Here is a 239,537-nt window from a genome sequence, read left to right on the forward strand (position 1 = left end):
TCCTGGCAGGTTTTCCTGACCAGACCCCATCAGGGGCAGCCTTCGTGATGGGAACATATCCAGGCAGAGCCACCAGAATGGGGAGGGCAATCCCTTGCATTCTAGGTGATAATAGGTAGAAGGAACAGAGATGGATTTAGGCTTGATTTACAAACCAACTTCCTAGCTGTCTTCCCAGCTTCCTGGAGCTGTCCCAAAGTGGCACAGGCTGCCAAGAAGGTGTCCCAAAACACCCTTCTCTGGGTGTCTCAGAGACTGGATGAGGAATATTGTAGAAGAGGGGTCATTATTATTTCAATAAAACTGATCTCCTTTGCAATCCCAAGTATTTTACTTTATGCATTAAAGACATAATTCTGAGAAGGAGCCCATCGGTTTCACCAGATGATCCCAAGACCCCTGGTAAGGATCAGAGTCCTAGAGAGGGAAGGCACACCAGAGGTTCTGGGATCCAGCTCCTACATTCTACAGACGAGGAAACTGAGATCCATTTTTAAAGAAGCTCTTTTCTCAGGGATTAACAAGACAAACACTGAGAACACTAACATCCTATGATTCTATGAATGAAGGTCACCAGTAACTCTTAATGTCATTCCAACCAGAGCTGAGCCCAAGGAGGGAGGAAGGTAGAGAGGGAAAAAGAGAGAGAGAGGGCTTGAAAGTTAGAAAAGGGCTGATGTCGCATTTAATAATTGCTGAGTAGCAGGGAGAATTTTTTTTCTCCCTCTAGACCCCTGCTGGAGCACAAACTGCTGCTTGGCACTCCCCCTACCTCACACCCCTTGACAGATGGGAGAGCTGCATCTGTGACCTCCCAGTTCCTTCTTTCTGTGGTCTAGGGTTTCCCCTGGTGTTGGCAGAGTAAGCTCTGATTGGAATCCAAGAAACCTTTGTTCTCCTCCTGACTCTGCCCCACTAACCCATTGGGCAAGCTCAGGCAAATCACTTAACTTTTCTAGGTCTCTGTAGCCCCTCTTTAATTATTTTTAATTTTTAAAAGTAAATGTGTATTTAGTCTGACTACATAGCATGACTATAGTGAAAATATACTCAATAGGAAAGTATATGTAGAACCTATACAGAATTGTATGCAGTCGTGGGGAGGGAGGGGGGTAGTGGGGGGGGGATAAAATCTCAATTGTATGGCAGTGATTGTTAAACATTAAAAAAAAATAAAAGTAAAAAAATAAATAAAAGTAAATGTGTAATAGTAACTATTATTTCTAGAACACTTTAAGGTTTTCAAAGCACTTTATGAACACTATCTCATTTTATCCTCACGATAATCCTGGGAGATAGACAGGTTATTATAGATTATCCCTATTTTTACAAATGAAGAAACTGAGACAGAGGCTAAGTGATATGCTCAGAGTCACACAGTTAATATGTCTCTGAGTCTGAATTTGAACTCAGGTCTTCCTGACTCCAGGTCCAGCGTTCTATGCACTGTGGCCCTCCTCACTATCCATAATACTGGAGTCACAGAGTCTTAGATTTAGGGCTAGCAGGACTCCCAGAGTCTGCCTCATCCAATCCCCTCATTTTACAGATTAAGAAACTGAGATTTTGGGAGGAAGCATGACTTGCTTTGACTTCCTTTAAGAGTCATGCCTTGGAACATAGACTCACACAGAGTTAAAATAAGGAGTTTAAAAAGAAATATAATATATATTAGCATAAAATGAGTTAAAATAAAATGCTTCAGCTGAACACAAAAAAACAGGAAGAATAATTATTATTTTAGATGAGGAAACAGCAAAAATAAAATTAATTAAAAGAGATAACAGGGGAAACTATACTTTGCTGAAAGATAACCTTTCTGTTGCTAAGTCATTTCAGTCATATCTGACTCTTTGTGACCCATTTGGGATTTTTTTTTGGCAGAGATACTGAAGTGGTTTGCCATTTCCTTCTCCAGCTCATTTGACAGATAAGGAAACTGAGGCAAACAGGGCCAAGTGACTTGCCCAGGGTCACACAGCTAGTAAGTGACTAAGGTCATATCTGAACTCAGGTCTTTCTGACTCAGACCTAGCACTCTAACCACACCACCACCTAACTGCACAAAAGGTAATGTAGAAAATCAATTGATTTCAGCGCTTAACATATAAGGAACCCACAGCATAACCTCTAAATACTTAAAGGAAAAGTTAAATTAATCACAAGGAGAAACTGGCAGCAAAATTGTAATAGGGGAATTCAATTTGCAGTTCTTGCTGAATTCAAATCTGGTCTTAGACACTTACTAACTGTGTGACTCTGGGCAAGTCACTTCACTCTGCCTCAGTTTCCTTATCTGTAAAATGATCTGGAGAAGGAAATGGCCAAGCAGTGCAGTACGTTTGCCAAGAAAACCCCAAATAGGGTCAACAAAGAGTCGGACATGAGAGAAATGATTAAACAACAACATATGTTTCTCAGCTGTGCAAAGTACCTTTACAAAAATTAATTTGTCTTAGGACACAAAAATTTCATAAATAGATGTATCAAGGAGGTGTTACCGGTCCTCCCACCCACCAGTGCCTTTCCCTCTCAGACTCTACTTATGTTTTAAGTATATACTAACTTATACACAAGTTGCCTTCCCCATGAGGGTGCAAGCTTCTTGATAACAAAGACTGTGGTTTTTGAGGGGAAGGAGGGGAGAGTTTGCCTTTTTCTTTGGATCCTGAACACTAGCGAGTGCCCGTCACATACTAAGTGCTTAATAAAGGTATGCTGACATTTAAGGCAAACTATGAACCCTGGTTTTCAGACTCTAGTGTCGATATGCCTTCTACTGTATCACCAAAAGAATTTATTGGTGTCTTTTGTTTGGACATTGACCATTTCTAGACAACTGGGCACTTAGCTCAGGGCCTGGCATATAATATAGTAAGCACTTAACAAATGATTTTCCATTCACTCATATACACTTCTCCTCCTCCTCCCCCAAAAAGTATAATGAAGAAAAATAGTTAAGCAAACTCAGCCAAAGCAGTGACATGTGATAGTGTAGTATCCCACCTTTCTGCTGAAAGGAGGAAAATGCTTCCTCCTCTAACACAGCTAGAGCACCTTGGCCTATAACCTAGTTGTTGATGAATCGAAACCAGCCTCTTCTAGATTCCTTTGGACTCAGTGTTCTAAAGTGAAAAGAGCCCTGACCCTAAAGTCAAAGGACCTGAGTTCAAAACCTCCCTTCATCCTTTGCTATGTATACGATGGTAGACAATTCACTTAAGTTCTCTAGGATTCCGTTTCTTGTCTGTAAAATAAGAGACTTGGACTACATCTATGGTCCCTCCCCATAGAGGTCCTTACCTCCTATTTTGAGAGACAGTGTGGTGTGCTAGATAGGGCATTAGACTGAGAGTTGGAAAGACCTGAGTTCAGATCATGCCCCCAGATACACTCTAACTGTGTGAGCCTGAGGAAGTCATCTAACCTCTCTGTGTCTCACTTTCCTTATCTGTAAAACAAGGAGTTTGGCCTCAGGAGCCTCTAACTGTAATCCTCTGGTCCTATCCCTGCTAGAGTTCTTTTCACTTGCATTAGTAAAAGTCACACGGATGATGTTTTCCTGTTTCTGTCCACTTCTCTCTGAATCTATTCATACAAGTCTTTGCCAACTTCTCTGAGCTCCTTTTCTTCATGTCTTACACATGAGAAGAAAATATTCTACCTTCAAAATGAATGCCCTCATTCTCATACTCTGTACTGCCCAGATATGGTGACAGGCTTTAATCAGGATTGAGTAAATGGGAAAAATACTCCAAAAAGTATCATTTGATGAAGATAAGTTTATCATAGAGTGCAGACCCTCTCTCCAGCATAGTAGCTCTTTTCTCTCTGGCCCTGGGGCTGTTCTTAGTGATCTCAGACTATAATAATAATGGTTAACATTTTTACTATGTGCCAGGTACTGTGCTAAAAAAAATTAATAAGTGATACCTGGGCTTTGGCAATGTCAACTCAGATGGATTTAAGCTCCTTTTCTAGCTCTTCTTGCCTAGAAAAGTCGGCAAGGATAATGATTCACAGAATCAGGGTCACAGAATCCCTCTCCCCCATTTTAGAGCTGAGGTGACTAAGTCAAGGGAAATGAAATGACCTATCTAAAGCTGCAAAGATAATAAATAAGTGGCAGAGTCAAGATGTGAACCCAGGTCCTTGGCATCCTTTGCACAGTCCCACAAACCTAGCATTCTTCTCCATATACCCCAACATCCTTTTATTTTCTGGCAAGGGCTACCTGAACACGTGAGTCTAAGCCATCAGAAGTTTTGTTAAAGGACCTGCTGTGGACCAGTTCCTTTAGAATCGATATTGCCTCTCTTCTGGAGCAAAGGGATCCCACCAATCTGTCCTGTTAGAAATCTGGACCTCTGCATAGTTAGGTGCTGCAGGGAAGTTATGTGAGGGGAAGAGACAAGGCAGTAGAGATGGGAGCTCTCTACAGCCTGCAAACAAGAGCCAAGCAGCTGCCTGGAAACCATCCCTCACCCAGGGATGCAGGAAACTGTCCAGCCCAGAACGTCTTAGAGAGAACAAGACCTCGCCCTTGGTTGTGTTTAATTTTGTTTGGTATTTAAGAATCCCTCTGCTGAGCTAGCAACTTATCCGGAAGATGTTGCAAGTGTCTTCCTCATCTCAGGCCTCCCAGAACCCAGGGGAAAAGAGGAATGGAGTGGAGGGATTTCTTCCCAGAGGCTGCTGGCTAGAGCCCAGGGGAGGAGAGCTTGGGACGGCGACCAGGTGGCTGCAATGGCCCACCTCAGCCACCAGGTGGGGCAGTGACTACACACTCGTCCTGGGGGACTGCTTCATTTGGAGAGGATAGGGATAGAAGGATTGTGAAGGACTCTTCAGATTCTGGGAGACTCTGAAGAGCTTCCTGCGAGTCCAAAGGAAGTTCAAAGCCTCTTAGGATCCCCAACCACCACAAACTGCCTGAGTTTTATTTTGGATAAATGCACACACATTGTTTCCCCAAGTGGAAAGGATGCTCCTGGAGGCAGGGACTGTCTCATTTTTATCTTTACATCCACAGCGCCTAGCACATACTACTCACTTAACCATTTTTTTGATTGATTGATTGACTGAAAAACCCAAATGTTTTCATTCAAATCCTTATGCCAAACAACCACTACCATCACTGCTGTGGGGACAGGGTCATGGGAACATCAGCACACACTTTGGGGACAAGTTCCTTCTTCCTTCTGCTTTAGGTGACTGGGAACAAGGGGTGTGATGGTAAATATTTAACAAGCAGTTCACTAGGGTGGATGGAGGGGGGTGTTCATGCCTGACACACTTTTAAGTTTAATCTGTATTAGTAACATCTTCTCCATCTCTTTTTTAAGTCTAGACAATTAATACCATGCATTCATGGTGTTACTGAACAATGATTAAGTACACTTTGTTAGGTACTGAAGGTACCCACAAATATGAAACAGTTCCTGCTCTTCAAGAGTTTACAATCTGTTGGTGGAGAACATGGACACAGATAAATACAAAACTCATACAAAGAATCGATAAGGAGAGTTTTATATAAATGCTCCAGGCTTGTACCTGGGTTACCAATACAAAGTATAATTAAATACAATTAATAAATAAGTCCAAAGACGTAGCAAGGTACTCTTGGCTCAAAGGACTGAGACTCTCCCAGCTATTGGAGATTAGTTACTCAATGCCCTGCACCTGCCCTAGCGGCTGTGAGAGCCATTGAGAGGAGAGTTCTGATCTTCTGGATTCACACTTGGGGAGAGAAACATGGAGTTCCAGACCCTCTTCCGGGGGAGAAAGACTGAGAAGAAGGTAACAGAGGAACTGGAAACCTCCAGCATGTCCCCATCCCCAGCTGGAAATTTCTGCTTTGCTGAGAGCTGACTCTTTCTCTCTCTTTCTCTCTCTCTCTCTCTCTCTCTCTCTCTGTCTTTGTCTCTCTCCTCTCTCGTCTTGTTGCCAATGGAAGATCTTATTTACTGTGTGTTGCCTGGCATATATTTTCCTGTACATATGTTTCCTCTGATTTTTCTTTTGCTTCAATTTGGGTAAATCAGCTTATTTGCTATTTCCTGTTTTGTTCATTATGGGATTGGTATTTGGTGGGCAAGCCTTGGATCTATAGCTTAGGGCACTTTTTCTCTTTAAGAAATAGTGAGTGACCAGGAATGCAACTTGAATCTAAAACATTATTTCCAATATTCAAAGGAGCTGATAGAGTTTTGGCATGATACCCCCTCTCTCTGAGGAGATGAGAGGGACCAACCTGGGACCTCAACCTCCTCCTTCTTTCCTGGTGAGAAGGGGAGGGGAATGAGACTCTAGAGAGATCTGTCCTTACCCATGTGGATATATGTAACCTACATGGGCAGTTCAACATACAAAACACATACCCTTTACATATATAAATGTTCTGTCTCTTATTGCAGCTTGGTTTTATTGCCATAGGGAACTCCTACCTAAGGAAACTCTTTCTACCATGTAGATTGGCACCTTTGCAGCAGGTCCTAGTCTGAGAGTATAGCCTAGAACACAGTCACCCCTCTTAGAAGCCAGACTTGAATTTGTCTCTGTGTTTTCAACTCAGCCATCCTGACTGTCAGGTATTATATATAGTTCCATATATATGGAACTCCTGGTTAGCTGGACAAAGGCACTTTCCATGGAGCTTCCCCCATTTTAGCCTCTTCCGGTGAGCACCACACTTGAGCCACATCTAGCGACACGTGGGCCCCTTGCTAAAAGGCATCACAAGCAGGGGAACAAGTTGGTCCCTTAGTCCTACAATGGGAGGTGGGACAAAGACAGATATGAGACTTGTGTATGAAAAACACTAAAAAAATAACCCCCAGAAACAACACACTTACCCAGAACAAAGGCTGATCCAGTGTCTTGTTTTCTAACTGCTTGCTTTCCTATGAGCAAGAAGGAGATTTCAGAGCTAAGAGCCAAAGAACTCTGGACTCCCAAACTGTTCAATAATTGACAAATATATGTTTCCTAGTTATGGCTGAGCCATAACTTTGTCCTGTACTGTTAATCAATCCAAGCCTGAGTGAGCAATGAACTAGGAAACTTTGGTCCAAGTAAAGGCTTCAGAGCTACGTGGAAAAGACAATCATTTTCTGCACTGTTACCTGCTGCCTAGAAGATAGACACTCTTTGGAGCACAGTCAAAGGAGTAAAACTAGAGGCTTCGGCAAATCCCAGACTGAGGGTCTCTGGCCTTTCTGAAAGTGCATGGCATCATCCCTGAAGCAGAACAAGCTGCCCTGGCAATGGGTTCCTAGCCCAGGAAGGGAGCAACCATAAAGCAATCTTGGCATGGACCAGTCTAGCTTAACATGAACCTCCTGCCCCATCAGGGACCTTGGTAAGGCCAATCCCAGAGAAAGGGCTCCAAGGCCCAAGGGAGCAGTTTTAGTTTATGCCTATTCTCCCCCTCAGAGGTTGTGTGCATTGGTTAGAGGGTGTGCCTCATGTTTATGGGTAGAATGTTATGTCATTGTTTTTGCTTTATCTTTTGAGTAAATAGGTTTTTATCAGAGTTAATGGAATCAGCTGACTGACTGGTTAATGGGAAGCACACCAGTGGGGGCTCAGGAGTGTTAGTTGAGGCCATAGCTTCCCTACAGCTTCTCCTCTGCCCCAGGGCTACCCCTAGAATGACTGTAGCACACACTCCTCTCCCCTCACCTCCAACCTCAGTCTGCCGGGGTGGCTGCAGGTTGGTGAGGGCTTCCAGAGAAGAATGAAGTTCCTCATCTGCATCTGCATCTCCCAGTTGTAATAACCTCAAACCAAAGACTAGGGAAACCCTTCTCATCATTCATTATCTGTAACTCTGGAGAAATGCAATGCATTTCCATTCTGTTGGGAGGTTGGAAAAACACTACAGTTCGTTTAATTATTTAAAACAATCAGTGAGGTGAAATCAGCTGTAGCTCAATCTCCCCCCCCCCCCCCCCCTTCCTCCCACTCTCTGGACAAAAGGCCAAGCAGGCTTGCGGGTCTGCCAGCTCCCCTGCTAGCATCCTGAGTTGGCTCAGCTCTTCCCTGGGCCTGGCTGTCCCAAAACCTCGGTGCCTTCCTTCCTGTACATCCTACCAACCCCCAGGATTTGCTTTAGTTCCCAGACTTCTGCAATTCTTTGGACTTCCCTACCCTCCCTTAGGGACCTCTCCATCCTGCAAGATCTCCTTTCAGTCCTGGAACTCACACCTCATCAGTATCCTCTGTCCTTGGGGCTCCTCTGATTGGACAGCAGGAGCAGCGAGTGCCTCCCTCCCAGAACTCCCATTTAAGAAGGGAGCCTGGACTAGCCATCATTCCATTTCCTACCCAGCTGTACTCCTTTGGGCTTTTCCATCATTCCCCCCACCCCAAACCCCCAGGGGAAAGGTTTCCTTCGAGAACAAAGGGTCGGCGGTGATAACATCGTCCCCTCCCTCTCCCCCAGGCTTTCCCTGGCTGCGCTGGCCCCTTCAGCTCCTTCTGTGGCTTGTCTTTCCCCATTAGGCAGTAAGCACCTGGAGAGCCGGCACTGTCTTTCTTTTCTCTACTAGTATACCCAGTGCATTGCACAGTACCCAGAACAGGCTCTTCACTAGGCTTGCTGTGACAAATGATGGATCACAGAATGGGATATGATGAAGTGGGTGACTCTAGCCTGGAGTCAGGAGCCCCATCTCTCTCACTTATCAGCTGTGTGACCATGGGCAAGTTATTTAAACTCTGAATCTCAGTTTCCTCTCCTCCCAGGATCATGGTCAGGGAGCCAGTCAATAAAACATCAGTAAATGTTTATTAAGTGCTTGCTTTGCGCCAGGCATTGTGAACAAAGGTTATAAAGGAAGGTGAAGAGAGGCCAGTCAAGTGAGTCCCTAGCCTGGAAGGAAGCTCAACCGCCATGTCGTCCAGCCCCCTCATTTCACAGAGGAAGAAGGTGAAGAAGAGGGATCCCCAAGGTCCCTGGACCCCAAATCCCTCCCACATTCCATTTAATCATAGTCCCAGCTCCCCCAAATGCTTTCCTCCCAACATGCCTTCCAGTTCTCACCATACCCTGGTTCATCCTCCCCTGAGCCCTCTCCAATTTGTCACCAACCTGTAAAATCCAGTGTCCAGAACGCCACACAATCCTCTACTAGTGACCTGAGTAGCCCAGTCTAGGCTTTGGTTTCCCTTGTTTGGGACACTGACTCAATCAATGGAGCCTGAGAGCACATTGGGGTTCCTCAGTTTCCATGTCAGCACACCGACTCCCACTAGGCCTGCGGTTTGCTAAAACCCCTTTATGGTTCTCCAAGAACTTATGGTTCTGCCAAGTCAGGTCTCCCCAGTCTTGTACTCAGTGGGCCAGTTTTCTAAAGCCAACTAAAGGATCCCACATCAACCTTCATGAAATAAATTTGGTCTCTAATCTCAGCATAGGTGAAGGCATGTTCCTATCATTATGGTTATTAAATTATTATATACCATTATATTATAAATGTCATTATAATCAGGCAAACAACACATACTGTGGTAGGTGCTTAATAAAAACTGACTGATTGCTCATTAGCAGTATAATGGATAAAGGGTTGGATATGTAGCCAGAGGCCTTGCATTCTAGTTATTTTCTCTGCTATTTACTACCTGCATGACCTTCAGGGCCCTAGGCCTCAGTTTCCTCATCTGTAAAATGACGATAAGAAAGAAAAGAGTCAAGGAAGCATTTTTAAAATGCATGATGAGGACAGAAGGAAGCCCAGAAGGAAACACAGTCAAAGAAATCAGCTTTGAGGTTAACATGTTGAATTGATTATTTACACAGGACAAAAAAAAACCAACAGGCTCTCAGGACTATGCCTTTAAACCCAAGTCATTCTGGCTCTCACTAATAGGTCCCAGTCCAAGTCCCAGTTGCTCATTGGGTTTTGATCACTCAGAATAAGTATAAATAGCAATCAGTTCTGTTCTGGCCCAAGACTTTGGTAGTCTCCTTCCTGACTCATTCTTTTGTGAAGGCTAAGTACCTCATTTCTTACTTGACCTTTAACTACTGAATGGGTGTTGCCTTGGACAAACTGAGACCTGGAAAAGGTCTAGCTTAAAAAGGCCAAGGTCTTTTACCGCATCCCAGGCCATCACCAGTTGTCCAGAACTATGTCTTGCCACTGAACTTGGAGGATTCTGGAGAAGAGAGTGAGGATGCTTACTTTGCATAGCTCCCTTAAATCCAATTCACTTGCAAATTGAGATATCAACCTGCCGATGCCATCGGTCCTCTTCCAAGAAGGACCACCACCACCATCAAAGGAGGTTCAGCGTTTTACGTTTAATGCTTTTTAAATTCTTCTTTGTATATGGAAGTGTTGTGTTTGTCAAGTTCCACATAACAAAATCATAAAAATTATGGGTATACACACACACACACACACACACACACACAGTGTTCTTTTCATTTCTTTAAGATGAAGAGGTTGGATCCTCAAGGTTTTGGGTCTAACTTTGTGATTTGGTAGAGGGGATGTCCTCAGCATCCTCACCAACTCCTACAGTTTGGGGTCTTCCACAACTTGACCAATGGGGCATCTTGGTCGTTGTTTAGTCTTTTTATACCAATGTGGAGCAGCTCAGGGCTGACCCACGGTTTGCAGTCCAGCCTCTCTCGGGCCTCTCTGCAGTTACAAGTCCATGGTTTGGTATTCCAGGCCCCTGGGGTCTCCTACCTTCTGAAGAATGAACAAATTACATGCCTTACAACAGGCAATCCTTTTGTCCCCCCAAATTTTGATGTCATTGTAAGGAATTACAAAATAATTTGTAGTACAACTATTATCATGTGAGGGGTGGGGGGGGGTCTGTGAAATTAACATTTAAAAGGGGCCCCCAGACTCCAAAAGGCTGAGACCCACAGTTCTAGCGCCAATTTTGCCAATTTTTCCATTTCGTCTATATGGTGTTAATGGGCTATGTTAAAAGAGGCTGGGCTTCCAGGCACAAAGTGCTAATAAGCCCCATGCACTCTATCCTGGTCAGACCCCATCTGGAATATGGTGCTCAGGCCTGGGCCAGTTGGTTTAAGGACAGAGAGAGGTCAAGAGCATCCTGGAGAGGAACACCAAGAGAGTGAAAGGTCAAGTCCCTTCCATTTAAAGGTCAGTTGAAGGAAATGGGGATCCCTGTTTAAAGGGTTCTTGGGTGAAAGAGAGTAGGCTTGTTCTGCATGGCCTCTGAGGGCAGAATCTGGAGCCACTTTAGAGTCTGGGCAGTCTTCAAGTGGCAAGAAAGCCAATATAGAATTGCTGTCACTGTTCCAAAGTAGAATGTGCTGCTGCAAAGAATGAGTTTCCTCTCCTTGGGACTCTTTAAGAAGGGGCTAGAGGAGCACTCATTATAGCGTGTATGGATTGGACCAGAGGACCACCGGGTTCCCTTTTAACTTTCAAATTCCATGACACAGCTTCTTCTTGGTCTACCATTTAGAAAGAAGCTATCATCCAAAAAGAAAATGAGGCCAGTGAGCTCCCTTCTGAAGTACTCACCAACCATCCTGTGAGCAAATCTGTGCTGGTCCCAAGCTCCCCTGCCGCTGGTCTCTTAGGGAGAGGCACAGAAGCCAAAAAGATGAGCTCAGGGGTGCTGATGAAAGGCCTGTGTACGTTGGGATGTAATGGAGAGAATGGATGGGATGGTGATGCTCCTGCTAAGTGGGAGGAGGAGATCTATCCCGAGTCTTTATTCAAGCACTGCCCGGCCTTGCTCCTCTTTGGAGGAACCACAGCAACTGCCTCCTGGGTCAACAAAACCCATTTTGCTTAATCTCTCACCTCTCATGCTTGGCTTAGTCATGGGCAGATCTCCTGGCCCTCTTTTCTGCACCGCACAGAAGAGTCCTTGTCTGGCTTGGCCTCCCACGGCAGATGGATGCGGTGCCACCCAAGACAGAGTCTGGGATCTGAGGTCCGAGGACCTTGACGGGCACCCCCGGGGCTGCCCCTTGCTACCTCGGGGACCCTGCAGAGGTGGTCGCTGGGCTCTAACATCTAACACGTGGAGCGGTGGATGGGACCAGGGCTGGCAGCCTCGAGGTCCATCCACCGCCTCGGCCACTTGCTAGCTGGGTGGCCCTGGCCAAGTCGCTTCACCGGCTTTGCCTCTCCGGGATCAGGGCGCCTCCAGCCCCCTGCTGTGAGGACTCCAGGGGATCCCGTTCGGCTACTCGTGCCTCCAGGAGCCCTCGTGTTGGAGGAGGAAACCCAGGTCCTAGTGGTCACTTTACAGGCCAGGAAACAGGCCCAAGGGAAGGTGGCCCCGGGCGCTGAATCACTTCTTTGGACTCGGTCGGTGCAGACTGACCCCCGGCCAGGTCCAGTCAGTGGGTCAGTGCTTAATAAGCTCCTCCTTCTGGGGGGGCGGACATACGGGGTGGGGGGGCTTTCAGTCCCTGCCCTCTCTGGGAGGGAGCCCCCTTTTCTCGCCTACTCAGCCCTTCCCGCGCCTCGCCCCCTCCCCTCCTGCTCCCATCCCTCGGGTGGTCCTGGTCCTCCCCCCAGGGCCCGCTGCCCTCCTCCCGTGCCCTCCTCCAGGCTTGTCCTCCCCTCCCCCCTCCTCTCCCCCATCACCCCTTCCTCTCCCTCCCCCCCTCCTCCCGGCTCCTCCCCTCCTCCTCCCCCTCCCCTCCGAAGGTCCGCGGTGGCGGAGGGAGGCGGGGCCGGGGGCGGGGCCCAGACGCGGGCGCCGCAGCCTCCGGCGGCCACCAGGCGGCGCCCCTCCCCCCACGGCCCCGCCCCCACGGCCGGGCCGGCCCCCTCCCCCTCCCCTCCGGCCCGGAGGAGGCGGAGGCGGCGCCGCGGGAGCAGCGGCAGCGGGAGCAGCATGGCGGCGGCCCCCGGGCCTCCCCCGCCGCCGCCCCGGCCCCCGGCGGCCCCGCAGGCCCCGGGAGCGCCCGGCCCCAGCTCCGGGCCAGGCCCCGGCTCCGGCCCCGCGGGCCCCGAAGACTCGTCGGACAGCGAGCCCGAGCCCGAGCCGGGGTCCCCGCAGAAGCTGCTGCGCAAGGTGTCCACGTCCGGCCAGATCCGGCACAAGGTGAGGGCCCGGGCGGGGGCTGGGCGCGATCCCCCCACCCCCCGGGGCGCCGGGCCGCCCCTCCCCCCAGGCCGCTGGCCCCCTGCCCCCCTCTGGGAACCAGGGTCTGGAACGGTGCGGGCGCAGCCTCGGGCCCGGGATCCCCTGACCCCGAGCGCCGGCCCCCGGAGCTGGCTGGGGGGGCACAAAGACAAGGCCCCCTGCACCGCCTCCACTCCGCTCTGCAGCCTCCCCCAGAGCCTTCTCCCTGTGCGCCGGCGCCCCTCCTGCTCCCCCGGGCCCCTCCTCCCCCGGACCCCTCCTCCCCCGGACCCCCTCCTCCCCCGAGCCCCCTCCTCCCCCGAGCCCCCTCCTCCCCCGGGCTCCCTCCTCCTCCCCCGGACCCCCTCCTCCCCCGAGCCCCCTCCTCCCCCGGACCCCCTCCTGCTCCCCCGGCCCCCTTCCTCCCCCGGGCCCCCTCCTCCCCCGGACCCCCTCCTCCCCCGAGCCCCCTCCTCCCCCGGACCCCCTCCTCCCCCGAGCCCCCTCCTCCCCCGGGCTCCCTCCTCCTCCCCCGGCCCCCTTCCTCCCCCGGGCCCCCTCCTCCCCCGGACCCCCTCCTGCTCCCCCGGGCCCCTCCTCCCCCAGACCCCCTCCTCCCCCGGACCCCCTCCTCCCCCGGGCTCCCTCTTCCTCCACCGGACCCCCTCCTCCCCCGAGCCCCCTCCTCCCCCGGACCCCCTCCTTCCCCAGATCCCCGCTCCCCCTCCTCCTGCGCCCCCCCCAGGGCTCCCTGCTTCGTAAGCAGAGGTGTTTGGGCCGGACCAGCGAGCCCCCAGGAGGAGCCCTGGCTGCTGGACTGTGCCCGGTAACGACCCTCCCGGAGCAGGCCGAGAGCCGCAGGGCATGGGGGTCTTGGGGAGTCCTGGACTTTCGGAGCTGACCCCCGAGGCCGGCCCCTCCTGTCACTCTCCAGTGGACCCATAGCCCGGGGCCGGCTTGTGCTGAGGAGAGATCCAGCAGTGTCTCCTCCCTGGTGGTCATTCCGCGGTCCATCCCCCAGCCTCATTTAGGAGACGCAAGGATTGTCCCGCTTTCAGGAAAAATAAAAAGGCCACACATAATGACGATGATGATGGTGGTGATAAATCTGTGTGCCATGGGGCTTTACACATATGATCTCATTTGGCGCTGGGCGGAAACCCTGGAAGGTTGGTGCTCATATTATCCCCATTTTACCGAGGAGGAAAGTGAGGCAGACAAGGTCAAGTATCTTGCCTAGGGTCCTATGCCTAGCTGGGAAGGGTCTGAAGTTGGATCTGAACTTGGCTCTTCCTGACTCTAAGCAGTGTGGCACACTTAGCATAACCTTGCGTTGATACCCAGTTGAAGATCTTGAGGGTCTCCAGGGGGTGGCCCAAAGGATTCTGAGGAAAGGTTCCAGGAGGGATTCAAGTGCATTGGGCCACCTCTAAAGCAAGCACCAGCCCTAGGGTTTGTTGGCCTTCCCAGGCCATGGCTGCCTTTTTCCAAGTTCTTGGAAGATTGTGTGCTTTGGTCCCTTTGGATCAGCCTAGGCCCACCAGATCCCACCCATGAGAGCTCTAAGTGCTGTGATGACCTGGAACCCAGAATGATATCACCTTCTGTCCATGTTGCAGGGGTGTTGACTGGAGGCTGAGATGAAGGGGGGGAGATGCCCTCCTGTGGTCAAGGATAGTCTCACAGTGACGAAGGTCCATTTCTTGGCCATGGACCCCTCTTCCAGTTCTCTGTCAGTGGCTGGTAAGAGTGTGATGGCACTTCCCAGGGAGCATCGCTCCTGGGACCACTAGTGCTTTTTTGCACATTCCACCCCATCTTTTTAACTCTGAAAAAAACCTCGTGGTTTAGGTTTATACTGCAGATTTGTTTCTTCCCTCCCTGGGTAACCATTTTCCCCAGGAAGGATTTCTGGAGGCCCTGCATGATCAGAGAGAAAGGGAAGGGCAGGGGAATGGGAATGAGGGTCTGCCTGCTCCCCATGAGCAGAGGCCATTCAGTGTCACCCAGCCACTGGGGTGGGATGAGCAAAACCACTTAAAGGACTAGGAATTATTAGCAGAAATGAAATTCTTCATGCCCTTTCATCTGCAGACCTCAACCGAAATGATTGAGTGTTGATTGATATGACTGACTTGGCCAAACTCTCCAAAGAGACTTTCATGTTACAACCTCATGAGGTGCTAGGAGGTGCAGTGGGCAAGGCATTTCACCTGGAGCTCAGAATGTGTGATTTCACATCAGCCCCAGTGTCCTCAGCTGTAAAATGGGGCTGCATTTGTCTGAGGGCCCTTGCCTCCCATGCTTTGGGGGAGGATTCGGTGAGAAAAAACGCTAGCTCTTATCAAATGTCGGCTTTCCCGCCTTGCCCTCTCCTGTTTCCCCATATCTTATGCACTTCCTTCTTTGTAATGTTTTTAAGGTAGGGTTAAGGCTTTTTAGGGAGAACCTGATGCCCTGGTTATTAAATGAAAGGATGGATGACTCAACAGGCTTGGATGAAGCACTTACTACAACCCACTCATGCGAAAAACACTTGGGTTGTAACCCTGCCTTCAGAGAACTCACTCTCTAACGGGGAGTTCAGTGGCTGGCCAGATGGTAAGACAGGAAGTCCTAAGAGTGGTGTGTTGGTGGCGGTCAGGGCGCTGCTGCTGGCTAGGCCCAGCAGTCTACAGACAGAATCCTGCTGCAGGTTGGAGTAGTCTAGAGAATTTTCATTTCTAGGTGTCTCTCTTGACAGCTGCTCCATCAGCTGCTCAAACTTGGCAGAGCAGCCTGGCAGGGTGTGGCTAATGAGCCCTGAGGATGTGTCTTTGAATCTCACCACACCTGGGCAAGCCTGCACCTTCAGGCTTTCTCCTCTGTTGACTTGTTGGGAGCTGTCAGAGTGTGGGAAGGAGGAGGCTTCTGGATATGTGCGACCCTCCTTTGTCAGCTCTTCTGGTCTATCAGTCCTGGTTAGAGAAATGGTCAAACTGGGGGCAGGGGGAAGGAGGAGGGAATCAGTCATCCGCCCTGCCCCTGGCTTGTTCAGTGTGACAGTCCATAAAAGACCCTGAGGAGACTCAGTTGTTCAGATAAAAATAATCTCTGTAGATCTGCAGAGTTTGGAGAGTACTATATGATTGTTTGGACTGAGTATTAAATGCCCAGGACTTCATGAACATTCAGGATTTTAGTGGCACTTTTTTTTAAGTGTTCTTGGTTGTTTTAACTTCTTAGAACTGGTGGGTTCTTGTTCAGCAAACATATAAACGTTTAAGTGCTTACTGTGTACCAGGTACTGTGCTTACATTGGCAGTAGAAATACAAGCAAAAAGAAAGACAATCCCCATCTTCTAGGAGTTTATAATCTAAAAATGGAATCAGTGAAGAAAAGGAAGCTAAAGAGCAGGAGCCAATGGAGGGTAGGGAGTGGCGCCTGGAGAGGTGAGGAGGAGTGAACTGGGATGACCTGGGCACCTTCTCCCAGTGGAGCTTATGGGAGGGATCATCCAGGAGAAGAAGGCTGCTGGGAAATGTTGATGTCCAAAGCAGACGTGGAAGGAACCCTACAAGTCAGATGCCTCATTTCACGGGTGAAAAAACTGAGGCCAGGCGGGGTGAAGTGAGACTTGACCAAGGTTGTGACAGAGGTGAGTTGGAATTCTAATCCACCCAGTGCTCTTTAGGAAGTAACATGATGGCATCAACTGACTTGCATACAGTTGTCCAGCTTTGTCATGAGGGCCTATCTTTTCAACCCCGGTATTTTTTTGACGATGTCATTAGGCTACAAACCATGGAATATTGTGATCTTTAGAAGAACTGCAATTGTATATTCATCTGTTCAACAAGCAATTTATTAAGTGCCTACTGTGTGCCAGTTTCTGGAGATTCAAAGACAGAGAAGGACTAGTTCCTCCTCACAAGGAGCTTACATTCTATTTAAGGGACCAGTGTGAACATAGACAAGACAGGCATTCTCTGCATGCACACACACACAGTAATTTTGGGAGAGAGTCTATGGGAAGAAAAGTAAGGAGGTCAGAGGCAGAGATGAACTGCCACATACAGGGACAGGCAAGTAGGCCAGTGAGCTGGGAATGTGGGAGCAGGGCCTTGAAAGCATATCTATTAGTAAAGTTTTAGCCAGTGAGCTTATAAGTGAGAAGGGGCGCTCATGGCATCCTTAAGAAGCCTGCTGGATGCCTGGGAAAGGAGGCAGGCCAGTCTCTGAGGGAAAATGAAAGCCCACAGACAAATGGCTGCTTCCCCACCTTCTCCATGGCTTCTGGAAGCTTCTCCACTGGAAATCTCAGGGAACTTAGCTCAGCTTTGCTCCTCAGCACCCTCAGTCTCCTCTTCCTTCTGAGTCCAGGACTGATGGAAGAGGCATCCATAAACTCCTCCCAGGGTCTTCCTTTCCAGAGGTCTCAGAGCTTTCCAGTTAACTCCCCCCTTTCAGCCTTCTTTTTGGGTCACCTTCTGCTAGTAGGTTGTAGGCTGTTTGAAGGCAAAGATTGTCATTTGCTTTTTGCTCAGCACAGTGCCTGGCACATAGTAGGTACTTAATATATATTTATTGACTTTGGCTGGCCTGAATACTACATTAGTGTGCTTGGATATTTGAGAACAGAATGGCTCCTCAGTTGAGTGGGATGGTATGGAGAGAGCGGGAACTCACCTGGAAATTAGAGCTCCGTTTAAGCAAGGATAATTCTGAAATTCCTGCTTACTGTTATTAAAGGGAAGATGCTAAAGCACAGAGCTGCCTTCCAAATTCTCCTCTTGCACAAAGGTTCTCTGCTACTGATGGATGGGGATTCCAGTTGGTCACTTTGTGAACTCAGTTTACTTTATGAGGCTGGATAGCCATTTGTGCGGTGCGGTGTAGTTGGCGGTTGTTTTGGTGTGTGACCACCGAGGGCCCTCCCAGCCCACTCCCGTTAGGAGCTCCTGGGAGCCCAGCAAACAACAGGCCTGCACAGGAAAGCAAATTGGATTAAGAGTTTTAAATATGAAAGTCCCTAATGCTTCACTGTTTGGTCCTTGGATGGTTGAAAAGGTCGTAGAGTTCAGACATGCTTCTAAGAAGTCAGAATGCCCTTTATTCTTTGAAAGATTTAGGGGTTGAGCCTGAAGCACCTGTCCTAGGTGGACTTTTATTCTTGATTAGAAAATTAAAACAGCATTTTTCAGGTGTAAGATGTAGAAATTAGGCAAGGGTTCTAAATTATAAATGGTTTCCTGCTTCCAGTCGATCAAATAGTATTCATTTTCCTCTGGCCCTGTCTGACTTTTCCGAGTCAGGCCCAGGCCAGCCAGCCCTGCTCCTGCCTTCCTCCTTAACACCCTTTTCTCCGCTTCTTTGTGTCTTCTTTCCTATTAGAATGAAAGCTCTCTGAGGAACCGGGCAAGCTGTTTGCTTGTGTTTGTATTCTCAGCACTTGGCCCTGGGACACAGAGTATGCCCATAAAATCTTCCCTCTCTCCTCCTCCCCTTCCCACTGTATGATTCAGATAAGGCTAAAAAACCCTTTGAGGGAACTAGGGGCCTCTCAGTGTGTCCTCACTGTGCACATGCAGAGTACTGTGCTCATAGCTGGGAGAGATACAAAGTTAGGTAAAAAAATGGATACTCTGTCAGGGCATTGGAGGGCGGCCCATCAAGTGTTGCATTGGGACCTTTTCAGCATCTACAGGTTCCCTCCTGCCTTAGCCTTTTAATCTTAGCTTTTTCATCTATTCTTTGAAGTCATATTTATCAGATGCTTTCAGGTACCTGCAGGACTAAATCCTTCCCACCCAACTGTACACAGGCACAAACACGGATAGCAGTATGCACTTATGTATAGATGGATACACACATACACAACTGGACACTGAGAGAGGGCAAGGGATACATTCCTTGTGAGATACTGCATACCAGGGGCAGCTAGGTGGTGCAGTGGATAGAGCACCAGTGCAGGAGTCAGGAGGACCTGAGTTCAAATCTCACCTCAACAATTGATACTCACTAGCTGTGTGACCTTGAGCAAGTCACTTAGCCCCAATTGCCTCAACCTAGGTCATCTTCACTCATCCTGATGAATATCTGGTCACTGGATTCAGATGGCTTTAGAAGAGAAGTGAGGCTGGTGACCTGCACAGCCCTTCCTCACTCAAAACAAAGTCAAGTGCAAGTCATGTCATTATTTCTCTGATGGCATGGTCTTCTTTGGCAATGAAGGACAAACACACACACTGAATACCTAGAGGAAGGCTCAGAGGACATATTAAAGGACAGAGCCAGGAATCTTGCATCTGTGTGGTATGAGTGAGGACCTACACCAGCACTCAGGACAATCCCCAGTACATAAGCATGCACTTAATAAATGCTTGCTGACTAACTGACAAAACTCTCTGTGGTAAGTAGGGATAGTCATCTGTAACACCTTCTTCACAGGTATGAGAGGATCCAAGAGGAGATGTCTATAAAATGCTTGACAAACCTCTCAGGATCACGTAACTATGACTGTCACTGCTCACAGTAGGAGGGCTCCCCAGGCCTGCAGCCATCTGCCTCCTGGAGCAAACACAGGCCTTGGGACCATAGCTTGGCGATGGAACATTTGGGGTGTTAGGCTGGAAAAAAGCAGCCCCTGATATGAACTTGCGTCCAAGACTTGGACAAAAAGCAAGAAAAACCCCACATCAAGACAGTTTCACTTGGGACATCTGGAGAACCAGCATAAAGCTTTATCATTTGAGGCCACAGATTTGTTCAATCCTATTTCCAAAGATTAAACTTGGAACTGCTAAAACTAGGAAGGCCGGTGGAGCTAAGTGCTCCGGCACAAACACGTTCATCACAGAACTTCTTGATCACCCTGATTTTACACTGTAACATCAAGAGCATCTTCTGGGCCTTCCTTTTGTTGCCACTAACTGATCATCACAGAAGCCATGGAATGAAAACTAGCTGAGAAGTGCATCTTGTTGACTTGGACAGCCCAAGGACATTTCAAAGTCAGCACGTCCAGAGCAGGACTCATCCTCTCTGCAGGATTCCCTCTTCTTCCTTGCTTCCTTATTTCTGTCCAGGACTGCCTTGACTTCTCTAGCTCAAAGATGCAAGACCTCATGGTCATCCTTGACTCTTCACCCTCCTTAGCCAAGGTCTGATGAGTAGGACTCCCCAGCGTCTCTCACATCCTTCAGCACTTAACCTCTTCATTAGAGTATGGTCTCTCTTTGTTCCAGTCCATCCCCAGTGTAGCTGTCAGATTGCTGTTACTGAATCACAGATCTGATGGTCACTCCCCTGCTTAGAAAGGTTTCATGGCTCCCTATTGCCTCTTTAATAGAATATGGACTCAGGCTCACAGTTCTGGGAGCTGCTGAGCACTGCGGAGGCCACCCCAGCCCAACCCCACTTTTTGGCTGGCAGAGAAACTTGGGCTACCCCCAAGAGTCCAGAGCTGAGGTGGTCACAGTCCTCTCTTTGGCTCCAGCCTGTCTTCTAGACCAGAGACTCCCTTGTCCTGCCCAGATTAAAATGGAGTTGGGAAGTTTTTAGCATAATAAATAAAAGTACAATAAGATATAGACAATGACATGTGGTTTTCTAAGTCAGTCTGCAGGCAGCAGGCATCTTTTACATTGGTGTTCTGTTCTGAGCGGATTCCCCCATTACTCGCCATCCAATGATCTGTGGTCCCTGGCATACTCGTTGGTCCAGCTCTGAGCTTTTTCTGATGCCTTCTGTGCTTTCCCTCCTCCTCCCCCTCTCTGCTTCCTGCTCACCAGCTGTTTTCTGCCGTATGGCCTTACTCAACTCCCCAGTACTGTTCCCATCACCTCCCAAAATGATCCCCAGTGCCAATCAGTGCACCAGGCTCATAGGAGGCAGTTAATAAATGCTTGTTTAATTGAATTGAATTAACATAAAAATACTTTTTTTATCTTTCTTGAGTACAGGTATTAATATAATAAAATCTGGTATATCTACAGTGTATTATGGTTTACCAAGTGCTTTGGCTGCATTGTCTCTTTCCATCCTCTTGACTACCCTGGGCAGTGGATTTTGACTGTTACTGTCAGGAGAGGCAGGGTGCCCTACTAGAAAGAGAGGCAACCTCCAAGCCAGGGAGACTTGGATTCAAGTCTGGCTTCTTACCTCCTCCTAGCTCAGTGACCCTGGGTTGAACTAGGCTATAGACCAGTGGTGTTGAACTGAATGAGCTTGCTACCAGCATGTTGACTTAGAAGACCACAGATTAACATTATCTATGTTGCATTGTATTTTTACTTTTAGTAAATATTTCCCAGTGTTCTAATATGGTTGGAGTTTCTAGATTTGGTACGTCTATAGGCAATCCTCTCAGACTGGAGGGTGGCAGAGAAGGTGGCAGCCTTGTATAAGCAGAGAGAGGTCAAAGACCCATGAAGCTCCAGGTCTGGTCTCTGTCCTGGTCCTGCTACTGTGATGTGAAGAGCAGAGAGAAGGATGGGCTACAGGTCCACTTCCATTCCTCAGAGTTCCCATGGTCTGGGGCATCCTTTAAAAAAAAAAATCTTATTTCCTCCCAATTACATGTGTAAACAATTGTTAACACTTTTTGAAGTTTTGAATTCCAAATTCTGACCCTTCCTCCCCTCCCCCCTCCCTGAGACAGTAATTAATCTGAAATAGGCTGTACATGGGTAATCCTGTCAAACATTTCCATCTTAGTGTTTGAGAAGACTCAACAACAACCAAAAACAATGAAAGAAAGAGAAAGTGAAAATAGAGTGCTTCAGTGTGTATTCAGACAGTATCAGTCTTCCTCTGGAGATGAGGCAGAGAAGATGTTTCTTCATGAGCCCTTTGGGATGGTCTTGGAGCACCGTACTGCTGAGGAGAGCTCGGTCTCTCACAGTTCTTCATATACAATGTTGCTATTACTGTGTACAAGGTTCTAGTTCTGTCCACTTCACTGTGCATCAGTTCATGTAAGTCTTTCCAGTCTGGAATTATCCTGCTCATCATTTCTTGTAGCACAATAGTATTCCTTCACAATGTTATACCAAAACTTGTTCAGCCATTCTCCAAGTGATGGGCATCCCATTAACTTCCAAATCTTTGCCACCACAAAAAAGAGAAGCTATAAATATTTTTGTGTATGTTGGTCCTTTTCCCTTTTTTTATCATCTCTTTAGGATACAGCCCTGGCAGTGGTACTGCTGAATCAAAAGGTACACGCAGTTTGATAGCCCTTTGGGCATTGTTTTGGGGAGCATTTGTACAAACAGCAAAAAGACTTGGGCATTCTCTTACAGTCACAGGTTGGTTTTTTTTTTCTTCTTTTCAGATTAGCTACATGGACTGCCTGTCCTATCACCCCTGGTTCCAATTGAACTTGTAGTCCTCTAAAACCCCCAAATCTTTTTCAGAACAACTGCCTCCCCCAACCAGCCTCCTTCATGTTGTATTTGTAAAGTTAACTTTTTTATGGCCTTGTGAAAGGCTTGATGTTTTTCCTTTTGAGTTTCATCTTGTCCTACATCCAGCCCAGAGCTGGAATCTGGTAGAGGCACAGACAGAAGAAGTGCCTTGACCATAGCCTGGAGATCGGCAGTGTCTGAGGTGGGCACGTGGGCACTTGACTCCTGTCTCCTGATTCAGATCAAATGTTCTTTGCCTTATAACCTAGTGTTCTCCTTCCATGTGGAAATGACCTCTTCCCTGACCTAGACCTGTACCTTCTTCCTTGCCTTAGATTTCACACTGTTCTTTTATTCTGTGTCTTCATCCTGTTCTTTGGGGTATTAAAGTTAGCTGGTTGTGTCTGTGGTGTGTCCACCTGTAAGTCCTTGAAGTCAGGGGCCAGGCCCTAAGCTATATTGTGTACTGCTCTTCTTGTGTTTGTCCTTCGTTCTCAAAGGGGACCATGACATCAAGATGATGACTTGACTTGCAGTTGACTTTGAGTGAGAGAGAGCAATGCAAGGTCACCAACCTCACTTTCTTCTCCTGAGCCATCTGGGTCCAGTGGCCTGATATTCATCAGGATGACTGGAGATGGCCCAGGATGCAATGAGAGACCCTGGCCCTTTCAGGCTGAGGTCTTATCACAATCTTACTTTGAGTGAGATACACCCATTCAATGAATAGGCTTCTTTAAGATACTCAAATGATTATCCATTTAATAAATAGCTTTCAGGGAATCATAAAAGTGTTTTGGATTGTTACTATCAGCATAAAACTGAATTTCATCTGCCTTCTTACTGAGCCAGGAATCCTGCATCTCTCTAAGCTTTGCTTGTACTTTGCTCTGGTTGGAATTAAATATTTAATTATATTTAATATATATTTAAATAAACATATATTATAATATGCATACAAAATAACGGCCAGCATTTGTAAAATGCCTTCAGATTTGCAGATTGCTTTACAAATATTTTTATCCTCACAACAACCTTGAGAGCTATAAGTGCGATTAATTTCTTCAGTTTGGAGAGAAGGAAACTGAGGCAGAGGTTAAGTGACTTGAATAGGGTCACACAGCTGGTAAATGTTAGACAATGGATGACTTCAGTAGAGATGCAAACTCTAATTAGTGGGACTCACCCCTGGGAAGACCATTCAGGAACTTAATATAGTTGCCAGGGCCCAAATCTAAATCCATTAAAAATTGCCTGATTCTGGAAAGCCCTTCTTTTGCCTCTCTTGAAGATTGTCCAGACCATTGAGTAGATCTTCAGTAAAGAATGATGTTCTGTTCTAGCAATCATAGTATGGTCCTGTAGGTGTTAAGCATAGTGCAGGGTTTCTTCCACCTTGGTATTTCTGCAATGTCAGGTGTCATCCCTTTGAGTATTCCAAGGTTCTGATAACTCATGCTGGAGTAATCCAGTTGCTCAAGGAGCCTAGGGAGAGTGTGGCCATTTTGTTTTCAGATAGCTTCTGCTGGTGTAATTGTAATTGTTACTCCTTTACTTAGGAACTCTGAGGGTCTTCCCTCCCAGTCTGACTCCTCTGCTCACAATAGGTGTTTCATGAGTGTGTTTTGAGTTGAATCTACATCCTTATCCGTACACTCAGCCCCAAGGAAATGGGATGAGGTCTTTGGGCTGGAGTTGAATCCAGAAACCTTTTAGCATTTAAAGAAATTTCCATTTCTCTGTGGAATTTGAAAAGCATCTGGTCTGTCAGCCATCCAGCAGTAAGAGAATTGCTAATTAAGTTTGAGGAACATTCCAGCACAGGACAGTTCAGCATTGCGTGTCCACATCAGAAAAGGTGCTCTGCTCTATGATCAAAGCAGAATTAAGACAGCACAAAGTAAACGTAGGATGTGCAAATTTGGGATATCCACCCCAAATATCCACACAGACTATCTGTGCCCAACCTGTGGTAGAGCACTCCAAGCTTGTATTGGTCTAGTCAGCCACAGTCGGACACACTGAAACTTCACTTTTTCATGGTGATGTCATTTTGGTCCTCTTCAAGAACGAAGGACAACAACCAACCAACCAAGGGCCACTGGGCACTCTCAGGGCCTGGCTCACACTCCAAAAGATTTAGGCTCTGGATTTTCAGGGCCAGTTCTGGACTCCTGGGCTCACTTGACAAGAAAAAGGGAATTCTTGGCAGTGGGGCTAGGGATGATCCAAGGTGCTCAGCCTTCCCTTTGTGAAACCCTTAGGTCAGCTGGTCAGTTAGGGCACTGCTTCTATGTGACACCAGAATGAGTCCAGATCTTAAGGGAAGTGGCTTTTAGTGTAACTCACTGGAAGAAGATTGGTTTTCCATGTCCCTCCCTTGTTCTGCCCTATATCCCGGTTGTTTTGGGAGTGAGTAGGTGGGTGATCAGTATGAGCCCCTCATCTCTTGCTGGAAGTAATAGGGGAGGAATGAGCATTTCCAAGAAGAGTGTGTCTCAGCAGAAACAGATGGTGTTGTCAACCCGTGATGGAGATGGAGTAACCAAGGGCAGGGAATTTGGGGGTTGAGATTTGAACGGGAAGCTCCCAGACCATGCTCTCCTTGTAAAGTGAACTTGACTGTGCTCCTGGACTGGTAGATCAGGGGAATACCAAAGATTTTAGCAAAGCATTTGACCAAAGCTCTCTGCTGTGTTTATAGGAAGGAAAGAGATGTGGACAGGGCGACCATTCAGTTGGGTAATTTGGGAGAGGATAGACTCCCAGGATCCAAAGAAGAGCGGTTATTCATGGACTGGACAGCTGTCAGTTTCCAAGGAGGTGGTAGGGTGGGCCATGGGGCTCTCCTTGGCCCCATGCTGGTGAGTGAGGTTTCACTGATGACTCAGATAAAGGCCTTGATGACAGGAACAGCAAATTTGCCAGTGACATGAAGCCAGGAGGGATAGCTGATCTCCAGGAGGACAGGTGAAGTACCCAGAGATCTTGACAGCCTAGATCATTGGGCCCAGCCAAGTCTGAGGAAATATAGTAAGGACAGATGGGTTAAAACCTCCATTTTTCCAGGCCAGCTGGGAGTAGTCAGGGCAGTTTGTCAGAGTGGAGGTGGGGAGGGGGCCACTAATGGTCAGGACTGGGCCTCAGTGGGAGCAGTAAATGTGCCCTCAGAGAAAGCTCCACCCACTGTCCTCTGCCTGCTTAGAGCACGTCTGGACTATGAGTTGATTCTCTGTGGCACATTTTGGGAAGGGCATGGATAAACTGGAGAGTATCCAGAGCAGGAAAAGCTCATGTCCTGCCAGGGCTAGCTGACAGAAATGGGGGTATTTAACCTGGGCAATCCAGCCCAATTCACGTTTATGAAGTGCCAGGAACTGTGCTGAGTGCTGGGAGTACAATTAATAAGAGTCACAGTCTGATTGGAGGGAGGGCAGACATGACCCAGGTGGGATCCAGGTGAAACCAGGGCCTAATAGTGGGGGTGGGGTGTTTATCTGTCTACCAAGCATGGGAAGGGCCATTTGTATAAGAGGGAATATATGTGTTGCTCTTGACCTTGGAGGACCAAAAGAGCAACCCTGGAGAGAAATGGCCCCACGCAACTGACCTCTTGGACTTCATAATCTCTAGAAACTCATCCTTCTGCCCGAAGAAATCAGCTCTGAGACTCACATTTCCTCAGTCTCCCCTGCCCTGGGGCCCCACCCTCCAGCCCTCCATCTGTTGGGAGAGAGGTGGAGGTGGGACCATGGAGAGCTCCTCCTTAATCCTTTACCTTTAGGGAAAACACTCAGGGAATTCACCATCATTTCCCAGCTAACTACTTTCCTGTATTTCAGATCACCAGAAACTCATCAATGAAATCATCTCTAAAACCTCCTCAGATCATTTCCCACTCCCCTTTTATGTGTTGTCCTCCCTTGTTCCAGAATGTTTTAAACCTTTCTTTCTATCACCAGGGTTTAGCCCAGAGCCTGGCTCTAGTAGGCATTTAATACATATTTGTTACTGAGTATTGAAAGTCAGAGACAGGCTTGGGCTTGATGCTAGAACCTGCTAATAGTTGGGGTTCTGCCCAAGGAGCCCGGCCTGGTCATGCGTCCATGAAGACACTTCTGTGAGCCAAACTTGGAGGGATGAGCTCAGGGACAGTGGGTCTGTAACTGCTTGGTCGGATTCTCTTTTTTTCTACGAATATAAATTTGGGAGCAGGAATTGTTTCATTCTGGGCCCTCCCAGCGCCTGAACCATAGCAAGCACTTAATAAATGCTTGTTGATTCATTGATGTAGTTGGTTAATTGATTGATGACAAAGAGATGGTAAATAAGGTGCAAAATCCCTGCAAGGAAATGGAAGCCCAGGACAGGAGAGGGTTCACAGCCACCTTCAATGCACGCAAAGAGCAGTCTGGGGCAAACTAGAGCCTGGCCACCAAACCCCATAAACAGGGGGAAGAGCCCTGCCTCTGACAGCGGAGACTGACGGCCCAGCCTTTGACTGTGGAGCTTGAAGGAGGGCCTCGGTCTCCCCATCTGTAAAATGGAGAGGTGAGCCCAGGTGATCTCTCAGGTCCCCTGTCCTGAAGAGACTCTGTGAGCCTGTGATGTCCCAGATCTGCCGATAGCTCCCTTGAGTGTGGCTTATATCTCATTAGGATACCTCCTGGGGGTCATGAAGAAAGCATCGTTGGTAACACTAGTTCCTACTTCTCCAGCCTGTAAGGTAACACCTCTGGGAGACTATATTGGAGAGCATGTGATTTAGCCCTGGTCATATAACCAGCAGTACCTGAGATAAGACTTGAACCCAGGTCTCCTGACGCCAGGTCCAGGGCTGTGTGTGCTCTGTCACAATCTAGGGGAGTTTGATGATGTGAATGCTGAATCATTTCGTGCCAGTGACCTCTGGAAGGAGGGCTGGATGTGTGAAAAGTCCTGCTTTTGTGAGAGATCCTTCCCATGATAAGCCCATGGCCTTGGGATGCACAATGAAAAGGACCCTGGATGAGCAGGGCTGGAAAGGACCTCAGGAGCCATCTAGCCAAGCCTCCCATTTTGTAGATAAGGAGATTGAGGCCCAAGGTCCTTGTGGACCAAGAGGAGCATTATGAGCCCAGCCAGGGCCATCTGAGACAAGCCCCTTGATGCAGACTGAACTTGTTTACTTCTCTATTAAGTCTGGAGGCTGATAGATTAAGGCAACAGAATGTGGTCTGGGATTGTGGTAGTGTGTCCAGTAAAGCAGCTCCAGAGGTCTTGTGCACAGGGTGGCCTTAGTACAAATCAGGGCTGGTTATGCCGGCCCCCCTGCCCCCAGATTGTCTCAGGGGCTTTGTTAATAGGAGCACCCTGTCCAAAAGGAGGCAAATAATGGTTCCACCTAATTTGCTTTGGTCACACCACATTTGGAATATTTTATTTAGTTCTAGAGGCAGCTACACCATAGGATACTGGGAAGTCAGGAAGTCCTGAGTTCAAATCCAGCCTCAGATACTAACAGTGTGACCCTGCAAGTCGCTTAACAGATGTCTGCCTCAATTCCCTCCACCATAAAATGTGGATAATAATAACACTGACCTCACAGGGTTGTTGTAAGTATCAAATGGAATATTACTAGGCACAGAGTAGGTACTTAATACATGTTTATTCCCTCTTCTTCTGGGTACCACATATTAAGAAGAACGTTGACAAACACCCAAAGGAAAGTGACCAAGACATTGAGGGGTAGGGAACTGAACCCCAGAAGGATCAATTGAAGCAATTGGGAATGTGGACGGGGAAAGAGAAGGCTTGGGGGAGCTGGGGAGCCACTTCCCTTGTTCCAGGGAGTGATGGCTGCTAGCGAGGGAGGCTTGCCACCAGGGCACATTGGCTAACTGCTGTAGCTGGCCCAGGTGCAGGTCTGAGGCTGCTGATCTCACCTCTCCAGTGGAGGGGGCCACCATGTTACAGGGCCCAGGTCTGCTGCCTCCTCTCACTTATCAGAGTGAGGAAGTGGCTGAACCTCTCAGCCTTCTAGAGTCGCCCTCTGAACATCCCTCTCCTTTCCTCTACTCACTTTGTGACCCCAGGCTCTGTCCTCCTCAACCTGCCCCCTGACCACCATTTCATAGCTTCCCACTCAGCCCCTGCCTCATGGGTCTGCTTCCCAATCCATTCTCCACACTGGTGAGCCCCTTGAGAGCAGCACAGACTCTCCTTTCTGTTGCATAGCACACAGTGGGCGCTGAAGATGCTTCTTCATCTCTAAAGCACAGCTGACAAGGTTACTCTTGCTTAAGAAACTTCTGTGGTTTCTGTAAGATAAAACACAGATTCCTTTCTTTGCCATGAAACCCTTTCCAAGGCCGGCCTCAGGGCCCTCTTCCAGGCCTGGTGCACCTGCCTCCCTTGGGTGCTTGAAAATGACTGAATGATGAAAATGACCCAATGAATTCATATATTTAACTGATTTTACACTCTCTTAATAAACAGACATTTGGAAGATAATAACGCATCTGTGTAAACTATCATTTGCTGAGTGTAAATGGACTGCTGACCCTTTGCAGGAATCCCTCTCAGTGTCCCAAGGTTGACAGCTGTTTTCCAGGTCATTCTGACCCCGGGTGCTGGATGTGAGTGCTTCGCCTCCTGGGTGCTTCACACCCATCCCCTCCCTCCTCCCTCAACAATGTATGCAGGTGGGGATGCCAGAGGCCATGTGGAGGTCTCTGGTCAGAATGCAGCCAGGCCAAGGAACCTTAGACTGGACACACTGCCAGCCTCTGGACTTTGGTTCTCCTGACTGTACTTAGCTCATTCCCTGGGGGTCTTTGTTAAGAAATGACCCAGGCTCCTCCTCCTAAATTGAGTCTTTCCACTTACTCTAATAAATCTAGGGGGTGAATTGAGAGAAACTTAAATTTGTCTGTGAGAAGAATGCTGCAGAAAACGGCTGGTTATGTTCTCCCTGGCCTTTGCGGCCCAAACCGCCGGACACTGCTCAGAGACCGGGGCGGCTAAAAATAGAATAGCTGCTCGCTTTAGGCAGCCCTGGGGTTGGGCTCTCTCTCAGTCACTGTCTGGGGGTGGGGGTGGGGGCAAGAGAAAGACAGGAGGAGGAGGGAGAGACAGAGGGAGGGGAAGGAGAGAGAAGTGGGGTAGAGAGAGAAAAGGAGCAAGGGAAAAAGGGGAGGGAGGGAAAGAGAAGAGTGGGGGGACAGAGAGAGAGAGGAATTCCTTTGGGTTGATTTTTCAATTTGCTTTTCTTTTCTGTCTGAAATGTGTATCTTGGAGACAGATGGGAGCATGCTAGAAGGGTTTCTTCCTGCGGAGAGGTTTTCTTTTTAGTGTTTTGGGGGAGGGCAGGAGGGGTTTTTTTGTTGTTGTTTTAAAAAACATTTTGCTTTAAAGAAGGAAGTTGCATGTGTGTGTGTATATGTGTGCATGCGTGTGCCTCAGGGGAGTTGGTCCTGCAGAATTCAGGAGCCATTGCCCTGTTAGGAGGCCGCTGGAGAGGAGGGAGCTCACCAGACTGCCCTGGGAAGAAGAAGAAGGAAGATGCCCAAGTGTTGCGCCTGTGTGTGGTTCCCACTGAGAGGGCCAGCCGTCCTTTCCCAGCCTGTGCTTATCCAGCCTGGGGCTCGTGGGATCCGAGCCCAGCACTTCCTGTCTGCCTTTGCCAGGCCTGTTGTCCACAGCTTGTTTCCCAGGCTTGCTCCTTCCTTGCTCATTGGATGAGCTCCCTCCAGCCTCTTGTTTCCTGGCCTTGGGAAGGGCCTGCAAGACTGGCAACCCAAGCTGCCAGGGGGAAGGAGAGGATTCCTCATTGGCCTCATCCTGGCCTAGTCTTGGGGGAGTTTCCCTTTTGACTTAGAATAGGGTCATGCTCACAGACATCCCTAACTCCATGTTTTTTGGTCCCATCTGGAACCCTAAGTCCCCCCCCTCTGACTTTTAAGGAGTGTTGATGCTCGCTTGGGGAGGGGGGACTGGCAGCATCCCCAGTGAGAGGGCCCCTAGTAGGATTAGGGGATGCCCCATGCTTGGATCCAGAAAGGGGGGAGGGATGCCAGTGTTGTCAGAAGAGATGATGGACTGAAGGCTTTGCTTTGGGTGGAACACCAGACAGGATGAGGCCCAGATTGTGGTTGTGAAAGGACAGATCTTCAGGCAGGAGAGGAGAAGCAGACCCCGCCCCCCCCTCCTTCCTGCTGCAGATTAGTAACTTGAGAATGAAGGGGTCCTGAGCAGGAGCTGGTCCCTCTGAGGCAGCTCCAAACAGTGAAAACCTTTGAAAAGAAACATTTTCAAGTTGGTAGTGACACCAAGACTACAATTAGAGAAATACACCCTGCTTATTTAGTGGTGAGGGGGCATGGTAGAGTGCAGAAAGACCTGAGTTCAAATCCTCAGATGCTTGCTAACTGTGTGACCCTAGATAAGTCACTTGGCCTATTTTACCCTATTTCCTCCTCTGTAAAATGAGGATAAAATTTGCATTCATATCCCAAGGATTGTTGGGAAGTTGATAATGGAAGGTGCTTTGTAGACATTAAAACCTTAGAGGGAAGTTAGCTCTTACTGCCTTGGATCTCCAGCTGTTGGATGATGGGACCCTTTCTGATGTGAGCTTTTCCAGTGGGTTGTTTCTGGGTTTTTTCCATGTCCAGGACAGTAGCCCCCCTGAATCAGTGTGAAGGACAAGCTGCCATTCCTGCCCATAGTATGAGGATGTTTTGGTTCTGTTGGAGGCTGTGCGTGGTTCTCACATAGCACTTTTTAAAATCCCAGGGCTCCTTGAGCACCATTAGCCCAGCCTTTTGTTTATTGGTTGATGAAGTCAGGGTTCTGCTGAGCCTGGGGCTGGGACTAGAATCCTTGGTCATGGTCCTCTGGCCATTTGTGGTGGTTCTTTTGAACCAGCTCCTGGTACTGGATGTCTACCTTTGTTGGGTCTGATTGTGGACAGGCCTAAACATGGTTCTTCTTCCTGTGCCATGTATCTAGCATGTGAAGGAGTGTTGGGGAGGAGGGTGAGGAAGGGCATTTAATCTGGTCCGGAGCAGTGAACGGAGCATAGCCCAGGATGTGGCACCCAGCCAGAGATGGGCCTGGGCAGAGCTGGAAAACCCCAAATGCTGGCTGCCTGTGGGGGTCAGAGGGCAGGATGCATCCTTCAGGGTAGGGATGGGAGCCACAGACAGAGGGGCAGCACTCAGATCCCTCAACCAGACCTCAGGCCTTGAGCTTGCCACCAGACTGCATGTTATCACCCCAGGGATGTTGGATGTGAGGTTCTTGGCCAGCCCTTCTTCCACCAGGTGTCTTGGCAAAGCTGTAGCAGCAGCAGAGAGTCTACCTGGGCTCTGCCTCCAATGGGGCAGGTTTCTTCTGTCCTGGCCCTAGGATGAAGGAAGGGGAAAGAGGGTCCCCAGTTCTCCTTGGAACCAAACCCTCTTCCCTCTTTGATGTTCCATCGGCTGGGCTACGGAGGGAAAGAGTTAACAGGGTCCTTGGTAACGGCTGTTTGTTTTCTCTGCTTCTAGACAATCATAAGAGAGGGGATGTTGATGAAGCAGACGAGTTCCTTCCAGCGCTGGAAGAGAAGGTACTTCAAACTTCGAGGACGGACCCTGTATTACGCAAAAACCGCCAAGGTGAGGAGGCGGTGGGGCAGAATGGGCATGGGGCTGAGCCTGCATACGACGTGAGGCAGGGGGAGTCCCCTCAGCTCTCCCCTGCAGCAGATAGCATCCAACAGAAGGGCCGGTGATCCCAATGGAGCCTTGAGCCGTGAGCTCAAGGTGGGGTTGCAAATTCTTGTTACAAAATGGCTTGTTACTCATTTAAACATTATTTTCAATGTCGTATCTTTTTTTTTTAAGGAGAAAATAGTGTTATGGAATCACCAAGCAATGGGATATTTAGCATTTGTAAAAAAAAAAAAAAATGCTGAGGATTATCAGCTTTTTGTAGGTTCTTTCCTCTGGCATTTGTGGTTCAGTGGGCCCTCAGCATTTATTATGGGGCTTTGGTCATTGCCCAGCTGTGAGACTCCCTTCTTTAGGTCTTGGGGCTCATGGACCACAGTGCCCATCTCTGGGCAGGCCATCTTTTCAGAAGGAGCCAGGGCAGGCACTGGATTTACAAAATTTTCACGTAGAAATAATAATAGACATTTGTGATGAATGAGATATTATTAGAGTGTGTGTATGTGTGTGTTTGAATGTGTGCATGTGGGTGCACGTATGTGTGTGCATGCGTGTGTGCATATGCATGTGTGTGTGTGTGTGTGTGTGTGTGTGTGTGTGTGTGTGTGTGCTGGTAGATGGGTAGGTGGGTGTATTAGAAGGGGCTCTCTCTGCCTCAGGTTCCAGCAGCTGCCTGGAATGGGAGAGGAGAGGCATATTCAGCCCCCTATTCCCCCCTCCCTTGCTAAAGGGCCTTGAACTAGAAGAAGGAAGAAATGAGAAAAGCTGACCAAGTCTCTGTCGACATTGAGCAAGGCTCTTGTAAGGGCCTTCTTCCTTCCTCTCCTGGGCCTCTGCCATACTTTATTTTCTGTCCTAATGATGTGCAGCCGGTTTCTCTCCCAGAGCAGACTGTGAGGTCTTTGGCCACAGGGACCTGTTCCCACAGGGCCTGCCTAGCCCAGCAATGCAGGAAGGGCTGAAATCACAAAGGTGTGGAGTACCCTAGAGGCCACACCCAAACCAGGATCTCTCCTGCCACACACCTGACCAGAGGTCCTCCTGCCTGAAGACTCCAGGGAGGGGGAGCTCATTCCACTTTCACTACCAAGCTTTTCCTTCCATGGAAGCTAAAAGTGCCTCTTTGCAGCATCCTCCCATTGCTCCTAGTTCCAACCCCTGGGGCCAGGCAGAACCAGTCTCCTCCCTCTTCCAAGTGGCACCCCTCAGACACTTAAAATGGCTGTCCTGTCCCCCTGAACCTCCTCTTCTCCTGGTTCAACATACCCCATTCCTTCAACAGTCTTCATGTGGCAGGATCTCAGGGGCCTTGCATCCCGGCTGCCAGGCTGGATGCCAGGCTGCGGATGCACTTCAGATGAGAATAGTGGTAGTCATAGTCATCACCATAAGCAGTGAAGTTTGTGTGGTGCCTTAGGATATGCAGAGGGTCTTCTTAGTTGCCTTGGCCAGAATCAAGTACAGTCTTCTGACAAAAGGAGAATCTGGCAGGACTTTGACTCATTGTCTTGGCCTCTGCACCACTCAATGCAGTAGCTCATAGCAAGCTTAAAGGACCCAGCAACCCTCCACCCTCTGGCCATGACTCTGCCCTCCTTCTGGACTGGTGAATCCCAGCCTGGGCCTTTCCATTTGTTCCTAGCCAATTCCACCTTATTAGATTCCAGTAACTGTTCTGGCTGGTTAATACTATTTCAGTTGGGCTCCCTGTGATGCTTGACATCCTTTTTGCAAATTGATTGTCTGCATATTCTGTTGTGGGCTAAATCACAGCACGGAGTAGTGGTCCCGGGACATTTCACTATGAAGCCTTGTTTTTGATGGAAGCTGGTGGGGTGTTTTTGCCTCAGAGTGACTGGTGGGGATTTCTGAGGGAGAAGAACTGAAGGAGTTTGAGGGTTACTGATGTTTAATAATTGAACTGAGAAAGAGCTGGGCTGCAATTAGATACCACGCTGCTTATCTTCACGTCCACCTTCTCAGGCTCAGATGTCCCTGAATTGAGTGGAGGGACCTTTGAAGCGCTGGGTCTGTTTTATAAATCAGAACCTAAAATTCACATCATGAATTTAAAGCTGGAAGGAACCCATGACGTTATCTATACCAGAGGTGCCAAGCTCATGGCGGCATGCTCAGCCAGATCGAAATGTCATTGGGAAAGGCTTAACAAAATAGCTAATAATACAGTACTCCATAGAGAATGTTAATTGCTAAGTCAGCCTGTGGCCCAGCAGGATCCCTTTGTCTTTTTTTGAGGCACATTTAGAAAATAGTGGAGAATTTCCTTGGCCGCCACTGCTCTCAGCTGGATCCCCAGTTTTCTCCATGACAAGCCTAGTGACTTGTCCTTGTTTGGGTTGGCTGTTAGTAGCCCCTGAGAGGGAAGTGCCTCAGTGGTCCCAGGGCATTTCTTACACCATTCTTGTGAGTTGTGTCCTTTTGAGGAGAAAAGCATAGGGCACACCTGGCTTGTTGGGCATCAGAACTCAGGATTTCCATCTCCTTTTCTTTCCAGTCGATCATTTTTGATGAAGTGGATCTAACTGATGCAAGTGTGGCCGAATCTAGTACCAAAAATGTCAACAACAGTTTCACGGTAAGCTTCCCTGTCCACCTTCTTCCTTGTGTCTTCCGTCACCTCTGATCAGCCTTTGGAGTCACCGTGTTTCAGGCTCTGCTTTCTGGTGGAAGGATCAGTGGTAAATTGTGGTGGATTCTCAAAATAAATCTATGGCTGCCACATGGTAAGGAAGCAACAGAATGCCAGAGGAGGACAAAGGAGACCAGTTGAGTGTCAGACAGCAGGTTGCTGCTCTGAAGTTTGGCTGGTGTTTGTAATGTGTATAGTAGAGGCAGTATGGCAGCAGCAGACTCACAGGACAGGGCTGTGTGTCCCTTGCCTTGACCTTGGGTCACTGCCTTGGCTAATAATCCCTTAGCTCTGATCTCCCAAGCCCTCAATTTGCTCTTCACTTAATCGCTTCCCTGGGGAGTTCTCTCCTTTCAGGGTCCCCATCCTGATGAAGTAATAAATGAAATTTGATGCTTCCTTTGATCTTCACATTTTCTTCTTTTATTCTTGTTTTGGAATTGTCAGTTTGTTCATTGCCTAGTCTCTAAAAATGCATGCAGGCTTGGTTTGTGAGTCCTCTATTTTTTAACATATGTTTAACATAGGGAGAGAAATGTTCCTCAGAGAGCTGCCGTGGCTGCGTGCTGTGTCCGGTGGTGTGTAGCGTGCTTGGTTTTACTTTGTTTAACAACAATTACTTGTCATTCCTCTGCCTTGTTTTTTGATCCACTCACTTCTTTGCCTTTTGTTCACATTTCCTTTACTGATGACTGTTCTCCCGGCGTTATGGCCTATAGAAGACCTGTTGTTGTTCTTGCCCTCCTTTGAGTTCTTTATTCCTCAGTGTGGTGTCTTTGTTAGTAAAGGTAACTGGCAATACTGAAGAATCCTGACCTTGGGAACCTACCTGGGGCCCCGGCCCGGGCTCCTCCAGCCCTCCTCAGATCTCCAGTTCTCTTGATTGGTTTCTGAAAGATAGATGTAAAAGCTGCCTCTGGTTATTGGCTACTCTGTTTTTACATTTTGCTTTTCCATTGCCCCACTCTGTTGCACAGACATAGTTAAATACTGATAGGATTTCATTATCTGTGGTGCCTTAAAGCACCATGTGGTTTTCCTGTTGTCTCTCTTGACCTTATGTGTATTTATGGAAACCTTCTGTGAAATGATGGTGGCAACTCTTGCTTTTTTTTTTTAATTTGCTTGAAACATGATCCTCTTTGGAAGGGACCTTAGAGGGCGTCTGGCCCAATCCCTGCATTTCACAGGTGAAGGAACTGAGGCTCAGGGAAGTTATGACAAGACTCAGGTTGTCAGTGGCTGAGGTGAGATTTGAACCCAAGGCCTCTGACTCTCCATCTCATGTTCCACCCTGGATCCTGCAGCTTGTCTTAGGCAGTGTGTTTCTCATGTGCAGCAAAGTGTTGGCCTCCGTTCGCTAATCTGTTCTGCTTTTCACTTTGGTGTTGTTGGCAAGGTTAGTCAGTTAGCATTCACGGTTATAATTAAATCTGTTTCCCTCCACCACATTCATTTCTATTTTTTTGATGCATCCCAGGTTCTCAGAGTTGTTTTGCCTGGCTACGGGCCCTAGTTACAGGCCCCTCCCAGAGACAGCCCACTCCCTCTGTCTTCAGCTGCTCAGCCCAAGCCCAGATGCCTTGGTCCAGTTTGTGTTCCTCCTTTCTTTTTTTAAAATGCTTCCCTTGCCCATCATAGAAAAGCCCCTCACTGCTTCAGCCCCTTCCATCATTTCGCTCCTTTGTTTGAATGGCCTTCATCAGTGGCAGCCCTTTCTAAGAGATAATCGTTCCATTTTTTCTCTTTCCTCATACTTTCCTCCTGTATCCTGAGATCCAGTCCCTTTCTTGGATTTTGCCCCTAAATATCCTCTCTTTGTTCGTTTAGTGCCCAGCACACGCAGTAAGATTTCTAGAAGGCTAACCTTTTCCCCTCCTTTACTCAGTTTCAATTGGAGCATGGTTTGGACAACTGCCTTCTCCACCTCTTTGTTTTGAAATTAATTTTTTTAATTGTTCAACCTGGATTTTCTCTCCCACCACTAAGAAAAAAAGAAAGAAAAACAAAACGCTTGAAAAACAAATTCTCACATTGGCCATCTCATCTGCGTTCTAAGTTCATCACACCATTGTCGGGATGTGGGGAGCATTTTCCATTCATTCTCTGGAATCAGAGCTGATATTGTGTTGAGCGGAATTCTTAAATCTTTCAAAGTCATTTGTCTTTATTGCATTGTTATATAAATAATTCCCCAGGTTCCTCTCACTTCACTCTGCATCAGTTTATTCCCAGGTTCCTCTGATGCCGTGCTTTCTGTCTTTTCTTAGAGTACAATGCTATTCTAGTCCATTGATATTCCATAATTTGTTTCTGTATTCTCCAGTTGACTGGTGGACCAGTTTATAGCCCCCCCAACCATGTATTCTTGTACCTGTTTCCCACAATCCCTCCAATACCGGTCATTTTCCTTTTCTGTCGATGAACAATCTCTAGATACGGGGTGGAATTCCAGAGCAGCCCAAAATTGTAGTTTTCTGATTACCAGTGATTTGGGGCACATGGTCCCTGGCACCCAGGAGCTTTCTTCCAGAGATAGCTTGGCCATGTTCTTTGAACATTTCCCAGTTATTCGCCCCTACTGATGCAGAAGTCGTTTGTTTGTGCAGGGAGAAGAGAGCAGCCTGGTTAGTGGAGGGGAAGGATGCTGACTCAGTGGTCAGAGAGCCCACCTGCATTACACAAGCTCCCCAGGACCCCAGTGTCCCAGCTGAAAAGTCAGAGACTGCTTTTCTCTCCTGGTTCCTTCGAGCCTCTAGAATAATTCCTATGTATGAGTTTTTCCTATTAGTGTTTTCTTTGTTTTCCTCTGAATAACCATCAGACAAAGGGAAATTCTCTTTCTCTTTCTGTCTCTTTCTACACACACACACACACACACACACACACACGTCAATTATTTTTGTTTTATTTTCAAATTAATAGGCGTTTATTTTCTCTTTCATCTCCTGCTTTCCTTTCCTTCAAGTTTAAAAGACAACAATAGCCTCCTTGTTGATGAGTCTCACGTAGATTGAAGTCCCAGCATCCTTATCCAGGTCCCCATCACTCTGTGGACAGACAGTACTGCAGTTTTCCACATAGGGTACAAGGGAGCCAGAAATGTGACTGGACACACAGGAAAACATCCGATTGAATGTTTCCTGACTGACCTTGCTGCTAGGGCTGCTCCCCATATGACCAGCACACCACAGGACTCAGGTGCCCATGATCAGGAGCAGTAGGTTTGGGAGGAGGGTGGTTCTGTTTGATCGCATGACAGAAGAATCCCAGCAAGGCTTCAGAGAACAAAGTTTGTGATTAATTTCAGAGGTTTTTGTTTTATTTGGAGTTTGTAGGTCATAGTGTTTTTTAGAAAGAGGCCTGGCCTTTTAAGGCACTGTGAGAATGTGCCTCTATCAGAGGCAGATTTCATCATGTCTGAGTGACCGGGCTGGGCCTGCCCCTCCTGGAGCCCCCTGCTGCTTTCCCCTCCAACATGCGTGCTGCTCACCTGTCATTCCACTTGTCCAAGAACTACCTGTGTTGCTTCCTTTCAGACCCTTCAGTGATGGCACATCCACTTCCATGCTGCAGCCTCTCACTTGCTGTGCCCTCCTCCACACACAGGGGGGATCCACAGGAGTTGGGAGAGGGGACATACATACAGGAAGCAGACAAAAGGCGAGGGCTAGGCCTGGTGTAGACAGACAGCGGCTGCTGTTAGCAAGCTCTTCTGACATTTCTGGTGCCATCTTTTAATGATCATTAATCACCAAAGCTGGAGGATGTCTGCTAGTTTCCTCTCCTATGGGGCAGAAAGCCTGCTCTGTGAACTTGAGTTGGTTTTCACGTTTTGCCTTCAAGAAGTTCATCTTTGTGCCCATGAGAAAAGATTCTTTTGGCATGAAAGGAGGGAGCATGACCTTCTGCTCGTGGGGCCAGCGGAGAAGTGGTGAGGTTAGTTAGTTTGTCCCCGGCTTTGCAGTCAGTCCTGTTAGTGGCAGCTTCGTACTGAACCTTCTGATTTTCTTCCCCTCTCTGAAGAGGATGCAGGTCTCTCTCTTGGCATGTCAAATGACTGTCAGACTCTTCAGCCACCATTGGTGTTTGGCGGACAATGTCCCCGTTTCATCATCGTTGCCAGGCTTGCTGCTGAGGACGTGGGAGAGAGCTGTGGGGTGCATTTGGTTTTGGGGGCAACCACATTCCCCCCTGGGAACTCAGTAAGCTTGTGATCAGCCAAGTCCCCCCAGTAAGGCATAGATGCCTAATGTACTCTATTGAATGCATCATTAATATATCACACCTCCTTCCTTAACCAGCTAGGTTGCTCTCCTGGCTATACAGAAATTGTGACAAGTGAGAGAGTGAAATTTCCATTCAGAAGGAAACACTATTACTGGACTTCTGTGTTTGTGCCTTGAGGGATTAGGAAAGAGCAAAATGGATTGCCTGAATTTCTCCTATTTTTCTACCCCTCTCCCCTCCCAGAGAATTAGCCTATAGAACAAAAAATATTTTTAAAGAAAAAGAGGAAGAGTTTTTTAAAAAATCAGCAAAATGAAAAAAGTCAGAAAGTGTCTGCAGTGGCCCAGGCCCAGGCCCTTGTACACCAGGGTCCTCCACGTTGGGGAGAAATGGGGGTCAGGTCTCTTCTCTGAGTCCTTATGGCCAGACTCATTTTTTGCCATTCTATAACATTCACTTTAAAAGAAGATGGTTTTTCTGATGTTTTCAGGAGTTTCTTCCACCCCATAGTTTTCCTCGATGTCTCTCCTTCTCTTCCGCTAGAGAGCCATCTCCTATGACAAATGAAAGAAAAAAAAAGAAGAGGGGAAAACTAGCAGAACTGATGAATACATTGTCAGAGTCTGAAAATGTGTGCCATGGGAACACCTGTGGACTTCTGACCTCTGCCAGAGATGGGGTGGGGACCTCTTCTTTATAATTTGTACCATTCCCTTCTCCGGGGTGGGGGGTCTTTCCATTTGCATGGTTGTAGCTATGGAATCAAGGGTATCATCCAGCCAAAAGTCCAGAGTCCCTGGAGCAGAACCTGGAGAGGAGCCCTGGGGTTGATCAAGGAGGGGATGAGCTGCACTTTAGGATGGTCTCTGAGCAGCCTTGTCACTACCTGTCTCTGTCCAGGAAAGGGGGCCCACACAGCTCTCTTCCTCTGCCCACCCATAGGTGGCCACCTTGCCCCCTCACTGGACCCGAGGCCTCATCCTGCCTGGGGTGGCCACTCGTCACCAGGTGTGTCTCTGCCTCCTACAAAGGACAAGATAGGACACTTGGTGTCTTTGGTAACCCAGTCCCTTGAGCTGCCAGACATCTCACACTTCTCAGGGGACGTTGAGGCCCCCAGAGTTTTTGTCGGGGTCAGAATAGGAAGGAGGGCAGTAGGAAGACCTCTGGATGCTTCTAAAAGGGAGTCCAGGACGGGGAATAACCCAGGAGAGTTGAGGTATGGGGAAAGGGAAGCTGCTGAGCACAGTAGACATCAGAGAGAAAGAAGAGTAGTAAATGGAAGAAAAGAGATCTGGATGGTAAAGGGGACCGGGGGTATAGTGCGAACCCTAATTCTGCAGTCAGGTGGTTGTTCAATTGTGTCCAACTCTTCATGACCCCATTTGGGATTTTTTGGGCAAAGATCCTGGAGTGCTTTGCCATTTCTTCCTCCAGCTCATTTGCCAGACAAGGAAACTGAGGCAAACAGGGTGAAGTGACTTACCCAGGGTCATGCACCTAGTAAATGTCTGAGACTGGATTTGAATTCAGGAAGATGAGTGTTCCCGACCCCAGTCGTTGCTCTGTCTCCATTGTGCCACATAGCTGCCCTGGAATCAGTACCTGGGTTCAGATCCTGCCTTTGACCCTACCTATGTGACCACATGTAAATCCTATAACCTCCTTGGGTCTCCATTTCTTCTTCTGTAAAACTGAGGGTGTTGAGGGATGGCTTCTGGGGTCTTTTCCAGCCTCTAAGTGTTCAGTCCTTTGATGATAAGAAGAGAATTTAAATTTGATCGACTTCCCTGTTTCTGATCTCTTGGAGCTGGGGAGGTGGGGGGGCGGGTAACTTCTCACGGTGCTCAGTCTTTGGCCTCATCTTGCTGTGGGAGCTGTCCTCCTGTGGTTCCTGTACACACACATCTAATGATGTTCCTTCAAGTCTTCTCATTTTCACATCCTCTTTGGCAAAGGCCTGAACATGGAGAGCCAGAGAGAGTCAGGAGAGAGGGGAGGGGGAGAAGGAGGAGGAGAAGGGGAAGCGGGAAGAGGAGGCCTTAAGCTTGCCCTGTGTATTCACCAAAGGACCATGGCTAGCTCGAATGGGGGGGCCAGGCTCAGGGTTTGGAGGTACAGAAGAAGGATTTCCATTTTGAATAGTCAGAAATGGTGAAACTGAGCTGGCAGAGGCCCTGGGAGGGCAGTAGCTACCTGAGGCTGGGGGCCTTGCCAGGGCTTCTCCCTCTAATCTCTCCCTTCCTGGAGCAGGGGCTGTGGGCTCTGAGTGATGGAGCCCCTTCTGAGGGGAGCCTTGAATCATGTCCATGGTCACTGCCCTTCAGGAGGGGCTGGCAGAACTGGAGCTGGTGTGGCTGAGCATGCTGTAGTGAAGGGGAGTTACTGAGTGCTTGAGAAGATCCCAGAAGGGGAGAGGAGGATTTTAGCCTGCCAGCTCCCAGCAGGTAGAGAGAAGCGCCAGTCCCTGAGACTTTTATTCACTGAGGCTACCTAGTGCCTTCCTAGGGGAATATTCCCCGGATTGGAGGTCATGCCTTCAAACCTCTGAGGCTTCTTAAGTGGGTGATCTGGGGCCAGGGCTGGGCCCTTACCTGGTGACCTGGGGCAGAGCTACACCTCCCTGGCCCCTCCCCACTCCCTAGGCCCTCACACCTCTCTTCCTGCCCTAGATCTAGAAGCATTTGAATTCACTTTATAACCACATGTGTTATTTGAAATTCTTTTTTTAGAGATCATTGTCACTTCCCCCTCCCCCTTGTAACAAGCAATGACAAAATCAGCTCCGACTGTGGTCACTCGCGGCCTCCAGCCCAACTGCCCTCACATTGATCACGTTTTGTCCCTAGTTCTCAGTACTTGTCATTTCTTTTGGTGGAGGAATGTTTCCTTTTGTATTCTGCCATCCGCTGACTGGGCAGAGGCCTGGGGCCATCGTGACAGGACTGCTCTTGGTCTCTACTCGTGTGGGCCCTGTGCCCTCGCTTTTGTCTCCCTATGGCCACGGGTGACTTGTGGGGACGTTTTGGAATGGAATTCCTGGCCATTTGCAGAAGAGCTCACCCAGTTGCTGTGGACATCCACGGTGCTTCCTGTGCCTCTTTGTTCTGCCTGTGCAGCATTCATCATTTCTTGTCCTTTGGGTGGAATTCAGAGCTCAGCTCTTCCAATTTGTATTTCTCTAATTCTCTGCTGACATGCTGTAGGCTCTCAGAAGGACTGACAGGGAGGATTCTGACAGAGCCGAGTGGTGGCGGGCAGACTGCAGTCCAGCCTGGGAGAGGTGGGCTGGGCGTGCAGGACTAGGGAGGGGGCTGTCTGGACCGACAGTCTCCCACCTGCCGTCTCCCTGAGGTGGGGCCTGAGCTGCCCCCACCGTGCCCCCATTACCCTCTGGCAGCCTTAGTTCCCCCCAGCTCTGCTTCAGCTCTTTGGACTTGGCTCTGATCCTGGCATCTGGCATCCTCCCTACCTAATTGCTGCCCCTCCTACTTCTCTGCAGATCTTGGTGCATCCTCTTTCCCCGTTAGCATGCCAGCTCTTTGAGCGCAGGGTCTATCTTTCTTTCTGCTTGGACTTCTTTCCCCAGCAGGCACTTAGTGCTAAGTGCTTCCTAGATGCTGGAGCCCATGCACCTTCCTCCACTGACATCCTGGCACTATCAGGAGAGAGTGAGGGACACATGCTGGTGCTCTCATGGGCACCATCGAAGGGCACATTGGAATGTCTGCTCTCTCAATATCAGTGACCTGGAGCCTTTTCTACTTCCATGAGAAAAACAACCTCCGCCACCAAAAAAAAAGGCCCCAGAGCTCCTCTTACCTTGGTAGAGCACAGAGATGTGGTGCAGGGTGAGGCAACCATTCCTCATTTGTAGCAGCTCTTGAGGATTCCAGCTGAGACCGGGTGACCGTTGACTGGTCTTGCTGGTGGTGGGATCCTGCCGGCACTCTGCATCAGAAGCTGGAGAGACCACGGGATTGGAGTGATGGTCTCCGAGAACTCGTCAACCCCTGGACTGTGCACAAGCTCAGAATGAGCCGGAGATGAAATCTGAGGCTATGAGCCTGGGGGACCCCAAGGTACGGAGCTGGAGGCCCAGAAGGGACCACCATGGTAACATTGGATCACAGCTCACATTCAGATATTGTCTCACCAATGTGCCTCAGGTCGATTCTGAGTCTCCAGATGAACCACACCTCCATTCTGTGTGGACTGAAGTGGCTGTCTTCCTCCCCAGATGCTCAGTTTAGAACAGCCTTCCCATCTGACAACCCGAGGATACAAGGCCTGACTGTCCTGGAGAATTGCATAGGATGAGAATTCAGCTTGCGGTTCTCCAGCTGTTTGTAATAGAAATTTGTCTGTGGAAGTGATCTGGGCTGCCATTTGTCTCTGGCTTCACTGAGTGACCTTCACTCAGATTTCAACATCAGTTTTCCTGCCCAGATTGTTTTGGGCGCCAGGATTTCATACAAGAAGACTTCCCATCTGTCCCTTTGGACTCTCTGAGAATGGTGCCTGCCTGATTCCCAGGGACCACCAAGACTGGGCCCTGGGGAACACCCTTGGAAGTCTTGGGACTTCTTGGGCTGTTGATAGCTTCTGAGATTCCTCTGGCACTGCCAAGTGTGAACTCAAGGAGAGCCGGCTGGAGGACTTGTGGGCAAAACCTCCTCAGTTAGGAAGTGCCTCCCGGCAGACACATACAGGAAGCCCCATGTTGTTGCAGCTGTCACCCACCTCCAGGAGAAGGGAGATGGTCTGGTGGTCAGCTGAGGAATGCAGCTGCCCTGAGCAAGCCATTCATGCCCTCCAGGCTTCCCAGTGTGACCCTCTCCGAGAACTTGTCAACTCCTGGACTGTGCACAAGTACAGAATGAGCCGGAGATGAAATCTGAGGCTATCAGGCCGGGGAACCCCAAGGTATGGAGCTGGAGGCCCAGAAGGGACCATCGTGGTAACATTGGAGGTGTAGGAGGGCAGCTGGGAGCCAGAGCTATTGAGTGCTGCCTGAGTGCCACCAGTTGCTTGCCCTATTGTGAAGGCGTGCTCTGCTGGGCAGAGTCCGCCAGGGTTTGAAGGCCCAAGATGGAAGCAGAGTCATCCAGGGCTCTCTTACTCTGCTAAACTGGCAGGTGAGTGATGGATGACTAGGGCTCCTCACCTGTGCAGCTGCAGATGGGTTGGGTTCTCCTCTAGATCTCCCCAAGCTGCGATTACTGGGGGAGAGAAGGAAAGAGTGAGTGACACTTGTCCCATCCAAGTCTGCTGGTTTGTTTTTTTGTCCTTTGAATCCTGGGGAGGAGAAAAGGAGCTGTAAAGTGGTTAAGGAAAAGCTGTCTTCTTTCCATTTTTTGCTGTAGGAGGGCAAAGGCCCTCGAGGGCTATGTGACTGCTGAGACTCCCAGGACTTCAGCTTTTCTTTCTATAAAAACCATTTTTCTTCTAACTTTAAATATCAAATAAAATGAGCCTTTCCACCCACCCTCCTCACAAAGCCATGACTGCCCTGTGTGTCCTCTCTCTTCTTTTGGCATCTACACTAAATTGCAGGTGGGATTTTGAGAGCTGCTGGGCTTGTCTGGCTTTCCTTGTGCCCTCCCATCTCAGCCTGAGTGTCATTGCTTCCTCGTTGCTGGAGGCCAGAGGGTGCCACCTCCCCTCCGGTCAGAAAACTATCCTTGATGAGCCCTTTGGAGAGAAAGAACTCCGTGTGCCCCTTGGGAGCAGCTTCGGGGTATAGTGTGGCAGGGTGGAGGAGTCCCTGGGAGAAGAGCCAGTGCCTCTTGGTTGTCTGAAGCTGTTAGAGAATCTGTTGGCAGGAAACCAAGCCGTGGCCCTCAGGGCGGAGGCAGCCACTGGCAGGACCTGAGTCTGGGCTCCTTCGGAATGTTTGCTCCAGGAGGAACATGTGATTCTCTTTATTGAGAGGACGAATACAGAAGCTTTTGTTACTCGTCTTTGCAGGAAGTAGAGTTCAGTCCTGGAGCCTGGGGACTGCTGGGACTGCGTCCAGAGAGGGCCGGCGAGAATTCTGAGTCCTTGGTAGCCCCCAGGGGAGCAAACAGAATCTCAGAGAGAAGGATGGCGTGTCCGAACTCCTCTCTAGAGTCTGTCTCTTCATCTCAGTGGCTGGAGCAGGGGGTAAGCTTCATGGAGGCAGGGAGGCCTCCTGGTTTGTTCTCTGCCCGGCCAGAGCTGCCTTCCCCTCTGAACTGTGTGGCATAGTCTGTATTTTGGGCACTGAGCTTGGATTGGGCCAGATTGGATTATGTGGCCCCAGGGCTGTCCTGAGGATACAGGGGCCTAGCTCACAGTAGATGCCATAGAAATGCCGGCTGTCATCATTACTGCTTCTCCCCAGCCAGTCTCTAGCTCCCTTTGATCATACTGGCCTTCAGGGGCTTGGCATTTCTCTGCTGGAGGGAGACATTGCCACCTTTTTCTGTTGCGCTTTGACATGAAGGGATGTCTTACCCAAATGGCAGGTGGGGGGGTGACACTATGGGGGGGTTCCCTTGGAGAAGCTCCCTTCGGAGCTCAGCCTCCTCCACCAAAACATGGAAGCAGCATCGCCAGACCTCCCTGTGGCTGCCCCATATCACTTCAGTACTTTGCACAGTGAACCCTGGGTAAATACAACCCTGGGCCAATGTACACAGTGTCTTTAGAAACAATCCTTTTCCTGCTGAGAATTCCAGGACTTTAAACCAGCCTTTGTCATTACTGGTTCACCTTTGCACACACCTGGGGTGGAGGAGGAAAGGAAGGAGCTGAGATCAGCCTCCTGGCTCTCCCTGAGACCTGGTGCTGGCAGCTTTGGAAGCACAATCTGGAGGCTGGAGAAGGAACACACTTGGTGGTCCCAGGGTCTGCGCCTGCGCTGGCTGAGTCCCCTTCACACTAGAAGCCCTTGGGCGGCAATCTTGTTGCTTCGGTAACCATAGTACCCTATTAGCACATACAGCTGGGTGGGGGCCACCCTGGGGACAGCCATGGGCCTCTGCAAGCTGGGATCTTGGCTGGAGAAACCCGACTTGGGGGCACCAGCGGAAGCTGGATCTGCAGGCCAGCCTTGCCTTGGCTCTGCCGCTCTGTACCCTGGACAGAACTGGGCCAGGATTCCCAGGGAGCTGGGACAAGCCCACACGGAACCTTGGCAAGGTTGGTTTATATGAGGCTCACCCCATTTTCCCTTGCCTACCTCTTGCAGTGGTGGGGAGGGGAGGAAGAAGCCAAAGGTCTCAGTTCTTCCTGTGAGTTCTGACCCAGGTCAGCTCTTCTACGGCACAGCCCTGAGGGAACCTGGTTCCCTCAGCCTCAACTCCCTCTTACAGTCTCTCCATCTCAGATGGTCCAGCTTTGGAAGCATATGAATGCCTCCATTTCACAGGTAGAGCCACTGAGGCTCAGGATGGCCTGCCCTAGATCAGGGGCTGAGGGCCTGGAGTACAAAGCTTTGGTCCTGGAGCATCATTTATGCAGAGCCAGAAATAGGGATGAGGAAACTGAGACCCTGAGAATTTATGTAAACAAGGGATAAGTGGGAGACTTGGGATTTGAACCCAAGGCCTTTGGTTCCAGATCTAGCTCCCCCTCTGCCGTAGTCTCTGCCCTTTCTCTGTAAGGTGGATGTGTCCTGGGAGTGGTATGTCTTAGGGCCTATGGATGGTGTGGCTTGCCTTTGGCCATCTGGACTTTGGCTGCTACACCTCTAAAGCATGCTCTCTGGCTAGGACTTCTCACACTGGAAGCATTCTGAGCTCTGTGGGGCCTCATCCTCTCCTCATCCGCCTCCTTCTAGGACTCTGTGTCAGAAATCTTTGCTCCTGGCTTGCTGAAGGACTTTCTCCACCCTCTCTGCATGCTCCCTTCTGGCTTTCTTCTGTGTCTTACTTTCCCCCATTCACATAGAAACTTCTTGAGAGGAGGGACTGTCTTTCTTTGTACTCGTATCCCCAGAGTCCAGCACAGGGCTAGACATATAGGAGGTACTTTATAAATGCTTACTTGATTCATTAAGAGTGGCAAGAATCTCTAGGTGGAAGGATCCAAGTTTATTATCCAGCAGCAAACTAAAAAGTCAAGAATAGACATCTGTTATATGCCTACTGTATGCATGGCCCAGTGCTAGGTGCTAGGATATATACAGGTGTGCACCAATCACATCCACAGAAGCAGCACAAAGGAACCGTACCGAGGGAGGCTGGGCTAGTGGGGGAAAGGGAAGCCCTGTTGGTGGTACCCGAGGTGAGGGAGAGGGGAGCAGCGAAAGCTGCCCGGCAGGCCTGTGATTGGGATGGGAGAGTTCTCCAAACTGAGTGTGAACTGTGTGAAGGTGGTAGATGAGCATGGGGGAGCATGGGGGCCAGGACAAGTCTGACTGGACTGTGTGTGCAGGAGATGAGGAAGGGGCAGCAGACCTAGGCAGTAAAAAGCTCTAAGGCCACACAGGTTATGTTTGATCCCAGAGAGAACAGGGAGCCATTGTGTAGCCAGCCCGGGGCTGTCACAAAGTCACCTTGGAAGCATATAAAGGATCAGTTGACTTGGGGAGGGACTGGAGGCCTGGACACCAGTTCAGAGTTCAAACCTTTCCTCAGACCATGGCCTTTGAGCAAGTCACTTCATTGCTTTCTGCCTCAGTTTACTCATCCATAAAATGGGGTTAATAATAGTGCCTGTAACTCAGGATTGTGAGATTAAATGAAATTATATTTGTGAAGTTGAATGAGTGTTGCATTGTTATTATCCAAGCGAGAACAAGTTGGCAGTTGTGTGAGTAGAGACGAGACATCATGAAATACAAATGACGAGATTTGAAAACCAATGAGATATGTGTGGTGGTCTGGGATGCTGAGGTTGAGCCGAGGGTGCCTGGAGGTGGGGGAGCTGCGGGAGGCAGGGTTTTAAGTCGCCTCTTCAGAATGCGCCTGTTGGAAACGTCCCAAGGACTGGGGGAAGGGCTACATGGGCCTGCACCTGTGGCCCAGGGTGCTAGAGCTGGGTGTGCATTCCCTCCACTTGGGCCAGGGCCCAACTGTTCTGAGAAGCACAGCCGGAGGGGCTGATTCTCTCTTTCTCACCTGTGGCCACGCCAGGGGAGTGACTGTCTGTGTTTGTCTGCACCTTCTGCCTTGGGTCAGGCACCGCTGGCTCTGGCTCTCCACTTGGGAAGGTTACAGGGACCCACATACTCTGGGGTCTCCCCATCTCACTGGCTGCCAGGGCCCAAGGGACAGAGCATCCCAGCTGGTACATGAAGGAATGTGACCCCAGGAGGAGAAGCGGTCATTTTCCCAGAGTTCAGAGCCAGCGGGGCTGGGGACCATGGGAACACTCAGAGACATGGTTCCCAAGAGGAGCTGTGCACCAGGGGAACTCTTTAATCTTCCTCCCTGGCCTGGTAAACTCGGGCTATTCCTGTGGGGCAGGGCCTGGAAAATCTCAGGAGCTCCATTTGGGGAGCAAACACCTTTCTTCAAACAGAAAATTCTGTTCAGTCCTGAACCAAATGAGCAAGGTCTCACTTTTTCTTTATGCCTTTGGCAGAGAAACAAAATCATATACTTGAGGTAGTTCTTATCTTCGGTATGTGGGAGACCCCAGCCTTCTGGAAGGCTTCACCTCCAGCCACGTTTGGGAACCTCAGTGTTAGTAAGGAGGTCCTTCCAGGTGTTCTGCCTCCTAGTGCCCCAGTTAGCCGAGGAAATGGATCTGGCCTGCGGAAATGCCACCCGTGGGGAGCAGGGGAGACTCTCTTCATCTCCAGATTTGAATTTCTTCTGGGGGGGACCCGAGACGTTGGACAGTAGCTCCCCAGGTTGGGGGGGCGCACCTCATGTCAGGATCTTATGGTGGACCAGGTGTTGCCCCCACCTTAGTGCTTGACCTTTCAGTCCAGTTGTAGCCCATGTGCTTCTCTCCTGGTTCTGCTGTTTATGGAGAAGGAAACCAAGAGGCAGACTATGGGAAAGATATGGTCTTGTCTGGGTGGGCAAAGCTCCGGGATCTGATGGTGGTTCTTGAGCCTTCTTGGGATTGAGAGCAGCAGAGACGCTGAGCTGGCCAAGGCTCAGCCCAGGAGCTGGACAGGGGCAAGGCCTTTGGCGCAGCCACTTGGGTCATTGAGAAGTACCCAGCCAGGAGGTGAGGCCAGCTTTTGAAAGTGACTCCAGCTCCAGGGGTGTGCCCTCAGGCCTTGTGATTAGGGAGCTAGCCTCCTTCTCAGGCCTTTGCACAGATGAACAGTTATTCAACTGAACTGAATTGCATTAGCCTATCTCTGAGCATATACACTGGGTCTATTCCCTTTAGAAAATCTGGGTGTGCTACAGGAGGGGATGCATTTTGTTTTCAAGTTATGGAAGAATAGACAATAACACTGATTTTCAAAAGGCATCTCTAGAGTTTTCCTACTTTCCAGAAATTATCTGTAGTTAAGAAAGTGGCTGGCTGCTTCATCCCTGTTTGTTTTTAACACACATTTCCCACCCCACCCCCAAATTTATTAATTTATTTGTTTTCAGTTTTTAACAATCAATTCTATAACTTTTAAATTTTCTCCCCCTCCCCAAGACAGCACGCAATCTTACATGGGCTCTACACATACATTCCTATTAAACATTTTCACATTAGGCATTTTGCAATAGAAAAATTATAATGAGTGGGAGAAAGCATGAAGAAAACAAAACATAACAAAAGAGAAAATAGTCTGCTTCATTCTGCGTACCGATTCTATAGTTCTTTCTCTGGATGTGGATGGCATTTTGCATCATGAGTACTTTGGAAATGTTTTAGGTCCTTGAATTGCTGAAAAGGGTTAAGTCTATCAAAATCAGTCCTCGCGCACTGTGGTTGTTACTTTGTACAATATTCTCCTGGTTCTGCTTGCTTCACTCAGCATCAGTTCATATAAGTCTTTCCTCCTGAAGTCTGCCTATTCATCATTTCTTATAGCTCAATGGTATTCTATTACATTATCACAGCTTGTTCAGCCATTCCCCAATTGATGAGCATCCCCTTGATTTCCAGTTCTTGGCCACCACAAAAGAGCTGCTATAAATATTTTTGTACACATGGATCTTTTTCCCATTTTTATGATCTCTTGGGGATACAGCTCTAGAAGGAGTATTGCTGGGTCAAAGGGTACACACATTTTTATAGCCCTTTGGGCATAGTTCAAAACTGCTCTCAGCTCACAGCTCCACCAACAATGAATTAGTGTTCCAACTCTCCCATATCTTCTCCAGCATTTATTGTTTTACTGTTTTGTCATGTTAGCCAATCTAATAAGTGATTAAGAGGATTTTTTCATATGACTATTGATAGCTTTAATTTCTTCCTCCGAAAACTGCCTGTTCATATCCTTTAATGATTTATCAATTGGAGAGTGACTTGTATTCTTGTAAATTTGACTCAGTTCTCTATATATTTTAGAAATGAGGCCTTTACCAATCACCTCCTGAAAGAGATCTGAAAAGAGAAACTCCTAGGAACACTGTAGCCAAATTCCAAAGTTACCAGGTCAAGGAGAAAATATTGCAAGCAGCTAGAAAGAAACAATTTGAGTATTGTGGAAATACAATCAGGATAACACAAGATCTAGAGCTTCTCCATTAAGAGATCGAAGGGCATGGAATATGATATTCCAGAAATTAAAGGAATTAGGACTAAAACCAAGAATCACCTACCCAGCAAAATGGAGTATAATACTTCAGGGGGAAAATGGTCTTTCAATGAAATAGAGGACTTTCAAGCATTCTTGATGAAAAGACCAGAGCTAAAAAGAAAATTTGACTTTCAAACACAAGAATCAAGAGAAGCGTGAAAAGGTAAACAGGAAAGAGAAGTCATAAGGGACTTACTAAAATTGAACTGTTTACATTCCTACATGGAAAGACAATATTTGTAACTCTTGAAACTTTTTTCAGTATCTGGGTAGTTGGTGGGATTATACACACACACACAGACAAACACAGAGAGAGAGAGACGGAGAGAGAGAGAGACAGAGAGCAGAGGGTGAGTTGAATAGGAAAAGGTCATATCTAAAAAAATGAAATTAAGGGGTGAGAGAGGAATATGTTGGGAGGAGAAAGGGAGAAATGGAATGGGGCAAATTATCTCTCATAAAAGAGGCAAGAAAAAGACTTTTCAATGGAGGGAAAAAGGGGGAAGGTGAGAGGGAAATCATGAAACTTACTCTCATCACATTTGACTCAAGGAAGGGATAAAATGCACACTCATTTTGTTATGAAAGCCTATCTTACAATACAAGAAAGCAGGGGAGAAGGGGATAAGCAGGGTGGGGGGATGATGGAAGGAGAGTCAGTGGGAGGAGGGAGCAGTTAGAAGTCAACACTCTTGGGGAGGGACAAGGTCAAAAGAGAGAATAGAAGAAATGGGGGGCAGGATAGGATGGAGGGAACTATAGTTAGTCTTATACAACATGACTATTATGGAAGTCATTTGCAAAACTACACAGATATGGCCTATATTGAATTGCTTGCCTTCCCAATGGGGATGGGTGGGGAGGGAGGAAGGAAGAGAAGTTGGAACTCAAAGTTTTAGGAACAGCTGTTGAATATTGTTCTTGCATACAACTGGGAAATATGAAATAGAGGTAATGGGATATAGAAATTTATGTTGCCCTACAGGACAGAAGAGAAGATGGAGATAAGGGAAGGGAGGGATGTTAGAAGGGAGGACAGATTGGTGGTAGGGGTAATTAGAATGCTTGGCATTTTGGGGTGAGGGGAGGGGAGAGATGGGGAGAAAATTCGGAACTCAAAACTGGAAATGAATGTTGTAAACTTAAATAAATAAATTTTTTTAAAAAAAGAAAAAATTTAAAAAAAAGAAATGAGGTAAATCAGAGATACTAGTTGTAAAATTTCTTTCCCAGTTTTCTGCTTCCCTCCTAATCTTGGTTGCATTGACTTTGTTTGTGCAAAACTTTTCAATTTAATGTGATCAAAATTATCCGTTTTGCATTTCATAATGTATCTCTATCGCTTGTTTGATCATAAATTTCTTCATTCTCTATAAATCTGACAAATAAACTATTCCTTGCTCCCCTAATTTGTTTGTAGTATCAGCCTTTACACCTAGCTCATGTACATATTTGAACTTTATTTTGGTATACAGGGTCAAGCATTGGTCTATGCCCAGTTTCCTCCACACTGTTATCTAGTTTTCCCAGCAGTTTTTGTCAGACAGTGAGTTCTTATCCCAGAATCTGGAGTCCTTGAGTTTATTAAAGAGTAGACTACTATATTCATTAACTACTGTTTCTTGAGTACTTAACCTATTCCTTTGATTTACCCCTCTATTTCTTAGCCAGTACCTAGTGGTTTTGATAATTGCTGCTTTATAATACAATTTTAGATCTGGTATGGCTAGGTCACCTTCCCTAGCATTTCTTTTCATTAATTTCCTTGATATTTTGTATCTTTTGTTCTTCCAGATAAATTTGGATAATATTTTTTCTAGCTCTGTAAAATAATATTTGGTAGTTTGATTGGTATGGCACTGAATAAGTAAATTAATTTAGGTAGAATTGTCATTTTTATTATATTAGCTTGACCCACCCACCAGCAACTGATGTTTTTCCAGTTACTTAGATCTGACTTTATTTGTGTGAAAAGTTTTTATAATTGTAGATTCTCAAATATTTTATAGTGTCTACAGTAACTTTCAGTGGGCTTTCTCTTTCCATCTCTTGCTGTTGGACTTTGTTAGTAATATATAGAAATGCAGATGATTTATGTGGGTTTGTTTTATATCCTGAAACTTTGCTAAAGTTTATTATTTCAAGTAGTTTTTTACTTGATTCTCTAGGATTCTCTAAGTATATCATCATATCATCTGCAAAGACTGAAAACTTAGCTTCTTCTTTGCCTATTATAGTTCCTTCAATTTCTTTTTCTTTTCTTATTGCCATAGCTAGCATTTCTAGTATACAGTACTGTATAATAGTAGTGACAGTGGGCATCCTTGCTTCACCTCTTATCAGGGAGGCTTCTAGCTTATCCCCATTACAGATAATGCTTGATGATGGTTTTAAGTAGATGCTACTTATTTTGAGGGAGGCTGCATTTATTCCCATGCTCTCCGGTGTTTTCAGTAGGAATGGCTGTGGCATTTTGTCAAAACCTTTTTCTGCATCTATCAAGATAATCATGTGGTTTCTGTTAGTTTTGTTGTTGATATGATCAGTTATGCTGATACTTTTCCTAATATTGAATCAGTTCTGCATTCCTGGTATAAATCCTACCTGATCATAATGTGTTATTCTTGTGATAAATTGCTATAATCTTTTTGCTAATATCTTATTTAAAATTTTTGCATCTATATTCATTGGGAAAATTGGTCTATAATTTTCTTTCTCTGTTTTGGCTCTTTCCTGTTTAGGTATCAGCACCATATTTGTATCAGAAAAAGAATTTGGTAGGATTCCACATTTATGTTTTCCTTGCCATCTTGGGGCCTGGGAGCCAGGCGATCTAGTTAGAGCTGTGCTTTGACTGCTAAGTGATTGGGGCACATTTCTCCAACCCCCCATGGCTTCAGTTTTCCTCTTTTGTTCATCAGGGCTGTTGAGACCTACTTTCTACCTGATTGAATGTTCTGAGAATAAACAATTGAATGTCAGGAAAGTGGGATCATCGTGGCAGGACTTTCTGATGGGTTTTCCAGTATCTTTGCAGTTTATCCGAAATGCAGGGGCAAGTTTTGCATCGTAATCTTCAGAGCCACAAACTGACTGCAGCTGTTTGTTCTGCTTGAGTTGGTGCACGCTCAGCCCAGTGTCCTAGCCTGTCCTCCTCTGCCTCTGCTTACTGTAGGTACAGGGTTGGCAGATGATCATTAATTAGGGCCCCCAGGAGCTCCTCTTGAGTGTTCCCCACTTGGGAGGTCCTGAGCGCCAGTTTACTACAGGGCACATCCCACAACAGCTCTGCCTCCTCTTCTTGGGCAGCTCACATCCTGTCCTCCCCCAGAGCCTTTCCAGAGGGTGGATCCAGCCACCGTGTCCCCAAGTCCCTCTGCTTGGCCTTGAGATGTTTGCTTGGGGGATGCTGTATCTCTCTGTCTTGCTACACATCCATCCTCTTCCTTTCCCATTCATATGTTCCAATTTATAGGTCAGCTCCTGCACTGAAATGTTGTAGTTTCATTTTTATCAAAAGCTGAGCAGCATTAGGTGACTCAAAGGGCACTGAGGGCTACCTGATGGGTTTAAGTAGGCTTCTGCAGATCACAGTGATGACTTGAATGCAAGAAGTAACATGAGCAGCTTCACCAACTGGATGTCCTGTTGACATCTCAAATTCAGCATGTCCAAAACAAAACTTATCTCCCCCCAAACCCTCCCTTCTCCCAAATTTCTCAGTTTTTGTCAGGGTTGGTATAGTCCTTCCCTGTCACCTGTTTAATAAATACCAATGGTTCCCTGTTACTTCTACAGTCAAAATTCCTCTGCCAGGCATTATAGAAGTACCCCAGCCCACCCTCTTTTGGAAATATTAGCAAATAATGGTTTCCTCAGTGTGTCTAATTAAAGTCTTTGGTCTCATTGGAAAAGAGAACCTTAACTATACTTAATCACTATCTTTCAGTCAGAGCATCCTGTCCAGCCCCTCCTGCCACACTTCCCTTTTTTAAAAATTTATTTATTTATTTTTAGTTTTTAACATTCATTTCCACAAAATTTTGAGTTCCAAATTTTCTCCCCATCTCTCCCCTCCCTCCACCCCAAGACACTGTGCATTCTGATTACCCCTCCCCCCAATCTGCCCTCTCTTCTATCACACTCCTCCCTTCCCTTAACCCCATCTTTTCTCTTGTAGGGAAAGATAGATTTCTGTACCCCATTACCTGTATTTCTTATTTCCTAGTTGCATGCAAAAACAATTTTCAACCTTCGTCCCTAAATCTTTGAGTTCCAACTTCTTTCCTTTCCTCCCTCCCCACACATCACCACTGTGAAGGCAAGCAATTCAATATAGGTTATACATGTGTAGTTATGCAAAAGACTTCCATAAAAGTCATGTTGTAAAAGACTAACTATATTTCCCTCCATCCTATCCTGTCCCCCGTTTATTCTGTTCTCTCTTTTGTCCTTGTCCCTCCGCAAAAGTGTTTACTTCTAATTACTCCCTCCTCCCATTTGCCCTCCCTTCTGTCATATCCTCCCCTGCTTTCTTGTAGTGTAAGATAGATTTTCATGCCAAATTAAGTGTGCATGTTATTTCCTCCTTAAGCCAAATGTGATGAGAGTAAGCTTCACTTTTTCCCCCTCACTTCCCCCCTTTTCCCCTCCATTGAAAAAGCTTTTTCTTGCCTCTTTTATGGAGATAATTTGCCTTATTCCATTCCTACCTTTCTCCTCCCAATATATTCCTCTCTCACCCCTTAATTTTATTTTTTTAGATATCATCCCTTCCTATTCAACTCACCCTGTGCTCTCTGTCTATATGTATATAATCCCTCCAACTACCCAAATACTGAGAAAAGTCTCAAGAGTTACAAATATTGTCTTTCCATGTAGGAATGTAAACAGTTCAACTTTACTAAGTCCCTATGATTTCTCTTTCCTGTTTACCTTTTCACCCTGAAGCCTGCTCCAGTCCTGTCTGTGCTGTGCAGCCAAGGCTGGGCTGCACTCACTCTGAACCCGGTGCATGGGCTGGAGATCTCTTTCACTCTGTCATTTTGTGGCTTCTACTGCTCTAGAATTTGTTTAGAGTCATTGTTACTCTACAGCAGGTCTGTCCTTCTACTCCACTATCTTGGCTCCACCCTCCCTGCCACACTTTGAGAGGCCATGCAGGGCCATGCAGGGTCATGCAGATCAACAGCAGGGACTGCTTCCTCTGGCTATCTCTCTCCCTCTCCAGTGGCTCCTGTCCTGTCCATCTTTTCCACTTCATCCTCTGTGAATCCAGGGCCCCAGATCTAGAGTTGGGAGGGATTCCAGAAACTATGGAGCCCAATCCCCTCATTTTATAGAGGAAGATGCCAAATTCCCAAGAAGAGGGATATGCCCAAGAACTCATAAATATTGAATGACAGAGCCAACATTTAAACCCAAATCCCACATCATCCTGTGTTCTGGGGTGAGTTAGAGGTCCTGAGTTCTAATTCTCACTCTGCTGCTTCCTTCCTATGCACCCTTCTGGGCCTCACTTTCCTCCTCTGCCAAAGGAGGAAGTTGGACTAGATGACTCCAGAGACCCTTCTTCTGCCATCTGGCCTTAGTTTTCCTCAGATGTCTTCCCTGATTGGGGCTTCCTAAAATCTGGTTTTCTCCAAAGAACCCTGCCTCTCCCCAAAGCCTTGGCAGGGCTATCTGCTCCTTCCTCACTCACAGCCTGACAAATGGGGCCAGGAGGAGGATCTTACCTACTCTCATCACTCAGGGCCTCTGTTTTGTAAATCATGCAAAATATTTCCACATTAGTCATGTTGCAAAGAGAAAATCAAGAAAAATCAAGTGAAAAAAGTCTGCTTCAATCTGTACTCTGTTCATTAGTTCTCTCTGGAGGTGGAGAGCATTTTTCATCAAGAAAACTTGGATTTGTCTTGGATCAATGCATTGATCAGAGCAACTAGCGTTTCACAGGTGATCCTCTCTACAGTGTTGCTGGTACAGTGTTGTTCTGGTTCTATTCGCTTCACTCTGCATCACTTCATGTAAGTCTTAAGTTTTTCTGAAGCCACGCTCCCTCATCATTCCTTATAGTACAATCATACTCCATCTCAATCATATGCCACAGCATGTTTAGCCCTTTCCAGGTTGAAGAACATCCCTTCAATTTCTAATTCTTTGCCATCACAGATAGAACTGCTATAAATATTTTTGTACATATAGGTCTTTTTCCTTTTAAAAAAAATTCTCTTTGAGATACAGACCTAGGAGTGATATTGCTGGGTCAAAGACAGGCAGTTTTATAGCCCTTTGGGCTTAGTTCCATATTGTTCTCCAGAATGGTTGGACCAGTTTACAAACCTATCAACAATGCATTAGTGTTGCAACTTTTCCACATTGTCATTTCTGATAGGTGGTACCACAGAGTTGTTTAATTTGCATTTCTCTAGTCAGTCATGATTTAGAGTATTTCTTTCTTATTACTATAAAATGCTTTGTTTTCTACTTCTCAAAACTACCTATTCATATCCTTTGATTATTTATCAGTTGGGTATTGGCTCTGATGTTTATAACTTTGACCCAGTGATCTACTTATTTGAGAAATGAGACCTTTATCAGAAAAACTTGCTATAAACATTTTTCCCCCACTTTCCTGCTTTTCTTCTAATTTTGGCTTTATTGATTTTTATTTGTGCAAACCCTTTTTAATTTCGTGTAACCAAAATTATCTATTGTATTTCCTGCGATCCTCTCTATCTTTTGTTTGGTTGTAAATTCTTCACTTGCCCATAGACTTGACAGGTAAAATTTTCCATGCTCATCTAGAGTGCGTATGATGTCATCCTTCATGTTTAAATCATGTACCCATTTTGACCATATATTGATAAATGATGTGAGATATTGGTCTGTACCTGAGTTCTGCCAAATTGCAATAGTTTTTGTCAAACAGTGAGCTCTTGTCCTAAAAGCCTGGGTATTTGGGTTTATCATATATAGATTACTGTGGTCATTTATTATAATGTAATTTGTACCTAATCTATTCCACTGATCCACCACTCTGTTTCTTGGCCCATACGAGATTGTTTTGGTGATCACCACTTTATAATACAGTTTGAGGTCTGATACTGGTAGGCTACCTTCCTTCACATTTTCTTTCATTGTTTCCCATGATGTTTCTGACCTTTTGTTCTTCCCGATGAGCCTCTTTTAAAACTCTTCCCAACCACCACCACTCTGAAATCCGTTCCATCTGAAGTCGGGAAGACCTGAGTTCACATCAGCTTTCAGATACTTACCAGCTTTATGATTCTGGGCAGATCACTTGACTTCTGTGTGCCTCAGTTTCCTCAGCTGTACAATGAGGATAATAAGAATACCTTCCTCACATGTTTGCCATGAGGATCAGTGAGATGATATTTGTAAAAAGCACTTCGCACCTGGTCCTTAATATAGATTTATTCTGTGCCCCTTCCTTCTCCCAGACCTCCAGATCTCTCACTCCCTGCTCCCCAACAAGTTCAGGACCTGGCTTACTGTCTCTCTTCACCTCACCCTCTCCCCCTTTCAGACTCCTCAGTTCCCACGATTCCTGTCTCTAGCTTAGATATCAACCATGCACTGGAGCAATTGAGCCATCGACCCTGCCTCGTACTCCTTCCCTTCCTTAGCCCCTGACTAAGCTTCATTTGCCCCAGGTGTCAGGATGCCCAGTTAACCTCTCTGTCTGGAATGGATTGAATTTTGGGGGCATCTGGATTTTGAGCTGTATCAGACCTTCAGGGCCTTCTGGTCCACCTTGTCGTCCCCTTCTCCCCCCATGTTATAAGTGAGGAAATGGAGGCCCTCAGAGGTGCTGGGATCTAGTTCAGCCTCATCGTTTCACAGATGCAGGGCTAAGCTTATGGGTGTGGGTCATTCAAGGGCCTTTGTCCCACTCTTACTAAAATGAACTGGCAGGGGGAGGCAGGTAAATGGAGAGGACTTGGACACGAGCCAGATTGCAGTGGGGAGCCTCATTGTTCAGGAGACTGCCAGTGTGCTGGCTGCTTGGGCCACTGGAGGCGATCTTTGCCTAGTAGTCAGTTCATGTTTTTACCCCAGAGAGAAATTGTTGTCCGTGTGCATTCTGGTCTCCAGGCTGGAGATGGGGGTTGCAGAGTAAGAGATGTATTTAGTGGGTCTCTGTAGCATCAGGATGTGAGTAATAGGAAGTGACTGAATTTATCAGATCCCATCCCACACCCACTCTTAGCCACCTTCAGAAAATAGCAAACCAGAGGAGCTATATTTAGCAAAAATAACTCGGGACTCCTTAATCTCTTTCCCTGACCCCGTCTTTTGCTCCTGCCTTGATCAGGGATAGCACCACATGACAGCAACCTGGATTTTTTTCTGGCGACCCCTCAGATTTACCAGACATCGTTAGGACGCTGCCTAGGCTTTATCAGCTGTGCAGGTAAGGAGGATTCTGGAGAGGATGATGGGTGACAGCAGGCTCTTGAAGCCCCCCACAGCAGGCGAGGTACCAACTCAAAAACCAAAAGATTCTTAAAGGAGGTCTATGGGAAGGAGGGCAAGTGTGGGCCTGGGACTTTGGTGTGCCGTCTCAGGAGCTGACCCAGCGTGGATTCATTTGGGGTTAACAGCTGGCATGTTTCAATCTTTCAAACTGTTTATGGAACTTCATCCAAGTGCTGAGAAGTTACTATTTTTTCTCCACCAGGCAGACTCCAAACTCTCAGATCAGTTAAGATTACTGTGGTTTTCTTTGAAGAATTTGTGCTGTTTGAGCTTTGCCACTGGAGGAACCAGTTTCCTGCTTCCTTCAAATGAATAATGTGTCATGTGTCTGCGATAGGTCAGGAAAGTGGTCCAGGAGGGATCTCATTCTTCATTAGAATTTCAAGAAACAGATGTGTTTCTTCCAGGAGGGTTTCGGTCCCAGCTTCTGATTAACTCTATGACCCTGGACAAGGTACTCATCATCTTTGGGCCTCAGTTTCCAGCCCATTAAGGGGGATGGGCCAGGTGACTCTTCAGACTCTTTCTGGCTCTGATGTTCCATGAATCTATATTCCTGTAATTTGGGAATTCTCAATCCCATGGGGACAGGGAGGATATGGGACAAGACATCTTTATTTTTGACCTTATATGGCTGTTTCCAAGCCTAATAATGCTCCCAAATACCCTGATTCTTCAGCTGGTTGAGCAGCATCCTTGTCATTACTAACAAACTTGGGTCTGTCAATCAAACAGGGAGCATGCTCTGAATTAACTGCAGTGGCTTAGGACATGATCCTTGCCTCCGTTTCACGTTACCTAACTAGAATGACCATGATGCCTACTTGCCCTGGGGGAACCGATTCCCAGGAACACGTCAGCAGCACTGTGCTCCCGTCAGGCATGCCCAAACAGGAAGGGTCAGTTTTACTTTCAAAGACACAGGGCTTGGGGGAGGGCAGAAGGTCAGGGGAAACCTCCATCTGGAAACTTTGGTCTTGGGGTTGTAGCCTTGCCCTTCCTTGTATCTCAGCACACCCTTTCTTAGCGAGTCTCCCCATACAGTTGGAGGTTGGCCAGCCTGTCAGGGGACAGGGACTGCTTTTGCTACAGCTTGAGTGATCAGAGGACAGATAGGAGCATCTTGATAGAGGGGACAGGGTTCCTTCCCCCATCCTCACTCTCCTGGACGTCAGGAGAGCCAACTTGGGGCGTTTGCTGTACCATTAACAGCCTGGCTGCCCTTGGCTGCCCCCCTGCTGGGCCTTCATTTCTTGGGTCTCTGCTTCCTCATCTGTAAAATGAGGGACTGGGGCTATATAGCAAGGAGGATTCTCAATCAGCCTTTTGTGTACCTTGGGTCCTGCAGGCAGCCTGGGGAATCTTATGGGCCCCTTCCCAGGATCATGTTTTTATAACTGAGATTTTTGGAGTCATTTTTTCAGTTGTGTCCAACTCTCCATGACCCCAGTTGGAGTTTTCTTGGCAAAGATCCTGGAGTAGTTTGTCATTTCCTTCTCCAGCTCATTTTACAAATGAGGAAACTGAGGCAAATAGCTTCACACACTAGTGTCTGAGGCCAGATTTGAATTCAGGTCTTCCTGACCCCAGGCCTGGTGCTCTATCCACTGTGCTACATCACTGCCTTTTATAACTGAAGAAGGTGCTAAATTTCAGTAAGAGGCTGGTAAAAATAAAGAGATGATTTTCTTTTTCCCCATCCAAGCACATGGAGCCCCTGAAGTTTTTCCAGACACCAGGTTAAAAACTTTGGACTGGAGGACCTTTCAGGGCCTTCCTGCTCCTCTCTGTAGATGAATGAGTCCTTTTTCATGCCTTGTTACAAAGCACGCCTGGCTGGCCCCCTCCAGGGGCTGTCCCACGCAGCCCTGGGACTGTGTGAGTCAGTGCAGAGTCTCTGTGGGTATCCACTGTGCGTGCCGAGACTGGAGCTTAGAGAGGAAGGGAAGTGAGGTGGACACACCGAGAGCAGATGCATAGCAGTACACTACAGATCCATCAGAGGGATAAAAAACAGTTTGCTTTGCAAACAAACAGGGGAGAGTCTGGGTTGTTATACCTTTCTGGTTCCCAGAACCTCTTAAAAGAAGATCCCTGTCTAGACATTTGGCCTATGTCCACTCACCTCAGCTGCCCGTTTGGCTCCTCCTCTGGATTCTTATCAGCCTTTTCCTCTTTCTTTTTTTTTAAAATATAAATTATTATTATTACTCTCATATATAAATCTCACATTTTCTTTTTTAAAATAATATTTTTACGTTCATTATTATATTTTACATTCAATACAATAATATTTTTTTAACATTCATTTAAAAAAATTTTTGAGTTCCAAATTTTCTCTCTCCCTCCCTCAACTGCTCCCTCCCTGAAAGTGTAAGCAATTTGATATAGGTTATACATGTTCAATCATGTGAAGCATACTAGTCATGTTGTAAAAGAAAACATAGACCCAAAGGAAAATAAAAACAAAAAAATACATAGATTAAAAAAATATTATGCTTCAACTTTCATTGAGACTCCATCAGTTCTTTCTCTGGAGGCAGGTAGCATTTTTCGTCTTGAGTCCTTTGGAATTGTCTCAAATCATTACAATGCAGGGAAGAGCCAAGTCCATTAAAGCTGTTCATCGAACAATGGTGCTGTTACTGTGTACGGTGTTCTCCTGGTTCTGCTCGCTTCACTTTGCATCAGTTCGTACAAGTCTTTTCAAGTTTTTCTGACATCACTCTGCTCATCATTTCTTATAGCACAGTAATGTTGCATTGCAATCGTATATCACAGTTTGTTCAGCCATTCCCCAGTGGATGGGCATCCCCTCAGTTTTCAGTGTTTTGCCACCACAGAAAAAGCTGCTATAAATATTTTTGCACATGTAGGTCCTTTTCCTTTTTTTATGATCTCTTTGGGATATAAACCTACTTGTGATATTGGTGGATCAAAAGATATGTACAGTTTGGTTGCCTTTTGGGTATAGTTCCAAATTGTTCTACAGAATGAGTTCACAACTCTACCAGTGATACATTAGTGCCCCAATTTTCCCACATTTCCTCTAACACTTATTATTTTCTTTTTCTGTCATATTAGCCAACCTGAGGTATGAAGTGGTACCTCAGTTGTTTTAATTTGTACTTTTCTTCTCAATAGTGAGTTAGAGCATTTTTTCATATGATTATAGATAACTTTGCTTTCTTCACCTGAAAACTACCTGTTCATATCATTTTACTATTTATTAACTTGTATTCATATAAATTTGACTCATTTCTCTCTAATATTTGAGAAATAAGGTCTTTATCAGAGAAATTTGCTGTAAAAATTATTTCCCACCTTTCTGCTTTCCTTCTAATCTCAATTGCATTGGTTTTGTTTATACAAACCCTTTTTAATTTAATATAATAGAAATTGTCCATTTAATATTTCGTAATGTTATGTCTTGTTTTGTCCTAAATTTTTCCTTTCTCCATAGATCTGACAGGTAAACTATTCCATGCTCTCCTAATTTGCTTATGGTATCCCCCTTTACGTATAAATCATGTTCCTATTTTGACCTTATCTTGCATTACAGTTGGAGATGTTGGTTTATACCTAGTTTCTGCCATACTCTTTTCTTGGCAGGTTTTGTCAGATATTGAGTTTTTGTCCCAAAATCTTGGATTCTGGGGTTTATCAAACCCTAGGTTATTATGGTCCTTTACTACTGTGTCTTGTGTACCTAATCTATTCCACTGATCTACCACTCTGTTTCTTAGGCAATACCAGATAGTTCTGAGCACTACTTTATAATATAGTTTGAGATCTGAAACTGTTAGGCCACCTTCTTTCAAAGTGTTTTTTCATTAATTCCCTTGATACTCTTGATCTTTTGTTCTTCCAGATGAATTTTGTAATTTTTTTTTAGCTCTATAAAAATCATTTTTTGGTAGTTTGGTATGGCACTGAATAAGTAAATTAATTTAGGTGGAATTGTCATTGGTTTGGCCTATTCATGTGCAATTGATGGTTTTCCAGTTGTTAGATCTGACTTTATTTGTGTGAAAAGTATTTTGTAATTGTGTTCATATAGTTGCTGAGTTTGTCTTGGCAAGTAGACTCCCAAGTATTTTATATTGTTGACAATTATTTTAAATGGAATTTCTTTTTCTGTCTCTTGCTGCGAACTTTGTTGGCGATATTTAGAAATGCTAATGATTTGGGTGGATTTATTTTCTATCCTGCACCTTTACTAGAGTTGTTAATTATTTCAAGTAGTTTTTTAGTTAATTCTCTAGGGTTCTTTAGTATACCATCATATTATTTGCAAAGAGAGTTTTGTTTCCTTATTGCCTATTTCTGTTCCTTCAATTTCTTTTTTCTTCTCCTATTGCTATAGCTAGTATTTCTAGCACAATACTGTGTAATAGTAGTGACAGTGGGCATCCTTGCTTCACCTCTTATCAGGAAGGCTTCTCGCTTATCCCCATTACAGATAATGCTTGCTGATGGCTTTAAATAGATGCCACTTATCATTTTAAGGAAAGTTCCACTTATTCCTGTGTTCTCTAATGTTTTTAAAAGTAATGGATATTGTACTTTGTCAAAAGCTTTTTCTGCTTCTATTGAGATAATCGGATGATTTTTCTTGGTTTTCTTATTGATGTGGTCAATTATGCTGATAGTTTTCCTAATATTGAACCAACCCTGCATTCCTGGTATAAATCCCACCTGTCATATGTATGATCCCTGTGATATATTGCTTCATTTCCTTGATAGTATTTTATTAACAATTTTTGTATCCACGTTCATTAGGGAAATGAGTTTGTAGTTTTCTTCCTGTTCTTGCTTCTCCTGGTTTAGGCGTCAGCACCATATTTATGTCATGAAAGGGATGTGGTAGGATCCTTCTTTGTCAGCTTTTCCAAATAATGTAGTATTGGAGTTAATTGTTCTTTAAATCTTTGGTAGAATTCACTTGTGTTATCTGTTTGGGCCCTGAGGGTTTTTTCTTAAGGGGTTCATTTAAGTTTTTCTATTTCCTTTTCTGTTCTGGGCAATTTATTTTTATAAATGTTTATATTTTTGTAAATGTTAGATTATCAGCTTTATTGGCATACAGTTAGGCAAATTAGCTCCTAATTATTTCTTTAATTTCCTCTTCATTGGTGGTAGATTTACCCTTTTCATTTTTGATACTGGTAATTAGGTTTTCTTTTTTTTTTTATTACCCAATAGTTTACCTATTTTATTATTTTTTTTCATAAAACCAATTCCTATTATTATTTCAACAGTTTTCTTTCAATTTTATTAATCTCTCCTTTGATTTTCAGTACTTCCAATTTGTTGTTTAATTGGGGGTTTTAAATTTATTCTTTTTCCAATTTTTTTTCATTGCATGCTCAATTCGTTGATTTTGCTCTTTCTCTTTTTTTAATTGGTACACACTTTTAGAGATATAAATTTCCCCAAAGTACTGCTTTGCCTACATCCCATAAATTTTGGTATGCTGTCTAATCATCATTTTTTTTAATGAAGTTATTGATTATTTTTATGATTTGTTCTTTGGACCATTCATTCTGTTAGGATTAGATTATTTAGTTTCCAATTAATTGGAAATTAGTTAATCCAATTAAAGATAGATTAAATATCTCTCCATGGCCCTTTATTAAATGTAATTTTTATTGCATTGTGATCTGAAAAGGATGCATTTAAAATGTCTCCCTTTCAGCATTTGATTGTGAGGTTTTTATGCCTTTGTCAGTTTTTGTGTAGGTACCACATACTACTGGGGAAATATATATATTCAGTTTTCACCAGAGGTCTATCATAACTAACTTTTTCTAAAATTCTATTCACCTCCTCAATTTCTTGCTTATTTTGTGGTTAGATTTATCTAGGTCTGAGAGGGGAAAGCTGATTTATTATCTGTTTCCTCTTGTAACTCGTTTAACTTTAGGAATTTGGATGCTATACAAGTTCATGCATATATATTTAGTATTGCTATTACTCCATTGTCTATGGTACCTTTTAGTAAGATGTAGTTTCCTTCCTTATCTTTTAGTTACTTCTATTTTTGCTTTGTCTGAGATCATGATTGCTACCCCTACCTTTTTTTTACTTCAGCTGAAGCATGATGTATTCTGCTCCAACCTTTTACCTTTATTTGGTATGTGTGTATGTCTGCTTCAAATGCGTTTCTTGTAAACAACATACTGTAGAATTCTGGTTTTTAATCCAGTCTACTATCGTCTTCAGTTTTATGGGAGAGTTCATCCCAGTCATGTTCACAGTTATGATTACTGTGTATTTCCCTCTATCCTATTTTCTCCCTTTTTCTACTTCTCTCTCTCTCTCTCTCCTTTCACCCTGACCCTCCTCATCAGTATTTTGCTTCTGACCACTGCCTCCTTTAATTTACCCTCCTTTCTATCTGCTCCCCTCTCCTGTTTTTGTCCACCTCCCCTCTTACTTCCATATAGGGAAAGATAGATTTCTATATCCAACTAAATGTATATGTTACTCCCTCTTTGAGCCAAATTCAATGAGAGTAAGGTTCAAGTGATATTCACTCCCCTCTTATTTCCCTCCACTGTAATAGGTCTTTCACATCTCTTCATGTGAGATAATTTACTCCACTCTATCTCTCCCTTCCCTCTTTTCTCAGTGCAATCCTCTCTCATCTCTTCTTATGTGTGTGTGTATGTGTGTGTGTGTGTGTGTATCTATGTATAATCCTATTAATGTCAGCTATACTTGCATTCTCTATCTTTGTATACTCCTTTGTATATCGTTCTTAAGAGATATCATTCTTAAGTATTACAAATATCATCATCCAATGTAGGGATGTAAACAGTTTAACCTTATTGAACGACTTATGTTTTCTCTTTTCTGTTTACTGTTTTATGCTTCTCTTGAGACTTATATTTGAAAATTGAATTTTCTGTTTAGCGCTAGTCTTTTCATAAGGAATATTTGAATGTCTCCTATTTCACTGAATGTCAGTTTTTTGCCCTGAAGAATTATGCTTAGTTTTGCTGGATAGGTGATTCTTGATTGTAATCCAAGCTCCTTTGCTTTCTAGAATATCATATTCCAAGCCCTCTGGTCCTTTAATGTAGAAACTGATAAATCCTATATAATTCTGATTGTGGTTTCTCAAAATTTAAATCTTTTCCTTCTGGTTACTTGCAGTATTTTCTCTTTGACATAAGAATTCTGGAATTCTATAATATTCTTGGGAGTTTTCATTTGGGGATCTCTTTCAGGAGGTGAGCATTGGATTCTTTGAATTACTTATTATTTTACCTTCAGGTTTTAGGTATCAGAGAAGTTTTCCTCAATTATTTCTTGAAAGATGCTGTCCAGGCTCTTTTTTTGATCACGACTGTCAGTTAATCCAATAATTCTTAGATTATCTCTCCTGGATCTGTTTTCCAGGTTAGTTGTTTTTCCAGTGAGACATTTTCTTCTATTTTCTTTTCATTCTTTTGAGTTTAATTGATTCTTGATGTCTCATGGGGTCATTAACTTTCACTTGCCCAGTTCTAATTTTTAAGGAATTATTTTCTTTAGTGAGCTTTTGTACCTCCTTTTCCATTTGACCAATTCTGCTTTTTAAGATGTTGTCTTCTGTGAATTTTTGTGTATCTTTTTCCATTTTTTGTGCTTCTAAATTGACTCTTTTTCATGATTCTCTTGCATAACTCTCATTTCTTTTTCCAATTTTTCTTTTACTTCCTTTATTTGATTTTTAAAATCCTTTTTGAGAACTTCTAGGAATTCTTTTTGGGCCTGAGACTAATTCATGTTTCTCTTTGAGGCTTCATATGTAGGCATTTTGACATTGTTTTCCTCTTTTGAGTTGGTGTTTTGTTCTTTCCTGTTACCATAGTAACTTTCTGTGTTTGGGGGGTTTTGTTTGTTTTATTTTGGTTTTTTTGCTCCTTCTCCATCCTATTTTATGATTTTTAAAATTGGGTTCTGCTCCTGAGGTATAAGGGGCACTGTCTCAAGCTTCTTGCACTGGAGACCAGGGTCCTAGTCACTGGCCTACTGCGCTGGGAGCTGGAGACCTCACAGACGTCCCACTGTGCTACTATGGGGCCTAGGGGTCTTGGTGGCTGACCTGTGCTAGGATTAGGGGTCTCCCACTGACTTACCCAGACACCTTCTGTACTAGGTTGGGCTTCCCTTTCACTTGAGTGTGACAGACTTTTCCTGCTGTTCTTCTAAGTTGTCTTGGGCCAGAAATTGTTTTACTGTATTGTTCTCTGGGTTCTGCTGCTCCAGAATTTGTTTTGAGGTGTTATCTAAAATTGTTTGGAGGGGAATTTGGGGGAGCTCAGGCAAGTTCTTGCCTTTTCTTTTTCATCTTGGCTCCTCCTCTGCCCTTTCCCCTTTCTTAACTTCCTTGGCCTCCTTGACCTCTTCTGTGTTGTTCCTCAGGCCTCAAACTCTCTCAGACACTTCCCTTTCTTCCCCTGAGCCCTCCAGGGCTGGTTCCCACTATTTATGGTCTAAGATTTGCTTTTACCCAGTAAATACTCAGCTGTGTTCACTCAGAATACAGCTCAGAAGCACATGACATTATAATTGGAAAGGCTAAAAACACTAATACAGATAACCGTGGTGCTTTATGGTCTACAAAGTTCCTTCAATAGTGTATTTTCCCAGTTTTACAGGTGAAAAAACTGAGGCTCACAGAAGTCAATGTAAATATGCCCAGGACAAATGCCAGGACCTGACTCTGAACCTTGGTCTGTCTCTCCTGGTTCTCGGTGACTTGTTTCTTCTGTATCCTGATGTCCATCTGTCTGTGGCTTGTCAGCTCTATAAGACACACATTGCATCAGCCATTACCTGCGGCAGGGAGAGAATTTTCCTGTGTGGGTGAGAAGGCATCTTGCTGTAGAGAGGACAGGCTATTCCTTGGCAAGCTGCCTGGCTTGCCTTTCTTTGCTCTATTTGGGGCTCCCCCTCTTTGAGCAATGGACCCCCCAGGAGCTCCATCCCCTGCAAGGAGAAGCTCTTGTCCTGAGTGTGTCTCTTCTGCCCTTTGAGTGGATGTGACCATAACTAGGCAGAAGGCCATGGGGCTATGGCTAAGCTGGAAGGCACCTGAGGAGTCCTGTAGTCCAAGAACGCTTATTGAACTGGGCAAACAGGGAGCTGTTGTAAGGCCCTGCACCAGAGTGTGGCACGGCCAGATCCAGGTGTGAAGGAGGGTTTCTGTGACCGGGGCGTAAAGAATAGGCAAAGGAAACTGTTGTCCTGACCAAGATGACTGTCCAAAAAAGTCTTGTTCATGGCAATCCTTGGAGGAGCTGCCCATGCAGGCAATCCAAAGCCTCTGTGTATCACCAAGACAATATTCATAACACTGGTAGTGACCAGGAATATGCTGCTGTAGTTCTCAATTGCAAAGTATAGCATACTCTCCATATAAAAGGAAAAAGAAAAACAAAAACATTTATTCAGACACCAGAAAGCCAAATCTGTCATAGTGGCCAAGAAGTCAGTACACATTAGCACTACAGGGGACAAAACCATTGCCAAGCCTCCCCCATGCTGGGGCCTGCCAGCAAACAAACCACTCAAGAGCCTGCCAGTGCCTGCCTGTGTCCTCTCCCTCTCCTACCCTAACTGCTTTCATTCACTTCCTCTCAGTTCTGTTCCATCCTTCCTGTTCCACCTGTTCAGCAGGCTCCTCCCCCCACATGTGACTTAGGCTTCTGTGTGATTTAAGCAGGTCACATGGGCCTATTAATGAATGGGAATGATCTCCCCATTTAAATTACCATTATACCCTCCCAAAGAGACAGCAGTACAGGAAAAGCCAGACCTGGAGTCTGGAAGATCCAGACTTAAATGCAGTCTAGATACTTAGTGACTGTGTGACCCTGGCCAAGTCACCTGACTTGTTTGCCTCAGTTTCCTCAACTATAAAATGGGGATAATAGGAGCGCCTACCTCCCAGGGTTGTTGTGAGGATTAAATGAAGTCATTTTTGTAAAGTGCTTAGCATAGAACTTAACGCATGGCAGGCACTCTATAAATGCTTATTTCCTTTTCTCCCCCCGAGAGGTGTCTTGTACCACGTGCACTTACGCAGACTGGGGGTGGAAGATGTGATAGGAAAAAAACCGGAACAGGATCCAGAAGGGAGGTGGGTGGGAATGACATGAGCAAGGCAGGTCAAGGTACCAGAAGTGGAATCCATACTTACAAGAGAGTGTTCTTTGTGGTGGGGACAGTGGTGTGCTCCAATGCTCCCACTGGTGGGAGCTGTGAGGCCAGGCTATCAACAGGATTCTTAGGCCACCAGAGCAGGTGTGGGAGATGAGGGCCATCTGTCGGTGTGCCAGGAGCGTAGGTCCCAGCTTGAGATGAGGTGGGGTTGAGAGGGGGATCAAAAGCAACTGCCTTGTGGAGATTGGCATTAACTTGACGTTTATGATGCATAGACACATATGTGTGTGTGTATATTTGGTGTGCAACCGGGACCCTGAGTTGTGTGACCTCAGGCAAATCCCTTCACTTGTCTGTCTCAGTTTCTTCATCTGTAAAACGAGGATAAGAATAGTAGCCTCCCTCCCCACCCCCAACACCCCCAGTTGTAAGGATCCAGTGAGTATGTAAAGCACTTCCTAAAGACCAGCTTTTAGAGTTGTGGTTGTTGCTTTCCCATTGGAGGGTCAGATCCTCAGGAATAGAAATTGTCCCATTCATTTATCTCACAGCCTTTAATAAATGTTTGGTTGATTGAGCTGCTTTGGAAAGAGGAGAGGTTTGGGTACAGAAAAGAAAGCCCTTTTCACTAGAGGACAGATCTTGACTAGACTGGCATCCTTGCCCTGGCTCTGCCAGGCTGGCGGGTCTGTGAGCATGCTCTAATCACAGGCCAATAGAGAATAGAAATAAAATATAAAATAGAGGTTTGGAGGGAACATAGTCGAATGAACTAATTCATGCTTTGGTGTTGTTTGAAAATGTCTGTCTTTGACAGTTTTCAGAGGAAGAAATTAAAGATATCTATAATCATATGAAAAAATGCTCTAAATCACTACTGATTAGAGAGATGCAAATCCAAACAACTCTGAGGTACCACATCACACCTATCAGATTGGCAAACATGACAAAACAGGAAGATGATAAATGTTGGAGAAGATATGGAGAGCTGGAACAATAGTTCATTGCTGGTGGATCTGTGAGCTCATCCAACCATTCTGGAGAACAATTTGGAACTATGCCCAAAGGGCTACAAAAATGTACATACCCTTTGACCCAGCAATATCGTTTCTAGGACTGTATCCCCAAGAGATCATAAAAATGGGAAAGGATCCCACATGTACAAAAACATTTATAGCAGCACTCTTTGTGGTGGCCAAAAGTTGGACATCAAGAGGATGCCCATCCATTGGAGAATGGCTGAATAAATTATGGTATATGAATGTAATAGAATACTATTGTGCTATAAGAAACAATGAACAGGAAGACTTCAGAGAGGCCTGGAAGGACTTATATGATTTGATGCTGAGTGAAAGGAGCAGAACCAGGAGAACTTTGTACATAGCAATGACCACAGTGTGCGAGGAATTTTTCTGGTAGACTTAGTACTTCACTGCAATGCAAGGACTTAAAATATTCCCAATGGCTGCTTAGGGCAAAACACTTTCCACATCCAGAGAAAGAACTATAGAATTTGATTGCAGAGTGGAGCAGATCATTTTCTTTTGTGTTACGTTTTGTTTTGTTTTATGATTTCTCCCATTCATTTTAATTCTTCTATGCAACATGGCTAAGGTAAAAATGTATTTAATAGGAAGGTATGTGTAGAACCTGTATAAAATTGTATGCTGTCTCAGAGAGGGAGAGGGGAGGGAGGGGAAAACTAAGCTCTATGAAAGTGATTGCAGAATATTGAAAACAAATAAACTAATAATAATAAAGAAAGTGTGTCTTTTTAGCTACAAGCCCCCACCTCCTGGCCCGGAAGGTGAGAAGCCTCTCCGTGTCCGGTCTGCTTTGGTAGAATTTCTGTGGCTTCTGGCTGGAAGCCAGATCAGAGGGAGAGGAGCCAAGGGGGGAGTAGGTGAGGAGGAAGTAGTCAGTGAACACAGAATAGTCTTTCTAGGAGTTTAGCTAAGAAAGGGAGCAGAACATTTGAAGGGATCAATGAATGAAGCACCAGAGAGATAAAAGAGAGAGCAAAAGGACCTGTAAATATGAACTTCTTTAGAGTAGCTCTGTCAGTTGTAGTGAAGGACAGAGAGGAGGGGGGCTGCCTATCACTTGGGGATGCTCTTTGGGTCCAGTGCAGTGTTCCTGAGCCGTAAGAAATGAAGGGCGTGGTGTCTGAGAAAAGTAGAAACTTAGGAGTGGGTGCGGAGTAAAGTGACAAGTACCAGTATAACACAGTAACAGCAACATTCTAAAGAAAAACGTCTTAAAGACCTCCGAGAACTTATCTGCCATGACAGCAGGATGGATGATGAAGCATCTTAGTCAAGTCCTGAGAAAGAGAGGTGGTGGAGTGTTGGAGCAGAATGAGACATACATTTTTGGATGTGGCTAATGTGGTTTGTTTTATGTGATTTATTTATGTGTTACAAGAATTGTAGTGGTTCCTCTTTTTTGTGGCAGGGCGGGGGGTGGGGATGTTGAAGGGTAGGGATGCTGTTGATAATGAGGACAGGTAGGTGTCTCAGTGGATAACGACCTGGACCTGGAGTCAGGAAGTTGCTCTGTCATCTCTGACTCTGTGACTCCATTTGGGGTTGGCCGATACTGGAGTGGTTGGCCATTTTCTTCTCATGTTACAAATGAGGAAACTGAGGCAAACAGGGTTAAGTGACTTGCCCAGGATCATACAACTAGTGTCTGAAACTGGATTTGCACTTGGGTCTTCTTGATGCTAGGATCTAGCCATTGTGTCACCTAGCTTCCCCAAGTCAAGAAGACCTGAATTCAAATTTGGCCTCAGTTAAAACATTGGGCAAGTCACTTGCTAACTCTGTCAACCTCAGGTTCATCATCTGTAAAATGGGGATGATAACAGCACCATGGTTGTTCTGAGGCTAAAACGTGGACGCTATGTGTAAAGCCCTGTAAATGCCAGCTAGCCTTGTTCTCATTGGGTTGTTGTGCTTCCCCACAAAGAAGAAACAAAGGCCATCGCTGTGCCGAGAACGCACATCGCCAGGAGCAGACAGAAGCATGGATAAGCAGAGTAGCTTTGAAAGTCGCACGCTGAGTGTGTTACATACTTATAAAAATGCTCTATGGAACAGAGATTTCAGTTTGACGCATAATCCTTTTTGGTTTTACTCTGTATAAAAGTGTTTTGGGAAGGGGGTTGCTAAGCTTAGAGAAGAAGAAAGTTAAACTAAGAATGAGGAGAAGAAAAGCATTTAAGTGTTCTGTGCCAAGCACTGTGTTAGGCTAGGACCGCAGATAGATCCAGACCATTGTAGAGTTTTGACATAGGTAGGGAGTGGTGTCCTGCGGATGGCTGGCCCCCTGGAGCTGTCCACTGGCCAATTGAAGTTCACTTCTCAGAGCCTGAGGGCAGGGGTCTGATCGAGTCGGGCTTGTAGTGGTAAATGACTGAGCTCCTGTCAGGCGTGGTCTCTGCTGCTCTCTCTGGTTTCAAGGGTGCCACAGGTGCAGAATGGGGGATGTGTAGTGGCAGGTTCCTACCTCAGTAACCCCCTCAGTCCTCGGGCACATCACCTGGGAAATCAGGGACTGAGATTGAGGGCTCAGCCTCTGCCAAAAGGATACCTCCTTCTCCTCTAGGACCAGAGTGAAGGAGGAGCAGACCCTGAAGGTTCCTAGCTAACTTGGCTGGCCCAGCTCTGAAGCTGAGGCTGAGGCTGCAGAATTCTCACCCTGGTCCTGCTGAGGTTTCCCCTGCACAGACCTCTTGGCTCTGACTTCCTCAAAGGGCGTTGTCTTATCAGGCTTGGTTTTCTGTTTTACCGTTGCTCTGCCTCTAGAACAGGCCCACCGGATTGGGTGTTGGAGTGACTTAGAGAAGACTGAAGATGCCCCCATTTCACTAGGCAGTGCTGGCGGGGCTGCCCACTCTGGATTTTGTTTTTAGGGCTGAAGGGCTGCCTCCCACTCCATGACTTGAATATTACAGGTAGGGCTGGAAGGGGCGAGTTTATGTTCAGTGGGTGAGAGGAAGGTCTACAGCTCTGCTGAACCTTCCAGGTTTCCATCACAAGGGGATGGGAGGGATTGGCCTGCAGGGGGAAGCATCCTCTTTAATTACTGGTACAGCTGTCCAGGGCGAGGGAGGGGCATGGGAATGCCTTGTGTGTCTTCAGTCCTTCCAAAGTCAGGGCCCAGTGCCCTGTGATGAATCAGTCAGACACTAAGCTCTGTATTTGTGCCTAGTACTGAGGCCAGAGATAAATTAGTGCTTGCTTTTACCAATGATGATAATAACAGTGACTAGCATTTATCTCCTTTGACCCTCACAACAGCCCTATAAGGTAAGGGGCTATTCTTGTCCCCATTTTACATATGAGGAAACAGAGGCTGGCTGGTTAAATGACTTTCCCAGGGTCACACAGCTAGTTAATGTCTGAGATAGGATTTGAACTCAGGTCTTCCTGACTTCATGTCCAGCTCTCTATCCACTGAGCCACCTGGCTGCCCCATAGTAGGTCATATGCAAAATATGCACAGTGGCAGCAGAAGTGGGGGGCATCCAGGAAAAGCTGTGTGAAGGAAGTAGCCCATGAGCTGAGCATCTCAAGGCTTGGCGGGGAGTGTCAGCAGGTGTGGAGGGGAGGATGGGCTGGATGTGAACCCTGGTGGGGGGAAGGGCTTTAAATGCCAAACAGAGGAGCCCTGCTGGGAGCCACTCACGGTTCTGCCCCTTTTTTGTTTCCAAATGCATTATTATTGCTCTCATTTGTTTTAACATCATCCACGTTTACCACTGAATCCTTCCTCCAGGAACGTTGTTCCTTAGGGTAAGCAGTTTTTAAAAAGAGGAAGGAAAAAGCATTTAGCCAAAGTAACCGACATATTGAGAAAGCTTCGTGCTCTGTGCCTTGCCCTGCCCCCATGGTCTGCCCCCCCTGAGCACCCTGCAAGGGGTAGGGGCAGCCTGAGCACATCCCTCTGTCATCTTCAGCCTCTGTTGTGTTGTCACTTTCCATTCACGTTGTTTCCGTCATTGTGTATTTTGTTTTCCTTCATAGGCTGCTTCATCTTAGATCAGTTCACATAAGTCTCACTGTGATTCTCTGCGTTCCTTATTTCAGCATTCCTTACGCCTTAAAAAATGAGTGAGTAATTATTAAGCACCTCTTTGTTTCTGGCACTGTGTTGAGCATGGAGGATACAAAGAACAAGGTGACAGAGGCCCGTCCCTGGCCTGAAGGAGCTGACAGTCTAATGGGGAAGACAACAAGCATGCTGTGTACCAAATAAATAGGAGATAACTAATGAGGGGAAGGCGTTAGACTCCAATTAGACTTCTGTCTGGGACTTGAGGGAAGCCAAGCTTGGAGATGAAGGGCATAGCAGACAGCCAGGGAAGATGCCTAGGCCCAGGACACAGAGCGTCCTGTTTGCAGACCAGCCAGGAGGCCGTGGTCACAGGGTGAAGAGGGCCCAGGGCTGGGTAAGGTGGGATAGGAGGTCAGTCACCCACCACACTTTGCTCATCCATTCTCCTCAATCCATGGAAGTCACTGTTGTTTCCAGTTCTTGGCTCCCACAAGTAGGGTGTCCATGGAGCCTTACCATGGGGTGCATGCCCAGCAGCCACTGAGGCATCCTGAGGGCTGGACCTGTGCTCAGGAATATCCCTGGTGACTACAGGGATTGGAGAATAGAGGGGATGGATGAAAGGAGACTCAGAAGGTGAGAGGAAAAGGCAGGATTGGACAAGTGGGTGGAGGAAGAGTCAGGGGTGACTGCTCTGGTGCAAACCTGGATAACTGGAGGTTTCCTTGGCAAAAATACAAGATATATTGGGGAGAGGGCTAGGTTTGGAGGAAAGACGGGGAAAGGTTGTACAGTAACAGTAGCACTGTAAAGTAAAATCATTCCAAAGACTCAAGAAGACTGATTGATGTGCTGTCATTCAGTTGTTTTAGTCACCCTCTTTGGGGTTATTATCCAGCAGAGACACCGGATTGATTTGTCATTTCCTTCACCAGCTAGTTTTACAGGATGAGGAAACTGAGGCAAACAGGGTTAAGTAATGCTTACCCAGGGTCACACAACTATTAAGTGTCTGAGGTCAGATTTGAACTCGGTCTTCCTGATCTCAGGGCTGGCACTGTCCACTGTGCCACCTAGCTGTCCTGATCGATGCAGTAACTACCCACTATTTCCAAGGACTGAAGATGAAATCAGATTTCTCCTGCCTGATAAAGAGGTGGTGCATTCCAGATGTAGAATGAGGCACGTTTTTGTTTTCTTTTTTAACATAAATTGTTTTATTATTTTGAGCTCCAAATTCTCTCCTCCCTCCAGTCCCTCCCCCACCCACTGAGAAAGGAGACAATATGATATCAATTATACAAGTGAAGTCACATAAAACATTTCCATATTAGCCATGTTGTGAAAGAAAGAAAGAAAGAAAGAAGGAAAGGAAGGAAGAAGAAGAAGGAAGGAGGAAGAATTAAAGAATAATGTACTTCGGTCTGTACTCAGAGCTTATCAGTTCTCTCTCTGGGGTGAACAGCATTTTTCATTTTGAGTCCTTTGGAGTTGTCATGGATGATCATATTGACTAGAGTGGCCAGATCTTAGTTGCTCATTGTTCCAGTATTTAATGTTCTCCTGGTTCTGTTCACTTTGCTTTGCCTCAGTTCATATCAGTCTTCCCGGGTTTTTTGGAACCCATCCCCTTTGTCATTTTTTGTAGCACAATATAGTATTCCATTACAATCACATACCACAACTTGTTCAGCCATTCCCCAATTGATGGACATTCTCTTTAAATATTTTTGTACATGTAGGGCCTTTCCCTTCTTCTTTTATCTCTTTGGGATGCAGACCTATGAGTGTATTATTGGGTCAAAGGATATGCAGTTTATAACCCTTTGGGCATAGTTTCCAAACTGTTCTCCAGAATGGCTGGCCCAGGTCACAACTCCACCAACAGTACATTAGTGTCCCAATTTTTCCACATCCCCTCCAGCAGTTGTCATTTCCCTTTTTGTCATGTTAACCTGTCTGATAAGTATGAGGCAGTACCTCGGAATTGTTTGCATTTCTCTAAATATTAGTGATTTAGAGCATTTTTTCATGTTACTATTTATAGGTTTGATTTCTTCTTCTGGAAACTGCCTGTTCATATCTTTTGACCATTTATCATTTGGAGACTCATTGTTATTTCCATAAATTTAACTCAGTTCCCTATATATTTGAGAAATGAGGCCTTTATCAGAGAAACTTCATGTAAAATTCACACACACACATGTTCTTGACTTTCCTTTGAATTTCAGAAGCTTTGGTTTTGTTTGTGCAAAACCTTTTTAATTTCATATGACCAAAATTACCCATTTTATCATAGTACTCTCTTATGTCTTCTTTGGTCATAAAATCTTACCTTATCCATATATTTAACAAGTAATTTTTCAGTACTCCCCTAATATGGTGTGAGATGTTGCTCTGTGCCTTGTTTCTGCCAGACTACTTTTCCAGTTTTCCCAGCAGTTTTTGGTCAAATAGTGTTCTTGCCTCAAAGATCTTGGATCTTTTGGGTTTATCAAACACTTAACTACTATGGTCCTTTACCTCTCCATATTGTATACTTAATCTGATTGTTTCACTGATCAGACCACTCCATTTCTTAGCTCTGCTGATTTTCATAGCTATTACTGTAGTATAATTTGAGATCTGGAACTGCTAGGTTGCCTCCCTTTACTTTGTTTTTTCACTGATTTCCTTGACATCCTTGACCTTTTGTTCTTCCAGATGAATTTGATTATTATTTTTTCTAGCTCTATAAAATGATTCTTTGATAGTTTGATTGGTATGATACTGGATAAGGAAATAAATTTAGGTAGAATCATCATTTTTATTATATTGGCTAAGCCTACCCATGGACAATTAATATTTCTCCAATTCCTTAGATGTGTCTCTATTTCTGTAAAAAAGTGTTTTGTAAGGTTGTTCGTATAGTTTCTGGGTTTGTCTTGTCAGGTAGACTCCCAAGTATTTTATATTGTCTACAATTATTTTAAATGATTTTCTCTTTCTATGTCTTCCTGCTAGGTTTTGTTGGTAATATGTAGAAATGCTGATGATTTATGTGAATTTATTTTATGTCCTGCAACTTTGCGGAAGTTGTTCATTCAGTTAATATCTTAGTTGATTCTCTAGGATTCTCTAAGTACGCCATCAGATCATCTTCAAAGAGTGATGGTTTTGTTTCCTTATTGCTTATTCTAATTCCTTCCATTTCTTTTTCTTCTCTTATTGTTGTAGCCGGCATTTCTAGTACAATATTGAATAACAATAGTGACAATGGACAACGGTGGTTTCAAGCTTATCCTCATTACAGATAATTGTCACTCTTGGTGCTACTTTAGATAGGTACTACTTATCATTTGAGGAAAAGCTCCATTGATTTCTCTGCTCTCTAGTGTTTTTAATAGGAATGTGTGTTGTATTTTGTCAGAAGCTGTTTTGGTGCATCTGCTGAGATAATGTGATTTTTGTTGTTTTTGTCACGTATGTGGTCATTTATGCTGAATGGTTTTTCCTATATTGAACCAGCCGTGCATTCCTGGTATAAATCCCACCTGGCACAGTGTGCAATCCTTGGAATGTATTGCTGCAGTCCTTTGGCTGGTACTTTACTTTTGCATCGGTGTTCATTAGGGATATTGCTTTGTAGTTTTCTTTCTTTTTCTGTACCTACTTTAGGTATCAAAACTATGTTGTGTCATAAAAGGAATTTTACCTCCTTTGCCTATTTTGTCAAATAATTTATGTAGTATTGGAATGAATTGTTCTTTAAACGTTTGGTCTTGGAGATTTTTTCTTAGGAAACTCATTTATGTCTTGCACAGTTTCTTTTCCTAAGATAGGGTTATTCAAATGTTTTATTTCCTCTTAATCCAGGCAATTTATATTTCTATGAATATTCATCCATATTACTTAGATTGTCGGATTTGCTAGCATATAATTGAGCAAAATTGTTCCTAATAATTAATTTCATCTTCCTCGGTAGTGCATGTATCCTTTTTATTTTTGATACTGGTGATTTGGGTTTGTATTTTTTAAATCAAATTAACTGGTGCTTTATCTGTTTTATTGTTGCTGTTTTATAAAACAGCCTCCTTGCTTTATTAGTTCAATTTTTTTGCTTTTAATTTTATTCATCTCTTTTGATTTTCAGGATTTCTATTTTGTTGTTTAATTGAGGATTTTTCATTTGCTCTTTTTCTAGTCTTTTTTTTAGTTGCGTGTCCAATTCATTGATCTGTTCTTTTTCTTTTTTATTGAGATAAACAGAGAGATAGAAAATTTCTCCTAAGTGCAGCTTTGGCTGCATCCCACAAATTTTGCTGTGTTGTCGCAGTGTTATTATCTTTAATGAAATTGTTTCTTTTGTTGTTGCTGTTATTCTTCGATCTATTCATTCTTTGGGATTAGATTATTTAGTTTCCAATTAATTTTTAATTTCTGCTTCCAAGCCCCTTTATTGATGTAATTTTTATCACATTATAGTCCCAAAAGAGTGAAATTTAATATTTAATTTAATATTTTTACTTTCCGTTATTGGTTTGTGAGGTTTCTATGCCCTAATATGTGATCACACTTTGTGAAGGTTCCACATAGAGCTGGGAAAAAGGCATACTCCTATTCCCGTTCAGTTTTCTCCAGCGGTCTATCATAGCTAACTTTTCTAAAATTCTGTTCATCTCTAGCTTCTTTCTTATTTATTTTATGGTTAGATTTAAGTTATGAGAGGAGTAAATTGAGATCCCCCCCACTAGTATAGGTTCACTGTCTATTTTGTCATGTAATTTTTTTTTTTACTTTTCCTCTAAGAATTTTGATGTTCTACCTTTTGGTGCACATACATTTAGTACTGATATTACTTCATTGTCTTTGGTCCCTTTTAGCAAAATGTGGTTTCCCTGATTTTAATTAGGTCTCTTTTTGCTTTTGCTTTGAGATCCTGCTTGCTACTTCTGCCTTTTTTGCTTCTCTGGAAGCATAATAGATTGCACTCAAGCCTTTTATTTTAACTCTGTGTGTATTTCTTTCAAATGTGTTTCTTGTAAGCAACATGTTGTTGGATTCTGGTTCCTAATCCATTCTGATATCTGCTTCTATTTTATGGATGAGTTCATCCCATTCACATTCATAATTATGATTGCTAACTGTGTATTTTCCTCCATCCTCTTTTACCTTTTTATCCTTTCCCTTCTCAAGTCTGTTTTGCTTCTGCCTCCTTAATCCATCCTCCCTCTTCTCACTCCCCACTTTTGGGGGAGGGGTAGTAATCATCTATAGGGTTTCTGCTGTATCGAGATTTCGCCTCATGACATCTTTTCTGGGTACTGGAACAGCCAGGTACTGATTGAACACTTTACAAGTGTGATTTCATTAGATCCTCAGAACCCTGGGAAGTAAAGAATCTTTATTATCCCTGTTTTATAGTTGAGGAAACTGAGGCAGACAGGTTAAGGCCCAGGGGTACCCTGCTGGTGGCTGGGGCTGGATTTGACTCCAAGCCCAGGGCTTTGTCCACTGTGCCAGCACAAGCCAGGAAGCATCCCAGACCAGCCAGGTGGGATTAGCTCATCTTTACAGGGGCTGCGGGGGACAGTGATCCCTTCCATCTGCATCACCATGGACCCTATCTCCTTTGGTGCTCGATCCTTTTTGACCAGACTGGCAAGCCTGCCCTGCCTCTGCCTGTGTTCTGGGCCTCTCCCAGTGCCCCAGAACTCCGATGCTTTTCTCACTTGGCTAGTGGGTTTGGGTTTTGCTCATTTTCCTTCCTGCTCACGTTGTTTTGGCCATGGTGCATACTGTCTTCCGGCTCCTGCTGGCTCCATTTGGCCTCGTTTGGCTTCTCCAGGTGCTTGATTTCTGCTGTTTCCTGTGGCTCAGTCTCATTCCTTGGCCTCTGCAGCCCACAGCTCATGTCAGCTCTAACCTCTGGTGTGCGTCTTCTAAAGAATCGGTGCAGTTGACCTGAAGGATGAAGAGGCTGCTTCTGGCCATGCTTTGGACTGGGTGGAAAAAAGGACTTTTCAGGGCACTGGCCACATTTCCACTAGAGATGGGCCCCAGTGGGAGAAGGTCAGTGGTCAGCCTCTCCCCCGACAGGTGAATATTCATTTCCTGACAGTCTGATATTTGCCTTCTTCATTGCTGGCTTCGTCATAACTGACTCTTGGCAAAATGATGTAAACAGGATGTTGAATGTTTAAACTAAAATTTAATTGTGGGAAAATGAAACCAGTGGTGGCAGCAGAGGCCAGTTGGGTGATGGGAGTTGGAGGTGGGAGCGGATGCTGCACTTCCCTTCTCTCCTAGCTCCTCAGAGGAAGGTGGCAGAGGGGCTGCCTCAGGGGTTACGGTGCCAAGTTCTCTCACATTAAAGACAGCCTTGGAAAGACATGGGACATTATCTCTGAGTGAGATTCTGAGTCCCCGGACCTCCGTTTCTTTGTTTTTTCAAAAAGAGATGGGTGGCTTTATCTCCTTACCCAAAAAGGACATCATGAGGTGAAATCTCGATCACAGGGACCCACGAAGTCTTGTTCCTGTCAGGGAATTCCCATTCCTGTGGGTCCTGCAGCATCTGGCCTCGTGGCCCTCTCTGGGTCCTCCCTCCTCTCTGGTTCTCTGGGACGCTGCTGGCTCCTGCCACTCCTCAGTCTCTGCTGGATCTGCAGCCAGCCCCTGACCAGCCATGGGGGGCTTCCTCTGGGTCTCTGGACTAGGCCTTCTCCTCCTTTTTTTGATGCTCACACTTGGTGACCTCCCATCTCCATCCCTGGAGCCTCCCTGCTCCCACCCGGCCTCCACTCGGCCACCAAAGTGAGGTCCCTGAAGCTCCATTCTCACCATGGAGCCCCTTCCTCACTCATTCTAGCAGTACGTGTAGAATCTTCTCTGTTTGACATCTCGAGTCTCCCCTTGCACCTCATGGTTCAGCTGTTGTGGCCTTGCTGTCCTCACCACCACCCTCTCTCATCTCCACCCTTTTGCCCTGGAGGGTGGCCCCTATATGTGCCACGTTCTATTTCTGGGATTCTCTTGCTTTCTTCCTGTGTGATTCAGTGCTGGCGCTACTCCCTCGGGGCGGCTCCTGAGCACGACTCCACTGATAGAGTATAAGTTCCTGGAGGGCAAGCGCCCCCATTGCCCTGTCTCATAGGAGGTGCTTAGCAAGTGTTTGTTGATTGATGTAGGATCTCAGGAAACTCCTTTTGAGGGACCACTTCAGCCTGAACGAACCCTGGCTTGTCCCAACAGCTGCAGGAGCATCAGAAGGTGGACCCTAGGAGTGCAGCTGGTCACTTTGGCTGTCCTCAGATCCACCGAGATTTCAGGGGGGGGCTCCCAGCAGATGGGTGGTTTCAGCTTTCTCTCCCTCCAGTGGTGTGTGGGGCTGGGCAGCTTTTTGGAACAGGATAGCTGGCTCTTTTGAGGCGGCCCATCTACATCACAGAGCAAAAGAGTGTGAAGGCTTCCTTGGGAAGGAGGAGAGTGGGACAGGCTGCCCACAAGGGTCTGTAAGGTAAAAGCTGAAGGGAGCTACAGTTCCCACTCAGCTCCATAGCATGGCTTTCTCCAGCAATGCCAAGTATCCTAGGAACAGGAACTAAATGCAACCTTGGGCCAGAGAGGGCAAACCAAGGGTGCATTCCAACTACCCCTGATTTAATAGAGACAGAGATGAGGTCATTTGTTCATTGTGCAGGAGCAGGGGATGTCGGAGAGTAGAAGTGAGAAATAGAGGATTCTAGAGCCTGTGGAATGCATGAGATCTGAGATGTGCCTGGAACCTTGGTAGCTGCCATGGGGTGGAAGAGAGGAGTGTTCCGCCTGAGTATTGACATCCCCATGGTAGTGTTCTGGTCTGGAATGGAGAGGAAGGAAACCTCCAGGGAACCGAGAAAAATGGGGCCATCAGTGCCAGCAGCCACAGTGAGAAGTGGAGTAGTTGGTACGCGGTGTGCCTGGTGCAGCTTTTTAAACAGAATTCCTCTTTGGCTTTCTCATGCTGCAGAAATGTGCGTCACTCAGCCCCCAGTCAGAGATTGGCCTCCTATTGCCATTACCTTCTAACCATCATTTGACTTAACCTTGGGACCCCTTCTTAAGTGTTATTGATAAGAAAAAGCGCTGAGTATTTGCTTCTTTAATATAGTCTGTGACTTGGTAACTTTTAGTACTTCGGTGAGCTCTGCCCACATCCGTGCCTCTCCAGTCCGGCCAAGGTCTGCCAGAGTCATGCCCTGCTGGCATAAACTTAGAAAGTCCTGGCTCGGGGGCTCCGTATCATATGGCACTTGGCCGGTGTTATCTCTTCCGATATCACCCAGCCTTCCTTGCTCTTGTCTTCTCATCCTGTGACTTCCTGTCACCTTCAGGACCAAATATAAAGAGCTTTCAGAACCCTTTACAACTCATCTTCTTCCTGCTTTTCCTTCCTCATTATGTCTCATCTCCCATCTGCAGGCCATTGCGCCAGCTGTGCCACCTGCCTGGAAGACTCTCCCTCCTCATCTCGGTCTCTTGGAGTCCCTGACTTCCTTCAGGGCTCCACTCATACCTCACCTTCCACAGGAAGCCTTTTTCAGCTCTGTATCTGAGCCCTGAACTGTCAGTAGCATATGTTTTTATTCCCACTTTTCATGTGAATAAACAGAGACTCTTGGTGGTTAAGTGACTTGCTCAGGGTCATACAGCAGCTAAGTGACATAGCCAGGCCTCACAAGCAGCTTGTACACAGAACTACGGGCCTGTAGTTGGAAGATCTGAATTCATATCACACCTCAAATAGTTACCAGCTATGTGACCTTGGGTGAGTCACTTAACCTTGTCTGTGTTAGTTTTGTCATCTGTAAAATGGGAATAACAATATCTCCTACCTCCCAGGGATGTGGTGAGGCTGTTTGTAAAATGCTTAGCACTGTGTCCGGCATATAGTAGGTACTCTATAAATTCTTATTCCCTGCCTCAGTTTCCCTCTGTCAAACCTAAGCCTTCTAGATACAGACCCATTTCCCCTTTTTGTCTCTTATCCAGTACTAACATCTATAAACACAGCAAAGGGTGATGCACTGAACTCCACTGAGCTCCAGCCCCGAAGCTTTCTTGTCACCCCCTTAGGTGAACTTGGCTGCCAGAAGACTTGAGGAACCCCCAGACTGGGCAAAGGTGGCACGTGGTACCATGAAACTGATGTCTACCAGGACATCAGAACATTGGTCATGTTGGTGTGAAAGACTCCAAAAGCAGGAAAGCTCAGTGCCAGAGCATGAGAGCTGGGCCAGGCCTTCCTTACCTGGAGTCCTTGGGGCTCTGGAGCAGGGGCAGAGGGGGATGACTTCTCTGCAGGTGCCAGAAAGTGTTTCCTTCTTTGGACTAGCTCATTCTAAATTGAGAAATCAGTTTTGAATGTAAAAAGCAGGAAATCTCATGTTTCTTTTCTAGTCCATGAATAAACAGGAAAAGGAAAAAGGTGAAGAGCAAGTCTGCTGCCACCATTTCCCATTTCTAGGGGTGGCCCAGCTCACAGGGTCAGAGCTTTCATGTTCTGTACAAAGATGATCATGAAAGTAGTGAGAAATCCAGAAATGCGTCTCCAGTCTTGTTAAATTAATTCCATATATTTGTTGTTAAAAATGTCTAGAATACACAAAACAAAGTTATAGTTAAATAAAGACCTGTGTTTTAAGTTTATTTAGCAAGAACTCGATCATCACCATACACAACATTTCAGCATGCAAGAAACAAGCACTAGGATTGTGTACTTACAGTACCTGTATTTCCCTGGCTGTAGTTGACCTCCATGGGGCCTAGGAAAAAAAACCATAACTCATTCAGCTCATTTAATGCTTCAGATTTTGAGGCTCTGTGATGGTGTCAGGAGGTTTTCTCCCTTCACAGATGCAGATTGCACCTCCTTCCAGTCTTAGTAAACGGTTGCTCTTTGTGAAATCCACGGCCCTATGGCCAGCTCACTGATAGGCCTCCCCACACTCAGTCCAGCCCTGGAACATGCTGTGAACATTCCCCAAGGATCCCTGCTCTGCACCGGAGAACCTGACAAGCCAATGAGGAATCCTGGGAGTTTGCTCAGAGCCACATGGCTTAGAGCTGGACAGGGACCCCGACACCTGCCGAGGGGTGGCGACTGGGCCAGGGTCACTCAGTTCCTGTGTGGTAGAGTCAGGATTCAAACTCAGCTCTTCCGACTCCAGATCCCACATCCTTCCACCAGACAGGTCCTCCATGAGCATTTTCCTAAATATGGCATCATGTTTATCTAATGGCCACAGGGCTGTCCAAGTTTGGAGGGAGGCCTGCCTTTTTGTGGTGGGCTTCATTCTTTCTGGGGCCAAATACATCATCTTGCTAAGGGATGCCACAGCTCTGGGACTTGGGGCAGTCTGGCCCTTCTCCGCCACATGAGGAGCCCCGATGGGTTTCCTCATTCACCGTCTCTGCACATTAGACAGCAAGGATGCTTGATGACCCAGAGGGCGTCCATCAGCCTCGACCAAGTCGTCAATGAATGACCGCAGACAGAAGCATGCAAGGGTCAGCCTTCACTCCCAAACCACCTGCCCTGCCTTCCTTCAACTGATTCCTCAACTCTTCCCAGGAATCAGGAATGATCAGGGAATCCTCATGCCCAAGAATCCGTAGATTGAGATTTGGTGTTCACAGCTCTGTCAGCTAGCTAAGCTGGGCCTGGAGTCAGGAAGGCTTACTGTCTGTGTGACCCTGGGCTGGTCATGTAACCTCTGTCTGCCTCAGTTTCCTCACCTGCATGATGAGGATAACGAGCATTGCTGAGGATCAAATGGGATCGTCATTGCCAAGCATTTAGCACAGTGCTTAGTTCACAGGAGGTGCTGTATCAATACTAGCAATCATTACGATTTAGGAGGTCCGACTCTGCTAACAACGGAAGGCTTCCCCATCCCTTCCCCTTTGTGGGGCTCAGTTTTCTTGTCCGTAAAAGAAGGGGCTTCAACAAGGCGATCTTTGTGGCCTTTGCAGCCCTGTGTCCACAGTCTTGCCGAAAGGACATGGGAGGGCTTGGTGCTGGTAATGTTGCCCGGTGCCATCCTTCCAGGCAGATCATTGCGACGCGCAGGCATGATGTTGGGCTGCGGGACCCAAGTAATCATGAAGATGTGATTTCCTGTGGTTGGCTCTGGCTCTGAACCTCCTCAGTTTTCTCTGTATCAGAGGCCTTTTTCTGGTTACGATCACCTGTTCTGAGAGGCAGAGGCAGCTCTCCTGTTTTGTGGGGGGGTGTAGATAAAGTTAGGAGCCCCCCAGAAGATGGGGCAGGGCAGAGGCTGAAGCCACCCTCTGCAGTCTTTTCCAGCCCATCTGTGTATGGCCTGTACATCCCCCATGGTCTGCATGCTGGTTTCCCTGCCCCGAGGCCAGGACATGTCTCTTGCTTTCTTACCTTCTCAGGGCTGAGCTCAGAGCCTGGCACGTTTGTTGCAGGTGAGTCATTTCCATTGTGCCTGACTCTCCATGGCGCCTTTTGGGGTTTTCTTGGCAGAGATCCTGGAATGGCCTGCCATTTCTTCTCCAGCCCATTTTACGGGTGAGGACACAATAGGCATTTAATAAATGCTTATTAACAATGTGGCTCCCAGAACCCCTCAAAAGAACATTGTAACTATGAACGGTGCAGGAATTAGCAGCACGATGCTGACCAGACTGTCCCTTCCTTCTCTCCAGGTCATCACTCCATGTCGGAAGCTCATCTTGTGCGCCGATAACAGGAAAGAGATGGAGGACTGGATTGCAGCCCTGAAGACTGTACAGAACCGAGAGCACTTTGAGGTGGTGCAAGGATCCTTATGGGGGGGGGGGGAGTGAGGACCCTGAAGGAAAGGTTAGGGAAGAGAAGGCACTTACATTGTCCCCTCCTGGACCCCAGACATTTGCGGTTCTGTGAACTGGGCACTGAGCATCCTGCCTACCACGGGCTCCCCCATGCCCAGGGGCTCCTTGGCCCATCAAGTCCGAGCCCCCTAGTTCCATCCATACTGGCTAGGCTGGGGAACTGTTTTAGGTTGCTCCCATTTGGTGGGGCAGGGCACATGTCCCCATTCCTCTTTCACTCAACACTTTTACCTTGGCTTTCCAGTCCACCCAGTACAGCATGGACCATTTCTCAGGCACACACAACTGGTACGCCTGCTCCCACGCAAGGCCCACGTACTGCAACGTGTGTCGGGAGGCACTGTCTGGGGTCACGTCCCACGGCCTGTCTTGTGAAGGTATGTGGGCAACTGAGGCTGAGCTGACTGCCCGAGGGACAGAGTTGAGACTGGACTCTAGCCCCCAAACTCTTCTCACAGTTTCCCCTATGTCCCTTTAACATCACATTCCTGAGACCCCCGGGGACTTGGGAGCAGGCACCTTCTAGTGCATCATCCTAGGGTGGTGGGGTGACCACACCTGAGACGGCAGGCAAGCTCATCCCACTGTGTGTCCTACAGTAGGCCCTGGGGGTCAGGTGAGGCCCCGAAGAGATTTAGGGCCTTTGTGCTAACAAAATGGGGAGGGCTAGCACCCCAGAAGCCTTGAATTCATGGTCATACCAGCAACAGCTTACCTTTGTTGGTCTCAGGATTTGCTGAGGCCTTTATGTGTCAGGTCTGAGGTGGGATTAAAACTTGGGTCCTGCAGACTCCAAGCCCAGAACCCTGATCACTGCACTGCCCAACCCACTGCCTTTGTGTTTGGGCCCTGACCAATAGCCCAGCATACCTGGGCCTTGCTTCTCATCAGGCCCTGCCGCACACAGGTCCGGCAGCATTTCAGACAACAGAAGTTTCCCTTTGCTGCTTCTTAGTGGGCTGGCTATGCCACATGAAGAGAAGGGTGAGGTCAGAAAGCTCAGGGAATCCAGAGCAGGGCCCAGGCCTCGGCCTTCCTGGGCCTAGGGGCAGCACCAGGGGGCAGAGGAGCCTCTGCTCCAGGTCTCAGCCTCCTGCACAGCACCTCCCCCTCCCTGGGAGCCACTCAGGAGGCTTCAGCGCCCCTCCCTCTGCCTTCCTCCTCAGTGTGCAAGTTCAAAGCCCACAAGCGCTGCGCTGTCCGCGCGACCAACAACTGCAAGTGGACGACGCTGGCTTCTATTGGGAAGGACATCCGAGAGGATGAAGACGGGGTAGGAGCTGAGCCCACACTGGGGCCCCCTCTGTGTCCTCCTTTGCTGTGTCCTGGTGCTCCCTCACTGGGCTTCCTTCAGTGGACTGGCAGGAGGGAGTGGGCCTTGGAGGCCTCAGGTCCCAGACCCCTGGGTGGGTGCCACAGTTTAAATTTAGGTCAGCTCATCTTGGGGCGAGGGGAGTCTTAGCTGAAAGGGTGGCCCTCAGAAAGTGCCCTGGAGCTCATTAGGCTGCAGCCCATCTCAGACCCAGAGGGAAGCCTCAGCTGCTTCTGCCACTGTTTGCCCTGCAGATCTCGATGCCCCATCAGTGGCTGGAAGGAAATCTCCCCGTGAGCGCCAAGTGCACAGTGTGTGAGAAGACGTGTGGCAGCGTACTTCGGCTGCAAGACTGGCGCTGCCTCTGGTGCAAGGCCATGGTGAGCTGCTAGGCACTGGGGTGGGGCTTGGCAGATTCCCCCCCCTCTCACCTCCTGCCTCGCTTCCCTCCCAGAGACAGCGTGGCATAGGAGAACAAGCTGTGACTTCAGGCCAGGAAGCTTTAGTCTGGCCCCTGCTCAGTTCCTTGGCTGCCCGTCCTCTGCCCCGTGAAAGGGTCCCTTCCAGCGCCAGGTCACTGAGGGCTTTCCTTCTGCTCTGTCACATGGGCTTCCTTTTGTCCTGTGATCCTGGGACTACCTCACTTTTGGGGTGTCCCTGCTGGGACTTTTTCAGCACTACCATTAAACCTGCATCACCATGTGTTGGCTTCAGATAAAAGCAGGCAGCCTACATCCAAGAGGCTATGTGGGGGACCTTTGGTGGTTTGTTAGAAAAAGAATGGGGCTTTCAAGGCTCTCCTGAGAAAGGATCACTTGGGCCAGTGTTGGCCATGAACAAGTGGGGCTTTGGGAAGGACTGCCTCAGTTCCATCGCCTCATGTAGGCTAGGCACCTTCCTGGGCCAAATCTGTCCTCAGACACTTGCTTAGCTCTGTGTACCTAGGCAGGTCACTTACCCTCATCTATCAAATGGAGGTAATAAAAGCCCCCACCTCCGGGGCAGAAGGAGGTGTTGTGAGGATCAAATGAGACAACAATTGTACAGCGCCCAGCACATAGTAGGTCCTGTAGAAATGGTTACCCTCTTCTCTTTCCCCTTCACTCCAGAGAACTAGCGACCAAACATGTCCAAAGCTCTGCCAAGAGTGATTTTCAGTGTGGGGATTGTTGGACCATGAATTGCCAGCCAGAAGGGGCCTTACAGACCATCAAGTCTCACCCTCTCATCTTACAGATGAGGAAATTCAGGCAGAGAGAGGTGAAGTGAATGTATGAGGCAGTCCTCAAACTAGCCTCCCCAACTCTTGAGACCAGGGCCTAACCCCATGGTGGGGCTCCAGATACCTGTGGAGATTCTCTCAGAAGAGTTGGGATGGCAGCAGCGCTTTGACTTCAGGGGCCTCTGGGACACATTCCAGTACCCTGAAAGTTGTTACCCTTCTGGGGCGGCCTCCAGAGCCCTGGCGACTCCTGCTGCTTCCTGCCAACCCCCTGCCACCTTCTGGATCCTCCAGATCAGCAAGTAGGGCCTGGCTGGCTTGCCCCTTGTATTCACAGGTTTTTTTCTTTTAGGGAAATTCAATTTCCCCAGACCAGAGGCCGAACTTTTGACCATTTCCTTTCTCATGCGCTCCCTTCCCCTTTTGTCCGTCTAGGTCCTGGGGGCTGGCAGCACAGCCCAGGGCTGCCTCTGGGAACACTAGATTGTCCTAGGAAGAAGGCATGCCTCTTAAGTCAAGGATATCCCTGAATGACGTGTATAGAGATCCTCTTGAGCTCAGATTAAGAAAATCTTTGAAGGAAGTTATCTTTTCAATTAGAAAACACTGGTTAAGGGCTTCTGGGCAGTGGAACAGAAATGAGGCAGGGCAGAGTCCCAGGAAGGATGGATCCACAGTGCAGAGAGCCCCGGGCCTGGATTAGGAAGAACTGAGTTCAGATTCAGCCTCAGAAACTTACTGGCTGTGTGAACCAGGGCAAGCCACTTAACCACTGTGTCCCTCAGTTTCCTTATTTGTAAGATGGGGATAATCATCGCACCCACCTCCTAGCGCTTCCGTGGGCTCAAATGAGCTAACATTTGTAGAATGCCTTGTAGACCTTAAGGCACCATCGACCTGCACTTGTCCTCATCACAGCAGACACCATGGCACAGAACGAGCTGGTGGGGAGAGCAGGATGGGTGGAAAGACCTAGATGATCTTAATTACATTCACTTTCCCTCCAAACCTGAAATGCCAAAAGGGGAGGGCATTCAGCAAGCAATGATGGGGGGGACTGTCTGGAAAAGGCCAGCTGGGCCACTGACAATTGTTGTTTCAGGTACATACGGCATGCAAGGATTTGCTCCTGGCTAAGTGCCCCCTGGGCCTGTGCAAAGTATCTGTCATTCCTCCAACTGCCCTGAACAGCATAGATTCTGATGGTGCGTATCCATGCCCCCCCACCAGGGTGGAAGGCCTCTTCCCAGGTTTTGCTCTCCAGGTTGCTCCCTCTCCCCATACCCCAAGGTAACTCCAAAACAGCCAGGCAAGGAGGTGGGCAAGGATTCAGCCCCAAGGATAAGCCAGGGAAGAGGATGCTGGAGGTCAGCAAACTGGCATTTGGGAAAAGGAGCATGGGGCACAAGACCTTTGTTGAGGGTGGCAAGATGAGCTCTTGTCATGGTGTATAAGGTTGGAGAGTTAGGGGCCCTGAGCAATATGCCAGGCGATGGTCAAACTTGATGGGTCTGGTCAGTGTTCCAGCCGTTAGGATAAACCATGCCCCCACGAGGCTCCTTACCTTGTGTCTGGGGTAAGCATCTTAATTTACTGAGTTGAGTCTGCCAGGAAAAGGACTAGCCCGAGCAGTTGTTATCTGCATCCACAGGGGTGGCAGGCTGAGGTTTCACTGTCAGGGGATAGTGATCCCCATTCCACTGTGAGTGAAGGGGAGGCTGTCCTGGTGAGAAGAGGGGATCTTCATCCTGAGCACTTGGAGCAGGAGACAGATGGGAAAAGGCCCATGAGCCACAAGCACAGAGGTGCCATCCTCCATGGGTGGGGAGGCTTTCCTGTAGCCAAGGTGTGGAAGAAGATAGGGGAGAAGGGGGCAGAGCAAGACCCCAGAGCAGGAACCATCTGAATGCCCAGTCCTGGCTAAGAAAGGAGAGCTTGGTCAGCAGAACCCAGTAGGGAGATGGCAGGCAGAAATAGGGTAGCCTGACATCTGATAAGCCCACCCTCTGCTGGGGTGAGAAGTCAGTATTCAACAAAAACTGGGGAAAACTGGAAAAAGCAGTCTGGCAGAAATGAGGTATAAACCAGCCTCTCAGGACATACACCACATGGGTTCATGATTGAGACGTCAAGAGTGACCTCATAAACATATTACAGAAGAAATGAACCTGTCAGAAGTATGCATAAGGGAAGTTCATAACCAAAGCAGAGGTAGAAAAGATCACGGGCGGCAAAATGGACCATTTTTAGTATGAAGGTTTTGTGTACACAAAACCAATGCAGCTAAAATTAGAGAAGAAGCCGTTAAATGGGGATGGGGGAATCTTTGCAGCATTTCTTTTAAGGTCTTGTTTCTTAGATCTATAGAGAACTGAGTCAGGTTTATGAGAATGAGAGCCATCCCCCAACTGACAAATAGTTGAAGGCTATATAGAGGCAGTTTGCAGAGGAAGAAATCCAAGCCCTCAATAGTCATGTGAGAAACAATGCTCCAGATCTCTTCCCTGAGGCCTGGTGGGGAGGATGTTCTGCACAAGCTGCGTGTTTTTATCATTCCACCAAATTACCAGTGCAGAGGTCAGGGCCTGTTTGTATCTCAGATGTAAAAATGTACCTCTGGGATGGCTGGGGTGGGGGGAGATTTAGCATCAGTATTCTTAAAGGAGAGAAAGAGAAAGGGGTGGGGAGAGAGACAGAGAGAGGGGGAAAGGGGGGGAGAAAAAGAGAGAAGGGAGAGGGGGGAAAGAAAGAGGGGAGGAGAGAGAGAGAAAGGGGAGAGAGAGGGAGAGAGAGAGAGAGGGAGAGAAAGAGGGGGAAGAGAGGAGAGAAAGGGGGGAGACAGAGGAGAGGGAGAGAGGACAGCAAGCCCCCTCCATGTTACATCTTCCAGATCTTTATGATTTCCCCCTTCCTCCTGTGCATCCAGGGTTCTGGAAAGCCACGTGTCCCCCATCTTGTACGAGCCCATTGCTGGTCTTTGTCAATTCCAAAAGTGGAGACAACCAGGGGGTGAAGTTTCTTCGGAGATTCAAACAGCTGCTGAATCCAGCCCAAGTCTTTGACCTTATGAATGGAGGCCCCCACCTGGGGTAGGAGTCCCAGCCCCAGCCAAAGGGAACATCTCTCCTCCCCTTTTCTCTGCCTCCCTTTCCTCTCCCTATCCTTTTCTCCCTCTCCCTATCCTTTTCTCCCTCTCCTTCCTTGTGTCTCATTCTCTCCTGTCTTCTCTCCCCTCTTGTGTTCCCCCTCCTCTCCCTTCTTCCCCTTCAGCCAGGCATAGATCTCTACCATGGTTGTTCACCCAAGGATGTAGAAATGGAAATGAGGCTGTAGGTGGGGTCTGCTCCAGACTCCCCTCAGGTGCTCATAGGGTCTTTGCTGCTCGGAGAGGAGAGATCTGGTCTGTGTCTACCGTCCTTTCTTTCTGGTTTTATGTCCATGGTGACGTTTGTAGGCCACGTTGGTGGGGTCCATTTTTATGACCCCAGCTGCTTTCTTTACACGTGGGCCAGGAGATGGGGACTTTCTGAAGGCCTGAGGCCAGCACTGAAAAGAGCCTGGGCAGGAGATTTGATTTGCAGATGTACCTGCCAAACCTGTTCTCTCCCTGTGGAGTTTACCTTAAGTAATCGAGGATTCTGTGGCGTAACATGACACCGCCAGGGCATTCTCCTCTCTGATGGTGGCCTCCTGCACCTCCTGAGGCTTTGCTAACTCTGGAGACAGCTGGTTTTATTTGACCTCAGTTTACTCCTTCCTGCAAGAAGGACATTCATAAGTGTATTCTGACAGCATCACCCAAAGCAGGCACCCAGATGGGAGCCAGTGTTATGGGGCAGAGTCTTCTGCTTTGGGGGATAGGCAGTGTGCAGGAGAGCCTCATCTGTCTGTGTAAAGGGAAGTCAGTACCTGGCTCTTCATGTCACAAGTCATTGAGAGCAAAGTACCTTAGGAAGTGCTGCCTAAATCCTCCACATATAGAGCAGGGGCTTGCATGCTGGGACCACTCTCATGAGTGCTGGGGGCTGGGCATCCTACAGGCCATGCTAGGGAACCCACCCTGACCAGCAGGCTCTGGGAGGATGCCTGGCTCCATTATCTTTGATATCTGATCTGCAACTGAAGCCGCTGATCAGCGAAGGCACGGAAATGGCCTCCTTGTTCTGGTGTTCTCAGGGGTATCAGAGCACGCAGTGGGCACAGCAGGCAGACCAGGGGGGTCGGGGCAGTCAGCTGGCACAGTGGGCATCCGCCAAGAGAAGAGCTCCAGACTTCCACCTTCCTGAGGACTCCCTCTTGTCACCAGGGAGGGCAGAGTTTGGATGACCCACACTAACCACACACTGGTAACGGTGGATTTCCTTTCTCCCCACAGTTTACGTTTGTTCCAGAAGTTTGACACCTTCCGGATTCTGGTGTGTGGTGGGGATGGCAGTGTCGGATGGGTCCTCTCTGAGATCGATAGCCTCAACCTTCACAAGCAGGTACATCCCCTAAGAGCCCAGAGAGGAATTCAGAGACTGCGTCAGCATCAGAGCCTGGACAGTTCCCTTACTCTGATGGCTCCCTGGCCCCAACCTTCTGTGGATCGTGGGGTTGTCACCTTTTGGGTATCACAACCCCCATGGGCTATCTGGTGAAGCCCATGAACACCCACTCAGAAGAAATAACATTTGTAAAGTGCTTGGCACAAAGTGGGTGCTTAACTGTTCCTCTCCCCTACCTTTAAATGCATAAAATAAAACCCCTTGGGTTAAGTTTGCAGGTTAAGAACCCCTGCTGTCAGGCAGTAAGTTAGGGATGAAGTGAATGGCTCTAGTGATGCCTGGGGAGAAGTGTGTCCAGGAAAGGACAAGGAGCTGGACACTGAAGTTGCAGGAGCATCATACAGTGGGGCAAAGAAAGAAGGACCCGTGCATGGTGGCACAGAGGCTTCTAGGAAATGTCCTTGCATCTTACAAGAGTATTTTAGCAAGGAAGGAAATAATTGTTGATTCCCCAGCCCCTACGTCCCACTAACACTCACGTCCCACCAGTGCCCCCTTCCTGCGTGTGTGGCCATGGACAAGCCACAGACCCAGCCTCGTGAGTCCCCCGGAGTTTCCTCAGCTCTACAGTTTGGGGAATGGGGGCCTGGCCTCCAGAGTCACTCCTCAGATATCCCACTTTCTTGGGCCCTCATAGAGGCAGAGAAGGGACTCCCTGAAATCCTCAGCAGCCAGAACTCCAGCCTTGGCAACAGAGGGACTGACCCAGGGCACTTGCCTCTGCCTCCCACAAGAGCTTAGCACTATGGGGAGAAAGCCATGGAACAAGGGGAAGGGGAGCTGCCCCAGCCAATCAAGTACTGCCACCGGGTGGAGAAAGTGAGGAAACACACCAGGCCAAGTCCCTTGTCTTTCATTCATTGTCATTGACCCTCTGTCATATGCAGGAGCTCTAAGGTGTTATAGATGAGAAAACTGAGGCTCTGTGCTCCAAGTGAAGTGTTACTAAGCAGATGAGGCCAGATTTGAACCCAGGGCCTCTGGCACCAAATCTAGCTAAATGAGATTAGGGGACTGACTTCATTAAGGTGGATTGGAGAGGGGGGAGGGAAGGGCTGATGACTTCTTGGGGAGCACAGTAGCTAAGTAGGGTCCAGCCTAGGGCTCAGGTCCCATTTTGAGAGAAAGAAGAGAACTTTCTGGAGACCATGAAGCTGTCCACAGTTGGGAGATGGAGGGTGAGGCAGAGAGCTCCCCGAAGCTGCCAATGCTGTGGCCCCATCACCAGTTCAACTTCTCAGTGACCACAGCCCTGGAGAACTGGGTGGGTCTTTGGGGGACTCAGCCCCTCCTGGCTGTGGGTGGTGGTGTCAGCTGATACACATCTTGTTTCTTGCAGTGTCAGCTGGGAGTACTGCCTCTTGGGACAGGAAACGACCTGGCTCGGGTGCTGGGCTGGGGTTCTGCCTGTGACGATGACACTCAGCTACCCCAGATCTTGGAGAAGCTAGAGAGAGCCAGCACCAAAATGCTGGACCGGTGAGTGTGGCAGGAGCTCCGAGGGGCCTCTTGGATGTCCCGGCTCAGCCTTCTCCCCGCCTTGGAGGCTAGGGGCCCCACAGAGGCCAGGCGCCCATGAAGACCCCATGAAGGCCAGCTCCCAGCAGCCCAAGCTGAGCTTGGAGGAGCCTGCCTGCCCTGAGCCATGGTTTCTCATGAAGGAGCCTTTTCCCTGGCCTCTGTTGGTAGCTCTAATCCTTTGTGGTCACACATGTCCAGTGTGAAAAGAAATCTGAGCCCCTCTCCCTTCCCCTTCCCTATCTGTGCTCATGCATGTACATGTCATGTGCATGTACTCCTGTGTGCAGGAAAGAGATGTTTCAGGAGGTGAGGTGAAGAGGAAGGAAGGGCCAAGCCTGGAGGGTTGAGGAGAAGAAGAACACGGGCAGGTGGACATCAGGGATGGCCCTCTTCTGGTGCTGACCCAGAGAACATCCCCACGATGTGGGGTAGACTCTTTTTGGAGGAAGGAGAGGGACACAGATTGCCTAGGTTGAGAAGGCCTGGGTGGGGAGGCCTCTGTTCTGAGGAGCCGCTGAGGACAATAGACAGCATGAGGAGGCTGGATAGTGGAGAAGCTCAGCAGCATGGGCTGGGGGGCGTGTCCACTTCACTAGTGCAATTTGGGGCAGTATTTTCACCTTCCCCAGTTTTAAGGCCTTGCCTGGCAGTCTGGGGCAGAGGGAGGGGGAGGACTAGAGGCTAAAGAGAGACACTTCTGGAAGAGCCCACACCCCTGAGAACTCACAGAGATGCAGCTTTAGGCTAAATGTCAGGAATGGTTTTCCTTTGAGAACTATGCCCAAGTGAAAGGGCAGGAAGTTTTGTCATCTGTAGAATGAGCCCTGCAGGTCGGTGCTTCTGGCCTACATGGCCTGCCTTTCAGGAAGAGCCTTTGTTTAAGGGACTGAGAGCCAGAACCCAACTAGGTACTCAGCTGTTGTCGGCCTTCAGGGCTCTCCCTGGCAGATTCCCTGACTGAGTCCAGGGGAGACCCAGCAGACCATGATGATAATTGGTGGTTTCCCAACTCCCAGGTGGAGCATCATGGTGTACGAAACGAAACTCCCTCGACAAGCATCGTCCTCCACAGTGACGGAAGACTTCAGTGAGGACTCGGAGGTACCAGCCTTGCCTCTTCTGTTTCGGCTCCTGCATCCCACTTCATACCTTTGCCCCCACCTGAAGATCCTCCAGCAACCTCCTGGCCAACCTCCCTTCTTGCTGCCATGAGCTCTTCCCTTCCCTCCCCTTGGCCGCCATCTTGAAACATCACTTTCATTATGCCATCCTACTTAGAACCTCCCATGGCTCCCTCTTTCCCCATACACATTTTTGTTTTCCCAAAGCTTTGAGATTGTCAGGCCAGGGGATGGGAGTTTTAGAGCCAGTGGGCAAGTGGGATGCTTTACATTATCCTTCCTTCCTTGGTGCCCACTGCTCTGGAACATGGTCCCTCCCCTTTGGTCCCATTGGGTTTGTCATTGTGTTGGTCACAGGCTCCATCCCCTCCCTCGAGACCTTACTCAAGCACCACAAAGCTCATACAGCTTGTCTGTCTGTGCCAGGACAGCTCTGAGGACCCCTTGGATCCCAGGCTTTGGAGAAAAGCTTAGGGATGAATTGTTCTCCCCAAGAATGAGAGCCTCTTGAGGAGGGGACACATGTCCCAAGGGCCTCAGACAAAGGACAGAGCAGGGCAGCTGCTGCCTGGTCAAGGGACAGAGGCCCAGGACTAGGGCATGAGGCCTGATTGCAAAGCCTAGAATCACCCATTGCAGAACTGGGAAAGTGAGTGGCAGGCCTGGGCCCTAGGCATGCCAAGGAACATGCTGCCACCCCTGTGGAACAGCAGGTAGGCTTCAAGGCCCCTGATGCTCTCACCTCAATCAGGCCAGAGGTTGACCAATCTTATCCAGATGATGCTCTCCAGTGGCATCGTAGCTCACCATGGGGGGTGGAGAGCCATTGCGGTTATCTCCATTTTACAGTTGAGGAAGTAGTCTCAGAGAGATGACCTGCCACCCAGAACTAGAGGTAGGTCTGCCCTGGGGCGCTGATGTTTTGGCTGAGCTGAGGCCAGGGCTTCCCAGGGGAGTATGGTTCCAGCAGCTCTGCACCCCGGGCCCGGGTGCCCATACTTACCTTGTGTCTCTGCGTCTCTAGGTCCAGCAAATTCTCTTCTATGAAGACTCAGTGGCTGCTCACTTGTCCAAAATCTTGACGTCGGATCAGCATTCTGTGGTCATCTCCTCTGCTAAGTATGTGCCCGCAAGCAGTGCCATGGCAGCACAGGGGGTGTACATGGGGGCCTTCTGGAGTGAGACCCGCAAGGCTCTGGCCTACAGCTTCCTCTCTTCCTCCTCGCAGGGTGCTCTGTGAAACTGTGAAGGACTTTGTGGCACGAGTAGGGAAGGCATACGAGAAAGCCACAGAGGGCTCTGAGGAGTCTGAAGTTATGGCCAGAAAGGTGAGCATGGCAGCAGACGTGGCACGTGGCAGCAGGTGTGGCACACAGCTGGCTAGGGCCGGGGCCCTCTGCCAGGTCTGAGGCTCTCCACTTCCTTCCCTCAGTGCTCTGTGCTCAAAGAGAAGCTGGACTCTCTCCTCAAGACGCTGAATGATGAATCCCAAGCTTCCTCCTCCTTGCCCAACCCCCCTCCCACCATTGCAGAAGAGATGGAAGATGGTGATGGCTCTGGTGGGGTCTGTGCCTCCTCCACAGACCGCTCCATAGGGTCGGCCTGCCCAGCACGGCCCCAGATATTCCGGCCTCGGGAACAGCTCATGTTACGAGCCAACAGCCTGAAGAAAGCCATTCGCCAGATCATAGAACATGCAGAAAAAGGTAGCCTGCCTTGTGCCCCCTCCATGCCTTAAGGAGTCCAGGGGGCAGCCCAGGGAGGGGTTATTGACCCCGATCCAGTCAGTCATTAGCTTTTGTGTCACCATAGACTCTTCCTCCAAATGTGTGTGTGCTGAGGGTGCCCAAGCCCAGCCATGTCTCCCAGAGCTGCCAGTGATGGCCCTGGCACTCGAGGGTGGCCATCCCAAGAGATCCCACAAAAACAAGACATGCCTTTCCCATATTTGGGGAGTCCTGGTCAGACAGACCTTCCTTATGGAGGCAGCATGGCCAGCTGGGCCAGTCCCTGACACTTCTGGCTATGTAACCCTGGGCAGGTCCCTCAGATCCTGCGAGCTCAGGCGGCCTCTCTTCACTGTTGATGGCAGAGGTGCCAAACCTGCCTTGGCAGGAGGGAGCTTGCCCTCTGGGAATTCTTTACACCATTAAAGTACCTGGTCAGGCCCTGCCAAGCCACACCACACCACTACAGTGTGTGTTTGCTGTACCCTGGGACCTCTCTTGAGCCTCGGCTCCACGGGGAACATCATCCCTGTTTTACAGATGAGAAAGCCAGGGCTTAGCTAGGAAGTGATTTTCCCACAGTCCAGGCCTGGGGATGTGCCTGGCTTTAGTTATTCTTGGTGGCAAAGAAACTTCCTAATGAGCTGTGCTGTCCCAGCGTGTCCAGGCCACTTGGTGGGGATGCTGCGCGGGGGCCTACTGTTCAGGTCAGGGTCAGCCTAAGTGCCTCTGAGGTCTCATCAGCTCTACTGTGCCAGTCCAGGAGTTAGAAGGTTGCACTCCAGGCCCTGTGTGGCTGGGGGCCATGGCACTGCAGGGGAGTCATGTGCTGTCTTGGCTCCCATGAAAGGCAGGGGGGAGTGCCTGCCCTGCCCCATTTGTCAGCATCAAAAGAGATGCTAGAGAAGCATGGCAAGCCAGCCCAGGGAGGGGGAGGGCACTGGATTCAGCAGCTCTAGTACCCTGCATAGATCCCTCCCTCTGCTAGGCAGTGGCAGGGGCCAGGCCCTCCTTTAGACTCTCCCCAAGGGCCTGGAGAACAGCCAGTGGGCAGAGCCCAAAGGATGGCCTTTCCAGACTCACACAGAGTGAATCTTTGTTTCTGTCTTCTTTTCCCGATGCCTCTCGCCATTTGTCCTCCTCTCTTTTCCCATCACTTTCCTCTTCTTTTTCTCTGCTTTTGCTTCCATGTTCCCCACATCTCTCTGCCATGTGCTTCACCAAAGGAGCATATGCAGGACTAAGGCAGCCTCCTCATTCTGGGGCCTTCTCCTCACCTGGGCCCTGCCCATTTTCAGAAGGTGCCTTGCAGCTTCTGAGGTGCTAGGATGCCTGGGCTTTGTTCAGTCAGCTCTCTGCTCAGCTGGATCTTGGCCCTGTTGGGTTGGTGGCGACTAGGCTGCTTTTGTAAGGTTCCCTCCTTACATAAATCCTGTTGAACTAACCCTTCCTTGTCCACCACCATGTGGCCCTCTTGAGGTCTCTGTGGCCTTGTCCAGATAGATGCCATTCCCAGGTCGCATCAGCCAGACATCCACATCCAGGCTCACTCCATCCTCGGTTCTTTTCCTTTCCTGTTCCCCAGCTGTGGATGAGCAGAATGCCCAGACTCAGGAGCAGGAAGGCTTCATCTTAGGGCTTTCTGCCACCCCCGAAGGCCAAGAGCCCAAGGCCGAGGACAAGCCCCCTCTGCGGTCATCTCATGGTGGCAATGGCAGTGTTTCCCGAGGAAGGAGCCACCGCAAAGGTACCGTTGGCACTTCCCACCTCTCTGCACACAGCTAAGTGCCCATGCCCACCTGGGCTCCCTCCCTGAGCCTGGACAGAGGGATCAAGGCTTCACCATGGGCCACCTCCCAAAAACGCCTGGGAACTTCTGCCTGCACACATCCACCATCCATGGAGCTTCCCTGAGCACCGGAGTGCCTCACCCCCAGGGCTCAGAGCCTTGCCTGGCACTTTCTCTCCCCACAAGCTCCTCCCCTTCCTGCTCCGTCTTTCTCTTCAGCTGGTCCTACCCCCCAGGGAGGCAGGTAGGTGGTGGACAGACCAGAGATCACTCCAGCTCTCCCTGATGCCATGATGTTCCACATGCATGTGTGGGCTGTGTCATCTGCACACGCGCTTGTCACGTGGCTCTTCAGTCATTAGTGATTATGGTCTCTCTCTGATGCCAGCCTCAGTAAGAGAACAGGATGGGGTCATTTGGGAGGCTCCTGCCATCCTCAGGATGCTCTTGGCCTGTTGCAGGTTAGAGCAAGTGTGTGGAGCCTGTCCCTACACCCTGATCTCCTCAGGGAGTTCAGAGCATCCCCAGAAGCTGCATCAGTACACTTTGCTGCTCCGCACAGGGAGTGGGAAGGGAGCCTGGCATGTCATCTGTAGACAGAAGAGAATGGGGCTGGATGTGCTAAACCCCTATGGTGCCGCTCCTGACACCCAGGGTGTCCCTCCCTCCAGAGCTGGGCAAGCAGCACAGAGTCAGCACCCAGACCTCCATCAGTCAGCTGTTCCTTTCTCTATCTCGTCCTCTGTGTGATGGCCAATGAGTGATGTCCAGCCTTGGGGGCTCCCTCACAGATGGCCTCAGAGGGGTTTTTAAAACAATATGGCCGCCTTTCAGCAAAGTTCTGTTTTTAACACTTGTCTTTCTGTTGTTTATTGCAGTGTCCAAATCCCCTTGTGAAAAGCTAATAAACAAAGGAAGTTTGTCACTGGGCAGTTCAGCATCACTTCCTCCCCAGACAGGAAACCGTGATGGCTTGCCAATGCTGAACACAAAGATTCTGTACCCAAGTGAGTGTGAGCATCTCCTATGACCAGCTCAGAGTTGGCAGCAGCATTGGGCCAAGCAGGGCCTGTTTGCATGGCGGGGGGAGGGGGGGGGGCTGGTGGGATGACTGCTCCCAGTCAGGGGAAGAGAAGAATCACCCTTCTTCATGTGGATGTTCCCAAGCTGGAATAGATTGTGAGAAAAGGTCCCTGAAATCACCTGTCACTGCAGCAAAAGCCACCTCCTTGGGGAAAGATGTCCTCTGGGGCTGGCACCCAGAGGGAATCATTAGCTAATGATCATTTGCTCACAGGCTACATGTGGGCTCACTTTCTGCCACCTGGGACTCTGGGATTTGGGGAAAGCCTTTTCCTTCTCATTCCTTCTTTCCCCACCTGTCAAGGGGAAACATATCTTGCCCCCTTTCTTCTTTGGAGGGATTCTGTCAGGATCTATGAGGCCATAGCTCTGACCAGATCTTGAGTTCTTCCACAGAAAGGTCAGGAAAGCCTAACTGGTCTTCCCAGGGAAATTCCCACTGCCCAAAGTAGAGGCCTAGCTCCAGGTCCAGTCAACCTTAGGTGGCTCCTTCATCTGCCACATTCACTAAGGGGCTCTTCCCCAGAATCGCGATCCATGACTGTGCAGTACAGAAAACCACGGGAGCCCAGGGGTTTGAAGGCAAGGCCAGCAGACACCTCCTGTGCCTTGCACAATGCAGACACTTGGGAGGGTAAAGCTGAGCCCTGATGTGGGGCAGGGAGAGGCAGTGCCCCCAGACCTGGCAGCTGGGCAACTGAGCTGACCTGGCCTTGGGATGGGACATCTGCTAAGTACCACGATTAGGGATGAGACTTGGGGCCTGTAAGAGCTCTCCGTGCATTGGACCAACGTGAGCTTTTGTCTTTGTCATTGTGGTGATTAGGGGGCCCTATGTGCCAGATTGGTCTGCTCCAGGAGCCCACAACCCTGCCCTTCTCTTGGTACCCATCTTCTCCATGAGGCACAGCTGTCCTTTGGTGTTTTTCTTAGTTGACATTAGTGAGCAAGCATTCAGAGGTCATAGCTGGGGTCAAGGTAATCCAGGACAGAAGCGATGGGAGCACCATGGCTTGAGGAGCAGAGTCCCAGCCAGCAGGGTCCCAACCTGGTGTCCTGTTGGTGGGGGCTGGCTACGCTCCTCTCTGCTGAGGTTCAGGAGAGCGGGCAGAGTTTGCACCTGACGTTCAAGGACTCCCCAGGGGCTTTATGTGCTGCTTTGATACCATTTACCTGCCCATGGGATGGGCCAGGGGGCCTCTCATGTAGATGTAGACTTTGGAAGCTCCTATGTGCAGAGGAGTGCAGGGAAAGCCTAGGAGGAAAGAAACCAGAGGAGATAAGGAAGTGTGTGTTTGAGATAAACAAGCAGAGCTGTTACTCCAGAATTCCTTGGTCTGGTGCCAGTTTGAATTCCCCATCGACTTGTCCTGGGATGGCTCTGCCAAGTGATGGGAAAGCGAATCTTCACCTCAAGAGCTGTGGTTGTAGAAGGGGACTGGTCGGCAGATAGAAGGAGCCAGGCATCAGCATAGAGGCCAGCAGTGCAGGATGGGGTCATCACAGGGGCTGTTTCTGCCCATCTTGGAACATCAAGCAAGGTGCTGAGGGCAACCCTGAGGGTTCCTTTTCAAGAACTCTTACCTGACTTAGTCAGCAAATGTGGAGGAGAACAGACAGTTAAAAAGCATCTGCCACAGTCTCCACTGAGCAGGAAGACCAGTGGCTACATGGGGTTTTAAAACTAGGGCAACCAAAATGCAGGGAGTGACAGAGAGTTGACTCCTTCTTGGCAGCCTCATTCCCCAGAGTCTAGGTGTTCTTCTCAAGGAGCTTTGCATTCTGTGCCCCTGCTGATTTGCCTTTGTGGTCACAGCTGAGAACAAGCCTTTTTCCTGCCAGGCCATGTGTCGACCCTAACTGGTTCTGCCATGCTGGCCAAGATCTGGGCATGGATGCGTATCCCCAGAGTGAGGCACCCTAGGGGGTGACAACCCTTTGGCATATAGTGACTCTGGCCTTTGATTGTATATGACCCCATCTACTTCAAGAAGAAAAAGGAGATGGCTTGCCAGGCTCAGATGACTGCGGTTGGCATGAGGTACACGCAGTGTCTTCATCAGTGAAGTGACAAGTTCACACACCGTGAGGGTACTTGGACCACATGGGCAATATCAATTCAGAATGGCATGAAGGGACATGACCTTAATAAAGGGAGGAGAGCCGCCTTCCTACGTGAACAGAATAGGCCCTCCTTTCCAGAAGGACATTTGATGGACTTGGTCAGCATCCACTAACATCCCGCCACATGGGAAATGACTTGTGAAACCTCTGCCTGCCCATACACAGAGCCTCAATCAGCTGATCAGAGTAGAGAAAAGAATAAGTTAAATGAAAAGAGAGAAGGTTATTTCTGTGTATTTACTTAAAGTTGTCAAACAGAAAAGAATGAACGAGACGCCAAGATGTTGACTCCTCCTTTCTCCAAGGGAGATCAGCCTATGCCAGCTGCCAAAGGAGGAGGCTGAAAGAGAAGAGCCAACGTGACCCTCCTTGCCAAGTGGAAGAAGCAAGGGTCATACCACGGGGTTTGTCTTTAGACAGCAGAGGACTTGTCAGCTACGAGGAAGGAAGATGGGAGAATCCAATCCATGTTATCCCACTGAGCCATGAACAGCAGAGAGATGGGCATGAATGGTGCCAGAGTGTGATGACAGGACTTAGGCACACATTAAAGTGACATGATTTTCTAAGACACACTGCAACCAAGACATCTGTATCCCCAAATCTCATATTGGCGTTCGGTCAGATCCAGAACAGAGAAGCACATTCCCCTAAACTATTTGTCAGTGTCCTGAAAGGTTTGCAGATTTCTGGTCTCCCATCTGGACCCTTGTGTATGCGCCAAAAGTCATGGGTTGGCTCCTAGAAGTCATTTGTCAGAAACACGGCCAGAGAAGCCTCTAAAAGGCTTCTTGTCACCAGCTCAGCCCTTGCCAGAAAATGGATCCGTTTTCATTTTCATGGTAACAAGAACTGAATGTGCACATGTGAGTGTGCACACACATACTCATCCTCAGCTGCCTACTGGTTAGTTAGCACCTGCAGGATGACACAGATGTACCATGTCAGGAAAATGCCTCCTTGCAAAACCCAGGCAGTGAGTGAGTCACCTCTGCAAATAATTCAAACTGCCCAAAGGTAGCAGTCAGACAGTCTTGTTGAATCTCTAAGGACCAGTCAGTAGTTCTTTCTGCTCCTTATGTTTCCCTGGTCACTGACCACCGTGGCAGCACCACACAACTCCTGCCTGTGCTGGTGCTGACCACGTTCCTGGTTCTTGGCCTTGCCCCCACTGAGAGGGAAGAGTTTGGGGGCCAAGAAGGTCACAGAACTACAAGCACCTTCACTAGAGGGCAAGGCACCAGAAAGAAATGCTGAAAGAAGAGGGTATCACTTACATGTCAAGTCATATGACAGTGGCCTCTGAGGGGCTGAACTAGATGTGTAGAGTATTGCATAGTAGATTCACTGAGTAAGACAACTGTAGGAAGCTGAGAAGGTTTTTTCTGTTCCCTGTTAGTGGTGAGTAGTTCTCCAAATGACTTCAAGCCCCATAGTGCCAAGTAGACAACAGTGTGAAAAGGGTTGGGCTTACCATCTACATGGGAAAACAGACTGGATGAAAATCACATATTGACCAAGCTGGGGCATGCAGCTAGGCAAGACAGCACATTGAATTAATCTGTCAGTTCATGAGATGGGCCTGGAATGGAGGAGGAGGGCAAAAGACTGAGTCACATTTGAGAAAGTGTGTGGTATTTTTGGTGATCACAGACAACTCACTGCCACAAAAACCCATCTTTTTAACATCAGTGTTCTCTTGGTGACGCTCTGTGTCTTTGAATCATACAATTCCACAGTCACAGAAGGATCAAAATTGTGGCTGATATAAAGGAGAATGGAAATGATACACATGGGTCTGAGTAAACTGGGGTATTTTACCAGTGATGACCTGCATATACAAAAGGGTCTAACAGGCATTATCAGAAACCCTTATGTCTATTAAGCAGCGGTACGGTGTATCAAGAAAAGCACAACAGAAGCCCATGCTCTGTGGTGGCACCACTCTCTCAAAATAGGAGAGGAATTGAGGGGGAGGTTTCCAGTGTAGTGGGTTGGTTCTTCATGAAGGATTCATGGGATGATATCCACTTGCATCTTGCAAGATGAGAAGACATCAAAAGTTGTGACTCCATTGGAGCAACAGCAAATCCAAGGATCCTTCAAAGTACGAAAAGAAAGGGGGCCTCCTAAAATCACGTGTTCTCACAAGTTGTCTTTGAGGATTTAAGTGAAAAGAGTTTACTTCCAAAAATGGACTCTTTTTCTTTCTGGAAAACAGAAAGCTCAAGAAATCTGTGGGCAGTTATGGGTGCTTTTAAAAGAAAGCTTGATTGGAAATGTAAGACTTGCAGAGTCTTAGACTAGAATGTTAGATGCAGACACAAGTTTCAAGGTCCTTTTGTCCCTGTGCAAGTCTTTCCAGGAGCTTCCCTAAGCCAGAGACATCAGTCCCACTGCTGAGTCTTCCCTGTTTGCATTCTAGGGCAAGAGATGTTTGTTGGCTAATGATGTTCTTGGTCTCCCAAACTGAGACTTTTCATAACGTAGATGCTTCTTATCCTTGTTAGCCTTGTGTTGAGTCAGCAGTCGTGGAGAGACACATCTTTGTATTTGGCAATGCTCATCTTGTCCCCTTCCCTTACAGATATCCGGGCTGGGATGTCCGGCTCCTTACCTGGGGGCTCAGTCATCAGTCGCTTGCTAATCAATGCAGATCCCTTTAACACTGAACCAGAAAACTTGTGAGTATACAGACCAAAGGGGAAATGTTATTAAAAGAGATTGGATAGACATCAAAAAAGCCTGGAGGAATTAGCTGCCTGATCCTATGGTAATCACAGTGGCTGGGTCTCCACACTGGCTTAGGAGGGTGCCATTGTGTTCTGTACTAAAGACTCTGAGGAGCCTGAGGTTGAACAGAGAGAAGGAAAACAAACCTCAGCCCAGGATGCCCAGAACAAGACTCCCATTTCTGCAGCCCTGGCACTTAGCGTTAGGGTTTGAGTTAGCAACAGCAGCCTCCTGGGTGGAAAAGGGGAAAGAGGTAAAGGAGGGGGTCCGGTGATGACACTGGCTAGGGCAGCCACTGGGCTGTCTGTAAATCTGTGGACTGGAAGAGGTCATGCCCTTGGGTTAGGAGGCCCTCTACCATCAGATCAAGGAGGGATATGATTAAGCCTTGGGAGCTTCAGAAGTAAAAAGGCTAAAGGAAATTACATTTTTAATTAACTGGTTTTTATATGAAATCTTACAGAGAGTGTTATACAGAGAAATGTGTCATGAATAACTATTTTGGAATTGGGCTGGATGCGAAGATCTCCCTGGATTTTAATAACAAGCGTGATGAACACCCAGAGAAGTGCAGGTAGGTGAGAGTCCCTTGTGTAGCCACATCCCTGGGGCTCCAGAGTCTTAAGTGCTGCTAGTGCAGCTTTTTTCAGGACAAAGGGATTGCAGAAAAAAAACAGATTCACAGGCATTTGAGTGCCTGCTGCAGGCAAGATGTGCAAGGCATTGAGGAGGTTCCTCGATTCTAAGAAGCTCATTAAAGTAATTACTTCTCACTTACGTTAATGATAGTGACATATCCTGACCCACTGAGGTTTTACATGATACTTCCATCCCAGAAACTCCAAGGACAGTACCAAGGATTATTAGTCCCCTTTTAAAGATATGGAAAATGAGGCTCAGATCAAACCTCAGAGGTAGGAGTTGAACCCAAGTCTTCCTCATTCCAGCATTGTTTTTATGGCAACAGAAGATTTAGAGCCAAAGGGGATTTTATGTCCCCAAAGTTTTAATGTATCTTTAAATTTGAACTTGAATCTATCTACCTCCTGAACCACCTGGCTGCCTCGACAAGGCTCTTTATACAACCCCTCCCCCAAATTCCACCTTCCACTCACTTCAGATAAAACATTGCATCTTCCCTGCTTCCAAAGTTGTTTGTTTTAGAGTCTTTGAGTATGAAAAACAGTTTCAAGATATCCATGCAAATTGTCCCTAATCCAAAGAAATCCAGTCTAGTTCATGGCCTGTTTCGTGAAGAACAGATAAGAATGTGAATAAAAATGAGAAGTGTGACTTCAGGCATTGAGGTCTGCCTAGTGGGGGTCATCCTCCCACACTCATTGTGGATGGAGCCTTGCTGATTTGTCTAAACTTGTCCTTGAGAAGGTGGCCAGGGATTTGGTATTGTATGGAGACTGATGAGTCCCCTTCATTCCCCACTGTTTACCCCATTGTCCTCTTGGCCTGGAGAGCCAGGATGGCGAAGTACAGGCCAAGATCCAAAACTCTTCCAACATTCCCCTCCAAGCAACTTTGATGCTTTAAAATTAAGTCAAATTTCAGAGTGGCAGTGCCAATGAAAGGTCAGGGAGACATTTTTCCAGAATTAGACAGCTTAGGAGATCTGCAGGAGAGGTCTGTAACACCAGGGTGGGCACTGACCCAGAGTTCGGCAGCAACACTGGGTGTGGACCCTGAAGGTGGCCACAAATTCCGGGGGACTCTTTGCTGGCCTGGATGCAGCTGGCACTAATTGGCCACTCTGTTGCCCATACACAGTTCTGTGTCACAGTTTCAGAGCAGAGAGGAGCACTGGGGTTGGTCACAAGGGAGCAGGGACCCTTCCTGGGTAAAGACCAGAACACAGCCAGGAGAGCAGGACACTTCTCCCTAGATCCCACCATCTTGGAAGCACAGCCACACAAAAAAGCCTGAAGCCTGGGACAGTGCCTTCCCACCCCCGGATGAGATGAACCTAATTCTAACATAAAGTTCAAAGTGAAGAAACAGACTGGAAAATGAGCAAACAACAGGAAAACAACAAAAACAACAGCAAAAAGTACCATAAAAAGTTACTACAGTGGCAGAAGAAGACAGCAAAACAGAGCCTCAAAGGAAAATGTCCGACAATGATTTCTGGAAGAGTTCAAGAAAGAGATGAGGGTGGTAGAAGAAAAATTGGGAAAAGAAATGAGAGCGATGCAAGAAAATTATGAAAAGAATGAACAGTTTGGTAAAAGAGGCACACAAAAATGCTGAAGAAATAACACGTTAAAAAACAGAATTGACCTAATGGTGAAAGAGATACAAAAATTCACTGAAGAAATGAACTCCTTATAAAGCAAAACTGGCCAAATGGAAAAAGAGGCACAAAAGCTCACTGAAGAAAGGAATGCCTTAAAAATTAGAACTGGGCAAGTGGAAGCTAATGACATTTTAAGATATCAAGAAACAGTAAAACAGAAGTATTTAAAAAATAGAAGAAAATATGAAATATCTATCTCATTGGAAGAACAACTGTCCTAGAAAATAGAGCAAGGCAAGAACATTTAAAGGTTATTGGACTACCTGAGAGCCACAATTTTTTAAAAAAGAGCCTAGACATATTTTAAGAAATTATCAAGGAAAACTGCTCTTATATATTAGGTGCAGAGCATAAAATAGAAATTAAAAGAATGTCCAGAAATATGATAGCCTAATTCTAGAGCTCCCAGGTCAAGGAGAAAATATTACAAGCAACCAGAAAGAAACAGTTCAAATATCGCAGAGCCACAGTCAGGTTCATACAAGACTTAGCAGCTTTAGGAGCAGAGGGCTTGGCATATGAAATTGCAGAGGGCAAAGGAGCTAGGGTTACAACCAAGAGGAACTTACCCAGCAAAACTGAGTGTAGGCCTTCAGGCAGGAAAATGGACATTTTATGAAACAAGATTTACAAGCATTTCCGATGAAAAGATTCGAACTGAATAGAAAATTTGACGTTCAAACACAAGACTCGAGAAGCGTAGAAAGGTAGACATAAAAAAGAAATCACGAGGACCCAGTAAAGTTGAACTGTTGACGCACCTGTGTGGAAAGATAGTCCATGTAACTCCTAAGAACGTGTCCTTCTGAGGGCAGTTAGAAGGAGGCTGCATAGACAGGGTATGAGTGGGAGCTGATTCTGTTGGGATGAATGTAGGGGTAAGAAAAAAGGAAGCACTAAGGGGGGAGCAAAGGGAGAGTTCGAGTGGGGCAAATTATCTCACAAAAGGAGGAGTACAAGGGAGAGCTTTTATAACGGGGGCTGGGCAATGCTTGTACCTCACTCTCATTGGAATTGGTTTAAAAAAAGGATGTATATACATAGACACAGATGTACTCGACTGGGTATAGAAATCTGTCTTACCCAGTGGGAAGATAGAAGAAGAAGAGAGTGATAAGGGAGATACTGGGGGAGGTGGTTGTCAGAAATAATATAGACTTTTAAGGAGGGACAGGATAAAAAGAGAGAGAAGGATAAACAGGAAATGTGTAGTTAGTGACTGTAACTGAGTATGAGTGGGCTGAACTTACCCATAGAGTGGAAGTAGGTAGCAGAATGGATTGGAAATCAGAATCCAACAGTATTTTGTGTGCAAGAGACACCCTTGAAACAGAAAGACACGCACATTTAAAATAAAGGGCTGGAGAAGAATCTAATATGCTTCAGCTGAAGTAAAGAGGACAAGAGTGGCAATCAACCTCCGACAAATCAAGAGCAAAATTAGACCTAATTGAAAGAGATAACCAGGAAAAGTACGTTTTGCTAAGAGCTACCATAGAAAATGAAGTTATATCAAAAACAATTCCCATCGAGTTTCTCTGATAAAGTCCTCATTTCTTAAATATAGAGAGAACTGAACCAAATCCATAAAAATAAGAGTCTGTCTCTGATTGATAGATGGTCAAAGGACCCTCAGATGTCAGATGAAGACATCAAAGCTCTCCATAGTCATATGAAAAAAATGCTCCAAATCACTATTGATTGGAGAAATGCAGATTAAAACAACTCTGAAGTACCACCTCACATCTGTCGGAAATGACAAATGTCGGAGGGATTGAAGGAAGATTAATTAATGAACATTAATGAGCTGCTGGTGGAGTAATGAACTGGTCCAACCATTCTGGAGAATAATTTGGAACTATATCCAAAGGGCTATGAAACTGCATACCCAGAAATGCTAGGTCTGTATCCCAAAGAAAGGAAAGAAAAAGGACAAAGGACCTATATGTACAAAAATATAGCAGCTCTTTTTGTGGTGGCAAAAAACTGCAAGTTGGAGGGATGCCCCATAACTAGGGAATGGCTGAACAAGTTGTGGTATATGATTGTGGTGGAATACTGCTGTGCTATAAGAAATGATGAGTGACATGGTTTCAGAAAAAACACAGCGTGACCTACGTAAAGTGATGCAAAGTCAAGTGAGAGGAACCGGGAGATCAGTGTGCGCAGTAACAGCAGTAGTTCAATGACACTCAGCTGGGAATGGCATGGCTCCTCTTATGAGCACAATGATCGAAGACAGTTCCAAAAGACTCATAATAAAAAGTGCAGTCCACTTCTAAAGGGAGAATGGATGAACTGAGTGTAAACTGAAGTAAAATTTTCTCACTTTTCAATTTTTTTTCTTTTTTGCAATATGGACAATATAGAAATATGTTTTACGTGATTTCACTTGTAAAAGTGATCAATTGTTTGCCCTCTCAATGGGAGCAAAAGAGAGAATTTGGAACTCAAAATTTTAAAAGGAAAGAATGTTTAAAAATAAATAAACAGATAATTAAAAAAATAAAACCCCTTTCCCAACCTGCTTTTCCTTAGCTGCCATTTCCTTCCCCATGTAGATTATCCTCCATGTACTCTGGGTATCTACTTTCTTGTACCTACTTGTTTGCACTTGGTCTCTCCCATTAGACTGTGTGCTCCTTGAGGGCAGGCACCCCATTTTGTTTTTTATTTCTTTGTATCCTCAGTACTTAGCACAATGCCTGATGCATGTTAAGTGTCTAATAAATAAATGTTTACTGAAAAAAAAGAAAGGGCCCCATCCAGCATTCGAATGGAGGCGTTGGATAGTGTGTGGAAACTCTTCTCCCCTTGGAATCAGGAACGACTCACTTACTGGGTGTACTCCATCCCTAGAGGAGGGAGAGAGGATTCTGCCAGGGAGGGGGCCTTCCTTTCTTATTTGACCTCTCTTCTCTCGCCATCTATCCTCACAGTCAGTAGAGTCCCATGAGTGTGGGCATGGAAACTGAGAGAGAAACCTTCCAGTGGGTGTGTGGTCAGTGGTGGCCTTGGGGCACAGGAAATGGTGTGAACATGACTGCAGGCACACGAGCACAAGCTTAGCTCGGTCTTGTTCCATTTTCCCTTCTCAGGAGCCGTACCAAGAACATGATGTGGTATGGGGTTCTAGGGACGAAGGAATTGCTGCATCGTACCTATAGAAACTTGGAACAGAAGGTCTTGCTGGAGGTGAGAAGGAAGGTCCTTCCCCTGACCCTGGCCTGTCATCCCAGGGGGACATCCCTTGACTTGACATGGGCTGACAGGCTTCTCACAGCCCGCTCCTCCTGCTCTGTGCATCTCTGTTCCCCTGGGGGTGACCTACACTCCTGTCTGGGATGTAGAGGACACAGTCTGGCCCGTTCTCTGCACTCACTTGGCTCCAGCTGGGCTGGGGCCTCCTCTCTCTTCAGTCTTGTCAGTCCTAGGGATCTGACCTTAACACTTCCTTGTTCACTCATTGCCAGAGCCTTCCTGTTTCGTGGCCTGTGAAATAAAACAACATCTTCTCTGACTTTTAAAGAGAGCCCCCAGGGCGCAGCTGTAGGGCCCCTCTGCCCTGGCTGGTCTCCCTCTGTAGTCACACTCCTTTGTCTCTGCATTTATTCACTTGATGCTTGAGATACTGTTGGTTTTGAGCTGCATCTGCTTCTCCATTTGAATGTTTGGAGTCCCCCTCCTCCAGTGTCCATGCTTTGTCAGTGCCTGTTCATTGACTGAAGTATCCGGGAAGAGGCTGGTGCTGATCTCAGGGCAGTAAAGGCCCTTCTCCTGCTCGCACTTGGCTCTCATCCAGTCGTCTGTCTGATAGGCAGGCTCTCAGAGCCATGAGCCTGTGTCACTGCCCCAAGGCCTCGTCCCCACCATGGCAGTCTGCTTGGTGTTGAGCTGATTTGTCCTTTCTTTCTGTTCCCTCTGCATCCACTTGGCTCAGTGTGATGGGCGTCCCATCCCCCTGCCTAGCCTTCAGGGTATCGCTGTCCTCAACATCCCCAGCTACGCAGGAGGCACCAACTTCTGGGGAGGCACCAAGGAAGATGACGTAAGTGGGGCTGGCTCTGTTAGGGGGACATCTTCCAAAGTGGGGCTTTTGGCAGCTGGCAAAAGCCAGAGACGCTCCTGCTCTCAGTCCCCACCCCGAGTGGCTCCTGTGCCCAGTCTCCCTACCCTTTCATCTTCAGTCTGTTCCTTGTCCCACCCCAACCCCCACCCCCTTAAGAAAGCCTTCCCTCGGCCTTGCCACCACCTCCCTCTGCCTCTACTCCCTCACCACCCTCTGTCTCCTCAACCACTTGCCCTCTGACATCTGCTCCACCTACTATAGAGGGCCCAAGGACCCCAGGATTGTCAGATCTCAGAGTTCCCAGTGTCTGGAGCTCCCTTCCTCTCTTCACCACTCACCCCTCATTCAATGTGCTTAGCATTTATTAAGCCACAGCTGGATACAGGCTCTGTGCTGGGTCCTGGGGCTTCCCCCACTGTCCCTGGATGGATAGGACAGTGCCCCTGACCCCTCCCCTTGCATCACGTGACCACTGCTGCATTTTTCACAGCCTTCCTGGCCCCATGTACACTGGAGAGGCTGAATCAGAGCTTCTTGACTGAAGGAGCTGCAATGAGCTTTCAGCCTCTGCAGGAGAGTTTCTCCTTAAAGGGGACAAGGCCACATCCCTTCCCTTCCCTCCCGGTGTCCCTTTCATGCACTGGTGCCCCAGAGACCTCTGCTCACTGGGAGAAGTGGGAAGGGCAGGCAACCTTGCCCAGGGAGTTGCTGCCCAGCCACTTACTGCAGCACTGGCCTCCCTTTCAGACGTTCACAGCCCCGTCCTTTGATGACAAGGTCTTGGAAGTGGTGGCTGTCTTTGGCAGCATGCAGATGGCTGTCTCCCGGGTCATTAACCTGCAGCATCACCGGATTGCCCAGGTAATCATGCCAGAATTGTTTTTGGGGGGAAACACATTTTTCTTAGTAAAGAGATAAATAAATTTTTTAAAAACTGTGTCAAAACCCAGTGTTCAAAACAGAAAAAAAAAATCACTTTGTAAGCTGTATGCCCATGATTGTGCACAGCAGTGGCCAAGCTGGGACCAGATCTCCTGAGTCTCCTTCAGAGACTCCTGAGAGCCAGCCCTGGGATGGCCGAGTGGCAAGGCCAGGCCTGAGATGCAGGTCCTAGGGCTCCCTGCCTAGGGCAGGCTGGGAGTGGCAGCTGCCACTACATGTTACTGTGCATGAATTGATCTTTGGAGGCTTAGAAACCCTCCCCCCAGATTGGGGTTGACATTAGGCATCAATTGGAGTGGCCGCTGTCCTGGTCTTTGCCTGTCACTGCCCATGGAGATGAGCTAACAGCAGGCATGCTAGGAGCAGAAGGGAGGGGCAGTGTGCAGCTTGGACATCCTGCCTGTGTGACTTTGGGCCGGTCACTTTTCTTCACTGGGCCCCTGAGGTCTATCCCTTCCAACTGGAGGACTGCGAGCCTGGGTGCCCAGCAAGCCTGGTCCTGTGATGTCTGACCTTCTGTCTCGTTCTCTCCCCCTAACACTTGACTCAGGACTTGCTTTCATTGGGCAGGATCCCAGTAAGGGCAGGAGCCTCCTCACCTGTCACCAGTATCCAAGGGCAGTGCTGGCAATCACTTTGGCACCATGGTCTCTGTCATCATGATTACCCATCCCTTGGGGTCCTGGGAGGGCTTCTCTGGTTTGGTTTGGTTTGGTTTGGTTTGGTTTGGTTTGGTTTTTAATATGAGTATCTCCAGTTTTGTCAAGGGTTGACCCAGTTTGAAACATTTCCAGAAGCAAAACATACATGAATTCCATCTTAATTTAAAATATAAATGCATGCCATTCAGCACCTTGGAGGAAAGCGGCAGTGATGGAGGGTCCATCCTTGGTGGCCAGCCATGATTCCCCAGGCTGAAATCAGTGCCCTGTAGTGACCAGAGGGTCGACAGAGCTAGCAGGACCTCAAGGGTGGAATTCTCGTTGCATTCCCCTCCGCAACAGGGAGGAATGAGAGGTTCCTGCCTACCTGAGCTTTGCCCTTGGAGACTCAAAAGAGGGAGCCCTCGCCAGCCTATTGTCCAGAGTCATGTTTGTGTGTCATCACTAAGGTCTGGTGTCTTCCCTAGTGCCGGACTGTGAAAATCGCCATCCTGGGTGATGAGGGTGTCCCAGTGCAGGTGGATGGAGAGGCCTGGATCCAGCCCCCCGGCTACATCCAAATCATCCACAAGAACCGGGCGCAAACTCTGACCAGGGATCGGGTAAGGCCGGCGGCTTCCAAGTGGAGTTTTCTCTTAGGCCTTGCCATAGACCCCATTGTCCCCAAGGGATTGAGGGGCCTGGCAGGCTCCTCTCTGCTTTCCTCACCTCACAGAGAACACCCTGCTTCAGGGGAGGATCTTTTATCTTCCTCTGCTTTCCATCGTTCCCCTGAAGTCTTCTGCAGCATCAGGAAGTCAGGACCAGCCCCCAGTGCATGGCACAGCTCACCCCCCAGCCTCCTGGGGGCTCTTAGGCAATGGGGCTTTGTGCTTGGCATGATCCCAGCAGAGAGGTAACCTGTGGAAAGTCCAATGGGCAACACCACTGGCCTTGGAACGTAGTGAAAGGATTTGTTTTAGTATTTTTCAGACAAAAATAGGGGAGAGGAGGGGACCAGGCCAGAAATCTCTGAGATCATTTCTACCCTCTCACCTGAGGCCTTTAGTGCCATCACCCTCTTCCAAGTGTGAGCATCGCACTTTAGAGAGGATATGGAAAGTATTTGTTACCAGCAAAGTAGAGACAGCTCTGCCCTCCCCTAGGTTACATTTGAAGGGTGGAAAGGCAGAGGGCTAGCCTACCACTTGGGCTGGCAGGCTAGGAGGGGATGCCCCATTCAGGAACAGCAACAGTGGGTTTGATTGGGGTTCCAGCTGGGACTGGGGAGGACAGGCAGCCCACCTTATGACCCTCAAGGATGCTAATGTTAGCCCTTTGGAAGAGATGTGCTTGTCTTGTCCACAAGTAGTGGGGAGGACTGTGGGATGGCAGCTGATCTCTTTGCATTCTAGGCGTTTGAAAGTACCCTGAAATCTTGGGAAGATAAGCAGAAAGGGGAGCTCTCACGCCCTCCCTCCTTCTCGCTGCACCCTGAGATCATGTCTGAAGAGGAGTCCACTCAGATGCACCAGTTTGGCCAGGCAGCAGGCGCCCTCATTCACAGGTGGCCTTTGCTCACTGCCCTCCCCTCCTCCTCCCAAAGGCTCAGTCCCAACACTTCCTGGGGTATGGGGCAGACAGGCTGACCAGTCAGAGACACAGGGCAGTCCCCTTCTTCCTCCTCTGCTCTATTTGTCCTGGCCAGAGCGTCTCTTGCACAGGGATATTTCCTAAACCTGAATTAGTAAGGATGAAGTAAAAAAAACTGACCTGTCTTCTCTTTAGGGGATGACGCAGGCCGAGGGTGTGTACAGGGTAGGACATGCGCCCCTGGGCCCATTGGTGCTGGACAAGCCCTTTGGTCATCCCCTTTGCCCTCACCTTCATTCCTGAAGGCCTCTACTTGGAGTTGCCGCAGATACGGGGATCCCCATTTGGGCCCAGGGCAGAACCTGAGCTGCTGTGACCCCGGCGTCCAAGCTCATCCTGAGTCAAGACCACCCTGGGCTTCTCCTCTGTGGTCCTGGGTCAGCACTCAGTTTGGTATCACTTGGCAAGCAGGAATCCTAGGGGGCATTCCCAGTTCACCTATGCCCAACTCCAGTCTAATGCGTGCCTCCATCCCTCTCTCTCTTCAGCATCCGGGAAATAGCTCAGTCCTGTCAAGACATGGAGCATGAGCTGGCCCATGCCGTCAATGCCAGCTCCAAATCACTCAATAGAGTCTATGGGAAATCCAAGGCCACCGAGGTATGTCCTTGTTCCCGAACCCCGGCCTACTATGCGACCACGGCCCTTCAGCCCCACTCCCAGGCCCCTCACAGCTTTTTCTTCCTTTCCAGGGGCTAAACTGCACTTTTGTCCTGGAGATGGTGAACAACATCCGTGCCCTCCACAATGAGACCGAGCTGCTGCTCACTGGCAAGATGGCTCTGGTATGTGGGGCAGGAGGACCCCTTGTGTGGCAGCCTGGGCCAGAATCAGGGAGAAAAATGAGCGGGAATCCCACCTCTGCTTGGTTAGCAGTGTAACCCTAGACAAGTCACCCAGTCTCTGAGCTCTGGTTTCTTCAGCTACAAAGTAGGGGTGATTATGCCCAGTGGCAAAGCCCTGGTGAAGTCTTGTTTGTACTGGGCTTGAGGGACTTAAATCCTGAGGCACTGGGGATACTGAAATCATTTCGCAGCCAGGACAAGAGTGATAGTCCAAAGTCCATTGGCTTTCTTGTAGAGTAAGAACTAACTGCCCCTCACACAGCCTCGGCTGCTCATGTCAGGTCAGGAGAATGGGCACCAGGGCCAAGATGCTGGGGGAGCCAGGCTCCCGCCCAGAGGCAGGCTGGGGTCTTATCCTCCCTGGGAATGCAGAACTGCTCCTGGCATTGCTGCCCCTATACCCACCGAGCCTGAGGAGCAGGCCCCAAATAGGGACACCCCAGCCTGCTCCAATGGCTCAGCATTTGTTTTTGTTTAAATTCTATACTCATTCTTCCTTTGAGCTAGCCATCTTTGTTTTCTTTCTATTTACTCTCCACCCCCTAACTAAAGAAAAGGCAAGCCCTCCTCTCCAGTGTGACACTGGCCCCTCCAGAGGCATGTGCCTCGGCCTGTGTCAGGCTCTCTGGGCCTCCTCTACAGCCTGCTTGTCCTGGTTCTGCTCCCTTCCCTCTGCATCACTCAGAGAGATCTTCCCAGACTTCTCTGAATCCATGCCCTTCCTCCTTTTTTCAGCACTGTAGCCCCTTGCCCCATTCACAGACCGTGATCAGCTAGTCCCCACGTGGTGGGCAGCCCTTTGCCACCACAGAAATCACAGCCCCAAATATTTGTGTCCGCAGGGATCCTCTTCTTTTGGGGCAGAGACCTCACAGCAGCATTTCTGCTGGGTCCAGGAGAGCCTTTAGCAACCTTGCTCCTAGTTATTTTCTAGACCTCTGGGATTTGAAATAAGGCCTGTTTACTCCTCTCTTTGCCAGAGTGAAGTGGGGTCTGGTCACCTAGTGGACCCCAAAGAGGAGATACTGGGCCTAGCCTTGCCCTAGACCCATTTGATTTGTTTCTAAGGCCAGGGAACAAGTGTGAGAAAAGCAGATTGGCCCTGGCATCCTAACAGCCCACACTCATGGGCTCAGCCCCCTGATCCCCAGAGCTAATGGTGCATCCTTTCTTCTCTCTGTCTGTGGTACAGCAGCTCGAGCCACCCCATAAGGAGCAACTAGGGGCGGCCCTGGCAGACATGGACCTCCAGCTGAGAAGGCTGGCCGACATCCCTTGGCTGTGGCAGCTCATGGAGCCCAGCGATGACGAGGTATGTACAGTATGGTGGACACTACCCCCTCCCCCCATGAACCGGTGGGCCACCTGTCACCCCGTACTCCCTCTGTCTGCTCTTGCCCCCCCCAGAATCCTGTGACACTGGACTTCAACAAACGTGGCCGTAGCGGTAAATTCCGCCTTGTGACCAAATTCAAAAAGGAGAAAAGCAGCAAGAACAAAGAAATCCGTGGCAGCAGCAGCGCCAACCTCCCTGGTAGCTAGCCCTCCACGAGCACCCCCTCCCCCCACCCTCCTCCCTTTGTTGCCAGACCTTTCTCGCTAACATCTTGTTTCTAGGCTTAAGACCCCCTAGATTTCCCGTGTGTGCACTGTCTGGGGGCCGTGCCCTGCCCCAACCAAATGGGAAGAGGCCTCCTGAGCTTCCTCTACTGTCTGCCCGGGTGGGGGGAGACAAGGTGACCTTGGCAACCTCAGAGATCACAGTGACCTTGGGGCTCAGGTCCGCAAGCGTCCTCTTGGCCCCCGCTGCCTCTGCTGGGATCAATGATTTCCCTCTGATTGAATCCCCTCTCAAATCAACCTGCATCCGCAGGGTGGGTGCACCCAGAATGCCCATCCCATTGGGAGAAAAATGGCAGATGGGCCGTGGGGTTTTCCCATCAGACGGTTCATATGGTCCTCATCTGCCCCAGGTGCACCCAGCCAACGGTTTCCCATCTGCTTGGGGCTCGGGGCTGTGCCATCTTCCTCACAGGCAAAGACTCTCCTTTGTTCCAAGTAATCAGAGCAAGGGGCTTCTTTCCCAAAGAGCAGACCCCATCTGATTTTCCCTCCTAAAACACTAGTCCAGAGACTAAAGTTCTGTGAGCGACTGTAGTTGGTCCAGCTTCCATCAGACATGTTTTTAGCCGCCACACCTGCCCTGCTCTGAATTGGGTCTCAAGCCCTCAGAAGGGCAGTGCAAAGGCTGGTCTGGCTCAGCTTTAAGTTATGTTTTTCCATGACAACTAAGTAATTAAGGGTGTCTTATATGAACCACCTCCACCCTTTCGATGAGGTTACTTTAATAGAAAATAAAACATGGTCAGGGACCTAAAAGTCCCACCACCACTTGGCTGGACCCATGTCCTCCTTAGTGTCCTCCCTAAGTCAGCTGGCGTGGAAGCCGCTGCCTGGGTTCTGGATAAGATGGCAGCTTTGGGGGACAGCCAGGAAGCTGAGGACTGACTGCACTCGTGAGCAGGTGCCCCCCAATCGATGATCTCCTGGGCACTGGGTGGCGGGTGCTGGGCTCCCTTTGCTTCCTCCTGAGGCCTGGGATGCGTTGGAATCCTCTCTCAGCTGCCCCTGCTTTTCCATCTCTGACAGTTCACGTCTGGGGTACAGAGGAGGTTGCGGCCTGGCTTGAGCACCTCAGTCTTTGTGAGTATAGAGATATCTTCATCCGCCACGACATCCGGGGCCCTGAGCTCCTGCAGCTTGAGCGGAGGGACCTCAAGGTACTTTCCCATTGTTCACATCCTGGGGGGGGCCCTGGCTTTGCCCACAGGTGCACAGGGCACGCAGGGTCCCAGGCTCTGTCCTCAAGTAGCTCCCAGTCTATGCGAGGACACCGGAATGCTGAGGCTGGCAGCGGGGGAGGGGGCTAGAGCAGCCCAGGCAGGTGAGGGTGCCTGGGCTGGAGCCTCCTGACCCCCCCCGGTGGTGCCCGACTTGTGCCTCGGGAACGGGCACAGGGAGGCCTGATGGGGCCAGGGGTCCAGGGGCGTCATCAGTGATGGCCTAGCCAACTGTAAGGCTGTCGTTTTTTACAGGATTTCTTCCCATTTTGTTCCCTGTGAGCCCCGGGGGGCTAGCTGAGGCAGCCTGAGCACATCGGGCTGGGCCTCTGGTCACTCTCCACAGGTTCCATGCTGGTTTTCCTTTTGACTTTCAGGACCTTGGGGTGACCAAAGTGGGTCACATGAAGAGGATCCTCCATGGAATCAGGGAGCTGAGCCGGAGTACTCCTGCCAGCGAGGCCTAGCCAGAGTCTTCACAGCATGCGCCTGCCCCTCGTCCCCCAACTGAAGCATCCGCCACAGGGCCTGGCGTGCCACCGCCTGCCTTCCTGGGCCTGGCAGCTGCTAGCAGAGCTTATATCATGGTGCTATTCTCTTCCCCATGGGTACAGCGCGTCAGGAGGACCCTCGCGCGTCCACTGGATAGGGGACACTTCACGTGCTCCCCTCCGGCCCCCAGGCAGGTCTGAACCACAGCAACACAGCTACCTTCCAAACAGAGGCCTAGCAACCTCGCAGCTCCAGGAGCCTGCATGGTGGGCAGGGCTCACGACTGCCAGGGACACCCCAGAGCCCAGCACTCTCCTTGGCTGGACCTTGTCCTGTGTGCTCGGATCCATGTTGGAGGAAGCCTGGGCTCTGCAGCCCTTCCCCAAGCCTGGCTCTGGGCTGGCCCACAGCAGAGTGGGCAGTCCCTGGGCTTCACAGCCAGAGGATCCAGTGTGATTGTCCGTACTGCAGCCTGGATGAGAACGTGAGCTCCAACTCTTCCTGGAGCCTCTTAGGACCATGCTTGCTCCTCTCCGCCCCCCCAGCAGAGCCCCCACACCTATTCAAGCTCTCCAGCTTGAAAGCCCTTCGCCTGCCTGGCATCAGGAGAGCAGATCCTCAGCTCATTGGGGGCAGAATGAAGGTGTCCCATCTTAGCAAGGGAAATGTGCACGCTCCGCCCCTCGCCCAACCCCCGCATGCTTGTCTGGCTGTGCAGACCCCTGGAGAAGGCCTCGCAGGGCCTTCTCATAAGCCAAGAGTGCTGCAGTCTCTCTCTCTCAGTTCCCTCCTAATGGGGATAGAAGTCAAAGGAGGCAGTCTTTGCTCGGGGTTAAGAAGAAAGTGTGGGCCTGGCCACCTGGTCCTTGCCCTGCCACTGGTTCCTTTCTCTCCTTCCTCTTTCATGAGATATCACTCTCGGGAGGCCCACAAATCAATTCTGTTCCACCAACATTTATTAAATGGTAATTTTGTCATCCTCAGGGGGTGACCCCCACAGTCCCCGCCCTGGCAAAGCCCACAAGGTCTATGGGAACAGAGCCTGCCCACATCAGGCTCCAAAGGGCTGGAGAGATCACATCTGTGCTCTTCTGGGGGCTCAAAAAGCCTCTCTGGTGACTGCCCAGCTTACCCAAGCATAACAGATCAGTCATGAAGCCGAGAACATTGGTGAGCAGAAGTGATCGGAAGCCAAGACAGATGAGGAGAGCTGGCCTGCACGGCAGGTAGTTGGGCCCAGGATCCTGCGTTTCTAGGATGGCTGACACCATCGGTACCAAGCTGGAGAGCCCTGAGAGATTGGCAGGGTCCTGGACCACTCCAGTAAGCAATGTGGGGATGCCTGTGCACCCTTTCTCAGAAGCCCGACTCTAAATGCAAATAGTGGGATGCAGAGGATTTCAGAGGAAGACAATTTTATTGATAGACAGTCACCAAAATATTTCATACTGTTCACAGGCTACAGGTTAAGCACCCCTGGTGTAGACCCACCCCCTCATTTTACAGAGTAGGGAATTGAGACCATACTGCCCTAGGTTCATGAGTGGGCTTGATGCCTTGGGATCCTAAAACCTGCTCACGTAATAGAAGTAAGCCCCCCCACCTCCAGACCTAGGCCACCCCAGGGCAGGATCCAGCCCATCTGGCTCAGGGTCTGCTGGTATCCCCTTCTGATTTCACACACTCTCCTATGGCCATGCTCAGCCTCTTCTGCGCAGGAGGCCATGGCCTTCCTGGGGATGTCCCTCTGCATCTGCTCTCCTGTTAAATAGCAGTCTCAGTCTGTGGGGAGAGAGACTTTCACTCCTCCTCAGTCTTGAGTGGGGTGGGAGTGCTGTGACACCTGTTGCCTATCAGTGGAGTATTTGCCTCTGGAAAAAAAAAAGGCTATCATCATTGGGTTAGAATCCTGTGCTGGTTATCCCTCCACACCATCTCCCCTCCCTGCGCACACACACATATTCAGCACACATGCACACACAGCACACACATTACGTACACACACCATACACACACCATACACACACACACACACACACACACACACACACACACACACACACACACACACACACACACACACACACACACGACCTTCTGGATAGACCACCCAAAAGCTTGATTAACTTGGCCAGCAGGGTCCCAGGCCTCAGCTTCCTGGTCCACATGGCCCACCAGCTTAGCATCTTGAGCCTAAAATTCTCAGTCCTCTGCTGGTCCTTGGACGTTGCCTCCAGACCCACAGTATCTAAAATTACACCAAATTACCAACATAAATGTTTTGGAAAATGTCAGATTTCCTTCGGAAATGTCTAGTATTTTGTAGGGATTCTGGCATGGATGAAATTGAAGCTCTACTCCCTTCTCAAAGGGGAAGAGTGATCCTACCCTCTTTGCCAGAGCATTCACAGCAGGCACCCTGACCACTAGGCTTTCCCCTTATGGTTACCTCCTGGAAGGCAGTGGGTGATGCTAGCGGTACCTGCCTACCAGAACAACCTGAAGAGGGTTCTTTAAATGGGAATTTTTCTCTATTGGTACTAAAGCAGAATTGAATTTATTAGAGTTTCACTTAGATAAGTTTTTCTTGAAAACCTGCTGTGGCTAAATCACGGTAAAACTTGGAAACCCAAACCCAAAGGAGGCACTGTGGCTTCGGAGTAGACAATGTGCCTAGAACCCAGGAGGACCCAGGTCTGGGTCCTGCCCCAGAAGCTAACTCTTTCTGCAATTCTGGGCAAGCCACTTGAGTCCTCTGTGCCTCAGTTTCCTCACCTGGACCCCAGAACTTCGAAGGTCCTGGTCCCATGACACGGAAACCATCTGCTCAGGAGTTCTGAGTAAACAGAAGTCCTTGTTTACCTGTCAGTATCCATAGTAGCAGTTGGCTAGGCACAATCATGGCCTCATTATATCAAGCTAGACATCCTCATGCCATTTGTTTAGCTAGCTGAGATGTGGTGGAAGGAGGCAACTGAAGCAGAGACGACCTTTCTTAGCAGTCCTGGTTAATGACTGGCAGGACTCTTGGCCAGCAGGCAGAGGTGCTGACTGCCAGGTCCTTGGGTAGCCGCCATTGTGGCCACCTCATACATGGGCATCTCCAGCTCAGCTTGACCCAAAATGAAGTTTTCCAATTCTTAGATCTCAAATCCCTGCTGTTGACATTTCCCAGTAGAGATGGAATCAGATGTTCAGCATTCCGTCAATAATGGGAAATAGTGGCAGTTATGAGCCTCTCCCACATCTTCTCAAGGCTGGACAGGCCCAGGCCCTTTCATGTGGGGTCTGGGCCTCTCATCCAGAGCCAAACCCAGGGCTTCAGAAGAGGCGTGGCCAGGCTCTGTCACTTCTCTCTTGCCCCTGTGCTCCTGTTCATGCTGCCTCGGTCTACATTGATCTGCCATCCACTAAACTGCCCAGAGCTTCCCCTTGGAGTTCTCTGACCATGGGGTTTTTGAGCCTCAATGTGAGGCCTGAAATGTGTCCGTTACACATCATCTACTTGGATTAGGCCTGACATTCTTGCATGTCTCCAAGAGTTCCTGAATTGTTTTCTGAATTATATTCTTACTAACTGCCCCTTCCAGCTTTGCCATCTGTGGGCTTAATCAGCATGCCTTGGCTGCCTTCCTCAGTGCTGCTAATCCCTGGGTAGGGCCCTCTCGCCCTTCTCGAAAACCGGTGCTCTGGTCTCTACAGCCAGACCATTCTAGCAGCTTTATGCAGTCCTCATCTTTCCATCTTGGCTCCAATGTGATTCCAGCCTCTTTGTCAAATGTGGAGTCTTCAAGCCTTCCCTAATCTACCCCACCCCCAGTCTTGTATCCCTGTCCCGGAAAAGGGACATTATCGGTTAGGCCTAGCTTGTTCTCAGTAATCTCACGCTGGCTCTTAAACAAAAATTGGTATTTCAGGCATCTATTTTCTTTTAATTATTGATGCATTTTGTTTTGACATCCCATTCATTTCTGAATGTCCTCCCCAACTGCTGCCCAGCAAGCTTTCTTTCACAACAGACATTATGGAAACTGTGTGTTCAGCATTCCATGCCCATGGCTCCCCATGTCTGTACTGAGGGCAGGTGACCAAGCTCAGCCATCAGAATTACGAAGCAGTTCAGCAAAATTAACCGACACATCAACTGAATCTGGAAGCATTATCTGTGTCCCATCGCTACTACTTCTTTGCTGAGAAAGGAGGGAGGTGCATGTTCTCAGCTCTACCCCTGGGCCAGAGTGGGCATTAGAATTCCCTTGAGTGTCCTTTCAGTTTTTATTATTTCCATTCGCATTATTGTTGTGTGTCTCTCCTTGGGTCCACTTACCGCACTCTGGATCCACTCATCCAAATCTTCCCAGGCTTCTCTGAATTATTCATATTTGTCATTTCCTATGCAGCACTCACAATGTTCCATTGTGTTTCTGTGCTACAATTTGTTGAGCCCTTTCCATAGTTGATGGATACCTACGTATCTGCTCTGTTTCTATGGGGTGTTTGACACCCTCTTTCCTGTCTTTAAACCCCATTCTGGCTCTCACTCATCTCTTTGCCCAGAGGGTCCCATTTGAGGAACTGAGCTTTGTCAGTATGGATCATCCCTCCACTTGTGCAGATCTCAGCTCCTCTGGGCAGCTCCACTTGAGTTGTTGAAACTGCCCAGGCCCCTGAGACTCAGGGGCTTTCTTTTCCAAGTGCTGACTCATCACTCAGCGTGTCAAGGTGAAGTCAAACTTGTTTGCCTAGGATAACGCAGTCCACTTCCTTCCCTTTCTGAAAATTTGGGCCTTTGCCACCCTCTGCCAGTTCCCATTCTCTCTCCATTATTCCTGATCAAGAGAGTGGTTTAGCAGACATGCTCTTTGGGGATTTGGGGGCTCCCTCAAGCACAGTGACCACCAAGCTGCACAGATTCTGTCCTGTCTTAGCCTCCCTCGTAGATTGTAGATGGCAGAGGGGGCGGGTGCACAAGAGAGAGAGGAACCCCTTGGTGGAGGCCCACATGAGGCCTGGTGAGCTTTCTGGGGGTGGAGGAGGAAGGTACCCAGGAGCCCAAGTTACAGGAGAAGATAGGAGAACGCATTGAGTGACCATCACAGACCTACGATGGTGGAGGGGGAAGATCAGGATGGGAATGGGGGGCAAGAGATTCAGGTTCTGGTCACAGGCCCACTGTGGACCTTTGGTTCCTCATCTTTGAACAAATGGTCAGGTCTAGGGAGCTGCTGAGATTAGGCCAGGGGAGAGGAACATCGAGAACAGCGGACTGTCATCCTCCATCTCTGACAGAAAAGCACAGCTGTGTGTAGAGTAAGAGCAGAAGAGCATAGCCACAAGGCTTGGCCAGAGGGGCCCAAGAGAGATTTTCTTGAGTTTCGAAGGGATTGAGTCAGGAAGGAACTTGTGAAATCTCTTCCCAGGAAAACCAGAATTAAAGTGAGAGAAGTGTCTGTGGGTCACTAAGATTCCAAAGTGCAGAGTACTGCTCACATCCCCATGGGGTTGAGCATGATAGAAATGCCCCCATTTTACAGATGAGAAAAAAAGCTAAGAGGTCAGGTGACTTCCAGGGTAACAAAATCAGGAACGTGCTGGACCCTATGCAGACACTGAGGTTGTGGGAGGCCTCCAAAGACTGGAAGGCCTGTTCTAGAAAGGACTCACAAGCAGGTGCCATTTGGACCAGCTGCCCTCTGAGGTTCTTCCCCCCACCCCGGGCTACAAGGCTCTTCTGTGCCAGCCAACTTCATTGACTGGGCAGGGGGTGCCTCCTGCGCCCACCATCTGAGGATGTCCAGTATGGTCTATAGCTCCCCTTTATGAGCCCTCATCATCTAACGACACAGATCTAATGATCTAACCCTAACCTCATTGTGGAGATGCAGAAATGGGTGCAGTGCAGCACTGCCTAGTGGCCCCAGCCACATGGGGTCCTTCCCTCCTAGACCTTCCCAAGCTCCCCAGATTTTAGAGTTCATACGGGTGGGATACAAGCAGGGTGCTATAGGCTTCAAGAGCGAGGACACCCCCTCACACATACGGTTTCACTCCATCACTAGTGAATTTCCCAGCCTGCCTAGAAGCTTTGATGGCCAGGAGCCACCCCCAACCCACCCTGTGCCAAGTACAAGGCTTTGCTTTCTGTCATTGTTGAGAGTATTATTTTAAAATGTGTATTATCCGTGGTAAAAGCAAAACAAAAACAAAAGATTGTTTACGTAAAGTGTGGTTTTCTTTTTTAAACAAAATTGTGTGTACTGTAGACAGATTGTCTCCTCAAGACATCAACAGCAGCGGCTTGGCTGACCCTGTTCAGGACGTTGTGATGTCACTGTTCTTGCACGTGGGTAACGGACTGTGTTGCTGGACCCTGGGGAGCTGCCACAGCAGCATCTGTTTCTCTGGGGGTCCTGCCCGAAGGAAGGAGGGAGCGCAGGGTCCCAGAGCACCGTGGAGCCAAGGTTTCGTGCCTTAGGATGGGACCCAACTCGCCTCGTATTTATTATCTTAATTTATACAGTGATTACCATGGAAACAAATGCCTCTTGTATCTTAATGTACATAGTTCACATCTGGGCTGTTGTAAATAAGTTGGTCTTGTATATAAAGGAAGCCTGTTTTCCACCCTCCACTGCCTGAGCCTGCGTTGTCATTGCCAACCCTTTGCCATGGTGCTGAGTCCTTCCAGAATGAACCTGTGCTGCTTTGGGGAGCATCAAATGTGCACCAAAGGAGCCATGTTGGGTGGGTACAGCAGGTCCCGGAGAGCTGTGGCTGAGACCTAAGATTGCCCAGATCTCATTCACTGGAGCAGGGAGGACAGGGACGGGAACCAAGTGCCCAAGGGAGCAAGGTCGGCCATTGGAGGTTACCCACAGTCTTAGCTACCTTGAGCCCCGAGATGGCCTGCATGGGCCCATGGTAGAACTCAAACTTAGGTCCAAGGCCTGATTCCCAGTTGGGGCTAAGGATGTGATGGCAGCTGAATATAGAATTCTACCAAGTCCCCCAGAGTGTTTGACACCCCTCTGAGGATGGGGCAGACCTGTGTCCCCATTTCACAGATGGAATATCAGGTTGAGAGAGGTCAATAGGCTAGCTCAGAGTCATCCAGCACATAAGTGTCTGAGGCCAGATTTCAAGCCCAGACCTCTCTACTCTGACACCTCACTACTACTGTTGAAATAGGAATTGTGTGAAAGAGTTAGAGGAGCCCATCTCCTGAAAGTGTTCCGTTGGGGCTTCTTGGCCAAAGGCTGAAAGGAGGGCAGACAATGTGTAGACAGAGTCTGTACAAAACAAAGACACAAAACCAGGAGAAAGATATTGGGGAATCAGGGAAAGCTTCCTGAAGAAGGTGGCATTGGCGCCACACTTGAAGAAAGAAACTGAGGCAGCAATAAGGAGCAAGCACCTAGACATGGCAGTGGGAGAGATGACCAGGGCCAAAGGCAAAGAGGAAGAAGATGGGTGGAGAGAAGGCAGGAATCCTCTGGGCCAGTTTACCTTGTGCCATTGGACTGAAAGGAAGCCCCTGGTGTTTCTGAGTAAGGCAGTGGCCTAGGAGGAGGGATGGGAGGCAGGGAGCCTCTGCAGGAGGCCACAGGAACAGTGCAAGCAGAAGAGCTGAATTGTGGTGGAGGCTCAGGGAGCAAAGAGAAGGGAATGAATGAGAGGTGGCGTGGAGGAAAGGAGATGGACTGGTCTGGCAGGGGGTAGAGCTCAGGAGACAAGCAGCTTTCTCCCTCCTCCTCTCCCTCCCTCTCCAGACTTGGCACCCCTTTTATAATAAAGGGCTCAGTGCTTGTCCCTTGAATCTCCAGCTTAGCCTGTATAAATGATTCCCATTAGACTCTGGACCCAGCACCCACCCACCAGAAAACTCTACCTTCTTCCCTTGGCTGTGTCAGTGGGATTCAATCAGGAACAGGGATGGAGGACGATTTATTCACATCGTTAGAAGAAAATAAATAACGCCAAGCAGCGTAGATGGTGCCCTGTAAACCCTTCCCACACCCCCGCAGCCCAAGCCCTTTTTGACCTATAGGCCACCCCTTGCAGAGTAGCTTGGAGTCCACTGAGGACACTGCCAATGCTGAGGCATCTTCTCCCAGTGACAAATGCTCTATTCTGACTTCTGGGGCCTAAGAGACCCCAGCCTCTCTCTCTCCCACAACACCCACCGCTCTACCTCAGCCTTTCCCGACCAGGTAGCTACAAGGAAAGAGGTCAGTGGCAATTTTGCATCCTAGCAAAGAGCTGACCTCATCTTCAGTCAGGTGCTCTCTCCCTCACCCCCACCTCCTACAAAATGTGAGCAGTCAAAGGTCTGTGCTCAGCTCTGTCCTGTTAAGGAGGACAGGAATGTCAAGCAGTGAGCCACTCTCATGGTGCAAATCACTGTGATCTGAGCTGTACATGCAGGTGTTGGTGAGGAGAGAGACTGGATGGGGGAGGGGCAGGGATTAGCTGAAGGGCCTGGAATCGAGTCCAAGAAGGAGTCAAGTTCCACCCTTGCTCTGTTTCTCACTACCTGCATGACTGTGTTACCACTGGTTCAGCTCAAAGAGGACCAAGGGTTAACTAGACAATCACCATGGTTTCCTTTGGTTCTAAATCCCAAGACTAGGAAGGAGAAGGTAATGAGGACCTCAACTAGGGTGTTGGTGATGAGAAGAGAAAGGAAGACCCAGAGGTGGAATCCACAGGATGCAACAGTGAATGTGCTGGGGGAGCTGGGGAGGGTAAGAAGAGAGCTGAAGGGCTTAGAGGACAACTAGCCATAGCATCACCAGAATCGGGCTTCTTCCTACTCCCTTCCACCTGGCTAGTTCATTCTTCTTAGATTCATCCTGGAAGCTCCTGGGGGGGGGGGGGGGGGGGAGCAGTACATAATAAACTTTTCTCCTCCAGGCCCCTGGGCAGTATAGACAGACCCCATGCACCCTGGATAAAGGACTTCCTCAATTCTCTATTGAACATGACCCAAAATTGAAGACAATACTGTGTTTATCCCGAAATAGAACCCACCTTCCCCCACCCTGGGGAGAGCTCTCAGCCCACTGAGCCAGTCACGGATTCAGAGATATCTGCCCTAGCTCTGATATTTGCACAGGGCACTGGTTTCTTTCCCTGCTCCACTCAATCTGGACCTTGATCTTAGACTCCTGACCCTGTGTTTATATGCCAGAGCAACCCTCCCCACTCAGTATCTCTGGTCATGCTGACTTTGCCCAGCAAGAACAAACCTGAGATTACTCTCTTTATGTTACAGAAGCCCAGTCTCTCTAAAGTATTCCATGGGGAAAGAGCAGAGAGAATCTATTGGAGTTCTAAATTTAGCAGTGATGACCCAAAACCAAGCTTCCTTCTTGGAAGTCTATGCCTCTTTATTGGTTTTGGAACTGGGTCCAAGGTTAGAAGTTTTGTTCATTTTTAAACTAAGGTGCCACCTTCTCCTTTGGCGTCTTGCAAGCCAAAACACAAATATATTCAAGTGTTATTGCTAATGGAGTTTCAGGAGAAGATACCTTCATGGTCTCCAAGAATCTGTAGAGGCAAACACAAGGGTAGAGCTGTTGTCACTAGGTATTTTATTGGGCACCTTTCAAGAATGAAAGTGAATCATGATGGAGGGATGAGGGATAGATGTTTGAACACTGAATTCTGAATTATCCTAATGTAAAATACTCCTGGAATCCCTTATGCCATAGCCCCTGCCTTCCGCAGAAAGAGGAAAATGAGCCTGTCTTCTTCTTGACCCTACCTCCTTCCTCCTCCTCCTAAGCCTGTCTCTTTGGCTACAAATACACCTTGGCAAACTTGCCTCTACCCCACAAGAGACCAAGAATAGTGTCTCCCAAAGGATCAAAAACTCACTTCAGTTCCTCACCAAGGTCACTTTTGCTACCTTTCTACCCTCCTGGAATTAAAACTCCCTATCACATTGAGGATCAAATAGGAACTTGTTTGACATTTAAAGTTTCTCACAATCTGACTGCTTCCAGTCTTTTCTCTTTACAGGCAACTCCTCTCCTTGCATTCTGACCAGGGCTCTATCCACTGTACCTGTATATGGTATGCGTAGGGAAATAAGATAGACTGGTTTGGCCGCAAGAAATCTGGAGGAGAGGCAGGCTGGAGCCAGGTTGAACAAAATTTGGACTTTTTCTATATCAACAGTTATTGAAGGTTTATGGGCAAAATGGGAATGTTGGGGAATTAATCTGGTTGCAGTGGGCAGAATGGATTGGAAGGAAAGAGAATAAAAGCAAGAGACTCATTCTGAGGCTATTTCAATAGTCCTAGAAGAAGGACTTATGGAAGGAGTAGCAATGGAAAGGAGGTAACATGTGGAAGAGAAAGTAAGAAGCAGGAATTGGTAGAACCTGTTGATTGTAGTGGAGTGAGGGATGGAGGGGAGCCCTCAAACTGTAGGAAACGCAAGGAAGAATTAAAGGGGGGCAAGCTCAATTTTAGATATAGGGTGACTCAAAAGGCTAGAAGGCATAGCAAATCTATGCTTACTCAGGGTAGGAATTTGAAACAGTGAATTGAGGTAGAGGGCAATGTATGAGTTGAAAGGAATTTCTAATTCTAAGTTAAACATTTGTCTGGAGAAAAAAAGGAGTATGATTCAGTCTCAGGAGCTTCAAGGACAAATTAAATGCCTGTGGCCTCTACTTAGCTGAATGGATAGTATGTGTTCCAAACAGAAATTGGTACTTGTGGGTAAAGATTCTTCTGGAGAGAAGAACTATGTAAAGTTATAGTAAGACTGGGAATTATCAGCTCTTTTTTATGGAGAGAAAGCAATTGGAGGGTTTTCCCTGGTCTGAAACTAGGTTTGTGAACAGCTTGCCCCTCACTAAAATAAATAATTTGATAGATAAATAAAAATCAAAGCTAAAACCCTGGCTCTAAGATAAAATAAATATGGTAGAGTTTCCTCCTTCTAGGAGGTAGCATCTCAGCTAAAGACTGTAGTCAAAGCTAGAATCCATAAGAAGCCCTAGAACCGGGATTCTTAACCTGGGATCCATGGATAGATTTCAAGAGGTCCTTGAACCTGGATGGGGAAAAAATTATATCTTTTATTTCATTAACCTCTAACTGAAATTTAGCATTTCCTTCAATTATTTAAAAATATGATTTTGAGAAAGGGTCCATAAGCTCCACCAGACTGCCAGCCAAGGAGTCCGTGTCACAAAAAAGGTCAAGAATGTCTCCTCCAGAACAACAGGCCTAGCAAAGGAATGCCTTGGAATGGACAAGACCAGTAGAGCAACACACAGCAGAGGATATATACCCCACAAAACTAACAGAGAACATACCCGAAACACTTCCATAAGACCCTGGCAACTCTGGATCACTGTCAGAGATATGCGTTACTTTCCTTTGATGGTATGGCAATCTGTGAGAATGTGTGCCTCAGTTTTATAGGGGGAAGAATGTTCTAATGTTTTTTTTTCTTACAACACCATTTCATTAATTCCTTTTGCTTTGAACTAATTGTGTCCTCTGGCTGATAAGTAAAAGCAAACACATTGGTGGGGGCTCATAAGCTATGCCTTTTTCAAGTGGATTCAGTCCCAAAGATTCCCTTATACCTTAGATATCTTTGTTAGGAGTCCCAAACACAAGAGGGGTGGTATCTCAAGTTCTATGTAAATATATTGAGTTTAAAATACTAGTGAGACAGTCAAGTAGATACATGAGTTTGGAGCCCAGAAAAGAGATCGCAAATTGGATGAGAGAAGAAAGGGATGAGGCCCGACTCTGGAGTCAGAGATGAACCAGACCAGTTCCCATCACACAAGACACTGCTGAAACCAGCACCTTTGTGTATTTTGGATAGAGACTCAATTCTGCTCTCAAGGTCTGATGTACAGTAACACCCTGAGCTGTCCAATACCCCACCTGATCCTTACCTTGACTGAGTCTGCTGCAGGAAGGCTTCAGCTGCCTCTGGTTGGACATTCTTAAAAGTTTGAAACATGGAAAAAGACCGTAGAAACCCCATCAGGCCAGCGACTGTAAAGGAAATTTCACTTCCCTGAAAAATAATTCTGCAATGGAGGAAATAATGAACCAAGGTAAGTCTCTGAGTTTGTTGTGAAACAATAAATACACAGCCCCAGATCTTCAAATTATATTTCTAAGTAACTTCAGGCTTTCAACATGCTTTATCACCCATCATTCCCTTTGACCTCACAATCATCCCATGAAGTAGATCCTGGAGATATTACCCCATTTTACAAATGAAGAAACTGAGGCTCAGAGAGGAAATCAAATTGCGCTGGCTCAAGTCTGAGGATCTGGGTTCAGATCCCACTTCTGATGTTTCCTGCCTGTTTGACAGGTACACCAGGTCACCACCTCTCCTGGCCTAAGCTTTCACATCTGTCTAATGAAACAGGTAGATTTGATGGACTGAGTTCCTGGTAAGCTCTAGAGTTGCATGACTAATCAGCTGAGATAAGGTTTGAGCCTAGGTCTTCCCAATTCCAAGAGGAGCACCTGTTGCTTCAGCAGCTGCTCTTAAAATTCCATTCACATGCACCAAAAAACTTTTGTAATATGCATCCTGAAAAGATGTCTGATTCCCTCTGAGTAGGAAAACAACTGATTCTTCTCCAGAATGATTCCAATACCAGCTAATTGTGTGATATTCCCTCTCTGGGCTGAGCCCTAAAAGGAGGGGATGAGTCTAGAAGAGATTTTTTCCAATTCTAGAATGCTCTTTTAATGGTACAGCCCAATAGACACTCTGATGGGAGGTGGGGATGACAGCTTCTGGGTAGAAAGTCCACAACTCTATCACAGGTGGAATTTGAATTCAAGTTTTCCCAGAGAAGTTTAAAATAGAGTCAAGAAGGATTTGGTTAATTCACATTTATAAGCAAGGGATTGGAAATCCTCTTTGAGGGTCCTTCCAGCAATGGATTTTTTTTATTTTAAGATCTTTCATGTTTTCCCATAATTCTATACTAGGTGTTTCAAAGTCTTTGTGAAGTTTTGAGCTATTAAAACTTATAGCTACTTAAGCTTTAAAAATTAAGGCTTCACAAAGACTTTTGGGACACCTTGTATAAGAAAGGACTTTGGCAATGGGTTGTTTCTCACCTTTTTTTGTCTGGAAAAGGCACAAGATCAAGTATCTCTTGGTATTCAGAGAGGAGGACATGTAATTTTTCATTTGCATACTTATTAAGGACCACTTGAGTCTGCAATGAGAAAACTCCATTAAGAGAGGAAGAAAGGAAGACTTGTGGTTCATTCCCTGCAAGAGTTCTCAGAAATAGCACCTTGTAATAGTCTTCTGGATTGTCTGCAATTCTGGACCAAAACAGAAGACCAATGAGAATGTGGCAGTTTTACAGGGAGAGCCAGCCAGTGGTCTGAAAAAGCTGGAAAACTGAGGCAGGCAGAGGTGACTTGATCAGGGTCACACAACTAGTAAGTGTCTGAGGTAGGATTCAAACTCATGTCCTACTCATTCTCCAGACTACAGCTCTAACCCTAAGCTGCCTCTGTAAAGAAATCAGAGGGATCTATATCAGTGAAAGGAAGACCCATATGAACAAAATCACAAACCACTAAAGGGGATGCCTCAGTAGAGTCTACGGACAGGTAAGAGACTAACACTCATTAGTCATGACTGTCACATTCATCTTTCTTTTAAAGGGAATAAAAAAGTCATAGCAGAATTATAATCATTAATACCAGTTATTATTATTATAAACATTGACATACAACTTTGAGGTTTGTAAAGAGTTTTACACATTATTCATTTGAGTCTCTCAACTCCATGACATTGGTGCCATTGTTTTTACAGATGGATAAACTGAGGCAGGCTGAGCTTCAATGTCACACAACTAGTGTCTAAGATAGAATTCATACTCAGGTCTTCTTGACTCTAGGTCCTATCCACTGTACCATCTAGAGGCCTCAATAAATAATTCTGTATGTGGAAGCAAAGTTATTGGTGTGGCAAGTCATTAGAGGCCATGGGTTCATAGATAGATTTTAGGGAGTCTGAACCCAGATGGGAAAAAAAAATCACATCTTTTTTTTTTTTTTCAAACAACCTCTTACTGAAATTTAGCATTTCCTTCCATTATGAATTTTTTTAAAAATCACATTATTCTGTAACGGGGTCCAGAGGCTTCACCAGATGACCAAGGGATCCCTGGTACAAAAAGGTAGCCCTGCTATAGATGAGGCCTTTGGCAGAAAAAAGATTCTGGGATCCCCTACATGAGCCCCTAGAGCCATGGTGGGGGCCGGAGCTGGCCAGGACTTGTTTTCTCCCTACATCCTTGTGCTCGCCCGTCATGTGACCCATTCATAGGTAAGCACCCACAGCGGCATCTCCTGCCCCAAAACACCCAACCCTGAAAAATAAACAAATGGCGAGCTTTGTGTTGACTCTAGCTGGAAAGTGAAACATGCCAAGTGGATGTTTGACAAAGGGCCAAACCCATTTCCCCGTCCCACAAACCACTGCATGGGGGGACAGGCAGCCTCCTCAACCCTTGTTATCATCAGTTTGTGCAAAAGAAAGTTCAGAAGCTAAATCGGATGCGAACTCTTTTGAGGAAGGGCAGCCCAAGGTCAAATTTAGGTACTTCAGGGACTGCCTTGAAAGAGCCACACTCAGACCCCCATTTCTTCCCAAAGGGTGTCCAGTAGAGCATCCCAGAACTCTGTTCCTTTCCAGCAGACTTTGTGACCACAGCACAGTGGTGCAGAGGCAGAAGTGGAGAGGGAGGGCTAGCTGGTTTGGGAGCCAGGAAGGCTTGGGTCCTGCATCTGACACACCTGACTGGAGGACCCCGAGGGCAAAGCCATTTCAGCTTCCAAGGCTAAGTTGCAGGAGGTGCTAACCTACATTGGTGGAGGGAATTTCCCCACCTAGGAGTTCTCTACGTCAAAGAAATCCCAGGTCCAGTCACCTGTCAGCCATACCTACCTCCCTGAAGATGTTAGTGAGTGCTTCAGAGCAGTCCCCATAATGGATCATCATTCTGAGGGTGTAGGAACTGAGGCTCACACAGCCCCCTGGCTTCAGAACTCGCTCTACTTCTTTCATGAAGGGCTGTATGTCAAACCAGTGTGCAGCTGCGAAGGCAGTGAGCAGGTCCACAGAGCCATCATCCACTGGGAGAGCTTCAGCCGGGCAGACACTGCAGAAGGAGACAAGACCAGTGACCACCACAAGCCAGGAGCATGATCAGTCAGTCTCCCTCTGTCCCTGTGTCTGTCTGTCTCATGGACACACACACAGTCAGCAGCCATTTCCTGACCTGGCAACACAAACCCATCAGTTCTCTTTACTCCTCATTTCAGAGGGCAGCACCTTCCCAACAGAGATTCCCAAGGACTGAACTTAAAGAGTCAAAAAACCTTAGTTTTCATCCTAAATCTACCACTTGTCAGTAGTGAGACCTTAGCAGGTCACTTAGTCTCAGTTTCCTCATCTGCAAAATGGGTATACCAAGGGCTTGGGGAACCCAGGTCACAAGATGGTTTGGCCATCTTATCTGAAAAATGCCCTTCAGCTGTCCTGTGGTCCCGAGTTTCTTTACTCCTCTTTGCCAGTTTTAAACAGTAGACGTGGGATAGGTGAATGGTGGAGGGCATGGTAACCATGGTGATGAGTCTCTAGCACAGTCCCTTGCATGTACACAGTAGGTGCAAAATACAGCCTTAAGTTGAACAAAATGTAGCTGGGTCGTGGAGATGTGAGGACATAGATAATCCTTGCAGAAAGACTAACTTTGTGATCTTGGGCCAAGCAGCTTCTCTGGGCAGGTATTGTGGTTATTTCTAGAATGGGGGAGATGGACTAAATGTTTCCACTCAATTAGACATGAATAGAGTGATTACTGTATACAAGTTCTCATCCAAGACACTGGGAATGTGGAAGTACAAATAACAGTTCCTGATCTCAAGCTTCTATCCTGCTGGGGAGTGGGAGGAGGATGGGGCAGCCTACCTACATCAAGTCTATATGCAAGTATAAGAAGGGTCAGGGCACGATCACCCCTCACGCATACTCCGACCCAGAGACACTGACCTCATGACACTCCATTTCCCACCTCTGGGCATTTATCCTGGCTGTCCGCCATGTTTGCAACACTCTCCAGCCTCCCGTCTGCCTCTGGGCTTCCCTGGTTTCCTTCAAGTCCCAGCTAAAATTCCACCTTCTACAGGAAGCCTCTCTCCCCCCCTTCACCTTAGTGTCTTTCCTCTGTTAATTGCTCCCTGTTTGTTTGTACTTGTTTGCATGCTGTTTCCTCCATCAGACTCGGAGCTCCTTGAAGCAAGGACTGTCTTTTGTCTTTCTCTGGATCGCTAAGTTTAACACACTGCCTGGCACACAGTAGGTGCTTCATGTTTACTGACCGATTTCCCCATAATTCTATCACTCCAACTGTGCTGCTTCTCACCCCCTGAAGGAGTAAAGAAGGCAAAACCCTTCTTTACATTGGCCCAGAGACAGAAAAGACAGGTATGTTTCTGTTTCTTTTTCGGCAAATTGCAGGGAATGAACTATGATCCCCAAGGTCCCCTGGGCTGTTGCACAAACTTACCAGTAGGAAACTTGGGAGGGGCTATGTGTTTGCTTGGCCTGTTGAATCTGAGCTTCACTGATGTCTGTCCCCAGGACCCTGGCAAAATGAGGAACCAGGACCTGGGTGCTTTGACCCGATCCACAGCCAACATCCACTGCTAGGTCATAAGGTTTACCTTTCTAAGGAAAGAGAGAGCGTTAGACCCAGCCTGAACCTCACAGGTATAGGGGCCAACAAAGAGATCCAAGGGAAAGGGCATCATCTCAGAAAGGGAGTGATGAAAGCAGGAAGAAAGCACAGGTGTGATGCCTTCCCTCTGAATTCCCTCCCTCTGGCATTCCCTTCAGCCTATCCTCTTGACATCTTGTAGGTATGGACTTGTCAAACTGAGGCAAACAGAGGTTGAGTGACTTGTGGGGGAATAAAGATATTCTCAGCCAAGAGGTGTCTGAGGCTGGATTTGAACTTGGATCTTCTAAAGTCCAGGTCCAGCATTCTATCCAATATGCCACCCAGCTGCCTAACACAGGAGACCATTATGTTTGAATTCTGTCTCCTCCATTTGCCAGCCACATGCTATGGGCCTCAGTTTGCTCATTCCCCCAAATGCAGCTAAGGATGTGTGTAGCATCTCCTTTACAAGACTGTCATGAGGACTGTGCTTTGCAAATGTTGTCAGTTGTGATTACAAGTGAAAACCGAGGACAAGGAAAGGCAGGGATGGCATTTGACCAGAGAAGCACATTTGTCACCCCCTCACAAGAAAGGGGATAAAAATTCTTTGATCTTTAAGCTTTGCCCTCCACTTACTTTGCCCTTATACCCCCAGAGCATTTTTCTTATTCAGCAGCTGGTTGGAACAACTGGGCATCACATCTAAAGCTTCTTACCTTTTCTTCTAAATAGGAGAAAATGATGTTAAGGAGCTCCTCAGAGGGAGGGAACCTGTGCTTCTGATAAATGGCTGCATGATCTTTCCCCTCAAACAGCTGGGCAGACATGACTGGAAGAGAAAAGAAACAGTGCTGCTTCAGCCACCGATCACCTCCAGCTAGGATTCTTTGTTCGTGTTTGCCTGTTGACAAATCAGTCATTTTATATCAACCTAGGCAACTTCCATAGAGTGGGAAATGGGATTAATTCATGGAATCTGGTGGTGTTTGGCTTGAGGAGATTCCAATTCCAATGAACAACATCAACAACTTTATTCCCATCCAGTGGGCCATCCATTATCACAGAAGCACTGAACGTAGATACCCAATTACCCAATCCACTTTTAAGAGCTACGCTGGATAAGCTCTTCCTTACATGCAGTGAAAACCTTCCTCAGGTGTTTCTCTTTGACCATTGACAGAACTCTGCCTTCTGGGGGCAAGAAGGACAAGTCTAATGCTCTTCCACAGGAAGCCCTTCTAATGTTTAAACATAGCCATTGTGTTCCTCCTCCAAATCCACTTTCTGTTCCTTCAGCTGGCCCTCATAAGCACATTCTCCAGTCCTCTTACCATCCTGAGTACCTTCTACAAATGCTTAACTTTTTCTATATTCTTCATCAAACATGGTGCACAGAGCATACAGCCCAAGCTCACAGACTGAATGTTTCTAAAACAATTTGCAGTACTAATTATTTTAATAGAAAAAAAATCATATCAGGGAAGTTACCAAACAAATTCTGACCTGTTAACATAATGGGTATTAGAGTACTGAAAATCATGAATGAAAAATTCAGAAAAACAGGGGAATGTTTATATGAACTGTTGTAGAGAGAAGTAGAACCAGGAGAACACTGGGCAAAATGATGATGATGACACTTTTTTGGTAACCATGATGCCCAGAAGTATACATCCAGCTCTTCTCCCTCTCCTGAGCTCATCTCATCACCATTTCGTGTTTATTGACTGAGTATTGAACTTAGGATGCTGGACAGCTGGACAGCTCCACCTTGTTGCACCACAAACATCCCAAGCTCAATAGTCTGTTGGTCAATAAACATTCATCAAGAGCCTACTATGTGCCAGGCACTATGCTAAGCACTGGGGCTACAAATATATATTTAAAAAGGATAGTCCCTGGCCTCAAGGAGATTACAATCTAACTGGAAGACAATGCACAAAAGAAAGCTAAAAAGGGAGGTGGTGGTACCTGATGCCTGGCCATGATGAAGTAAGAAAAAGCCTAAAGCAGTGTAGCCAGGTGAGAAATATCCCAAATGGAACTCCTCCTCTCTCCTCTAAAATGTAAACCTTCTCCTGACTTCCCTATTTCTGTCCAGGGTTCTACTGAGGAAAGGAGACACATGGGGGAGTGACTGTGATTAGAGATGAAAAAAGATATTAACAAACATTTTTAAATAAAAAATGATTCCTAGAAATGGACCCAGTAGCCCAGAACCCAATCTGTGTGTATTGTCACAGGGCTAAGTGTGACCAGCTTCGAGAACAGAGGGAATATTATTATCCCTTGTTCTATACATTGTAGCTCTTAATGCAAGCTCTGGCTAGCATTAGCCTTTCTCTTCCAGGTCTGTTTCTGTGGTTCACTTCTGTTAAGGTTGTAATCCCCAAATCTCTTAAATCCTTCTTTCACAAGAACTACTTTCTCATAGCTCACAGATGTAGAGCTGGAAGGGACTTTGGAGACCCCTTCCTCCAACTGCCTCATTTTACAGAGGGGGAAACCAACATCCAGGGAAGCCAACTGTCTAGCCCAAGGTCACACAGGTAATAAATATCAAAGGAGAGATTTGAGCCCCAATCCTCAGACACCAGAACCAGAACTCTTTCTAATCACCCCATCCTATACTTGTACAGTTGATTTTTTTAACCCAAGTTGACACTGACCCTTATTCAGTTCATCTTGAGTTAGCCCATCAATCTAGCCTGTTGAAAATTTTGGTGTTATCCAGCCAGTAACTATCTTGTGGTATGATTCAAATGTGCATATATGAGTCATTAATTTAAAGAACTAAACAGCACAGAGGCAAGGTTAGCTCCCCAAGGCACTCTACAGAGCCAAGTAAATCTCAGTGAGTGATTGTGTACTCTTTAGATCTTGGATTCAGAATTATTGGATGTCTCCTAATGACTATTGCCCATAACTCTCCTCTCTGTCCAAAAGGAAAGCATTCAATTCAATAAATGTTCATTAAGGATCTACTGTGCACAAGACACTAGGGATGCAGAAAGAGACATCAAAATAGCCCCTGTCACTAGGGAGCTTAAATTCTCCAGGGGAGAAGGGGTACAACAAGTAGCCAAAGATGGAGAGTACAGAGAAAATAGATGGGGGGAGTGGAGAGGAGGTCGGAGAAGGCTTCAAGGGGGATTAATACCCAAGTCAATGAGAGGTAAAGAGGAGGGAGCATTCCAGGAGCAGAGGAATGACTTGTACAAATCTGAAATACTTCACTGAAATCTGTGTCAATCAATAGACAAGATGATTAAGTGTCTACTATGTGACAGGTACTCCCTTAGCTAAGTGTGAGGGATCCCAAGCCAAAGTGAAAGGGGTTCTTCCTTCAAGGCATTCCCATTCTATCAAGTCCAAAAGCAATGTGAAAAATTCCAAAGGACAAGCCTGAGAAAGAAAGATGCCTCTTCCACTCCATGACTGTGGGACAGTGCATGTATGTTCACATTTGTTAAGTATTGCTCGATTTTGTCAATTTTTTCCCTCTTCTTCCTTTTTCCTTGGAAAAAGATATACTTGGTTACAAGGGATGGCTCTCTGGGAGGAGGGAAGGGAGGGAGAGGGGATGGGAGGGGTGATGTCTAAACAAAAGACATCAATGAAAATTTAGTTTTAGAAAAGGGGGCAGCTGGGTGGTGTAGAGGATAGAGTGCTAGACCCTGGAGTCTGGAAGACCCGAGTACAAATCCAGTCTCAGACACTTACCAGCTGTGTGGCCCCGGGCAAGTCATTGAACCCTGTTTGCCTCAGTTTCCTTACCTGCAAAATGAGCTGGGGAGGGAAATGGGGAGGCAAATAGGGTTTTCTGCCAAGAAAATGGGGAGGGAAATAGGTTTTTCTGCCAAGAAAACCCTAACTGGAGTCAGTCCCACAGGACAGAACCACAAAAGAAAAAGAAAAACATGAAAACAGTAATTTAGGGAGGTCAGGGGAGGGTGTGGTCAGGAAAGGCCTCTAGTACCAGGTGATGCCTGAAGTGAGCTCTGGAGGGAGGAAGTTAGAGACTCAGAGTTCGATAAGAGAGAAGAGAACATTCCAGGCCTGGGGGCGGGAGCAGATTGGGCTGAGGGGGTGCCAGAGTAAGCAAAAGCTAGGAGATAAGATATGCTGTAGACAAAGAACCTGGTAAGGGCAAGAGGGAATGAACTAAGGCTTTCTGAACACTTTGATTCTGAGCACTGCCCTGGGAGAGAGGGGCTACTATTATCCCCACTTTACAGATGAGGAAACTGAGGCAACGGGAAGTTAAGTGACTTGCTCCAAGTCACACAGCTAGGGGATATCTGAGGCTGGATTTGAACTCAGGTCTTCCTGACTCCAGGCCCAGTGCTCTATCCACTGTGCCACCAGCTGCCTCCAGTAAGTCAGCTTGTCTGGCAGAGAGAGGGGTTTGTGTAGGAGTTGGTTGGAGCCACAGAGAGTGGATGGTGTTTCCTGACCTACCTGGTCAGACCTGGGCACATCTAAAGTCTCTGGCATTCACCTGATTTAAGCAGCTATTAAGAGGAAAAGGTTGATCTACCCTGATCTGTGTTTGATGAAGCCCGGCTAAGCTCCCCTTCTAGGAGCTCATGAACCATGAACCATGCCTTGGACTCCATCTAATGTCCTTCCTTATTTGGAAAACTAGGACTTTTGCCCTCCTCCACACCCACAGCAGTTTTTTGAAGGTTGCTGACTTCATCCACCAAGCAAATTAGAGGCAACAAAGTGGCAGGATAGAGGGAGCACTGACCTGGGGAGTCAGGAAGCCCCCAGTTCAAATTCAGCCTCAGATACTTCCTAGCTGGGTGACCTTGGGCAAATCACTTCACCTGTTTTCCTCAGTTTCTTTATCTATAAAATGGGGATAATATCACCTCCCTCCCAGGTGGTTGTGAGGATAAAATGAGATAACATGTTTTAAGTTTGCAAACCTTAAAGTACTATTTAGAGCTGATGGTTACTCTGTCTGCCAGCTCTTTCAGCATGGTTATTCTGTCTGGTTACAAACTCATTGAGGGAAGTTAGATGCTTCCTTACTGTCCCCTCATTTAAGCTGACATTCCCTGGTGACCCCTTGCTCTGTTCTCACTATGGAGATCATTTTCCTCAAAAGAGAAAACAAGCAAAGTCAGAGCTGAGCAGTTCATCCTTCTCCCCACTGTCCTTCAGCATCCCATCCAGCCTGGACTTCGGTCCTATCTAAGCTACATCCCATCCCCAACATAGCTAACATGGCCCTTGGTCTTCTCTTTATGGCCAGACCTGGTTCATCATCCAGGTTTGGGGGCTCTTGACATTTTTGATTCATCCTGGGATAGATCCCTTGCTTCCATCTTCTATACATGTCTTTTTAAAACTTGAATTAGTCAAAGAGGTTCCTGCACATACACACCATACATCCTCCTTAGGCAGCGAGCCCTTTTCTTCATCAGAATTCTCTCTCTTGGGGTCTCCTGCGAAATATTAGGCCATTGAAACCTAAATATAATTTCCTCCAGACTCTTTAAAAATGTCTCTACCAGGGTCTAAGGTACACATCAGATGGTCCCTGGCTTCCCCTTCTTTTCTTTCATGAACTCTGAGAGAGCATTCACTCATTCCCAAGGTTCAGACCATTTCTGTGGCATCAGCTGTCTCATCCTCCACCTTCTGAGGGATGGAATCATCTACCCATCAAACCCTCGACCAGGTGAGTGAGATCAAATGGATAACATAAGTAAAGTGCTATGCTATTATTATTATTAATAATTATTATTGTTTATATCTTTTCCCATGGGCAGGTGGGAGCAATAGGAAACAATTCATTACACACAAAACATAAAGGCATAAGTGGAAATCCAGTCATCCAATGAGATCTATCCTTTTTTCCCCTTCCACTTCCTTGACTATTAAAGGCTTTTTTCACTGTACTTTGATGAGATACAAAATATTGCCTATAATTAGTTATCTGAATATGTTATGAAACCAAGGCAGTGCCCCTTAAATGGGCTGAGTAGATTTGCTCCAGCTCATGGCTATAGACCAAGACCCCTAACCAACTTGGCAAACCAACCAGAAAATGCCCCAGATTCATAGTCCTCTCTCAGGAGAGGGTGTAGCTCCATCTGGGAAAATCTAGCAGAAAGACAGCTCCAAGGGTATGCCCAGTTGACGGTGAATCATCTTCATGTACAGAAGAAAATGTTCCCTTTTTTAACCCACTTATCTCCCGTTATCCATGCAAAAAGGTGGAGCAGGAAGATAAATGTTGGGCCCCTTTTCAGACTCCCCAAAGTCCTCCATGTCCTGAAACATTTGCTTCATTTGACTAAGGTTTCTTTTTTTATTTTTTAGGAGGGGAGAAGGCAAGGCAATTGGGGTTAAGTGACTTGCCCAAGATCACACAGCTTTTAAGTGTCAAGTGTCTGAGGCTGAACTTGAACTCAGATTCTCCTGACTCCAGAGCCCATACTCTGTTAACTGTGCCACCTAGCTGCCCCTTGGCTAAGGGCTTTTAATCTGGGGTCTAGGAATTTATTTTTTAAAAATATTCTGATAACTATGCTTCAACATAATTGGCTTTCTTTGTAATTCCATGGATTTGTTTTATGTATTTAAGAACATGGCTCCCAGAAGGGGTCTCCAGGTTTCACCGGAATGCTGCTACAGGGGGCCAGGACACAAAAAGAAGTGAGGACCCTGGCCCTAGGCAGGGGGTGAGGTGGGCTCTCTGACCTCAGTGCAGATGATCTATTTTTTCCACTTGGAGCATTCAGTGCCCTCCCTGCCCTCCCATTGAGAAGTCAGTCAATCTTTTACACCTTAGCATCAATTGCTTTAAGTCAACATGTTACTTTTCCCACTGAGAGGATTGGTAGCCATAGACAGGAACAGATCTTGGCCCAAAGGACAAGACCCAGCAGAATTAGAGCAAGGCCGGAAGAGTGGGAGAGTGGGGATTAAGCCCAGAAAGGGAATGCAGCGGATAGTGAGGCTGGAACCAGGACTCTGAAAACAGGTAAGCAGTCTGGAGCTTACCCAAATATGTAAGGTAAGGACAGACTCCTGGTCAAAACCAGATAGCTAAGCAGGAGTCAGGGCCTACCTGGGATAACTCCTGAGGCCCAGGAGGAGCAGCAAGTTGAAGATGAGGAGGTAAGACAGTCAGAAGGACAGAGTGGGTCAGAAATCCATACCATCCACCCAGGAGACCCTTGGGACCTAAAGGGCTGGGCCACAGTGGAGAAATAAGAGACTGATCACCCACAGAAACGGATGCTTCCCAGTCCTCTGCCTTCCTCTGGGAGTGGAGCTGGCTTCTTGTCAAGTAAGGAATCAATTCCAACTCAGTTAACCTGGGTCCTACAGATGGGGGAAAGTATTTGGAAACAGCTGGTGTAACAGGAAAATGAGAGGGAGGAAGGAAAGCAGCAGGTGCTGGCTGGCAGACCCTGGCTCTCCGAGCTGTTAGCCTTTCCAGTCTTCTCTCTCACTGTGGAAGCAAAGGCTTCCTCTACTGTGAGTGGAATTTCAAGCAGTAAAATTAGTGAGTAGACAGAGGCAATAGTGTCCTGGAGTCAGCTGATGGTGACTGTTAAGCTGGTTGTTAAATTTTCAGGGCAAGCATTTGGAAATCAGCAAATGCCACCTATTAGCACATGGTTTATTGTTTTGTTGATTATCCAGACTTACGAAGTGATGAGAAAGTGCTAATAATGAAGATCAAACTTAAAAGAATATTCTGCACATTCCAGGCATGATAAACTTTTGGGGCATGAGGGAGCTTGTTCTGGTGCTCCGCTGTTCCCCTTCCTTGGAATTCCTTGTCTCCAAACCCTTAACCTCCTGTTTACTTATATAATCGACTGGATCTATGATCTTGGGGAATTCATCCAGGCCTCCTCATCCAATGCAGCTCCTGTCCTAACATTCCCATAAATCCTCCCGAGGGGATCCAGGGACTCTTGATATTTGACAGGTCCACATCCTTTTCCAGTTATGCATCTTTATGGTGACCTCCTTTATGTGGCTTCATCTATGCAGCACAGTGCCTAGCACACAGTAGGTGCTTAGTAAATGTTTATTGAATAGATAAATAATAAGTTACAGCTGACTCATGCCCACCATGAGCCTCTTGGGTGGCCAGCAGCACTGATTTCTCTCAAGACTGTGGCACTGCCTGATTTGTAGCCATATGGCAACACATGAAAGATACTGATGTCGAAAAGATGGACCTTTATGTCAGGGAAAAGCCTAGGGGCTGTTAAAAACACCTCCCAAGTACTCAGATGTAATCTAGCACATTCTTCTCCTTCTATTCAGTTCTGGACATTAGCCACCTGCAGAGTCTGTCCAAGGCAGACCTTCTACATAGATTATCTAGTCAACTGCACAAAGCCGTTTTTCATCCATTTGGTTTTTCAGTGTGGATGGTTAGGCTATACTTGTTCTAGTCATTATGGCCTTATTCAGAAGGCTCTGCAGTGCTTCAGAGCCAGGTGTAATGGGCACAACACCCTCCACAGAAGCAGAAAGGGACCACTGAGGACTGAGGCCATGTTGCGTTTTCTGTTGTTTGCCTTGTTTCGAGGGTGGCCACAACCAAGGAACACACACCAAACCATCAGCCTAGCAGTAATGAGCCTCTCCACAGTCAGTCGGGCTGGCTCTTAGAAAACAGGCACAGGCTATTTCTGAGACCATGCTCAAAGCCTTTCCAGGATGGGAGAAGCAGCTGGTACCCGTGTTTTGCTTGCCACTCTTTGAGAACCCAAGGACACCTCCATGCCACAGTGAGGCATTCGATGAGTGCCTGCCTAAATTGTAGTCATCCTTCAAGGCCAAGATAAAGTGCTCTCTGCTCCAGAAATGTTCTGTCTTCCTGGATTCTTCCCTTCTGTCCTCTGGAAGTGATGCCCTTCTTCACCTAAATTTTCACAGAATTTCATTTGTACCATTCACAGGGCACTTAATGCATCTGCCTTTGTATTAGGATTATCTGAGTCTGTACCTTCTCCTCTTCACCCTAACCGTCTTTGACTCTGTTGTTGCTGCTGCATCATCCATTCTAGGTATCTGGAGAGCGTACTCTGAAGAAGCCAGACCCACCCCGGAACCATGCTGCTCTGACGGATGACAGCTTACCACTTCTAGGGGCCCCAAGCATGACCATGCTCCCTGTCCAGCCTGCTGTCAAACACCTGCCCTCTCCTCTCCTTTCTACCTCTTGCTTTGAGAACAAAAATTCACTAAATGCTTCATATGTACAAGGTGAAAAAGATTTGATTACTGCCCTCCCAGAATTTACTATTTGGTTCTAGAAAAGACTTGGTCTATTCACCAGCCCTAAGACTTCCCAGCCCCAAATACTCTTCCCCGCCCCTACTCTGGTAGAATGTAAAAGGCTCCTGGGGGGCAGGGGCCATCTCTCTTTTTGCATTTGTATCTCCACTGCTTAGCCCAGTGCCTGACACAGTAAGTGCTAGACAAATGCTCTATTTCATTCATTCATTTCATTCATGCATTCATTCATTCATTCATTCATGCATTCCCATCTCACCTCAGACTTCTAATGTATGCTATGATAGGAAGGGATCAATTATCATTCACTTTGCACATTCTAGACATTTAATGAAGAATTATTGAATCACTGAATCTCACCATGTAGGCACTTGCCTTTTTTGTCTATGCATAAAGCTGCTCCTGTATAACAGCCCTCATTTTCCAACCAAGAAACCCCAGGGCTCTGCTCATTGCTGAGCTGGAGAAGTCAGAACAAGTTATCACTGTACAAAAACAATTACAAGCAAACTTTAGCCATATAGAACATGGGTACAGTAGTTCAGACAGGGATCAGTTGTCCCTTGGGGGTTGTCACAAACTTCTTTTATTTGTTTGGGTTCATTGTTCTCCTTCACAAGTATTTTATATGTATTCCCCTTCCTTCCTTCCTTCCTTCCTTCCTTCCTTCCTTCCTTCCTTCCTTCCTTCCTTCCTTCCTTCCTTCCTTCCTTCCTTCCTTCCTTCCTCTCTTCCTCTCTCTCTCTCAGTCTAGGTCTCCCCAACTCACCAAGGCTGGAAGTGCAGTAGCCTCTCAAACTCTCAATCCCAGCACTGACTGGCTGACCTGCTGAGATATGCCCTATTTTGTCCCTCCTTGGGCAGTTGGCTGCCCTCTGCTCCCCAGGGACTCACCTTCTTGGTGCCAGACTTAGTGAGGAAGCCTACTTCATTTTAATCCTACTACACTTCAAAGCTCTGGAGCTCAAGAGATCCCCTCAAGAGATCTGGAGCCTCAGTCTCCCCAGCAGAAGGAATCACAGGCACCCATTATCATATTGGGCTCTATTCATTTTTCAAATGAAAGTGAATTTAATTTTTTTTTTTTTGAGTCTGAAGCTACATATGAATACTTGGACTACAATCAAACGAAATCTCAGAGAAAAGAAAGTATACTTCTGAAAACTCATTTAAAAATTAGAAAAGGAGAGGAGCAATGAACTGAGTGCCCTGGGAACTCGCCACAGTTCTCTGCCCATTGTATGTTATACTAACATGGTGGGTAGAAATTCAAGGTCTCCAGAGTACAAAGGAAGTAGGTTTGGGGTTTGGGGTGGTAGTTTGAGGGGGAGGGTTGAGACAGAGAAAGAAGGAGGGAGACAAAGACAAAGAGACACAGAGACAAAATGGAAAGAGACGGTGAGAGGGAAGGAGGGGGGGAAGAGGGAGAGAGGGAGAGAAAGAGGGAGAGAGAGAGAGAGAGAGAGAGAGAGAGAGAGAGAGAGAGAGAGAGAGAGAGAGAGAGAGAGAGAGAGAGAGAGAGAGAGAGAGAAGGAGGAGGGAGCGGGGAGAGAGACAGGAGAGACAGAAACACATGCGGGAGGGTGAGGGGGACAGACCGCGGAGGAGGGAACTGAAATTCAGAACTCAGCAGCTGTAGGTTGCAGGTAGACACTCATCATTTCGCGTTTCTACCGGCATCCTTGCAGGAAATTTATCCCACAATTTTGCTTCCACCCAATTAGTTCCCATCGGACAATCCCATACCTAGTGACATTACAGAGCATTGTGGAAGAGGGACAATTTTCGAGTCAGGCTTCCTGAGCCCGTGATCATGTATCGAAGACAAAAGAAAAGACAGAAAAGAAAGCTCAAACCGTAAGCCGGAGTACGGAAGGCCAATACCTCTTGCCCCGCCTTGGGCACCTGAAGTCCCCCCAGACCAGAAGTTGCTGCTGCTCAGACCGGAATCTCTGCCCGATTCCTCCCAGGAGGGAGGGCAGTCAGCTCTGCAGCCTTCGCATCTGGTTGGCTGAGATGTCCATCAATCTGTCCAGTCTTTGACAAGCCTCAGCTTGAAGACTAGAGGCTGATTCTAGAATCCCCGAGACCTGGAAGGGACAGGAGATGCTTGGGTCCAGCCACCTCATCTTTGTCCATAGAAGGTGTCTGGGGGCTGCGGGTGTTCCCCTTCCTTCTGCCTCGGGACTTTTATCAGCTGGCCCCGTCCTCTTTTGGAGAGAGGATTTGGCTTTTTTTGGAAGGCAGGGCTCCTCTGCCCATCTATCCTTTAGAGTCTAGCTGGGGCGGGAAAAGGATCTGCCCAAAAGGAAGTGTCATCACCCTAACTCTCATTCGTCCAGAGCTTTACCATGATCCTGGGGCTTGAAATGAGTCAGCAACGTGAAAAGCGAGCGCAATCTCCGCTTCTCCGTCCCTAGCCCCTCGCCTCCTCTCTGGCCCCTTTGGATCTTCCTGCATCTCTAGGACCCACAAGAGAGGGCGAGGCTCATTGAGCAGCAGAATTGCCCCCAGGGGTGATGACTGCCGGGCAGGAGAAGCGTGCACCCCAAGGAGGCGAGGCTTTGTAGATCCAGGATCACCGCTGCCCACTCGAGCATAGGTCAGCGGAAGGACGCAGGAAAACAGGTGAGCGGGTCATTTATTTTCTCCCTCTGATGGAAGCACTTAGCTCCACTCAGGCAGCAGGTATTTACTATGTTTCAGGCTCTGTGCTAAGCTTTCAGGATACAAAGCAAGGCACAAACAGGGTCCCTGCTCTCCTGGAGCTCCAACGCCAGTGGGGGAAAGAACTTGGTACTCGGTCTGTAAGAGAAATGCCCAGAGGAGCTGGACAGTGACATTGCAGGGAAGGCATCAGACAAGGGTCTTTTAGCATTTCCTGTCTGCCTCTCTGTATGTCCCATGGGACTCTTAGGATGCTCAGTTGGAAGGGATGCCTACTGAGACTTCCTCCGTGGTCATTAGCATGCCCTCTCCCTCTGCCTCTAGAGGGACCCTAGAAGGCCAAGCCCATTTCCATCCTGTCATGCTGGAGGTCTTTCTCCATGCTGTGACAACAGTGCCACCTACTGATTAATCCAGCTGGGGCAAGATGCTAGGCTGTCCAATCACATGGAATCCATAGAGAGCGACAACGATCCTCAGAGGCCACCTAGGGCCATCTCCTTTCCTAGAGGAGGAAACTGAGAGGCAGAGAAGAGAAGAAATATACCCCAGGGCACATAGCTGGTTCCTAGTGGTGTTGGGACTAGTACTCAGCTTTCCAGAATCCTCCTAGCCCAAGGTTCTTTTCACAGTAAGACTTGAAGCCAAGCTTGGGATTGGGGGGAGGGGTGTTGGTCAAGCCTGGCTCAAAAGGAAGGTGTGGGAGGGGGAAACAGTAACTTCTCTCTGTCCTGGCAATCTCATAGGAAGAGAAAAAATTGATTCCCCCCCAAAAAAATTCCACTCCAGATTTTCCCCCACTTGCCCCCAAAGCCTGGCTGGGTCAAGTTTAGTTGAGTGTTCTCTACACTACACTCTGGCTCCTGCCCTGGTGCATTTAGTAGGCATCTACAGTGTGCTGGGCAGGGAGTGAAACAGAAAGAATGCCCAACTCAAAGCCACGGGACCAGAGTCTGAATGCTGGCTTACTCCCTGGGGAAATGAACCTCTCTGAGCCTCAGTTTCTCCCAGTGTAAAATGAGAGCCTTGGAACACATGACCTCTTAGACCTCTTCCAGCTGTACCCCTGGGATCCTATGAACTCTGAATAGCAGGAAGCAGCATGGCACCCAGGAAAGAGTCCATCTGTCTGAGGAACTGGGTTCAAACCCTGTTTTGTGCCCTCAGAGAAGTGACTGAATCTCTCTAGGCCTGTTTCCTCATCCATAAAAGGGAGGGGGTGGATCAGGTGACCTCCAGGGTCCTTTCCGTCTTTAAATCTGTGATGAACTTATACATCTTGTCTATGGCTGTCTGTGGATGGCTTATATTCCCCTGAGGGAAGTCAGTTCCCTAAGGGTCTATTCTCAGCACCTGGTAAGTTGCCTGGCATTTAGTAGGCGCTTAATGAATGCTTGTGGAATTAAATTGTGTTTAGGAGATGGGAGAGTGTATGAGAGCTTCACAAAAATCACTGGCCCAACAGCCCAAGGACCCAGTGAGACACTGACCCTAGGGACACTTGATGGAGGTCCTGAGTCATTAGAAGCTGGAGAAGCAGTAATGAAAAGTGTGAGGAATTCAGAAGCCTCCTCCAACCCATATCCTGTGTGGCACACACGGTGCTGGTGCTGGGCATGCAAAGGCGAGAGAGCCTTGGCATGAATGAGGGGAAACTGAGGCAGGAGAGAAGAAGAGGGTTTGGGAATCCAGAGCCGGCTGGTGGGAGTTATGGACAGGAGTCACCTACAATGAGAACACACAGATGGGCTGCCCTCTGTTCCAGAGGAAGGAGTCCTCATGGATGACCTCCTGGGAGTCCCCAAAGTATGTATAACAACCACAGACAGTAGCTGGCATTTACCTAGCTTTAAGGTTTGCAAAGCACTTTACAGATATTCATCTCATTTGTGCTTCATAACGATCCTGGGAGGGAGGTGCGATTGGTGTCCTCATTTTACAGAGGAGTAAACAGAGAGAGGCAAAGGGGGAGTGATTTGCTCAAGGTCATAGTTTATAAGAGCCTGAGGGTGGATTCGAACTCACGACCTCCTGACGCAAGGTCCGGCGTTCTCTCCACTGAGCACCTAGGCGCCCGTCCAGAAGAAACTCCGCCTCCTCACAGTGCGCAGGCGCTAATCCTTTCTTTTTGAAAGAAAGGCCTCAGAGACCCCTGGGAGATGGCGTTCCTTTGGCAGTGCGCGTGCGCAATACGGGCTGGCTGCGAGCCTCCTGACTCCATTTCCCAGAATGCCTTCGGAGGCTTTAGTTCTCCCAGCCGGTCTCCTGCGGATTTGAGAGGAGGAATTGTCTTTCTGTGGCTTGGAGTCCCGCGAGGCCTCGACTTATAGCTTCGGGCTCAGGGGTGGCAGACCCCCGGGTGAGTGAAGAAGGGAGGAAGAGTGCGCACGCGCCTCCTCCAGCCAGCCTCTAGCTAGCCCCCTCTAGGCGTGCGGTCCTACGGGCGGAGGGTGAGTGGGCGGGAGAGGAGGGAACTGCGCATGCGCCCCCCGCAGCCCTGCCCGGAAATGAGGGGCCCCGCCCTCTTGAGCCCCGCCCCGCGCGTCTATCACCATGGTGACGCCACTCCTGACCCTGGGCGCCGCCTGTAGGAGGTGCTTACCGAGGGGTGGCCCGGTCATCGGGCAGCCCTCGGGGTCTGGGGTCCCCGTGTCCGGCACAAGGACCGGGCCGGACCCACAGAGCCAAGTTCAGCCGCTCTCTTAGGAAGAAGCTGATGATGGTTGAGCTTATCCCTTTAGTGATGAAATAAACGAGCCTCCCCCAGGCCCGCCCTCGGGGGCTCCCCAGGTTCTGGCAGACCCCACGCTTCCCCCCTCCCCCTCCCCTCCGACCCAGGCCCGTGCGGGTTCCGGAAGAGCCCGCCTCCATCACGGCTCTGGACATCCCGGCCCGGCTGGGGGTGCAGGGGGCGGAGCGCCGGGACCCCAGTGCAAATCCAGCCTCCGAACCTTAGCAGGGTCCTCACGGCCGCCCGCTCGCTTCCTCGTGTGTCCCCGGCTGTATTGGGAGGCGACCGTCATGAAGGATGGCCCCCCTGCCCCGCCCCGCCCCGCCTGAGCCCTGGGGCGCCTCTAGGACCTGGGCCCGCAGGCCTGGGCAGAGGGGTGAGCCACCGGAAATGGGGGGGGCTGGAGGGTGCTCCACCAGCAAACCCGTGTGCCAGCCCGAGTGGAAGGGTTCAAGGAAGAAGGAACGTCCTGACCTGGACCGGAGACTGCCCCCTGAGATAGCCCTCTGACCTTGGTTGGCAGCTCTTGAAGAGGGGAGGGGGCCTGGCTGCGGGAGGCAGGGCCGGCCTCCTTCCCCAGTGACTCCCTTCTGCTCCAGTTCAGCCTCGACACTCCATGAGGATGAAGGATTTGGAAGGCCCGGCTCCTGGGCCCCTCCAAGCCCGGGTGAGTCCCCACCGTAGCATGACGCCTCTTCTCGGAGGGCGCCAAGGCCTAGGGATTCAGTGCATGCCGTAGTGACCCACAGGGCAGAATGCCCCTCCAGATTGCCTGGGTCCAGCGAGAGCGGGGAAGAGACCATCAAACAGTAGGGAAGGGGGAGAATGCCCAGTGTGATGGACCCACTCAGGGGTGCTGTCCAGATAAAGATGCTGGCAATTAAAAAATCAGCATTTGGGGTGTGATCAGTGATATTAATGTTGCATGGGGCTTGATTCTCCAGGGAGGCTCTGAGCATGAGGAGTGAAGTGAACAACTTTTTTAGGGTTCATGGCAGAAGGGATCTGTTGGCATGAGCTCCCCAGAGTCACAGACTTGGAGAGTCGGAAGCTGGGGTTGCACCCTCAGAGGAAAGCCATCCATGCATTGCTGAGTCTGCACCCATAGAGAAGGGGTTCCCTGGCTGAACAGGAGTGTGTCTGTTTGTGTTGAATTTAGGAGTCCTTGACGTTCAAGGACGTGGCTATGGACTTCACCAGGGAGGAGTGGAGGTGCCTGGAACCTGCCCAGAAGGTCCTGTACAGGGATGTGATGTTGGAGACCTACGAGAACCTTGTCTCCCTTGGTAAGCTTGTCTGTCCCCTGGGGAGTCTCAGTGGGCTCCCTCATGGATGATCCCCCTTCCTTACACAGGGTCCACTACCCCCTATGTGGAGTCATGTGTGATCCCCATGGCTGCTGATAGCCTGTAACAAACTCAAGCTCCCAGGAGCATCCCCATACAACAAACCCAGCTCCAGTGAGCATCCCCTTATACAAAGTAGAACCAAAAAAGACATAGACATGAAACTGCAGCTCTCTGCAGTATGTATAGCCTGCCTTTCCTTTCCATAGAGAATAAATCCAGCATGTAATCTTCTGAGTTGTCCTGCCTGCCATCTCCTTCTGTTCCCCTTGGGACACTTATCCTTTAAATCCCTCCACGGCTTTCTTTTCGTCTTCTGTTTTTTCTTTTATTGGTAACCTTGTCTCTCACCCCTCCTTTCTCCTACCTTCTCACCCTCATTTTCTTTTTGCCTTGCAACAAACAAGGAAAACAACGTCCCACATTGTCCCACAATGTTGTCATCCTTTACCCTGAGTCCAGAGATGAGCACTATGTCTCATCCCTGGTCTTTTGGAATCATTGATGGTCATTGCGTCAGGCATAGTTCTTCAATCTTTCCAGGTGTTTTTGTTTACAGGGTTGTTACCGTAGACTGAATCATTCTGCCAGGTCGGACCACGTAATTCAGTGTCAGTTGACACAAGTCATCCAGGATTGTTCTGAACCTGCCCCTTTTTGGGATCATTTATCACAGGAGCCTTCTGGTTGGATTCCCGACTGCTCTCCCCTCATTCTAGCCCATCCTCCTCTCAGCCGTCAAAGGGATTTTCCTTAAATCCGAGTCTGACCTGGTTTCCTCTAGGGCCCAGCAAAGTGAAGTGATTCCCTGGGACCTCCAGGATCAAATGCAGCATCTTCTGTGTGACTTTTAAAGTCATCTGTAACAGGATTCCTTCCTCACTTTCTAGTCTCCTTACACCTGACACTGTCTTCCCCCAGTGACGCTGGCCTTCAGATGATGACGTGCATTTGGACAGATGTAACACCACCTGCTTACTCTCTGTGCTTCCTTAGCTGCCTGCTTTTCCATAAATAAAATTGAATTCTTACCTTGCTTTCTGTTCCTACCACTTAACCCTTTCTCTGCATAGGTGTAAGTGTTCCTGTTTCCAAACCGCACTTGATCTCCCTGTTGGAGAGAGGAGGAACCTTATCTGGGCCCAAGGGAAGAGCCCCCAGGGACACCTGTCCAGGTGAGAGATGGAAAATTGGGCCATTGGGAGTCATTGCTGCACCTTTACAGTGGCCCTCCTAGACCTTGGGTGTCAGCAGGCTGTAGCGCAGAATGTCACTTGCTTTTCCTAAAGAGTGCTCCATTTGCTAGTTCTAGTAGTTGTGTAATCTCATGCCTTTTTATCGAGAGTTCTTCTAGCATAGAACTTTATAACTCTTTTTGATTTGTTTTGGCTCTTAGAGATGTTTTTATTTGAATTTTTATATTTATTGGAGAGTTTGAATAGTTTTTCTTGTGGCTTTTGATTATTTGTATCCTTTTTTGCAAAAAAAATTATTAATAGCTTTTTAAAAAATCAGTTTTTAAAATTGCCTTCACCTTGATTTTCACCTGTATCCCTTCCCCTGCTGCCTTGTAACAAAGAATTAAAAAAAAAGAATCTTTCCAAAAAACTAACGAATACTTAAAGTCTAAAAGTACAGGTCATGTTTGATATACACCCTCTACCTGTGCAAAAATGTCTTTGCACACTTCTGCAACTTTATCATGCTCATCCTATCTGATGATGCAAAAGTAGTTGATTAGATTCAATTACTGTTTATTTGGTAGCTGTTCCCCAATTAATGAGCATCTTCTTTGTTTCCAGTTGTTTACTGGTACAGAAAACGCTGACATTAATATTTTAGTGTAGCTCGTGTTTTCTTCTTTCTTTAGAATCTCCTTGGGGCATATGTGTAACGGTATGAAATCTGGGTCAAAGGGTATAGGCATCTTCGTCACTTTCTGGACGTAATTCCAAATAATTGTCCAAGATGGTTAGAGTGTTTCCTAGCTCTACCAACAATGTTTTAATGTACATTAAAATATACAATAAAAGATACATTAAAATATCTATTTTGTCATTAGCAACCAAGAATGTGACTAAAATATCCATGCCCTTTAAACCAGAAATTCTACTACTAATCATATATTTCAAGGAGGTAAAAGAAAGCAAAATCCTACACGTTTTTTTTATTATTATTATTTCTCTTGAAATGGTCAACTTTTGTTACTTCAAATGAATTTGGTTATTATTTTATTTTGCTCAGGGGTGGGGAACTAAAGTTTGGATTCAGTCAAAGGGGCGCACTTGAGGACCTAGAGACCAATGGTTTCCCATCCCTGAACTAGCTCAAAAAACACTTTTGCTAGTTTTATTGGTGTAGCATTAAATCTGTAAATTAATTTGCATAGTTTGGTCATTTTTATTATGTTGGCATAGCCCAACCATGAACAGTAAATATCACTCCAATTATTTGAGATGTTCTTTACTTTATTATAAAGTGTCATTCTTTATTTTGTTAGTGTTTGATAATTACATTTATTTAAGTCTTGAGTGTGCCTTAATAAATTGACTCAGTCTTTTAAATTTCTTTTGTTTGGTATTTCCCTTTCAATTATTTTCTCCTGAATTTTCCTGTTGCTATATAGAAATGCTGTTGGTTTTATGAGTTGCATTTGTAGTTACTTTAGTAGAGTTTTCATTGTCTCACTTAGTTTCTAGTTTCTTTGCTGATTCTGAGTTTTTTAAAAGTAAGTCTTATTGTCAGCAAATACATATGTTTTTGTCTCTTCTTTACCCACGTGTATGCCTTTTAATTTTTTTTCCTGGTCTCAGTGATGTTGTTACTATTTCTGGAACTATGTTAAATAATAGTGGGGAAAGAGAAAATCTGATAGCCTCCTAACAAGTTCCTTAAGAATATTTATGCCGATATTTTAAATATAATAGTAACAAAAATTAACCTATGCAAGAATAACTCAGTATTTGCAAGTTGAACTTCTCCTAGGGATAAAAGAATGTTTCAACATTAGGAAAACAATATGATTAATCATATTCAAAGCAGGAACATCCAATGCCACATGATTATGTTAATCCATATAGAAAACTTCTTTGACAAAGTATAATAATCACATATGCTAAAAATCCTATAAAGTTTGGGCTTAGGTGGGCCATTTTTAATAAGATAAAAATAATATACATAAAACCAAAAGTTAGCAATGGAAAACACTAGCAGTATCCTGTCATTTGTGAATTGTATGTTCATATAATCCAATGAGTTATACATTAGAAAATTAAGATTTCTCATATTATGGTCAATTCCTTATAATTTATGGGTATATTTTTCTTTAACACTAATATTTTCCCCTGCTGACCCTTTATTAGTTATATTTTCTATAACTTAAATTTTAATATAATTTTCATTTGCAAAAGTATTAAACATATTAAAGGAAACTTTAAAAGAATAATATACATGTAAGATTTTTTAAAACTTATGAAATTATAAATTATTATACCTGCTTCTATAAACTTCCATTATTTACTGGATAGTCTGCTTTTCCATACTTTAATATATAAGTAATGCTTTCCTTAGATATGTAACTCCTAGGCACTGATACCCTTGGGCTCCTAGAATGCTCTCCCAATTAATACATACTTCTTTGGGATCAGAATCTCCTCCAAACAACAGTTCAGAAAACTCCACAGTGCATTTTTTTTTTGTAGCCAACCAGAGGAAGTAGTTAATAGAAAGCAAAGGCATGCCATAAATATTGTAGTATAAAGATAACAGCACTTTCTCCCATAATACCAGAGCACAAATACATAGAGCATCATTGGGGAGAGTAGGTTAAATAGGAACCGTGTATGTGGCATCTGCACATGGGGAAGAGCAGCCTATGAGCAGGCTCACATGTGGGCTGCATGCATGACTAAGCCACGTGTGGGCCAAGAGTACATGCTTCTGATGCTGCTAGGTCTCCAGCATCTTCCAGTATTGTCATTCCTCTCCTCTCCACTACATCTGCTTCCCATCAAATGTCTCATTTCCATTGCTCCTTACAGGATACTGGGTCTCAGCCATTCCCTGCTGGCTCTTACTTCTCTGCCAATTGTAAAAGCAAGCACCCCAACATACACAGGGGGGCCTGCTATCACAGATTCTTAGATCTGCTTTTCTAAAAGGAAAGGCAACTTTTGAGGGGTCAACAATCACTTTAATCAAGCACGTACATCATTCACTTAGTTCAAGGGAAAAAGTCAGCACCCTGAACTTGAGAGAAAATATAAACAGAGAAACAAAAATCAGCCAATAGATGGGGCTTCCAGCTGTCTGACAGATCAAAAGACAGATCCAACTGTCTGACCATACATACATAGTTACCAGAGAGAGAAGCACCAACATCTGGGTTTTCAAAGAGGGGGCTGCTTAGCGGCTTCCCAGAGTCTCATCTGGCCAAACAAACACTTCCAATGAGTAAGCCCCAAAGTAAAACCTCACCTCATAGTACTTATACATTTTTCAGGGCCAAAGGACATCACAACGCTTGACAACCAGTGCCTCATTAGAAAATTAACAAAAGGTGTGGGTTTTACCTCAAATCTTCCCTAATCAAACTCCCCTTAATGGGCAGGCCTATTAATGGGTGGGGAAGATCTTTTCATTAAGAAGCAAAATTATATTAACAATAAGCAAAAATGCATTATCAATGCACCAGTCTTTCTCCTTTGCTAGTTAATTAGCTGTCTTCACCAAAGCCCAAACATTATGGCTATTCTACTGGAGGATGCTGTTTAGTGATTCTTCCCTCTTCAGGAGGTAGCCATGAAAGTAGCCAGCTCCTTCACCAAATTTCATTGTCTCCTGGGGGGTGCTGATGGGTAGACAACTGTGCTTTTCAGCCATATCTTTTGGCCAGTGGTAATGAACTATTTCCCTCCAATCAGGCTGCTCAGAGGAAGTGGTGTAGTAGGAGTGGTGTCTATTAGGGTCACTGCCATCTAGGTTGGGCTAGTGTTTCCATAAACGACAGAAGCCATCCCAAGAAGTTATCAATCCAGGAGACTCTAGTTTGAGCTGTCACCTCCTCTTCCTGGACAGCTAAGGCATAAAAAGCCCAGCCCACAAGTAGCCAGGGCCCTTCAGACTTCTGATAAATACTCCCATGCAAGTCAACAATGCTTTCAGACTCAGTACACTCTAATGACCAGACAAGCAAAGCCATGTTTACTGAACCAGTTCACTGTCCTTGCTAAGTATCCTTTTCATGCTACTGTTAGTAAACTTCTTTGGATTGTTAGATTTCATTCAGATCCTCAGCCTGAGTCAGGCCTGGCCCACAGCTGCAGGGACTGCTCAGGGTAGATACCACCTGTCCCTCATTATGCCTGCTGACTCTTTCCATTCAACTCTCATCTGTCCCGTGGTCAAAAGCTCATTTCTGTTGTTTGGTCTCATATTCCCAGGCTGGGGCAGGCGTCCTCAAATAAAAAGGGGGATGGAAAAAATGTGCTGAGAAATTGCTTTCAATTTTCTGCCATCATGCTGCTTCCCATCATCCCATTATCTTCTAATGTCAAATCATAACTTGAGCTCTCTCTTATTTTCTCTACAGATAAATAATTTTTGAATGATTTTAAGATGTTATTATGATTTTAATTATTTTTTCTTTTATACTTTTTTATGTTTATATAATCAGATCTTTTCCCATAATTATGTTTCTTGATTGAATACACTAAAAATACTCACTTCATAATTAAGAAAGCTACATTACTTTAGATATGTCAAAGAATAACAGAGTTAGAGGGGAGCTCAGGACCATCTATTTTAATGGATAGCTGGTGATAAAAGACCTCTATAACACAGGTGGTAAGGAGCCCTACAGTTTGTACTTGAAGACCTCCAATGAGAGTTATTATTTTCCAATGCAGCTCATCCCACTTTTGGAAAGCTCTTGTTGTTTGGAAGTTTTTCCTTAAATCGGAGCTAAATTTTCCTCTTTGCAACTTCTACCATTGCTCCCAAATCTGACATTTGGAACCAGACAGACCAAGTGTAATATCTCTTCCATGTGGGGCTCCTTCAAATAACTGAAGCTAGATATTACATTCTCCATAAGTCTTTTAAGAGAGGCAGCATTACATGACAGAGAGCTGGCTTCAGAATCTGAAGTTCATGAGTTCACATACTCCTCCTGTATATGCTGACTATGTGACTCAGAGCAAGTTGTTGAACATCTTTGTGTCTCAGGCAATTCTTTGACTGTAAGTTGCAGGAAAAAAAGGGTACTAGGAAGTTACTCACTGAGAACTCCCTATGCCAATAGAATCACAGGTTCAGTTAAAAAAAAAAAAGTCTTCTCCAGGCTAACCGTCCCCAGTTCCTTCTGCTGATCCTTCTGTGAGACAGCTCCAGGGCCCATGACTGTTCTAGCCGTGCTCCTGTGGATGCTGTGCTATTCATCAGTGCCCTTCATGTAATGGAGCACCCAGTGACTAAACAGAGTACCCAATATGATTTCACCCATTCTAAATTCACTTATTGAAAACACTCTTCTTCCTGGTCCAAGTTGAGCATCATTCTCTTTTATAAAAGAGACAGAAACTAGAACTTCCTCTGATAAGGATTCCTTTCCCTTGGCACAGCAAATAGTGGTGAGTGACATTTTTTGTTTGTTTCAGATTCCTTTATTGAAGAGGCCAGGTTTGAAAGAAAGGACTCAAATCTGATACAAGGCATTTACATGGGAGCATCAAATGAAAAAAGATTGCCAAAGGATAGTCCTCAGCATTACAAAAAGAGAGAAACAAAAAGTTTTGAGGTCATTGTAGAGAAACAGAAGGATAACCAGAAGATACAATCCCGACTAGTAGCAACTACTCATGGCAAAACTCCTAATAAAGTGTGTGTTCTTCATTCTAACACATTGGGGAGAAGTTTGCATTTGGGATCAGGCTTTGTTGCACTAAGGAAAGGCACAATGGGGAAAAGTCTCCATAAACATAAGAAACTTGGAAAAAGCTTCAAAGATTTTTCCAGCCTATTTACATGCAATACATCCTCCTTAGAGAAGAACCTTCCTAAGTATACAAAGTACAAGAAACCCTTTAGTTACCACTCAGATCTAATTAAATTTCATAAAATACATGCTGGAGGACTGCATGAACTCACTGAGAATGGGACAACTTTTGACAAAAGATCAAGTCTTACTGAACATAAGATAATTCATATTGGAAAGAAATATTATAATTGCAATAAATATGGGAAAACTATTGGAATCTTGACTAAATACAAGAGAATTCATACCAGAGAAAAACAATTTGAATGTAATGAATGTGGCAAAGATTTTAGTCTGGTATCAAAACTTATTGTACATCAGAGAACTCATATTGCAGAGAAACCCTTTAAATGTAATGAATGTGGGAAATCCTTCAGTATAAAGGGGAGACTTAATAGACATAAGAGAATTCATAGTGGAGAGAAACCCTTTGAATGTACTGAGTGTGGGAAAGCCTTCAGCCAGAGGGGACACCTTACTAATCATCAAGGAATTCATAGTGGAGAGAAACGCTTTAAATGCAATCAATGTGGGAAGAGCTTCAGTCAAAGGGGGCACCTCATTAATCATCAAGGAGTTCATACTGGAGAGAAGCCCTTCAAATGTAATGAATGTGGGAAAGACTTCAGCCGAAGGGGAAACCTTATTGCTCATCAGAGAACTCATACTGGAGAGAAACCCTTTGCGTGCAAAGAATGTGGGAAAGCTTTCAGTGAGAGGGGAAATCTCATTACCCATCAGAGAACTCATACTGGAGAGAAACCATTTGAGTGTCATGAATGTAGGAAAGCCTTCAAAGACAGGGGAAGCCTTAATAGACATCAGAGAACTCATACTGGAGAGAAACCCTTTGAGTGCCATGAATGTGGGAAAGCCTTCAGGCACAGGGGATCCCTTATTGATCATCAGAGGAATCATACTGGAGAGAAACCCTTTAAATGTTATGAATGTGGAAAAGCGTTTAGCCGGAGAGGAATCCTCATTCATCATCAGAGAACTCATACTGGAAAAAAGACTTTCAAAGGCACTGAATATTCAAAGATCTTCAGGAATAAGGGAAACCTTAATAGACATCAGATAATCAATGCTGAAGAGAAACCATTCGAATGTGATGAATGTGGGAAAGCCTTTAGCCAAAGGGGACTCCTCATTCATCATGAGAGAACTCACACTGGAGAGAAACCCTTTGAATGTAATGAATGTGAGAAAGCCTTCAGTAGCAGAGGAAGTCTTAACAGACATCTGAGAATTCATACTGGAGAGAAACCTTATGAATGTAATGAATGTGGGAAAGGTTTCAGCCAGAAGGGACATCTCATTTATCATCAAGGGATTCATACTGGAGATAAACCCTTTAAATGCAGTGAATGTGGAAAAGGCTTCAGTTGGAGGGCAAGCCTTATTACCCATCAAAGAACTCATACTGGAGAAAAACCCTTTGCATGTAATGAATGTGGGAAAAGCTTTGGGGAAAGGGGAAACCTTATTACCCATCAGAGAACTCATACTGGAGAGAAACCCTTTGAATGTAATGAATGTGGGAAAGCCTTCACCCAGAGGGCAAGCCTTATTACCCATCAGAAAACTCATATTGCAGAGAAACCCTTTAAATATAATTAAAGTGGCCAAGCTTTTGATGAGAGTTAAATACTCAAAAGCTATCAGATAACTTAGACTAAAGAGAAGCACTTTGAATATAATTGACATAGGAAACTTTATTAGGATAGGACTTGGCATTCCAAGGACTATCAGAAGACATCAGTGAATATATGCTGAAGTGAAACTCTTCTTATGTAATGAATATAGGAAAGTGTTTTTTCTTCCCCTGGAAAGTGCTCAAAAGACACAGGAGTTCATACTAGAGATGAGCCCTTTGGATCTTAGGAATGTGGGAAAGCCACCTCCTAGAGGGAATATCTTATAACACCTTATTGAACATCAGAAATGTTTTCCATGTAATGAATGTGAAAAAGGCTTCAGCAGGATGTCAAAAATTATACTCTCCTGAGAACTCATCCTGGAGAGGAACCTTTTTCATGTCATATATGTAGTAAGGCATTGATCCAAGGAGCAAAACTTATTACTCATCAGAGAATACATACTGGAAAGAATCTCTTAATATGATGATGGAGAAAATCTTAAGACAGAGGAAACACCTTATTAGATATCAGAAAATTCCTAATGTGGTGAACTTTTAAATCTAATGAATAGGAGAAAGATTTCAACTGGAGGTGGAGGGGACACTATTTTTTTTTTAAATAATTTTTTATTACTAGCTTTGGTTTTTCTATGTTTTCCAATATGTCTGCTTCTCCTGACCCCTCCTAGAAAGCCATCAAAAGAAAACATACAAAAAAAAACATACAAAAGAGAAAATGATCCAATAAAATGAAACAACACTCTGAACGGTCTAACATTAAATGCAGTGTTGCACACTCATAGTCACCCACTTCTGTAAAGAATCAGTTTCCTTCTCATATTTCTTCTTTAAGACTAAGCATGGTCATATAACAATTTAGATTTTTGTTATTTTCATTTACTTTCTTATGGTCACAGCATATGTTGTTTATCAGGCTTTACTTTACTTTGCATCAGTTCATATAAATCTTCCCATGCTTCTCTGTATTTCTTATAGTGATCTTTTCTTACAGCACCTTAATATTCCATTACATTCTTACACCATAACTTGTTTAGCCATTTCCCCATCAGTGGTGATCTGCTTTGTTTCCAGTTGTTTGCTACTTCAAAAAAGACACATCTTCCATAAACAACTTACACTAGAGAGAAATTGTTTTCTTTTAATGAACATGGGAAAGGCCTCAATTGGAGAGGACTCTTTACTACTCATCAGAAAACTCTTACTGGTGTAAAAGCAAAGCTTTGCCTGCAATGAATGTTAGAGACCATTCAGTAAAAGTAGATTACTCAGAATCCATCAAATAATTCATACTAGGGAAGCTGAAGGGAATAAGAATTATTATTAAGCATGTACTATGTGCCAGTCCACACTTGGCTGTGCTAAACACTTTTACAAACATCTCATTTGATTTAAATAGAAATCCTTTAAATAGTGAATGAGAAAGGACTTCAGCCAGAGGACAAACCTTACTATTCAACAGACAACTCATCTTGGAAATATTCTGAATGTAATGAATGTGGGAAAGTCTTTGCTGAGAGTGGATGCCTGAGGGATGCTTAAATAGTATCACAGAACTCACACTGGAGCAAGATTCTTGGAAAGCAATTCATATGTACAAACCATCAGTGCACACATGCTGTACATACGTCAGATAATAAATGTATCAACTCACTTTGAATACAGTACCATCATCTACAATAGGTGTTGCCAAGTAGATGGATGCCAGCTGAATGGGGAATGGTTAAACAAACTAGGACATGTGAATATAACAGAATGTTTCTGTGCTGTAAGAAATGATAAATCTGAAGAATTCAAAGATATGTAGAAAGCCTGATATGAATTGATACAAAGTAAGTAGGGCTGGAAACCCAACATACACAAGGACTACCAGATAAATGGAAAGACCAGAAAAATCTAACAATGCTATTGTTAACAGGATTTTTACTGAGTCAGTCTGTAACCTAAGAATGCTCAGAGCCACACAAAGCAGACCTAGAGCACGCGTGCTGGTAATCAAGTAGTTTAATCAGTTTCAGAATGAGGAATGTTCTCAAAGCTGAAGCAAAAGCACAGGTTAAATACTTAAATTACAGGTGGGGAAGGATGGGAGAAGGGTGGATTACAATCAGTTGATTAGTGATTTCCCGCGAGAAACCCACAAATCCCACAATATAATTCTGGAATCAAGTCTTTGGATGTCATGATCACGGCCCCTAAGGTAGAAAACCAGAGTTCTGTGCCAGGAACAGGTTCTACAATGTTTGATTTGCTTCACTTAAGATACATTGGCATAAGTATGCCAGTGGTTGTGAGCGCTGTCAAAGTTGGATTATTTCAAGTTGCACTGACTCCTGAGCCAGAGAGGCAGCTCTTGAGAAAATGAAATTGTTAGTATATTAATTACATATACCATATCAATTAATATAAAAATCATAATTCCACACTATGGAATTATAGTAACCCAGTATAACTGGGAAATGAGAAAAGATACTGCCTTCCTTTATTTGAGGAGAAATGTATTATGGATGTTTATCATTGCACTTACTAACAAATTTGTTTGTTGGGTTGAATAATCTTGCAGAAGTACTCTTGTTTTTAGTGATGGAGTGGAGACCTAGTCAATGTGAATTTGTTTCCCTGACTACACCTATTTGTTACAAGGGAGGACTTTTATCTGCAGGGGTGGGGGGATGAATGGGTAAAGAAGCATCAATTAAATGTTTGTAAATGCTGTGAAGAAAGAACAGGAAGTTCAGAAAGGGGCTGAATCAGGGCCATGGTAATGTGACTGCAATGAATTTAATGTATACTTCTTTAAAAAACAGCTTAATATATAGTAGAGATTTACAGTGTCGTGTATAGTCCTGTTTTTTGTATGTAAAATATTCGTATTGCTATTTGTGAAGTTAATAATAAAATAAGAAAACTGAACTTTTCTTTTTCTCTTCTTTTATCAAAGGACAAATCCCTGGGGAGGGAAGGGGAAGAGGAGGATTTGGAAAGGAAAATGATGTAAAAATAAAATATATCAATGTTAACTTTTTAAAGCCTATTTTTAAAAAAACAGGTCAAACTTAACAGAACTTCTTTCCTTATTTGGCAGGGTTACTAAAGTGGCAGATCACGTCATATCATAGCTTTGGATTTTTGCTGTTGAGTGGTTCAGTCACATCTGCTACTTAGTGACCCCATGGACCATACTGTCCACAGTTTTCTTGGCAAAGATACTGAAGTGGTTTGCCATTTCCTTCTCCAGTGGATCCTTTTGTCAGGTAATCAGAGGTTTTGCCCAGGATCACACAGCTAGGAAGTATCTGAGGCTGGATATGAACTCAGGTCTGCCTGAGTTCCAGGCCATATCCTGAGGAACAACCAGCTTTCTTAGGCACCCATCCAGGCAGATACATCTTGCAAAGAAACTTGGCTCTCTTTGTGAGCACATGCATTAGACATTCCACCCAGTCTCTAAAAAGCTGACCATTAAGAACAGGCCTGTACAACACCCAGTCCTGGGCTGATTACAGCCCTCTTTCAGCCTGCAAAAGTATTTTGGGCAGCCCAGGAGAAAAAACAGGCCTGCACACATACTTTTTAAAATTAATGATATAAAAACATTCTGTGTGCTAGACTTGTGCTTGTTTTCAAATACTTGGAGTACCTGAAAAATTTCATCTTCTTGCTCCGAATCACCTTCACTACAATATTCTATCAAGCCAAAATTCCAATTAATGAGTCAAATTGGAATGTGACCCAGCTGCATGTGCTTGGAGCAAACCCAAGTCATGGTGATGAGGGTCAGGAAAGATACAGGAACCCCAAGACTGGAGTTCTCTACATGGGCCATCTGGAAAAGAATTTAAGGACTCAAGCATTCCTGAGGCCAAGGTGATAAGGTTTTATTACACTTTTCAGTGCACAAGAGTTCTTAGGGAAACTGCAACCTTATAGCGGTACAGGTAAAGTTTATAGAGTATTTTCTATAGTATAACGTGTGCCGAATATTCTAGCTAGGTGACTCAGGGCAGGATTAGGGAGTGGTTAAGGACTGGTTAGTTCTTAAAGGAACATGCACTTTTAGTATCTACTGCACAGGTGTTTTACCGGAGTTCATTGGGAAATAGCCCAAAAGGAGGCTACATGGAGGTGTGGTTTTAGACCTGAAAGTCACTAAGCCAACTAAGGGTCAGGGCTGACTGACAAATACCCAGGCTGCCCTCCATCAATGTCTTCTTAGACAAGATAAAGTAGGGAAATATACATACATCTAAGTCTAGAAACAAGACACTTGCATTTTGGGGATTGCATTATGGTGTAGTGGGGGCAAGCCCTGGATGGGGGACAATAGACCTGAGTCTTATTTCTGACTGTTGGTTACTTTCCCCTTTGGGGGGCTCAGTTTCCTCACCTGTAAAATGAGCTGGACAAGGAAATAGCAAAGCACTCCAGTATCTTTGCCAAGAAAACCCCAAATGAGGTCAAGAAGTGTCTGAATTGGCAAAACATATGCCTTTAAAAACCATAAAAATTGTTTTATGTTAAAAACACTTGTTTCTCCAACATAATTTTCTCTATAGAGTTGAGAAAAGAATTTGTAATTTTCATGTTAATCGATATATGTGTAATGAACATACTAATAATGTTGTTTTCTCAAGAGTTGACTCTCTGGCTTGGGAGTCAGAGCTCACAATGCAGCTTAAACTGATTAATCAAAACTCTGACAATGATCACAGTCATTGGACCTTAAGTGAAGTGTGTGTGTGTTTGTCCTTTGTTGCCAAAGAAGACCATGCCATCAGAGAAATAATTACATGACTTGCACTTGACTTTGTTTTGAGTGAAGGAGGGCTGTGCCGGTTACCAGCCTCACTTCTCCTCCAGAGCCATCTGAATCCAGTGACCAGATATTCATCAGGATGACTGGAGATGACCCAGGATGAGGCAATTGGGGTTAAGTGATTTACCCAAGGTCACACAGCTAGTGAGTGTCAAGTATCTGAGGTGAGATTTGAACTCAGGTCCTCCTGATTCCTGCAGTCGTGCTCTATCCAGCACCTACCTAGCTGCCCCCTAAGTGAAGTGAATCAAAAGTTGAAGAAGCTGTTTCTATCACAGAACTCTGGTTCTGTACTTTAGGTGTGGTCATGATGGGGTACTTGGGTGCCTGCGCTTGGACACTAATTCTAAAATCACATTTCTTCCTAGCCTCAAAACACAATCCCAGGCAATTTCTTCCCAGCCCAAGGACAGCCTGCCCTAGATCTCTCTTCCTAATACAATGGCCAGCTGCACCTATAGAATTTATTAGTCTGAACCAGCTGTGTACTGGCTAAACTGGCTGTGTACTGGGTTATAACAACATCTACTACTCACTGACCAACTATGTATTCTAGACTTAGACATACTCACATCTATCTTGTCTAACAAGACATTGATGGCAGCAGCCTGGGTATTACTTAGTCAGTCCTGACCCTTAGTTGACTTAGTGACATTTCAGACCTAAAACCATACCTCCATGTAGCCCCGCTTTAAGCTATTTCCCAATGAACTCTGAATAAGATACCTGTGCAGTATACTGTGCAGATACTAAAAGTGCATGTTCCTTTAAGAACCCACCACTCCTTAACCATTTCCTAATCCTGCCCTGAGTCATCTACTTAGCACGTTTGGCACATGTTATACTACAGAATATACTCTATAAACTTTACCTGTACCCCTATAAGGTTGCAGTTTCCCTAAGAACTCTTGTGCACTGAAAAGTGTAATAAATCTTTACCACCGTGACCTCAAGTCCTCGAATTCTTTTCCAGATGGCCCACGCAGGGAACTCCAGTGTTGGGGTTCCACTACCTTTCCTGACCCTCATCAGTCAGAACTCCCCAAGATTTGACTCCAGAATTGTTGTATTGTGGGACTTCAGGGCTTCTCCTGGGAAACCACTAAACAACCGTTCCTAATCCACCTTGCTCCCTCCTGCCTTCCCCACTTGTGATTCACATACATAACTTGTGCCTTCACTTCGGCTAGGAGAACATTTCTGACCCTAAAAGTGACCACACTACTTGATTGCTGGCACTGCTGCCTCTAGACCTGCTTTATTCGACTCTGAGAACGCTCCTGTTAGACTGGCTCGGTAAAAATGTCCTGTTAACAGTCTTCCGTCTACCTCCTGCGCCTGGGCTTCAGCATGATAAACCCTTTCACCTCTACAAAGTCTGCGTCGGGTGGGTTTAGTGGGGCAAGGGTCCCCCAAAGGGCCACGTGGTCATGTCCTGGGGAACACGTACAAATAAGGAGGCGTAAGCAGGTGGGAGCTGAGCATCCTGAGTGGGGCAGGCTGGGAGACGAGGAGGAAAGGAGGGCTGGGGGGCCCAGGGCAGGGGGTGTGCGGAGCGGCCACGAGCTGACCAGGTCCAGCCCCTTCCTCTGCCCTCTAAGTGAGGCCTCTCTTCTAACTGGGAGGGGGGGGTCGCTGCAGGGAGGCCAAGCCCAGGAGCGGCCCGGAATAGGCAAGAACAGGAGCGGTCAGTTTCACTGGCTAGTGACGTCAGAGGTGACAGCATCGCCCCCGACAGAAGAGCGAAGATCGGAGCGGGCAAGAACAGGTGCGGTCAGTTTCACTGGCTAGTGACGTCAGAGGTGACAGCATCGCCCCAGACCGAGGAGCGAAGATCGGGAGGACAAGAAGGAGGAGGGTTGGGCCGGGAACAAGGGAGAACCCCATGTGGGCGGGCCCAATACGCGAGCGCCCAGCCTCCAGTTACTTAAAGGGCCACGTAAGCCTTTGCGGTGAAAAGAAGTCCGGGGTTGATGCGTGCGCAATGTGAGCAGCGGCGACCGCCTTCCTCTCGGACTTCATTTCCCAGAATGCATCACCTCAAGCTTCATTCCCAGAATGCATCAGAATGCAGCGGCCCAGTTGGGCACCTGCAGCATGGTCCCTTTAGCTCCACCCTGGTGGGTTGACGCAAAGCATTATGCATCGTGGGAAACATTTCCGAGGGGCTCAGAGTGAGGGGGCCGTTTACATTGCGCGGAGGCCCGATTTCCAGCCGTGGACTCCTGGTACCGCGCCCAGCGGCCAGTCCAACGCGGTAAGTGAGAAAGCGAACTGAGAGGGAGGCGGTGCGCACGCGCGGCCTCGCCCAGCCGCGTCCTCCTCCGCGCTCCGGGCCCCGCCCTCTGAAGGAGGCATGAGTGCGCATGTGCTGCCCCGGCTTCTCCGGACCTTGGCCAGCCCCGGGTTAGAATGCACGTGTGACAGCCACGTGGCCCCTCCCTATTCTCCTGGGATCAGACTCGACACTGATTGGCCAAACCCGAGTTCTCCCCTCCACGTGCTCCTCCAGCCGGAGACCCTGCATCTCCCGACTCAGTTTAAGGCACTTAAGCCGGTTTGCCTCAGTTTCCTCACCTGTAAAATGAGCTGGAGAAGGAGATGGCGAAACTCCAGGGTCTCTGCCAAGAAAACCCCCAGTGGGGCCACGGGGACAGCCACAAAAGGCCCCCCCAGAGCGGCCCCCCATCCTCCTTCCTCTCCCCCGGCTCCCAGCCTCTCCTCCTCTGGGGGGGTCTTCCCCACCGGCTTCTCTGAGGCCAGGCCCAGGCGCATCCTCCTCCCTCTGGGCCAGAGTCAGAGAAGCATTTCACGGGGGCTTGTTTCCCACAGCGCCCCCTCCCACGGGAAGCCCTCCCAAGCCCAACGAACCCCGGGGTTCCCTCGTTCTTCCTGCGGGCTGTGACTGGCTGTGTGTCCCAGTGCGTAGCTCCTTGGCTGGCACACAGTCGGCGCTTAATAAATGCCGATTGGTTGTTTCCTTGAGGCTCTATTGTGGGGACAAAGCGGAGTGGAAGCAGGTTTGGGGCTCAGCAGCACACCCCCAGACTCTGAGCTGGTGCCCCCCCTCTTCTGAAGTCCCCTCCCGGGCCTGAGCAGCTCCAGCCCTCCTGGAGTCTTTTGGCCTCTTTGCTTCCAGCAGATTCCCTGGCCCCTGGAGACCCCAAAGGGAGGATGCTCTATTCTAGGGGAAGGAGCGGGTCTGGATTAAAGGAGCTCTTTAGAAATTTGGCATTTCTGAAGCCAGTTTTAGTTGCTCTAAAACCAGAGAAGGAAACCTCTGCGCACAGTTTCTGCACACTTTCCAGTTTGCTGAGCATTTTACAGATCGCCTTTCCTTTGGGCCTCAGGACTGCCCTGGGAGGTGGGGGCTGTCATCCTCATTTGGCAGATGAGAAAACAGAGGGTGAGGCACTTGCTCAGGGTCACACAGCCAGGAAGTGTCTTAGGCTGGATTCAGTCTCAGTCTTCTAGACTCCAGACCCAGCCCGCTATCCACTGTGACACAGAGCTGCCCCAACTAAAACAAAACTAAACATTTTAGTTTCTTTAGTTTGATAAATAGCAATTCTGTTCTGAATGACTGAGTTCAGCAAATGTTCACCTTGAAAAGGAATTCCCTTGGTGCCCACCCTCCTGAAATGTGCTGGGCAGGACTGTGGGTAGGGGCCTGTGAGTTTTAGGAGGGGTGTGGAAGGGGGTAGAACATCTGTCTCTCTGTAAAAAACAAGCGTCTTACCAAGAACTCCACGGAGTTGTTGGTGAAAGAGGTTTTTGCAAAGCAGCCTCCAACAAGGAGGCCCACGTTGAGAGAAATACACAGCCTTTTCTTTCCTGGTCCCCATTCGCATTTTGGCTAGGCACCTACCTAGAACGCCCACGTGAGTCTGTGCCCCTGCTTACATCTCCCACTGCCCACATTTCAGGCCCCTTCCCCTTATTCTGTTTACACCTTATTTGGCCATGGTACCCCATCGCAGTAAGGCCAGTTCCAGTACTTGTTCCCCGGTGAGATGCAGAAGCAACATCCCATCCAAATTTTCTCACCACCCCCGCTCCCCTAAAGGACAATGTGCCTGATCACATGATGGAAGGCCAGCCTTCTGGAGCTTGTGGTTCTGTGCCAGGTCAGGAGCACTTGCTTCACCCCAGCGTGGAACACGCAGCAGGTTTTCTTGAATGAATGAACAATTCAGCATCAGCCCTTTTGTGTGTTGGGGGCTGAGGCTGGCTCCCAAAGGCCTTGAATGATGTCATGTGGTTGCGATTCCTTGCTCCCTCCCAGTGTCTCCTTTCTCTTTTCTGGCTCATCTGGCTCCTGATAGAGTCCTCGGACCCCCGGCAGAGGTACAGGGTCCAGCTGGGGATGGGGATCTGAACCTCAGAGTGAAGGGCTCATTTAAAGTGATCTCTTTTCCTTTCTCAGGCCTCAGCTGTCCTTGAAGGTGAAGGAGGAAGTAAAGGACATTTCAAGAAAAGCAGCCCCCCTCCCCCCAGGAAGTGACTGCCCCCCAAGATCTTCCCCCATGGCTTGTGGGCAGCTCCTGAGATGAAGGAACAGCCCCTGGCCCTGCTAACTCGGGGCAGAGAGCCCTTGGAGCAGGGGCTGAGCAGGGAGCGGCCAGCCAGGACGGTGAGCATCTCAAAAGTGTTGGGGGATGGAGTCTGCCCAGGTCAAATGCAATCAATCCAGAATCAATCAATTAGCAGTTTATGAAGCAGTTGCCTTAGAGGCAGACTCTGAAAATAACAGTGAAAGGAATAAAACCACCCCATGAACAGGACAGAAGTGGGGAGAGAGTGGAAGAAGGAAGACCAATGAGGAAGCTCTTGTAACGATCCATGGATTAGAGAGAGGAGCCCAGGCTAAACTGGTCAGCATGTGTGGGGAGAGGGGACCTTAGGTGTGGTGGGGTAGGGAGAGGAAAAAGGTGAGAAGGCCACCAAAGTTATCCCCTTAGGAGACAGGAGGCATGGAGATGCCTTCCAAAGAATTGGGAGGTTTGGTGTCTTCATTTATAGATTGATTGAGTTGGCCACGTCCAGCTGAATACCGATGATATGAGACAAAAACCTGGAGGAAGGACTGGCACTGTTTGGCACATGTCTACACAGATGTAGATGTGTACCTGAGAATTGTATTCTCCTGTGTAATATATACATATGTACACATTCACACACACACACACACATACACACACACACACACACACACACACACACACACACACACAGATAGCAGGCATCTGGAAGTGGATGAGGCCACGGAGAGTAAGGGCAGAGAGAAGGTGGCCCAGACCCAGCCTCAAGAAAAACAAGGAAGACACAGCAGGCTTAGGGCACTTAGGGACAGGGACAGGCTTGAGGAAGGAAAGGCTGCCTGGGGGACAGGAGGAGAGAGGCAGTCATGTCCTGGGAGTTGGAGATGCAAGACTGGTCATCTCTGGGGATGCTTATGAGGGAATGGTCTAGGAGGGGAGGAGTGAGCAGCTGCAGCCCCCAGACTTGCTGTGCTCTGGACTGCTTACACACACACACACCAGCCGCTCCTGCCTGCCTCTAAGTGGTGACGTGCAGTTGGGGGTCACTCAGTCAGCAAGCATTTATGAAGTACCTACTATGTGCCAGTGCTGATAGAAAGGAGTGGGGGCCTTGGTGAAAGCAGGGTGGAATTGCTATGCATTGATTTAAAATACAATTTCATGGTTTTATTTAGCAACTCTTAGCAGCTTGGAAAGAGATGTAGAGATGGCTAGTGGAAGGATGGGGTAGAGCATGGGACTGAGGATGCAGTGGGCCAGAGGGCAGAGGAGCCCAGGACTCTGGCACATGCTTTATTTGAGAGCTTTGATGTGGGAATGGTCCCCCATTTCTTTCTCTCTCCTCAGCTCAGCTTCTTCAAAGCACTGCCTTTCTCCAGGAAAGTGGCATGGCAGATAGCAACACAATGATGTCTGAGTCCCTCACAGCAAGGCCCTGGGTGAGTTTAATTTTGCTCTCCTGGGAGTCATTTTAAATCCTATTGTTTCTCAGGTAGGGACACATTACTGTCCCTTCTCTTTAATAGTCTCCATTATCTGTGTCTCATGGAGTTCTAAGCCTCAGTTCTCCCAAGAAGCCCCTAACCAATCTAACAGAGAGTGGAGCCAACTATTAGAGCTGCAATGTTCCTGGAGTGGAAGCAGAAGCATTTTAGAACTAATGGATGCCATTTCATGGGAAGTTTTGTTTTATGATTGGAGCACCAGGTGAATGGTGAAAGTCTAGCATCTAAATGTGGACTGGGAGGTTGGGCTAAGTGATTGCAGAGCTCTCCTCCAGTGCTTCCTTTGGTTCAGTTCAGCAAACATTTATTAAGTTCCTACTGTGTGCCTAGGACTTGAGATACAGAGATAGAAATGAAACACTTCCTGATCTTTATGAGCTTACATTTTACTGCATTGGGGATACATACGTATATATACATACATACATACATATATATTTGTGTGTGTGTATGTGTGTGTGTGCGTAATATATGGGTAAACACACATACAAAGATGAGTAAGGATGGAAAGAGTATGAGACAAAATAAGTGAGACAAGAGGAGTGGGAAGAAAGTGTTCTATAGGAGATGATGGAAAGAAGGTTGTGAAGGAGGAAGAGGAAGGATGAGAGCAAAGCCCAAAGCAGGCGTCCCTGGATGGCTCATCATGACCCTGCCATTTTGGAGTGTCATGTCCAGTTGGAGGCCCCCATTTGAGGAAGGCTGTCAGCCAGAAGAGACGAAGGCATTCAGGATGAGGGAAAAGCTCGTGTTCAGGTCATAAGAGGATCCATCGAAGGAAATGGGGATACTGAAATCAGAGATTTAGGGAAGACTCTTTTTTATTTGTTTTCAGTTTTCACATTCACTTCGATAAATCTTAGATTTTCTCCCCTTCCCTATACTCTTCCTCCCTGAGACAGCATGCAATCTTAAATGGTTTCTATACATACATTCTTATTAAGCAAATTTTCACATTAGTCATGTTGCATAGAGAAATTAAAATGAATAGGGGAAACCATGAGAAAAAACAAAACATAACACAAGAGAAAATATTCTGCTTCATTCTGCGATTGAATTTCGTAGTTCTTTCTCTGGTTGTGGATGGTATTTTGCCTCGAGTCCTTTGGGAATGTTTTAGATCCTTGCATTGCTATGAAGAACTAAGTCTACCAGAAAAATTCCTCATACACTGTGGCTATTGCTGTGTACAAAGTTCTCCTGGTTCTGCTCCTTTCACTCAGCATCAGTTCATATAAGTTCTTCCGAACCTCTCTGAAGTCTTCCTGTTCATCATTTCTTACAGCACAGTAGTATTCCATTACAGTCATATACCACAACTTGTTCAGCCATTCCCCAATTGATGGGCATCCCCTGGATTTCCAGTTTTTGACCACCACAAAGAGAGCTGCTATAAATATTTTTGTACATGTGGATCCTTTTCCATTTTCATGATCTCTTTGGGATACAGTCCTAGAAGCGATATTGCTGGGGAAGACTCTCTTTTGAAAATAATTTTTATCTGAACTTAAACACCCCAAACAAGCATTTCCAGACATCGAGAAGAACATGAAAAGAGAATTGTGTAAGAAACCATGAATCTCCATTTCACTTCATACCTCATCTTTTTTTTCTAAAAAGTCACAGTAACCCCCCTCCTCCACTTTACAACCGTCCTGCTTGTCTGTGCTTCCTTCTAAGTTTCCTTCTATTCTCTTGCACTGACCCTGCCATTGTGCTGCTCCCCATTAAAAATGGAGAGAGGGGAGAAAAGGCTCGTCTTAGAAAAGTGGCCATGGCCAGAATGTCCATGTCCGTCTCTTGTTGGGTCAGGAGGTTGCCACACGTGCGCTTCATCTCAGGCCTCCCACTGGAGCTGTGCCTGGCCATCACGTTGATCAGAGATCTTCAGTTTTTTCACGTTTTGATTTGTTGTTACAATGTTTTTGTCATATAAATCCTCCCTTGAATTTCTGTCCATGTCAACAACACAGGATTCTCTGAAATGGTCTCTTTTGTATTTTCTTACATTGCAATAATATTCCATTACCTTCATGAGCCACAGTCTGTGCTCCCTTTCCCCAGCTGTCCAAGGTGATCAAAGATAACCCTGTAGGTTGGAGTTCTTTTCTTTTTCCCTCTTATTTCTTTTTCAGGATGTGGAAATTCCTGTGGCTTGTAGGCATTCCCTCCCTGGTAGCATCATTCCTTTGGGCTTGTGTATTCCTTTTATCTTACCATCTCTTTTCTCTCTTAAGACCCTTAGAACATATCCAGTCCTCCTCTGTTTTTCTCATTAACTCCCTCAATGCCCTTTGAAGGCATCACGGTTCTGAAGACACATACAAAGCCTTGGAGCCTGGTGCTGGCTGGGTGGAAGATGATGAGATGCAGCCCTGGGCACCCTCCTTACATGAGGGCCTGGGAAGGGCTCTGCAGTCAGAGGGAGGCGAGAGCATAAAGAGGCCCTGAGGCCATATGTTTCTGGAGACCCTGAGGAGTGGAGGAGAACAGCTGAGTGGGAAAGAATCAGTTGTTAAGTGACTCCAAAATCTGTCTCTAGTTTCTCATTGGATTTTGGGTTTGTGGGGCATTGCATCATTGGGGCATCATTGTAGTAGATGATTCCTGCCTTTCAACTAATTAGAAATTACTTTTGGAGCGTGGTTGTTTCTAGTGCTCCATACATAATTATCAAGTGGACACTGATTCCTTCCCATGGTTTGCTTGAAAATGCCTGCTTTTCTTAGAGAGAGAATTTGTCAGAGTTGATTGGGACTTCTGCCACTGCCTAGTCCAGAGCTGGGGAACCTGCAGCCTCAAGACCACATGTGGCCCTCTAGGTCCTCAAGGACAGCCCTTTGACGGAATCCAAACTTCACAGAAAAAATCTTTTCCAGCCTGTACAGGAAAGGAATCCACACCATATAACATTCTTCAGTAGACCTTCTGGCCTGGTTCAAACACCTCTAGGGGGGAGGAGGGCGAACCTCTCATGGAAGCCCAGCTCTAAAATTTGGGGAATCCTAGGCATGTCTAGAGGCTGGCTTGGTCTAGCACAAATTGAGACACATCACAAGTAGGGAATCCAGGAATATTTGGAGGGAGTGGCCCTGGCTAAACAGGAATGTGTTTGATTCAGGAATCCGTGACCTTCCAGGATGTGGCTGTGGACTTCACTGGGGAGGAGTGGAGATGCCTGGAGCCTTCTCAGAGGGCCCTGTACAGGGACGTGATGTTGGAGACCTACAAGAACCTCATCTCCCTGGGTAAGCACAGCTGACTCTGGACACTGGGAAGTCTGAGCAGGTTCCCTTTGAGGAAGTGATGGGCCATCTGAAATGCTGAGCTGAGTTTTGGCTTATGGCAGAAGAATATTCAAGACTGCTATCACTTTGGGAGCCTTCAGCTTTGTACAAATGGCAATCTCTTAGCTTCCTTGCTCTGGCCTCAAGGCTACAGCTTCCCAGTTCCCTGGACCCTCAGGTTTAAGGTTCTGGGTAAATTCCCAGTGGAATCAGGAGACCCAGACTAAACCTTCCCTGCCCATATTCCCAGGGAGCTGTGTCTGAAACTCTCCTTTTCAAGGATTTGACTCCCTCTAAACTAAAAGTCCCCTGAGGCCAGCAGGGACTATGTTTCAATCAAACTTTGTATCATCCCAAGCACAATTCCTTACCTGTAATAACTACTTAACAAATGTTTGATTACAAGTAATCCACCCAAGACCACAGGGCACAGTTCTGACTGTACTACTTCCCTGGTGGAGAAACTCAGATGGCTCCATGTTGCCTCTACATTTAGAGAAGAAGTCCTCAGGAGATCAAAGCCCAGACCACCCTGGCTCCAAGCTCTCTTTCCAGGTTTATGGCCCGTGGCTCCCCTTCATGTACTCTGGGGTCCAGCAGAAGCATCCTCCTTGCTGTTCCTAATGAAGGACATTTCACATCCTGTCATTTTTCATTACTCAGCTCAAGAACCCCCTCTGCAGGAGGCCATTCCAGACCTTCTCCCTAAAATTATCTACACATTTTGTGTCTTTGTACAGATGTATGTATTCTCTCCCTCTCTCTCTCTCTCTCTCTCTCTCACTGTGGCTCTGTCTCTCTCTCTCTCACACACGCGCGCACACACACACACACACACACACACACACACACACACACACACACACACACACACATTGTTTGTTTTCCTCAAAAGGACAGAAGCACTTTGCAAACAGCAGTGATAGCATTTTTGTCTTTCTCTTTACAGTGCCTGATCTAAAACACATGCTTAATAAATCCCTATTGATTGATTGCATTAGGTTCATCTCAGTTGAGATGCTTGGAAGGGTTTTGTCCTCAGCCTGAACTGGGTCAAATGAACTAATTTTCTTTCTGAGCCTAATTTAGGTCTTTGACCAAGTCACCTTTTTTGTTGTTCAGTCATGACCAACTCTCCGTGACCCCATTTGGGGTTTTATTAGCAAAGATCCTGGAGCAATTTGCCATTTCCTTCTTCAGCACATTGGACAGATGAGGAAACTGAGGCACACTAGGGGAAGTGACTTGCCCAGGGTCACCCAGCTAGGAAGTGTCTGAGGCTGGATTTGAATCCGGCCTTCCTGACCCCAGGCCTGGCACTGCCTCTGATTGTCAGCTAGAATGGGGATTTGAAGGCTTGCTCATTTAACCCACTCATGCCTGACCACCCTGTAGCATGCTTGTCTATGTCTTCCCACATGTTTGCTTTAAGGAACCCTCTGAACATGCCAGCAGTTTCTCCCCTGCTTCACATTGTGAGGGGGCCAATCAGGTATGCTGGCTGTCTGTGTGTCATGGTGCATCTTCTGACCAACTCCTGTTTTCTTCTAATAGTACTTTTCCTTGCTGACAACAGGCATTTTATGTCATGCCTGCTCTGTGCCAGGCCCTGTGCTAAGTACTTTACAAGTCTCATCTCATTTTATCCTCCCAAGAGACCCCTTTTACAGTGGAGGAAACTGAGGCAGACAGAAGTTAAGTGACTTACCCAAGATCACACTAGAGCTGGTAAATGTCTAAATTGGAATTTGAATTCAGGTCTTCCTGCCTTCAGTCTTGTCGTTTGATACACTGCTCCTCTCAAATTCCTTTTCATCCTTAAAGTTTCTCAGTCGTAGTCCTTTCACACCTCCCATGCATCTCTCCATTGCTATCCATGGGATATTCATTTCATTTCTTTTTTGAAGACTATTTCATTTTGTGTCTGGTTTGCAGACAACAACCCAATATTGGTAGAATATTGGCATTAAAAAGTGGAGCCTTTGTTACTGGGGAAGCTTGGTGTCCCTGGAGGAGCCATCCAGCCCTCTCTCCATGTCTGCTTACAAAAGGTGCAAAGATGGGAAAATCCAGGGTAAAGTCTGAGTTGGAGAGGCATTCTTTGGGACAGGGTGGTTTACCATTTGTACTGGTTTGTGGGTGGTGGTGTGTCAGCCGGATGGAGACTTGGAGCATGACAGAGCCTTCAGGATGAGATTAGTGAGCTCTGAAAAGGGTTTGCACAACCAGAATGGACAGCCTCGAGCACTTGTCCGTGTGTGTGTGTGTGTGTACATCTATAGATATATCTGTAGAGATTGATTTATATGTATATGTATAGGACTGATAGTAGTATGGATAAGAAGTCAGGCCTAAAATTGTAACCTCTGCTCCCTTAGAATCCAGAGCACAGTATGCTGAAGAGAGCTTTCATTTTCCCTGACTAGAACTGAGTTTTTAGTTTCCTGTTCCCAGCCAGCAGCATCTGATTTCTTTCCCTTTGTGTAGGGATTCCTGTTTGTAGGCTGGGTGTGGTCTCCCTGTTGGAGATTGGAGAAGCACCATGGTGGCCCAAGGAGGACATCTCCAAAGGTTCCCGTCCAGGTGAGTGAGTGACAAACAGGCAAATGGGGGGGGTCAGCGTACATGTCAGAAGGTTGCTGCACCTTGGCAATGGCATCACCAGTTCAGAGGAAACAGTGGTTTTCTCACTCTGACAGTTTACTGCTCTATTGCTTTCTAGAAGATTGAGCCATTCCCTAGCTTGTCATGGGATATCACGTCATTTTCCCATAGCTCCTGTTGTTGTGCTTCAGTCATGTCTAACTGTTCATGACCCCATGGACCACAGTGCGCCAGGCCCTTCTATTCTCTAGTGCCTCTTGAGTCTGTCCAAGCCCATGTCCATGTCACTCTCCCTCTTATCCTCTGCGATTCCCTTTTTCTTTTGCCTTCAATTTTTTCCAACACCATTGTTTTCCAATGAGTCCCATCTATTCATTATATGACCAAAGTGTTCAAGCTTTCGCTTCAGTATTTGACTTTCCAATGTACAGCCTGAATTAATTTCTTTAAGTATTGACTGATTTGATCTCCTTGCTGTCCAAGGGACTCTCAAAAATCTTCTCTAGCACCATAGTTTGAAAGCATTGATTTTGCAGCACTCAACTTTCCTTATAGTCCAACTCCCACAGCCATGCATTGCTACTGAAAAAAATGTAACTTTAACTATACAGTCCTTTCTTGGGAAGGTGATATCCCTGCTTTTTAGTCTGACGTCCAGATTTACCAGAGCTTTCCTTCCAAGGAGCAGGCATCTTTTAATTTCATGGCTGCAATTGCTGTCAGCTGTGATCTCTGAGCCCAAAAGTATAAAATCTGACATTGTGTCCATTTCTTCTCCCTCTATTTGTCAGAAAGTGATGGGACCAGCTGCCAAGGTCTTGGTTTTTGGTTTTTTTTTAATGTTAAACTTCAAGCTTTTACACTCTCCTCTTTCACCCCCAGCAAGAGGTTTCTTGATTCTTCACTTTCTGCCATCATCATCTGCCATCATCTTCATATCTGAGATTGTTGATATTTCTCCTGGCAACCTTGATTCCAGCTTTTGATTCATCCAGCCTGGCATTTTGTATGATGTACTCTGCATATAAGTTAAATAAATGAGGTGATGATATATAGCTTTGTCATACTCCTTTTCCAAACTTAAATCAGTCAGTTGTTTTGTGTTTGGTTATAACTGTTGCTTCTTGGATTCCTTAGGAGACAAGATGATCTGGTCCTCCCATCTCTTGGAGGACTTCCTGCATTTTGTTGTGATCTGCTTTAGTATAGTCGATGTAGCAATATTTTTTCTGGAATGCCCTTGTTTTCTCCATAATCCAACCAGTGTTGGCAGTTTGGTCTCTAGTTCATCTACCTCTTCAAAAATCAGACTATTCTTGTGGTAATTCTAAGTTCACATGTTGCTAAAGCCTAGCTTGCAGAATCTTAAGTATAACCTTCCTGGTGTATGAAATGAACACAATTGTTTGGTAATTTGAACATTCCTTAGCATTGCCTTTCTTTTGGACTGGGACATAAACTGATCTTTTCCATTCCAGTGGCCACTGTTGAGTTTTTCAAATTTGTTGGCCTATTAAATGCAGCACTTTAATAGCAATATCTTTTAAGGTTTTCAGCAGCTCAGTTGGAATTCAGTCACTTCCACCAACCTTGTTGTTAGCAATGATTGACTTCATTCTGTAGGATGTCTGGCTCTAGGTCAGTAAGCACACCATTGCGGTTCTTGTGGTATTAAGATCTTTCTTGTGTATTCTTGCCACCTCTTAATCTCTTCTACTTCCGTTAAATCCTTGCCAGACTTGTCTTTTTTCATGCCCATTTTTGCATGAAACATTCCCTTAATTATCTCTCATTTTCTTGAACAGAAAATCTTATCTCTCCTTGCTATTCTCTGGAATTCTGCATTCAGTTGGGCATGTCTTTCCCTTTCTCCTTTACCTTTTGGTTTCCTTCTTTCTTTAGCTGCTTGTAAATCCTCATCAGAAAGCTATTTTGCTTTCTCACTCTGGTTTTTCTTTGGAATATTTTTTGTTGGTGCCTCCTGTACAATATTGAGAATCTCTGTCCATGGTTCTCCAGGCACTCTGTCTACCAGATGTAATGACTTAAATCTGTTCATCTCTATAGCTCCACCAGCATTAAATTTTATAGCTTTCCCTTTTAATTTAATGGATTTATTATTGTATCTCAGATGTTTTAATGTTGATTTTTATATTTATTATAAAGCTTGAAGTTTCCTTATTCTAATTTGTGTTTTTAAAAATCATTTTATGTTTTTCTTTTTTGATAATTTTTGTTTGAATATCACATCATTCACTGTATCCTTCTCCCTTGTCTGTGTAAACAGACTATCCCTTGTAACAAAGAGTATGAACCGAAGAAAAAAGAAAGTAACATTTGAACAAACTAACACATCTGAGTCTGGGAGTATATGTTCTACTGCAGCCATAGTTTTCCACCTTTGTAAAGGGATGGTCTCTTTGAGACCAACCTTGGTCGTTATATCATGTAAAATTTGCTTTTTTTGTATTCAGGCAATTAGTAGTTACTTCTCTGTGACCCCACTGGGGGTTTTCTTGTCAAAGATCCTGGAGCTCTGCTATTTCCTTCTCTAGCTTCTTTTACAGATGAGGAACTAAGGAAAATAGGGTTAGTGACTTGCCCAGGATCACACAGCTAGGAAGGTCTAAGACTTGCTTTGAACTCAGGTCCTCCTGGCTTCAGGGCCAGCATTCTATCCACTCTACCACCTAGCTGCACACACTTTTATATTGTATTCAGTTTACATATTGTTTTTCTGGTTTATTTCATGCTATGACAATTCATGTAAGTCTTTTCTGAATTTTTTTTATGTTCATCATATCTTAATGTGAAGTAATAATAGTCCTTTACATTTATATACCATGATTTATTAAGCCATTTTAAATTGATGGATATTTTCTTTGTTTCTAGTTTTTTCCTTACATGTAAAATGTGTATGAATATTATGCATTTTGAATAATTTAGCATATGTGGAATCTTTCCCTCTGACTTTGACCTCCTGGGCATATATACACCAAACAGGTAGTTCCCTGGGTCAGAGGGCATGGATATTTTAACCATTGTCTGAGCATAATTTCAAATTGCTTTAAAAATGTTTGGCTACTTCATAGCCTTCATATTTTTCATTTGATTCCTTTGCTGATGATACCCAGTTAGAGACAGTGTTGTAAGGATAAAGCCTTGGGCCTTCTCTCTTCTCTGAATTCATTCAGTCTTAGACAGCAAGGTGCTCACGACATCTTCACCTGAGATGGCTTGGATTTTCCTTTCTCCTCTACCTAGTCCAAACTGAGCGCTGTTCTCATCACCAGAAGAGACTGAATTAGACTGAAGTCTAAAGGAGGTTCCTTCCTTTCAGTATAGCACACAGTCACCGGACTTTTTTTCTATATGTCTCTTCCAGATTCCCTTAGTGAAGACACCAGGTTTGAAACCAAGGACTCTAGTCTGATTCAGGATGTTTATGTGTCAGCATCATTGAAGAAAAGAATTTCAGATGAAACTTCCCAACATTTCAACATGAAAGACTCTGGGGAATGTGAAATTAATTCAGACAAGCACAAGGACAGCCAGGCGAGACAGTCCAGACAAGTAGCAATCACTTGCAGAACAAATTTAAATAAAACAAGTGTACCTCAATGTAATACACTTGAGAGAAGTTTTAGTTTGCCATCAGTCTCTGCGCTCTGGAGAGGGACTGTGAAGAAACATCTTCGTAAATATAAAACTGTTGGAAAGAGCATCACAGACTTTTCAGACCTCGTTACATGTAATGCATTCTCCTTAGGGAAGAACCTTTCTAAGCATAGCAAATTGAGGAAGCCCTTCAGTCCCCACTCAGACCTAATTCAATTTCATAGAGAACATGCTGGAGAGAAATTACAGGAAGGCAATGAATGTGAAGTATCCTTTGGCAGAAAATCAGATTTCATGGGACACCAGAGAATTCTTCCAGGAAAGAAGCTTTATAAGAGGAATAAATATTGGAAAGCCTACAGCCACCAGGGAAGGTTGATTCAATCTAAGAGAGTTAATGGCATGGTGAAACCCTTTGAATGTAATGAATGTGGGAAAGAATTCAGCCTGAGGGCATCCCTCATTTCTCATCAAAGGATTCATAAGGGAGTGAAACCTTTTGAATGCAATGAATGTGGGAAAACCTTCAGTATAAGGGGAAGCCTGAACAGACATCAAGGAATCCATACAGGAGCAAAACCTTTTGTATGTAATGAGTGCGGAAAAGCTTTCAATATTAAGGAAAGCCTGAATAGACATCAGAGAATTCACACTGGAGAGAAACCCTTTGAATGTAATCAGTGTGGAAAAGGCTTTAGCCAGAGGGCCAACCTTGTTAGGCATCAGAGAACTCATACTGGAGTGAAACCCTTTGTATGTAGCAAATGTAGCAAAGCCTTCAGTACAAGGGGAAGTCTTAATAGACATCAGAATATTCATACTAGATTGAAACTCTTTGAATGTGATGAATGTGGAAAAGCGTTCTACAAGAGAGGAAGGCTTATTATACATCAGAAAACACATAGTAAACTTAAATCTTTTGTATGTAATGAATGTGGAAAAGATTTCCGACAGAGAGCAGACCTAATTTATCATCAGAGAACTCATACTGGAGAAAAACCCTTTGTTTGTAATGAATGTGGGAAAGGGTTCAGAAGGAGAGTGGACCTTAATAGCCATCAAAGAACTCATACTGGAGAGAAGCCTTTTGAATGTGATGAATGTGGGAAGGCCTTTAACCAGAGGGCACGCCTCATTTATCATCAAAGAACTCATACTAGAGAGAAGCCCTTTGCTTGTAATGAATGTGGAAAAGCCTTTAGCAGGAAGGAACATCTTATTGAACATCAGAGAACTCATACTGGAGAGAAACCATTTGAATGTAATGAATGTGGGAGAGCTTTTAGCAAGAGGAAGAAACTTATACATCAGAAAACACACACTGGACTAAAACCTTTTAAATATAATGAATGTGGGGAAGCTTTTAGCCAGAGGGCATACCTCATTAATCATCAGAGAACTCATCCTGGAGAAAGACCCTTTGAACATAGTGAATATGGAAAAGCCTTCAGTGAGAATAAAATGCTCAAAAAGCATCCAGGAACTCATCCTAGAGTCAAAACCTTTGAATGCAATGAATGTGGGAAATGTTATAGATGGAGGACAAACTTTATTACCCATCAGAGAACTCATTCTGGGGAGAAACCCTTTGAATGTGATGAATGTGGAAAAGCCTTCAACAAGAGAGTAAAGCTTGTTATACATCAGAAAATACATACTAAACTAAAACCCTTTGTATGTAATGAATGTGGGAAAGGATTCAGAAGGAGAGCAGATCTTATTACCCATCAGAGAACTCATACTGGGGAGAAACCCTTTCAATGTAATGAATGTGGGAAAGGTTTCAGCCAGAGTGGAACTCTTATTGGCCATAAGAGAACTCATACTGGAGAGAAGCCCTTTGCATGTAATGAATGTGGGAAAGCCTTCAGCTGGAAAACAAGTCTTATTATTCATCAGAGAACTCATACTGGGGAGAAAGCCTTATAATGCATGAATGTGGGGAAGGTCTTCAGCAATTACATTTAAAAGCCATCAAAAGAATTACTCAAAAGAATTCATACTGGAAAAGAGACCTTTGCAATGAATATGGGAAAGGCTTCAGCTGGAAGGCAGATCTTATTGCACATAGAAAACTCATACTGAAGAAAAATCCTCTGATTGTAATGAATGGAAAAGGCTTCATCAAGACCTCATGCTGAAGACAATGAAATCCAGTGAATCAAGCATTTATTAAGTGGTTACCACAACATCAGATGATATGCTAAGTAGTGGGAATACAAAGGTACAAGGGAAATAGTCCTTTCCCTCAGAGAATTTACATTGTAATGAAGGAGACAAGATGTGGCTGTATAAGTATGTATGTGGTATGTACAAAATGAATGCAGGTTAGTTTAAGGAGGGTGGGAGACCTAAGAATCCATGTGTAAGGTGCTACTTGAGCTGACACTTGAAGGAATTCTAGGGATGAAGGTGAGGAGGAAATGAATTTCAGACGTGGAGAAGAGCCAGCCTGAAGACTCAGACAAGAGATATAATAGCCCACTATAGTATTGAGAAGAAGCCTTTGTACAGGTAAGAAGAGAATCTGGAGAGACAGTGTCATGAAAACCCAGAGATGAAAGAATATTCAGGAGGAGAGTGGTCAGCAGCATCAAATACTGCTCAAAGAAGATGAAGAAGAAGTCACTTACTTTGACAAGTAATCAGTGATAACTTTGGAGAAAGCAAGGTGAAGTAATGAAATCAGAAGCCTTTTTACAAGGGGTTGAGAAGAGAGTGAGAGGAGAGGACATAGAGGCATAGAGAACAGACAGCTTTTTCCAAGAAAGAAAAGACATCCAGGAGAGCAGTGGAGCTGCTGATATCTTGTGAAAGTGAAGTGTGCTTAGCCAGACTTGGCTAAGTTTGTAGGCATCAAGAAGGAACTAGTTGATAAGGAGATGAGTGAATGTGGGAAAGTCTTCAGTGATTGAGAAAAGCTTATTAGAAAACTGGTAATGGAGAAAAAACCCTTTGAATGATATATTAAAATAGAGGTCATTTGATTAGGGAATGGCTAAACAAATTTGGATGCATGAATATAATGGAATATTATGGTGCAAGAAATAATACAGAGAGTCAAAGGAAGTATGTAAAGATGTGAAAAAGAAGAAATAAGAAAACAATTTACATAATAGCTAAAGCAACAGAAACAACAACAAAAACCCCTGAATTCTGTGTAAAGTTTGATCCCAAGAGAATGAAAGAATGTATCATCCTCCCCTAGCAGGGGAGGGAGACTATGGATAGTTAACATTGCATGACTCTCTGGCCATCTTCATGTCATGTTTCTTTGCTCCATCTTTTCACTTTTCTGTCCTGGGACCAGGAAATACAAGTCAATCAATTCCCCTATGGCTCTGCTATATCTATGACTTTTCAGGATAAATCAGACTTCCCTGGCCAACATTCTCCATCATATTCATATTAGAATGAAAGCTCCTTGAGGACAGGTACAATCTTGCTTTTTGTATTTTTATCCTGTGCTTAGCACAATACCTGGCAGGTAATAAGTGTTTAATAAATGGGATTTTTTCTCCATTCATTCACTGACCATATTATGAAACTTACTAGATGTGGAGATGGACTAGAAGTACAGAATGAGACACCCTTTTTTAGTAATAGCACTGGGTAATCTGTTTTGCTTAATTGTACTTGCTATAAGAAGGGCTTTTATTGGCAGGGATAGGTATAAGAGGGATTGGGTGAGTTTTGATGCAAAAATAAAAACAAAACCAGAAAAGAGCAAAAGAATATTCACAAGAAGACACATAGCAGTGGTGGTACTATCTAGTTAAATTAAATGTATATGTGCATGTATGTGTGTTTTTTTAAAACTATACATAATTCATTATCAAGGAAAACTGTCCTGATAATATAGAACCAGAGGGCAAAATAAATATTAAAAGAATCCACCAATCACCTCCTGAAAGAGACCTGAAAAGAGAAACTCCTAGGAATATTGTGGCCAAATTTCAGAGTTCCCAGGTCAAGGAGAAAATACTGCAAGCAGCTAGAAAGAAACAATTTGAGTATTGTGGAAATACAATCAGGATAACACAAGATCTGACAGCTTCATTATTAAGGGGATCAAAGGGCTTGGAATAGAATATTCCAGAAGTCAAAGGAACTGGGATTAAAACCAAGAATCACCTACCCAGCAAAACTGAGTATAATACTTCAAGGGAATAAATGGTCATTCAATGATATAGAGGACTTTCAAGCATTCATGATGAAAAGACCAGAACTGAAGAGAAAATTTGACTTTCAAACATAAGAATCAAGAGAAACATTAAAAGGTAAATAGGAAAGAGAAATCATGCAAGACTTTCTAAAGCTGAACTGTTTACATTCCTGCGTGGAAAGATAATATATGTAACTCTTGAGACTTTTCTCAGAATTTGGGTAGTTGGAGGGATTGTACACACACACACACACATACCACACACACACACACACATATAGAGACAGAGTACAGGTTGGGTTGAATCAGAAGAGATGATATCCATAAAAAAATAAAAATTGAGGGGTGAGGGAGGAAAATTCTGGAAGGAGAAAGGGAATGGGGCAGGCTATAACTCATAAAAGAGATAAGAAAAATCTTGTTCAATGGAGGAGAAAAGGGAGAAGGGGAGAGGGGAAAAGTGAAGCTTTCTCTCTTCACATATGGCTTAAGGAGGGAATAACATGCTCATTAAATTTGGTATGAAAAATTATCTTACACTACCGAAAGTAGAGGAGGAGGGGACAAGTGAGGTGAGGGGGATGATAGAAGGGAGGGCAAATGTGAGAAGAGAGTGACTAGAAATAAACACTTTTGGGAGGGGACAAGGTCAAATGAGGGAATAAAAAAATAAGGTTAGATAGGGTAGGCTAGAGGGCAATATAATTAGTATTACACAACATGATTATTATGGAAGTCTTTTGCAAAACAACACATATTTAATCTGTATTGAATTGCTTGCCTTCTCAGTGGGGATGGGGAGGGAGGGAGAGAAGTTGGAATTCAAAGTATTAGAAATGAATGTTGAAAATTATTATTGTGTATAACCAGGAAATAAGAAACACAGGTAATAGGGTATAGAAATTTATCTTGCCCTACAAGAAACAGAGAAGATGGAGATAAGGGAAGGGTTGTGTGTGATAGAAGGAAGGGTACATTGAGGGAGGGGTAATCAAAATGCAAGGTATTGGGGTGGAGGGAGGGGAGAGATGGGGAGAAAAACTGGACATGTTACAAAGTTATGTGAAAGCAATTAGTATTAAAGCAATTGACTGAATTACTGAGACTAAATCAGAGATATCTTTAGTTTGGGGAAAAGAATTTTAGTCTAAGTCTCCTAGAGGCAGATAACTTTGGGTAAAATTTGGCATTGATGGAAAAGTTAAGATTTTAATGGTAAATTTGTTTGTGATTGTTATTTAAGCAAGAACTAGAACATGTATAGAAAGGCATGTAAGCCACTTAAGACTTGCCTCAAAAGATGTTCCTTAGCCAATGTGAAATTACAGTCATATCTGAAACCTGGTTATTGGAATTTGCTATTTTAAGATTCTATGGGACTATTAACTGACTGTTCTTCTGAGTCTAACTCCAGGTATGGATAGTAAGAAAGGCGGTTTGAGCCTCCAATCCATGATGCCAGTAAACCTGTGTGATGCTGGTATGAACTGCCAAAGGTGATCTCATGGGAAGGGTGGGAGAGCAGCTGTTCAGCCTGGGCTGAGGTAGGATTCTTCTGACTCAATTTCCCCACTGACACCTGGCAGACTTTAATGCTGACTGAATCCAAGTTGACAGTCTACTCCTGCCTGGAACTGACATGAAGTTGGGGAGATACTGTTTCCCTGCAATGTCCCTACTCTTAGTGGCAGTTTCCTGTAGTCAAAAGGTTTGTAAGCTTAATAGCAGATCTATTAAATTATACATTGTTGGTAGGGGAACACCCGAGGTTAAGTCTAAAATTAAGCTATTAGGCTTAGGACCAACAACAATGTTAGGGTCCTTTAATTCTTAGTAATAGTGTGGAGACAATTAGGTCAAGGGCTTGTGAAGTTAGCATACATAGTTATTATTTGTGTCTCAGCTGCTTAATGCTAAAAAAAAAATTCGTTTGTGGTCTATATTGTAAATACTTTAAAAGAAGTATCACCTGACCAAAAGTTGGAATTGTTTTATGTGATATGAACTGTGTTAAAAATGAAAAATAAAGAAAAAAATTAGCTTACATTCACACATGGGAGGCAAGTATATATGTCTACATAACAGGATAAATATAAAGTTGGCATACATATGAAGTAGTTAAATTTAACATAGTTTGAAGAGCATTACTCATTTGTGGATGAGACAAAGCTTCTTGCAGAAGATGATACCCAAGCTACATCTTAAAGGAAGAGACTGACTCCATAAGACAGAGGTAAGGAGGAAGAGATTTCCAAGCATGGAGTGATAATCAATGAAAAGGTACAGAGATATGATATTCAGCGTTGTAGGTGAATGGAGAGAAGGCTAGTTTGGGTAGATTTCAGAGTGGGAATAATACCCAGTTAGGCTGGAAAGATAGGTTAAGGCCAGTTGTATGGTGTTTTAAAAGCTAAAGTAGGAGTTTATGTTCTGGAGGCAGTGGGAAGTCACTGGGTTTGAGTAAAAGAATGGTATGGTCAAATCTGGGATTAAGGAAAATCACTTAGCAGCAGTGTGTAGAATGGCATGGAGTACTGAGAAACTTTAAGTAGAAAGACCATGTCAAGGACTGTTGCAGTAGTCTAGATGAAAGGATGAGGGCATTAACTAAGATGGTAAATGAGTCAAGACAAGTAGTTGGCCATAAGAGAAACTGTGTGCAGGTACAACAAAATTTAGCAACTGGTATGTGGAGTAAGGGTCAGGAGTCAAGTATATCAAGTTGAAAAACTAAGATTTTGGAAGAATAGTGGTGCCTTTGACAAAAAAATAGTAAAGTTTGGAAGAAGGAAGGTTTAGGGTTAAAGATAATCAGTGTTAAGCATGTTGAGTCTAAGATGTTTCTGGGACATCTAGTTTGAAATGTCTGAGAGGCAGTTGGTGATACAGTACTGAAGGTTGGGAAAGAGACAGCTGAATCTGGAAACTGATTTGCATGGACTGGATAGTTAAACTCATGGACACTACTGAGGTTACCAAGAGAAAGTATACAGGGAAAAGAGAAGAAAGCCTAGGACAACCTTGGTGAGCACCTACAGTTAGAAGATGTGACATGGGTGATGAGTCAGTAAAGGAGACAGCAATAATCAGAAAGGGAAGTGTGAACCAGGTGAGATTAGTGTAACAAAAATCCAGAAAGTATCCAGGAGGAGAACATGGACAGTAGTTTCAATTGCAACAAATAGGTTGAGAAAGGATAAGGATTTAAAAAAGACCATCAGATTCGACCACCAAGTTCACTGGTTTCCTTAGAGAAAGCAATTTTAGTTGAGTTATAAAGTTGAAAGCATAAAATAATATAACACTGGTCTGAATTTCCTTTTTTCTTTCAGGGTAACTAAACTGGAAGATCAGGAGAATATGGGATAGAACTTAAGTTTTGGCAAAGCAGTTGATAGAGTCTCATGATATTACTCATAGGACTGTGCTGGACAATAGTACAATTAAGTAGATCCCAAAGTAAGTTTAAAGCCATTCCTTAAGAGTAGTCATTAATGATTTACTATCATTATATTGAAGGATCTGCAGTAGGAAGGATCAGGGATCTGTGCTATTTTAACATTTTTATAAGTGACTTGAATGAAAACATGACTGAAACGTACTTATCCCATTTTCTGATGACACAAATCTTCTAGGAGTAACTAACATAAGCTGTTGATGGGGTCCAGAACGTAAGACTAAATTTCAAAGGATAGAATTTAATAAGGATAACTGTCAAGTTTTGTATTTGAGCCTTAAAAAAAAATCTTCAAAAATCCAAGATGGAGTTTAGTTAAAGTTTGGTTCAACAACTGGAGCAAGATTGGGAGTTTTTGTTGGTTCAAATCTATATGACTCAGTAACATAGCAATCAAAAAATGCTAAGGCATTTTTGAGGAGCCTTAAGATGGTTATATTTTCCAGGAATGAGCAAGTTTCACTATCTTCTACCCTAGTTCAGCCATATGTGAAGTAGTGTGTTCAGTCCTGGACAACAGCAGGGCCATTTTTTTTTCTGAGTCGAGCAGCTCAGGGTTGTTTACCCTGGAGAAAACACCCAAGATAAACATTCTAGCCATCTTCAAGTATCTGGAGGGCTGTCATATGAAGGAGGAATTAGAATGAACCTGGTTGTCCTCCAAACGCAATACTAGGAATAGTGGGTGTGGGTTTCAAAGGTTTTATACAGGTTAGTTAATGGGGGAAAGTGCTTTTGTGTAAAGGAAGAGATTTGTATTAATTGTCAGAGGGTGTGGGACGTCGTCCCTCATGTGGATGAACATTTTTACATTTGAGTAGCAAAAGAGCTTTTAATTTAAACTATATGCATGAAGAAACAGCTTTCAGGTGGGATTGTGGCAGCTAGGTGGTGCCGGAGAGAGCACCAGTGCAGGAGTGAGGAGGACCTGAGTTCAAATCTCACCTCAGACACTTGACAATCACTAGCTGTTTGACCTTGGGCAAGTCACTTAACCCAAATTGCCTCATCCTGGGTCATCTCCAGTCATCCTGATGAAGATCTGGTCACTGGATTTAGATGGCTCTGGAGAAATGAGGCTGGTGACCTGCACAGCTGTCCCTCACTCAAAACAAAGTCAAATGCAAGTCATGTCATTATTTCTCTGATGGCATGGTCTTCTTCAGCAATGAAGGACAAACTCAATTTAGGTGGGATTATAGATAGTTGTGGAACAAAAATCATCTCTGGTCTAGATCTGAGGACTGAGATAATTTTGCCATCCAAGTGGAGTGAGATTTCACTTACATGGGAACAATTTATCATAATAAAGATGTAGATAATGACTTTTATTTATTAAAAACTAGAGAAATGTGAATGTGAAGAAGTATTTTCTAGTAGAGCACCAAAGAGAACAACTGCCTTGTTGGAGATTTCAGAGCTGAAGTTTGATGGATAGCTCTCCCAATGTGTATATATGTATTTTACGACTACAGAGAGAAAATGAGGCACCATAGAAACATTTGGAGGTTGATATATGATCGAAAAATGGCCCTGGATTTGATAGAAGAAATTGGGAGAATTGTAGCTTTTTTGAGTAAAAGGAGATTCCCTTAGATTCTCATTTAAGCCACTGAATAGAACCACCAAAGGGTAAGAGAAGGCAGCAGCAGCACGCACAACTGTGAAGCTGAAAAGTTGCTGAGTGGGAAGCTGTGGCCTTTGGAAGGAAACAACCGAGAAAAGTGAGCTGAGCGACTGCTGGTTGGTGGGAGAGTACCCACCTTGTCCTTGGCCTTGAGAGAGCCACCTGGGAGGAGACCTAAAGGATGGTTGCCCTCTGCTGCCCCCACTGGTCCTCCGAGGGAAAGCAGAAGGGTCTTGTCGGGGCTGTGAAGTCGGGTCCTGGAGGGCAGGCTCAGATTTAGTTTGGTTCTGATGGGACAGCGCAGTACGCAGCTCAGTAGGGTGGACGCAGAGAAAGCCAGTGTGCTTAGTTTGCCAGTTCTCTGGATTAAAAAGAGCTAGAGAGAGAAAGAGGACAGTGTCTAAATGGTCTCTGTAAGAGCGATGATTAATTGGAAGACTTCAAGACTGTATTCAAGTAAAGATGAGTTTCCCAGTGGATGGCTGGGGATGGTCAGAGATGGAGCAGAGATGCAGGCTCCCTCTCCTGCAGCAGATGTTCCCGAGTGGTCGTGTGTGTGTGTGTGTGTGTGTGTGTGTGTGTGCCCATTCTTCACTAGAGCTATTGGGTGCTTGGGTGGAAGAGCGTGATCTGGGGTTATAGCTGTACTTTGTTGTTTATAGAATTGTTTTAAAATACAGGGTGCCCCTTGGGACACCTTGTATTCCTTCAGTTGTGTCCCATTCCTTATGACCCTCTTTGGGGTTTTCTTGGTAAAGCTACCCGAGTGGTTTGCGATTTTCTGCTCCAGCTCATTTGACAGATGGAGAAATCAAGGCAAACAGGGTAAAATGACTTGCCCAGGGCTACACAACTAGTGAGTGTCTGAGGCCAGATTTTTTGACCCCGGTCCTGGACTCTATCTACTGCACCACCAGGCTACTCCCAATTACGTAAAAGGTTGTGGTTGATCCCAAAGAGTCATAATCCCGAATGGGGGTTGTATTCGTAGAAAACCCTTTTGCACGAGGGGCTCAGCAGCTAGCGTGGGGGGCAGGGGAGGGTATTTCTCTTCAGCAGGGTCCCCCAGGACCTTGAGCGTAACCCTGCTGTGGGTTGGCACCTCACGCACCTCCTGACACTGCAGGGGGCCTGGAATTCCCCCCCCCCCCGAACTCCCTCCATGAGAGCCGGTTGCACTAATGGAGGTATCCCAGTGTGGAGAGGGTGCTTGAGGGGGACCCCGTGATTGGAGTCCTCAAATCAAGACCCAGCACGTGTCGGGAATGCTGCAGAAGGGCTTCTCCAGGACACTCTGGACTCCGCCGGCCACACCCACGCCTCCTCTGGGATCGTCCCTGCCCCGCCCCGCCCACAACTCTCCGAGGGCCCACGTGAGAACAACCCGATTTGGGGGTGCCGTCACCCCACTGGCACCACCGGGGCGCGGTGGGCGACTTCTCGGAGCTCTAATCACTCACACCTGCCCCTAATTCTCCTGCTTTTCCGTTCCCCAGCCCGCCCCATTTTCACAGGGCAGTCTCCCGGCTAACCCTAAACACCTTCCCGTCCAGCTACTGCGCAGGCGCAGAGGCTCGGCCTTTCGGCGAGAACCGCGGAGCCTTCTGGGGATTGGAGTTCTGTATTGCGCGTGCGCAGTGTGGCCCAGCGGGTTTCTCCCTGCTTCCGACTCCATTTCCCAGAATCTACACTCGTCACGTGTGAACTAATGCACAGCACAGTGCATTGTGGGAATGGCATTGCCAGAAAAGTAAACGTGAGGCGGCCTCCGGTCGGGCTCCTGAGGCACTACTTCCACGCGGGTTTGGGGCGGCAGCGCGAGGGGCCGAGAGCGTGAGTGCAGGGAGGGAGCGCGCACGCGCGGTGCGGCCCCCCAGAGGGAGGGGCGGTTGCGCATGCGTCCTCCGACTTCATCGCCCCTGCCTAGGCATTGATGGTTGAGTCCGAGGGTGGGGGGAGGATGCGTGGGAGGGTCCACTCGTGGGAGTGTGCGCATGTGCGAAAAGATGTCTGAAGTGTTTGAGGGTGCGAGGCACGCTCGTGTGTGCAGGTGGGGGTGTGCCCACGCGTGCCCGTCTTCCGCTGTGTCGCCACCCGTGGTCTCTCCACAGCAGGAGCTCCCCCTCCCTGCCTCGCCCAAGGATCCTCCCTCCTTCTCTGCCCCTTGAGTCGGGATGTGAGCCCTCCCTCTCCACGCGGGTCACGCCCCACGTCCCCCTCGGGGCCATCCCTCAGTGTCTGTGTCCTGGTGAACGCCCGTCTTTACGGAGTTGGACTTTGTTTTTTCCAGTAAAGGGTTTTTCTTATTAACCCATCCTTCCCAGCGTCGCCCCTCCCATTAACCAGATTTAGGGAAATCAATCCCCACGCTCACAGCCCGTGAGCCCTGCGCGCGTGTCTTCACCCCCTGGGGAGTGCGTGGGCACGGCCGTCACGGCCGGTTGTCCTCCGTGGGCCCCCCAGCTTCCAACGTGGCCCCCAGGAAGAGCTGGCCCGAGTGCTGCGGTCCCCACCGAGCCTCTGCCTCTGCCGCTCATGGTTGGGGCGTTCCCGTCCTGCCGCTGGCCAAGGTCCTGATCGGTGCCGGGCAGGTTCCCTGCTTCACACCTTCTGCCGCGCCCTCTTCCCCTCTGCCTCTGCCGCTCATGGCTGGGGCGTTCCCGGCCTGCCGCCGCTGGCCAAGGTCCTGATCGTCCCGGGCAGGTTCCCTGCTTCACACCTTCTGCCGCGCCCTCTTCCCCTCTGGCTGCCACATCGGTGAATAAGGGGGAGAACTTCCAAGCTGCTTTAATTTGCACTTCTCCAATTATTAGTGATTTTGAGCATTTTTATATGGTTGTTGATAAGGAAATGGATAAGCATCCCTTAGATGGGTGCGATGTGCCAGAAATTGGGCTAAGCAAATTACAAATATTGTCTCATTCATCTCTGTTGGGAGCTATTCTTATTCCCATTTTACAGTTTGAGAAAGGGATGCACACCGAGGTTAGGTGCCCAGGGTCACACAGCAGCCAAGTGTCTGAGGCTGGACTCTGGTCTTCCTAACTACAGCCCCACGGGCTCTATCACCAGGGCACCACCCAGCAGCCACTGCTGAAAGCTCAGATTTCTTCCTTTGAAAATTGCCCATGAATATTCTTTGACCATCATCTGTTGGGATTATTTAATGGCTCTTATTTTTATGTATCTTAATACGTTCTTTAAATATCTTAGAAATCTGACATTTTTCAGAGAAACGTATTGTGAAGATTTTCTCCCACTAAACCTATTTCTTTTCTAATTTTAACAATGTTCCATTTATGCTATAACTTTTAAGTTTTATATAATCATATGTCCTTTTTATATTGTGGGAACCTATCACTTGCTTAGTTCTGTACTACTCACCAGCTATAAATTTACAGGATAATTTTTTCCTTCCTCCTGTGATTTATTTTTGATGTTACTTTTCATATGTAAGTCCTGTAGACATTTGGAGCTTAGAAGGTGTTGGTCTAAGCCTACTGCATGCCAGACTGCTTTCCAATTTTGACAGCAGTTTTTGTCAAATAGTGAATCCTTCCCACAGAACTGGGGTCTTTGGATTTATCAAACTATACTACCATATTTATTAACTTCTCAATGTTGTATACCTAATCTGTTCCACTGATCCACTCTTTCTCTTTTTAAAACAGCTCCAAATTGTTTTAATGACTACTACTTTGTAATACAGTTTGAGATCTAGTACTGATAGATACTATCCCCCCCATTCCTTTCCATTTTTAAAAAAAATTACCCTTAAGATCCATTCTTTCTATTCCTCTCTAAGGAATATTGTTTTTCTAAGATGTGCATTTCTTTAGGAAGTTTGGTACATCTCTGAAGAAGTAAATTAGTTAGTCTTGTCATTTTTTTGTATAGCATTGGCTCACCCAACCCATGAGCAATTAATATTTCTCCAATGATTTATCTCTGTCTTCATTTCTGCAAAGAAAAGTGTATAATAGTTAAGATTCATATAATCCCTAGGTACCTACACTTCCAAGTATCTTAAAACCTCTATGGTTGTTTGGAATTGAATTTCCTTTTCTAGCTCTTCTTGCTGGTTCTTCTTGCTCTTCTTGTTGGTTCTAAGTAGGAATGCTGGTGATTTATGTGGATTTGTCTTATGACCTGAAACTTTGCTGAAATTATTATTTCAATTCATGTTTGGTTGATTCTAGAGTTCTCTAAATACACTATCTTCTCATGTGGAAAAAGCAATAATCTTGTTTCTTCTTATTCCCTCAATTTCTTTTTCTTTTTGCTACAACTAGCATTCCTAATACTGTGTTTAGTAACAGTGATGATAAAGGGATCTTTGCTTTACCCTTCATCTTATGGAAAGGCCTATAACTTTTCTCCCTTACATACAATGTTTGTTTTTGGATTTAGCCAAATGCTATTTACGTGCTATATTAAGGAAAGGTCCATCTATGCCGATGATTTCTAGAGTTTTTAATAGACACGAGTGTCAGATTTTGTCAAAAATCCTTTTCAGCACCAGTGACATTATATGATTTTTATTATTAATATTAATTATTTTTTACATATATATTTATTATTAACTTGCTGTTATTTTTATAGTCTTTCTTACATTGAACTAACCTACTACATTCTTGATATAAATCCAACCAGGTCATACCAGGCACATGTTTGTCCATTCAGAGTGTCCTTTTTTACTGGTCTTTATTCATGACATTTTCCCCGCCTCTGTGTCAGCGCCTGGCTGTCCCTCAGGCCTCAGAATCTTTAGTGTCTACAAGGCTCAGGTAACCACTGTGTTTCACAGAAGACTTTCTTCAACCTTCAGCTGTTTGTGCCCAATATTACCTTCTCTTTGTTCTGTGTACATCTATATACATACCTGTTGTCTTGCCGGGCTGGACTGTAAGCTTCTGGAAGGCAGAGACTATTTTCACTTCCATCTTTGTACATGATCGTCGCTCAGTTGTTTCAGTCATATCTGACTCTTTGTGACCCCCTGTCTGGGTTTTCTTGACAAAGATAGGGGAGTGATTCGCCATTTCTTTCTTCAGTTCATTTTACAGATGAGGAAACAAGTGACTTGTCCAGGGTCATACAGCTAGTAAGTGTCTGAATCTTTATTTGAACTCAGGGCTTCCTGACTCCAGAATCCGCACTCGTGCCCTCTAGCTACCCATTGTATCTAAAACAACTAGTATTGAGATTGGCCCATAGTAGGTCCATGATAAATCCTTGTTGGTGGATCTGATATATGTGCATCTAAGTATAAATGAGAGAGTGGGTGATGCCCCTGTGTGTATGCCTCTAAAGCAGGGAACTTATGGCCTTGAGGATACATGTGACCCTCTGGGTTTTCAAGTGTAATCCAAATCAGTCAAAGTGTCACACTTGAGGACCTAGAGGGCCACATGTGGCCTCGAGGCCATAGGTTCCACACCCCTGCTCTAAAGGTTTGATGTGAATGTGAGAGTATACTTGTCCAATGTGCATAAGTCTGTGTATCGGCCAGCTACCCTACCCCACCTCTGTTTCTGCCTGGCAGCTCCAGCTGAGACAGGGAAAGACACCTCAACAATTTTTTCTCCTTTGATATCTTTGGCCACCTTGTTTTACAGGGTAGTATGTGGTCCTGGGGATTTGGCTGGTATGGGCAAAGAGGGACCAATAGGTAAAACTTATGAATTTAAAAGACTTTGCCTCAAGTCACATTTTCTTAAAGTTCTGGATCTCACTAGTGCAGCACCAAGTTGTGAGAATGGGATCCAATTGGAAAGGTGCTTTTATAGCCAAGAACATAAGACTGCTCCATATTTTAGAGGAAAGGAAAGAGTTTGATTAAAAGGAACTAAAAATTTATATTTTTAAAATAAAGTTTGGCTAACTTAAATTTAAATTACAGTTTAGTTAACTTGTAGTTTCTCTAGTTTGATGAACATAAATGTCCATTATTTTTAAGCATTCAGCAGATGTTATCCTCCAAAAAGAAGTTTCCCTCCATGTTAACTTAATGTCATCTGGGGGAATGGAGAAGTCCTTCATGAATAGCTCTTGGTCCATTTCTGTGGCCCTCAAATTCATCACCAGATGGCCGGCCTTCTGGTACTTGCTGATTAGCAGGAGCTCCTAAGTCCTAAATTCCCATAGTGGGACACACACAGTCTTTTCCTTAATGTTTCTTTAATGATAGAAATTAATTTCATATTTATACATTCAGGGACTATGGCTGACTCAGAAGACCCTGAGTTATGATGTGTGATTATGATATCTTGGCCTCTCCTGCTGCTACCATCTTTTCTTTGGTATGAGTAGCTCTTGTACTTGGTATGAGTAATTCAAGGTGCCAGTGAGGGCCCTTTGGAGGCTTAGCCTTCAATACCAGTTGGATAGTTACATTGATCTGGGCCCAAGAATGAAGGTCCCAGTTAAAGTAATCTTGTTTTTGAGTCCCCAGGTCCCAGCTTTCCCAGAAGGTGAAGGTCTTGAAGAATATCCCCAGGAAAAGGAATCCAACTAGGGGAAGACTCCTGCCCTGAAGCCTACCACAGCTTTAAGGCAGTACTTGATGGGAAGAAACTAATGATTCAGTGATTTCTGCTTATCCCATATGGACAGAAAGGACAGGAGTGAAGCCAGAGTCAGGTCAGGTACCATGGAGGACTTGGCCCTAATGCTTGGGGAGAGAGGTAAGAATTACAGAAGTGTTGGGGTTTTGGAATCTTGCCCAAATAGGAAAGCTTCCTCAAGCGAGCATTCTTGGAGGAGTAGTCTAAGAGGGCAAGGATGAGTAAGTGCAACAGCAGCTAAACTCATTTCCATCACTTCACACCAACATTCTCTGGCTTCTGATGTGGTTTTTTTAATCAGTCAGTCAAAAGTTGTTAAGCATTTTTGGTATTGTTGAGTTGTTTCATTTGTACCCAAATCTTTGTGACACTGTGCCACCTAGCTGACATACTTTACATATATAGATAGATAGATAGATAGATATAGATATAGATATAGATATGTTCATCCTTCGTTGCCAAAGAAGACCATGTCATCAGAGAAATAATGACATGACTTGCACTTGACTTTGTTTTGAGTGAGGAAGGGCTGTGCAGGTCACCAGCCTCCCTTCTCCTTCAGAGCCATCTGAATCCAGTGACCAGAGATTCATCAGGATGACTGGAGATGACCCAGGATGAGGCAGTTGGGGTTAAGGGACTTGCCCCAGGTCACACAGCTAGTGAGTGTCAAGTGTCTGAAGTGAGATTTGAACTCAGGTCCTCATGACTCCTGCACTGGTGCTCTATCCACTGCACCACCTAACTGCCCCTCATACTTTACATAAAGTCCCTACAAAAGGCAGAATGAATATTCAATATACCTACTCAAAACACAGTTTCATGACTTTGTCCAGCAACCACTGGCACCTTGCGGGTAACAGAGTAAACATAGATGGAGGAGGGTCTAGTGTGAGATTGACTGCAGAAATGGTGGGAGGTAAGGGAGGCCTGGGAAACTACATCTGTACAATGATCTCTTCCTCCTCCTCCAGACTCTGTGCTTCTTCAAGGCCAGATCAGAGAAAAAGAGGAGACAATGACTTTTGGGTTCCTTACAACCAAACTCCAGGTAAGTTCAAGTTTCTTCTCCTGCCTGTGCATCATCTCATACCATCCTTTTTTTCAATGTATAGACATACTTCTTTCCCTTCTTGGGACTTGCAACTCAATTTTTCTCTCCCAGAAGTCTCTGATCATTCTCATTGATGATAGAGAGTTTGAAAGACCTTAGAGTTTGAATGATGCATTTTAGAATGAATGTGTATAATTTGATAAGGATCATAATCCACCCTCCTCCACATGATCCTTCTCAAAATGCTTGGACAGGGACTACCATGTCCCCCTGAGCCTTCTTTTCTCCAGACTGAACACACTCAATTTCAGGAGTTTTTTAAATTATTATAGTACCAGGTGAACAGTGGGAGTTATGTATCCAAATATAAGCCAAGAATTTGGACTTGATGACTTCAAGGGTCCTTTCTAACTCGGGAGATTTTTCTTTCAACTTAATTTAATAGACATTGGGGGTACAGAAATGAAAATGAAATGATCCCTGCCCTCAACGAGCTCACATTACTTATATCTGAACAAGAGATAAGAGAAAGAAGACAAGAGTCCAAGGACGAGATCCATCCAAGAGGAGAGAGATGGGTCAGCAAAAGATGCCCCTGAAGGCCTCTGCAGGTCCCTGCCATGTTCAGGTTCAGGCCTCACATTCTAGGAAGTCCATGGACAGGCAGAGTGTATACAGAGAGGTTGCGCAGGATTCCTGCAAAGAGGCTCAAGTCCATGTCATGTAAGGCTCTTTTGAAGGAAGCATGGAGACTGAGATTGGAGGAGGGCTTAGGGAGGACTTGATATGAGCTCCAAAGATTGAAAGGTGGTCCTGAGGAGAAAGGAATGGTAGTGCTCTGCATGGCCCCAGAGGGCAAAAGTAAGAGAACCATGTCATTATTGTAAAAGGTCTGAAAATAGGCTTCATGGGAGGAAAGACTTCCTAAAATTAAGAGCTATCAAAAAGTGGGGTGGAAGAATCAAAGGGTTCCCTCTCCTTAGAGGTCTTCAAACAAAGGCTGGATGATGACTTGTCAGAGATTCGGTATGGGGGATTCTCATTTGACTGTGGGCTGGAAAGAGACCTCGGAGGTTCCTTACTACTCTGTAACTGTGAGCAATATCACCTCCCAAAATAGCAATAAACACTGGGGGGAAAACTTTCATCAGGAAACTCTAGATGAGGCCAAATTAAGCCAGATCTTCCGGGATGAAGCTGCAATGAGGACCACAAACAACTTGGGAAACATCACTTGAGATTTCACAGCAATCTCTCTTCACCATCAATAACATGAGAGCTACCATGTTTGTACTCTTGCATAGCAATCTCTCATGTGCTCCTTGAGGGAAGTAGAAATGACTCCACGGAAAACAGGAAGAGTGTCTGGAACAGGCTGATTCCAGACCAAGGAGGTTCCTGTCAGAAGCTGTACAGTCAGATGCTTAGGAAGGGGCGAGGGATGTTGTTACTTCTTTAAATATCCTTCAGAAAGATTTCAATAGCTCCTTATTCCCGTATCTCCACAAAATTCTCAAGAGAAGAACTTACACTTGGAACAGTAGTATCCTCAATGTAAGTATGAGCAGGAAACAGGCAGTTTTGCAAATAGTATTCTACAGCACACCTCCAGCTGACAATCAAGGCAATTGAGGGAAAGGTTCAAAGAAGAGATTACATTGGGTTGATGTGTAATTCTCCTCCATCAGTATATCTGCTTGATAGAACTATGGCAGAGATAACTTTGTCAGATTAAGTCCTGAATTTTTGTATCAAGGAAGCCTTAAAACAGAGGCTGAAGTCACCACTGTCATGGAAGATGGTCTAGTTCATTTTGAAGAGGAGTTCTCTCAGGGAAGTTTCCCTAGACTCCTGTTTAAGTAGGTCACTGCTCTGATTCCTCAAACCCATCGCATTATTGAGCCTCCTAAAAGAGACTGTAAGGACTCAACAGAATGTGGCCTTGTTATCCCCAAAAGGAAAATCAAGGCATTGAAGAATATATGTGGTTGTATGGACTGAACATGTATCTCTTGGATGCACTGTACAAATGGGAAATGACCTGAATGCAGAACTGGAAGAAAGTAGGGTCTGGGACACTGGGCAGCACCTTGACTGACCCCTAGCTTCAGCCTGGAACAGAAGCCAAACTTTCAACACATTGTCTTTCTGGTGGTCTTTATGGTGAATGATGGGACTCTGCCATCTCAGAGTGTGGCTCAGGTAAAGAACAGCAAAGAGATGTGTGGGGATTGGACTGCAGCAGATGATGGGATCAAGAACTCTATGCAAACCACCACAAGAAATATTTTTTTTAAAGTATGGCCATACAGTGAGATGGGCCAGTTATGGAGGGTCAGTGAAGACTGAGACCGAATGAAGACAAAGAGAAGAGACCAAGAGGAGGCCGCTTGTGTGTTGGCTGAAGTCCCTCGGGAAGTTGTTCTGGGATGTTGTAAATGGGACCACAGAAATTGCAAAGGGAAAGGAGCTATGGTCTTCGTTCTTGGGCAGAGCACTCTCACTAAAAAGGTTACAGTCCAAGAAAGCATTGGAAACTATAGTTCACTGGAACTTGCCATGATTCTCTGCACATTGTAGGTTATACTAACACAGCAGGTAGAAATGAATTCCAGGTCTCCATAGTACAAAGGGAGTTGTTGTTGTTGTTGTTGTTGTTGTTGTTGTTGTTGTTGTTGTGTGTGTGTGTGTGAGAGAGAGAGAGAGAGAGAAAGAGACACAGAGAGAGACAGAGAGAGAGAGACAGAGAAACAGAGAGACAAAGAGAATCAGAGGCAGAGAGAGAATGTGAGAATTAGCAGTTGGGAATTAGAACTCCTAACATGACATCCCATTTGTAGGATTCTGCCTTCTAAGTGACTGTGGACTGGGGGTGGAGAATGATTACATTTCTTGGTGACATCACCAATGGTGCCATTGCTATCCAACCATGGATGGCCACTGGGTCTGTTGTATGGTTTGGGGCTTTAGGAGCAGAGGTATATATTTCTTGGGCTTCATTTGTAGGATTTGTTAGTGCCCTCAAAGAAAGCAATCTTCATGTAGCCTAGTACAAAGAAAGACACATAGTGATCAAGAAACAGTCCCTGGCTAAGCAATTGTGTGTTTGATTCAGGAATCAGTGACATTCAAGGACGTGGCTGTGGACTTCACCCAGGAAGAGTGGAGATGCTTGGATCTTGCCCAGAAGGCCCTGTACAGAGATGTGACATTGGAGACCTATGAGAACCTTGTCTCCCTCGGTAAGTGCAGCTGCCCTGTATACAACTCAGCTTGGCTTTGCAGATCCTCTCCCTGCAGACTGTCAGAGGTCTGAAATGCTGAGCTGAATGTTGGCTTGTGGTACAAGAATATTTGAAATTATGTGTCTGAGGAATCCCAAGTTCTTTATAGCCAATAAGAATATTTATTTGGTATTCCCAGGTGAAAGGTCTTTGCTTTTTACAAGTGGAAATCCCCTTAGCTTCCTTGCACTGACCCTGAGGTTACAGCTTCCTTTCTCCCTGGATCGTCAGATGAAGGATTCCCAAGAGAATCAGTAGACTTTTAGTAATGTTAATGAAATAAGAAGATCTTCCCAGTCCATTAATAGACCTCTGTGACCTGCTTTGAGCTCTGGCCCAGCTCACAGCTCCCATATGGCCTGAGTCACATGGAGCCCATTGTGGGAGGAGCTTGCCCAAAGGAAGAAGAGTGGGAGGAGCTTGCCCAACAGAATTTTAAGTGAAATCGAATGTTGTGGAGAGAGAAGCAATCATGAGCAGGTAGAGGGAGGAATTCTGCCTAGGAGAACTTGTTTGTGGGGAGGTGGTGGAACTCAAAGTTTTAAAAAATGAATGTTAAAAATTCTCTAAAAAAAAATAAAGTCCCAGCTACAATGGTCAGCATCTCTGACCAACAACAGAATGAGTAGATTCCTGAGCCAAAGCACAGTGGACACTGGTAGGGGCAGTGGGGAAAGCAGGCCCAGGGAAGCCCTTTTTTACTGTGATCTAAAACTGATAGAAGAGTCAACAAACATTTATTAAGTGCCTGCTAAATGTTAGGGGTATAGATATGAAAGACACTCTCTGCCCTCCAGGAGCTTTTAGTCTAACACAAAAGGAAGCTGAAAGTGGGGAGGGAAAGGTACTGGGCCAGGGGGCATGATGGAGTCCTGTCCAAAGGAATGACCTTGGTGGGAAATGAGGAGATGCCTGGCTGGCGAGCCCTCTTTAAAGAGAGACTTTGGAAGTTCTTTGCTCTGCCTTCCCTCCCACCAAGGTGTGAGTACCAAGGCTGATGCAGTCTCAAAGAATGACGAATTTTCTAATGATGAGCTTCATGTGCCAGGTCAGCCTGATAATGCCTAGCCTCACCTTCACTTCTGGGCATTTTAAATCTATATGTGTATATGCTGTTCCCTCAATAGAATGGATGCCCTTTGTGAGTGACCGCTGCATTTTTGCCTTCACATCCCCAATACATAGCATAGTATCTACCCCATAATTGGTACTTAATTAATGCCTGCTGATTTAATGAGATACTTGAATCTCAGCTGAAATAAATGGAAAGATCTTCTCTTAGCAAAGAGTGGGTCAAATGAAATAATTTTCTCTGTGAGTATAATTTTGATCTTTGACCCATATTTAAATGGAACTGTGATTTGGAAATTTGGTCCAGTGATTGTAACTCCCCCTGCCTAACCATCTTGTATCATGTTTGTTCATGTCATCCTATATGTTCTATGGGAGAGGGGAGCAGGAGGATTTCTGCCCACCATTCTGGGGCCTTTCTACAGACCCTCCTCCTTTTTCCTGACATTCTGAGGGTACCATTGAGAAGACTCAGATTTTCCACCTATCATTTCTTGTCTTCACCACATGATCAGCTCGTCTTCTCTTCCAATCATACATGTCCTGGATGATCTTTTTTTATTACTGTTTTTAGAACATTGTTTGGATCATCGATATATGTTGTGGCCTGCTTACACCCATGACTTGCCTCTCTTTTGCCCTCAGGGAGATACTAAGTTTTAATTCTTTGGAGACTCTTATAGTCCTGTCTCATGGCCATACTGACAAAAGATTAGTTTTTATTAGTTGGGCCTTTGTTTTCAGAGGGGTAGTTTGGGTTCATCAAAGGAGCTCTGCAGGTTCTCGAAGGCAGCTAAACCCACTCTCCATATCCAATAGCCAAAGGTGGACACCAAAGGAGTGATGGAGATCCGCCAGAGAGTCCAAGTTGGAGAGTAATTCTCTGGGGCAGGGGGGCCCACCAGGGACTTCTCCTGCAGTGATACCGTTTAGGCTGCATCAAGCCCTGGAACATTGTGTTGCTTTCAGGAAAAGATCTGTAAGCAATCAATAGTTTGGTCTGCACATCTACACAGGAAAAACCAAGTAGGTGGAGATTTTCTAAGGTCCAGCTTACAACCAGGAGATCCTATAAAGCCTATCCACAAGTGTGTGTGTGTGTGTGTGTGTGTGTGTGTGTGTGTGTGTGTGTGTATGTGTGTGTGTGTATTTATGATAACTGAAGGAATGAAATTCATTCTGCATCATTCTACAATTGATTCTATGCCTCCTTTTATATGATTGGTCAAGCCCCATTGCTTTGTCTCTTTGCCTGCGAGCTAAGCTTAGAAGTTCATTGTTCTATTCTCACCTAAAAGAAATCTGTTATCCTTGACTGATGCAGGTGGACAGAGAGACCATCTCCAACTTTGCAGACAGACTCAAATAATGAACATTTTTTGGTGACAAGAGTTCAGTTTCCCCTCTTAGTTCAAAGAACATTTGTTATCGTTCATGCCTTCAGCTCCTGAAAAATTCCTCTTGTTGAAGAAGGTAATAAGGTAACCTGGTACATTTCCACAAGATCATCCTTGCCTGTCCTTGTACATTTAAGGACAGTCTTATCTCCCTCCTAGGAGCCAGGGTTTGTGCTCTCTTTAGTCCATTATTAATAGTCTCAGAATGCAGGTGGGTCCCATAAGTCAACCAATCATTTCTCTATGACAGAAATGTACGTGTTAGCCCACTCTTCTTCATGTAACCAATCATGTTGTCCTCACCTCCATGAGGCTGACAGCTCTATAACCAATTGTATTATTTACCTCATCTACCCTTTCTGTTCTTTATTTTGTGCTTATAAAAAGGAGCCGTGCCTCTTGCTCTGGGTCATTGGCCTAATTGAAAGCGATTTGACTTACTTTATTTACAAGTTCATTCCCTGCTAGGAAACTGATAAAGCTCAGAATTCTACACCTTAGTTTACCTTTATTAAATTCTGTTGAGTCATAAGTATGTACATCAGGTCAGATCCAAGTGGACAAGATGGTAGGACCAAAATTGTTCTTTATACTCGCTTAGAATACAAAACAGGATTTGCTTCAGAGATCAGTTGTAATAACCTTGGGACATTTTAGTTGCCTGATTTTCCTTTCATAGAATTGAATTCTTAGTTTTCTGTCCCCAGCCCTAACTCGTTTCTGTCCCTGTGTGTAGGAATCCCTGTTTCAAAACTGGATGTGGTCTCCTTGTTGGAGAAAGGAGAAGCAACATGGATGCCTAAGGGAGAAGACCCAGGATGCCTTTGTCTAGGTGGGTGTCACTGCCAGCCTCTCCCCAGTCTGTTCTGGCTCTGTGCTCTGAGGAATGGACTTGGATTTGTTCTTATCAGTTTTAGCCTTACTGGTTTAGTCTGCTGGGATCTCCTCGAATTATAATCTTATTTATATTGTCAGTCATTCCTTCCAGCTTTGTGTCATTTACAGATTTCAGTACGCTGCCATATGTCCCTTCATTCAATTTATTGATAAAGTCTTTATGAAAAAGAAACATCTCACTGTATAATGATGTCCTTAATTTATTAACTTTCAGTATAGCATATTTAGTATTTTGTCATTAAAAATTTTTTTTTGTAGAAAAACCTTGTGCAAGCTGAATTGATTTCCTGCTATGTCAAGTCTTTCTCCTTGACTGCGTTTAAAATAATCTTGTCAAAATCTTATTGTAGGGGTAGCTAGGTGGCACAGGAGATAGAGTGCCAGACCTGAAGTCAGGAAGATTCATCTTCCTGAGTTCAAATCTCACCCCAGACACTTACTAGCTGTGCGACTCTGAGCAAGTCACTTGATCTTGTTTGCCTCAATGTCCACATCTGTAAAATGAGCTAGAAAAAGAAATGGAAGAACACTCCAATATCTTTGCCCAGAAAACCACCAAAAGTGGTCATGAAGAGTTGGACACAATTGAAATGAGTGAACAACAAAATTTTATCATAGATTGATAATACCAGGTCTGAACGAGTTGAATTTTATGTTGACCTTCTCCCCTCTCTCACCCAGTAATCAGTAAACTCTGTTAAATATACAGTAACCTAAAACTCTGTTGATTGTATTTTTTCATAATTTTTGAGAAACCCCATAATTAAGTTTTCCCAAATGCCCAGTTTTAAGATATATGACTTTTGTTTGCATAGATTTCAAGTTGGTTAAATTTGCAGTCAGGTAATTCTCTGAGCTAGTTTTTGTTCTTTCTCCATGGCTTTCTACTATTCTGTCCTGTAGAAGATATTTCTGTTTTTAATTTAGTATTGCTTTTCATGACATATCTAAGTACATTCAATGCCCTGGAAGGTAATGTACTTTATTCAGGGTAGGTAGGTTCTCTGTTAATATTTCTTACCTGTCTTTTTCTTCAGTTCCTGAAAACAGTCCTGAAAACAGTACCTGGTCCAAATTAAGTATCATTCTTGTTAGGAGAGACAGAAACTAGAACAATTCCTCTAAAGAAGATTGTTTTGTCTCAGCACAGCAAGGAATGGCTACTGACATTTTCTTGGTTTCTTTCAGATTCCTTTAGTGAAGACACCAGGTCTGAAGTCAAGGACTTAAACATGGTGCAGAACATTTGCATGGGGGCATCCTCTGGGAAAAGGTTGCCAAAGGGTGTGGTCTGGCATGATAATACAGAAGAAGCCAGGGAATGCGATATGAATTTAGAGAAACAGAAGAGACCATCCAGAGAAGTCACTATTCACAGAACAACTCTGAATAATGTGAATGTGCCTCAGTGTACAACATCTGGGAAGAGTTTAAGTCTGGGGCCAATCTTTGTTGCACTGTGGAAAGAGACTATGGAGAAAAGTCTGGATAAATATAAGACAGTTGGAAAGAACTTGAGGGATTTTTCAGACCTAATTACATATAATACACTCTCTTTAGAGAAGAACTTTTCTAAGTACACCAAACGCAAGAAACTTTTCAGGTACCACTCGAGCCTATTTAAATTTCATAGAACAGATGCTAGAGAAAAGCTGCATGAACAGAGTGAATGTGGAAAAGTATTTAGAAGATCAAATCTTACTGAAAATCAGAGAATTCCTATTGGAGAGAAATATTATGACTATAATAAATATGGAAAAGGTTATATCCACAAAGGAAGTTTGACTGAACTTAAGATCAGTCATGCTAAAATGAAACCTTTTAAATGTAATGAATGTGGAAAAGCCTTTAGCCTGAGATCCAACCTTATTACCCATCAAAAAACTCATTCTGGAGAAAAACTCTTTGATTGCAATGAATGTGGGAAAGCCTTTAGTCGGAGGGGAAACCTGATTGCACATCAGAGAACTCATAATGGAGAGAAACCTTTTGTATGTAATGAATGTGGAAAAAGCTTCAGCCAGAGAGGAAACCTTATTGCACATCATCGAACTCATACTGGAGAGAAATCATTTCCATGTAATGAATGTGGAAAAAGCTTCATTCATAGGGTTAACCTTATTACTCATCAGAGAACTCATACAGGAGAGAAACCCTTTGCATGTCATGAATGTAGGAAAGGCTTTAGTCATAGGGGAAACCTTATCACTCATCTGAGAACTCATACTAGAGAGAAACCCTTTGAATGTAGTGAGTGTGAGAAAGCCTTCAGGTTTAGGGGAAGCCTTATTAGACACCAGAGAACTCATACTGGAGAGAAACCTTTTGCATGTAGCGTATGTGGGAAAGCCTTCAACCACATGGGATACCTCATTGATCATCAGAGAATTCATACTGGAGAGAAACCCTTTGAATGTAATGAATGTGGGAAAGGCTTCAGCAAGAGAGGATACCTCATTTGTCATCAAGGAATTCATACTGGAGAGAAGCCCTTTAAATGTAATGAATGTGGAAAAGCCTTCAGCCAGAGAGGAAACCTTATTGCACATCAGAGAACTCACACTGGAGAGAAACCCTTTGCATGTAAGGAATGTGGAAAAGGTTTCAGCAGGAGGGAAAATCTTACCAGTCATCAGAGAGTTCATACTGGGGAGAAACCCTTTGTATGTAATGAATGTGGGAAATCCTTTACTCAGAGAACAAGTCTCATTACTCATCAGCGAATTCATACTGGAGAGAAACCCTTTGTGTGCAAGGAATGTGGGAAATCATTCAGCCACAGAGATTCCCTCACTTATCATCAAAGAACTCACACTGGAGAAAAACCTTTTGAATGTAATGAGTGTGGAAAGGCCTTCACCCAGAGGGCAAGCCTTATTACTCATAAGAGGACTCATACAGGAGAGAAACCCTTTATATGTAATGAATGTGGGAAAGCCTTCAGCCACCGAGTATCTCTCACTTGTCATCAAAGAACTCATAATGGAGAAAAACCCTTTGAATGTCAGGAATGTGGGAAAACCTGTAGCCAGAAAGCAAACCTTATTACCCACCAGAGAACTCATATAAGAGAGAAACCCTTTGCATGTAATGAATGTGGGAAAGGCTTCAGTAGGAGGTCTAACCTTATCACCCATGAGAAAAGCCATACTGGAAAAAAACAGCAGTTGATGAAATAGGTTTCAGACAGGAAATGCACCTTCACAGCCACGAAAGAATTCATATGACTCTGACACCTTCAACCAGAAGGGTCATCTTTCCTTTCTAAAATACCTGATTGTGGCTCTTTTTGTTTTTCATACCACCTGCATTTAAACTACGCCTTTCCACCTCCGTCAAAGAAATAGCGCTTAGTTTGCAAAAGTCCAGCAAAACAAACCAACGCATTAAAAAACTGACATTGTATGCACTGTTCCTCACCCCCAGTCCACCATCTTTATAAAGAACAAGGGGTGGAGTAGGGTAGTCTTTTCTCAGAATTTGGTTTTACTTTTATCTCTTCTGCATTCTGATTTCTAATTTATTGTTTTCTCTAATCTTCAGTATTTTCTTCATTGTACTTATTTTGTTGGTTTTAAGTTTTAAAATTTTTTTAATTCACATTTTGTTCATTAATCCCCTTTTTATATTTTTATTAACATATGGTTTTAGAGAAATAAGTTTTCCTTTTGAAGCCTGCTTTAGCCGCATCCCAGAAATTTTGGAATATTATCTCATTTTTACCATTGTCTTTAAAGCTGTTACTGTTTCTTTGATTTGGTCTTTGACCCAGTCATTATTTAGCATTTCAGTATTAAGTTTCCATTGTTGTGCTGCCCAAATTGATTACTTTTTCATTGTATTATCTTCTGTGAAGAATGTAGTTAGTATTTCTGATATTTTCAAAATTTGCTTGCAGTATCTCTGTGTCCAGAGGCATGGTCTGTTTTTGTAGAGGTGCTATTTGGTGCTTAGAAATAATGTATATTTAAATATACATGTATACATTTGACATACATTTAGAAGCTATAAATCTTTTAGCTCTAAATTTACCAACAGTTTGTTTAATTTATCTTTTTTCTTCTGTCAGTTTGTCCAGTGTTGAGAGGAAGATTATAGTCTTCTGCTATTTATTGTGTTCCAATCTATGTCTTGCCATTCAGTTAATTTTTCTTTTGATATGCCATTTGGTACATATATGTTGAATATGGGCATTGATTAATTATCTATGGTTCCTTTAGGCATAATATAATTTCCTTATTTATCTCTTGGGATTGTGTATTTTTACTTTTACTTAGTGTGGTAGCATAGTTGTAATTCCAGCTTTTTGTATTCACCCAATGCAGAGTAAATTTTACTCCAGCCTCTCATTTTGTTTTTGCGTGGAACACACCCCCTGGATTATGGGGCTTTGTTTTCCTAGCCATTCTGACACTTGCATTTTATTTGATTTAGTTCATTGGTGTCCTTCTCACATACAAACAAGGGCCACTACTCTATAGATAAGAATTCCTGGGGGCCATATACCAACTTAGTTTTATAATGTAATGTTATCTATGTTATATTAAGTTTTTATTTATTTTGCTAAATTTTTCCCAATTATATGTTAATCTGATTTGGACTGCACAGAGTGTCATGGACCACATGTTTGATACCTCTGGTTTTTATTTTATTTTATTTTTTATTTATTTTGCTAAATTTTTCCCAATTATATGTTAATCTGATTTGGACTGCACAGAGTGTCATGGACCACATGTTTAATACCTCTGGTTTAGTCCATTCACATACAAAATTATAGGTTAGATTTTTAAAATCTTCCTCTTTTAAGTCACTACTTTATCTCTAGGATTAATTTTTATTAAACTATTTTGATGTGATTGTATTCTTTCTTCCCATTCTTGTTCCTATTGATCAATCCTTTTTGTAGATTTGGAGGTTTAATTAATTTACTGTTTTTTCCTTCCTTTTATTTATTTAGATATCTGTTTCTTCCCCTTTTTTGTCTCCTATCTTTCCCTTCTCAATGAAAAAGTCACAATGAGTCATTTTTCCAGTCTAGGAGAGCTTAGGAAGAGAGAGAGGTCTACAAACATTGGGGCACAGGCTGACCAGGCGTGGGAAAGAAGGTAGATGTAGAGTATTCCAGAGCTCAGAGCATCAGGGCAGGAAGGACTGCAGAAGGAGGTCCCAGGGGATCCCTGAACTACAGCTCACTGCAAGAATGTGTGCCATCAGGCAGCTCTGCCCAGTCATGAGTCACTGATTCAGGGCCCAGAGAGGTGGTCAGAGGGAGTGTGGGCCCATCCTAAGCTGTGTACTGAGCAAAGGATAAGTTCTAGGAACATGTAAGTGTTGACCTAGGGGAAGAGCAGCAGCAACTCAGTTCTAGTCTTTTGTCTAATGCATCAGCCAACAGTGAAACAATCAGGGAAGGACTGACCAAGGGGGAGTCAGCACAAACCTCCTGACAGATAACAGTGACTACATCCATCAGCAGCCCACTGAAACTCAACCTCACACACAAGGTAACAGGCCCAATCCTAGGTCAGGAATTTACAGAGCTGACAAGTAGGGTGGTACCAATCTGAGAGCACTGAAAACTTGTAGGCCCCCAGAATGGGCTGTGAAAACAGCAGAAGGACATGAAAGGACATATGAGCAGGTCAAACAATCCTGCAGAAATAAGTAGAATCTGGCATGAACAAAGCCCATACTAAAGAAGAAGACATGAAGACTGAGGAAGCAAAAAAAGAGCCTGACCAGAAAGAGCTACAATGATGACAGGGAAGCTCAAGACACAAATGTAGAAGATAATGCCTTGAAAACATCTACAAAGCCTTACAGAAAAAATGCATTTTGGACACAAGCCCAATAAGAATTCCTAGAAGTTAAAGAATTAAAGATTTTAAAAATATTTCTATTTAAAGTTCTGAGTTCCATATTCTATTCCACCTTCTCTCCCTCTCCTCCCCACTTCCGGAGATGGTAAGCAATCAGATATAGGTTATATATGTGCAATTATGTAAAACATTTCCATATTCGTCATTTTGTACAAGAAGATTCAAATAAAAGGAACAAAAAAAAAGTGAAAAATAGCATGCTGTAGCCTGTATTCAATAAATACCAGTTCTTTCTCGAGGTGGATAGGATGCTTCATCATTAGTCCTTTGGGATTGTCTTAGATCACTGTATTGCTAAGTTATTCACAATTCTGCATTGAACAATATTGCTATTACTGCGTACAATAGTGCCAGGCCTAGAGGCCTGAGGGCTACCTGAGTCTTACCTTACCTATCGCAGGTCTTCGGCTGGCCAAACCGGATAAACGTATGAGAGAAGAGACTTTCCAGAGTCGAACAAGGGTTAGGCTTTATTCAGGGTCTTGGTTACATGCGCAGGGGGAACTCTTCCTGGGGAGCGAGGAATCTCCCAAGGAGGCAAAGATCTTACAGTAAGAGATTGGAAGTGGGAGAATGGGAGAATGGAAGAGGGGGAGAGAGGGGAGAGGGAAGAGCGAAGAGAGGAGAGAAGGAAGAGGGGCCTTCTGTCCTCTAAGGGCCCCTCAGTGCTAAGAGCGCCTTCAGGCTTTCCTGACCCTACTTAAGCTCTCCCGCTGCATAGTTTGCACCTGAACCGTGCCTGTTAGACAACAATAGGTGTGCTCAGACCCGGGCCAATCTCGAGGGCGGGGATGCTCTCTCCCAGCACGTTTCCCACGGGAAGACGAGATAGCTCGGTCTCACACCTCAATTCCCTGCTGTTCCCTGGGGGGGCCTCATGAGAACTCTAAGGTTTAGAAGTCCTCACCTTTACCTGCCCGAGACTGTCCACATGGAACTGAGCTTACACCCCCAACACAATAGTCTCCTGGTTTTGTTCATTTCACTATGCATCAGTTCATGTAAGTCTTTCCAGGTTTTTTTTAAATTATCCTACTTGTTATTTCTTTTTTTATGTTTTTTGTTTTTCCAAATTTACTAATTTATCTGTTTTCACTTCCATAAATTTATAATGCTAATGAAAGATCTTCCCCACCCATTAATAGGCCTCAGGTGAAACTCTTTAAGGGAAGCTTGATTAAGGGAGGCTTGTTTTGTAGGAAGGCCCACACCTTTTGTTAGTTACTAATGAGGGGAGTGATGCCCTCTGGCTCTGAAAAGTGAATCTATACTCAGACGTGGGGTTTTGCTTTGGGGCTTACTCTTTGGAAAAAGGTTCATGTGCCAGACAAGACTCTGGGTACTCATTAAGGAGCCCCCTGGCTTTGAAAACCCAGACGTTGCTGCTTTTCTCTCTGGTAATGATGTATGTATGTAATGATCAGACAGCTGGATCTGTCTGTTGCTCTGTGATGTATGTAATACTTATGGTCAGACAGTTTAGAAGCCCTGCTGGTCATCGTTTCTTTGCTTGTATTTTCTTTATTGGTATAAGTTATTAGAGAAGATTGTTGACCCCTCAAAAGTTGCTTTCCTTTTAGAAAAGCAGATCTAAGAACCTATGCTAACAGGCCATCCTGATGTGTCAGAGTGCTTGCTGCTACAAAGTTCCAAATTTTCTCCCCCTCCTTCCCTCCTCCCTCCCCAAGATAGCATGGAATCTTATATGGGCTCTACACATACATTTCTATTAAACACATTTTCACATTAGTCATGTTGCCCAGAAGAACTAAAACAAATGGGAGAAACCATGAGAAAAACAAAACCTAACAAAAAAGAAAATAGTCTGCTTCATTCTGCATGCCAACTTCATAGTTTTTTCTCTGGACATGGATGGCATTTTGCCTAATGAGTCCTTTGGAAGTGTTTTAGGTCCTTGAATTGCTGTGAAGGGCTAAGTCAACCAAAAACAGTCCTGGAACACGGTGGCTGTTACTGCGTATAATGTTATCCTAGCTCTGCTCACTTCACTCAGCATCAGTTCATACAAGTTTTTCCAGGTTTTTGTGAAGTCTGTCTGTTTGTCATTTCTTACAGCACAATAGTATTCCACTACATTCATTTTTTTGTTGTTATTAATTTATTTAACTTTTAACATTCATTTTCACAAAATTTTGGGTTCCACATTTTCTCCCCTTTTGTCCCCTCCCCCCACCCCAGAACACCGAGCGTTCTAATTGACCCTGTCTGCCAATCTGCCCTCCCTCCCTCCCCACCCCTTCCCTTTGGAAGGCAAGCAATTCAATATAGGCCAGATCTGTGTAGTTTTGCAAATGACTTCCATAATAGTAGTGTTGTGTAAGAACTAATTATATTTCCCTCCATCCTATCCTGTCCCCCATTACTTCTGTTCTTTCTTTTGATCCTGTCCCTCCCCATGAGTGTTGACCTCAAATTGGTCCCTCCTCCCTGTGCCCTCCCTTCCATCATCCCCCCCACCCTGCTTATCCCCTTATCCCCCACGTTCCTGTATTGTAAGATAGGTTTTCATACCAAAATGACTGTGCATTTTATTCCTTCCTTTAGTGGAATGTGATGAGAGTAAACTTCATGTTTTTCTCTCACCTCCCCTCTTTTTCCCTTCACTAAAAAGTCTTTTGCTTGCCTCTTTTATGGGAGATAATTTGCCCCATTCCATTTCTCCCTTTCTCCTCCCAATATATTTCTCTCTCACTGCTTGATTTCATTTTTTTTTTTTAAGATATGATCCCCTCCTCTTCAGTTCACTCTGTGCACTCTGTCTCTATATGTGTGTGCGTGTGCATATGCATGTGTGTGTGTGTTATCCCACCCTGTACCCAGATGCTGAATAGTTTCAAGGGTTACAAATATTGTCTTTCCATGTAGGAATGTAAACAGTTCAACTTTTGCAAAGTCCCTTATGACTTCTCTTTGCTGTTTACCTTTTCATGCTTCTCTTCATTCTTGTGTTTGAAAGTCAAATTTTCTTTTCAGCTCTGGTCTTTTCAACAAGAATGCTTGAAAGTCCTCTATTTCATTGAAAGACCAATTTTTCCCCTGAAATATTATATTCAGTTTTGCTGGGTAGGTGATTCTTGGTTTTAGTCCTAGTTCCTTTGACTTCTGGAATATCCTATTCCACGCCCCTCGATCCCTTAATGTGGAAGCTGCTAGATCTTGTGTTATCCTGATTGTATTTCCACAGTACTTGAATTGTTTCTTTCTAGCTGCTTGAAATATTTTCTCCTTGACCTGGAAACTCTGGAATTTGGCCACAGTGTTCCTAGGAGTTTCTCTTTTTGGATCTCTTTCAGGCGGTGATCTGTGGATTCCTTGAATACTTATTTTGTCCTCTGGTTCTAGAATCTCAGGGCAGTTTTCCTTGATAATTTCATGAAAGATGATGTCTAGGCTCTTTTTTTGATCCTGGCTTTCAGGTAGGCCCATAATTTTTAAATTGTCTCTCCTGGATCTATTCTCCAGGTCAGTTGTTTTTCCAATGAGATATTTCACATTATCTTCCATTTTTTCATTCTTTTGGTTTTGTTTTGTGATTTCTTGGTTTCTCATAAAGTCATTAGCCTCCATCTGTTCCATTCTAATTTTGAAAGAACTATTTTCTTCAGTGAGCTTTTGAATCTCCTTTTCCATTTGGCTAATTCTGCTTTTGAAAGCATTCTTCTCCACATTGGCTTCTTGAACCTCCTTTGCCAATTGAGTTAGCCTATTTTTCAAGGTGTTATTTTCTTCAGCATTTTTTTGGGTCTCCTTTAGCAGGGAGCTGATTTGTTGTTCATACTTTGCTTGAACATCTTTTATTACTCTTCCCAGTTTTTCCTCCACCTCTCTATCATGATTTTGAAAATTTTTTGAGCTCTTTATGGCCTTTTCCCAGAACTGATCCCATTGAGTGGGCTGGGATGTAGAAGCACTGACTTCCGTGTCTTCCCCTGATGGTGAGCACCGCTCTTCCTCATCAGAAGGGAGGGGAGGAGAAACCTGCTCACCAAGAAAGTAACCCTCAATAGTCTTGGTTTTTTTCCATTTTCAGGGCATTTTCCCAGCCAGTGACTTGAGCTCTGAATATTCTCCTCACACCCACCTCGCCTCCGGATCCTCCCAGCCCATGCTTGGGGTCTGAGAATCAAATGCTGCTCCCAGCCTTGGGGCTTCGGCAGGGGCAGGGCTGCTATTCAGTGTGAGATCAAGTTCAGCTGCCGGTCGGGGCAGGGCCGCCTCAGGGGCTCAGTTCCCTCAGGGGGTTTATGCAGAGACTTTCAACAATGGATCCGAGCTCTTGCCTGCTTGGGGAGCCCCGGTATGCTCCCGCCTCCACTGTTGACTTCCGAGGGGGTCTGAGTATGGGGGCACCCCACTCCCCTCTCGACCCACCAAAGAGACCTTCTCACCGACCCCCGTCACCTGTGGGTGGAGGGACCCGCATGGCCGCTGGAGATCCCGTCCCTGAAGCCGGCTCAGACCTTTTCCTCTCAGTGCCACGGCCACGGCAGGGCTGTACTCAGCTCCCAGTCCCAGCTCCCAGTCCCAGCGCCCAGTCCGCGGCGCGAAGGACCTTTTGCGAGAGGTTTGCAGGTCTCTCTGGAACAGAAATCTCCCTCGCTCCAATTTTCTGTGGCCTCTGGGTGCAGAATTCGCCGTGAGTTACTTACTTGTAGCCGTTCTATGGGTTGTGGGTTCGGAGCTATGTGTGTGTGCGTCTTTCTACTCCACCATCTTGGCTCCGCCCCTCTCCACTACATTCATATACCACAGCTTGTTCAGCCATTCCCCAATTGATGGGCATCCCCTCAATTTCCAGTTCACGGTCACCACAATAAAAACTGCTTTTAACATTTTTGTACAAATAGGTCTTTATCCCTTTTTTAAAATGTCTTTGGCATACAGACCTAGCAGTGTATCAATTAATAAATATGAGAAAGCCCTTATCCAAAAGAAAAGCTCACCTAAACACAAGAGAATATTTTTAAAAAATTACTTTGCCTATAATAGAGGAAAGCCTTTATTAAGAGAAGATACTTTCTTATCCATAAAAGAATTCAAATTGGAGAAAAACCCTTTGTATATAGTGAAATGGGAAAAACATCAGCTGGAGAGCTTTTAGAAGGGAAATCTTGTTAACCATCAGGGAATTCACACTGAAGAGAAACCACCTGAATGTAATGAATGTGGGAAAATCTTGAGCTGCCAGTTAAATTTCACTAGGCATTAGGAAAGGGGGACCTTTGCCCATGCAATGTCAGTATTCAATTTTAATGCATATTCACAAATTTTCCACAAATCCTAATCTTGCACCAAAGACAGTTTAGTAATAAATGATTTTTAAGTAGTACTGGCACAATTTTTTAAAAGCTTCACATAATGGTCACACCCCACTTTTTTGCAAAAAAAACCCCAAAATGGCATAAAATCTGCAACAATTATGTGGTGATCTATGGTATATACCAAGCAAGGTGGATAAATAAGAAATAATTAATGGAGGGAAGGCTTTAGAATTAGGGGTTGGAGAAGTCTTTCAGTAAAAGATGGGGATTTATTTGGGAATTAAAAGAAGCTAGAGGAGTCAGTAGGTAGATTAGAAGAGGGAGAACATTCCCAGGATGGGGGACAGCCCAAGAAAATGCCTCGAGCTGAGATAGAAGGTCTTGTTTGTGGGACAAGCAGGAGAACAGGGTCACAGGATGAAAGATTACTTGTCCGGGAGTAAGGTAGAATGGGGCTCCAAATGCCAAACAGACCATTTTGTATTTGATCCTGGAGGGAGCATGGAGCTACTGGAGTTACTGAGGGTGTGTGTGGGGTGTGTATGAGTATTATGCACTTTAGGAAAATCACTTTGGTGGCTGAGGAGACCCTTGACTTGAGGCTTAGACCCCTCCCCGGAAGCAGGCTACTGTAATAACTTAGGCATGAGGTGATGTGGCCTAAACCAGCGCGGGGGCAGTGTCAGAGCATAAGATACTTGGAAATCCACTTGCCAAAACACACACACACACACACACACACACACACACACACACACAGAGAAATAATTGAATACAATTACCAAATATACTACAGAAAAGAAAAAAAAAAGAAAAATAAGTGGAGAGAAACTATTTATGGTTTGACTATACCTCTGTAAGCAAAATAATAATACTACCAACACTAATTTCCCTATTTCATGTCATACCAAACTACCAAACCTGCTTTATAGAGGTAGAAAAAAAGATGACACAATCCATCTAGAGGAACAAAGAAACATGGAAGGAGCCTAACAGGACAGGTTTAACTCCATATAGCAGATCAATTGGTGAAACCTAACCCATAGAAGTAAACTAACATAGGACCATAGCCTTCAGTAATCCCAAAGACCTCAACTAACGTACTAAAAGTCTCACTCTTCACCAAAATTTCCTGGGAAAGCTGGTAAGCAGCCAGGCTGAAATCAACCTTAGCCCAGCTTCTTGCACCACGTACAAGACAAGTTCCAAGGTGGAGCTTGGCTTCCCTATAAGCGCTGAGCAGAGAGGTGGAAACATTGTTGCAAGATACTTGTCGGGGACTGGATTTTTTCTGAATCCAAAAGAGATACAGTTTTTCACTGCCTTGATTTAGCTCCCTGAGCAAATTTCCCCCAGGGTAGCGCTGTTCTGTCTGACTGTGGGGGCAGCAGCTAATACAGTGAAGAACTGACTTCACTTGACCAGGGGTGACCCACAGAACTCAGCGTGGGGTTATAGGTCAGACAGCTGGAGCTGCGAGGGGCCTTGGGGTCACGGAGACCTACAGGTTTTGCAGAAACAAGCCCAGTGAGAGGTGGGGTGCTGAATCACTTAATTATCAGATAAATAAGGGCCAGATAAAGCGGTCGGTGTTCACATTCGACCCAAGGGACGACTCAATAGGGTTAGTGTAGAGGGAAATCAAAGGTAAGGCCAGAAATGGAATCCCCACAAGCCTCCCTCCAGTGCGCAGACTCAATGCTTTGGGAAGGAGGACCGCTGTGCCTTCTGGGAGATATAGTCTAGGCCAACGACTCAAAGCGTGAGCAGGCTGAGACTTTGGGCTTCCGCACTCTACTTCCCAGAATGCTCTTGCGGAGGGCCCCGCGGCGCCTCCCTAATCTGTCAACATTGCTGCAGAGGGAAATGCATCATGGGAATGGTTCTTCCGTCTCTCTGAGCGCACCTCCGATCCGCTGAGCCACAGAAGGGAAGGGAGTAAGAGCGCAAGCGCCGCAGGGGCTCTCCGCTCCGCGTTCCCGGCTGCCGGTTCCGTCGGAGCCACGAAGGTGAGCGAGCGAGGCAGAGTATGATGGAGCACGCGCGACACCAGTTCCTGCGTCCCCTCCCCCCCCAGTTCTCGTGTGCGTGTGCTGAGCCGTCTGCGAGTGAGGGCGGGGCATCGCGCACGCGCTTCCTCAACCCCGCCCCCTAGCGCCACGTTTGCCGTGCGCGCCCTGGCAGTGTCAGGGCGCACGCGCGGCCCGGTGTTGGAGCCGCTGGCTGTGTGAGGGCGGGGCGGTGTCAGTTGTGACAGTGCGCACGCGCGGCCCGGAATCCCAAGCCCCCAATCCTGGGAGCTTGCCTGTGGCTCTGGGTTCTTGTGAAAGGATGTGTGTGCACGCAGTTGGTGTATGGAAGCTCCTGAGTGTGTACTAGTGCAGGTGGTCGTGCAAGCGCGTGTTAGGGTGCACGCGACCGTGCGTGTGTGTGTATGTGTGTGTCCCTGTCCGTGTGTCCGTCCTCCCGCCTCCCTCAGCCTCGAGGTCTCCCCGCTCTGCCCCCATCCTTCAGAACCCTCCCCCATTCCGACATCTCGAGTGGAACCAGACCCAGACTGCCCCGCCACCTTCTGCCACCTTCTGCCCCCTCCCGCCCCCCGCCATCCTTTCCCTTCCTCCCCTTGCCCCGCCAGGTGTCCGCTGTTAGACGGTCCCCCCTCTCAGCGCCCCCCCCAACCCCCAGCGGGTTCCTCCCCTGATTTCTCTCCCTGCCTCCAGCCCCACCCCCACCCCATCGTCCTGCACGCGTGACTTCTGGACTCAGCCTCCCAGAACGCCCCTCGCCCCCGAAGCCTTCCTTCTAGGGATCCACTGCCTAACGGGAGGTCTCAGCCGCAGAGCCCGCTGCCACCCCGGCTTCCCCGATGAACTCTCCGTTTTCACTAGCTGTGGCTGCTGAGGGCTGCCCCCCTCGTGCGTGACTGGGGAGGCTGTGGGAGGCAGCACTTCCTGGGCTCCGGGATCCCCTGTCTGTCTAGGTGAGGTGAGCCCTGGGCTAGGTGCCCGCTGACCGTCTGGAGGGCGCTGACCTTCAGCTTCCAGCTCAGAGTCATGGAGGACACGGTGGAGGGAACCCTGCCAGCTGTCATCTCATGCCCTCCTCCCCTTGTGGATAAACTCTTCCCAAAGAGTGTCTTCCGTCCACCCCATACAGCCTGGCTTCTGACCTCACCATCCTACCAGTGATCTCCTAGTTTCTCAGTCCTCATCCTCCACTTCTCTGTGGCCTCTGACACTGTTGGTCACTCTCTTCTCCTTGATCCTCTTTTCTCTCTAGGTTTTTAGGATACCACTCTCCCTCCTGACCAGTCCTTCTCTGTCTCCTTTGCTGGACCTTTAGGTCATGCTTGCTAACTGTGAATGTCCCACAGACTCTGTCTCAGGCCCTCCTCTCTTTGCCCCTATCCTATTTTACTTGGTGATCTCATCAGCTCCCATAAATTCAATGATTTCTGTGCTAATGACTCTCAAGTCTGATTATCCAGACTTTTCCTCTCTGCTAACCCCCTAGTCTCACATTGCCTACTGCCTGTTGTTGAACTGGATGTCCTGTAGATTTCTTAAACTCTACACGCCCAAACTGACTTCATTCTTTCTCCCTCAAATGTTCCCCTCTTCCAGACTTGACTGAAAGTTCGGGTGGATATGTGTGAGCATAGATATGTGCAGTGTGTTCTTGGCGTGTTTAGGCACACCCTTATGTGCCAGTTGCCCCTGAGAGCTTGAGCCTGGCTGTGGCTGACATCTTCCAACTATAACTCTGTGATCCATTCCTGCTTCCTTCCCTTGCTTCCTATTCATTTCCCCTCTGCCATTTCTGTGAGACTGCTGCTGGAGTAAGAAGGTGTGCCAGTCAGTCCTGGACCCTCCTCTGTGCCCTCTGAGGGGCAATGCTTTACTGGCTTGAGGGATGTTTCTGCTTGTCTAGCCCAGTTCTGTTGAGTCTGGTGAACTTCCCCTTTCCTCCTTTGTACTTAGTGGACTCCAGTTTGCTTCCAGTTGAGGGAAAATTCAGTTAGACGTTTTTGTTCCCTTCCGACTCCTCTGTTCACTTTGTTTTCCAGGGCCTCTATTGGGGAGGAAAGGCAGAAACCATAACATATCACTGAAAAGAATGTGCCTCTGGTCACTAGGCCATGATCTCATATGTTGGCCTTGATAATGAAGAGAGGGGCCAGGGGAGGAGAGGAATTTTTTTGCCAAGAAAATGAGACTTAAAGGGTATTCTAAATTTTATTTTAAGGGGCAGGGTACGAGTAAAAGGAGCTCTTTGCAAAGTTTGTATTTTAAAATAAAATTTACTTGTTAATTTTAAAAGAAACTAAGGTTTGTTAGGATTTTCATCTTTGAGTTTGATTAATAAAAATGCTATCCTTTATTACTAAGTTATTCATTAAATGGTCATCTTAAAAAGTTCCCCTGGGCACACACCCTGAACAAAACGTTTGCACATGCGTGTGTGTGTGTGTGTGTGTGTGTGTGTGTGTGTGTGTGTGTGTGAGAGAGAGAGAGAGAGAGAGATGATGATGATGATACATTTCTGTGACCAAAACATTCCTCACCAAATACCTGTGGCCTCTTGGGAGTTGCTGACCATTTCATTAGTCCATAGGGTCTTGTTTCCCCTTCTGTGGGTGCATTTTTTTCTCCCTTAAATGTTCCTTTAAAGAATGAAATTCATCACCAGTTCTTTTGCATGCCCAGGACTGTGGCTGTCTTAAAAGGATCTGAGTTACACTATGTGATTGTGATTTCAGTTCTCTTCTGCTTCCTCCTTCTGTCTGGCATGAGGGGCCCTGGGTAGTGTCCTCAGGGCCCCACCTGGCAGCACCAGGGATACATTGGCCAGCTGGAGGTAGAGAGCTAAGCCCCAAAGAGAGGGCCTCAGTTGAAGTGATTTTGCTTTTGTGCCCCCAGACCCCAGCTTTACTGCAAGGGAAAGGTGATGGGGGATACCCCCAGGAGAAGACTGTGGCTCAACAATTTCCCCTGGAGCTCCAGGACAGTGCATAATGTGAAAGAAGAGACCTTGGAAGGTCCTGCTGTTCCTGGTCATCCTGGCTGGACCAAGAGGTCCCTGAGTGAAGTCATATTGGGAGTATAGCACAGAGGTCATGACGATGGAGGACTTGGCTTGAGGCCTTGGGGAAAGAGGTGAGAATTTCCAAAGGATGGGCAGGGAGAAGGGAGTCTTCCCATTGTGGGGCACAGGAAAACAGGAGAGAGAGAGGCAGGGGAGAGATGGACAGTCACAGCTGCTGAATCCAACTCAGAGCTCCTTGTGGAACAGGCTCCTTCACAGATTGGAAAGCCCATGGAAAGCGGAAAGGACCAAGTGGTCTGTCCACTTGGCCATTCTTTAGGAGTGTAAGATGGGTAGAGGATGTGGATGGGGGGATGATCTAAGGGGCAGCATTGACAGTGCAGAAGGGCTTGGGGCTCAGTGGTCTCTGATCCTCACCACCTCTTTCTCCTCCAGCTCAGCCCTTTCCCAAGTAGCACTATGGAGCATAAGGAGGGAATGTCTTCTAGTTTCCTCACGGCCACACTTCAGGTGAGTTTGAATTCTTCCCTGACCCTCTTCTCTCTCCTTCCTGTTCTCTTTTCTCTCTTTCAGTTCAGCAAACATCATTCCATGCTTCCTAAAGGCAAAAGTGAAGCTGCTCCTTCCCCAGTGACCCTACTTTCTATTGGTGGGTTTGTGTCTACTCAGATAAGAGACAAGCAGAGACTGTGAGAAAAAGACAGGAGAGAAAAGGGAGGCAGGGACTAGAGGGGGTAAGGGAGGACGAGAAGTAGTGTAGGCTAGTGCAACCTCCTGCCATGGCTGTGCAGGGCTGTGATCCCGCTACAGCCCCACTTTTTCAGAAGGATGTTTACACAAGTGGGAACATGTCCAAAGGATGCAGAAGGTGCTTGAAGTCTTGTCAGAGGAGGATCCCGCAAATGGACTTGGGATGCTTGGATTGGAGAAGGTTGAAGGGTTGCACAAGAGCTGGGCCAGTGGAAGAGGACTGGTTCTGGTTGGCCCCAGCAGGCACCACCAGGGGTGAGGAGTGGACACAGAAAGAAGTGAATACACAGCGATGTGAGCGCAAACTTCCTGAAAGTGAGAGCGGTCAGCAGGAGAAGAGATGCCTTAGCCTCCGGTGGGGCATGTGCTCCTGCCTCCCTTTGTGCTGGACCATTGTCTCTTCCAGCCCTGGTTCACTACTTGTCCAGAGGACCACAGTCTAATTAGCAGTAAGCATTAGTGGGAAAAACAGATTTACAGATAACTCGACCTGAGCCCCAGTTAAACCCAGTGTGCCGACAGGGTGTACGGACAAAACAAGAACAAAGAAAAACAGTGGCATGGAAACCGTTGTCTGGAGATCTGTGACAACCCCATTTTACCTTCAGTAATAGGGAAGCCACATTTCTCAGAAGAAACTCTAAAAATGAATCATTGAAAGACCAGGCATGAGGGGGTGAGGGAGCGGGCCTGAAGCTGCCCGGGTCTGAAACTGCCTGGCTGTGAGAGCACTGAAGGATTGATTTCTGATTTCTAATAAAGAACGTTTTCTAGTTTCTTGGAAAAGATGATGGGATATTATTGCTTCTTTTTGAAAAAGTCTATCAAAAAAGATTTCATTAACTACTGATCCCAGGGCTTATTTTCCTATCTCTACAAAATCTTCATGAGAAAAAGCCACTGTGCCTAGTGGGGTCATCCTTGATAAAAGTAGGAGGAAGGAACAGGCAGTATTTTGCAAACAGCTTTCTACTAGATACCACATCTCTGCAGAAATCAGAAATTTAAGTAAAAGGGGCAAGGGATGCAAGGGCCCACTAGTTTAAACCATGGGCTCTAAAATAGTCATTGGTTCACTGAACAAAAACCAATATTCAAAGCTCTCTCCAAGGAGCAAAGAAGGTGATGCACCAAGAGAAAACTGAGTGCTGTTAATGTTTGCTGTTAATGTTTAAAAACGTTATTGAAAATTCTAAACTTGGGATATTGTCTTCTGAAGTAGTTGGTCAGTAATGGAGAGGGATCTCTTGAATGTATCTAAGGAGAGATTAACATTTGGAGTGATTGCCAGTGTTAGTGTTGTATGTTCAGTGGTCGCATGGAGGCTGATACTCTCATGTGGCTTGGGGCTTTGGGAATAAAGGGCACGGTTTTCTGAGGGGTTCCTTTTAGAGAGGATTGTTGGGGTGACCTGGGTAATCAAATGTGTGTGAGCTACCGCATCTAGTATGGGAGCAAGGCCCACCACGAATAGGAAATAGCAGCTATTAGGAGGCACGGACCCTGACTGAACAGAAATGTGCTTCATTCAGGAAGCCATGACGTTCAAGGATGTGACTGTGGACTTCACCAGGGAGGAGTGGAGATGCCTAGATCCTGTTCAGAGGGCCCTGTACAGGGACGTGATGTTGGAGACCTACGAGAACCTGGTCTTTGTGGGTAAGCACAGCTCCCCTGTGTGAAATGCAGAACTGAGTTTTGACAAAAGTATTCCAGGCTGCCTATCACTCTGGAAGTGTCCTGGCCCCTTTGTGGCCTATAGAGAGAATGCCTCTGGATTTACTGTCCCTCTGCTCCTCTCTTTAGCATCCAGAACCCTTCACAATGTGGGATCCTCCTGCCCTTCCTGGCTTTTCACACATCATTTCAGTTTGCCTTCTGTGAGTCCAGGGGAGCCGCCTGTGCACATCCTTCTACAGACAGTGATTCTACCTCCTGTCTCTGGGTTTTTGCACAGCTAAAGCGTCACCTCCTACCTGAGGGCCCCCTAGAGCCAATTGTGCCTCTTTCCCCAAATGATCTGACTTTATTTTTTGTACCCCTTGTTTTCTTTCTCTTGTGTCCATGTGGTTTTCTCAGTGAAGGCGTTTTTGGTGGGCATGCCCAGGGTCTGGTATGCGTCTTCCTTTCTTAGTGTAGAGTGGATTGATTTTCCCTCTGAGCCTAATTCAGATCTTGACCAATTCATAGTCCCTGAAGGTTGAATGGGCTGCACCTCATGTGTGGTGACCTCCTTTTTTCTCTTTTTCTCTTGTGACATATTTTGTGGGGTTACTGGGGAAGTTCTTGGGCAGTTCACTTGCCTTGCTTCTCTCCTGCCCATGCCAGCTCCTCTTCTCTTCCTAACATACTTTCCCTCAAGTGTTCCTGTTCTTTGGGATTCCTCATTGCATACATGTTATGTAGCCTGCTCAGTCAGATAAGGAAACATTTGTTAAGCTCCTACTATGTGCCAGGTACTCTAAGTATTGGTCATACAGGGAAAGGCAAAAACAGGACAATATACAAATTGCTATGTACAAACAAGATATAGGCCGACTAAATTGGAGATGATCCATAGAGAAAAGTTCCTAGAATTAAGGGGGATTGGGATTCGATTTTGGAAGAAGGTCAGATTTTAGCAGTGATCTAAAGGAAGCCAGGAGACAGGTGAGGAAGGTAAGAAGTCCAGGCATGAAGGAGAGCCACTGGAAGTGCCATCTCTGACTGGGAGATGGAATGTCTTGTTCGAGCAACCACAAAGAAGCCAGTGTGCAACCTAGCCACCATGATCTCGTACCTATTTTGCGTCCTCTGTTCATTCTTAATTCCTGAGAAAATTATGTGTCCTAACCTCCATTCCCATAGTGAAGTACTGGTGGAATGTTGGTGTTGGAACAAACGCAGGGAAGTCTGACATTGAAGGAGCTTTGCGGTTGTCCAAAGGTAGTCCTGGTCCTGTAGAGTTCACCTCTGGAATTGAGGAGATCCAGCACAGGGGCTGGGTTTAGGTGGGAATCTGAGGATGGTCAGGTCCTTCTGGGTCTCCTCTTTGAGGGTAACATTGTTCTGGTGGCATCAAAGCCTTGAGGACTTGGGGGCCTTTTGTAAAGGATCTGGGAGCACAGACCAAATGGGGAAAGAATAGCTGTTGCCTCGATTGCAAGATGCCTTTGGATGAAGAGCCCGTAGAGCTTGTTGCTCAGTTAGGATATGTGGGACAGACAGCAGAGGTGTGCAAGAAATTGAATCTGGAGTTGGGATCACTGCTTCACTGGGAGACAAAAACAAGTGCTTCAGACCTTCCTCTGGTCATTCTCCACACCCTACTTATCCTTGAGTAATTAAGTTCTGATTGTCTTCTGTCCCTGTGTGCAGGAATTCCCATTTCCAGACTGGATATGATATCCGTGTTGGAGAAGCAAGAAGCAGCGTGGAGCCCCAAAGACAGAGGTGCCAAAGGGTCTTGTCTAGGTGAGTGAACAGCAGGCAGGTTGACAAATGTGAATATTTTTATGTACAAAGAATTGAAAAAGAATTACCTATGTAATCCCTCAGCTCAATATTGCTTATTTCTTTCCAAAACTATATAATAAATTTAATTCATGGGTTACACAATTTTCCTCTGTGTCTATATCTCTTCCTGACTGCCTCTTGTTCTTGTCAGTCCATTTAAAAAAATGCTACAGTGACTCCTTTTCTTTTTTGAGGGGTGTCACTCATCTAACTCTTTCCAATGACCCCAATTATTGAAAAAACTCTTTATAACAAATAAGATGATCAAGCAAAGCAAACCCATGCATTGGCCATGTCTGAAGAAGAAGGTCTCGAGAGCCTCTGCATTGGAGCCCCCACCTGCCAGGAGCTGGACAGCTTCATCATCACAGACACAAAACATTCTTTAGAGAAACATAGACAGATGTTTTTAGACATATTAATAACTCATGGTTGGATAGTGCTAATATCAAAAATAAAAGACAATACTCCCTAAATAAATTTACTTTTTTAGTGTCATACTAATCAAACCACCAAAGGATTACATTATAGAGCCAAAAATAAATGATACAATTATATCTGGAGGAACAAAAAGCCAAGAAGCTTAAGGGAAATAACAAAAAAAGAAGAAAGAAAATGGGTATACAGGTGTCAGTTGGTTATTACAAAGTAGTAACGATCAAAATTATTTGGTACATTGATAAAAACAAAAATGTCAATCAGTAGAACACATTAGGTATATAGCACAGAGAACCAAATAAACACAGTAACAGAGGGGTCAATAAACCCCCAATCTGTCTTTCAATGTAAGAAATTAGATCTAGAGTTGGGACCCCTGCTCCACTGGGAAACAAAACCTAGTGCTTCAAACCACTCTCTAGTCATCCTCTATGCCCTGCCTAAGTATAATTATATCTTTGCAACTTGTACCCATTGCTCCTCATTCTCCCCTTTAGATCTGTCTCCCATTAGTTTGAGAGTCAGCATACACACACACACATATATATATAAATACAAATACACACACATAAAAATGCACTTTACTGAAATATATGGGTTCATTTCTTTTGATTTTCCCAATTTGAGGAAAGCCTAGTGGTTCTTAAAGATTTCCTCAGATGCTTACGGTCTTCTAAATCTGTCACTTTCTTCTGTAGATTCTAAGTTGAATATATTTCATTTGAATGATATTTCTCTGCTGATTTTTCCCCCTTCCTATGTGACTTGCCACTCTTTAGTTATACAGAAGATAATTTGACTTTCCATTAAACGTTGTTTTTACTGACATCTATAATTGTTTGAATGCACTGGAATGTATCTCATTAGTCTTAGGCAGCTAGGTGTTCTTTTGATATCTTTTTATCTGTGTGGCTTCATTTCAGAGAAGAGGTCCTTGTTCTACCTGGTTCAAATTAAGCATCATTGTCTTTATTGGAAGAGACAGAAACTAGAACTTGCTCTAAAGAAGGTTCCTTGCTCTTGGTACAGAATCAGTGGCTAGTGATTTTATTTTTTTATTTTTTCAGATTCCCTTAGTAATGAGATCAAATTTAAAACAAGAAACTCGAGTCTGATGCAGAGTATTTGCATAGAAGCATCATCCAAGAAGAGATTGCCAAAGGGTGTAGCCTGGCGTTGCAAGATGGACAAAGCCAGGGAGTATGATGTTGATTTAGAAAAACCCAAGGGTGACCTGGAGAGACACTCCAGACAAGGAACAGCCACTCCCAGAGCAACTTTTAATAAAAGAAGTGGACCTCAGATTAATACATTTGAGAGAAGATTGAACTTTGGGTCAGACTTTGTTGCAGTTTGGAAAGGAACAATAGGGAAAAGTCTCTATAAATATAAGGTGACTGCAAAGGGCTTCAAAGATTTTCCTGTCCTAATTACTTGTAATACATTCTCCTTAGGGAAGAATTTTTCTAACTATACCAAATGCAAGAAGCCCTTTAGGTACCACTCAGACCTAATTAAATTTCACAGAATACATGCTGGAGAAAAGCACCATAAGCATATTAAATGTGGCAAAGCCATTGACAGAAGGTCAGATTTTATTGGCCATCAGAACAGAGACAAACATAAATATAAGCAATATGAGAAGGCCTTCAGCTACAAGGAAAGCTTGACTAAACATAAAAGAATTCATACCAGAGAGAAACCTTTTGAATGTAACAAATGTGGGAAAGCCTTCAGTAAGAGGGGATGTTTTAGTAGACATCGGAGGATTCATACTGGTGAAAAATTCTTTAAATGTAATGAGTGTGGAAAAGCTTTCAGTGAAAGTGAACACTTGATTATACATAAGAGAATTCACACTAGAGAGAAACTTTTTGAATGTAAAGTTTGTGGGAAAGTTTTTAATGTTAAGAAAAGCCTTTATAGACATCAGATAATTCATACTGGAGAGAAACCTTTTGGATGTAATGAATGTGAGAAAAGCTTCAACCACAGGGAAAGCCTTATTAATCATCAGAAAACTCATACTAGAAAGAAACTCTTTGCATGTAATGAATGTGGGAAAGCCTTCAGTGACAGTCAAATACTCAAAAGTCACCAAGGCATTCATACTGGAGAGAAACCCCTTGAATGTAATGAGTGTGGGAAGGCCTTCAGTGAAAGGGGTCGCCTTAATAGACATCAGAGGATTCACACTGGAGAGAAACCCTTTGAATGTAATGAATGTGGGAAAGCCTTCAGTGAGAGTGGACATTTTATTATCCATCAGAGAATTCATACTGGAGAGAAGCCATTTGAATGTAATGAATGTGGGAAAGCCTTCAGTGAGAGGGGAAGTCTTAACAGACATCAGAGAATTCATACTGGAGAGAAGCCCTTTGAATGTAATGAGTGTGGAAAAGGCTTCAACCGGAGGGAAAACCTTATTAGTCATCAGAGAACCCATACTAGAGAGAAACCCTTTGCTTGTAATGAGTGTGGGAAAACCTTCAGCCAGAGGGGAAACCTTACTACTCATCAGAGAACTCATACTGGAGAGAAACCCTTTGCTTGTAATGAATGTGGGCAAGCCTGTAGTCAGAGGGCAAGCCTCATTTATCATCATAGGAGTCATACTGGAGAAAAACCCTTTGACTGTAATGAATGTGGGAAGGCTTTCAGTGAGCGAGGAAACCTCATTGCACATCAGAGAACTCATACTGGAGAGAAACCCTTTGAATGTAATGAATGTGGGAAAGACTTTAGCAGGAGGGAAAACCTTATTAGTCATCAGAGAACCCACACGGGAGAGAAACCTTTTGAATGCAATGAATGTGGGAAAGCTTTTAGACAAAAAGGAAGCCTTATTACTCATCAGAGGATTCATACTGGAGAGAAACCTTTTAACTGTAATGAATGTGGGAAAGCCTTTAGTGTAAGGGGAAACCTTATTGCACATCAGAGAACTCATACTGGAGAGAAACCCTTTACATGTAATGAATGTGGGAAAGCCTTTAGTGGAAGGGGATACTTTATTACACACCAGAGAACTCATACTGGAGAGAAACCCTTTCGATGTAATGAATGTGGGAAAGCTTTCAGTGAGCGGGGAAGCCTCAATAGACATCAAAGAATTCATACTGGAGAAAAAACTTTTGCATGTAATGAATGTGGGAAAACCTTTAGCCAAAGGGCCAGCCTTATTACCCATCATAGAACTCATACTGGAGAGAAACCTTTTCCATGTAATGATTGTGGAAAAGCTTTCAGGCGGAGGAGAAACCTTATTACACATCAGAGAAGTCATACTGGGGATAAACCCTTTGTATGTAATGAATGTGGGAAAGCCTTCAGTGAGAGAGGACACTTTATCACCCATCAGAGAACTCATACTGGAGAAAAACCATTTGAGTGTAATGACTGTGGGAAAGCTTTCAGTGAGAAGGGAAGTCTTAATAGACATCAGAGAACTCATACTGGAGAGAAACCCTTTGAATGTAAAGAATGTGGGAAAGCTTTTAGTGGGAGAGCAAACCTTATTAGACATGAAAGAACTCATACTGGAGAAAAACCCTTTGCATGTAATGAATGTGGAAAGGCCTTCAGTGGGAAAGCAAATCTTGTTAGACATCAGAGAAGTCATACCGGAGAGAAACCCTTTGCATGTAATGAATGTGGCATAGCTTTCAGTAGAAGGGCAAACCTTATTGCTCATCAGAAAATTCATACTGTTGAACAAGCCTTTGAAAGTAGAGACCATGGAAAAGTTTTCATTAAGAGGGAAATACCCCAAACTTGCCAGAGAATTAAAACTGTACAGAAACCCTTTGCTTGTAATGAATGTAAAAAAGCCTTCAGAGAGAGGAAGCATCTTATTACCCATGAAAGAATTCATACTGGAGTGAAGCATTTTGAATATAATAAATACAAAGAATAGTTTTTAATGGTTCAGTCTCAGCCTTGCAGGAAGTCTCCAGTGCAGTGTTGCAAGAGTCTGTTTTTGACTTGGGCTGCTCCGCATTTATGGTCATGACTTGGAGAAAGGCTTAGAAAGCATGCTTGTCACATCTGCAGACAGCAAAGGTGAGAGGAAGAGCTGACATACTACATGAGAGTTATGATCCAGAAGGGTACTGACAGGCTGGAATACTGGCCTGAATTCAGTAGGGATAAATGTAAATCTTTTGCTGGAGTACAAAATTCAGTTTTACAAATACAAGATGGTGAGGGATGGTTAGGTAGCAATTCTGAAAAAATATCTTGGAGTTTTAGTGACCTATAAACCCAACATGAGTCAACAGTGTGATGTGGGAAACAAAAAATCTAATGTAATCTTAGGCTCCATCAAGTGAAACAGATTCTATGAATTAAGGAGTTAATAACACTACTCTTCCTTCTTCTGACATCATCTGAATACTGTATTTAATTCTGAGCAGCAGGTCACAAAGTTGCTATTGATAGGGTGGTAGAATATTTAGAGAAGGGCAGCTAGGATGATAAAGGACTTTGAGTCTGTGTCCTAAGGAATGGACTTCAAGTAACTGGACATGTTTACCGTGGTAAACAGAAAACAGGAACATGATTCTGTCAAGTATTTGAAAAGCTGTTATTTGAGAGAGAGATTCGACTTGTTCTGTTTGGCAGACCTAGGAGCAATGTATGGATGTTACAAAGATATTAATTTAGGTTTGTTATCAGGAAAAACTTGAAGAAGTATAAGAGGCTACCTAGAGAGATGGTAGACCTCCTTGGAGGTCTTTGAACAAAAGTTGGATGACCATTTGTTGAATATTTTCTTACAATACAGTTCCTGTTTGTGTTTGGAAATGGGCTGGTTGACCACTGAAGTCCATGTCAACTCTCAAATTCTATGGTTCTGTGAACTGACTTCACCAAGAATGGGCTATGTGAAAGTCAAAGCCCACTGATTGGAGATAGGTGAGCAGTTTGTAGTACATGAATATAATGGAATAATTCTATCTTGTAAGAAAGGATGGCTATGAGGAATTCAAAGACATAAGAAAAAAATTATTTCAACTGATTCAGAGCAAAATATGCAGGACTAACAATATATACAGCAATGTAAATGGAAAGAAGAAACAACCAAAACCGAATACTGATTAATTCTAATGACTCTTTGACTCAGGACATGAAAAATATATACCTCTTTCATTTTCAGAAGGTGGCGGAGGGATGACTAGAAATGTTTAAGATTGCCTATACTGTTGAACTTTCTTGATATATTGGTTAATTTTGTGGAAATTGTTTTCCCATCTTTTTTATCCTATTAAAATATATGGCTCTCTGTGAGTGAGGGTAGGAATGTGTTTCAGAATGAAAGTGATATAAAAAACAAAACAGATTAATTGATATGTCAAATTTTCTTTAAAAATGAACTCAGTGAACATGTTATTGTAGACCTTGAATTTCCATCCTAAGATATACTTACCCCCAGGGAAAGGGAGAAACTTGTTAAGGGGATATAGGGAATATCTTAATCTATTTACATTCCAAAAATAATGGTTAATTTAAAAATACATATATCTTTATTTTTCTATTCATTCTGTTTGTCTGTCCATATTGTGAATTATAGAGAGAATGGCAGGAAAACCAGGGGAGGATGGAAAGGGGAGAGCCAGTTATAGTACAGCAGTGTCAAAGTGAAATAGAAACTGACTGATCCCTGTGGGCTCCATATTGACCTAGAAAACCACAAAATAACATTATTTAATGTGTCATATTTTTTATTCATTTTGTTAAACATTTCCCCATTGCATTTTACTCTGCTTTGGGCTGCGCTTGGGAGTTTGTGCTATAGGCAGTTCGTGAGCCAGCCGGGAACTTGATACTTCTCATACATTTGAAAAGAGGTGAAGGAATAACTCCTTCTAAACTAAGTGACTAAACTGACTAAACTAAATGAATGATAATGGGGTATAAAACCCTTTGAACTAGAAAAAATAAGTGACAAAACATAGCAAAAGATGAACTAATTGATCACAGCAATGACCAGATTGCTTCGTAATCGAAGTTTTAAAATGTTTGGAACTCAGGGAAGCACATCCCATTCTAAATACTGTTTTCATTCTGTTTTTAAAAACTTATCTTCTGTGGATCAGATTTTCAGTCCTGTTCTCAATCAAATCCAAAGAAAGAAACAAACCTTATCCTAACCTTGATATGGAAGCATATTTCTCTTTCTTCCTTTTTTTCTCTCTTTCTCTTTCCATCCTTCTTTCCTTCCTTCCTTCTGTTGTCAGTTCATGGAACAAAATAAGCATTTCCCTAACAGTACAATAAAAAATATGATTGCACATTAAACTTCAAATCTGTGTACAACTTACTGTACCTTCAAATATACAATTGTTATGTAAATTTCTTTTTACCCCCACTCACCACCCTAGAAGGCCACCATTAGATTCAAATAGGTATGTGTGTATATGTATATATACATATGAGTATGTACACACATGTAAAATGTGTGTGTATATATATATACACACATATATGTATAATTATTCTATATATCTCTTTATCAGCTCTTTCTCTGAATATCTCTTTCAGAAACAACGCCAAGGATAAGACTATTGGTTAAAATCAATCAAGGGCTTCACTAATTTATTTGGTTCTTTCTTGATAAATATTTAACAACGACTATTTTTTAAAAAGTTATGTACCGAGTAATGTTTCCTTATGAAAAAATTAATTTCAGTTGTATTTATTACATACATATTAATGATAAACCCTAGAATTTATTTTCAATTTGAGAAGGGGGAGTACAGGAAGGTTTGCTGGAAGCTAGGGAGTGTGGGTAATTTTGAAAGGTTAAAAATTTACTAAACTTATTTTATTTTTTGATTGAATTATTTGACTGTCTGTAAAAGGGAAATGTGGATATGTTTACCTGGTTTTAGCAAAGCTTTTGATGATGACTTTTGGTATTCTTATAAAAAAGAGAAATTGACTGGAAAATGCTGCCACCAGAGGGATTCCAAACTGGTAAGCCCCAAAGAGTGATCAGTAAAGATTCAGGCTTTCAGGGGAGTGTTCCAGCTATCTGCTGCTTTAACATTTTGGAGTTAGACATAAATGCCATGCTTATCGAGTCTGCGGGTGACACCATTCTGGGAAGGAGGATAGGGAGCATGGGAGATGGTAACCAAGATCCCTGAAAGGCAGCTAGGTGCTCTACTCCACCCCTACGCCCCGCCCTCATTCCCTTCCCCTCCCCCCAGACTCATCTCCTCAAGGAGGAGGAGGGGCAGGAACTTGGGCTGCGCTTGCGCAGTCTGATCCTCTCCCTCAGCAAGGAGGAGATTGGAGCTGTGAGTGGGGAATGCACGTGCACGTTCCCTCCCTCCCCTCCTCCTTCCCGAGCTGCTCTGCGGCTTCCCTAGCAGGGATGGGACCTGGAAGCCCGGGCTCTTTGAACAGTTGGCACGCAAGACACCCAGAAGGAACACTCCCATAATGCATCGCACTCTGTGGCGAGAATTGCCACAGCCTTCTGGGTAATGTAGTTTGAGCTCGGCCTCCATGTCCCAAGCAGCCGCTTCCTTTGGCCGGCGCTAAGGGGACGCTGCCCCCTCCCCCACTCTTCCCTTTGAGACCCCCCCCTACTCAATTTAATTAGCATTTATTCAGTTCATTATAATTTGATGGATGCCAGTGATTTTATTAATGAAATAAGATTAGGATTAAGTTTAAGGTACTTGGGTGCGATAATGTTAGAATGTGTCACGCCCCCTCCCCCACTCTCTAATGTGACGTAATGACAGTCATTCGCCGGTGCGGTGCCCCTCCCCCCAGGCATCACTGCCATCCACTTCCTAGTGACCTTTATTACAAACCACAGCTCCTTCGGGCCCTAGGACGCCGCCGGCCCAACGTTAGGGTCTGAGGACCTTTGGAGAAGCCGGCTGAGAGGCCCAGGCGTCGTGATTGACGTGCACGCCCCTCAGCCAATCAGGGCGCTCGGCTCCTGGAGTTAGCCAGTGCTGGCGTTTCCCCGCCCCTTGGCCTGGGGCTCCCTCCCGGGCTTGGAGAGGCCTGATGGCCGCCGAGGCTCCGAGGTGGGCAGGCCCCACGCCCTCATAGACTGCCCAGCTCCCGTGGGCGGACGAGGATGACCTGGGGCCCCTCGGTTTCCTCCTCTGTAACAGGAGGGGTCGGTGTCGGTGACCCCAGGCCCCCGTGTCCAGCCCTGGGGGCCCTTGGCGGTCTGCGCTGGACGGAGGACAACGAGGTCGTGCGCCCCCACACGCTGAGCCTCAGACACAGCCATCGAGCCCCCCACATCCTTCTCTCCAGGCCTTTGGAAGACCCCAGACTGGATGCCCCTTGTTTGAAGGGCCAGGGACGCCAGACACCACGAGGCACCAACCCAGGAGACGCCCCCACTCCCCTCCCAGCCCTGGTGTAGACTGAGTGCTTGCTGACTGACTCAACGACCTTCCCCGCCAGGGTCAGGGAACACATTCTTTTCCCTTACTCTGAGAGCCTAGGCCAAGAGTCCTTAACCTGGGGTCATGACCTTCATCCCCTGGCCCCTCCTACCTGTCCAGGCTTCTCATGTCTCCTCCCCAACCTCCCTCAATGGTCCAGTGCCCTTCCTCCCCCTCCTGGTCCTCCCCTTCCAACACAGTCATCTCCAGTCATCCTGATGAATACCTGGTCACTGGATCCAGATGGCTCTGGAGGAGAAGTGAGGCTGGTGACCTGCACAGCCCTCCCTCACTCAAAACAAAGTCAAGCGCAAGTCATGTCATTATTTCTCTGATGGAAGGGTCTTCTTTGGCAATGAAGGACAAACACACACAGTGGAGGACCCAGCATGGAACCATTATCCACCTTCTGACAAGCCAGGTGGTGTATTTGAGGTACAAATAAAGAAATACATCTTTTGACTGACCAGTGGGTGGATTTGTTTTGCTTGACTCCAGTTATCTGATACAAGGGGCTTTTCCTCACTTTCTGTTTCTATTTAACAGGGGAGAAGGGGTTGAAGGAGGGCATTAGCCATTGTGAGACCAAACGAAAGAGGGTCATAAAACTATGTTTTAACATGTATAGAATAAAAAGGAAGAACAAGGAAGTGAGGACTGTAAAGAAACATGTGGAATTTATTTCATATATATATATATACATACATCTATAATATGTATATTATATGTATTATCATACATTTTTAAAAGCAAACAGTATGAAATGGAGGTTCATGATTTTATATGCAATTTTGTTTTTGTGTACTGCTAAGTATGTAGAAATGCTTGTATTTTGATGTCTACATTCATAATTCTAAAATGAAATTATAAATGGAAAAAAACCACAAGTTGGCCGCCTTTGTCCTTTGCAAAAATAAACACGAATCACATTCATGCTGAAATTAATATCGTCTGAAGAATGAATCGTAGGTTTTACAGGGTTCTCTGTTATTTGGGATCTGTATGACCTTGGGCAAGTCACTGCTTATCTCTGACCCTTGTTTTTCTCATCTCAACATAAGGGGACTGAACCTTAGTCTAAGATCATTCTTCTCAATTCTAAATACTATGATCCTGTTAGAACTCATGCACGCTCAAGGAGGAAAAAGGGAGACAACAGATCTAGGGGTGCTACAAGAGAAACCCAATATACCAACTGTATGGAGATTCATTAACGGGTTGGGGAAAGGTGTGTTGGAATTGCCACACCGAGGCAGAGTCAAGGTGGCAGGGTGAGAAGCATGACTTGCCCAGCACACCTCTTTGACAAAGATCTAGAAAACATACCAAACCACATTCTTATTGGGAAAGTCAAGAAGTCATAGTGAGGCATTTTTCCAGACCAGGATAGCTTAGAAAGACAAAGAAGCTGGTGAACACTGGAGACAAGTTCTGCTGAGCTTTCCAGGGCACCAGGGCAGGAAGCCCAGGGAAAAAAGAGATCCTAGGGAACCCCTGAACTAGCTCTGGGTGCAGGGACACAGGCCACCTGTTGTCTCTATTACCTATCACCTAGATGCAGGGTGGAGAGGAAAAGTCCCAGTGGCAAGCATGAGCCCTAGCTGTGAACTGAACAAGGAACAAGTTCCAAAAGCTTAGCTGTGTGGCTCTGAGCCCAAGAGCAGGGCAGCAACTCAGTTCTAGTCTTTGACCCAGTGGCTAAGCCTGCAGAATCACCAGGACAGGATTCCTGGACCAAAAAGGAGGCAGTAAGTAGTTCAGTGTCTCTGAACCTGCAGAACATCCCAGTGGGTTAACAGTGTCTAAGTTTACCAGCAAACTTGCATTGTCCAAAGGGACAATGAATAGACCACACCACACTGGGAGTGCTAAAATTGTGTAAGTCCCCAAACTGAGATGTGGAAGCAGCAGGACATAAAAGGATGGAAGATCAAGCCAGCCATCCCCTCCCAAATCACACGAGCCCAACATTAACATAAAATCCAGAGTCCATAAAGAAGCTAGAAGAATAAACAAACAAAAAAAAAGAACCCAACCATCAAGAGCTGCTATGATGACAAGGAAGCTCAAGACACAAACACGGAGGACAATGACCTTAAAGGAAAAGGGGCAGATTGGATGAAAGTCGAACAAGAATTCCTAGAAGAGCTAAAGGAAGTTTTAAAAAAAAAAAAAAGAAGGGTTACAAAGTGATTTTTAAAAAAACCAAAATGAGAGCAGCAGAGAAAATGAGAAAAGCAAGAAGTGGGGAAGAAAGCCAGGAAAAGAGAATGAACAGTTTTGTAAAAGAGGCATAAACTCTAATGAAGAAAATAACTCCTTGGAAATTAGAATTGGCAAAATGGAAGCTAATAACTCCATGAGACATCAAGAATTGCCACAGTAATGCAAAAAACTGCAATCCAGTTAGCAGGCAAACTGCTCAAGTTTATTGTGAAAGCTGCAGATTGCAGGGCAGAGGGGCCCCTTTTTTCACAGTAATGGATCCCAAAGTGTCAGTAAATATAGTGGCATATTTATACACTTGCAGACCCATAAGAGCTACTGAGGGATGAAAATGAGTGGGTTTTAGTGAGAACAGGTACAGGGAATAGGCTTCAAGGTCACATTTGGCAAGCACCCCAGGGGCCACATTTTTGGGAACTGATACTTCAATAGAAGAGTTTGAGACAAAAAAGATCCAATTCAGCTGCTCAGATGTGATAAGGGAACCAGGAGACTGCATGAATAGGAGTCAAGGGGGAGGTGGGGTAGAGAGAGACAAGTCTGAAAGATGGGACCCAACTCCTGAAAGCCAACATTTATGAGAGCCCACAAAAGAGAGAGTGGCCTTGGGTTTATGAGAAAACCTGTTCTTCCAGCTTTACAAGTTTTCTTCACAAAACAGATCAAACAGGCATCTTCTCGTTTCTAATACAGGAAAAGCAACTTTTTGCCTTTGGTTAGATTACGGTTAGTATTTAGAACATAAGGCAAGAAATAATAATGGGGCAAGATTGGGTATAGGTTTGATCTCTTCCATGATAGAACCTGACTTGATAAAGTACTCTGCTAGCGTTTCTTCTCTAGGTATCCTATCCTAAATGCTAATCTAGATATTTGTAAAAATGTTTCCTGGCTTTTTTATTATAAGGTCTTATCACTGAAGGAATTATTTTTTTAACTTTATATTCCAAGTGCTATGTATAGTAAAGTATATTGTAAGTAGAAAGGCAAATTATGTTTGTTTGAAGACAAATTAGAACGTTATGTAGAGTTAAACTCTTATCAGGTAAATGCATGAAACTTAATATTGTAGAAGCAGTAGCTTAAATCAGAGGAAAATGAGCTCTGAAAGCAGGAATGGGGAGCAGACACAAGCTTCAAGAAGCATAAAGAAGTGACCCCTCTTAGAGCAGAAGGCATCTGTAAACAAGATGGCCCCCAAAGGGCACAGGATGGGGGCAGGGAGTGGCAAAGCCAAATACAAGTTAGAAATGACCGACCTTTGGGTGGAACTGGATGCAACAAAGTGGAAGAGTCTTTTTCCAGGAAAGGAAGGATGTATGATTAGGGGAAGGTGATGTATGGAAGCGCCACAAGAAATGATACATCATTTCCAAAGGAAACATGGAGGATATATATGAAATCTAACAGTGGGGACTGCAAAGAACTGATGGTGACTACATAACACAAAAACTATACAGAAAACTACAAAGAAGTGTGATCAATGATTAGACCCCTATTTTATTCCAATCAGTATTAAACAGTTTGATATCATTCCACAGGGGTGGTGATTATAAGCTCTGCATATTAGGCAGAGATGACTCAGTTACATGGAAAGCCCCCAGTTTGTCATCCTTCTGTTGCCCAACATGGGGAGATAACCAGGAGATGTAGCCAGTGAGTGACTTGGTTGCCTGTCCTCAATGTGCCTTTCTACCAGCTCTCAGCCCATGTAGATATTTTGATATCTGCTCATTAGCCCAACCCCACATTCCTGCTCATCTGCTTTGGAAGGACCTCCTGAAAAATCAAGATAGGTCTTTTAAGGTCTGCTCACTAGCTTATTTGGCAACCAGTGGGAGTCTGCATTTTATGTAGACCCTCTTGGAGGGGCAAGGGTAAGATCTATTCATCCATCAGACTCTGAGTTTTTGACCTGCTTCACCTGTATTGTCCAGGTATAATATGAAGGCCCTGGAGGAAGTGGGCATCTCAGGTCATAAAGATTTGAGGTCCACTTCATTAGAGGGGCCATGGACCCTTTCATAAAGTTCCTTTGGCTCACAGCTCTTACTGGTGGGTTTTTTTTTTTCTTGTAGATTGAACAATTTTGAAAATCCCCACAGAAGGGAGAGAGTCCTAGAGGCAGCAAAGTAACAAGCAGGACCCTTTGTTAGCACCTTGGGAAAAGAAAGAAGCCCACGTGTTATTTTTAAAGACTGTAAATAAAGGTTACTCTTTCACTTAGGCTTGTTTAAAATTCTCATTTCTACAGTGCCTTCCATTTACACTATGTGTGGATAGATAGAGGGATAGAGATTTCCCTACTGTCTCCTCCACTGAAATGTAAGATCCTTGAAGACTGGGGCCCTATTTATGGGTTTCCTTGTATCTATTCCCAGCACTTAGAACTGCATCTGGCACATGGCAGGCACTTGAGAAATGCTAGGTAACAGGTGTTTTGAATGTTTTTGTTGACAAGTTATTCAACATCCCCCCAAAGTGCTCCCTGAGCCCTGACTCCAATCAAAAGGACCTCCCCCCCCCCCCGCCACCCCCACCTCTTGAAACATCCCCTTCTACATCTGGTTCCCTTTGTTAGGGAGCTTAGTCTGAATTAGTCCCCTTTGAAATGCTCACCCTTTGCTCCTCTGATACTAATAAACACCAGTCTTCTCTCTCTTCCAGAGGACCACCTTCAAATACTAAAAGATACCTATTGTGTTTTCCCCAAGTCTTTTTCTCTCCAGGACAAATATTCTTGGACCCTTGAAAGGAAACCTCTATGGCATAACCCCAAGTCCTTCCCTAACACTGCAATAAATGCAGCTTGTCAACATCCTTAAAATGTGCTGGCCCGTAGTCTTCCAGGTGTGATCAAATTTATCAAAGGATAACTTCCTCAATACTGAAAACTAGGCCTTTCTTAATGTACCCCAATGCTTCAGATATTTCAGCTGCAACATCACAGTACTGATACATACTGAGTTCACAATCCAATAATAAAATCCAAAATTTTTTTCATATTGCCATCAAATGTTTTTTCCACTTTGAATTTTTGTTTTTCAATCCAAATGTAAGATCTAACATTCATCTGTTTAATTTTTATCCTTTGAAATTCAGCCCCATGTTTTAGACTGTCAAGATAATCCTGGATCCTGATGACACAGATTGAGGTCAGCTCAAGTTTTTAAAAATAAAATGTTTATAATTATGAACTTGACAAAAATAAACAGAGGATTATAGTTCTTAAGACCACAGACCTCGAGCTTGAAGGCTTTTACAGTCCAGCCTCCTCAGACAGAGCCCAGAGCCTGGTTAATTAATGCAAGCTTCATCTGGGCTATTTTATATCATTTCCATATACAAAAACCCTTGAAAAATAATACAAA

General features: G+C 45.9%; 6 protein-coding genes across 25 annotated transcripts; 5 read left to right on the forward strand and 1 right to left on the reverse strand.

The window, feature by feature from the left end:
• Positions 1-12,892: 12,892 nt before the first annotated feature.
• On the forward strand, positions 12,893-125,900 carry DGKD (diacylglycerol kinase delta). Of its 7 annotated transcripts, XM_072640548.1 has the most exons (30): positions 12,894-13,059; positions 32,001-32,111; positions 34,681-34,761; positions 86,138-86,242; positions 86,550-86,682; positions 87,472-87,578; positions 87,872-87,997; positions 89,942-90,044; positions 91,766-91,928; positions 93,215-93,323; positions 94,726-94,865; positions 95,924-96,008; positions 97,053-97,147; positions 97,257-97,356; positions 97,461-97,734; positions 99,341-99,502; positions 100,423-100,551; positions 105,339-105,435; positions 105,948-106,058; positions 110,888-110,984; positions 111,730-111,837; positions 112,606-112,719; positions 113,930-114,064; positions 114,857-115,008; positions 115,583-115,694; positions 115,787-115,879; positions 117,132-117,251; positions 117,347-117,473; positions 118,589-118,719; positions 119,157-125,900. In XM_072640548.1, exons 2-30 carry the CDS (start codon positions 32,019-32,021, stop codon positions 119,244-119,246), a joined length of 3,492 nt encoding a protein of 1,163 aa, XP_072496649.1. In that variant the 5' UTR covers positions 12,894-13,059; positions 32,001-32,018; the 3' UTR covers positions 119,247-125,900. The 7 variants fall into 7 exon arrangements, with proteins under 7 accessions (XP_072496648.1, XP_072496649.1, XP_072496650.1 ...); XM_072640547.1 differs by having other exon boundaries at positions 12,893-13,059; positions 118,589-119,296; XM_072640549.1 differs by lacking the exon at positions 118,589-118,719.
• On the reverse strand, positions 120,670-150,088 carry LOC140525303 (putative methyltransferase DDB_G0268948). 10 transcript variants are annotated; one of them, XM_072640563.1, is made up of 8 exons: positions 147,189-147,277; positions 145,680-145,789; positions 136,742-136,854; positions 135,870-136,030; positions 134,246-134,459; positions 132,397-132,497; positions 131,202-131,339; positions 128,640-128,820 (listed from the first exon to the last, which is right to left on the reverse strand). In XM_072640563.1, the coding sequence occupies exons 3-8, from the start codon at positions 136,850-136,852 to the stop codon at positions 128,712-128,714; spliced, it is 834 nt and encodes a 277-aa protein (XP_072496664.1). In that variant the 5' UTR covers positions 136,853-136,854; positions 145,680-145,789; positions 147,189-147,277; the 3' UTR covers positions 128,640-128,711. The 10 variants fall into 10 exon arrangements, with proteins under 10 accessions (XP_072496670.1, XP_072496664.1, XP_072496665.1 ...); XM_072640564.1 differs by having other exon boundaries at positions 145,665-145,789; XM_072640569.1 differs by lacking the exons at positions 128,640-128,820; positions 145,680-145,789 and adding an exon at positions 120,670-121,142 and having other exon boundaries at positions 147,189-147,308.
• A 380-nt stretch (positions 150,089-150,468) lies between these two features.
• On the forward strand, positions 150,469-187,326 carry LOC140525305 (uncharacterized). Its single transcript, XM_072640571.1, has 6 exons — positions 150,469-151,078; positions 151,302-151,369; positions 151,862-151,988; positions 153,122-153,223; positions 158,705-160,679; positions 181,517-187,326. Exons 1-6 carry the CDS (start codon positions 151,000-151,002, stop codon positions 183,036-183,038), a joined length of 3,873 nt encoding a protein of 1,290 aa, XP_072496672.1. The 5' UTR covers positions 150,469-150,999; the 3' UTR covers positions 183,039-187,326.
• LOC140525304 (zinc finger protein 300-like) lies at positions 167,529-180,869 on the forward strand. Its single transcript, XM_072640570.1, has 5 exons — positions 167,529-167,811; positions 169,981-170,187; positions 174,722-174,848; positions 177,375-177,470; positions 178,374-180,869. The coding sequence occupies exons 2-5, from the start codon at positions 170,104-170,106 to the stop codon at positions 178,475-178,477; spliced, it is 411 nt and encodes a 136-aa protein (XP_072496671.1). The 5' UTR covers positions 167,529-167,811; positions 169,981-170,103; the 3' UTR covers positions 178,478-180,869.
• A 4,763-nt stretch (positions 187,327-192,089) lies between the features above and the next one.
• Positions 192,090-210,701, forward strand: LOC140525301 (uncharacterized). Of its 4 annotated transcripts, XM_072640556.1 has the most exons (6): positions 192,090-192,191; positions 196,813-197,044; positions 197,899-197,975; positions 201,094-201,220; positions 204,467-204,562; positions 205,816-210,701. In XM_072640556.1, exons 2-6 carry the CDS (start codon positions 196,966-196,968, stop codon positions 207,804-207,806), a joined length of 2,370 nt encoding a protein of 789 aa, XP_072496657.1. In that variant the 5' UTR covers positions 192,090-192,191; positions 196,813-196,965; the 3' UTR covers positions 207,807-210,701. The 4 variants fall into 4 exon arrangements, with proteins under 4 accessions (XP_072496657.1, XP_072496658.1, XP_072496660.1 ...); XM_072640557.1 differs by lacking the exon at positions 192,090-192,191 and having other exon boundaries at positions 192,335-197,044; XM_072640559.1 differs by lacking the exons at positions 192,090-192,191; positions 196,813-197,044; positions 197,899-197,975 and adding an exon at positions 203,658-203,806 and having other exon boundaries at positions 201,146-201,220.
• A 6,885-nt stretch (positions 210,702-217,586) lies between these two features.
• LOC140525300 (uncharacterized) lies at positions 217,587-234,881 on the forward strand. 2 transcript variants are annotated; one of them, XM_072640554.1, is made up of 6 exons: positions 217,587-217,797; positions 220,708-220,944; positions 221,270-221,344; positions 223,117-223,243; positions 224,942-225,037; positions 226,585-234,881. In XM_072640554.1, exons 3-6 carry the CDS (start codon positions 221,294-221,296, stop codon positions 229,431-229,433), a joined length of 3,123 nt encoding a protein of 1,040 aa, XP_072496655.1. In that variant the 5' UTR covers positions 217,587-217,797; positions 220,708-220,944; positions 221,270-221,293; the 3' UTR covers positions 229,434-234,881. The 2 variants fall into 2 exon arrangements, with proteins under 2 accessions (XP_072496655.1, XP_072496656.1); XM_072640555.1 differs by lacking the exons at positions 217,587-217,797; positions 220,708-220,944; positions 223,117-223,243 and having other exon boundaries at positions 221,268-221,344.
• The last annotated feature ends 4,656 nt before the right edge of the window (positions 234,882-239,537 follow it).

This window comes from Notamacropus eugenii, chromosome 2, assembly GCF_028372415.1.
Source record: "Notamacropus eugenii isolate mMacEug1 chromosome 2, mMacEug1.pri_v2, whole genome shotgun sequence".
Classification (NCBI taxonomy): Eukaryota; Metazoa; Chordata; class Mammalia; order Diprotodontia; family Macropodidae; genus Notamacropus; species Notamacropus eugenii.

Bases quoted from the DNA above. Each gene is read 5' to 3' on its own strand.
- LOC140525305 (XM_072640571.1), top strand. From the start codon at position 151,000: ATGGCCCCCCTGCCCCGCCCCGCCCCGCCTGAGCCCTGGGGCGCCTCT. The intron at 151,079-151,301 runs GTGAGCCACCGG...CTTCTGCTCCAG, and splicing joins CCGCAGGCCTGGGCAGAGGG to TTCAGCCTCGACACTCCATG. The intron at 153,224-158,704 runs GTGAGAGATGGA...TGTTTGTTTCAG, and splicing joins CCCCAGGGACACCTGTCCAG to ATTCCTTTATTGAAGAGGCC.
- LOC140525303 (XM_072640560.1), bottom strand. From the start codon at position 143,203: ATGGTATGGATTTCTGACCCACTCTGTCCTTCTGACTGTCTTACCTCC. The intron at 132,498-134,245 runs GTAGGTATGGCT...TTCTCATTGCAG, and splicing joins TCACTAACATCTTCAGGGAG to ACTCAAGTGGTCCTTAATAA. The intron at 128,821-131,201 runs GTAAGGATCAGG...TTGCCTCTACAG, and splicing joins CTGCAGCAGACTCAGTCAAG to ATTCTTGGAGACCATGAAGG.
- DGKD (XM_072640547.1), top strand. From the start codon at position 32,019: ATGTTGATGAAGCAGACGAGTTCCTTCCAGCGCTGGAAGAGAAGGTAC. The intron at 87,998-89,941 runs GTGAGCTGCTAG...TTGTTGTTTCAG, and splicing joins GCCTCTGGTGCAAGGCCATG to GTACATACGGCATGCAAGGA. The intron at 115,009-115,582 runs GTGGCCTTTGCT...CTCTCTCTTCAG, and splicing joins GCAGGCGCCCTCATTCACAG to CATCCGGGAAATAGCTCAGT.
- LOC140525304 (XM_072640570.1), top strand. From the start codon at position 170,104: ATGAAGGAACAGCCCCTGGCCCTGCTAACTCGGGGCAGAGAGCCCTTG. The intron at 170,188-174,721 runs GTGAGCATCTCA...TGTTTGATTCAG, and splicing joins GGGAGCGGCCAGCCAGGACG to GAATCCGTGACCTTCCAGGA. The intron at 174,849-177,374 runs GTAAGCACAGCT...CCCTTTGTGTAG, and splicing joins CAAGAACCTCATCTCCCTGG to GGATTCCTGTTTGTAGGCTG.
- LOC140525300 (XM_072640554.1), top strand. From the start codon at position 221,294: ATGGAGCATAAGGAGGGAATGTCTTCTAGTTTCCTCACGGCCACACTT. The intron at 221,345-223,116 runs GTGAGTTTGAAT...TGCTTCATTCAG, and splicing joins TCCTCACGGCCACACTTCAG to GAAGCCATGACGTTCAAGGA. The intron at 223,244-224,941 runs GTAAGCACAGCT...CCCTGTGTGCAG, and splicing joins CGAGAACCTGGTCTTTGTGG to GAATTCCCATTTCCAGACTG.
- LOC140525301 (XM_072640556.1), top strand. From the start codon at position 196,966: ATGGACAGAAAGGACAGGAGTGAAGCCAGAGTCAGGTCAGGTACCATG. The intron at 197,045-197,898 runs GTAAGAATTACA...CTCCTCCTCCAG, and splicing joins CCTAATGCTTGGGGAGAGAG to ACTCTGTGCTTCTTCAAGGC. The intron at 204,563-205,815 runs GTGGGTGTCACT...GGTTTCTTTCAG, and splicing joins CCCAGGATGCCTTTGTCTAG to ATTCCTTTAGTGAAGACACC.